Raw genomic sequence first — 288,358 nt, 5'->3', positions numbered from 1 at the left:
AACATCATTACCTGGAAAATTATCAGTGGACAGATGAAAAACTCTGCTAGGACACTGCTGACACTTAGCACGGAGATGAAAAATAAGGAGGAGAACACAAAGCTGGAACTTGATAAAAGATGCCAGCAAGAAGTTTCAACTTTGTTTAAATTGTCTAGCTGGATTTCATGACCACAACTGTTTTGTCCCTAAGACTAAGATGTCACAGGTAAAACATGCAGTATACATGTCCAGATACTAGATACTGTCAATTTTTGCCTTCCATACAAATCAGAAAAAATAAAAAGCACCCACCTAAACTTTCAAAAACAAAGCACTTCTTTCCAGTCAGAAGCTCAGTATTTGTCCCTGATATAAAGAAGAATATAAAAGCTCAGCTTTATTTCAGTCTGTGTTCTGTCATCCTATCTGCCTACATTTACTAAAAATCTTCTCTATGAAAACTAGCAAATAGAGCTTAATCCATTGATGGATATAGAAATATGTAGGTAGGTAAATGGAAAGTGATGTTTGGGATTTGATCATATTTTTTGATCATTTTTTTCCTAAGATTTTGGATGCTGATTGACATATGAGCTAAGTTCAAATATGCTTGTGCCAGTCTTAAAAAGAATGGGCAATACCTCCCTACTCCTGACAACAGCAGAAAATGCTTTTTCACATATCAGAAAAAAACTTCATTGAATAAATATCCATGTTCATGTTCAAAACAAAATGGATTCCTAAAGATATTAAATACTTTAAATAATAAGAATATACTAATTTGTAGAAAAATATGAGTAAAGAAAAAAGATAAAACATTTTTAGTTGATCACAGCAAACCTAGTACATGTTCAAGTCCATTGCAGCAGAGGAAATATGCTAATTTATATTTGAAACTTGCCTTATATATTATGAGCCAAAAAGATTAATCACATCTTTTAAAATGTTAAGACAAATGAGAACTATTTACAATAGGAACAAATAGCAAGAAATAGGAACACTACTTAATTTAAAAGTGGAAAGAAAAGAATGTAACCTTTTAGACTATCAACTAAATTAGAGTACCTGTAGAAACTCTAAAGTTATCACCTAATCTACCCTATTAGGTAAAAGAACAAAACATGGTTTCTTCTAGCTTGCACTTGACTTCTGTTATTAGCATTGCTTGGATTCTTTAACTACATAATTATATAATTGTTCATTTTATGAAAATTCATATAACTTCTGGCCTTAGAAAGGATAAGTGAGTTAAGAAGACCACAGGAACAGCAAGAAGGTTGCATCCTTGAAATAAGCAAACTTTGTCATCAGAATTTGAATTTTGACACTCAACAGGCTGTTTATGAAAAGATTTGTCAACCATTTCAAGCATGCATCCTACCTCTAAAAATCAACTATACATGGTTTTAAAAGCAAAGATATTTAAATTTTTTACTGTGGATTGTCTTAAAACGGGACTTTTTAATGTTGAAATTATTAATACAAGCTTTCTGAAAACTGCCTGAAATTGAGAGTGTAGTGGGCCCATCAGGTAGTCCAAAACTTAGTTTTTACCGGGTAATAACTTCACCCAGAGGTAATGAGTTTACAGAAGGTCCTGGGCAACCCTTGCTACTTCAGGTAATTACCAGAAAACTCTGAATCTCCACTGTGAAAATTCCCACAGGATATATAAAAGTACAGGTGTGGGACACAGGAAGCAATGCAAGTCTGAATGCCTTGCACTATTTTTTTATTTGCCCGATGCTTACAAAGCTTTGCAGTTATCCTCTCTTGGCCAGGAAAGCCTCCTGGAAGCTGTGTACAAACAATTTCCCCCAAACCTATGCAATGGATAAGGATGGGGGTTTTGTCCCTGCTGCATTTCTTTATTTTCTTTTCTCAATTTTATCTCATATTGTATGGACACTCCAGCATTTATTATTTTTTTATTTTGCAATGAATTGAGGGAATATTGCTCCTTGACCAGAATGTTAATGCATATTACTAAAAAATATTTACGTATTTATCTTACTGTTCCTACATGTCAGAAACAGTTACAGATTTATGTTAAGACCCATAGGAAATACTGTTATTATTTACAGTTACAGTTATAACTGTGGGAATTAAATAATAGAATGTAAGTGTGTTGTCCAGAATGGCCCCAGAAACTAGGAAAAAAAACCTGAAGTAATAAAGACAAAATGATTTATTTCATGTGATATCTCAGGAGACCCCAGCAATTTTAAAGACTAAATTATAGTTATGGGAAAGAAAATCTATAGGAAGACTCAAGTGTGTTATGACCTACTTATAAATATATATATATATATATATATATATGTTACCAAGCAAGCTTCAAACCTCATGAAAAGGAATAAAGTTCCAGTTTAGAAAAATATTTAGGTCATATTATAAGGTGATATAGATCCACATATGTCAGGTGTCTTTCCATTTATTTATGACAATTTATGAAAATTTATTTAATCACATGAAAGAATAAATTTAACGAAACAATGCAAGTTTGAAAGCAAACAGAGAGAAAGATGAAAAACTCAATGCAGTTACTAAGAAAGCTTTAAGGTAGTGTCCACTAGTATGCAGTGTCTAAAACACCCCAAACATTTGGTACCAAAATAAATCCAGATGCAAGTGTTGTGATATTTTTAGAGCCATTGAATGTTGGGTATAGATTTGAAATTGACTTTTGGAGACTTTTAAAAAAGTTACTATATATAAATTTGTAAGTGAAACAAATTTTAAGAACATATATTTGCCCTTTTCTCCTTAAATATGAAGGTTTTTCAACAGCAACCTGATGATTTTATATTTCACGAAATGATGGAAAGAACTCACATTGCGAAGGATTTTCAGTGCCAGAAATCTATGCAAAAATTATTCCAAAACATTGATTTTTCCATCAGAGATGTAACAGTATTAAAAGAAAATATTTTATTTATATATATGTGATTTATCAAAATAAGAAATCTACGTTTCATAGGAATAATCATGGAGGTTGTTGGAGCTGCTGATATAAATTTTTATACTCTTGAGTACAAACACTTTGTGTTGTATACATCAATTGTACACTGACCTCAGGACAAAAATTATTTTGTGTGAATATTAGAATTGTCTACCAAATGTGAAATCATGAATAGGAAGCAGAAAATGCAGATGCAAAACATAATATCTTTTCCAAGTCTATTTTTGATTTTGCATGTCCTGTTCTCCAGTTTGTACACTGCAAATACCCTTCTACACAGGTATACATAACTAGTTCCTGTGATTTTTTTTTCTCTTCTCCTCACTTCTTCCTTGCTTTATCCCACAGTTCTTGTTGCAGGGAAATCTCGCATTTATGTTTAGATACAGTTGGAGGCTGCTGTGAACATACCAGTATAATTTTTCTCCCGTCTTTGCTTTTTTTTGTTAAAGGATTAGACCCCCGTAACGAAGATGAGCATAATGAAAGCTTTAGGTAATTTTGTTTGGAGACAAAAGGAAAAAAAAGAAAAACAAAAAATCATGGTAAAAGAGATTCTATGACACTTGTTATTGTTTGCTCTGGTGGAAGTCTGTTGGTTGGAGGAGATTTAAAGAAAAAAATAATATAAAGTTACTATACTCTCCCATTGGGTTGTTTGTTTTGTTTGTGATTCTCCGTGAAAAGATTCTGAAGAAAGACATAGTTTGATATTTGCACACCTAAAAGCTACATCTATGACTTCTGAATGCTGAAAAAGAAAGGGGGGATCACTATTCCAAAAGCACAGAAAAACATTCCTTGTCAAATATTTGTGTAATAGATTGTCATCTAAGGATTTATTTGAAGCTGCATAAAACAGTCTTGTTGCTTGCTCTTCTTGGCAAGAACAGCAGCAGCAAAATCAGCAAAGCAGGTAAATTCATATTTCTTTCAATGCAAGGAGCTTAGTTACCTGAGATATGTGGGGTTTTTTAGAATGGTGAACTTTACCACCTATACTAGTACAGAGCTTTAAGTAAAATACTACTTTAAGCACTGGTGCAGTAATGGCCAGCAATGAGTGGGAATCCTAAAGCACCCAGGAAGAACTCTGAAGTTCTTCAGAAGTACTTCAAGAAGTACCCTGAAGGCAAGTAGCAAATCCTTCCATGCAGTGTGACATAATGAATTGAAAAATATATTATTTGATTGTTTAGCTGCTGAATCATACTGAAATCTCCTCCCTCCCAAGACCAGAAAAAAAAAATTCTTTTATTTAAAGTTGTTTCCTCCTCTGGTATTTCATTCTTTAATCGTCTTGTTCAAAAGCTCACCCAGTGGAATAATCCTTTCCACACATATTATTTCTTCACCAGCCTTTTGTGAGTCCTGTTAGTCTTTTTACACATAACTTTCCATTCATCCAACGGACATATCAGAAAGATTGGATAACACTGATCATCAAGGTAGTTGTTTCCTTTGGGCTACATCCTGAAAATTTGGTTGAAGAAATGCTGAGCTATTTGACATTTGTTTGATCATGGACTCAAGGACAAAGGATTTCCAGGCTTCCATCCAAACTACATCCTGTTTGCAAGCAAACTGCACCTCATTGTATATCCTGTCATGGTGAATCAAAATTGATAATCCATCTCTGGTGCGGATATACTCAGCTTCTCGAACTGCCACTTGATATATTCAGTGAGATTATATTGTTGCACAATATGCACATAATTGCATGGATAAGACTATCCAAATGGCGCACAGATGACATTGAAATACCTCACATTGAAATCTGTTGTCTTTCAAAACACTGATAAGGATGTCATTTTCCTGAAATCTACTCCAGTTAATATATTACTGCACGTAAGCATCTTGACTTTGAGTACTCTCAAAGTACTGACTTCCGCTGCCAGTAAAATCCCACTATGTATACAAAAATATGTTGTGAATTTTTATTTCTTCATTTGTTACATTATTAAAGGATACAGGCAGAATAATAAGTTCTTTTCTAAACAAAGCCCAATGCAATATTTACATCCTTCTTCAGTGCCTAGACTGCCAATTGTAATCAACAAAAATTATTGTCTTGGGATGAATTTTAACTTCAATGTAACTGACAAATTGCTTGTTAATTAATTATGCTTATGAAAAAAAAAATATGAGCAACAGAAAAAGATGTAGAAGAAACAAATATATCTGTCAGAGATATTTGCTAAATTTTGGGAAAAATCTTTGTTTATATGCATTCTTCCACCTCGTTTGAATTATAATAAATTAATTTATTTTCTTATCAAACTTAACCTTTTTTAAACAAGAAAAACTCTAAACCAAATCCAGATAATAACCACACCCTTATCTCAAAAAAGCAACGTAATTATTTACTCTTATTTCATTGGTAGCAAAAAAAAAATTCAGCATTTCCACTACTCTGCAAGAGCTATCACATATTCCTCTGCAGACTTAACCTTTAAAGATGAAAAAAAAATCTGTTCTTTCTTCACACCTCAAGTTTTAAAGTGTTAAAATTAGTGTCACACTTCTCTGGTGGAATCCCTGAAGCTTGTCTGTCTCTCACTTCCAAACTAGACAGCATGTCACTAAAGAAACTAACTCTTAACAGAGTTGGATCCTCTCTGTCTTTTATAATAAATTGCCTTCCAGTTTGAAATGTCTTGCAACCACAAACTAGTATTGACCTAAATTAAATAGCTTGCTATATTATCTCATCTTCTGCCTTTTTAGTTATTACTTATTTTATATGTGTAATTTCCTTGGTGGATGTAGCATTTTGCATTAATCCTCTCCAAGGGATTGTTTTAGGTTTTAGCAAATTCTCCAGATTCACTAAAATCATTTCAGTCAAGTCACATAGTGTTCTGTGCCACAATGTTTTCCAGTCATTCTTCTTTAGTGCAAGGACAAATTTTCTAAGCATAGTGTCTATTCCATCAAGTTCTTCCTGTCCTGTAACTTAGAAGTTGAAATGTTTAAGATAAGAGCATTAAAAAAAAAAAAAAAAAAAAAAAAAAAAAAAAAAAAAAAGACAAGATGATAAGATGATAAGATGATGTCAGTATCTTATAAATTATCCAACATGAGCTATCAAAGAGAATCTTTAGTCACTAAACCTATTGCTTTGTATGACTGAGTTCCCTTACATGGTATTCCAAAAAGGCCTATCTTCAATCAGCATTATAAACCTTCGGTATATCCCGAAGCTAAAGTAGTCCTTTGTTACAAGTCACTGCAAAAGTAGAAGCTGTCAGTCCTCTACCTTACATAAGTCAAGCAGAATACATTCATTTTCAGGGGATGAGTTCATATTCCATTTTCAATGTATTTCTTCAATGCACAAAGAGTAATCTACCCAATGGGTGGGCTTTGAGAATGCCATGGAGGAAAAAGAAATGGGGAAATACTTGACAGGATTTAGATTTGAGATCCAAAGTTCCCAACCACACTATATCTAATGTACTTGTGGGCATATGTGGGGGAAGATCATCAAAACATAAAGAAGATTTAGTGTGTAACTTTGCTTCCTAAGAGGTCTGCATTCTGCAATGATCTGTTGATACACACATGGTCAGGCACCTACTGCCCGGGACCCAAAGGCTGTTTATCTTAGTGTTAAATAACCAACCAATTTTATGACTTGTTCTGATCATTCTGTGACCACACCCATTACATCAAGTCTTGCATAAACCAGACCTGAAATTCAAACTTCCAGGTGTCATGTGTCTTATTAAATGTGGAGTCAGTATCCCCCAAAAGAAAGTGAAACACATTTGCAAGTTGCAATTCTCTCTAATTAGCTTTGAGTCTAAGCCTCTAACAAATATTTTGCCTTTTACTTGTGTCTAAAATAATTCAATACATTTTACAGATTTTTCTCAGCTGCTCAAAGGAAAGTCGAATATGATTTAGCAGTGCACCCTGGCGGCCAGGAGGGCCAACCAAGGCTGATAAAGGGTGGCAATTTTCCCACTCTGTTCTGGTGCAGCCTCAAATTTTGGATACCAAATACAAGGATATTAAGCTATCCTTATCCTGAGGGTGTTCAAAGGAGGGCTATAAATATGGTGAAGTGCCTTGAGGGGAAGTCGTATGAGGAGTATCTGAGGTCACTTGGTCTGTTCAGCCTGGAGAAGAGGCTGAGGGGAGACCTCTGTGAGCTCTAAAGTTTCCTCAAGAGATGAAGCAGAGGCGCAGGCACTGATTTCTTCTCTATGCTGGCCAGTGACAGAACCCAAGGGAATGGCCTGAAGTTGTGTCAGGGGAGGTTCAGGGTAGGTACAAGGAGGTTCTTCACGCAGAGGGTGGTTGGGCACTGGAACAGGCTCCCCAGGGAAGTGGTCACAGCACCCTCCTGACAGAGCTCAAGAAGTGTTTGAGCAATGCTCTTGGGCACGTGGTGAGTCTCTTGGAGATGGTCCTGTGCATGGCAAGAAGTTGGACCCAATGATCCTCGTGGGTTCCTTCCAACTTATGGCTCTTTTGAGTTTGTCTCCTGGCTACCTCTGCTCTTCAGATATCATACAAACAGGTTATTCCTTTGGGTCCAGATTTCAGACAGAGACATGACTTTGCTTGGAAGAAGGAGTGGCTCACACTTGGTAATTAGGAAGATGTTTATTTAAGGTGAAGGCCCTGGTGTCAGAGAGTGTGAGAGTGTGAGTGAGGATTTTGGCTCTCCTCTGCCCTTAAGTTGTTGTGGTTTGAAAGCAAAACGAGTGAGAGGCTTCAAGTCAGAGATGCAATTTAATAAGAAGAAAGGTAAAAAGGTAAAAATAAAATAAAATAAATGCAATAACACAAAGGACCACTGACAGAGTCAGAATACATCCTGAGCAGGATGGTGGAAGCAGTCCAGGTGAGGGGCTCTTCCTGAAGCAGTGATCCTGTAGAAAGGTCTGGGAGCTCTGCTCCTCTGGGAATCCAGTGGCTCAGGGCTGCTTACCCTGTCCCAAATCCCAGATTCTATCCAGATGAGAATGCTTGGCTCCTCCCCCTGGGCGGAGCATCTCACAATGGGATGATGAGTGTGAAGTGGGTCCTTGATGGCCCATTAAACAGAGATAACTCCTGGAGGGAGTTACCTGTGAGTCACGGGCAAGGCATTGATGGGCCATGAGCAGAAGAGCCCAACACTAGAGCACTGCCCCACTTGGTTTTAACAGTTCATGAAGATGGTGATAGAATAAATACTTTGTGTACGTCCTACACTGCAAAACAGGACATAAGTACAGGGGCGTTACTGATGGAAATGAGAGGGAATGACTTAGGTAAAGGGGGCATTGACATGGCCATTTTGGGACAAGAGGGATGTGGGGATACCTGAAGCCTTGGCTGAGCCACCTGGCTTTGCCAAGGTACTCAAGCACCAGGGTGTGTCTATTGATAAGGTACAATAGAAGGTACAATAGACTGGGAGAGGCTATTGAGGGAGTACTATGGGGAGGGAGAGGCCTATTGAGGGGGATAATGACAGGGATTAGGGGGAGGAGGGTGGGGGTGGATGAACTTTTACAGAAATTCAATTATGAAAATCATACAGAACTTTAGAAAACCCAAAATGCACATTGCAGCACCAACTCAGCAGATTCTATGGTTTTTTTTTTTACTTACTATTATTAAAAACAGCTGTTCTTTTGAAGGGATGCAGCCTTGTTCTGTATTTAAAGAAAAATAAATCAAAAGTAATCTTCATTTATTTTAATACAAAATAGCAATTTCAGTGAATTAAAGATCACTCTGTGTTCTTAGGTGAAAATCACTCAGCCTGAGATAGTTCTCTTTTTAGATGACAATATCCTTTGGTGTGTAAATCAAAACTTTCTGGTTTGAAATAAGAAACATAATAATAAAAAAATCTCATCACTAGAATAGTAGTAAAACTGTCAAACGTCACAGACAACTAGTGTACAGAGAAAAGAGAAATCTATACATCTTAGTCAGGGCGGGAAACAAATTACCTTCCCAACCCTCTGTACAGATTATTTTCCTTGCATTTTCAAAATGATGGAAAATATGTATGAGTCTGCAATGGATAGTAAATCCTGCATGATACTGTCCTTAGGCATATGTGGCTGGTTCTTCAATATACATAGTTATTCCCATATATTATGTAAAACTAAGAGTTTACAACACAGCAAATATAAGGAGGAAAGGGATTAAGGGATTCTGATGTAATTTGATAAAGTACTGCATATTCTTTTTCTTGGGATCTCACCTTCAGTTTTGACTAGTACATATACAAGAACACTATATTTTGAAAACAGTGGACTTTGCAGTGTCCAAATAAAATGAACTCAGTGGTTCTCATATAACTTTTGGAAAGAGAATGCAACAGAGATTATCATCAAAAAGTAGTATTTATCATATAAAAAACACTGTAAAATAGCGTTTAACATTCTCTGAGAGAGTAAAAAGAAAAGATGTTAACCTAAAAGTCTGCTGACAGTGACACAGGAACTTCCCACTTCATTGCTGCTTCTTAAAGCTCACAAAGCACATGAAGTTATAAAATAAAACACCTTTGAACTTCAATGCACACATAGATAGTTCCCCTCTTGCTCACCTCTAGCAATTTTTATTTAGAGATAGGATCTCAGTCTTTATGATGTTACACTTCAAAACAGTATGTCACTTAGCATCCTTAAACTTCCAGACAAACAGTCAGGAGCTCACAAGTACTTGTTAAAAAAGCAATCCAAAATTTCTGCACACACAAAATCATTCCACTCCTGGGACCAGTATTAAAAAAAAAAATAAATCAACTCTCAGGATCTCCATAAAATGTTCACTGTATACAAGAACTGCATCTTCATTTTATCAATTCTGTCTTGTACTTCTTTTCCCCAGAAACAAATTTCCCCATTAAACCAGTCAATTAAACATTTTTCTGGATTTTTATGAAAACATAACACAATAACACTCCTTCTTACTAATGTAATAAAAACATACAGTTATCTACCACAAATTCTCTTCACTGCAGGTAAGTAAAGCTCAAATAGCAGTCCTCTGTTGAGAATGTTGTTGCTTTTGGAACCAATCTACATGAATAAGTTACAACTCCTCCTTTTATAATGTACCCATTTTGGATTGAGTTAGAATGTGACCGAATGTAATTTATTAGATAATTTCCTTACAGTGACTTTTTTTGTACACTTTCAGCAACTGTAGCTGAGGTGTACTATTTCAAGGCAATTTTAGGTCCACATATTAATTGTTGTTCTGTATTTTTTATGTAAATAAAAATAAAAATTAACCTTAACGAAACTGACTTTTTTTTATATATATATCTTCCTTTGACCCAAAGGCCCATATCATTCAAAAATCACATGAAAAAGGTTAAACAGCTATGACTAAATGTGTATCTTCTTAGATACTTTCAAAACTCTCAGAGTGCTCAGGTTTTGCCAATAAATTGAAGCTTTCTAAAGTAATTTTTTCCACAATTGCTGTCAATATCAATGTTAGAAACAATGGCTTATGTTTACATGCAGGTGATGTCCACCAGCTTGGGCTTTGCTTTCCATTATGTCAGAAGATCAGAATTAAATATTGCCAAAACAACTGAGACGATGTAAATTTGATTTGTGAAATCACCTGTAAATGCAAAGTATTTAGCTCAACTGACAGAGCATTATGCACCCCAGTTGTCAAAGATCTCTATGCACTATCGTTTCCTACACCACTGTAGATAATCAGGGAAAATTAGACACTAATACAAACTGCAACCTTCCTGAAATCCTCCCAATGTGTAGGTAAGATAACCAAATAAAAACACAGGAAAAAAAATTGAAATGTGTTTCTTGCAGTTGCAACATTTCTATTTTGCCTTCCTTTTTCTTCATGTCACTATGACATGAAAGAAATCTAACACTGACTAACACTGCAGTGGGTTACTCAGTAGGCTGCTAGAGCAAAACAAGAAATTCTCAATTGTTTTTTGCTTATATCCAAGTAACCTTTATCTTGGTTTACTGTTTTGTATTTATTCCACGAGGGTACCATAAAGAGAAAAAATCTCTAATATCAAAGCCAAAACATACAGTCTAATTCAATTCAATATAAAATTTTTGCAGGTGGTCACCTGTGTCTTTTAACTGCTGTGGAGAGAACTGGGGATATTTTTTTAAGTATGTCCTGGTAAAAAGTGAAAGGATAAATAACACACAGGAATGAGAATAAAAGGAAAAGAAACAAGATGATTTCATTAATTCACAGTGTCGTGTGACTATAGAAAATAGAAGTTTTTATTACTGGAAATGTTCACTTTAGCTTTTACTTCTTCTTCACTTTCTAAAAGAATTAAGAACATTCATTTGAAACAACATTTATTGAGCTATTTTAAAAATGAATGCACTCTGAAAATAATGTCTATATGTTTCATAAAAGTTTCTTTTGAATAAAAAATATTATTTGTCATAGGAAGAATAAGGAAAGATCAAAATGTTTACTTGAAATCATAGACAGTTCTGTTCTTATAGAGAGAAATGGTTAACCAAAAGAAATGCAGTGGACAGTTTAAATGAATGATTACATACCCAATTATTTATCTTAATCCATAGTTTGGAATAAACCTGCTAATTCAAGAACATTTTTTGGAAAAGGTGGTTTTCCTTCTGTCTAGTGTGTCTCTGTTTAAATTAATTGAAGTACACTATTTTAAAAATATATGATTGAAAGTGAAAATAAATATGCAACATTTCATAAACCTAAGTAAATGATGTGTTATTCCCCCAAGCTACTACATTAAAAAAATATTTGGAGGTGATACAATTAATGTGCCCTCTCAAGGAGTTATACTTTTATTTATATTTGTCCCTGATAAAATGGTTTTTTGTTTTTTTACTTTTATTTACAATTTCATATTTAACAGGATTATTTCCTCCCAAAGAAACACGAGACCATCTTTGTGACAACAGAAATATTCCTTCAAAAGAAAAAAATATTCTTGTGAATGAGCACATCCACTTCTCTTTCTGAGGACTGGGTTCTGGTTAAATTATAAGGCAGCAGCCAATTGCAACAAACTTCTTCATTCTGCTCAGAATTTTGAACATTTTGAACAGACTCCTACTTTAACCTTTACCAGCAGAACTATGGACACGGGTACAATCCCTTCTCTGCTGTCTTCTATCACACTCTCCCACTTTTTATCACAGAACTAAGAGAAAATCAAAGATGACCTAATTGGTTTCATTTGAAAGCAGTTGTTACCACCATCAATGCAGGATTCCATGTAATCCTTCTAGTTCCAGTTATTTTGCATTTTAAGGGTTTAGTTAAAAAAAAGGAAAAGAAAAAAAATGCTTTTTCTCAATTAATTTTCTATCAGTAAATTTCCTAAATCAGGAAAGCCAAGGAAAAGCTGGGTCTTTTGGAGACATCAGATATAGAGGACCCTCATCAAAGAAAAGATCACTGCAGAAAGTAATCAGAGAAAAATCAGTCCTTTCCATCTTATCATAAAAAATCATAAAATTGTTGCAGAACAGGAGGAGTCTTGGCAACACCAGGAGACTATATCCTCTGTAAGCCAGTGATAATGAGAGAAATTGGATTATCTGTATTATAAGTGGTCTGTAAACCTATGGAGAATGTTTATTATTAAACTTCCATTACTTGTCCAGGTTCACGACTTGAGAAACTTTGGAAAAGGCTGTGCATTCTTGCTACAATGACCATTTTTTCATCTTTAGAAATGTATTTACTAACCTGAAATTTCAGGTTCTTGCTATACACTGCTGAAGTTTGCTTTAGGTTTTCAATATCATTATTTTTCCTCAATATTTTCTCATGGTATATTGAGCTCAAATCCATTTAGTACATAAAATATTTATTTTAATATTGAACAATATTAGTGTTATTTTTAAATACTTTTTCACTGGAATCTAATAAATAAAATTATACAAAACACAAAGAAACTGACAAGACACCTTAAAAAAACACTTTCTGGTTTTTTTTCTGCCCTCAGATTTCTTCTGTAGCTTTTTTCCTTTCTGCCATCAAACTTTATGAAGACAGCTTCACAAACGATACCACTGTCACGTATGTTGTTTCTATGTAATGAAATATTCTTTACGTTAGCTTATAAACAATTGATGTCTATAGTTTTTGACTTGAAGCTTCAGTCCAACAATGGGGAACTGTAATCTTTAGAATTCACAGCTGACTTCTTTAAATCAGTAATTTCCTTATAAACTACATGCATCAAAATATACTTGAGAAAATGTGCTATCAATGTGTGAAAGTAAAATGCTTTACGCTTCTAAATTCTCAAGAGAGAACAGATTTAGTATGTGAAACAAATCCCGTTTGTTTTCAGAAATGTTGACTCATTAGCTCTCTAGGTGTTCTGCTCAGGCATCCATAAAGCTACATATCACACAAAAATAAAGATCTGGCAGATTTGGCAGTGTGTCATCATCAGAAACAAAATTTCCAAAATACAGGATTTCATTTTCTATCTATTTATTTAATATTCAGGATGAGAAGACTAAAGTGATCATTAATGAAAGTGAATGGGATCAATATATAGATCAATTAATTAACATAACTGTAAAGTAGAATAATGTTTGAAACTTGAAGAAACGCCAGCCAAAAACCTTTTCTAAAGTCATTTAAATTCTTTATGATAAGAAGTTCAAGGTGGAAAAATATAAGCCAAAACAACCTTTTGGAAGTAATTTAAACTGATTGCTTTCTCATAAGAAATTCAAGATAGAGAAATATAATTACTGACTATACGATTTATACAAGATTTTCTAGATATCTTAGAGCCTGTGGACTTTGGCTAACTTCCAATAAATTTCAGTAATGTCCATCATTGTTCTCTTCTTGTCATTACCTCAATGGCATGTTACTCAAAACTATAAAAAGCATGGGGATGCCTTCTAGATAAGGAGGAGAAAGCATAAAATTCCAAGAAATAAAGAAAGAATATAGCTTGACAAAATGCGGTTAGTTTCATTTCCAAGAGCTCTGTGTAATATCAAGCCAGACAGTCTTGTATGCTGCAATCGTTCTTGGCAATTATAATAAAAGCTGACTTATCTGGCCAAAGTATACCAGGAAATTACCATAATTTTCTTCAGATTATAGCTTCATGAGTTTGTTAGCCCTGAATTTTCTTAAATTTAGGTTCAGAAGTCAAAAGAATATCTCATGACAGTCAAGTTCCATCATGTTTAAGTCAAAATACTTTTTGCATAATTTAATTTTAAAAACATACATCAGTATTAGTGTACTAAGAAAATGGACCTAGAATTATTAGAAAGATTTCTGAACTACACAAAATGTTTTGAGGATGCTCCAGAGGGCCAAATGGCTCCAAGTGAATAGGCTACTCTGCTAACTCTAATTTGGTGTTCAGAAGGCCAACTCGACTAAATCAATTTCCCACATAAATATTTTAGAACTAAAAATGTCATTTTGAAGGTGTTTGAGTATTTCTCTGATGCTTTTTAAATTTCTGGCCTCTGATGATTTCCAGTAGGAGAAGTAGGAATATTTGGTAGAAAAGGAAAATTGAAACCTATTCATCAGAAAAAGCACACAGTTTGCCTTGAAGTCTGTTCTCAGATTTGTCTTTTGGTGTGCATTTGAAGTTCAAATTTTGGTCAGAATGACCTCATGTTCTTACTTAGCAAAATCTTTTGTGCTAACAAAATACTTCCTTTGCTTAACTGTAGATCCCTAAGGTAACTGTTCCACAAGATGCCAGAGTATAACCATAAATACCAAGATAACAAGCATCAATACAAGGTGGTAAATGGATTCACATTAGGTCGTGACTGTTTATTTGCTTTGGGTATTATTATTCTAATGAAAACCTGTCCTGTCTTGTAAATTTCCCATATTCTTAGGCATCAAAAAGTTTCAGCTAACAAGTTTGTTAAGAGTGTAGGGTCCAAAGGGTCCAAAGGGTCCATAGGTTCAAAGTGAGATTCATGGGAAACAATGACAGAGAGTAGACAAATGTCTCTGACCACAAAGTCTTGGAATGCAAGCTGTACTAGCAGAGATATTTCTGGAGCACAGAATAGTCCTCTATGATGCACAGTTACTATGTTTGGGGCCAAAACCCCTCTATATCCCATTCCATGGCAGTGAAGAAAAAGGACTGAGGCAAGGATCTGCATTGGTCTCTTGTATCTTAACCACATAAGTGTTCAGATAGCCTGTAACATTCTTCAAAAGGTTAGTAGATGGTATCAGACACCTTTAACATGCAGCCCATCAAAAAAATTTTTCTAGTTATCACATATCCTCAAAATATGAATGTGCCTCCCCTGACCCCTGCCTTCTTTGCTTTCCAACTGCTTTGTGAATTCTGTGGAGGCACATGACATTATTCTTTAAATACAGTGAACAAGAGAACGAAGCACCTGCTGGTGACCCCTGGTCTACTTTTAATGATCTCCATAGGAGCAGTTGTGAACATTTTGTTATCCACCAGAGAGGTCAGAGTTAACTTGCTCACTAGTCCGAATTTAAAGACCAAAATATGTTTAGCTTCATGGTTGCAGAATTCTTACCCTAAAAAAAGTACATTAGGATTATTATTTATAACAATAAAGACCTTCACCTTCTTCAGTTTGTCAGTTGGCCTCTACTTCTCTCCTTCAGATTAAGTTGGAATCTTTCTCTAGCAACTTAAGATATATCTTCCTCAACTGATTCCATTGGAAAGAATGGTCCTTGCCTTGCCCCTTTCCATCATTTGTAAGACAAAAAAATTGTCAGAGAACAGATCTGATAATTTTCCTGTAGCTAGCAGGAGTGTAGCTTTCTTCCTTGTGTGAACACTTTTGTCCTTGACCTCCACCTGGTTATTGTGAGGCATCCTGGACTTTCAGAAAATTACATTTTACCTTTCTCATCTACAGCTGTTATTGCATAACCTAGCAGACTGTGGATTTTGATCTGCTTACGCATTGCATTATTAACCCCACTTATCAGTAGGGTTACAGATGCATTGATAAATACTCAATTTGACTTCCTGGATTATTTTTCTTTGCTCATCAAATGAAGAGAAATCATGAAACTCTATACACTGAAACCAGGAATAGGATAATAGCTGTTACTTCCTGGTACAACTCTTCCCTTCATAGATTTATTTTTGTTGCAGAAAATTGAAGCAAAACCCCCACATCTAAACTTCAAAATCTGTTTGATAAAAAGGAAAAATGCACTAAAAACGTGCATATAAGTGTTTCATCCTTTTCCTCTGCTAGAAAGAACAAGTATGTGATATTAAGTTAACGTACTACGTGTTTAAAAGCAAAATAAATAAAATAAAAAGAATGTAGCTCAACACCTAGGAATATATAAGTGCTGTCCTGGCACTAATTTTCAAAAAGTATTCCTAATGATCATTACTGTCTACAGTAATTTATGTCAACAACAACTGAAGAGTAATTTAATGCTGAAACCCAAGTTCTTAAATGTACAAGAAGAACATTTTCGACACTTTTATGTTAGACCAAAACAATATATCCCATTTGTACTTTCTGAACATTTTCCTTCACAGAATTTGGTTTTCCACATCCTTTTCACAAGGACAAGATGTTAAAGGAAGCATTAGAGCCATAAGAAAAAGGAAATGAAAGTACAGTAAATGTCTAACAGCAGAACTTTGAGCAAATATCAAGTTTAATTAACAGGAAAAGAAAGAAGGAAAATAGTAATTCCTTGTTTCATTTAACAGGTAGCACTGCTACAGCCCTGTAGCAAAACACTGCATGCTAACAGTCAAGTATTAGGCTGCCAGCCACACATTCTGCTTCATCATAGAAATTCTTTCTGTTTCCAAATGCAAGAATAATGAAAGTGAAAAATATCAAAGGAATTATAGGTTTCTTATCATATTTTATAATGAATATGTTTTGTTTATCAACAGTGAAAGCTGTTGAAGTAGAGAAATCTCAATTTATTTTTTATGTTAGGATACTTATCCAGAACAGTCAAAGGTATGAAAATCCTTACAACACTTTTGAAACAAATATTAAACTACAAATCTAATTGGAAGATTAAAATAAGAACATTTAATTCTATCTGCCAAATTTATCCAACTTATTCCCTGAAATATCAGCCTCTGGTCATTATTAGAGATAGGGACTAGAACAGGCTTCTAGTCTGTCCAAGCATGGCACCAGTTAATTCTTCTGACTCATTAACTCAAAGATGGTACAGGATTCAAAAGAACTAATTGAAAAAACCTTTTAAACCACTCGGTAAAGTTAATTTTTACAAAATTCTGTGGACTATTACTCTTTCACTTTAATCTATAATGACATCGGTTTACTTACATCTTCAAAGCCTATGTTTGCTTTTTCTTTTTTTTTTTGCCCTTTCCAAGGGCTTTCTTCTTTTAAGAGATATGAAGTCATATGAAGTTCTGTCAATGTATCAAACACAGTAAATCTATGCAGAAAAATGTGTTTGAGCATTAGTTCTCGCCAGTCTACATTGTTTATAATGAAAGACAGCTCATATATTGCTTGTTATTAATATCCAAGAGAGTTGAACAGCAGAGAAGGAAACTTTCCACTCACAGAAACCTTTTATCTTGACTCAGCTGAAAGTTAATATACTATAGTCTCAGTTAATAGATGATCAAAGACATAACCTAGTGTGAGGATTAAAGAGATCTCTGCTGTGACCATCTTCATATATTCTGCACAGCAAGGTATTAATGCAAGCAAAGATAAGTAAAAAAAAAAATATTGATTTTAAAAATGAAACCATCTTTTCATCTAAAATAGGTGAATATGACAAAAATGTCACCATGCACTTGAAAAACAACAATGAAAAGATAACAGCAGGAAATTAATTAGTTTAGAGAAAAAGTGAGATTTATTGTATCAGGTTTTCATTTAGGAAGCCATTCATAGTCAGCAAAAGACTTTAATGTATGTTTAACCAGGAACATATTCATAAGTTCCATGAACTTTGATGTGATATAACACATTCTCAAATTTTAATATTAAATCAGTGATTAATGCCTAATGTTGGTCTTGCTAAACTCAATAGCATTTTCCATGAAATTCAAATGAATTATATGGCTTGATTCATTCTCATAATTTCATTTCTCATAATTTTCTTATAAATATAATGTGTATGTTTATGTTTAGTATTATTCTTGTTATTTTCTTCTTAGTCTTATTCTATGTCATTTTTGTTATTTGAATAGGAAAATAAAGTATTATTACAATATTTTTCCATCCTGATTTACTTCTAGACATTATGTTTCAAAAAATAAAGCCTGAGAAGTATATGATGATTGTAAGTATGGAATGCTGGCTTGCTAGATGATCCATATTTTTAAATAAAAACCTGGAAGACTTTTTCATTCTAAAAATTATTTTCTCCTTTATGTTCTTTATAAAAATTCCTGACCACTTTATTGATAAAATGGGAGGGAGAGGGTGGGTCTGAATAAATGAGACTATCAAATGCTTATGTTTTATGTATATATAAAGGACAGAAACTCAAATATATATATTTTAGGGGAATTACCCTCTGGAAATAACTATTGTAAAGAAATACTGCTGTGTATGGAAAGCAAGGAAGTCAGATTGGAATACCGAGGGGACGCTGCTATGAAGAATTTAACATGAGATAGTTGTACTGTGGAGGGCTTTATAAGCAGCACTGATGCTGTGGGTGTTCTTATGTCATGGAAAATGAGAAAATGAGGCAATCAGTTCTTCACTGTGAATTGACATGCTGTTTTTCATTACTGAAGAAGATGAGCAAATGGCAGACAACTATTCTGAAGGAATCACTGCAGTGGAAATACATACAAATCTTCATCTCCTTTTTAATGACTTGTTCACAAAACCATCTGCTAAGCATTGGCTGTCAAAAGTTTATATTCTAAAGTGTTTAGGTCTCCCAGTCATATTCAGCTGACTGATGGAAATGTTCTAGAACATTTAAATCCTCTTAAATTTTTGTTTATGCTTACGTAAATTAAATATTCATGTGTGAGTATTTATATATATGTATACATAATGTAAATTTTTTGTAGGTTATGGATGATATTATATTATAACATTATGAAGCATGAGATTAATCAAGTAGGAAAATAAGACAACAACTGTAGTGGCACTTCTATTCATGAATAGCTGTGTAATTGGCATTTCAACTTCAATATACAGTAAAAATAGATGGAATACACTAAGCAAATAGGCATAACTAATACTAGTTGAATATACCTAAGAACATTTAATAATATACTCTGCACTCTGAAAGAGACTGAAAACATGAAAAGAACAATACTGAAGTTATCAGAATTTAATGAAGATTGTGTCTGTGTTGTCTTGTGCAGAATTTCTTTTTTATTCCCTTTGTTTTTCTCCTCCTTTGCCCTAAAATATTATTCTGACTAAGTGTGACTGTTTTTTCCTTTGTGTAGCTGAGAAAAAAGGAATGTCAGTGTGTGGCTGCACAACAGAGGTACCATAACATGAAAAAAACTCCAAAATAATGTCATAATAATGAAATAATTATTCAGATTTAAGCAGAATAAAAATATAACATGAGTATGTGCCAATACTGAAATGCTCAAATTATGAGTAATATGGAGAATTAGAAATCAAAATCTTTGCCTAGATGAGAGCTTGAGATTTAAACCATATATTCACCTGCTCAAAACAGGACTAGGAGTCCCTAAATGATTACCAGGAATTTTTAGCTAGTCCTTAATTGAAAATTCTAATTATAACTGTAAAATATTTATTTCAGTGCTTAGGAGTATTTTCCTAATGTCCACTCTGAATCTCTTTACAGGAATGTTAAATTATAATTTCATTTTCTTACTATTCTGAATGAAACAGAAAAACAGTTTTTGCTTTCTCTTTGAAGATTGCTCTCTCTTGATTTTCTAGACTAATATACCTACAGAAAATTACACAGTAATTTTGCACCTATTTCAGCATTAATTTGGGGAATCTGACTTTTTCAAGCATGATGCAAAAATTTTATAGAATCTCTGAATTTAAATCCAAGCATAAGCATAAAAGGTACACATTTGGAATGGTCCTGGTGTTGTGCATGAAATGAAATGAAATTAATGCATAAAAGTGTTTCTTACGTGAACTGTATAATGAAAAATACACGGAGAAAAAGGGACTAAATAAACAAAAGAAATTTGTTCTGGAAATTATATGAATGGTCAGTATAAACAGAGTAAAATCATCTTTTTTGTCAGGTTTTAACCAGGAGATCCCTGAAGTGAACTACCCTAAATTAACAAGTCCTTTTTTTTTTTCTTTATTCTTTTCTTTTTATTTTTGTTTTCTTTTTTCTTTTTCTTTTTTTTTTTATTTTTTCTTTTTTTTATTATTTTTTCCTTTTTAATTTTTTCTCTTTTTTCTTTTTTTTTAATAGAAAACTTTTTTTTTTTAATTGCACATCAAAAGTTCTTTTAAAAAGTTCTTATAGCAAAACCTCAGAATAGCCAACTTAAAATGCCACAAAATATTCTTCTTATGCAATAGCCAAATTAGGATCTTAACTTGAAAAATTTGGACTTAAAATGCTTTAAAATACTATTTACTACTTAAGCTCTGCTATCATATAGCTATTGTAAAATGATATTGCTAAAGTGTAGGTATTGATATATTTTTATAAAATACTCTGCTAATACTCAAATGTGAGATCTTGTAATATTATGAACCAATATTTTGTCAGATAAAAAAAGGAAGAAATTGTTCTGGTACATACTGTGTTGACATTGCCTTTCTGAAATTGTGATCATAAAATTACTATTCACTGACATAATTTTATCTGTTCAAAAGCAATACTAAAACTTGGACTTCATCTCTCTTAAACCTTAAATCCAGGCATATTAAAGGTATATTAAATGAAACACATACTAAATAAAATTTTCTGTTTTAAAGGATGCATTAAGTTGCCAGGAGTTAAATGAGTTTAAATAACTTGGAGGGAATTTATCTTGCAAGTTACAAGAGACACATTTGACTTTTGTCTAGATTATTGGGGTACATCTTACTGCCTCAGAATAATTGGAATGTCCCCTACGTGACTGCAGATGTTATTCATTTAGAGAACAATCTGCTGTATTTTCATACATTTCATTATAAAAGAATTTCACTGAAGTATCCATGCAATGATAAAAATACTTTCTCTTTTCTAGGCACCTAATAAACAAATATATTTTCTTAAATTTAGTGATGAAAATTACGTTAGAATTGACTATTGTTTTGCATTATCAACATAATTTTAAGACTATTGAGAGCATAGGGTGGAGTTATCCTGACATGTGAGAGATGAGGTGGAAACACAAGTGTGAGAGCCACTGAACACCATCAATTTTTACAATATATCATCATTATGAAAACACCTGTGATGAAGGACATGGTGCTGATATGCAGAAAATATCTTTTCTGTGGTTGGTAAAATTTTTATTTTTCCATGCAATGGTTAGAAAGGAGAACAATATTGCCTGGTTGATAAAGTATTTGTAGACTACATGAAAAGCGTTCTACGCTGATAAAACATTGCAGATTTTTCTAGCAGAAATGAGGTTGGACAAAATCTTCTCTGTCTTTCAAGTCATTGAAGTGAAAAAGAGCCACTTCAGCAACTATTTTTGAATGACTCTGCAGTTCTAATCTTCTGCCTGTCTGAGAGATGAAAGGACTAAAGGTATCAAAAAAAAATTATTAATGAAGTACACGGGACAAAGTGCATGCCCAGAAAAATTTCAGATGATACAAAGCTGCTAAGTTTGATACACCACATGGTTATGCTGCCATTTGAAAAGACCTCAAGAGCCTGGAAAGGTGGCTACCAGGAACTCCATAAAGATTAGCAAAGGGAAATTTGAAACCTTGCACCAGCATCCATTGTCCTGCCTGGGTTCAATAAAGAATTTTTGTGGACTTAAACAAGTGTGGACGTTTTGAGCCTTCTGTTGAAAAGAAGTCTATCAAGTTCTCTACTTTCTCCAAAGTACCTTTTACAAAAAGATCAAAAACTAAGAAACAGGGAAGAAAACTAGAGACAGCAATATAAATAAACATGAATATTCTTCAAAGCTTTTTATAGCTGAGTGTTCAAAAGTATTCCTTTTTTGGGTACTGTACTAATCAAGAAATGACATAGCTTCTTGGGTTTTCAGATACTTGCAGCACAGTATCTGCAGAAAAAAATGTAGTGAAGATCATGTATTGTTCTCACACTGTCACTGCTGGATGTGATTATGTGTGAAGTTAAAATATTTTTATTTACACTTTCATTTAGACAAAAAAGTTGTGCTGTCGCTTCATAGATGGCATTTCCTTTATCAGTCATTAGTAAAAATAACATACGTAACTTATTTTGGACATGTTCAGCAAATAATTTCAAAAAATAATTTATTTTGCAGGGTGAAGTCGAGAGAGAACACCCTTTCTTGGCTGTCAGAATTTTACAGACCTGGAACAAAGTTCTCCCAGCTGTAGTACAAAAAGAACAGTGAGCCAATTAGTGCTCTATTTTGTATAACTAATATATTTAAATCACCTCAGTTGATGGACTGGTCAGGGAAACATTGAAGAGTTACAGACATAAGGACAAGAGAACAAAAACCTGCAAACGATTTTAAATTTCACCACTGATAATGCTTAGTTATTAAGGATGACTATAAAATAAGATTGAGGAGAATTAAAAGACTCCCTAGCTCAGCCCTACATATATGTGTTGAAAGGAGGAGAGTAATTGCACATGAGCTCAAAATATTATGTGTACCTATCAAAAATATCAAAGGGTTATAAAGCTCTGCAGTTGAGAATACAAATGAAAAATATTAACATGGACTAAATATCCACAAAAGTCCAGGACATAATTTGACAGTGACAGACTTTTTACTGTTTCATGTATTGCATAGAGTGACATTAATTCTGTGAACAACTACATCACAATTTTGTTTCTTTTTGTCTGACATATAGCCCTACATAATGACAGGTACTCAAAAAAAATTTTTTTTTCATTTTATTTGTTATGAAGAATTGCTTTTCATGGGTTTTTTGTAATATTCATTGTCAAGGAGTCCAATATTTCTCAAACTTGCCACTGGTTTGTGAGATCACTATCTAAAATTAGCCCACACTCAAATCAAAGTGCAAATGTATTGAGGTTGTTTCTCAAATAGAATCATGGTCCTAATGACACCCAGGATGTGATTTTTAAAATACTTAGTTCTTCTGCTGTTCATTTCACAGCTTCCATTTTTTGCATCATAGGGAAGGGGAAGGCTATTCTTTGTGAATATTTCAGATGTGCTCAGTGTCACATAAGCACTTTCATCAGAGGCAGCAATAAATTCCAGTTTCCTGCCAGGAATCAGTAGGAAAATGAGAAGCTGACCCTTTTCAGATTTTTTAATAGTTTCATAGACCAAAATGTACAAGTACACCTGGCAAGTCAGCAAGGTGTGTTTGACTCCTTTTGAATGGAGCCTGGGAACCAGGTCTGTCCCAACTTAGTGCTCTAATGACTACACATTTGACAAAGGCTGGATTGGGGACTGCAGGAGCCTGGATCCTCATTGAACAGAGATGTCACTCTTTGAGTCAAAAGTTTGTTCTTCAGTGTGTGGCAGCATGATAGCTAGACAGCTGTGGAGTTACCACGGATTTCTGAGTATTCTTCTGATATGTAGAGCTCCATTCATTCATTATAAATTACTATTTTGGGGCCCTTTCTTCCCAATTTGACTGTTTAGGAAACTAGTTCTCTTTCCTTCTCTAGCATAAGACACTGTGCCCCATGACTTGTAAATGCCAGCAGATGCATTTTGTAATTTTGTGTAAGTTCTGAAATCACCATTCTGCCAAATCCGAATCTATTGCTTTAGACAAACACAAAAACAACAGCAACAACAAATCACACTTTTAAAAATTCTAGTCAGGGCTGATTTTATTTTTAAAAAAGCAAGAATTGTCAAGCTAACTATATTTGGTGTAATCCCTTTTGCTTAAAGCACGCTGATTGATAGCTCCCTGATTGTGATTTTTACAATTTAAACACCTCATTCACTCAGAATATGTTTATAGGCATAAGTTAAATTACATTTTTTCCTGTGGCAGAGATCCAGCATATTTTACAACTGATTCACAATAAAAGCTCAGAACACATCTCATCCACATGCCACATTTCACACAGTGTTTACCTCATTAGTGCCAGTGGAGAAAGCCCAAGAGCCGAGGAATTTTCAATATACTATATTTCAATAACTTTCCACAAACAGATTTTTGACTAGTATAACATGTAAAATTAATGCATGTTGATAGCCAAAATATATCATTAATGCTTTCCTAACTGTTTCATCCTTATTATCCTAATGAGCTCACTTCTAGGTTACTGAATTTCCTTGCCATCACACAAGCCACTGTAGCATCACAGATTTATATGACTCTGTAGCATGACAAGCTGATTCTGCTGATAGGAAGGGGGAAGAAAGATTAATCATGTACCAAAATATGTTGACAGAACCATTCCCGCTTGGTATGAAGGTTATTTGAAAAAAAGAACTTGTGTATCTTGGCTGAGTCAACCCTCTTGTTTTCAGTTTGCATTTGTAAAAGTCAAGCCCAGTTCTGCTAAACACATGCTCTGCTTCTACCGACTTCGATGTTCAGCATTTTTTCAGGATTAAAAAACAAGGTAACAGAATTAAGTATTAAATCCAGCACAAAGTTTCCTTTTCTCCTTTTTTCTCCCCTATTTTTTGGATTTTTCTCTCTCTCTCTCTCTCTTTTTTTTTTTTTTTTTTTTTTTTAATCTTTTTCTAGTTCGGGCTGTCAGCAAGCATTAAAATCTTACTGAATCTATTTTTCATTTCATATGTGTGTGTGTACATATATTAATATATACAGACTTCCTAAATATGCATAGATAAGTCCTTGCTAAATAATATACTGAAATTGCACTAGCTGAGGCAGCTAAGCAAGAGTATAAGCCACTTCTGATTTAGACTTCTGATTTTGACTGATTATTTAAACAGACGTTAAGGCAAAGTAAAAAATAATTTTCATTGTAAAGGATTTTAATATCTAAAATCTTGTCTACTATGAAATTGTCAAACAAATTTGTCTTTGCAGCTTTTTCAACCTTTTCAGCTGGCTGAAACTGTCTCCAGCTAATTGACAATAACACCCATAGAAACTGGAAAAAACTGTTAAAAACACAAAGAAATATGGATTTTTTTATTTAACATATTTTATTAATGTAAAAATACTGACAATGTTCTTTATGGGATAATACATTTAGGATGTTACCTTTTACAGATGATCACTTTTCCTTATAGCTGTGATCTCTTTACTGGTGAATTTGAAAATAGAAAGATTGACCACACCAATGCAAAAAAATGCATGGTTTCTTTTTAAATTAAGCTGCAAATTATTGTAATGATATGTCTTTTATTTTTTTAGATAACTTGTTTATAATACATGGAATAATTTCATGGTACACAATAAAAGCAAGTTTGGGTGGCCTCTGGTTTGGACATTACATAGGTAAGAAAAGGAAATGGAAAAAAATATATAACTCACTTCAGAATAGTGGATGCCAGCCATGGATAAATTAAAATGATTGTAAATTCATTTAAGAAAAACGAATGAACAGAGCAGAGCATTTAGGACTGTTCTACATGAAATCATATCTTAATCACATCTAGTCAACAAAACTGGAAGCACATCTCAGCGATTATAAATTCATCAGAGAAAAATGCTCCTTTATGCAGTTTTTCTGATAGAGGTGACTCAGAATTCCTGTGTCTGTTTTAATCCTTTTCACTTCTTATTTTTTAGTTTCAATATTTTCCAAACATCCTTACTTTTTTTATCCTTCCCATAAGCTTTGCAAGGAAATTAGAAACATTTGAATATGACTCCAGTTTGTTAAGCAAGCCTTTGAATTGCTTCTTCAAAGGGTAAACTTTCAAATAAGGGATGCTGACTACAGAGAATATTTAGTTTCATCAGATCTGCATTTCATATCAAAATTCAATGATGGAGGGCATGGACAAAAGTTCTCCCATGAGCAAAACCAAAGTATTTTCAGAAAAGTTCATTCAATCTTCTTTAGAAACACTTATTGTACCCACCATGCAACTTCACAGGTCACTGGGTTGAGTCAAGATATAAAGTCCTGAATTATGTTCCTATAAAGCATTGTGCAAAATTAATGCAGGAAGACTTTTGCTCAATATCGGTTTCACTTCAATATAAACAGGCATGGAATTTGTAGCTCATGTACTTAGTCTCTATTAACACTGATTCAAGGCTAAATGAATTTAAATAACTCTTTGTGGTTTTGTCCGGAATATTCAAAGTCACTATTTGGCTACAGAATGACATGATTATTTAAATAGTATTGAAATACTGAAATTAGTATCAGCTTATTACATTAGGACCAATTTAAGAACTTAAATAAGATATCTCCTCTTACAGATTTTTGAAAAGATTCTTTTCAAAGCAGTAATTTTCATAATAATATAAAAATATTGAAATAACTATGACTCTTTAGAGAAGTCAGACATAACTTTTATTTCAATTTTTATTAAAATTTATAAAATTAATTTCTAGTGTCACTTAAATTTCAATTTTAAGGGCGTATAAAGTGTTATCATCTTTTTTCAGTGTTTCTCATAAGAGCAGCAGCCAAAGAACAGTCATTCAGAGAATTATAAAAAGAAAACAGTTTAGTTTAAAAAAAATCCTTAAAATGAAACATATTGTTTGTGTGTGGTGTTCAGGGAAGTGCTAAACCATATTTTCAAAATATATCCTCTCTGTAAATCTCTAGAGTTAGTATGTCATAGGGATCTGAGGACTTCGCAAAATTAATTGCACAAAACTGAAGAACTTTAGGGGAGAATTAAAATGCCATCTATATTCATGTGAAGTGTATTAAGTGTAGCATTTATTAAATGAAATTGCTGTTAAAAATCTGATTGTATGTTTTCTAACACAGGTTGCAACTTTTTAGGATAAATCAACCCTGAGAAACTTTCTTCTTTTCTCTGTTCACATCTTTCTCTGCCTCTAGCTTATATTATATTCTTTTACTTCAAATATAGGATACCTCAGCAGTCCTTAAAAATGCAATGTGACAAAATAATGCTTAGAATTTCCCCAATATCCTATCCCAAACAGCATAGATGTGGAAAGAATCCCATTAAACTTGATTAAAATAGTTCAATATTTTTTGTCCTCCACCCTATGACATCTTTCTTCTTTCTAGAAGTAAAAATTACACCATTGTTTTCCTTTTGTAGAATCCATTTTAAGCCCATAAATTTAACTTACTGCCTGCCTTCTTCCTTCTATCTGATACTGAAGCTAATTCAAAAGGAAATTATCCTTGTTTCAGAATCTTCCATGTTACTCACACAGATGTTATAAAGGCAAAACAAGGTTAGAAATTAGGAAAACATTTACCACGCCTGTTGCATCTCTAGGTTTTTTGGTTTTGTTTTTGTTTTTTGTTTTTTGTGGTGGTTTTTTTTTGTGTTTTTTTTTTTTTTTTTTTTGACAGAGAGAAGAGGACTTCTGTGGAACCCCTGTGAGACATTATATTCCAGTTTCCTAAAAGTCATAGCCAAGTGCAGTCACAGAAGTAGGTCCTATTAATGTTGTTCCATTGCAGATCTGATATTTGGATTTTTCTTTAACTACATTTCTCTTTAGCATTCCTCATAGAAACTAATTATGAGTCATGAAAAAAGCTGTTACAAAAATTGTCTGTATCTGGACTGAAATGTTAGCATGATGCTCCCATATATTACATTCTACTTTACATCACTCATGCCTATGAGTATTCACTTTTGGTCCTGGAGATGGAAAGACAAGCTAATCTGGACTGTGAAAATATTACAATTTTCTAGGAGGAATGCAGGCCACACATGATGAAATATTCTGATCTTTGTGACTATTTCCACTTCAGGAACACTTACCAATACAGCTGAAATGGAAGAAAGCACAGCACACAGAGAAGGCTAATAAAGAAAGGTATTGGTGAAATAAAAATAAAATTATATTTCAGAACAGCGTTTTTAACCTTGCAATATCTGCAAATCTTGACATGTAAGAAGTTGACACTGATTGACACGTTAGTAAATAGAATGGTAGTAATTCCACTGATAGAAGAAAATGGCATTTCTATCACCATGCAGGGCTTCAAACAGTGTCTAGGTTCACACCAGTAACAGTAATTTTCTTTCAGAAATGTCCTAAAATGCCTAACAAGCATGGAAATTAAAAAAAAAAATGCAGAAAATAGCTGTCTAAAAACTCAGTGTTAATGGTCACACAACTTTGCATATTAGAGGATACAAGAGTATTCAAAGGAAGGGTAAGGTGAAATAAAACAAAGAAATGTGAATGTAAATGGAGAAATTTTATCTGTAACTTTATTAGAAAATTTGATCCTTATGTGATTGGGGTTTTACAGAACTAGGAATTAGAGAAGGATTTTGTTATGATCAATAACATTTTAGAAAGATTTGTATATCGACACCTTATTAAAGTCAAGGATCCTCATGTGGGTTTTGTTGATCTCATTACTCTTTGGAGAGTTATGAGTTAGGTGACAATGCAATCTCACTCTACCAAAGCTCTGCTTCCTTTTCAGTGGGACTGATGAATGAAATATTCATATGCTATAATTGTCTTCTCAGATAAAGTCCAAGAGCATTTCAATAAATCACACAATAAACAAATTACCATGGAATATTTTTGAGCCTTCCACAGAATAGATGTTTGCACAAGAAGCAGAATAGCAGCAAGTTTCCAGTCTGGCAATTGATTCACATTATTTTTGCTATCTTAATAGTGCAGGTTATGGTTGAAACTTAATTCTATGAGAGCATCATTTTAGCATGCAGTATACTATTATTAAAATAAATCAAGTGTTCAAAAAATAAAAGAAATATATAGCTATTAAATTATGAGTTTATAACTATGTATTAAGCTATATATTAAAACTGGAGTGTATTACTACTGAAAACATGACTTTGTATATTGAATAAACTAAAAAAAGCCAACAAACATATGAATTATAGAAAGAATTCAATCATAATTGGCCTGCTCATCTTTTGAAAGCTGTACAGGCTTGACAGAATTGTTCTCCAGTCCCAATTGTCAACTGTATGGAAAAGTTTTAGCTGTTGGCTTTGCCTCAGGAAAAATAACTTAACAGATAAGTCTTTCTGAAAATTCATACTTTTCAGTTTACCATGGACTATGTATTTTCATTGTCATATAGACAAGATCAAAACAAGATTCAAACATTTAATGGTTAAAATTTATTTTAAAAGTTCTTTTCAAGCAGTAAATGAGCAGGAAGTCCTTGAAGTCTTTGCTAGATCTCCTGGAATGATTGCAGTATGATTCTTGTTCAAGTGATATAAACACTGGCATCCAGCAACATAAATGTAGTATGATTCTTAAAAACTCTAAAGTGAGCATCTGGATAGTTCTAATTGTAATGAAACAATCACCTCTGAAATTTCCTTACATTTTCCATCTATTTTTTTTAAATTGAAAACAAGGATTACCTTTCCATTGAGGACTATTTTCTTCTTGAAGTAATCCCACTTCACTGGTGTTTGCCCAAATGACTTTTTCACATAAGGAAAAGATAAAGATGTACAACCACATAGGAGGCTGTACTCAATAATTTATTAAAACTATGTTACCCTTTTAAATTTTTTGCATTTTCCTGAAATATCTGCGCCTCTTAAGTCACTATATTTAACTCTAAGTCATATGAGGATGCTTATCAAGATGTATATATTTTTTTAGTAAAAACAATTTTAAATTACAAAAAACATTCAAGATTATTCTTCCTGAAAATAGTTAAAAAAGGAAAAATCAAAATTAAAAGCCAAGCCATGTATCTGTGATTTCGTTTGTTTGTGATTGTGACAGATTTTGTATAAGGCCAGTTTCCTTTGCTAAAAGCTCCAAGGCCCCTATAATGCTGTCGTGGTTTGAAAGCAAAACGAGTGAGAGGCTCCAAGTCAGAAATATAATTTAATAAGAAAAAAAGGTAAAAAGGTAAAAATAAAATAAAATCAATGCAATAACACAAAGGACCACTGACAGAGTCAGAATACAACCTGAGCAGGATGGTGGAAGCAGTCCAGGTGAGGGGCTCTTCCTGAAGCAGTGATCCTGTAGAAAGGTCTGGGAGCTCTGCTCCTCTGGGAATCCAGTGGGTCAGGGCTGCTTGTCCTGTCCAAATCCCAGCTTATATCCAGGTGAGAATGCTTGGCTCCTCCCCCTGGGCAGAGCATCTCCCAATGGGATGATGAGTGTGAAGTGGGTCCTTGATGGCCCATTAAACAGAGATAACTCCTGGAGGGAGTTACCTGTGAGTCCTGGGCCAGGCGTTGATGGGCCATTAGCAGAAGAGCCCAACACTAGAGCACTGCCTCACTTGGTTTAACAGTTCATGAAGATGGTGATAGAATAAATACTTTGTGTACATCCCACACTACAACCCAGGACAAATGCACATCTTGAAAATTTTTCCGTGATACCTACCAGCCATTCAGGCTCAGGGTGTCTTGTCCCACTGTGCTGACTCTTGTGGAAACAAATCTTCATCTCTCATCCACTACATCAATGGCAAAATCATGATAGAAGCTTAGGAAATGTGCTGGCCATGTCACGAACACAACAAACTATTTCAAAATAACTCTTGTGTGGCTCACACTCAGAGACCTTTTATAGCCCTTCCAACAAGCTTAAAGCTTGAATTACGAAACTCACCTGATCAAAACTGGTAATTATACCAGTGGAATTTACTGGAATTATACCAGTGCTGGTCCTGTGAGGAGAGGTGCTCAGGCAGCACAAAAGTAATTATAAACATGTACCTTGAAAATGTATCCAAGTGCATGTACTGCAGAGGGACCCTGTATCCTACAATATTTAGAAAATATTTTAAAAGCATTCAAGTATTACTGCAGCTACAAAGCACACTGAATTGTATTCGCAAAAAAAAAAAAAATTACTTATCTCTAAAATTTACTTATCTCTAGTATCTAAACTTTTGCTGCTAGAGAAGCACTTTGGGGTAAATGTCAAGGTTTGCTAAATCAGTAACACAAGCTTTTTTTCCTCTCTATTATTGAAAGGAATGTGGAGGATTTGTCCTCCACCTCCTTCATGTCCTTTCTATTCAGCTCTTCAAATAGTTCTTACAATAATATTTTTTCCTTTATTCTCAGTCATGGCTTGTTTCCTCACTTTTTTGCTGTTCCATAGAACATACAGAGAGATGGGATTAGATATCGAGAGGTACCATCAGGATCCCCTGTATAGGTGACATTTACCTTTCCTTCAGAATATGAACAGAGAACCTGAGTTCAGAAGGATGTGGACCTCTTAGCAGAGCTGCATTTTCTCTGCCAACAGGATCCTCCGTAGCCGTTTTGGTCAACTCTCATTTGAAACTGTGTCTTTTTTTTCTTTTATTTTTCCTCTCATATCTTTTATTAACCAATAATCTCTTTAAAGAAAATACAAGACCCCCATTGAGCTATGGCAGTCATGTAAATAAACCAGCAGTAAGTCTTTGTTAAATGTTTACATTCACATGCATTTTGTCACAATATGAAACAATACAAAAAGGAAAAGTGCCTTAATAATTTTGAATAATGAAATCAAACTAAATCTTAAACTTAGAAATTCATTTAAATCGTAATATTTAAATACTAAAAATAAGTTTGTACTAGATCACCAGGAGCTCTAATCCTGTGTAATTTCAGCACATTTCAAGAGGACTAGGCTTACATACACTAAAAAAATTTTAGTTGAGCACTTTGCATAATAAAATACAGTAATTTTCTTGGTACATACTCTTAAGATGTGAGGATTTGTAATTAAAACCCTATGTAAGATGAAGAGATTCACTTCTTAAAGCACAGATTTTAGATGTCCTTCCTATTTGAAAACAATATGAGGATCCAGGTGCCAAGTCATTGAGACATTCTGTCAGTAGTAACACACTTTGTTTATTCAGAAGTTGTGTCAAAGACTCACTTTTCCTTGGATGCATGTTCTGGACTAATAGGGGTTATACAGTTTGAATTTTACTCTGCTCAAGGTATTTTCTTTAGAGAGAGTATAGCTTTGTTTCCAAGAATATCCTCTACTTTTAACTGAACAAGAATCAATGATGCATGCAAAATTTTCTCTTCTTAACTTGGCAATAGCCCAGAGGTTCTTAATCTATGGTCAGAAGGCGCCGCTGGCAGTTGTACAATAGGGTAAAGAGCAAAAATAGTTTATTTAGCTTTCTCATAATTTAGCTTTCTGAAAACACTTCTAAATACATACCAATAAAAATTATCATATAATCATAGAACTCTTTGAGTTGGAAGGGACCTTTAAAGATCATATAGTCCGAATCTCAATTTACTAGTTTTATCTTTGTCAACTAGAGCAACATCTTGATTCATGTTACAGTAGCATACACTAGAACCAGAGCTACGTCCTTGCAAATTCACCGAAATAAAATGTAGAGAGATTCCTTTAGTGCATTTCTGGATGAAGATATTTCAGTACAGCATTTGAAAGACCTAAACAAGAAAGGTATTTAGGTATTTCGGATTATGTTTTCTTTTTAAACTTCATGGAATAGTTCTTGACAGAGATAAAATTCTGTTTGTATCCCTATGGGCCATCACTTACTGTTTGCAACACACTGATCAGGACAGAGAGATGCTTTCAATTGAGGAATAATTTGTAAAATAAAAATTATGCTTTTTTTTTTTTTTTTTTTTTTTTTTTTTTTTTTTTTTTTTGCATCATTCATTATTCTAAGGAGATTAAGAAATGTAATAAGAGGCAAGCCCTACCTCACTTCATTGCATGTTGCTGCTAGAACTCCATAGTGACATGAAACAATTAACTATTGTTACACATACATTTGACGTTTTCTTTGGAACATCTATTGCATGCTAAAGTATAGTGCAGAAATTAGATCTTTAGAAACAAAATAAAAGACAGCAACAATAAAAGAGTAGTCTTCACATATAACCATCTCCTTGCCAGAAGTAGGTAATACAGTAAAACAAGCAACACACAATTCTACTCAACAGACAACCCCCTCCCTAGCAGCCCAAGGAATGAACTTTGAAGTACTAATAAGCTTTGTGAAGTTAAGAAATCTGGGGGATGACAGACCAAAAAGGATCACGATGAAGACCCCTCCTGAGAACACACCACTAGCATTCATTTCTCATTTAGGACAAAGTAAATGGCTTGACGTTACTCCATGAAATTCAGGAAAAAAATAGCTTTTTTTATCATACTTACTTTAAATAATAATAGATATTTTTGAAAAATCCACAATTCAGTCTCTCTTTCAATTGAAGTCTCCAGTATGGAGAAAAATAATCTATGCTTCCTGAACATTCACCACTTATTTGACACAGTGAGGAGTGGGAGAAAACAACAAATACATAAAATTGAAGCTTTCTAGAATATGTTGCAATAGCAATTTCTGACTCCCTTTTCTGCCTCTCTTATAGAGCCTCACCTGCCACAGACCACCACTGAGCTCCCAAAGATTATGATGAAGGCAGGGATCTCAGGACATCTATACTCTTTCCTCTCCTAGGCTAAGTCACATTCACAGGCTCTCAGCGTTGCAAGAATTTTTGAAAGTTTGCTAATTGTACTGCTCCATACTGCTGAATCTCACCTAAATTTTGTTGCAATCTCCTTAAAACCTATGAACGTCTACTTGAGATCTTTTTAACATGCTTGACACGGGAATGAAAACAATTTGTACAATTTTGAAGAGAGCAATGGGCTTTCTTCAATCCAGACATTCCTTTCTGGCTACTGGGGACCCCGTGTTGTGGCAGTGAGCATGTTAGAGACACCTATAATGGGAATCATACTGGTCTTAGAAGTGAACCACTTCTTGCAATTCCTATATTTTTTGAAGTATAACTAGTACATATATTTGTATTGTATTGTGTTTCCAATGTATTTTGCTAAATTAGAAATCCCTTGTAAAATCATCTGCCTTCAAATAAATAAATATGATATAAAATGTTGCGACTTCCACACATGAAATATCTAAAATAAGGTGGCCAGAGAGTATTGGACTTTGATAGTGGCATATATCTACAGGCTTCTTGCAGTAGAAAATGTACCCACTGGCTACATCCAAGTATTTGAAAATTATACTGGGATATTCCAATATGGATATGTCATTCCTTGAGCTGCTATATTAACCAGATGCCTACATTTTATCACATTGTACTATGATCATGTTATAAATAACACCACTTGATTTTCCTTAAAAAAAGGGGTTAGATGAGCATGTGTGTTTAGTGCTTTTACATGGCTTGTTCCCATTAAATGTTTTTCTTCTAATAGTATACTAGAAAAGTATGTAAAGCTTTGCACATCATCTTATTTTTGTATTTTTAAACTAAGGGAGGAAACTGAGAGCTACACCATAGAGGTAAAATTAGAACATCAGAATGATAAATCTTTCAAATTTCTTTTTTCTTGGAAAGGAATATAAAAAATCACCCTAAGTGAAAGAGGGGACTGATCTTAAGGAATACTTACTAGACACACATGCACAACTGTCAAACAAAGATCAGCCTGTTAATTTACCTAGTGATACAGTATTTTACTTTCATATTTTTCCCTCTTTGTACTTTAATTATAGCAGAGCATCTGCAATAATATAATAATATTTATGCTTGGAATATTTACGTACAGCAGAGGGTGCCAGACAGTATGGAACAACATTTCCTCTGCTATTTATACAAGTATAATATACAAGTAATTTATACAAGTAATGATTTAAAGTGATGGAGAATGGAGGTTAATGTAAAAATATTTCTAGGTTGCAGCTATGTTTCCTAAGGAAAACACACAGGAAATCAAGTCCTCTTTTATATGTTTTAAATTGCTACATTCAACATCAGAACACCATGCTAATAATACCAAGATTATAGGTTCAATCCCCTCAATGATCCTTGTCTCTTCCAACTCAGAATATTTTGTGATTCTGTGATTTATTTTTCCAGATATGTTAAATAATGCTCTACTTCTTTCTCCATTTTATGCTGTACACTAAGTACAGGCATTAGGATGAATGTTTCTTAATCTTTCAACAATTTTTTTTTTTTCTGTGGAGAAAATACTGGATTCAAGGAGATTTGTACTGTAGTCCCAACTGACACCCTGATTATCTTGTCATTCTTCCTGAGGATTTTAACTCACCGTGAGGTCACTAGATTTTTTCATGTAATTTTCTTGGACATAATGGTATATTGAGTGCTTGGACATATCAATGAGACCTGCTATATGCAAGTTAAATATTATTACAACCTTTGTATCTTTACTGTTAGTATTATAACTATATGACTGTGAATTTCTCCATTAAAAGCAAGACAAATCCACTAGTAGAAAATAGCTTTAATACAGAGTTCAAATTGTGGATACTGAAAAAATATTATTAGGTAATGTGTCCCAAACTGGATTGATAAATCAGCTGGACTGTCACAAACTTTAGCCTTGGTTTTGTAGCATTCAATGAATATTTAATACATTGCATAACAGCAAAGTTAAGGTATGCATTTAATTCACATATGATGCTAAGCAGATGAGAGCAATATTCCTTTCAAATGCTTCTTAATAAGTTTATGAAATTGCCATCAAGAAGACAATTATATTCAACAAAAAATGCATCCTAATTTCATCCTCCAATCAAAGGAAAAAGAAAAAAGGTCATGGATTCTACATCTTTATATGAATGAAGATTAATATGTGATTTTACTTTCCACATGAGGCTTTGGCAAAAGTGCAGTGCAAACCTTCAGCCATAACAAACAAGTGATTTAAACAAAATCGGGAAGAGAAAAAGAAAAAAAAAATAAACCAGTATATCTGGTCAGTTTGGTGCATCACAAAATACACTCTGAAAAAGCAATAACTCTCTTTGAAGCACTGTAAACAAATATCAATCTGTGAAATTGCATATGTAATATAACATATCTTCATTCAGAATTATCCTTAAGAAAATGTTTAGATTTTACTTTAAAAATTAGTTTCTAAACCCCAAAATTTTTTATAAATGGGTAAAAGAAATTATCTCTCTGTTCCAATATCTGTTCCTCCTCAATCATGGAATGCAAATCAAGCTTTCTGTTTCCACACATTTAAAAAAAATGAATAAAATGCTGGACATATTTAACTCTGCTCAATATTACCATTTTTGACAAATATTTTATTGAGAAAAAATTTCAGTCAAAAACTGACACAGCTCCATCTGAGCCATCTCAGGAACTATTCACTGTAAAATTTATTTGAGCATTATTTAACCTGACTGTCTCCTAGATTCACAGGTCCAAAAAGTTTATTCTTCTGATAGCTAGTTTTATTTTTACTCAAACAACACTTTTTTCATTGCATATTTATTCGTTATGTATACTTGCACATTCCTTCATGTGTGCGTGACCTTTGAATATTACATAAATTAAGCCAAATATAATTCAAATACTTGTAATTTGAATTTATTTTGAACTGGTATTTTTTTCTTATTGTCTCAAAAGTTTATGGTTATGTTTTACTCATATTGCTAATTCAAATTAATAAGAGCTCCCTACTACTCCACAAAATGTCTTAGATAAGTGTCTGTGCACATAAATGTACATTAAAATGGTTAATATAATCATAAACAGGGCCAGTTCTTTATTTTCATGTTATTTATTTTATAGGAAATGGTGATGTTCCAATAGTGACTTGGAAATTGGCGAAAATTAACATTTTCACTCTCACTTTTTGAATTTAAATGTCTACTACGGTGCAAAAAGTACTTTAAAAAACCTGGAGGCATACTGAAAGTGTCCAGATTTTGCTGCATAATTGGCAGGCACAATATCACATTAAATTGTACCACACGGATTTTGCCCTTGTGAATTAGCTGGATGCTATTTGTCACTACAGATACTGCTGTGCCATGAGTTACCCAAAGATCAGGGCAAAAGGCAGGGCAAAACCACACTGCCTCTACATGTTCTTTTGATTGCCATGGAGTCAGGCAGTCATTACTTGTCTGAAACCTGTTATCCAAAGTTCCTTCACGCATACACTGCCATTTTCCCAAATGTTAGCAAAACGTGCTGTCACTACCAGCTCTTGCTCTTCTATTGATTCCCATTCTTTCTCTAAGCATTCACCTTTGTGATAACTTTTTTTTCTTTTTTTCCAACATTTTAGACAAGTAACAGGCTTAAAGGTAGAGAGATAGTTCTCACAGCATATGCTGAAGTGTGTACATACTTGTAGCAAAGTCTAAAATAAAGGATTTTCAAGCCAGAGAGTTCCACAAGGAGTAATTTCTTCTTTAGGTGATGAATACCCCTGGCCACAGTTGCAATACTAGCAAGAATTACATATATGCACCAATGAGTCTCAAATGAACTGAACGAGGCAAGGAAATAAACCCTCAAAAAAATCTATACTTCTTTTTATTTCTCATTATTAAAAAAAAAAAAAAAAAAAGGGTAGGAATTATCATTAGAATTCTAGACTTGCCAGGCTTGCTAGAGATATCTGAGACCTCAAAGAGAGCTTTATAAATAGATGTATTCCTTCACTAAACCTTCAAGAAAAGAACATGATGAGAAACTCAGTTTTATCCAAAAAAAATCCAGAGAGTTAAGTTTCAAAATGTTAGCACATTGACTATGGCAGCTGCATAGCAGTGCAGGAGAAGCTTGAAAACAGAAGTAAGAATTCAATGGGATAAGCACAGCATCCTGGTTACCAGGCAAGTACACAGAGAGCATACCTACGTATGAGAGTGATATTTTAACCTTTCTGACATATAAATTTACACTGAGACTCTTGATCCCTTTGGAGAGGACTTAAGGAAAGCTTTTTACTTTGCATGGAGAGAAAGACATTAATTATACAATTGTATCAGAATTTTTTTTTATGAAATAGTGCAAAAAAACCCAGGGTGTGAAGTTATATAGTCTGTTCTTACTTATCAGACTGAAGTTAACATAGTTTAACAAATTTTGCAATGCTTTTGATGAAAACATATTCTTCATTCTTTGCTAAGTTCTACAAATAGAAAGACCTGAAAAATGATAAAGACATTTATTGAAATGATGAGAGCTGCAGTGTGAAAATAATTTTCTACAGTGAAAGAACGAGTACCAACTAAACTCATAATTACCCTTCACACAATAGTGTGAATTGAATACTGTGTTCTGGCAGTAATGATAGATTTGTTACTACTTTAGTGAGCATTTCATCTGAGAGAATTTGCCTTCCTAAGTCACCAAGCAAAAGTGTTGCTTTCAGTTCCTTCCAGACTGATATTATTCAGCAAATAACTGGACTCACATACATGTCCAGGCATAATGACTGAAGTAATTTTGAAAATCAACAAGCTGAAGAGCGTAAAATTTCATTTAAAAAAATTACTTATTATTATTCTTATGTAGGTAGGCACTGCAGGAAAGGTGAGTTCAAACACAAACTTCAGACACAATATCAGATATGTACCAGAATTTCTTCCAGTTACTGTAGGAGCTGAGCCAAAGGTTTCAGGTGGCAGTTACAGCAGCTTGGGCTTTGAAATGTCCTGTTTAAAAATTATATCTGGAGACTTGAGCATTACCCATCAAAAAGAGCACATTTAAAGGTAATGCCCCTGGCACTAGAAAAAGTTTATCAAGAAACTCTATTATAAAGCTTTTCTGGACATTATAAGAAATCTAAAATCCCATGTATAGATTAAGGAGAAAAAACGCTCCTTTTCTAAAAAGTTTTGCCAGCTTTAAGCTTTAAACTGGACAGTCCCAATATCTTTTCTGTCCTTTGCTGAAGCTATGAAAGAGGTAAAGCTAATTATTTAGAATATAAGTTTACATTACTCCTAAGATTTTGTAAGGATTTCTTATGCTTTGGATACAAATTAGATATAACTGCCTCCCTCCACCAAACTACTTCTTTGAGAAGAATAAATGATAATCACTTTCCATGGAAAAGATCTCTGACAATTCATTTGTTCATTTGATTTCATTTCAGTGCAGAACATCATGATTTCTGGATTCAGATCAACACAGGATGTTTGAATTCAGGAATAGAAAAAAAGGAAATGGCTTTTGTTTTAAACCTAGTGACGTACTGTATGGAATTAGATTTGGTCTGTGCCACTGTACCCAAGCAGTCCAGAAAAATTATTTTGCATGACAGCCGAAGAAAGCTACTTAATTATTTCTAAATCTGTAGTTAAAATATGAACAATTTGAGGCAGTCAGTTACAACTTGCATTGAACAATTTTATCCAGACAGAAACTAGCATTTCTAAACTCAGGTATGCCTGCAAGACTTTCTTATTTTTGAAATATAAAGATATGTTGGACTGTATTTGTGAGCATATAAAAAGCTTTATGATGAAATAGTAACCATAGCAGACAGCAGTAAATGACACAAATACTGGTTTTTTTCAAAGCTTCTTTCTACAGCAGCAAAAAGTCTGGTTAATTCAATGATTATGCTAGTAATTAATTATTTAGAAATGTCTGAAAGGAAACAAAAATCTTTTGTTTTTAAAAGTCAAAACTTTGAGTACACATTAGAATATGGCACAGAAATACTCTAACCTTTTGTTAAAGGAGTCAAAAGTGAATGTATCTTCTCATAACAAGACTCACAAATAGAGATATTGTGTAATAAATACCATTATCAATTTAGAACAAAGATGCAAACTTTCCTCTGACGACTTTATGGAAATAATATTGTTTCCTATTTTAAAAAACAATGAATTACATATTTCCTACCTACAACATAAATATCACTTATTGTTCATAAAGCAGAAGTAATAGTTTGTGGATGAAAAAAATATTAGTGTCCACTGTGTTGTTTTATTCCTCAGTTAATAACAGGACATCAACTTATGTGTCCTCAATAGATTGAGAACTTCTAAACAGTGCTGAAAAATTAAATTAGTTATCACTGACTACACACAACACACTAGTTTTATCTAGTTTTAATGAATGATTAAGCTATTTAGTGTAATCACATGGCTCATTTAAATTATGCAGTATATATATTCTAGAAAGTAGCTGGAAAATGTTTCTTCAGATTAAATAGTCACATTAGATAAATACATATGTCAGATACAGTAATAAGCCTTCAAAATATGTGTTTTTAAGTGTTGAGTACTAATGTACTAGTCTTGAGTATGAGATCTGAATTTAGATTCTCCAGATAGTAATAGAAAATCTATTGGACTGCAATAATTTTCAAGAAATTGCTCAAGCTCTGAGAAACATGAAACTTAAAAATCTTTAACTTAAATTTAAGAATTCTTTCTTTTTATAATATTAGATTGTATTTACAATTAGGAAAAAAATGTTGCTAGTGTTTTCTGTTTAAGAGTGCACAGTTGTCAAATTATCAGTTTCCCTTACAGTAGATAATTGTGAGCATCAAAAATCCAGCTGACTTACACTAAACTCTTCTGTGTTATTGTTAACAAATACTGAAATTGTACTGCATCTCCTGGGTGGAAGATCATTAATTTCAGTGTTATCTTCCATCTTTTAATCTCCTTTACTCAGAAATATGTCATGAATCAACTATTCAGATTCAGGCTCTGTTGTTTAAATATAATGTATAACCAGATGTGATGACCCTGACATGTTTGCCATTTGTTCATTCATATTTGTTTCCTAAGCCAGTGGCAGACCTGTTTTCGATTTGGGTTTTTACATAACTGCTTTTATCAATTTCACAGCTGGTCTGGCTGGGGAACCAGGAGGTCAAACATCTTGTCAAAGCTTGCATCGTCTATGGCTCAGTTAGGATTATAATATGCACTGGGTCACTGGTTCCTCTGTGTTTTGCACTAAATTTTAGATAATGGACACACAGATATCTTGAGATCCCTGAATATATTTATGGATTGTAACAGGAGAGTTTAGTACTACTTACTTTGCTACTACTTACATTACGTTACTATGTGTCTTGTATAATTCCATTTCTACTGAGCTGTAATTTGTGTGTATACTTATTGTTCACACAATGCAGTCACATTAAAAATGTGGATCTAAATACAGAGATTTTATAAGTCATCTCCATTCATCCTTTTCATGATTTCAATTTTGAAAGGGTAAAAATTGGATATTTACATAAGAATAGATGTCACCCTACTCATCCCAGGAACAGCAATATCCTTACTGATGTTCAGCTGTCTCTGGACTTAATTTCTGATGCTTCAATAAATTCTTTATTCTGTAGGAAGAAACAAAGGCAGTTAGCAACTTAAACCTCAAAATAGTTGAAGGAGGTGTCCTTGACTTTTTGTTTTTACATTCAATTTATCTTTTCATGATCACTTTCTGAAAGCATTCAGTTGTCCAGAGTTCACTGAGTATACATTTGGCTTGATTGCTTGAGTAATTTTAAAGTAAATTTTAAACTGAACATCTGATTATCAAATTTTTGGTTTGCCTTCATGCTGGGTTGGTTAGATACCATGAATCATATTATATCTGGATTTTGATTGCCTGGCATACATTGCTAACACCTATTATAATCAAACACAGTTGGAAATTCAAAGTGAAAGGCTTAAGTTAGTCAAATACATGTGCTGCTGCACCAAAGTTAGAGCACAAACTGATTGTAATATTCATAATTCACAATTAAAATGACTCACTAAGAATTATTTGCTAAAAGAATTACTGAATCACTCTGAATAATGAATAAATTTGAGAAATGAATCACTCTCAAAGAGAGAAAGGCGAAATTCATCAAATTATTTTTTCTGAATTACTTTTGATTTTCAGTATTAAAACATTGTGGTGATAATAATACAGTTAAATCAAGTAAAAGGTAAAGAGTTGGCTATATGTTATAAAGATAATACTCAGAATACTCTAAAGGACACGAGCAGAAGGTAGAAACTGACAGCAGAACTACAGAAAATCATAAATATTTCTTTCTCTGAGCTACAATTCAGAAGATTTAGTAATTATCCCCTGTACTTACTTTTTAGTGGGCAATGGATGACATTTTCTAGTCTTGTATACTTAAAATTTATTTTTTTAAATATGTAATTAGTTAGAAATACACTCACTGTGCACTTTTATTTGAGACCTAATAAGGAGCATGAAAACATTCCTTTTCCAGAATTGTCTCTCATAGAGTAGGGACTAGAAGCATGGTAATACTGTTACTAACTACTTGTTATCTCTTGTAATACCCTGTGCAGCAACCCTCCAGTACCTGAAGAGAGACTGCAAGAGACCTGGACAGGGATTGTTTACAAGAACAAGTGGACAAGGGAATGGCTGTAAGCTGAAAGAGAGCAGATTTAGATTAGATACTAGGAAGAAATTCTTTAGTGTGAGGGTAGTAGAACTGGTTGCCCAGAGAATCTGTGGATGTTCTACCTCTGGAAGTGCTCAAGACCAGGTTGGATGGGGCTTCAAGCAATTTGGACTAGGGGAAAGTATCCCTGTCTCTGGCAGGGTGGTTGTGACTAGATGATTCTTACTGTCCCTTACAACCCAAACCATTCAAAAATGTTTGAAAAGTACCTAGTGGAAGAGATCAATTATGCATCGTATTTCCTAAATAAACTTTACTCTCCAACAGGCCCTAAATTAGACTTATTCACTCCACTGCTTAATATTTGTCCACAAATCACTACTGAATTAAAACTGTGACTTCACCATTGCTATCTTCAACAGAACTAGATAAACTTTTATGATGGAGCATCTCAACAACTGGCAACTTTGCCAGAATCTGTAGAAACCTGTGGCTTTGTCAAGTTTATGGATAGAGCAAGAAGGGGGAAAAAATCTGAACATGAATCAACTAATTTTTAACTGACAATGTGACAGTTAACCAAAACCATAACACTTTAAAGCAACCCATGCCCATTCAACTGAATCTACACAAATGATAACTTCATCATCAATAAAAATTATGTACAACATAAACTCCTGTAGAGTTATTCAGCCAACAATTTGTCTTTGTTATAGAGTATGAAAGATATGGGAAACCTTTCCTGGGATATTAGTTTTATGGAGCAGCACCAGCACATTTGCAAGTATTTGGTATGAAAATGGCATTCCTTCAAACACGTCAGGGAGCACATTCAGCACAACACGCTGAGATTTAGCTGTCTGATTCTCATTAATGTTAATAGGTGCTATGTGGCTGCATCCCAGCAGACTTAGTTAAATTTTTGCCCTTTCCAGTTCACATCCACACGCCACATGCCTTTGCAGTACATTCTGACTACTGGACTAGTTTGTCACCGATGATACAATATCAGATGCTTGCACAGCACTAAATGTCTGAATTGTGATAGAGATCTCACAGAATTAAACTTTTAAAGAGTCTTTAAGAAACATAAGCCAAGGATAATGCAATGAAAGAGAGACCTCTCCAATAAATGTGGAGTTTTGTACTTTCAAGAAAAGTCATTATTTGAGGCACTGATTATAAATGGCATCTTGGCTAGGATGATCTGCCCTAATGCTGTGCCACTTTGGATAAATAATTTCACTTTCTCTGTTCTGGTTTCAGTAGTAGTGAAACAGCTTGAATTCAGCTTTTCACCATATTGCTCATTAGAAAACAATATAAAATAAGTATTAATTATCCCTAGCTCAACTGAATGTTCGTGTTCACTGGTGTGATGGCCTAAGATCAAAATTCAGATATATTTAATGTTGAATATACAGAATCATTGCTCAGCTATATTAAGAAGTCAAACTTCTCTCAAATCAAATTCATATACAGTGGACACAGAGTTATATTTTGAATGATAGTCAAAATAAACAGTATGAGCCAGATATATTTCTGATTAGTGAAGTGAACAGAATCTTGCCCAGGAGCTTTTATGTGATGCCGTAAATCCCCTATAGAAAAACTTCATTGATAGAATAGCACTTTGACCTATCAGCTTTCATTATTCCTCCTTTGTTAAACTACTCCAACTTCTAACCTAATTTGCATAGATTTTTAACTGCTTCTAAAACTGCATGGATAGCCACAGCTATTGTTTACATGGGAAATTTACAAAGAAGAGGCAACTATGCCCAAATTGTTCCTAACAAGTCATACGATTGCCAAATGCTTTCTTTTCTTTTTTTTCTTTTTTATTTTTTTTTTCAAAAACTAGATAGATTCAGAAATGTAGTATTGTATCTGATGTGGTGTTATTGATTCTTAGATAGGTAGAACAAGGTTTGTGTGATTTAGGATATAAGGGTCCATCAGGGGATCCAGCATCACAAAGCGAGCTTGAGAAAGAACTGTAAGCATTGAGCATTGGATACTCCTGCAGAATCCATGACCCCCAAATTTAGTTCTTAGGGTCTGGATGCAACTTACGAGTCAAGTTGTAAGGTCAGACAGGAATTAGCAACATCTTTGTTATGAGTATGGAACTGTCTAGCCTCTACTAATGACACACTTCAAAGAGATACGTTGGCCTCATGTACATAACATGCATTGTATGATATTTTTCCCTCTACCAACTTGCTGTCCAGAACTGACTGATAAACCTAAGCAGCTATAAAGTACTTTTTTGGAACAGAAGAATTTATTGCTTTTCAAGGGTAGAGAAAGCTTCTCTTTCTCATACAACCCTGACTTCCCCATACATGCACACATCGAACTTCGGCATAATTCAAACTAAAACTACTCAGTTCAGCAATGTCATTTCAAGACTGAAAGGATTCTTGCTTCTTGTGAAAAGAGAATGTTAGACTCCTAGAGAATCATAAATTTGAAAAGCAGCACTGAATTATACCTTATATTCAGTTGCCTACATTCCACTTTTTATTTTCTTTTTATCTGATATTAGTTATCAGAGTAAGGTCTCATTAGGATAGTTAGGGTACGCTTAACCTTCCCACTTTCTACTTGAAAACTCATTGCAAGGAAATGTAATTTATTGTAATACACTTGATATTTAATACCAAGTTTGGTGCATCATGTTACCCTTTAATTGCATGTGGAATATGTTTCAAGAAGGAAACGAAACACCTTGAAAAGGTGCTATCTTTAATCTACACATCACAACCACCTTTAATACAGTAAAATGTGTTAAAATAAATTTTGCAAGTTTTTAAATACATATGCAGACCTCCTACTGTCCCACTAACCCAAAAAATCCATGAAGGTTTTTTGAACTAAAACCTCAGATACTAAATCATGTGCCAATGAAACATGTACTTGTATTGTTAGACCCAAATTGTGAATTCTCAAAAGGATAGATAAAAAGAGTATCCAAATGCCTCTTCTATCGCATTTGAATGAAAACTCTGAATTCCAGTTCTATAAGAGAGTATGTTGAGAAATAACAAGGTGTTTTTGGCCCCGAACCTGTATACGTCATGCTCTGATGCCTGTATAGCATTTTCCCACCTCAATCTCCACCCATTTTAAAGATCTGATTACATTTTGAAGCAGCATCTTCATTTAAGGTCAAGAAAAAATCTCTAACATGTTAATCAAAGTGAATACTTATGGTCATATCTCAATTCTGACATTTAAAAGAAACTTCATGCAAATGAGATATGTGACTGTATTACTAGAGAAGGCTATCAAATACTGAATACAGAAACAGGATGAAACTTATTATATCGACTGAAGTCCCTCATGTGCATCCTCTAAAGTGAAAATTAGACTTAGATTTGTAAACTTTGAAGCTTAGGAACCCTTGGGTATATGCTCCTTGGTGCATCCCAATGTCTCTACTACATAAAAATTAAAAGTGTAACATAAAACAAAATTTCCTGCTGTTTCATTTTTTGTTCCTGTAGATTCAGAAGTGAAGCACTGACAACTTGAACAAATTTCTCTGATAATCCTGAAGATTGTCTTTTAAAACAAAAAAACCTACATTATTTTATGATGGGTTCCTTTTTAATATTTGGCTTTACTATTTTCATCTAATCTGGTTTTATTAAAAAGTAATATATTCTTTAATTCCCAGGCCACCTCTTTCAATAAATACTTAATCAAATATGAAAGTTAACTTTCTTATTTCAGGAATGAATATGTACTGAAAATGAAAAGTTATTTGCAGTAGTCAAAAAAGGGCAACATTAGCAAAGAAGTGTAGTGCTTATGGATTAAATAACTTTACCTTGTTGAGGAAGCACAGGTAGCTCAGAGCTCAGCTGCAGGAAGGAATGTGGATTGAACAGCAGGTGATGGGAGCTGGAGGCAAGAGGCCATGGACTGGTACCACCTCTACATAACCAAGGGCCTGGGGACCCAGCCAGGTGACCAGACACCAAGAGACTCAGCAGGAGCCTGTCTCTCAAACTTGCACCGCCTTAGACGACTCTAAGGGTATAAAAGCTCAGGTTTCTCTTTGCTTGTGGTCTGCAGTGGTTTCTCCCAGGTGTCGCTGGCTCTGGCCAGCCCTGGCACCACCGCGACACAGGGGTCTTTGAGCCAGTGAAGCAGAGTCACTACTAAGGCGCGGATGGATTGAGAGATGGGACCCTCCGTGGAGGCAGCAACTGAGGTTTATTCCACCTCAGGGCTGAGGCTCTGAGAAACAGGAAGACGGAGAGATGGAGAGACCTTGGACACCTGAGCGTTACAGTTTTTAAAGGGGGGAAGGAACACATGGGACGGCAGAGCATGGGGACCAATGACAGGGATTCAGGGTGCATAATATAACTTGTAGGAGGAGGAAACCCTGACTCCAACCAATCACCCGAGACACTTCCCAGAAGTTTCTAGACACTGGGAGAGGTCTCTGGTTGACTGGCAGGAGCAGGTGCCATGTAAACGACAAGATTGACAGGTAACTGCTTTATGGTCCTAAGAATAGGGAGAATAAGGGGTAACAGGGCATGAACTATGCAACATTAACACATAACATATCAGCAAAGGATAACCATTAGCACTCATCAACCCACTGCCACAGTGGTCTGTCCTCAGAGGCACCCAGATCAAGCTGTTGGTTTTTGTTGAACCATAAATAATTTCAAGGATCAAAATGTTTGAGACTCTGCTTGGGAAAACCTTAAGGAAACCTGGTCTGACAGTGAGTGCAGGGTGTGTGGGGAGTTGTAAGACCCCAAACTTTGCTCAACAAGGCTCTTAAAAGGGATTGCTGTTTTTATGCGCTCTGAGTTAGACACACAGGAAAAGCATTGACAAGATATTCTCAGGAGGTCAAAACAACAAAACCTTTACTGGTCACTTCAGATAATCAGAGAATTTTGGCAAAAGTTTAAATCAGCATTCAGTCAACGTAAGCATTTCACAAAGTATTAACTTGGCCCATTTGGCTTAGCGAACTCAAAGCCCATCCGATTTTAAATTACTGAAAACTCTAAGAAGAGGGAACTGGAAGAAGAAGAAAGAGTGAAAAGATATAGATAGGAAAAAATTCTGGGTCAAAAAGCACCAATGACACTGCATTTGCTCATTGATAAGACTTCTCAAATTTCTGCTGTTAAAAGTTTGCAAAGTCTCATGTCCTCAGCAAGATGAGAGAAGATAATATTCCTGTATCCTTTTTCTGTTGTCTAATCTTGCAGAAGACCTCCTGACAAACTCTTGTATCTCACAGGTGTCCGTGGTGACAAACAGCATGCAAACAGCTCATAGATGTACTTAGTAGCAGAAATATTTCCCACATCTGGAATCCAAACCAATTTCAGATCGAAGAGAAAAATAATATAAACCAAATAGATACATGTTCTTGTTCAGGCACCTAATAGAAGGCTTTCATAAATTAAAATCCTTAGTAATCCTCATTTCTCAGGCCAATATACTCAAGCATCTACCTTTTCTTTGAGCATACAGCTTCTCTTTGGTGTTGTATATGGGCCAAAGAACTACATTGAAGACTCCTACATAAACCAGTTTATTCAACTAAGTTCAAGTCTTTTTCAGTTTTTACCTCTATTTATATTTTTTATATGTTCTGAAGGTCTTATCAAGAAGTAATAAAAAAGTCACTTTTTTCTCTAACTAAATTATGCTTAATCTATTTCAAAGTCAATTGTTTTTAACTATGTCCATATTATCAGCAGACAGTTACAGTAGGTGTTTGGCAATACTTTATCTTATTTAGGAACAATGGAAAATTCAAATTCAAATAACATTTTTGTCAGTAACTTAAGAGCATTTACAATAAAAATATTTTTCTATTTTGTTGAGGTATCATAACTCTTAAATATAAGCCTTTTACTCCTTTGGGAGTACAAAATATTATTTCTTAACAATATGGTTGTGCTGGTTAGAATTTGAGCCAGCGCTCAAAGAGAATTTGGCAGAAGCTGTGAACCTGTAGGGCTATCAGAGGGTTCTGATTTAAATGTTAATTCTTTCCCCAATGTACACACATATATCATACACAATGGGAGACTGTGAATGTGTATACACTGGATTTCAGCCTAATCAAATTACATATATTTATTAGTTGTTGTTGAACCAAAGGAATTAATTTGTGTTAAGATATATTAAAAAAGACTGTTGTAAAAACAACAAAACCTATTTAGCAGTAGATTTACACTTAAATCTCAACACAAAATAAATTAACATGAGTAGGATGAGAGGAAGTTAACAAAGAAGTTTTTGTAAAGACATTGCACCAAACACATAAGAAATAGGAAAGCCATCAAAAAAAGAACCCCTGTATCATTAATAACAGATCTTTCTAGTAATGCAAGCAAAAAAAATTTTTATTATATTAAAAAATCTCAACAGTCTATTTTGTCCACTATCACAGATCTTAAGAGAAAATAAATGCTATTATAGTCCTAATTTTAAAAATAAGAAAGATTTGCAGAAGCAAAAAAAAAACCAAACCTAAAAATTTTTTTAAAAAAATATATATTTTCCAGAAGTCACAAATCTTCTTCCTCTGATTTGCTCATTTGTAGAAGAGCTTAGAACTGGTTCAACTGATTCATAGAATCATCATAGAAACATTGAATGCCCTGGGCTGAAGGGCACCCCAAAGACTGTTTAGCTCCAACCCCACCCCTGCCACGGTCAGGGACACCTTCCATCACAACCAGGATATTCAAAGTCTAATCCAACTTGGCCTTGAATATTTCCAGGTTTGGATATCCACAGCTTCTCTGGGCAACATGTTCCAGTGCCTCACCACCCTCATGGTAAAGGATTTCTGTATTGTATCTAATCAAAACCTCTCTCAGTTTAAACCCATTCCCCCTGTCCTCTCACTACATGCCCTTGTAAATACTCTCTCACCTTCTTTACTGCCTTTTGTAAGTACTGGAAGGCTGCAATTTATTCTTCCTGAAGCCTTCTCTTCTTCAGCCTAAAGAACCCCAACTGTCCCAGCCTTTCTTCATAGCAGAGGTGCTCCATCCCTCTAACCATCCTTGTGGCCCTCCTCTGGACTGACTCCAACAGGTCGATGTCCTTCCTGTGCTGAGTTCCCAGAGCTGGATGCAGCTTTCCAGGTGGGATCAGAAAAGTGGGGCAGAATCATCTCCCTTGCACTGTTGGCCTGATGCAGCCGAGGTCTTCTGGGCTGCAAGGACACATCCATTGCCTCTCATCCACCAGCACCTCCAAGTCCTTCTCAGCAGGGCTGCCCTTGATCTGTCCATCCCCCTGCCCGTGTTGTCACAGCCCAGGTGCAGCACCTCGCATTCAGCCTTGTGGCCACTCAAGGACCCACTTCTCCATCTTGTCCAGGTCCCTCCAGATAACATCTTGTCTTTCAGGAGAGTCAATCACACCACTGTAAACACAAAGAATAAGAGTTTCTGTCTAGAAGGTTTTTTTGGTACAAGGTAGCAGCTGTCCTTCATGATTGAACAAAAAGAGAAGCAAAAATGACAGACTTTATTTGATTTAATTAGTTGTGCACCATTGCTACTGCCATGTCATAATTCAATTTTTGACAATTTACACTATGACATGTCACTGGAAGAATACCATCAGCTAGATCAAATGCACTGTACACCAAAATAAAGACAAAATTGCATTACAAAATTCTTTAAAATTTTAAGACAAAGCGTTCTAGAAAGCAAAAAGGAATAATATGAAGACAAATAATTGCTGCACCAGTTTCTAAAAAAGGTGTAGATTTAAATCTTGAAGAGTTTAATAAAACCAGAATTTTTCATTAGGATAAATCCCTAACTTTCTGACACAAAAAAATTAAACTGCTCCATTGAGAACTACTTTAGGATTGACTCTGCAATCAACAGAGTACATGTTGTTTTACACACAAGGTAACACGCATTAATTAGCTGATGTAATATTACGACTAACAGATGGGATGCATAAAACAGTGCCAACAACACTTCAGCAGTTCTTATTTAATACATTCACCTTTAGGAAAGTTATGAAGATTCAAGGATAATGTCATTGCCTTTTCCTTTTATGTTTTCAAATGCCCTGCTTTGATACTGATGTTTAACTGTGAGACTGATGTTATTCAGGACATGCCTTTTTTTGGTTTTTTCAGTCTAGTTGGTAAATTGTGGCTGCAGTATAAAAATATTGGTTACTGAGCATAAAAACCCACATTTCATTATAATACTCTAATTTCAACTTTCTATGAACATTACTTACCACTTCATATCAAACATAAATATAGGTGTGGACTTCAAAGGCAGAAGGGAGCCTTAAGTGTGAATCTTTAATAGATTGTGCTTGTTCTACTGCCCCTTTAAAAAATTTCTAATATTTTTTTTCAACAAAAAATGTCATGATTTTATTGGCAGCTATTGATGGATTACAGATCATCAAGGATGCATGTGGTTTAGACAGAATGAAGTGAATTAACAGAAATGGACTAAAAGCTGTAAATAACTACTTTTCTCAAAAGCTTTAGATAAGTAAGCTTCATGGATGATTTCCAAACATGTTTGTTGCATTAAAATATTAAGAAAAATAGTTAATGCAAACATATGAATTTTAGAACAGTTGAACTCTCAAAAGCACCTGCAAAGCCTTGCAAATTATGATCTTCCCTATAGAGTACTAGGAAAATAAAACATATAAAAGAAAACCTGGGGATAGAGATCTGACTTCTTCCAAAGCATCACCAACCTCTTGCATCCAAACTACAGAATAGGCTGCTTGAATTTCCACTACACTGCATCATCCTTGCTATCGACATAAGGAGCACAGTGTATATGCAAGTCCTTGTATTCTAAATGAAGAATTCTTATTAGTTCCCTTCCTACAACATGATTGTTGATACTTTAAATTACACAGAGTTAAAATTATACAAACAAAAACTGTCTAATATCTACCCCTTCCTCTGGTGATCTCTTTTCGCCCTCTGGGGAAAACCCCCCTGGGTTTTTTTAGGGTAAATGACCAGTCTAGGGGAGAAGGGTGAATAGCTAGTCATAAACATCCTGGTTCCACAAGATTATGTTATGAAAGATGGAACTACCTTTATTTCTCTCACATAGAGTGTTTTATGCATGTTTCAGGAACCTTGGTTTCAGGTTTAGGTTTGAGCTGTGCATTTATAACAGCTGTGGATTGGCAAAACAGCTAAGACACCTAGACATCAAAAGTCTACATTTTTGGCATATTCAGAAATTGTCCAGGTTTTTCTATCTCTTAAATATTGTTTTAGACAAATTTCTCCTGTTGAATCTATTCACAAATAGGTCGCACTTCAAGATACAAGTGTTGAATTTTGTAGAAATCTCTTTACCTCATCCTGCAATTTAACCACAAGTTATAATCAATTATAAAGATTGTCTCAGAAATATTTTTTCATTGGTATCAACTAGTACTGTATATATTTCCGTGGATTACTGCAATTAATTCACAAGTATAATTGTTCTACAAAAATTCTGCATTTTTATTTTTATGCTCCTTTAACACAACAAAACAACACTGATTAGAAGTTTTATGTACTTTATAAAATGGGATTTTTTATTAAGACGTAGCACAACTGCAGGAATATAATAAACTCATTCTATTAAGTTGGTCCTGCATGCTGACTTCTGTTAAAAAGAAGTAAGGGAATGAACATTTGAAATTATCACTAGAGTTTATAAACATTCATGGAATGCTTTATAAATCAGCATTTTGAGAAATTCACCTTGTTTGTCAAATACAGGCAATTTATTTCAACATAAGGATTGCATGAGTTAAAGAATCAGTATTCCACTTGGCTGAAGAGCCTCTTGAAATACCATTTAGAAACTTTAGTTTAGGTAGAATTACATCATTTATGTTGAGTTAAATAACTCCTTTATATATTGATTAGGGTTTTAGCTCTTTAATGCTCATCCCATTAATGAGGATCAAATAGCAGAGCATTTAAAAGAGAAAAGAGAGGACAGAGATACTACTTGTCCTTCTTAATGGTAAAAGAAGTTTATTTAAAGTATAAACTCTACAGCATTAATTTTGATTAATGATTAAGATCATCTTGAGCAAAATTAAGAAGCAAGGTAGAAGATTAAGACATTTATTTAAGGCAAATTTTATGTCTTTTTCTTAATGAAAATGTATGTATAATTGGCTTAGAATGGAAGGCAATGCAAATCAATAGGTATTATATATTTAACATAAGCCCCAAGTTCAATTTGCTGTTATGACCTGATTCCTTATTTTAAAGTCCTGGTTTCACAGATCATTACAGATAATCAGAATGTGCAGGACTTTTCCCCGTTCTGGCTAAAATTTATATCTATTTGTGCAGGTTCAGCTTTCAAAAACTATTTCTACATGAGAGCAGAATTTGTCAAGTTTTTCACAACTTCATTGATTTCTGTGTGAAGAGTAGATCTGCACTTTATTCATTGACTGGAGAAAAAGAGCTTCAAATGGACAAAACTATTGGAGTTTACAATATGCAGGTGTAAACAACAAAATTTCTGTCCTCTGTGCTTTTACCAGTGAATACTTCATTATCTAAAATTTTGATTCATATTCAAAATGATCACTTCACCGAATCTATTTTAATTCCAGTTTCTTGCACATTTTACTGGATTATGGTTGCTAAATTCGTTTTTATTTGGTGTATTTGATTCCTTCCAGATGGTATTATATCTAAAAAATAGAAATATCTTTTAGATAGAAAATATCCAAGTCTTTTCATTTTATAAATGCAAGAATTATGCACAGGAAAATTAATTACATATCTAAAGACACATAGAAATATTTACCAGACACATGGAAAGCTTTTCACAGGTTTCCTGAGCATTCTGTTACCAAGGTTACTAGAAATAAAAAATAGAAGAAATACTAGAAATATTAAATACTAGAAATACTAAATATTCTAGGAGAAATCTCCAGTTGCCTCAAGACCTGAACTTTAAATTCATATAAAAATATGAGCTTTAGGACCATATGTGTAGATCACATAATCCATGAAGCTCCCATACATTAGGATACAACTGTTTTAAACTGAATTTTAAGTTTATAACATGCATCTCTCCTCAAATATGTTTAAAATCTGTAAGAATTTCCATTTTCCACATGTGATAAATGCTCCAATATTTGCTTCAGCAAACATTTCAATTTGCTGTGCGAGACCTATTCTAGCACCAAGATCTCAGAATCAGACCAGGATGAAACTGATGACAAAAGGCAATCATCTTGCAACCCAATAAAGAGCAAGCCCAAGTGAGGCCCTTTGAGCTCTCCAGGGCTGCAGTGGGCTGTGACAACACCTCACTCTGAGTGAGACACTTCTCACAGCTTAAAACTCTCAAGTTTGCAGTGCTTGGAAAGTCATCACTGATGATGAGACCCAGGCTCATCATCTCGCACACCACTGGAGGAGCAGCCCATGCCTGCTGAGAAACACTCAGGGGTTTGCTGTGAATATTTCATTGAACCCAAGGGGAACTTTTGGTATCTTTACACACACAGATATAGATGCACACATCTCTGCCTCGCTGTGTGTGCATGAATTGTTTATGGTGGGAATGTTGCTATCATGAATCTGTAATGCAGTCACTGTCAAAATTGTAGAAAATCCTATTGAATCTATTCGGTATTGATGCAGATCAGTGTGTTTTACAACAGTGTGGAAAGGGAAGGATTAAACTCCAGTTCTTAATTCCCCCACAATTTTGTTTTGAAAATAAATGCAGAGCATGCATTACAGATTATTTCTAAGAATCAGGACAAAAATTATCATTACTGAGAGAGCTGTATAAAGGGCTGGCTCAGGATCTGTTGACTCTGAAGATACATGTTGCAGAGGTTCTTGATTCATAGCTTTCACAGAGACTCCTAAAGCAAGCAGAATTTACATCTGCTATGAATTTAAACTGCTATCCTTACATTTTTCTCTACTGCAAACACAAATTAATAACACTGCAAACAAAATTAATTATTTTCTCCAAGAAAAACCAAAGCTATATTTCAGGAAGCAAGACAAGTTTCCTGTTAAACTAGTTGTCTTTAAATACCATTTTTGTTAGGGAATGTTTTAAATTAACAAAACTGATTTCACTGAAACTCAGAAGATTTTCATGTTTTACATTCCTATTAAAATGATAACTGGCTAATTGTGTTTCTTTTTGACAAGGCAAACCTTTAAATATATGTGTCCAAAGAAATTTATGAGTTTGAAAAATGAGTTACTCCAGTTGGAAACATCATTGGTAGCTATTCAATCACAACTTTTACTTATACTGTTATTAAAATTTATTAAAAATTATATGCAACCTTCTGTATACTTTTAAGACATTATAGAGGAGACCAAGATGGTACCAGGGATTTTTTGGCCCTAAACAATTTAGAAAATCTTGCAAGAACACATATTTCATGTATCATGTGGAATTTATATTATATAATAGCAAAATACATATTTTACATATTCTTTTTTATTTTTTTATAACTTTAGAACAAAATAATTAAGGTAGGGTGAAATATGGATCGTGTTAAAGAATAATCAGAACTGCAGAAGCAATTGCATATTTTATGTACTAAATGTGCACAATTTTTATTGCGTATTTGCAATTTAGAAATTCTTTAAATTCCAGTTCTGTGGCAATTGTTTTTCATGTGCAGTACGAATGTATATGTATATATGTATATATAAATATGTATTTATACTCATAGCTGAACCTGAAAATGTTCCTTGTATTTATCCCAGTGTCTAACTGCATAGTTACATCAATGTGGAAAAATTTACAAAAACAGACAATATTTTATCTGTATATGTATTTTTCAACTGCTTTTTAAAAGGACAAATAATCTGCATATATTTAGGAAAAATAGTAAGATATGGAAAAAAGGATATTTAACATTCTTCATCAAAGGAATGAAAAACCTTATGGGGCCTGAAGACTGTGTTTCATTTACATTTTTCAAAATTTTTCAGCAAAAGTCAGACTGAGAGGGACTATGACTGCTTTTTTAAATATATCATTGGGTAACCAATGGATATATTAGGAGGAAAAAGAGCTATAGAAGACAAAGCACATTGTTGGCATGAAAATAAATGTGTAAGCACTAACTAAGAAAAAAAAATGCTAGAAATAAGGGAAAAAATCTCTAGTCATCAAGGAAGTGATTCTCTGGAACATTCCAAGAACAATACCTGGTGACCCAGCAGAACACTCCCTATCCTCAGTCTTCACTTTTCATATTTAAAACATTGTGGGCTGCGGTCTCACAGCCCTTCCCAACAGCTGTGACTTCTTGCTACATTAGCTAAATGTCACTTTAAAGAGTACAGAGGAATACAAAGGGAAAAGAATTCATGCTGTAAAAAAGGAAAATATATTTTTAGAATAACACTAAAGCTGAAAACTTCATTTTAATGGATTTCCAAACAGAGTTTTTCAAGGTTTTTAAGTATTTTGCCAGTTTTTCAAAAAGTAATGCTGTCCTTGAGGATTTGCCCTGCAGTTTTATAGCCATGAGCCTTTCTTATTTACAACTGTGTTAAACAGGTCACCTGGTAGTAGCACAAATGGGTATGAAGCAGTGGTGATATTTAGTCATTCCTAATAAGAATGCCAACTAGGAGATATGTGTTCCAAGGGGTCAAGAGATGAATTATGCTATGGAATACAGAGCATGGAAACCACAAACTATCAATTAAATTCTCAGCATTTCTGTGGACAGAATTGTGGATTATCAACAAGACTAATTATTCTGAAATGCTAATTGAGAAATCTCTGGCAGACCATTAGGTGTTGTCAGTGTCACAGATGTGTTTACTAGGACAAGGAACGTGTTTGTGGATAAGAGAGAGGTTTATCCTCCATACTATACCTGCTTCTGACAGGGCTGCAGAGCTGTTTAAGCCTAAGCATCAGCAGCTGACGCACCAGTCTCCTCTTTATAAACAGCATTTCTTTTATCGTAATCACCACTATTTATCTTTGGTTGGTTGGTTGCATGTTTCTACGTAAGAGGACGCATGGGCTCCAAGAGGATACTGAGAGGAAAAAAAAAAATAAATTGGAGATTGCCTGAGCCAAGGCAGCTACATTGTACGAGCACTGCAACATCTCATTCAGTCCCTCCATGTAGGAAGGCACATCCAGAGGTCAGGAATGGAGTTATGGAGTCACTTGGTGCAAAGCTGCAACATCCTTCAACTCTTCATCTAATCCAGGAAGGCCAAAGGTTATATAAAAGCACCGTTTTGTTCCACCCACACACATTCCTCTCAAGAAATATGAAAAGAAAGTTGGCATCACCATTAGTTTCTTCTAATGTATTATATCTGCACATTTCATTCCCTGGGGTCATTTTCGAAGAGTTCAGTTTCTCCACTACCACCACCTACTTATATTTTCAGATTTAGACATATGCAATAGGAACTCCAGGCACAATTCTTAACTTAATTGGCATTCTTTCAAGTGCAATTATATCTAAAAGATTGGCCTTTATTCTTGCCACACTGCTACTTAAAATGCCTGATTTTTTTTTAATACACTGACCATATTCACTCATTTTAAATATCACTCTGACAGCTCTATACAACAAAAATCACTGGGCTTGAGAGGTTCATTCAATTAATGGTTTTAACATTTAGAGTTATAAAAAGTAGATATTTTCCCTATAAAAACTTAAATTGTTTGGTTCTTTTTTCTAATTAGGATGAAGTCAAGGAAAATAAAGAACTGAAAATATGGTTCATCCTTTATCTAGCCCACTTTTGAAAATAGATGTTTTCCTTACGTTCAGCTAACTTTAATTTACTCAAGCAAGATTACTCATTTCAGAGAACAGGGTCCTGAGGAGGTTGCTTCTGTTTTTTCCAACTGGTGGAAAAAAAGGAAAAATATTGCTACTACTCATGGTCTGGCAGTTGTTTGCAGTCTCTATACTTTAATCAGATTAAATCTAAATTTACGCTAAGCTACGTCTGTGCTTCTTGACTCATTTTTTTGCATTAGACTGTTTTCTTTAAAAGGAAAGAAATAAAAATGCTGAAGCCCTGATTTTTTTTCCCTCTACCCTAGTATATATATTTAATATAAACAGAAATTTAAAATGGAAGACAATAGTTTTAATGAGTCACATTACTAAAATAAAAATAAAATAAAGACATTAAATTAAAAAAAAAATCTTTACAGACCTAAAACATAACTTAATTTTTTGTTGTTGTTGGGAGAATAGTCTCATTTGGTTTTATTCATGAAAATACAAACAACATAAATATTTCTGAAATTAAAAAAAAAAAAAAATTCTTTAACAGCTCAAAATAATTTGTATTACTAATGCTCAGCTATGGGTACAGAAAGTCAAAAGCCGTTAATTCTGCAAAATTCTAAAACATTTGCCTCACAAGTATGTTAGTTCCTCAGCATATTAGAATTTCTCATCTTATTACAGCATATTACAAACCACCATAAAATTCCAATGAAGAATGTCATAAGGAAGAAAAAAATAAGATGAGTGACATCCTTAAGCAGCATGCTGATACCTCTCTGCCTTTGCAGGGTAGAGGCAAACACATACACCAAGAGATGAGAAGAAAATTGAAAGTTCTTGACGCAGACTGATATATATGTCTGTGCAAGTGGTATGGTAGCTGAGTATATTTCCAAATACTCAGAAACAGAAAGACAATTTATCTTGTATGCATAAAGTTTTTGCAATTTTGTTTTACAATCTTCTCTTCATAGTCTCTTTTCAAAGATCCTTTAGTTTGTCATTTTTGTGACACACTGCCCAGCGCAAAATTATTGTGATGGATATGTTGCTGATCCTCTAGGAATCCAGTTGGTAAGGGCTCCCTGTCCTGTCCCAAATCCCAGATTATATCCAGGTGGAAATGCTTGGCTCCTTCCGATGGGCGGAGCATCTCCCAATGGGCTGATATCTTTCTATGAGTCATGAAGTGGGTCCTTGATGGCCCATTAAACAGAGATAACTCCTGGAGGGAGTTACCTGTGAGTCATGGGCAAGGCGTTGATGGGCCATGAGCAGAAGACACTCCAAGGAGGGGGGGTTGGGAAAACACTGCCCCACCTGGTTTCAACAGTTCATGAAGATGGTGATAGAATAAATACTTTGGGCACATCCTATACTGCAACCCAGGACAACATCAAATACTAAGTTTTAGTGAATAGTGATGATGTTTATGTGGATAAAATTTCCTCAAAAGTGGTTTAGTTTTGTATTATTTAGAAAGTACTCCAATTTGTCATAGAAGAGCGTACTCACTTCTAATTAAAAATATAATCAGCTTGGAAACTGGGTGCTTTTAATCTAATGGTGTATATGAGAACAAGAGAAGGCATCGCTGAATGTTTTTATTATGAAAGTATTCAACCTGTCATATTTAAAAACATTTTTAACTCCAGAGAACATTTTACATATGCAATAACTGCTGTCATTGCTTCTGTTACTATTCAATTGCGTCTTATCAAAAATCTTACATAATATTTAGTTAAAATGCCAGTCCAAAGGTTACCCATAAAGAAATGCAAGAGGATTTGCATAATAATTACTCATCAATTCAACTAAAGAAACAATGAGTCTTTTAAAAACCTGACAATTTTAATAAGGTTATAAATCTAACTTTGCTAACAATATACTTGTGTTTTTCTTCCAAGAGTGTGCAAAAATCCTTTTAGAAGTAATAGTACAGTATACTCGTAGAAAATAAATCACCTGAACATAATAGTTCCAGTCTTGGGAGATTCTTTTACTTTAATTAATAATGGTAATAATCCATGTTTCTGTATTATTTCCCTCTATTATTAATCATGTATTTCATGGGCATTATTAAATTAAATCACCTAATACCCTGAGAAATGAGTAAATACTATTATTCCAGCTATAACATACAGCAGAGGATTTAGGTATGAAAAGGTGAGATAATTTGCCTAACACAGTATGAATAAGGACAGCTGTTAAGAAATTCAGAGTAATTTCCACTCCTAGAATTAGGATATATATTTAAAATCATGTGGTTTATATTTCTCCATGGTATTTTTAGTTTACATCTGTTTTCATGGATTTTGGACTTCAGGTTTTTTTTCAATAGTTCTTTTTAATAGCTGCTCTCTACAGCCATGGAGTCTAGACCAAGAAAGACAAAATTTGCACACCAAAACTTATCCCCAGTGACCTAGACTTCAAGAAGAGCAACAAATTATTTAATGCTCAAACAAACAAAAAAACAAACAAAAAAAAAGCAAATAAGGAAAAAAACCCTAAAGTAATCCAACGGTGCAGAATTAAAATCAAATAATTTTCCTAATTTTTTTCTTGAATAGGCCATAAAGGTGAGCTTTTACATCCATACTCATGTGCCTTGCCTACACAAGCAACTTGACTTTTGCCAGCTAATTATATGCACAGTGGTTTTTCTTGAGTTAACTGAAATTTAATAAAGCCTCAGAACCATTGAGCACCCAGGTTACTTTTTACGTGTGTAATTAGAGAGTTCTGGGCTGAACTTTAGGTTCTAGTTTTGAAAAGTCTTAACCTATGGCTCCTGACTTTTACTCTTGACTTCATGGAACATTTTTCTTCATAACATCTTTATTTATATTGCGTTTATCACCATAACAGATTAGGGCAAAATAATTCCACAATAATTCACCAAAAGCTGTGAGTTCTATGAAGAGGAGTTGGTTCATTATAAAGCATTGCCATGTTAACTACATAGTCTGGAAATCGATGAAATTATTTCAACAATAAAATGAACATTTTTGATGCATACAGTACAAGAGGAGAAGGTAAATAAAAACCTGAACCTGCTTCCTGAAACTGTAAATGCTTTATGAGACCTTTGTTTAAATAGTCCTTCTTAATGGATTTCTTTTTTAAAAAGAATTCTCCAGCTAATTAAATTCACTTTTCCCTTCTACAGTGTAAACAAAACACATGCAAATTCCGCAGGTTCGTGATAACCCCTTTGGCAGAATTTCTCAGCTTTGTGGTGTTCTTTACCCTCAATATTCTCTCCAACCTTACTATTTTAAGCTTATATGAAATTAGGAGCAGATAGCTTAATGTTTTTGACCTCCAGCAGAAATTTGAATGGAAACTACAGACGCTCAAGCCCAATTAAGCACTAATATAATTGTCTTCATACAGCAGAAATAAGTTGTCCTTTCACTGTAATACTTCTATTTTATACTTGAGAGAAAGGACAAAAAGGGATAAGGAATGATTGCTTCAATGATCATATAGATCAAATATGAACTTTAACATGCAAGTAAGCACATAACTAAAGGACTGTGCTCTTTGATTGACTCCTGGGCCTAGTACTGTCATAAATATAAGGTCATTCACTTTTTCAGTGTCTGAACCAGACATTAATTTTTCCTTTATGAACTGTACACTCTATTTGTGTACTGCACAGGGCTGAACCTCATTTTTCTCTGTTTCCTGAATAATTGATACAGAGCCATTATCAAAACAGAACCCTTTCACAAAAGGGTTTGCCTATTCAGTCCCTCCACAAGCAATTTGACCTGCACTTGCAAAATAGTGAGATAATTTGTAAACCACCAGGGTAATTTTCCACTTTAAAATAAAATTGTTTAAAAACAATACACTCCAAATGAAAGAAGCAACATCGGGTAGTAAAAAAATAAATAATCTCTATATTACAAATAATTATTATTCCTAAAAATCCATATTTTTAACTTGATTTTGCTTGGAAAAATACGCCACACATATCAACAGTACAAAGCATGGTTCAATTCCCACAATTAGTATTGAAACAGACTTTACTTAGGGATTTCAGTGTTATCTTTTAGGGTTTTGAGGTGGGTTTTCCTTGTGTTTTAGGAACTTTTTTGGAGGTAAGTGATATTCTGAAGCCATTTATTTGCTTTTTGGATGCACTTCTCAGTAAGATTAGAGCTTTATTTTCTCTTTCTTTTTCTCTTTTTCTTTTTCTTTTTCTTCTTCTTTTTCTTCTTCTTCTTTTTCTTTTTTTTCTTCTTCTTTTTTTCCTTTTTTCCTTTATTCCTTTTTTTTTTTTTTTTTTTTTTTCTTTTGCTAGGGACTATGTATTAGCTCATAGTGCTAATAATATCAAGGTCATCAGTTTGATCCCTTTATGAGCCTCTCACTTAGGAGTTAGACTCAATGAACATTATGGGTCTCTTCCAACTCAGAATATTCTGCGATTCTGTGTGATTCTGTGAAATTGAACTGAAAACAAAGAGGCTGTCAACAGGCAACCTTTCAAATAAATAGGGGGAAAGCACACTTGACTGAGCGGAACATTTATCATCCTGTTTTGATCTTTTGGTCATGTGTTTCTTCCTTTGCGTCATTCCATGTTCTGTTTTCACATTTTGCTTGCATTTGAAGAATTGTATGCTTCCTCCAAGCTTGGTGGTTTTTTTGAAAAGGAATAATGAAATGTCATTATACCTCCATTTTACAAAAAAATTCTATTTGTCTGCGCAGGCCCCAAACAAGCCTTTGTGTAATGCTGTAATGTCACCATACAACTTGCAAAATCACCTTCTGCACAGGCATGCCTTTGTAAGCCCAAAATGTCTTTCCAGGATATGTGGAGATACACTCTCCATAATGACCTCAGACAACAGAAATAAGCAATTTAACCTCTGTGAGTGATACCAGAAGGAAAATCTTAAAACTGCAATATTTAGGTGTTTTTAAATGTCTCTAAACAATTTTCTAACTATCCCACGTTCTAACTATCCATACTAGGAATTCAAATAAGGATTTAATTTTTGGCCATATATACATATATTTGTTTTTTTCACTTATGTTAAAGGTTCTGCAGTAAAAATTAATGTGTGGAAATGTAACACATAAAACAGCATCAATAACAATAATTCTTATATCCTGCTAAAGGCCAAACCACTGTCAAAATGGGATTTCATATTTGAATTTCCAATTCTTTTAGATAAAAAAAAAACCCCTATCCATTTCATTTCTGTAGCACATTTATTGTCATCTGTTACAGCTCAGCTGCATGTGCTGTTTAAGCACTACCTGGTACAAGAGTAACCTTGTCAGCTGCAATGAAATATATGTGCACATGCTTAGAAATTATTTCATTGTGATTTAGCTATGCTTTATTTTTCCCCAGAATAAAAGGGAAAAGTAGAATAGAGGATAATCTTACAGATGTATCAAGAAACTGAACTAGATTTTTCAAAAGCTTATACATTTCTAAGTGCTTCTTTCCTTAAAAAAGAAAAGAAAAAAGGCAGATTTATATATAGCCTTATTTTCTCTGAAAGGGTAGTATTTTTTAATAATCATCAATGTCTTTATCTTGTTATTATGCACAAATGATTCAATCAAATAAGCAACATTGTACAAATATACAGGGAAGACATATTACAATATCATATAACTTAAAATCTGAAAATGTCTGGAAGCAGAGGCTGTAGAAAAGACTTTTTTTTAAAAAATATCTAGTATATAATGAATACAGTTGGGATCAATTAATTAATTATTAATTAATGATTTTCTATTGCAGTTGTTTTTTTTTTTCTTTGCATAATGTACCCATTTCTTTTGTTATTTCTGGTCAAGACTGGTGGGAAAAGATGGGTAATGTTAATAAAGATGGGTAATGTTAATAGCACATGGACATGACAATTTCAGATACTCTGATAAGAGGGAGGAGAGAAGAAAGTCTGTCAGCTGGAACTGGTCTGTTGCTGTACTTCTGTCCAGTTGTAGTTTGTGTGCACTTTAAATTTTTCTACTTGTAATACTATTGCTCTTCACCATTGCCAGAAAAACTCAAATTCATTGAGATTTGGCTTTTTTAATGTGGATATATAAAGACAAAATCTGCTCACACTTTACCAGCTCTTACCTTCCCCATAGCTTTTGCACACAGACAAGTAATTTACCTGCCAAAATGCATAAATAGCAAGAAGTTTTTCATAACTACCTAGTGTCATTATGGAGGAAATTTGGTGTATTTAAGATTTCATATAAGCTACAGAGAGTGGTTTTGACATGATTTTGTGAAAAAACTCATCTCTTATTTTCACCTACTGCTGACATTCAGAGAAATAGCCCTTACCTTCTTCCATGTAATCAATATAAAAATATTGCTGAGCATCTTTTCCTATGACCTACAGCAGATGCTCTTCACTCTGCAAACTTAATTAAGCTTGTCTCCAATACCAGAATGCCAAAAGGCTGTCATGTGTATATATATATGACGTACAGGTGTGTAATATTTTACTTCTTTTAAAATCTTAAAATATTTCACAAGTGGCAACATTTGCAGCCAGTTTTGTCACAGAATACAAAATACGACAGGCAATCAAAAACCACATTTCATTGCCAAGGCATGAACTATAGAAATTAAGATAGGTTAATTAGTATGTCTTTTTGCACGTGTTGACTTCTATGTAGCAGGTATTTTGGAAACTTTCTGAGTGAGATTCAAGAAAGCAAATTATGTAAGAATAATATCACAAGACTATTATACTAACACTCTTCATTAAAATGTTTTCTAAATTATTCCTCTATAGCTTAACAACATTTCTCTGTCATGAAGATATGGTCAGTTGAAAACTAATCCACAAGCAAGAAAACTCCTGTCATCCCTCCCATGGCAATTTTGCAATATCTATCATGTTCACAAAAATCTTGTCTCTCTTGACAAGAGTGATCTTTTCCAAGACATGGTAGATGTCCTGCACAAACTCTACAACATCTGTCAACACCCTCTGTCAATACGGACAATATAATTTGCATATTAATATCTCACATAATGGCTGTATCATTACCTGTCTGAAATATCTACAAAGATAAAACAAACTGTCAGAGTTTCAATCCAAAAACACTCAAATCAAGAGTCATTCAAAATTAACTCTTAAATGTGCCATCAGCAAGTAATAGTTTCTCTAAACAAAGAGCCACAGATGGGAACACACCACTACAAACATGAAGATAGATTTATAGTGTGACAGTATCACCATACGTTCTCTAAATAGCCCAATATACCCAATATACCCAATACCAAATTACCAAAATTAATCCGTATGTAAAATACATAGATGACATTTTAATCATCTGAACTTAAAATTTGGAATTTCTCAATTCAACAGAAATTCAGTTACTATGATTCCCCCCTGAAAATGTCTCTAGAAAACTCTTAAAATGATGACCTTTCAAAATATCCCATGCCATATCAAAATGGGAACCTAAAAATTTATATATACATCAAAAGCTTAGAATTACAGATGACAGGCAAGATGAACATGTCAGGAAAAAGAGCACTGCACACAGGAAACTACTGCAAAATTGACACTGAAGTAAACTTTGTGACTGTGAAACATATTATGAATCACCACAAACAGTTCTTTCAAAATGTTACCTAAGCACTTAAGAGTAAGCAAAAAAATTAGAAAGATTATTAGGAATTATCAGTAAATTTATACAGAACAAACCAGAAGGTATAAACCCATTTTATACCAGTATAGTAGAATTTGAAAATGTCTAGGCAAGCACAAGAGAGATTACCAGAAGTGTAATTTTCTATAAATCTCATGGACCTCACAATGACTGTTTAGATTTTGTGGGCTCACTTGGAGTTTATTTCTCTTTTCCATGGTCAGCCACAGTTGGCTACTGTTAGAGATGCAATACCATTTCACAGAAAGTTTTGATCTATTCTCATGTTTTACCTTCCTTCTTCACTGTTAATCAGCATTTCGAATTGGAAGGTAAAACTCCATATTAAACTGATGAAAAAATGACTGTTTGTTTATATAGATGATAAGAATAAAAAAAATCTCATAACGTGCAAGGTTTTACAAATTATTAAAAATTAGTTTGGAAAGTTTCAGGAAACACATATACTTAGCTATTTATTTCAAAATCTTACTATTGATTCTCATAAAGCTTTAAATCTTTTTGAAAAAAGGAAGATTGCTGAAAAACATGAATGGTAACTCAAGTCTTTATTTAAAAAAATTCCATTTTATATTGTGATGTCTAAGAAATATTATCATTAGTATCTAGTATTCTTATAACTAAACATTTCTGTGTAGCTATAAAAATATTAAAATATACTCAGTTTTTTTATGATTTAATTTCTGAACATATGCAGTAGTTAGGGCACAACACTACAACACCCATTTATTAACCTAAAACTCCTACAGCTGAACCCACTGAGATAACATTGTTCACAGTTGCCAGCATAATACCCCAAAATCCACAACCAAAAGCTGTTCAGTTTTACTTAGTTGTTTTGTTAGATATTCCTTGATAAGAATTTACCATGAATATTTTACAAAGTATTTAGGGAGATGGTTTTCAAATTGAACTTCACAATTTTCAATTTGTATAATTTCTGTTATGCAGTAAGGTTTGTCCTGCCTTTGACATGTAGGAAAGAACTAGAATTTCTTCTGTAATAATAGACTGCCTTATATAATAGCTGATATTTGGTCTTGATTTGTTAAAAATTTATGACACAGTTTGAAATGGTCCTGTGTACATAGATATGATGTAGTGGTTGTCCTGGGTTGTAGAGTGGGATGTACACAAAGTATTTATTCTATCACCATCTTCACGAACTGTTAAACCAAGTGGGGCAGTGCTCTAGTGTTGGGCTCTTCTGCTAATGGCCCATCAACGCCTGGCCCATGACTCACAGGTAACTCCCTCCAGGAGTTATCTCTGTTTAATGGGCCATCAAGGACCCACTTCACACTCATCATCCCATTGGGAGATGCTCCACCCAGGGGGAGGAGCCAAGCATTCTCACCTGCATAGAATCTGGGATTTGGGACAGGACAAGCAGCCCTGACCCACTGGATTCCCAGAGGAGCAGAGCTCCCAGACCTTTCTACAGGATCACTGCTTCAGGAAGAGCCCCTCACCTGGACTGCTTCCACCATCCTGCTCAGGTTGTATTCTGACTCTGTCAGTGGTCCTTTGTGTTATTGCATTTATTTTATTTTATTTTACCTTTTTGCCTTTCTTCTTATTAAGTTGTATCTCTGACTTGGAGCTTCTCACTTGTTTTGCTTTCAAACCACAACAGTGGTCCTACTCAGCCTCACCTGGAGCCTCCTTCCTTGCCCTTTACCCCCTGCCAATATGCCAAGCGCCCCATTTTAGTAACGCCTGGGGCATGTCCTGCCTCTTTAGTGGACCTCAGTCCTACATTGTGGGTACTTGTATCCTGGATGTTCCTGTCAGAAGCCTTCAGTCCTGCCCTGTCTTTGGCTCCAGTGTCTTTCGCTCCTGGCTGGGCTCCCTGGATGTCCCACGGGCAGCATTTGCTGTATCAGGGTCTGGGCTAACCTTGACTCCCAGTTTACCTTCCTTAAGGAGCAGCCAGCCCTCACTGCTCCCTGGCACTGTCTGAAGATAGTCAAAGGACTTGAATGCATATTTTGCCAGAATTCTTTTTCTAGGTGGTGACCTCAGGTATTGAAAAAGGAACAAACCCACCTAAGAAGTATTTACATTTTCAGTTTCGTTCTAGTTCAGCTTATAAAATGAATCCGGGGTTTATTGAACTTCTCTCTTGATGTTAATTTGAAAAAAAAAAAAAAACACTACCAAATAAAGAGCCACCAGAGTAGTCATAGATTTATGTTCATCTCTATGTGTTTACTTTCATCACAGATTATGCACTAATATGTACTTAATAGTGCAGAATACACATGCACTGAAAATATGCAAACTTATATTCAAATATTAAACTATCTGAAGTCCTTGAATAAAATATTAAGCACGTAAATGGGTATTTAGAGGGTTTTTTGTGGAGCAAAGTACACCTAGAAAACTATATTAATAGACCCATATTCCAGAAAATCCTAATGACAGCATTTTCTCTTTTTTTCCCTAGCATATTCCTTTTTCAATTCCTATTACATTTTTAATTTTCTCCTGAAGGAATTTCTCTCAAGACTCTTTTCATTCTGCTTTTGATTTACCAAGTCCTACAAATTCATCACATTCTCTGCAGTTGATACTTACCCTTATAATTCTACATTTTACAATAATCGACATAAAATTTTTTTGCTGCAGATACTGAAGGTACACAAGTCACTAGTATGGAGATGGAATAATAGGAGTTCCAGCATGCTTTTAGATAGCTCATGTTCTCCAAAACATAGCATTTCGGCCTATTTTCAAAGTCAAATGTAAGCAAAAGGAGTTTTTACATTGTCTTTAGTGTGATTCAGGCTGTAGTGTCTGTTGCTAGGCAGGTAAGCCAGTTTCCTCAACCTTTACCTGGTGTAATCCAACATTAACAGCGGAATATTTTAACTCACCGTCTTCATTACACACAGCCTGATTTTAGTCCATTGTTCTTTTTACTAGTCTTTTCTTTGTATATAACATACTTATCCCCATTAATATACCCAGAAAGATTTCTTGTGCTTACAAAACATAAAATGAGTAAATTTGTCTCCAGCCTTTAGATAATGTCACAAACCCAATTAACCCTCCATGCAAAAAGGAGGAAAAAAAAAATTTGGACATTAAGTATTATTTGAATTTTTGTTTCTGGCTGGACAGAATAGTCTCATTATTTCAACAGAAAGGCTTTGTTTAACTTTAATTGTGTAGATATCCAGTTTCTCTGGCAGCTACTCTAGGACTGCTAAACCCCTCTCCCAATATTTTAATTCCACAACACTTCAGTTCAAAGAAACCATTAACTATGCTCTTAAATTTGAAAGTTTCATGGATTTGAATTACACTTTACCTCAAGCTTTAAAAATTTGTTAAATTGTGGAAGTAAAAATCACATAGATGAAGGACAAATGAGAAAAGAATTGTTTTCAAAATTATTTTTCTATTTGAGATTAATTTCTGATTTTTATTGTAATACTTCAACTCAGAAAAAAAAAAAACCAAAAACAAAAACAAAAACAAAAACAAACAAACAAAAAAAACCACAAAACAAAAACAAAACAACAAAAAAAAACAACCAAGCACCTTTGTTAAAACCAAATTCACTTTCTTAGAAAGTGAGATGGAGAATTGATGACATTTCAGAGGAAAATGTATTGCTGCTCTCTGTTCACTGTCTTTTGACAGGTTTTTGGTAGATTCTTGGCTTATTTTCACTTACAATGCACTATGCCAAATAAACGGGGGAGTTTGGTAGAGAATCATCAGTGGAATCCCTCTGGAATTGTGTAGGGACTATTGCTGTTCAGCATATTCATAAATTATCTAGGGAAGATGATGAATTGGGGCGTTAGTCTGTTGATGGTAGTGAATTAGTGCAGGTAGTGGAAGTGAAACTTGAGCACAACAGTGCAGCGCGTTCCGCGCTATCGACTGACCCTGCAGGAAATGTGAAGTTGGTAAGTGATGGGCGTGTGGAGGAAGCTGAGCCCCCAGTTCTGGACGTGGAACATCAGAGGATTGTTCTGGTTGGCAGGTACCTCGGGAGGCACGTAGTTCAACCTCCTGCTCAGAGCAAGGTCTGCTCTGAGATCAGAGGTCAACTATGAGATCAGTTACTCGGACTCACTGCTGAGATCATCCAATCATTTTTCTTGCCTGTTAGATATTCAAGACAGTATTCACCGTTCTCTTGCTCCTCTTGGGATTCCAGGAGTGTGCTTCTTTTATCAAACAATGTTGTTATTCAAAACTAATATCTTTGTTCTGTAGTCAAAAGTGTCTGACACAGGAGTTTAAAGCAGGTACACTGCACCTTTTCCAAATGTTGCATAGGATCTGTAGAATTTCATGCCACTATTTTCACAGTTTTATTTTGATACGAGGGAGGGTTTTGTCTTCTTTTTTATAAGATTTTTAGCACTCATTAGTATAAAGCATATATTTGCTACTGGCTTTATTTCTATGAAATGTTGTTTAATAGTCCAAGCATTTCTTTTGCAAATACATTTGAAGCCAGTATTCATGACGCCTAAATTTCTGTCATGTCTCAAATATCAAGGTATTTTTAGGAAATCTTACCTAGTGAAATATCTGTAAGATTCATAAAAGTGCAAAAGCTGAAAGGAGCTTTGATATGACACAAAGAGAAACATTTCTGTTTCTGCTTTCAGCAAACATATAGTCATTTCAGCATCTTCAATGAAATCTATTCCAATTAATGCTATTTACAACCACTTGCATAAAAAAATATAAAATCAAAATTCGCACCAGACTTTATATAAAATTAAGTGACCGATATATGTCAAATTAAAAAAAAATATGGACTATAATATAGTTCAAAATGTGGACTAAATGTTGCTTGGCAACAGAATGTTTGACTAATGCTGGAGGTGTCTATTTATGCAGTTATTAAAACAGTGCTTCTTATAAGAAGGAGGGAAACCATTGTAATAAAATACAAACACCTCAATAATCATTATTTAAAAGTCCCACACTCTTCTGTTATTACTGAAAAAAACCCAATAATTGTGAAAATGTTAAAATCACAGTCTATTTCCACTGAAATACAACTGCATTTATGACAGGTATTAAGGTGGACATTTTAATAATTTTATTTTCTTTTAGGTTTTAGTTTAATTTGATAATTCAGTTTACAAAAATACCTTAAATAACCCACAAATATTTGTTCTACTCAGATGTAGTACAGATAATGTTTTTGTCTTACACATTATCTCAACATAAAGAAACTGAATAAATCCAGTATTTTCTGTCCAGTATTTAATGTAAGGTATATTTTTAGACTCTACACCCATAATTTACATTTAGTTTTTTAGGCAGAAACTAAGAAATTAGGTCATTTGTACTGTTGGAATATTTGCATTAATCTGAGAAGGTGCAGGATAACCAATAACTGATATGAACACTTGGTGAAACTCTATTACAGGGCCAAATCCAAAATAAAACATTTTTAATGGACAATTTAATTAATTTTAAATTGCCATAGCTCAGAAAGCAGAAAGACTTCAGTACACATTTTTGTAAGACATTTTACCTAATTTGCCTTCCAGAATTTAAGATAAAATTTTAGCCCTAGGGCACTGGGGTAGCTACCAATGTAAAACGGCTAAAATTAGAATAGTTCTCCTAAAATGAATAATCTAAATTTACCTCCATAATAGTGAGTTTGTATAGTGAGCTGACTAGTTGAAATAACTAAATATGATCTGATTAAAGAAGTTAAGAACATTTTCCTCCTTAGAGTATTTTAATTTGGGTTAAAAAAATATAAAATCTTCCTTGGCAATGAGATTTTGTGTGACTTTAGAGTAATACTCTTCTATAGAGTTGTAAGATACATCAAAAAATAGTATGTCCCCACAAATGGTGAAAAGATGCCTTGTATACCCAGACATAAATTTCACGTGGGTTATACTTGTACACTGTCTTCATAATGGACTAAGAATTGCTATCAAAAGTCATGTCTTTGAATTTATGTAAGGAAATTTGGTTTGCACTTCTTCATATCTCTTCAATACTTCATCATATTTGTTTTTTGCATGTTTTAATTGTGCAGGGAAAAAAAAAACAACTTAGCAATTCAGGGCTAAAATGGAAAAGCCAGTTTTCTCTAATACTGCATCATTAGCTTTTCTGGAGTGATATATACCTGATGTAAAATATTGCAATACCTAGAAGTAGCAAGATCACTAGCAGCCAAAATTTTGATTTCATCTCTGATCTTCCTTCTTTCCTGTTATAGGCCTATATTGGCCAGTGTTCAGTATTATTTTGATGTATCACAGGTATTTTTGAAGCTTCAGTTGTTAAGTGACCATATGTAAGTGCACATATATACAGCAGAACTATCCAGTCACAGATTACATACATCAGTCATTCCAATAGCTTCACTTCCAGCATAAGGGGGGAAATGAAACCATCCCAGGGAAAAGCAATAATCTGAGGTTTCAGCAAATGCTTTGCTCTAAATACAGAACTTTCTCGTCATGTACACTAATCTCTTCTTTGAAAGGAGGAGGAATATTTTGCCTAGGTGTGTTACCCTCCTACCTCCTTGGGTCATTTTTCAGAAGTTTCTAACCCTGCACGAAGAGCACTGCCAGCAAGATAGTTTAAAAGTATAATGCAGTTACTTATTGGCTGATGCACAGAGATATATAGGATTTAGCAAGCTACTAGACCAGGGACTTATATGCACTCTGGCATGATAAGACACCCAGAGTCTCCACTGGCCAGGCAGGCACCAGCCTGGAGAGGAAGGGCCAGTTTCCACTGCCCCTGAAACAGATCCTTTTTCACTGACCCTGCTTTTTCCTCTAGGGTTTTATAACATTTTATGCTGATGCTCTTCCGCTTGAAACCCTGAGCTTCTAATCACCCAGTCCCAACAACCCTACTGTATTCACAGTTTTGCCTTTTTTATCTTGCATACCTGTACTCCACAGCATTCCTCTCAAGTTAACAGTTTCCTTGGAGGTCTGAGCCAAGGTTATGAAGCCAAGGTATCCATTCTGGGTCTTCACAGGCAGCCAAACCCTGTGGAGAGCGAGGAGGCTGCTGCAGAAGGGATCACACACAGAGGTGGGCACAGGTGCCATGCAGTGCATGACCAAAGACAGCAGCAAAAGCAGAACTGACCCCAAAAAGCTGTAAAAACTGCACAGATTTCGAAAGTGATTCAACTTTCCTATCATCCAAATCTTCAAAATAGTCAACCCTATACAGCACTCTACCTTGCTATCATCTACCCCTGCACACACACTGAATCTCATTCAGAGTCAGATAAACAGCTTGCCCAAACCCCGGATTTTGGCATAGCAGATCACTTACTGAATTCCATTATTTCTGTTTCAAATAGTGTCATATGCAGTATAGCACCAGAGAATAAAATCTGTATGAGAAAACATGGTTTCATTTCTTTCACTTCAGAGAAAAGACAGAGAAAATATTTTTGTTCTCTACCTTCCATATTGAAAAGAAAGATAGTTTGAAAGTAGTTACATCTTTCATCTTTCCACCCTTTTTACCTCTTATAGGAAGCAGGGACAGAAACAAATGAAAATTCTTATTTTTTGGCAGAGTTCTCAGTCATCTCTGAGATGACTACATATGTGGAGTTTCTGCAAGCAGCATAAACATGTCACTGTCTTTCTGATTAAAAATATTCTAGACAGCAGTTTATTATCTTCTAGTTAGTTCTACCATGCCCACTCTTGCAAACTCATTTAGGCCTGGCCATGAGTTTAGCAGATGGGAGGTGAATGGACCACATTTCCCAAATGAGTTTAAAACAATCACATTAATTCCATTAGGTAATTTCCACGCTGATTCACCACAGCCAGTACAGGTGAAAAATGATCACTCTACCCCAGCTGCACTTGCCTGTCTAAGTTTGGGAGTCAGAATGCTGTCCAGAGACTGAGGGAAATTCGTGCAGCTATTGTGTAGTTAAATTATGCTCACTAGGCAGGAAGCAATTTTGCTTGTTTGCAGGAGAATCTAAGACCCCAAATGAACTACTACAACAGACCAATTAATTTTCCATACCTTATCCCTTCCCAGTTTTAGCAAACGCCAGACACTTCAAACAAAGACAATTGTGCAGATAGTACTTTCCCACAGGAAGACAACTTTAGTTCATGTGTTTAGCTCTTTTTATAGGCAATCAAATAATTATTGTATTACACTTTATTTTATGTACACCCAGTCAGGGTTAGTTTAGACATGAATAAGTGTTTATTGACTAAATCAATAATCTTATCCATGTTGCAGAGCACATAAAATAGTTACAAGAATAAAATCAGTTGTTACATTAACCACTTGCAAAGAATGCTCAGGCTAAGCTTTAAACTAATATTGCCTCATTAGGTTATATTCTGATTAAGAAATAGTCAGGAACAGAAGGAAATAATTTTTTAGAAAAAATTAGTCTTCCATTTCCTTTCCACACTTTAGATTAATTAGAATTTACCACTAAAAGACCCAGACAGTACAATTAAGTTTTACAGCAACCATATTAAGCTTTTTAAAAATTGAGCTTTGACTTCCCCATAAATCCCAGGGGTACTTACAATCAAATTAGGCTTTGTCATCTGAAATAACAGAATGAGATACATAATATGCCACACACTCTCTGGTACAGGAATCCAGCTAATCAAGAGGGTCACCCAGCATATTGCTACTTCAAAAATACAGCAGCAGGACAACACAATTTCCATGTATCTGGAAACACCTCTCTACTGAGAATGTACACCTGTAAAAGTCAATCCGTGTGCCTTCTCCTTGACATCAGTACTGAGCTAGAGCAGAATCAACATTGCATGACAAATAAGTTATGGAGTGGATTTTGTATCTTGTCCCCTTCCAGTGGTAGCACATCCATGAAATAGCCAAGTTGCTGCCAGGTGTATTAAGTGTTAAATTGAATGTAAATAATTTCCCTCCTCTAATGTTCTATTCTGAACTCATCACCAAAAGCTTGCTCTGTATTTTTAGTTGACAGCTCTTCTCTTCATTAACACAATTTTTATAATACCACTGTATTTCACAAACAATATTCCAACTAATAACTCATTAACAGAATTATTTTAGCAACTGAGTAAGTGATTTAGCTCAGCTATTTTTCTGAGAGAGTCTTTTGGTTAAACACTGGGTTATTGACCAGAGCAGATGAGAAAAGTCTGTCTTGTTGCTTTTGCTTAATATGTAGTGGGCTACAACCTCTCTGAAATTAATTCACAAGGGTGATAAAGTGTATACTGGCCTCCATAGCAAAAAATGTATTAAGAATTTTCTTTAAGTGTCCATGAGAAAATTCATCAAACCCAAAGCAATGAGTCTAAGGCAGCCAGTAGGAAGCATCCTAAGTTCATGTGAAAGCCCAGTCCCCTTTGGGAATTAGGTGACTTCGTCTAGTGGTAAAAATCTTTGTATTTTCCTCCACAAAGTAAGAAAAGTCAGCTATTTCATTCAAAATACGATCACAAAAAGGTTGTGGAGGTAGTATGGCCCCAAACAGCATTCATCACTTCCAAACACGATAGCCAGACCTGCTTTTTTGTCTGATGAGGAATTACACACCTCACAGCAGAGTAATCCACTTTCCAAGTTAAATTATTTAGAAGTAGAGAGTTTGGGGATAAATACTTTCCTGCTATTCAATTAATGTTTTCTATTGATTAAGCTATTCAGTTAATATTAGCTTAGGTATAAAGATGTGTGAATGTATATTTTATTAGGCATGATATACCTGTGCTGACCTGCTCATCTCAAGTGATTGTGAGGTATGTCTCAGTATGCCCAGAAATAAAACTTTAAGCTTCTGGACAAGTGTACAAACATTGTAAAGTGACTCCTGCAGTGAGCTCTGCAACCTTGAAACAAAGCAACGGTTCTGGATTATAAAAAGTAAACAGGGCTTCAGAGAGACAGTCTGCATGTTGAACAATCTCCTAGAAAACAATGAGGGCTATTTAGGTCCTATTTAAGCATTTAATTTTAATCTGGTTATCTAGTTGGTTTCTCATCTTTGTTTTGGGTTTTGTTTTATTTTGAGAGGCGGAGTGGAGAACTGCTGGCAGTTTGCTGATTTTTTTTTAAAATTACTGTATTACACATATTCCTGTGACATCAGGCACAGAATGTTCTAGCAAATCAAGTGAATAATTTCCAAACTTTTGGCACTATGCAATCTCACATGTACTGTGCTTATGTCCAAAACCCCCACTCGTCTGTTTTCCCAGGTACTTTTCTTTTGTTTTCAGGCAATCAGAAAATAAACCTATATTCAAATCCTGTATTCCTTGAACATCAGTTTGCAATGAATGCTGCAGAATCGGCTACTTCTTGAATTTTGTTTTGCAACTACTGTAAAACAAATAATACCAGGGCACAACAAATGCAGGTTAGTTGTCTAAGAACTGTTAATGTAGATTTTCCAAAAAGTTCATACAAAAGCATATTTTCTTGCAATTCGGATGCTAAATATTTCCAAGATGGATTGTTGTAAAGAAACTTTTCCAGAGCTGACAGTGGGTGAGTGAAGTGCTGGTGAAATACAGCCGAGATTCAGTGTTTTGCTCCTCTTGATGGCATTATAGTCCAGACCTATGCAGTTACCTGACTGTGGTATGCAGAAATATTTCCCCACTTCCGTAATTTTGAGCACAGTTTGACCCAGGCATCTCCCATTCTAACAAAACATCAGCAGCACACACTGGTAATTAGTACTAAAATTTAAAGGAAAAAAAAGTGCAATTTTTCTTTGGACAAAATATAGAATACATGCATATCTGTTTTAATTGGTATTAGTATGAGTACTTGACACTTCACAGATTATGGACTATTTTAAACAGTTAATATCTATCACCCATGAAATTATATTTGTCTTATGGCATCTCACAAATCTCGCATGCTTTGCAGTAGCTTTTTTCATTTCTGTAGCATCTGCAATGGATGGAAATATACTATCAGCAATACAGCATCTTCAAAAGAACCATAAACAGGCACTTAGAAACTCAATGAAAGATTATATCACTTTCGAGTGGACAGAATGCTTAACTCCACTAGTGTCGCAGGATGATTAAATCTTCCTACATCACATTTCAAATGTACTGCAACCAGTTATGATAGTACCTTGTAGCACAATACATCTTTATTTTACCATGGTCCTAAAGATTTGCAAAAGAATTTTCTGAGATAGCCTGTAAGTGAAATGACTTACTGTGCTATAGTAATGCCTAACTCAGTTTTGTGGAAATAAAAGTGATTAAACATATCCAATCAGGTGGGGATTGTATAGAAAGTAATTTTGAAATAAGTCTTGATTGTAGACTTCAGAGGGTTTTGCTGAACTATAGCAGGAAACTGAGAGACCATGTGAACCAGCCAATTGGAACTGAGAAAGGAATAAGATACATTTATTTTCACTCAGGTCCCTATTGTGGCAATATCTTGTTACTTTAATATTTCACCTGAATGATAATATCACCAAGCCGACATTGAAAAAGATGAATTCAATCCCTAGTGTAACATCTAGCTAGATCCATCTAGCCAGCACATTTCAAAACCATTTCTGATTATTTGGTTGTTCAGTTTATTTCCACATCCCTAACATCACACAGATGCTACACTAGTATCACAGAAATTACTGAATGCTTTCAGCAGTATCTCCAGGATTTATCCCGTGCTAACACTGAATGTTAGTTATTACGAGTTCCTGACTGAAATAAAAAAGCAGATCACATCTGTATGTACCACACTGCAAAGGTAGAAAGTTTGGCATTAAGAAAGCCTAACTTTTCTGACCAATAAAAAAGGAAAAAAAAAACCCAACAATTTTTACAGTCAATACTTGCATTTCTATGAGGGCTAGAAATGTTTAGTATATCCACTGTCTCTCATCTCTTGCCATCAGTGAAGGATCAAGCTCTAAGGTGTATCAGGACCCTGTACTGTCCTGCTCAAAACAGAAACAGACTAAATCCATCGCTGTTCTCAGTCTGACTTCCACTAGTTTTGAGATCTTCCCAGTAAGGTGACTGGAATAAACTGTGTGCAGGCTTTTCATTCACAAAGTTCTTTAATCTTATGTTGAGACCGACTGGACGTTGTGTTGGTTAAAATGCTACTGCTTGATTCACATAAATACAGCTGTTCGAATTTTGCTTTTATAATTAAAAGTTTAATACTTGCCAAGCATACTGGATCTGGCTGGGATATATCTCATTTTTTCATAGCAGTCCATATGGCACTTTTAATTTTAAATTTGTGACTATAACAGCCTTGATAATACCCCAAAGTCTTAGCTATTGCAGGGCTAATATTGATGCTCATACAGCATCAAAGTTGTCTATTTCTCACCCTGCCCACACAGAGAGTAGGCTAGTGGTGGGGAAGAGGTTGTGTGGGGACAGAGCTGGGATAGCTGAGCTAAATTTACCAAAGAGCTATTCCATGCTCTGTCATGCATCTGTGTCATGGTTTGAAAACAAAACGAGTGAGAGGCTCCAAGTCAGAAATATAATTTAATAAGAAGAAAGGCAAAAAAATATAAAAATAAAATAAATGCAATAAAACAAAGTACCACTGACAGAGTCAGAATACAACCTGAGCAGGATGGTGGAAGCAGTGCAGGTGAGGGCTCTTCCTGAAGCAGTGATCCTGTAGAAAGGTCTGGGAGCTCTGCTCCTCTGGGAATCCAGTGGGTCAGGGCTGCTTGTCCTGTCCCAAATCCCAGATTCTATCCAGGTGAGAATGCTTGGCTCCTCCCCCTGGGTGGAGCATCTCCCAATGGGATGATGAGTGTGAAGTGGGTCCTTGATGGCCCATTAAACAGAGATAACTCCTGGAGGGAGTTACCTGTGAGTCATGGGCAAGGCATTGATGGGCCATTAGCAGAAGAGCCCAACACTAGAGCACTGCCCCACTTGGTTTAACAGTTCATGAAGATGGCGATAGAATAAATACTTTGTGTACATCCCACACTGTAACCCAGGACAGTCTGTCTGCAGTGAACAACTGGGGGGAGTGAGAAAGCAGCTGGTGGGGGCTTAGCTCTGCCTGGGGTCAAATCCACTGCAAAGGGCCTTATCTCTGCCCTATATTATGTAGCCCTGCATTTCAGCAGAGATGTTTACTAGGAAGATCTTATCCTTTGATTACATTATACCCTACCCAAAACTCTGAAATTCTCAATTATGTAGTGGTAGACATATCACTTTACACACTAAGACCAGAAATGAAAAAGACAGGGAAATATACAGGAAGGTGAGATACACAGGGATTAGATACCTAATACTGTCAAAGTGAAATCCTACCATCCTTAAAGATAATGACAACATTCAAATGGAGTCAGAAGGCAGTTCATTGCCATTTCAGCTATGAAAATTCCCATCACTCTTAGAATTCTATTCCAATACTATTAGAAGCAGACAAACAGGGTGGAAATGTCATGTGTACTAATGCTAATTCCTGTGTCCTGGAAAAGTGAGAACAAGTAATTGTCTTGATTTTTGAGATGCATAGTAGCCTTGGCAACATTTGGATTTACTAATATATTGCCTGATATACAAAAGGATACAGAAAAATATCTAATCAAGGCATCATTATTCAAAGCAGAACTAGTATCAAAAAAGGACATTTTCATGTTGCATTTAAGTAGTATTATGTAAGTATTGCATAAGGAGGTCTTGGTGGCAGCTGAAATACTGGAAACTATTTTCTTTGTTTGTGGAGGTAGGGCTTCATTCAGCCTGCCCATTTTCCCCATGATTTTTCAGGTTTTATAACTGGAGGTGCACAAATTACGGTGCTGCAAAGGTACTGATAGTTTCAGGGTAAGATTTCTTTAGTTTATTATTTATAGTTTGCATTGCCAGGAGAGAGAAGGAAAAAGGGAACTTGCATACTAAAATCAATACAAATAATAATAGCCTCTTACATGACAAGCCTCAGGGACTGAATATCTCTGGGTTCCTTTTTTTACATAAATGATCTCAGTGGATTATTGTTTCAATGTTTTGTGCTGTCAGTCACAGTCAGCTACCAGCTCTCTTTTTGGTCCCATGGAAATCTTCTCACTTCTCTATGCCAAAATAAAACAAAATTACATAGCAGCAGGTAGCCCATGGTGGCTTTCCTGAATGTCTCCAGCAGAACTGTATTTACAACAGAAGCAGTAATCCATGCTGTTCATGCCTCTTTTTCAGACACACATCCTGTCAGTCATTGCTGAACTGGCCAAATGTGTTTCCACATTATACCTAAACTTCCTCATTGTAGAGCAGCTTGGAGCTGGGGCTCCAATTATTTGTCTTGTTTTCTTTTCACTTATTTTTAGCAGGAAAACACACTGAAAACAAAAAAATATCCATTTGGGTCATAAGAACATTCATATCTGATAACTTTGCTGTCAGTTTAATAGGAATGTGCATCAGGATTCTGCAGGATTGATATTAGGTAAACCAAAGACAATCAAGTATCTCAGTATTTTCACTGTGAGCATACAATAACATTACTTGGTGCCTATATTTTTCCATAAATTTCTTTTTCCTAAGCAACCCACTTACTTCTGTTATTCTACATATATTTGTATTACATACTGAGAAAAATAGACAATTTCTCATAATTCTTTTGGCATTATCATAATAGTTACTTCTTATTAGTCATCTTCTTGTATCTACATAAATATTCAGAGAAAGTACATTTAAATTGTTTTTTAAGTGTTTATAATTTTTATAATTCTGTAGTTATTTTCAGAGAGTACAATATTTCCATAAAATGAATTATATATCTCTTTAAAAAATAGATGATTACAATCCTGTTTAATGAATTATGCAGGGGTATAGAGAACGTAATACAGTCTCTGTATTTCTGCATTTTTATTTTACCATTTTACTAAAACACTAGCATTTTTTGTAACCACAGGCATATTTTTCATTGAATACTTTTTGATTTTTTTGTACTTTTTGATTTTCTTTTACACTCAGAAAATTTAAGAACATAGGAGGAAAATTAATTACAATGTCTGCATTTCCTGGATCTTAGAAAGAAGATGAGCAATTGGCATTTGACTCATTTTTGACAAGGAAAAAGGTTTTTTCTCTCCAGGGATCTTTTCCTGCTAACTATTCAGCTTATTGCAGATATTTGGGGTCATATGTGACAGTGACAGTTTTACAAAACTGTCTCAAAAGAAATGGACAGAAATTAGAGATTTGACCAACATGAGAAAGGTTGCTGAAAGGCAATTAAAAAACCCCAGTCTTAGTGTATCGCCCACCTGTGTGTAGCCACACAACATTAATTTTTTAAGGCTACATCAGTTGGAGAAGTGCTGGAATATACTGTCAGAAACTACACAGTGAAACTAAAAATTAAGCAATGGACCAGCATATCAAAGACAGTATGGTACTTTTGCCTGGCTCCTCAAAGTCATACTAATGCCAATGGAAATTGTAAGCAGTACTTTAAAAATAAAACCAAAAGTATTAAAGCAACAGGAATCCTGAATGTGTTTTGGGCACAAAGGTAGGAAAACAGGAGTTTTAGGCCTTAATGTTGGAGTGTTTAAAGATCACTGTTCTCCTGTCTTTCTTGAAACAGTCTCTCATAGTGCTAGGAAATGAAAAAAAATTTAAAAAAAGAACCTCCTTATCATAGCTATGTGACAGACTCTGTGCTGATTGATGCTTGTGTCCAGCATCTGATTTGGCAGAAATTCTTGTGACTTTGGAAACACGTGATGCTTTTTCTGTCAACATTACTATTATAACTCTTTATGCAAATTTTATTTTCCTCGGTATTTAGTGTCTCTTCCATTTACTGAAATGTTTTTTCCTGTACACACTCTTCTATGCTACATTTGGTAGTCATGTCAGACTTTCTACATTGTTTATTCTAATCACAATTACTGATGTCACAAACCTTTTCTCTGCAGCGTAGTTTGTATTTTATGGTTATATATTATGTCAAATTATTAATATTATGTATTTCTTTGCATTTATGAGGCATCTAGTTTGTGATGCACTGCACAATATTATGGAAGTAGTAAGTGTAGGCCAGTCGAAGGTAAATGCTGTTTTTCTCTGACTTAATTGTAATTTTAAAAGCAGGAAAAATAGCATTAATTCTGTGATATTTTCAGCCAAGCTAAAACTAACAACTATTTATCTAACTTAATTTAAGTGTGAGTTAATTGCCTTTCTTTTCATTTAAAACTCCTACTTACATCTTTACCATAATTAAGATTTTATTCCAGTTTTTTTTTTTTTAGTCTTTAATCAAATAAGTAATACTAACTTGCCTTGTCCAAGGATCAGAATACAGAATTTCAAAATCTCTTCTATTACAGTAATATTGCTGTTATTTTTCATACTTACTTTGATTTTTAATTTTTGTTTATAGTCTCACTGGTAAGTTGGTATAATTGTGTCCTCTCCCATGACTACAGTATTTCCCAGAGCATACCATAAAAACCACTTAATGAATGATGAGGTGGAGTTTGCCCTATGGAAAGGCTCTTGCCAAACCTAATTGGAACTATTCTGAATAACTTAAATGTATATAATTATCAGCCTTGGGATTTAACAATTGTGCATTCTTCAACACCAAAAGCAATATATCCCCTCTTTTCCACCAGTCATTGGTAACTTTTTCCAGTTGGGTAAAGTTGGAGATGTTTTACCCCCACTTAGGCAGAGCATCCTGCTACAGGAGGAAAGAAACTCTTTAATGGAAATACAATATATTTTCTGTATCAACAACTTTTTTTTTCCATTTTCAGCAGTCAATGAATGTAAAACACTTGTATCTAGGACCTATCACACTCTTGGTGACAATACAAAAGATAAATCTCTGCCAATGTAGACTCTACCAGAGGAAAGGGATAAATTTGCTTTTCAGAGACAGCATATTTAAATGTAAAAATATGCAAAGTATGTATATGTAAAGTAGGGTGCAAAACATTTTTATTGTCTTCTCTTGAAGACTTTAAGATTTGAGTATTTCCAGTTTTGTCAGAGGTAGATAAATAGTAGGACTGGAACATTTTAAATGAGGCCTCTCAGTAACCTCATGCAGCTAGTTCTCTTATACTTTCTTTGTGCAGTTTATACATGCACGGAAATTAAAATGGTGGCTGTCTCTTCAGCCCCCCTTTTTCCTGATATTTAAAATACTGAGCTCCTTTCCACTAATAAAGTGAGTTGCATTTTTATTTAGTCAGTACTATCTGTTTAGAAAAGTAAACAAATATTAGATAAACTGCCTCCATTAGGTTGTGCCTTTTAACTGGCCCGCCTGCAGGTTTTCCCCTTGGCTCACTATCTCTGTCCTCCTTATTCTCAGTGAGTTATTTCAGGTAAGATTATAAACCCTTAAAGAATTTATCTTCATTTCTACAACACATCTAATGCAATGAATCTCTCACCCTAACTACAGCTGTTTATTATCATTTATAAATAAAACAATAGCTTTAAGTTTATGAATTGAGTTTAAATAAAGCAGCTTAGCACTCTATCTGTATAGATAATCTCTTTATTTTCACTCATTTTTCATAATCTCCAAAGCAAGTCTTACAGCATGTAGGAGCAAAGCTAAAAAAGAAGAAAAAGCAATGAAAGAAACCTCACCTGAGTTATCCTAAGTTGACATTTATTATGACAGGTACTTGTGATTACAAAGAGTTGTCTGTAAAAAAACAGTTTAGTGTTATAGTTAGTTCATTGATGAATGCAAAATTCTAACTTCTAGTATTTGCATCCTGTGTGCTGAAGGAAATACTCTGTACCTCAGAGCTGAGAGTGTCTGGCCCCAGGTCTGAATCACACTTCTGTGTTGTGGCATATGAGAATTTTGTACCATTCACCTTGGGTTTGTTTTTTTTTTTTAAATCATACCTCCAAAATATATTTTAAAATTTTCTTTAAGATTATCTCATAATTCTCAATTTCATATTAGAATTTTGTACCCCAGACACTAAAAATCATACTCAAAAATGCATAAACAAGGAAAACATTTGTCTAATCATTATCTCATATTAATGATTTAATAGAAATATATGTATTTGACATTAAAATTTAAAATTTATATCAAATAAGTAATACAATATGCTCTTTTGATCTGAGTCTAAAAAACTAAATAAAATCAAACCAAACCAAACCAAAACCAGAAGCCTTAGAAATATGGCTCTAAGGTGGAACGACTGGATGCTTCCCCATAAGAACATTTCACTAGGTTTGCTATTTTTGAGAGGCAAACAAATAACAGCATGTAAAAAGCTTCATTTTCTTGCTGCACCACCTTATCTCCAAGTGCCAATGGTATCCATATCTTCTTTGGCCCTGTCTGAAAAGCTTTATACCAAGTTCTTTCTAAATGATGAAATGTCACTTATCATGGCTTGGAACACTGCGAACAAACAAATGTGTAACAATTCTCTCTCATGCATCTCCCGGCCTTTGGCTGCTGAATTCACAGGAAGATGAATGCTAAAAACAGGAGCTGAAATTTACAACTCATAAAATAATAATTATTTATAAAAAAAAAAGCTAAACCAGCCATCGAAACTGTTGTTTTCACTTTCTGTGAAGTCTGTTTGTCAGCCTTACAAATTTTGAATTTCATCTATGCTCTTGTTAGAAAGCTGCAGAAATGCTATTGGCGACTGCTTTTAAAACTCCTACCAAGAATTCCTCAGCGCACTTTTATGGCATCCTGTGTAACACATGGAACTTCAGGAAGATAAATCATAACAAACAACCACTTTATTTCCCATGTGCACTTCTTTCCTGTACTGTTGTTTTTTCCTCTTAGCACAGTTTACTTCTGTAAGAAGTGTAGTCTTGTTCAAGTATCATAAAAACAATATAAAGAATATTCTATTTCATGATAAATTCAAGATCAGTAATTTGTTGGAAAAATCTTATCATTTGTTAGGTATTATTCAATTTTGATCTAAAATACATATTTTATTTTAATTCAGGATATAGTAATAATCATGTAAAGCATTCTAACAAATTATATTTAGCAAAACCTTTATGGTTTATTAAGCCATAGTCTTACGATTAAGAGTCTTTGTGTCTAGCTCGCATTTGGGAGTATTGTTTCTGTGATCCACACTCTTTCTACAATTCAAATTAAAACAGGCAACATTTAGGGTTGTGTGTGCAGCTTTTCTTGAGGATTAAGGCATTACAAAATTCTAAAAAAAAAATACTCCAGTATAATTAGCAGTTATATTTACCCATATTACAGACAATTCATTTTTTAAAATTCATTAAAAAGTTAATTTTGTCTGCTCTCTGTAATAAAATATTTATAATTTATCTCTAGTAAAATATTTTCCCTTCACAAATTAATGGTGCAATACTGAGATCTTATTGATGGTGATGACAGGGTTGAGTGCATATGGGTAAGGACCAGGGAAGTTTAACAAACAAGCATCAGGATGGGATGTGTCACAGACCACCCAGATGGGACAAAGAGGAAGATGAAATTTTCCATTTGCAGCTGGAACCTCCAGGCCTTGCTCTCATGGGAGATTTCTACTTACCAGAAGTCTGCTGGAAATAGCTCGTAGCAGAGAGAGAAGAACCCAGCAGGTTTCTGGGCATGCAGAAGAGAACTGCCCAACACAGCTGGAGAGGAAACCAACAAGGCAAGGCGCCCACTGGACCTGCTGTTGGTCAGCAGAACAGGGCTGGAGGGAGAAGGGGTGGCCATGCTGGGCATGGAATGACACAGCTCTTGGCCTTTGGAGAAGGGGATCACCAGAACTGTTGCCTTGCACTGCCAGGGGACAGGCTTTGCCAGTTGAGGACACTGGTTGACAGAATCCCTTGGGAGGCAGTCCTGTGTTACCCCTGCCCTTAGAGGGGCAACACGTTGTGACGTGGATGGAGCCTCCCAGAGGACAGCAGGCAACAGCAGGGTCAGACATGGAAGGCTCTTTATTATCTGACTCCAAAGGCTTATATACATTTTGTACAGAGGGCCAAGATTGGCCCAAGGAGGTCACGACCTCCTGACTCCATTGGTCAATATGACCATCAGTCAAATTCTCCTCTCAGAGAACAAAAATGCAAAACATACTGGTAAATTCTGAGAATACAATATTGTTACATGAAGCAGCGTGAGAAGCTGCTACAAAGGTTCAAACACTCGAAAGCAAGAAATGCAGGGGTGACAATCCTGAAGGCCTCATTCAAGAAGGAAATCTTTTGGGACCAGGATCAGTCCATTCCCACATGCAGAAGGACAAGCCAGTCCTTTGGGAAGGTCAGTCTGGCAGGACAAAGACCTTTGGCTGGAACCTGGGGGAAGAAAGGAGAGCTTATGTTCTTTGGCAGACAGGGCAGGTAACTCAGGAAGACCACAACAATGTCAAGAGGTTATGCAGGGAAAAGAAGAGATGAGTCGCTACTATTCAGGATAACAGGTTTTTTTTGCTTTTTTGAAGCAAAAAAAAATCTTTTAAAAAATAGCCAAATGATGATCAAATTTGCTTATAAACCACACTAATGAGAATAATATAAAAATTATATTAGGCAAATCAAATATGGACTAAAATATGTCATTTTTCAAATGTAACATTAATTGGGATTTTATGGCTAGAACTTCCAACTTTTATTAAATGTTTCAAGTACTCTTACAACAAGAGGTCATTTTGATTTCAGCTGGATAATCAGGCATAAATAATCTGTAAGCATTCTCTTGTCATAATAATAGGCAGGTCTATTAAGTCAGAAATGCTATTTTCTTATTGGAATTTATTCCATTTCCTGAAATGTTCTTCTTCTCTTCCTTGTTTTCTTTCTGTTTTCTTATATTTATAAGCATCAGTTTGTTTTTCCTACAGTCAGTTTCTCGTTTGCAGAACAAAAACTATTGTCCATATCTGTCCATTGTGCCACTTCTGCCTATTTCTTAGATATGCAAAATTAAGATAAATTGTCCCCATTTCAGAATGACTTGAGTTTTAAGAGTTTAGCTTCTTTTTGTTAGAAATTTAACTTTTGATCATTATTTATTAATAAAATTCTGTAAAAAGCTTACAAATTGTGAATGTGATCAATAAACTTTTACAGGTATTTTAGGATAAAAGGTGAACTTTCCTTTATGGGAGTAAAACTTTGGGAGATTACTTATATCCTCTATTAGCCAGGGAGGACAAAGTAATCTAGCTCAGAGCACTGATAAATGATGATTTTCAATGGTATTTTTATTAAAATGTTAGCACTTTAAAAGTTTATGGCAAATAAGATTGCTTATATCAGGATACTGTTTATTCTTTATATATTCATGGAGGCTACTTGAAGGACACTTTCAGTGCATGGGCCTGTATAGGTAATACAGCCTTTTATTGTTGACAGAGTCCAGAGCACTGCATGTATTTTTACAGTACATTATTTTTAGAATCAATAAATTACTCATCCAAACTATCCAAGTATAAGCATCATGATTTTTTTTTTCAGGCTTGACTGTGATACTATTACAGTGAATTGTGGATTTCAGTGGTTATCTGATTTTGATGTGTTGCAATAAATCATGATCATTTATGATTGGTTCTGAACTTCATACAATTTTTTTTCATATAATCTGTCCTACACTTATAAGGTTCCTCAGAGTTATACTTTTGAAGATATCAGACAATTTCAATGCAGTTTTAGACTGATTTAAAATTCTTTTAATAAATTTAAACATATTTTTGGACTTCTTTTCTATTCCATATACAATTATAAAAGCTTCACAAATACAGAATGAACTCAAAATTCCTAAGTTTTTGTTAATGGACAGAAGAGAGATATTTTAAAAGTTTGGGGTTTTTTAAAGAAAAGCCAATGTGGTCCAGTTACACAGACTAAATTAACAGCTATTAACAGATGATTAATCTAACAGCAACCTCCAGATTTAAAAAAGAATCAAACAAACAAAACACCTACAAAACAACAAAACAAAGCAAAAAAGATATATTTAGGCCATATATGAGGTATGTGAGTGCAGCTATACTCCATACCACAAACATACCTCAGAGGAAAAAAAAGAAATCTTAATCTCACTTTCTTTAATCTAGTCTATATGCTCTGTTATCCAGAAATGGCATTTCGGCATTAGGAGTTCAGCCAATTCTTCAGTGGAACTAAGATTTTACCCTAACTCCCTTTTACTGAGATTAATTATTCTCCTATTCTATTATCTAACTCTGAATTTCTAATTTTTTACTTTTTTTTTTTTTTTCTCCTGACCATATATATTACTTCTGTCTGGCAGGATGCATCATTCTTCCCTTTAATTTCTTAGTTTCTCTACATTCTTCTATATCATACTGTGGTTAATTATGTATTATGTATTATTACTGGGCTAGGCACTTCCCTCTCCAGAACACTGAAGTTAGATTTAAGGGATATATACGGTCAGTACATTTGATGAAAGAAGAATTTTATTTTTTAATAGATCAGTTCAATACTTAAGTATTTATAAAAAAAAAAATAATAAAAAGTATTAAGTGTTGGTTTGGGTTTTTTTTAAGAACTGGAAGAAAATCGTTGATTTTTCAGACCCCCCCATATGCATTTGAAGTTCTGTAGGACAGAAGAGACACAAGAGTGACTTCAGTCCCCAGGGAAGCCTTTGTACAGGCACATAACAGAACAATTTTCTCTTTGGCATCTCAGAATTTGCAATAAGAATTACTCTTTTTTCTGAACCAGTGTATCCATCTCAGATGTTTTGATGCCCTTCTTGTCAGAGAATACTGGGGGACTCAGTTGACATGACAGTGCTGTTGGATGCATCTGTGTTCAACACAGGTAATTGCACTGAGCACAGGTTTAGCAGTTTCTCAGCTACAGATTACCCTGCTTTATATCTACTACACATTAATGTAATGTTGTAGCAAGGTAGGGCTCAGAGGTTTTTCCTAAGTAACAAGTTCTAGGACAAGAAAAGTGGCCTCAAGTTGATCCAGGACTTCAAATATCCAGATTGGTTACCAGGAAAAATTTCTTCACCAAAAGGGTTGTTAAGCAGTGGAACAGGATGCCCAGGGAAGTGGGAAAGTCACCACAGCTGAAGGTATTTAAAGGATATGTAGATGTAGCACTTGGGCACATAGTTTAGTTGGAAGATGGAAGTGCTGGGTTAATAGTTGGATTTGGTAATCTAAGAGGTCTTTTTCAACCTCGATGATTCTATGAGTCTGTGATACCTAATTCAGTGAATCTAAGCTTCTTTCCCATTTTCTTATTACGACTGCCTGAATAATCAGAGTCAGGTTCTACACTCCAGAAAATGTGAAGGCTGTAGATATGCCTGGATTTTACATCAAAGGCAGGGGAGGGAAATATAAATCTTCTAAATGCTTCAAGTATATGTACAGGGTTTTTTCCACTACTACTACACATTCCACTGCTGAATACCTAGCACAAAACCACCAAGAAAACAAAATATACTGGAAGGAAAATTTATCCAAGCAGACCCCAATCTCAACAGAATGAGTCAATATGAGCACTGCCTCCAACCTGCAGCTGATGCCTGACTGCAGTGTTTGTTGTGTTGAACCACCTGGCTGCAGGGAATGAGCTCTTCTGAGGGGCAGAGAAGGCTGTGAGCTTCTACTTCCTTGTCATCCTGGTGTTTGCTCCTTCCCAGCTGGAATGTGAGACTCAGGAGAGACCCAGCTGGGACATATCAGACACAGGCTAAGAAACCAAGTCAAACACACTCAGTGGGAGTGGATGAATCCACTGTAATTATTAGCAAATTATTCACCCTTTCACCTGTGTAGGCTTGAAGTCTGTCCATGGTTCAACACTCCTAGGTTCAAGCCTGAGAAATTTAATATTTCTTTTAAAGTTGTAAGTGCCTGAACAGTTATTGAACATTTAAGGTGTTGTTTAGATTATTTTATAATATTTTCCCTTACAGAATCTGCAAAATCTAATTTTACTAGCTTGTGTAGGACCAAGCTGGACCATTCTTTAATTTATAGTTCTTAATGTGGATTAATTCTGCCTCTATCTAATTTAACAGTCCAGGATTTAACTCTGCATTGCCAGGCAGATATACCAAGTAGATGATTAGAAATGTTTGTGATATTTATAAAGAACAACATGCACATTTTATCCTCTTCATGATGCCATCACACTTTTTGTAATTACTTGTCATAAACCAATGGATTTGCAAAGAATTAAATTCCCAAAAATCCAAATCTAGAAAGGTGATTGGCTTCCAAATTTAATTTAAAAAATCCTGTAAAACAGTTTACAGTGCCCCTGTTTCTTCACCCATAAACAACAAAAACTGCAACTATTTCCCCAAAGTAGCACTCAAACATATGACTTGCTTTGGCTCTTTTTTTATTAGATTAAATATTTAAAGCTGACAATAATCTACCATCAGTAATTTCTTAGAAGGTGGAGATTTTATAGTATGGTTTGTATTACCAAGACCTCTGTTTTCCAACATGAGCCTTCCTGATGTTTGCTTCCAAATAGGACAGCATCTGTACCTTATGTGTCTGCAAAAACTAATACATGTGTGAAAGGTTGTTTTTCCTACACTTATAAAAGGTTTGCTCTTGCTTTTGGAAAAATGTCAAAACCTGAAAGCACACCTAAGAGAAACACAAATATGAGCCAGAACAGGTGCAGACTTACCTTCTAAGGATCTGTTAGATGTCAATTCAAGTCTGTAACGTATGGCCACTTCTTCAGTGGGCCAGGCTGATTTCAGAAACATGTATACCTTCCCAATTGTGCCTGATGTGAAAGCTTAATTTTTTTTCAGATTTCTGCCTAAAGATACAGTCATTTTGTGTGTAGTAAAAAGATCATATCACTTACATCCTGGAAAAGATAAGGTGAAAAATATGCAAGATGGTATAGATAATAAAATCTACTATTTTGTGATGCTTTTATGTATCTGTAAAAGGCCAGAATGATACTATTTATATATTATACATATGCATTACATATGCATAAAAGGTTTATATCTTAGCAAGCTCTAAACAATATTCCAGAAACATAGATACAATGATAAAACTTTATTAAACCTCTAGAAGGAGTTTAAAAAAAGTTTGAAAACCCAGGCATTGCAGAACATATTAATTCCAATTGCTACAGTCATAGCCCTGAGTTTCCTGGTGAAGTCTTTCCACCTCACTAGTCCATACCTGTCACTACACAGACAAACAGCTTCTTCATATATTCTGAAGTGCTAAAGCTAAGAATAAATACATATTCTTTTCAAACCTTTATGGCTGAGAGTTTCTTTCTTAGTTTATACTCAGCTGTCTTAGTGTCTTCCATGGAAATTAGTTCAAGTAGGGTGAGTAAAGACCAGGTAACAATTTCAGAATAATTATCAGCTCTCAGTACTGAATGGCAATGATACATTATGACCCAAAGGACATGTTCTTTGTCCCTTAGTCCTTCAGTGGCTCATGAAATCAAAAATGTTTTGCAGATGAGCAGAGAACAACATGTGCAAGCAGGGGAAGAAATATAAAAGAATTACTGTATTAGAAAGCTGGGACACATTGCAGCATGCCAGTAGCACAGCAAGTGAAGTTATGTAATTCTGCTTATTTTCTGTTACTAATATCAAGCTGTATCAGAACACAATTCTGCCTTCAAGCTATTCTTCATAAGCAGAAAAAGTTTCAAGAACTTTGGTGTTCTTTTTATACCAATGATGGATGAAATCCTAGAGATACTGGAGACACTGAATTCTTGGGTCAAGTTATCTGCCTACCTTTAACGCTTAGCAGACATCTTCATATAGGAAGAAACAGTAATGGCATCCACACTTGAAGCCTTTTTCTTAAAGAAAAAAGCCTTTATAAAAACTCCTTACAAAATAAGTAAAGAAGTATGATCCTACATTAGATCTTAGTAATTCACTAAATTTTTTTAACTTGTCCTTTACTTCCATACCATGAATCCACTGTGTGCAACTAACCATGTATTTTAATTGACAGCTGTTGTATATAGTAAAACTTGCTTGTGATTCATTATTCACTTTCTTAAACAGCGATAAATTCTAATGAAGCTCAAAGATTCATCTGAATGGCTGCTGAAACATTTCATAGTATGGGAGTGTGTTTAACATGTTTAGATAAATTGGATTCTATACTATTATAATGCTCTTAAAAAGAATTCTAAGAATTACTTACACAACGCTGTCATCCAACATCATTATCTTCAGAGGAAAAGTTAAAGGCCAATGTATGACAGATCAAACTGATTTGCTGCAACATCTGACTAAAAAACCCACAGAGGACTGACAAGATATTCCAGAACCCCAAAATGTAAGAAGCGCCTTATCAATTAGAATTAAAAAGTGATAGAGAAGGAAGCAATTCCTGTGAAAAAAAAACAAGCTCTCTATATTCAGTGTTGACAGTGTGAGGTGGTGCAAAAAAACCCCTTAATATAATTGTTTTGCCTGTTTTGTCTTTTTCAAGGCTTTTTATGTGTATGAAATACCTGTCTTTAGCCAGTAATTTCTGTGTGTGGGATCTGTAACCGTACCATGTATATACAGAGTGATATGTCATGATTCTGCTAAGAGAAGTCTCATTCTGTTCGTGTTCTCATCTTTATCATGTTTAAAGGATAAGAATTGTAAGACCTTTGTAAAGAACTGCAGACATTTTTTTAACATTCATAGGCCTTAGGTTTTTCAATAATTTCTTCAATACTCAGGATAATCTCTGTGTATGCTCTCCAAACATGCATGTCTGACCTCACTTATAAATATAAAACTTTTATCTTCTGTCATCATAAATATGGATGAGCATATGACTCAGTTCAATCTCTGAACAAATGTCTTCATTATTGCTTCCTGCATCTGTGGATGAATCATGGCCCTCACTCTTCATTGGACAATGAAGACTGGGAATAGCATTTAGCCTGGTTAATGGGCTACAAATAAGGAAAGACTTAACTTTTGCAAAATCATGGATTTGAAATTTGCTGAATTGTTACCTTGAGCAGGGTAAGGAAACATCAGCAATGCATTCAATGGCAGCCTGGAGGCTACAGCATAAGAAATCACAGTACGCATTTTATGCAGATTTCTGTATCTAGGTAGTTTTAATAGTATTACCTGATACTTACATATAACAAAATAACAATGATAAGTGATGTAATATTTGTCTTTTTAATGTTATTGGCATGACACAACCGTGCAACTCAAGAAGACAAGTTCTTCTTTAGCTACGTCAGTAGCTTCATACTTGAAATTTTTTTGTGCTTTACAAATTAGTTTGGAAATATTCCAATTTGAAAGTTATATGGGAAGACTGGATTTAGTGCAGTGAAACTTCTGAAGCTTGATCTGCTATAGCAGACTATTTTCAGCACTCTATGAACCCAGTCTTTATCAAGATGTTGCCCAATGATAACTCTATGAGAAGCATTTGTATGGTAATTATACATACCTAACTATAATGTTATTTCTGTTATAAGCACATGTCAGCAGAGGAGTTAAAATATTTCTAAATACTTCACAGAAAATTGTGTTCTTTGTCTATTGGAAATCTATTCCGTGTGATTTCCTTAGTGCTGCTCACTCCCTGCTTCCTCCTAAATAATTGTCCTCTGCCTGCGGCACAAGAAAAGTATTTTAATTGAGTTTAAAATGCATCTATTGCCTGATAACCTCAATTCCCAGATATACGGCCTAAAGAAGCATTGTTGAGTGAATACTTGTACTGTCAAAACCAGTTTTATGCTGCTTCAGATCCCATCTTTCAGATTAAAAAAAAAAAAGTAAAATAAATCTATGATTCACATGGATTGGCAAACAAAACAACTTTGAATTACTTTGAAAATCATTCTGTTTATAATCAATTGGAAGTTCTGTGTACAGAGCAATGCTGTAAAACCCATCTCTCCAAGATCAACATAATACCATTAATTAGCACAGATCAAATGCTTCAGAGAATGGAATATATTTCAAGTAAAATGAGGTCTGTCAAATAATGATGAAATTATAGATGGATAATAATAAGTAGGTATTTTGGAGCAAAGTCTTTATTTACATTGTTAAAAGGTGCACAGAGTCATTAATCTGCACTACTCTGGGTTATTGCAATACCTGTTCCATTATCAGAAAAGGGGGGATTTTTGCCAATCATCTCTAATGTCACACACGACAATTCATTGTCTATCTCCAGACAATTTAATTATGAACATACCTTTATTTCAGTAGTCCTAATATGATCAATTGATAATCATAGACTAGTCATAATTATTTCTAAATAATTCTCATTTTAATTGAAAATTTATTAAGCTGACATAGAAGGGCACTTTGTGTGAAGTACTTTTGCTTAATAATGAACCAAATCCTTTCATTTTGAGAAAGACTCAATAGTTATTTCAGAAATTACATGTTTCCTTGTATAAAACATGTTATCAAAAACAAATTGTCAGCAAAGTTGTAGGTATTAAGAACCTCAAGTAGACATTTAGAGAAAAGGTAGTTGTGATTTTTCAAGAAAACAATATGTATTTGAGAGAGGAGAATGGAAAACAAAAAAAAATCTAGATTGTCTTTGGTCACAGTCTGTGTTTAAACAGCATCCCTAACATAAGGACAATTGTTAAAGGCACATCATTAAAAACATTTTTGATATTACACTGTGTTATACTTAATTACTTTGCCTTGCATTATGTTACATGCTTACATGCCCCATAGAGCAGTATTTATTTGCTTAAGCTTGAGACAAAAGCATAACCGTTAAACTAAAGAGCTGTCAAAAATACATATGTTTTGTTAGTGTAGGTATATTTCTTAATGGAAGTGTCTACTCACATAAACAGCTGTAGCAGTGAAAAAACTATTACAGAGAGCTACTAGTCAAACAAATAACTCAGTAATCAAACATCTATATTTGTTGAAGGCCAGCTCTGATGATTTCTGGAACTAGGTAGGAAAATGTATAGATAGATTATGTTAGTTTAGAAATTAAGTTACCTGAAGAATTTCTGGAAGGTCTCTAATGAGTGAGAAAGTATTGCATGCTCTTTGATTTAATTCAAGCAGGCAGAAGTAGCTATCTCTAAGTGTTTATAGAGAATATTATTACTATTTGCTCTGGAGACAGACTGAAAGTACAAGGATCAATTCTGTATTGATGTATTCAAAGAATGTCTAGTAACTAGCCTTTCTTTCAATGGCAACATAATTATTTGCTCCTGTTGACAATAGTATTTATTTTAATCTTATCATGAAATCTGGTCTAAGTATGAGATTATAAATCTGGTTGTATGTGATTTAGGACATTATAATGTCTTTCATAAATTCACAGAAGGAAAAGTTCAGCTTAGGCAGAAGCCTTCAGAGGGAGTAGATTTTCAGCAGGAAATGTCTTTTCCTGTTTCTGAGAATTTCTGGAGGTAAAAAGAAATCATCTAAAATTCAAACTGAAAAATCAAAGAAATATTTCAATAAGAATAGTAAAATTAAGGACCCCATTCCATAAAATACTCTTTTAATCAATTTGAATCTCAGTGTATGAATTCTGGACAGTTACCACAAAACATACAATAAACTGTTAAAATGTTAACTTTTCCCTAGGTTCTCTGCTTTTAAGACACATTGGATTTATTTTGAACTTATATTTAAATCACTAATAATAGGAGTAAAAAAATAATAGTAACTGGGAAATGAGAATGGATTGAAGATTGGAAAGGTCCAGGTAAAATGATAGTGCAGATAGTGATTAATCATTTCTCCTTTCCAAACTGGTAATTCTCTCTCTTTTTCCAAAAGCATTGTTGCCCGAATGAGACCCTTTGTTCATAGACTTGCAAAACCGTTAAGTTTGGGAGGGTCTTCTGGTGCTCATCTGGTCCAAACTCCTTTCTCAAGCCACCCAGGACTAGCTACTCAGAACCAAGGCCAGATGCTCTTACACAGACTGTCCAGGCATGGAGACTCCAGTCTCTCAACCCAGTGCCAGTGCTCTGTCATCCTTAGAATAAAAATGTCTCTTAAGTCCCTTCTGTGTTTCAGCCTGTGTCCATTGCCTCTGACCCTGTCACAGAGCACCACTGTAAAGAGCCTAGCTCTGTTCTCTCTAAACCTTCCCTTTTGGTATTTACACACTCTGATGAGATCCCTCCGAGCCTTCTCTTCTCCATGATGAACACTCGTAATTCTCTCAGCCTTTCCTCATGATGACACTACTGGTACAGCCCAGCAAACCTTGCATTGCCCTGTGCTGCTGAGCCTGGCTGACTGCACAGCTGGATCTGAAAACATTTTATAGTTGGAAACGTCACAAAGCTATTTTCATAGTCTATTACATCAACTTGAACAAAATTTAGAAGTATACTGATGGAAGCAGTTCAGACTAATCCTTTAAAATTGAAAAGGTGTAAATACCTTTGGTTAACTATGACAAGGAAGAAATTTTTTTCTTCTATGTTAATGAGAAATATGAAAAAAGAATTTGAAGCAATGGAAATTTGTCAGGAATCAAAATGATCAAATCCAGCCCCTGTTCCTGCTTGCAACCATGCAAAACAATTATTCCAGAAACTCATTTCTTTTTAAGGTTAAACATCTTGGGTTTCTTACACCTGGAAAACAATAGTAGAAGAATTTTTAACTTATTTATCATTAGCTCTAGCTATTGCTTCATGGAAAGAAACTCACAGATTTGCTTAACTTAAAGAGTTATCTTCCCCCCAATTACTCCTACACTATACTTTGTGAATCTAGTTGCTATATAAGTTAGATTTCTGTTCTTCTTATCCGTCTAGCAACATCTATCGCAAATTTAACTCATCTCTCTTGATCACCAGTGATCACAATTTATACAAGATATTGAAATTAACAGAAATAGGCCTGAAACTGAAATGTTCAGGAGACAAATTCTGAGTAAAGCTCTTAGTGTACTTATAAGGATGGATAAATTATTCTGAAAAATCTGAGGCATCAGCTTTTACAATAAAAGGATTGCATCATTATTTGTTCTCCGTTCAGATATGGAGAACATATGGAATAACTGTGACTAAGACCTACACAATTACTGAGAGGCAAATTAGATGGCAGAAGAGTATCAAAGGAAGATTGTGGTTGTAATAAAACCAGCTTCCATAAGTTTAATTGTGTAGAAGTGTATCACATGGTTATAAGAATGGTGAGAACTTGCCACAGGATGGCACAAAGTCTGTCAATAACTCTTAACGAGCTCAGCACAGATGCTGTTAAGTTGCATATTGTTACAGTAAAAAAAATGATACTTAAAACTATTTAACTTTTTGACATTCAAGCTGTTAAAGATGATTAAATATAATGTAGCAATAGCTATAAGGCATATAGAGATCATAAAAAGATGAAAAAGGCATGGCGTGATAACCCAACGGTGCATCAGCAGTAATGGCAGAACAGTAATAGTCTACATATTCTTCATGAAGTCCCATGCTGCTCAAAATCCTCTCTGTCATGGACTAGATTAATGAAATTGAGAAGAACTTTATAAAGGTAGTACTTTGCTGCTAAAAACTGTTAACTATCTAATCTTTCTGTGAGACTGATGCTACCTTTTTACACTGTAAATTCTTTTCTAGAATTCTTCATTCTCTGTGTACCTAGAGACCTTGATTATTATAAATTATTATAAATTACTTGTGCTCTACACATGGTAATTTTGTTTAAACCCAACTACTGATTCTCATAAGTTGACACAGAAAAAACACATATTAAATAAAACAAAACCAAAAGAAAACCACACAAAAGAAAAGACACACAGAGCTGGATTCTGACACTTTTTTCCCTTCCATCTAGAAAGTTGCAACATATTTCTGCAAAATGTCTTTAATTTTCTGGTTATCTATTTCTTTCTTAGAATTTAAATGAAAATAATGTTTCCTGCTGGATGAGTTGAAAACACTCTCCCCATCATTTTTTAAAGATCTTTGCTAGAAAACAACTTGTTCATGAAAGTTTAGTGGACAGCACACATGAATTTTTTAGATTTCTTAAAAAATTATCATATAATCTTGAAATATACTTAATTCTATTATACCATTGTGTTGAACAGGAAACATTTCATAAATTTGTTTAAAGCCCTGTAATATTTGCTCAAAATCTGTATAGGTTCATAGACTCTACCGTGAGCAGTTCTTAGGACAGTGAAATTACTAATATGACGGCACTCAAGAATCCAAGTCTTGCAGTCTTGGCTATAAATTCTTGTCATATTAAATCTCACTAAATACAGAAGGCATTTAAGGGATTGACCTTAAGAATAAAAATAGAGAGGCAGAATTGTCGTCTGTGAAGAACTGTATGTCAGCATTTTGTTTTCATTTAATTCTGTCCTAGAGTCAGCATCCTTTCAACCATTTTTTTATTGGAGATCATATCTTATAGAAGATTCTTCATGTTATGTGCTCTGTCCAGCCTTCTCTATTCCAGTATTTGACTTTCCTATAAAAGCCCTGTTTACATACATTTTTTCTTAGGGAAAAAAGTATCTTGGTTCTTTATGAGGACTCAAATGTATTGTACATTACTGTCAACTTCAGCAAGAGATGCAGGAAGAATTGTGATTCACGGATCCTTGAAGCCCTGAAGGGATTGCAGTCTTCTACTAAGTTGTCTGTGACTCCTTGCCACATATTCTTTCCTCCATAATATCATTTTTTTTCATAGAAAGTGCTTTATTTTGCCAAGAAACATAAGCAATACCTTCCACAGTGCCACTGGTGCAAGAGTCTGTCTTGTAGTTTCTGGCTTACAACTCTATGAAATTCAGCATGATAAACATAAATTGCTGAATGTTTAATTCAGATTTTAGATATAATGTATATTTCAGGTTCAAAAATACTTCATAAACAGATTCTGAAAAAATATTCTCAGAATTTCTTCTCAAAGGCAAGGGCCACTAAGAAAAATTCTGTTGCAATAGTGTCATGATTTAGCAGCAATATCCCTCAATACAATGCCCCCACTGAGACTTTAGCAAAGCAGTTTCCACTCACCCACTTTCCCTCTTTCCTCTCTGCCTTCCCACTCCAGGGGTGGAGTGGAGAATTTGAATCACCTGTGAAAATCACAGGTTGAGATAACAATCTAATGGAAACAGCAATGAGATAAGAAAACAAACAGTAACAGCAACCATATTACTAGCAGAAGGTATGAGACAAAGGAGTGATTTACACAGAAAGTAAAACAATACTGGACCATTTTGCCCACCACACCTTCTGCCCTGACCAAAAATGAGAGACTCTCTTACTCCCAGCCCTGGCAGGTGATGTGAGATGACAGTGAATAACATCAGGGTTTGTCTGTGCCACTTCTGCAGCCCAGAACTCCCAGGCTGAGGAGACCCAGCAGGCTCAGCCTCCCCAGTACCTGGGACTACAGGAATGCACCACTGAGCCTGGATACTTTAAAGATAATACCTCTGTCCTGGCTGGGACTGGGACAAATGAGTAACTGACTTTCAGCCTGCACTTAGGAGTTTTGAGACTGTTAAAAATAACTACACAGGAAGAAGAGTGTCCAAAGAATATAGCAAAATAGGAACAAGGGAAAAGAAAGAGCAGTATGATAATTTACACAATGATTGCATCACGTAAGAATAAACAGTACAAAATTTAAACATATTCCTTTGGATAAAAAACTCTGAGTTTTTTTTTATTCAGCCTTTTTTATTTACTACTTCCATCTTTTTTTTTTTTCTTTGTTTGTTTCAGAAGTGTATTGCTGAGTGGCCACTTTTTTACTGTAGCTGAAACAACTGGATATGGTTATGAGAAGTGAAAATTTATGAAGACATTAAAAGAAGACTGGCAAAATGTCTTGTCAGACAGACCCCCTGATAGAGCCACACCAGCCAATACTGACAGAACAGGGTAACTTATTCAAATATCCCAATTAGAATTTACTCTAAAGTTAGTGTGTATAAATGAAAAAAATGTATTTTAGATTCCAGGCCTAACTGTGTACTTTCAAACTTGGAATGGTTATTTATGTCTGGTTTTAATGAGAAATTTCTTTCCACAAATGTCTATATATGTGTTTTACACATTTGATCAGGTAAATTTCACAGCTCCTGGGTGAAATTTCTGTGTAAAAAGAATAGCACAACACCATCATATTTTGGCACCTGAAATCAAAGAATTTGATTGAAATTTGGCAGGAAGTCAAATTTTTGGTCTTTGGTCCAAATCCTCTAAACTGGGGATCCTTTCAGGTTTGAGGAAAGTCTTATCCAATGGGCTACTGAAGAATGGATTATTGTTTAGAGTGGGAGCATAAAGGGTATAAATATTTTGGGAAAAGCTTATGCTTTACTTCGGATTAAAACAAAATGGAAAAAAAATCTGAGGGGAAGTTTTGCAGGAAAAACAAAACAAAACAAAACAAAACATTGGCATTGTGTTTTAGGTTTTTTTTCCCCAAGACCCTCCTATTTTTTCTCCTTTTTATTTTTCCCCTTTTTTTTCTTTTATTTTTTTCCCCAGACAATATAATTTTTAATTTAGAAGAAATTTGTTTTTAAACACAAGTGAGGACAAGGTGCATAAGCATGTTTCTAATGCTATATTAATCATTATTCATGCAAGTGAAACCGTCATAATTACTTTCAGACTTGATTACTGCTCCTAGAAATCCATCTTTTGATATGGAAAAGAGCAGGAGCTTCATTACATTTTTAGTCTATTCCTAATATTATTGGAGTGGTTTGGGGTTGCCATAAAATCCTCTCAATCTGCCATGACTAAAATATTATGGAAGGATCATATGTGGAGAATTCTATGTTAAAGGTTGAGATGAGTTTTAGGCTCAAGAAGATATATAAGGATTTTTTTTACTAAATTATGAACAAAACTTATCCTTCCAAACATTAGCACTTTTATGTTAGTCGTTGAGGGTTAGGTTTGTTCCTTTTTTTTTTTTTTACTTTAAAGAATTCTTTCCCCATAAGTTACCGAGGAGACTATGTGATAGGTACTTAAAGAGTACCTGACCAAAACAAAGAGGTGGCCAAAGCTCTGCTGGGGAGATTTTTTCTTTATCTGTTGTAACTCCAGAAGGGAGGGGGTAACTGCCTTCTCTGATAACAAGCCAGCTGTTAAAAACTGGGTGGGGTATTCTTTCTTATCTTTGCTCAGTCTTCCACTGCTTCCCAAGCCAGCTGTTAAATCCAGATGGAGTAGTGTTTCTTATCTCTGTTCACTCTTCCACTACCCCCATGGGAATATCTTCTGTTAATGGACCATCAAAGCTCACCAATGGCATGACACATTTCATCATCCTATTGTGAGATGCTCTACCCAAGGAGAAGAAGACAAACCATTTCCACCCAGATAAAAAGGAGCCACAAGTGTCACCAGGCACTCTGGTGTTCCCATGGGACTCCCAAAGGAAGACTGGACCCACCTTGGGACCCACTGGCTCCACAGGACCATCTCTGCTTCCAACAGGACACATCTGCCACTCCAGGAGAACTGACTTTGGACTGTTTCCAATGGACCAACCTGATTCTGTCAGGGTTTTCTGGGATTCCTTGTTTGTTTGTTTACTTATTCTTTTGTACTACAACATTTGTGTTTTTAATATCCCTAGTAAAGAACTTCTATACCTATTCCCAAAATCTTTGTCTGACAGTCTTTTAATTGTGAATTTATAATAATTTGAAAAGGGGGAGGGATGGGGGCTTACATTCCAACAGAGACTCCAATCTTCCCTGGCAGATACCTGTCTGTCCAAACGAAGACATTAGTACATAAGCATTTTTTTCTGAGAAATTACAAAAGAAGTCAATTATTTATTCTGCGTTACTGTGATTTTAAGACATTCAAGTATTATTTGGAATAATTTCTCAGCCTCCATTGATCTTTATAATAAATAATCCCAGCATTCAAAATGAATCCTCATTGAAAGTCTGCTATGAAAACATCTCCCTCTCTCCTTCTCATTTCCCCCACTCTCCCCATCTCTCTGTATTTATATAATAATTACTGCTAATCCAGGCTTTATTCTGAGTGAAAGTTTTAGACTTAGCAAACTCAAAAAAAGAGACAATTTTGTATTATTTTTCCAGTATCGATCAATAAAATCGGGTTAGGAATTCACAGAGATTCTTTCTTTCTTTCTTTCTTTCTTTCTTTCTTTCTTTCTTTCTTTCTTTCTTTCTTTCTTTCTTTCTTTCTTTCTTTCTTTCTTTCACAATTATTTAAAATCATTTGGAAACAAAGTAATGATTTTCAGCTGCAACTGGAACCTAAACTTTTGGACTTATCAGTATTTTACATTGGTTCATTTTTGCATCCTATTCTATATTTCATGCAACAATTTTTATTGTGAAGTAAACTGCCAGTTGAACTTTTTCCTTCAGTAAAAATAATGTCTGAGCTGGCCAAGGTAAAGCTTATCAGCTGCAGAACACAGAGGCTGGCCAGAATTGAACATAACTATAATAACTTTTTCATGCCACAGGCCAGAATGCCATTCTCTTTTGCCTACATCTCCAAAGGTACCTCTTTTTTAGATTTACATTTTTATTAACTTTTTACATGAAAACCTGTAGTTTATTGTCCTTTCTACAAACAATTGAAGCAGTAGGTTGACCAACTAAAGAGATAAACAGAAGCTTATTTCGACAAAGTTTTTGCTATTGGTGTTGTGCTAAATTTGCTTTGATGCATTTTCATGTTAGAAGGCTATCCGTGTGTAGCCATGAGATACTGTCCTCCACTTCAAATAGATATACTGTGTGGAATGAATCTGGATTATGTGTAGAAAGCCAGCCCCTAAGACTGTAACTACTTTTAGTCTCTGTGTTCAAGAACAAATGTGCATATCATATAAAAAATTCAGAACAGACTGTTACTATTTCATCACATAGCTGCCACAATAGTAAAGTATTACAGATATTTCACAGAGGAGAACATGCTGCTGATCTGTGCAAACTTCTGACTACAGTGAATTCAGTGAACTCTTTGTTTTGTTTGGAGCACAAGACCATTTTTTGTGACAAGTAGCTGTGTCTGTGTTCATCTGAGATGATGACTAATTATTACCATGCAAGAGGAAAACTACATTGTTAATAAACAATGGGGATGGGAGGATCTGGGGGAATGGGGAGAAATAAATTGCCCTGAAGTGGGAAGAGCTTGAAGAATATATGTTGCAGCTTCATTTGACAAGGGACATTTATCAAGCTGTCAATTGTACTGATTAACCAAACAACCACTCAGTGTCACTTTTTACTTTTCCTTTTAGTAGAAATTATTATTTTAAGTAACATTTTTAACCAATTCCCTCTGTTAAAAGGTTTGCATTGAAGTAAATGAAAAAAAAAGAAAGAAACCAGGCAACCTAGGTATTATTCAAAGCCTGTTTTACACACATTCCTTGATGTTATTTTGTCAGGATTAAGAACTGTTTTAGTTTGCACTCAAACTGCAGTAAGCACAATCAGACTGTCATATAGAAAGGTGGTGTTTTCAAAATGGAAAACAGATAACACAAGTTACTTACATTATGTAATTATGAATCTTACTGCCTCTTCCTGTTCATGCCCCATTGGCTGTCATTCCACAGAGAATATAGGGAGGCACTATATTTTCAGGGTTGCCAGTTTGTTATCAGGCTTAATGTCAAGATAATTATAGCCTGAACAAAGAAAGCTATACTTCAACTGCTTGATAAATTAACTTTTTTCCCATTAGATTTCAACACACTTATGCAAAAAATAGCCCTGTATTCTGTTGGAGTCCAGGGCATCCCTCTGGGCGCCCTGGGAAGTCACAGACCTCGGTAGAGAGGCCTGGGACCCAAAAAAGAGGGTCTGGGGTCTGTGCAGGGGGATTTGCCTGGCACAGAGCCCAGGAAGACACAGGCTTTGATTTTGGTCCATGAGAAAAACATCCAACAGAGAGAAGAATTGCAAGTCACAAAGGTGTTACTGAGAGTAGTGTAGTTATCACTGTGCAGAAGATTTTGTAGTTATGGATTTTTAGAATGTAGATGCAAAGGGACAAGATGGTGATTTTAGGGCAGTGCCCTGGGTTCTTCTTCTTCTCCCTTGGCATCCATCTTCTGCAGTAACGTGGGCACAAAATAGTTTCAGTGGATTGGATCAAAGTAGAAATGACCCTGTTAGTATAGGTGATAGACATTGGCATAGAATTGTAAACAATGGGTACGTAGTTATCTGTATAAGAGGTAGCGACCTCCCATCACAGAAGGGGAGTCGCCTTGTGTCCGAGCTGCTGAGAACACCATGGCCGGACACAGGGGAGTCACCTCGTGTCCAGGCTGCTGTGAACACCATGGCCGGACACAGAGAATTGTAAGATAAGAACTAATAAACAACGCGAGAAACCAGAAAACCAAGACCTTGAGACTCCTCTTCATTCTCGCGCCGAACACCGAGCTCAGCACAGAACACAGAGACACAGAGTCAGACAGCAGACCTAAATCCTTCAGAGGTCAAGAGGGAAAATCACTCCCTTCGTGCCCACACGAGCCACCAGCCAGCCTTGGAATCTCGGGTGAGGAAACAACCGACTAAACCCCGAGAGTATTCCATTACTTGGGCTGCTGTCACTTATCTCAGTGACAAGGCTGCTGGACAATTCCAATTCCAGTGAGACAGCAGCTACACAGGAGCTTCTACTAATAGCCAGCTAACAAATAGACTAATGTCTGCACTAATTATCCAACAAACCACATTCTGTACCCCTTTTAAGAATTTTTAATACCTATTTTTAGGGATATATCAGTGACAGACAATATAGGTCATTTCAGAATGCAAGTCTGAAGTCATCTTGATAGTGCTTTGAAATTTGTTGACCTCAAAGCCTGTAAATCTTCCTGAACTAAAGTCAGCATTTCTTTTCATTCTGTGCCTGTGCTGATGAACAGGAACATTTCCTGAAGGCTGGGATATCTGCACTGATACAAATTTTATAATATTTCTGGTGGGTCATCACAATTGTGACAGCTACATTGTGCAGCCACCCTTTGGTAAGCCATGCAACCCTCCAGCAATTACAGCAGTAATGAGAAAAATAAACAGGAAGGAGTCACTTTTATAAAGTCCCCAAAAGTTTTGACTTCTAGTGTCATTTAATGGCTTAAAACCAGGCATATATCTGTAAAATAGAAGCCTCAGGTCATGAGCATGCATCTAGTGTACAGACATCTAACTAGTGTTCATATCAAATGAAGTTAGCTGCCTAAAGTATTCTACAAACATCTGGGAAAATTTTAGTTGCTACTGTTGTGAGCTACTTGAACTATGATAGTTTATGGAGAGTCACTCTTGAGAGGCACATCAGGTCTGTGGATTGGAGAAATGAGAATTAGCACAATTCTAAGCAGCTCAAATCTATCCCATCTCAAACTTATTCAAAGTTGTAAGAATATATTCTCATCCAGCACACTACAGAAGAAATCAATCATATAATTACTTAAAAGCTTATAGCTTTAAGGGGTTTCTCAGCCTCAAGGCCTCTTTGTGTCAAGGCAACAGAATATCTTCTAGTAAATATTTTACTAGCACACTACGTGCAGTTTCATTTTTTGTTGTGAACAAAGCACAACCTTAATTTCTCAAAAGGAATCATAATTCTCTTGTTTACGTTTCTGTCACTCAAAGAAAAAAAAGTTTTGCCTTCCTGCTCTATTTTGTGTTAAGAACAAATTATAATAAATACAATTCCCCACTGATTTTTGATTTTTTTTTCACTTTTTCCTCAGTTCTTTCTTGCTTAAAATGCCTGTCAGTACTTTTAACAGTTCCTTGTATCTCCAACAAGACTTGGCCTTAGGCTGTAGCCTGACAGAGACTCCCAGGATACCTCTGTCACTTCATAGGTGGCAGCTGTCACAATCCCAACACTCCTTTCCCTAGGAAATGTGTGTAGCTACTTGGACTTCCTCTAGCTGTTGTAAAGGCATATAACCAATAATGTTTCAACATGGCACTGTTACTCGATCCAGCTTTTTCACAGCTTAGAAATAACATGAAGAGTTGGTCCTACAGTTATACCAAATTTGGTACTTAGGTTTCTGGGACTTTTCATAAAAATATTGAGCTTTTACTATGCAGTCATTAACACAGGATAAAATATTAAAAGAATGCAAAATATTGTGTTTAAAAGGAAATGGAAAATTCTACCCATAATACCTCATTTTCCTAACAGCCACCCTTACCTGTATATCTGCATTCCTGGAATGACTCACTATGTCATCAAACTTCATTAAAAAAATAGCAAGAATTTTTTGAAGACAGTTCAGTCTAACCACTCGCTCCAGCATTAAAAATTGCAAAAACATACATGCTAAATTACAGCAATTTTTCTGAGATGATGATCCATAATGTCCCATCAGTATTTTAAGCAAGGAACCTCTCACAAGAAAAACTCCATTAAAGATTTACCGAAAAATAACCTTCCTAAATCAGTTCTCTGGGCCAAAGCAAGGGAGGTAATCTGGGAAAAGACTATAGAGTTATAATTTTTCCCACTATTTGTGACACAAACAAAGCTGGCAGTGCTGGGAGATTGGATGTTGCCCTTATAACAATGTTGATGCCTTGGAAGGCTGACTAAAGCTTAAGGCATGAATGTTACATAAGAAGTCGCTAATTGCTTACTCTCCCATGGATGAAATTAACTATAGGGATTTTAAATAGTGCAATTCTTTGGAATTCACACTTCAAATTTAAAAACATGACAGCATTAGTGATCCTTAGACTCTGTTCAGAGCTGTTTTGTGGAAATTTTTAAAATTTCAATATTATCAGTAAATATATGACTGCTTATGTTTCAACTTGACACATTTTTTTAATTGCAGAAGTTTATATTTGTCACCACAAATCCTAAAGGCAAGTCTGTTATTGACAAAGAGATGAGTTAAGGTCCTTGAGATCCCCTCTACCTCCTGAGGGTCTACAAACAGCCAAATGACACTTACCTGTGTTACCCTGTAATACAAAAATCCTTACTGTATCAGCTTAACTGGGTTCCAAATTCTAATCACTTACTCTCACTTTAAATAAAGAATTTTTAAAATCTTATTTTAATTTAAAACTAAAGCTGAAGCCCAGACCTCTGAGTCCTTCTGAGGCTCCTGCCTTCACTCCAGCTCTTTTGCATTCAGACTAAACATACAGTTACTGTTACCACTGTTTCTTTCTTTAGGAACATTGAGATATTATTTAAGTGCCAATAAAATCCACAATGAAAAATCCATATTTGTCCATCCATGCATTTGGTAAGCACAACGACAAACTACTTGATTTGATACCATGGGACAAGAGTAAAGTCAAAGACTTGCCAGTGGGATGTTTGTACATAACAGATTATACTAATTACCTCGTAGGGAAAAATTTAAATTCTAAGTATTAACTCTTGTTAATCCCAAGTGGGAAAGATAAAACATTTCTATAAAGGAAGAAGCAAGAGTAAGTAGGTTTCACAGAGAGGCACTGGATTTTAACATTTATTATATGTTTACAGATCTGTATCCTCCAGGGCTGTATATCCCCATGTAACTGAAATAATTGTTCAGTGACCTCATTCTATGGGTAATGGCTTTCAATAGACACCTGGTACTTCTGTGGATGCTGTTCTGGTGTGATGCCACAGATATTGTGTGTTGCTACAAAATCATCCCCTCAGTTTTAATGAAGGTCTTAGAAAATCACCCCATTGTACAGCTACAGGGCCCCCTGCCTCCCAGCTTCACAACCCAGAATGAGTTATAAACTATGTGGAGGCTAAGAAAACTTTATTCCAAAAAGAAAAGAACAGTATGACCTGAGCTACCATGTATTCTCAATTCCATCATGCTACTGAGATTTTAAACATAAGCAAGCGGACACGATAGCAGGCAGAATCTCAGGACCAGATCTTTGGCCTTCAGCTATATGGAAGAATAACTAAACCCACAACAGTTTAGAGCATCTCATGCTTTGGCTCATTGCCATTTTCAGAGTCAGGAGACGAAAGTTAATGCCTTATGGCTTCTGTCTTCTTTCTCCAATTCCTGCGTCTGCCAAAGACTCGGATCATCTTAATTTACCATCTTGCTTGTGTTGGCTTTTTTCGTTAAGCCTTTAACTGGCTTTGGTCTTGAGACCTTGCAAAGCATTTTAAAATCTGTTGTATGAGCCCTCTTTTTAGGTGTTCAGGAAAAGAAAAAGAGTTTTAGTTTGATGTGATTGTGCAGTGGACTGAGCAACTGAATGTGGCTTTCTTTGTAGCAATAGTGGTAGAATGAAAGAGAAATACTAGTAGAAAGAAGAAAGAGAACAAGAAGGGCAGGAAAAAGGAATATTGATAAGTTAATAAATAAGAGAAAAGACAACAACAAATTTTTAGCTATAAGAATGAGGAATTTTACATGGTATATTTATGGACTAGCAATATTATGCATCTATATAATCCTCATTTACTCTACTCCTTTCAGCCAGCCTTGTTTGACCTATGGCTTTCACTTCTCATGCAATCTGTATAATTTCTTTAATTAGATACACTGAGGTCAAAGGCTTAGGCTTTTAAAGGATTAGACACTTATATAGATAGTGATAACAACCATAGTTGCATTAGGTAAGATTAATCACTTTTTCTAAAGAGACATAAGCTTCATATTTTATGGAACAAGTGAAGTTCAACTGAAAGAAGAAAAAATCTTCCTAAAAGGTAAATTACTTTATATTTGTTCAAAAAGGGATTCTTTCACTTTCTTTAAAGTATGATGCTAGATTGCATTTCAGATATAACACCAGACTCCATGGATCTTTTTAAAGTGTATTTCAAATACAAATGAGGAATACTTTGATTAACACTAACTTGTTTTAGTACTTGATCTCTCAAAACTTTATGACTTCTTTTTTTTCCTGCACTACAGCTAATTAAGGGTTTAAGATCCATTGCCAGAAGTCTATTACTATTTCATTGCCTAACAGTGTTACACTGGTAGTAATAATTAAAAAGTATATAAGCATGATATTAAAGCCCATAGATGGTATGCCTACTCATAAACACAGGTGTATGAGTTTTTAATAATATTTACCATAATAATAGGCATTAATAGTAATTTTAGTGCATTAAAAGTAGCATTAATGTACATGTTAATTATGTTAATCATGCTAATTTTTGCAAAAATGGTAAAAGTCACCTAATTTTTCTCCATCCACCTCTTCCTAAAAACTTTCCTTTGCCAGCATGTCACCAGGCACAGCATTGCCAGCTGGTCAAGGGAGGGAAGGGATTGTCCATCTCTGCTCTGATCTGGGGCAGCCTCGCCTTGAATTTTGTGTGCAGTTTCAGCTTCTGCAATAAAAGAAAGATAATAAACTATTAGAGCGTGTCCAAAGAAGGGCAATGAAGATGGTGAAGGACCTTGAAGGAAAACCTTATAAGGAGCTGCTGAGGCCGCTTGGTCTGTTGAGCCTGGAGAAGAGGAGGCTGAGGGAAGAGCTCCCATGACAACTTCCTCATGAGGGGAAGAGGAGAGGCAGACACTGATCTCCTCTCTGTGGTGACAGTGACAGGATGTGAGAGAATGCCCTGAAGTTGTGTCAGGGGAAGTTTTAGGCTGGATATTAGAAAACAGTTCTTCACCTAGAGGGTGTTTGGGCACTGGAAGAGGCTCTCCAGGGAAATGGCCACAGCATCAAGCCTGACAGAGTTGAAGAAGTGTTTGGACAATACTCTCAGGCATACAATGTGACTCTTGGGGATGGTGCTGTGCAGGATCAGGAGTCTGACTTGATGATCTTTGTGTGTCCCTTTTAACTCAGCATATTCTGTGATTCTGTGATCATCTGTTAGGTAGTTCCTTACTGCAGTGTTCAGGTTTTATTGTTACTTACTGCTTACCCTTCTGGCTTTCTCAACTAATATGTTTGGAATGGATTGCTATTATAAAGCATAGAAGAAAAGATCAGTTTATGAATCTGTAGTCTGTACCAATCAGGATCTCAGCACAGATTTGTGTTTTTTCTCCCAAATTTCAGGTAAATTGCCATGACTTGGTCAACGATCTATGTCTAAAAAATTTTATGTGCACAGCCAATCCTTTATATCACTTACTAAGATTTTTAAGTTTAGCGTGCTATCAATCACCAAGAATTTGCTGTGGCAAGAAATCTCTCAAGCTCTAAGAGTAACCTTGGGAGGCATCCCTGCTCAAGGGGGTGTGCAGCCTGCTACCATGCCAGAGCTCAGCAGGCCCTGGGCTATCTGCTGTTCATGGAGTAAAATGACTGACTTAGAGGCATATTTGAATACCAGCAAGGCATCTGGGTCACTGTTTCTGACAGCTCCTGGCTACCATGTTGCCATCTGTCCCCCAAAATCCAGAGTAAACATGATGCGGTCACCACTGCTGCCACTGGTGGTTGTGGTGTAGGCAGGGCAGGGGAAGGGGGATTCCAGCTAACAAGGCTGATCTTGTTACACTCCCAGCAATCCTTCCCACTGGAGCAGCCTGCCCTTGCTGCTCCCTGGCAGCCAGGTGCAAGAAAAATCCACAAGATTTCATAGCCAGAGATGTTTGAGACAATGTCTTCGTGATCAAGTTGCTGACTCCTCTCCCAGACTGAGCCAACACTTAACCTAAAATCTGCAAACCTTTACTGAAGAAAGAATAAAACTTAGGTTCCCTTTCTATGCAACTGTACTTCCCACTGGTTAGCAAGCAGGTTCACCAGTTTTCTCCTTCTCTTCTGCATCCCAGTATATCTTTAATTATTCTCTGTAAAGTGAAATGGTTTCAGTGAGCAAGGCTGAGGGAGTCTTCTAACTTCATTATGACAGGAGTTAGAACTGGCATGTAAGATAGGATTGGTAAATTTAGAACCCTTCGGGCAGGTATGAGAGACTACAAGTGAATTATCTACCTACCTTTAGCTAAAACAGGAAGGCTTTTCTTCTGTCTCTTAGGGTTAGTCTATTAGATATTTTTTAAAATATCTGTTGGAGTTTTCAGGCAGGAAGCCCAAAGCTCTACTTCTACTTATTATATTCCTTGTAAAATGTATTTTAATAAAGTCTGATAGCATTTCAGACTTACGTAGTCATAGGCACGCATAGGGAGAGAATTTCACTGGTTAGGCAATTTTATCATTAAAAAATACACAATAATGGGCTTATGGTATCTCCAGGACCAGATAGTAACTATAAAGAACTTTTAGATATTTCATATGTGGGTTTACATATTTCTAGAGGAATAGAGAATTTCATTATTATCCTTATATTAATTCACAAAATTGCAGAGAATGGCTGATGAGATTTTAGAGAGAACTGCAGAAAGTAAATTTTACCTTTAGAATTATTTCAAGGTCTTATGATTTTTCTTGCTAATAGCAATCAATGAAAAAATATCAAACCATGCCCCCCAAGTCCCAAGTTCAAATTAAAATATTCAAATGTATATCAGAGAATTAACACTTATAACGAGAATTCCTTTTTTTTTTTTTTTCCTACTGTCTTCAACTTTTCTTTGTATTTGTTATATTCTATAGAGATACCGGGCCAAAAACCTACTTTTGAAAAAAAGTTACTTAAGTTTTTGGAAAGTCACAAAATTAACAAAGCAAGATTTACAATTTAAAAACCCAGTAAGTTAGAGATATAAAACTGTGCTCATAAAAACTAATCACATTTCTAAAATGCAGGATGTAAAAGTATTTTATGTATTTTTGGTGACTAGGATGAAAGGTAATATTATTGAAATTGCAAGGTCATATTTTAAATACTTAAAATTTTATTATTGAAGTTGAGATTTTGTCAATTAAGTATACTTTGTACAACTGCTAGTTGCATCATGCATCAAAGCTTCTTATCCAGCTTGTTCCTGCCAAAAGATTTCTGGTCCTGCAGGGCATATGCTTCATGCAGCTCAAACTAGATATTTCTGTTCACAGGGGGTAAGAGAGGTTTTAAGGAACTAAATTTTCTTTACAAAAGAAAAATAGAAGGGTTTCTCTCTCTCCCTGTGCCCTTTACATCCCATGGGAACTCTACAAATCTCAGAGAGGTTCAGATGACTTTTGTCTTTGCATAGTAGTATATTATTCCTGCAGCTTTTCCTTTCCCTGCAGCCTATGATCCTCCATATCCAGACCAGCAACGTGTCTGGGGCTTTCTTTAACTAATATTACCAGGGCTCTAAAAGGTAGAGGAATGGCATTGAGGAGGAAGGTGTAGTGAGTTTTGCTGAACATTGGCTTGCTCCAGTGCAAAAGGCAGGGCTTCAGGTTTGAGGAGATTACATACAATCAATCTCAAATTAAGGCCATAGGGCTACCAGCTAGTGAGTTTGAGGAAAGATTGGCAGGCTGAATGAAAGAGGGGATTAAATCAGCTTCTCAGTAAAAGTGAATTGCTACTTTGTGTTGAATAGTTAAGTAAAAGAGGAGCGGGAAGGAAGACGTGAAAAAGATGAGCCCAGAGTTCAAAGAGCATCCAGAATAAGGGTCTCCCTTTCTCTCTACTGATAGAAATACGTTGTCTCTGGTAAGTGGAGAATTCAGACTCTTACCAAACATTAATACAGTCATAATTGGGAAACAAAAGTTGACTTTTCTCACAGGGGAAAATCAAAAGTTCTGTCACAGACAAGTTTCCCATTTTCCAAAATACTGACTTCCCCAGAAGATTAAATAAAGAGAGACTAGAAATTGAAAATAACTTATTGGATTCCCAGACAAATATCTCTCATCCTTTCTTGCTCCATACCATGCAATATCCTAGGGGTTCCCTGTGAAAAAGAGCCGTCCTTTACACTTCTACCAGTAAAATCTTTTTATGCTTTGTAGAATATTTTTTGGATTATGCTTCTGCCTTTCAGAGTGATAACAACTCAGTAAATGAGAAGGACAGGTTTCTGTTAGTAACTTCACACACACACATAAATCTTTTGCATCAGGATCTTGCCATCCTTCAAATATGTTGTTAAGTAAACCACACCAAATTTCAGGGGAGTCTGACACCTGTAAGTGTCAGGAATTCTGTTTTGGATTTTGTACAAATCCAAAGTTTTTTACAAGTCTTTGCATGTTAGTCTATCAAGGGACCTCATTTGCACTACTTTGAAGAATGATTTTATCTATCAAGTCAGTACTATTTTCTTCAGCCATGTCAATTGTCTTGAAGACTCCCTACCCAACTCCCAATGAGATCTGCATATTCAGTGTGACAGAGACAGGAAAATAATATGTATCAGCCAGCAAGATCTACTCTCCTAACTAGTAGGTGACCAGTTTTAGCTGACCAACATTTTGCAGCCCCATTGTGAACAGTTCTGCTCTACTGATTAAATGCAACTAATCATCCATTTTGTTTATGGAAGCCCACTGAAGAAAATAGAGTTGTCCAGGGATAAATAGGAAGTGTTTATGGACATACAGAGATTCTAGGGTGACTTTATAACTGAAATTGTAACAAAACTGAGGAGCAAAAAAAGCAGCAACTCACAGTTCACAGCTTCTTAAGCAAGTTTTGATATTGAGTATTCAATAAATGCTCTATATTATTATATTATTAAAAAAAACAGAGGCACTGTACGATAATTTTTAAATATAATTTTCTAAAAGAATTTTTTTAATAGTCCTACTAAGCTATATTTTCCACATACACTTTCTGGAGAACTGCCTATCATGAGTGAGTTAAATGCATTGGGCTACACTGGTGCGGAACTCAGCATTATAGTTTGGTGTTTAAAAATTGCCATTTTTTTTTGTATGTTTAGTTGTAATATCTTTCTTTGTATTTTTATATGTATACATATAAAAATAATTACAATAAAAATGAGATAGAAGCCTTTTTAAAATCATATGCTAGAGAAAAGGAGACTGTGTGACTGACTAAGAAAAAAATAGAATCTGACCATACTTAAGTATTTAATAGAAGTTGTACTTTTTATTTCCCTCTTCTACTTTACAAAATCAGCCTACTTCTGTCTAGAAAAAAAAAAAAAAAAGAAAAAAACTGATCTGTGCTTGTTACCTGAGCTAGGGAAATATATAACCAACTGAGATCACTGCTCTTCAAAGGAGATTAGGATAATTACAATAAACTTAAAATCAGGAGATTTGCAGAAAAAAATCAGGAGATTTGCTGATAAAAATCTGACTCTTTTTCTTTTAGCCATCTGTCTGTCCCTGAATTGGTGTGCACAGTCGTGTTATTAGGGTGGCTCTGTAAGTCTTCTTTAATGAAACCTTGCAGGGAGGATCCAATATAGAGGATCCAATTATCTTTAACTGAACGTACATGTTGTTATGTCCAGAAAAAAACAACTGTGATAAAAACTTTGCAGAGTCAAGTTTCAATACACAAAAAATAGTTATGCAGTGCCAGGTATATCTTTACGGTTGATCCTATGTTTGTTCCCATTCCATTTATTCCCTGTGACAGGGCTTTATGTTCACACACTGCCTGTTCTGATCTGTCACAATGATGCGGTGACCTAGACCCCAGTGAGAACACAGGACCATGACACAGTCTGTGTGGAACCACATTCATGGGTTGTAGTATGGGATGTACACAAAGTATTTATTCTATCACCATCTTCATGGACTGTTAAAACCAAGTGGGGCAGTGCTCTAGTGTTGGGCTCTTCTGCTCATGGCCCATCAACGCCTGGCCCATGACTCACAGGTAACTCCCTCCAGGAGTTATCTCTGTTTAATGGGCCATCAAGGACCCACTTCACACTCATCATCCCATTGGGAGATGCTCTGCCCAGGGGGAGGAGCCAAGCATTCTCACCTGGATAGAATCTGGGATTTGGGACAGGACAAGCAGCCCTGACCCACTGGATTCCCAGAGGAGCAGAGCTCCCAGACCTTTCTACAGGATCACTGCTTCAGGAAGAGCCCCTCACCTGGACTGCTTCCACCATCCTGCTCAGGTTGTATTCTGACTCTGTCAGTGGTCTTTTGTGTTATTGCATTTATTTTATTTTTATCTTTCTTCTTATTAAATTGTATCTCTGACTTGGAGCCTCTCACTTGTTTTGCTTTCAAACCACAACACCACATTCATGGGCATTTTTTCCCTGCAAAATAACTTTTTAAGTAATTGCAAAGGACAGGTCTTTTTTCTTTTTTTCTGCCCCTTCTCTTCCTGATAATTTCTAATTTCTTTTAATGCCTAGGTCACTTTAAAACTCCTGTATTGGGTTTTCATGCCAGGGTTTTTGCAGCAGGGAGACTTCAGAGGTGGGTTCAGCAAGAAGCCTCTTCTAGAAGCTTCCCCTGTGTCCATTGCAGCCAATGCCAGACAGCTCCAAGACAGACCTGACTTTGCCAAGGCTGAGCCCATTGCCATCAGTGGCAATGTCTCTCTTTCAAGAAGAGGGAAAAAGAAAACTGCAGCAGAGAGAGGAGTGAGAATATGTGCCAGAAACACCTCTGCAGACACCAAGGTCAGTGAGAAGCAAGGAGAGGTGGTGCTATTATTCACCTGTACCCTTAGCTTTCACTCCTCACTGCCCTCCTTTCACTTAGCACAGAAAGTCTTATAAACACATCTGGAATTTTCCACCTCATTGTAGTCCCAACCCTGGTGCCAAAATGGTCTCCCAGTAGCAAGCAGAGGGAGTATTGTTTATCTCTTTGTCCTTTTGCTGCTTATTGTTTGCATATGTTTGGTACAGAGATAATGTTAATTGAATTTAGCATGTCAGAGCACTATGACTGTCCTTTGATGCACTGAGATTCAGACAAGAGCTTGTTTTCATGAGGGTGGCGAAAGACACCATATGTGATTCAAAATGTGTAGATAATGGATGTTGTAAAGTGTCGTGACAAAACAGTTCTCAATTTCATTGCTATTTGATATCTAGTCAAACCAACATTTCCCTAAGGTCCCTGGAAGCAAAAGATTTGTCATTTTGGCGAATGAGGATGATCTGTATGGATGATTTTCCACATAATTTCACCTTTATAGACTTATCATCACTCTCTGAATGTTTCAGACCAGATGTTTCAGGCCAAATGCGTCAGATACTGCAGAAAAACAAGAAATAGAAAATATATTCTTATAAGGGTATGCTAACAAGCAACCTTGAAAGTAATCGATAAATGCTTCCTCATTCACTTTTAGTATCCCGTATGTGTGGAGAATTTCCATGCAGAAGACAGGCTGGACCATCTGTCTGGATCTTCTTTAATCCTTCATCACTTTGCCACTTTTGTGTAATTTACACTATTAATTTCATGCCAATAAAAATCTGCAGACCACACCATAAAGTTTTGTTGTCTGTATATTGATGGAACGATGGCAATTGGCAAGCCTTAGCATTTTCACTATAATACTCCTAATTTCTCTCATAAACCCCTAACACATTGTTTTCATCCACATGTCCCAGTGTAAACTAATAATCCAAAACATTTTTCTTCACATTATACTATTCATGAGCATGAAAGAATCTGAAACACTGAGTTTCCTCAGCTCCTGTGAAGACAAATTGCCATCAACCTCCAGAAACCCAGGAGAAAAGGCTCTATCTGGAAAAAAAATACTTTGCTGCTTAGTTAAAAACCACTACTTGTGTTAACACAATAGCTAAAATTGTGTTAGAACAACTCCAGAGGAGGGCCACTGAGTTGCTCAGAAGGATGAAGCACCTCTCCTATGAGGAAAGGCTGTAAGAATTGTGATTGTTCATCCCAGAAAAGAGAAGGCTTTGGGATGACCTAATTGTGGCCTCCCAGAACTTGAAGAGATCTTACAGGAAAGATGGGGCAAGACAACCTGCAAGAGCATGCGGTGACAGGACAAGGGGCATGGGTTCAAATTGAAAGAGAGTAGATTTAGATTAGATATTAGGAAAAACTTATTTATTGGGATTGTGGCCAGGCACTGGACAGTTTGTTCAGGAATGTTGTGGATGCCACATCCCTGGAAGTGTTCAAGGCCAGGCTGGATGGAGCTCTGAGCAACCTGGTCTTGTCCATGGGCCCCTGTCCATGACTGGGGGGTTGAAATGAAATGATCACCAAGGTCCCTTTTAACCCAAACCATTAAAAAAATAGAACTAATGCTCATTTTCACCACATAACAATTGATCTTTCACAGTATTTGATCTTCAGAATAAAAAAGCCTTCATATCTAATTACACATGCCTTCAAAAATAGAAAAAATAGCTAATGAAAAAACATATATTGGAAATTTCTTGCCTGAACTGTATTATCAAATTCCTACTGATGGAATAAAAAGCAAATTTAGTTACTCTATTAGTAATTTTTTTCATATTTCCAATTTTCTGGTGGTAATTTTCATTTTCACAGACACTTGTAAAAAGCAGAAACAAAGAAAAACAAAGTCAAATTATACTTTTTTGCATTGATTAGAAGTTTTTTCTGTTCTTTTAATTGTTTCAGCATTTGTCCAACACTAACTCAATGAAATATTATGTAGTAGGGATTGTGATATTAATTGACACATTGCAAACAAAGCATTAAAGTGAGATTTCACTGGTTATATTGGACAGAACCCTCAGAAGTCAACAGCAAAACTTCTGTAGATTTTGATAGAAACAGAACTGATCCCATGCTCAGTGACTTGCATCAGAAAATTATCAAGATTGTACCACAACACTGCTACCTTGTGGCATGACACAAAATCATTATTGCTCTTGTGGCATGTCTCCCTTCACTAACAGGGATGCCATGTGTCACAAACTGCTATTGCCTCACCTCACACTGGAAGATTTTTTTATGACAATTAGTGGAAAGCTCTGCCTATTGTATTCATTTTATGACTACAAAGTTTTAAAAGAGGATGCCAAACCACTTCCTCCTTACAATTCCAATTAATAATGTATTCTTAAAAATGTTAATTAGCTTGCAAAATTTTGTAATGCTGATGTTAGGAAAATGGATATAGTTTTCCAGTAATGACCTGAACAAGTTTGGAACTAGTTTGTATATCACAGATAAAAATACCCTTCCTTACTCCACTATATTTATGTCTCATTAGTTTATGGACCTAAAGCCCTCCAGGGATTGTCACTCACAAATCCATCTAATGTTTATGAGCTCTAAATTTTGCATTTGGATCTCTAATTTATCCAAAAGATATGGAAAATCATATAGATAGAAAACTCCCTAGTGCCTACAAAGCTCTAGATTTTAATAGAGAGGGCAGAAATAGTATAAGAATAATGTTTAATATAGGCATGGTGCTTAGCACATAAGTGGCAAGCTAAATGTACCACCTAAGAGGAAAGACATTCACTATATTTCAGGCAAGTGGAATAGTATTCCTTGCAGGACTGTTGGCTTGTAATGATACAGGGGTTAGTATGGTTGTGTGTTAATGCCATCCAGCTCCTGTTGGAGAAGTTTTTAGTGGAACATTGTCATCACAGGCAAGTGAGGATCAGCTCTTTTCTTGGACCTCTAAACTTTAGGGACAAGGGGGCACTGCCATTTCTCCACCACACATTATTGATGCTGGTTTTATTTGCAAGCCCTGTCCAAACATTCCTACCAGAAATGTAAAATAATGGCAGAAGTTGAGTACACGTTACTCCAAAATTCAAATCTACATAGAGGACTGAAAACGTGCAGTTATTACTATTCTACTATCTGGAACTTCTATTAAACATACACAGATTTAACCATCCTTTCAGCTTCCTACAGCATAACACATGGTACAGTTGCTGGATCCTAACACAAGTATCTTTCCTACTGATGCTGACAACCATACAGCCTCAAAACCATTATTGAGTTACCTATAAAATAAAATATAAAATTGATTTATTCATCCAAAAAGAGCTGAAGTTATGTCCTAATAGAATGCATGTAGCTACACTGCAAAGTTTAGGAAACTGAACTGGAAATGGAATTTTGCTGAGAGAAAAACTTTAGGAATGGACAAGAAGATAAAGGGTTGGTATTTAGAAAGACTCTGAAATGGCTGATCATCAGCAGTAGTCTTAACAGTGAATGCTACATAAAAATTCCCAGTAGACACTACAGTTCTGAAATTTGGTTAAAATAATAATACTGTTTATACTAAAATCCTCCTGTCCTGGCCAGAGGAATTTAGTGAGATAATAATGTCTCAACCTCATGATTACTTGGGCTTTAGCTGTGTGTAAGATGCCTTTTCATATCAAATAAAAATTCAAACTAAATGGTATGGACCACACAGAAACTACTTAACTAAGTGGTTTTTACTAGAGATGATATGTGTTTCAAGAGTATTTAGCAATATTTAAGGTATTTTCCCATTCTGTCTAAGATCATAAGGCTTTAGTATACTCCCTTTACTCACAAAGATATAACTGAGTAGATATTTGCCAGATGATTCAAGTTTTTGTTTCTTTTGTTTTTATAGAGAGTGAATTTTTACAGGGATTATTTTATTTACCTAGAAATAATGTGCCTGCAATGTATTCACTTTTATTCTCACTTCAGTCCTGTGTACCAGGAGATAGATACTTACATTATTGTTCTGCCTGCTCTCTGTTAAGATGTATTCAGATGTAGTATAACTGCCTTGATAAATATATATTCTGTGTTGTATAACATGCATAATATGCGTTTCTATCCTATAATTCTTGGAATTAATACTGAAGGTAGTGGATCAGGTGTTTTATAAAAGTAGTATTTGTAATAAAGTTTGCTGGCAGTAGCAATCTAATCGCAGATGGGGTTTTATGAAGAGCACATAATTATGATTCATTGCAGTATGTACATGTGGATCCCTTAGATCTTCTTTCAGTTTACCTCATTTTTTGATTTATACAGTGATTACCTAGCTACATAATTATTTGAAAAAGCAAGCAAAAGTGCTGTCAGCCATCTGCTAAATTACTGGTAGATATAAGCAAGGTTTGTCTTTCAGAAGAAGATTCTTTCCTGTAATACCACTTAGTGATGTGAAATTAAATACCCATGGTTTTCACCTGATATGCTCTCTATTGTTAAATCAGCAAGTGATCACAGACTGATAAAATACATTTCAGAAACATATCAGTGGGGAAGAGAGGAAGACAGTTTAATGATTAAAATACTGAATTGAGTTTGAAAATATGGAACTGCTATTCACAAACTCTTTAAATATCTCTAAGCATGCATCTCTCTCTCTTTCTCAGTTGTTCTGACATGAAAATAAGGCTCATATTGCTCCATGTCACAGAAGGATGGTGGAGGAAAATAAAAACCAAAACCCATAAACAATTGATAAATAGTTTAACCTTTAATGAACTATATGTTACTGTGTTGATCCCACTCTATCTCCTTATAGAAATAAGTAAATCAGTCCCCTCTAATAAAAAAGCATATATATATAACCCAAAAATATTGAATGAACTTGCCTATAGAAGGTAAAATATAAATGAAAGAGCACCTGGAACATACATTTAATTTTTCTGAATGACGTGCAAAATTCTAAATGTGAAGGTTTTACACACTCATGTTTCACTTCAACAGATTTGTGCACTATCTCTGGTAAGATAGTGTTCATGGTGCCTGTTTCTAGAGTGAAAATATACATATGTGGTGGTGCTTAAATTCAATTCCAGTTGGGTTTTATAATTTGTGTTTTATAATTTTGTATTTATTACTATTGTTTAAGATGGCCTCTCCTTCCCTCCCCTTCTCTCCTTCCCCCCTTCCCCCAGACCTTCCCGCCAAAATCTTGGTTGTCCTGGTAACCCCATCCCATAATAGTTGTTTACCACCTTTCGGTTACCTGTCAATCTTTAAGTTATATAACTTCCCCACCCCCTCATCATGTATTCCTCCTCCCCAAGTTACCTGTTACTGGTTCAAAAGTTGTGCATCCCCTCATTATACGTTGGCAAAGAGTTTTAATTGGTCCCACGCGATCCCACCCCCGAACCTACTCAATAAAAAGCCGTGCCATCTTGAGGCCAGCGTCTCTCTCTTCGGAGCACTGCCTCGGGGACACGCATCCCCTTGTTGCATCTCTTGAGAGTCCCGCCTTTCTATTCTGCGCACCATCCGCACCTTGGTCGAGTTTGCCCACGCCTCTGGCAAAGTGAGCCCCTGGATGTAGTGGCGGCAGGGCTGGCCGGAGCTGCACCCATTGGAAAGCCGAACCACTGCAAGCTGGCGCCCAACGTGGGGCTGTCACGCGTGGGCGAACATCTGTCGGCTCGACGGCGGCGGCACTGACGCGGCGCACGCGGTTCCAGAGCGTCGCGAGCAAATCCGGTTCATCGGGACCTTTTACGGATTTTTCATTGTCGTCGCGCCTCCTGGTGGTCAGTTGCGCTCCCGGGAGGAAGAAAAGGGCAGCTTTGCAGCACCCAGCAAAGTCCTTTTCAGTGCGGATTTACCCCAGACCAAACCGCTGTACCCACGCAGGAACCAGGAAGGGTAAGCGTGTGAGCCCCATCGCCCTCACCCTACCCAAAAAGGGAAGATCCAGCCCAGGAGAGACTGTCCTGGGGGGATCGGCCGCGCGGCGCTCGGGGGGGGTTCGTTTTCCTCTCTCGGGTTTTTGTTTCGCGGTTCCTGTTTTTATTTCGTTTTGTTCGTTTGTATTTTGAGTTTTCGCGGCTCTGAGCTGGTGCCTGAGCCCAGCTATCGGGAAGCAGCTCGCTCGGGTATCGGGGGAAGCGACAGGGGCGCGCCGCGGCAGGTATCGGGAAGCCGCGAGATCGGGAGCAACACAGCAGAGCCCGTGGTGTAGTGGTTAGAGCTCTGCGCTTTCGCCGCGGCGACCCGAGTTCAAATCCCGGTCGGAGACGGCTCCGAGACCGGGATCGTGGGAGCGGCGCCGTGCTCGTCCTTTTGCCGGCCCGGGCGCGGGCGGCGCAGGTTCGATTCCCGGGCGGGGACAGCCCCGGGACGGGGACCGCGGAGTGGCGGAACCCGGCGGGTCCCGGCGCGGAGCCGCCCCCGCTTTTTGTCTGCACATGGGCACAGACGGGGTTTAAAGCGGGCTTTTTGTTTTACGAGGCACCTTCGGGGCGGAGGCAGGGGAGGGGGCTGCCTGACCGGAGTTTTTCGTGCTGGGTTTTGATTTTTAGTTTATTTTGTGTTGCGGAACGGTCTGGAAGTGAAAAATGGGTGCCAGGCTCTCGGCAGAGGAGAAAGGCGTTTTTCGTTGTTTTGTTGGTGTTCTCAGTTTTAATAAGGTTCAGTTTTCTAAGGGAGAACTGAAGCGTTTTGTGCGCACGCTCTGTCTGCACTTTCCCGGAACGGACCCGGAAGTTGTGACGCAGCTCCGATACTGGCAGCCTGTCATCTTAAAACTTACCGATTTAGCTGCCGCTGGAGACAAAAATGCAGCGAAATACCTGTTCTGGTCGCGGCAGATTCAAACTGCCGTGAAAAATATGAAAGGAGTGCAGAAAGAGCAGTCTCCTGGAGAAAGCTCTGTTTCCCCCTGTTCTTCCCGTTCTGTGTCCCCCTCCCCTTCTTCCCGCCGTGGCATTTTCAGGAATGCAGCGGGCGAACTGCAGCCCGCCAGCCCTGGCTTCCTCAGAATGCAGCCCCCCCGCCTGGGTCAGACAGAGCAGTCTGCCCGGGAGGTCCAACGGAGCGCTGGCCACGCTCCCGAGGAATTTTCCCTTCCCCAAACCTCCCTACACAAACCCCGAGTTCGGTTCAGTGTTAATGTAGAAGAATGCACGCAAAGCGCCCGCGCGGAGCCAAACGGCGCCCGCGCGGGAGGCGCGGGGGGCCCGGGAGGCGCCGGCGCGGAGCCGCTCGGCGCCCGCCCGGGGGGCGCGGGGGAAAAGCCGCTCGGTGCCCGCGCGGCAGGCGCGGAGCCGCGCCGCGACCGCGTGGCAGGCGTCCATGCGGAAGAACCGCATGGCGACCGCGTGGCACGGACATGCGGCGTCCATGCGGCAAACGCACGCGGTGTCCATGAGGCAGGGGCACGCGCCGCCCATGCGACAAACGCATGCGGCTTCCATGCAGCAGGCGCACGCGTTGCCCACGCGGGAGAACCGCGTGGCAGCCATGCGGCAGAGGCGCAGGCACGCAGTGCCCGCGCGGCAGAGGCGCGGAATGGCGGCGGCCGCATGGCGCGGTCGTTCTCTTTGTCCGCCCTGCCCGCCAGCCCGCTGCCGGGGACGCCGCTCGCCGCCGCCGCCGCCATGGCCCCGCTCCCGTTCCCTTCCCCTTCCCAGTCTTCCAAGTTTTCCCCCCCCAACCCTTTTCCGTCCCCTTCCACCCTTCCCCGAGGTTGTCACTGTTCTGAAACCCCTTCCTATGACCCCCCCACCTGCCGCTCCTCCCAAGTCTCCTCCCAAAACCACTCCTCCGAAGGCGTGCCTTTCCCAGACCCTGGCACGCCCCCCTCCCGTCGCAAGCCACTCCCCTCGGTGACGCCCAAGTCCCGCCCACTGCCTCCCGGTTCCCACGCCCCTTCTTTCGGTTCCCACGCTTGGGGCAAGGAGGGGGAGGGGTGGGATCCAGGAAGTGATGGTCCCCATGTCCCTTCTATCGCTCCAGTTACCTACAGGAGGGGTAGGGGAGGGCATGAGGAGGCAAAGTGGCAGCAGTTGTCCCAGAATGTTGTCAGGGAACTCATGAAGGCCCTCAAGGAGTACGGCCGCATGAGTCCGTACTTCCTTGGTTTGTTAGATGGCCAAGTTACCGGGAGTGAGGTTGTCCCACATGACATCAAGTACCTATTCAAGTGCTTGCATTCCAGAACTGAGTATCAGCTCTGGTTTGCAACCTGGAAAAGGCACTTGCAGGACGCCCTCCCAGGGTGGTCAAATGACCCTGACACAGCTGTGGACAATGATGGAAACAGGATCACGCTGTCACATGTGATGGGTGAGGGAGAATGGGCAATGCCCCAGAAACAAGCTGAAAGTCTCCCAAAGCCGTTGTTGAGACAGATTGCTAAGGTTGCTGTCAAGGCGTTTTCCACCATGCGGCCTTCCGGCCCCATGGAATCGTATTCAGATGTTTTTCAGGGACCTCAGGAAAACTTCCTGCTGTTTGTGGAGAGGCTAACGGTAGCTATAGAGCAGCAGGAAGAGGATGAAGTGGCAAGGGAGAGGCTGGTCACGTTGCTGGCGTTCAGGCACGCCAACGAAGTCTGCAAACAGGCCATGCTGACCCTTCCACGGATTCCCAAGCCGACATTACAGGACTATGTCGAAGTGGTAACTGAGGTGGTCCCACTGATGACACCAGGAAAGCCAGAAAGGCCGGAACAGCGACGGAAAGCGGTGAATGCAGCAACCACAGAGACCCCAACCATCTATCAAGACAACGCGGCTGTGGTACCAAAAGGGAGGCGTCCATCGGAAAATTCAGCTGACAAGGCTTGCGCCTTATGTGGCAAGCAAGGACACTGGTGGCAGGCTTGTCCCCTGAGACGGGAGTTTCAGGAATTTAAACAAGCCAAAGAGGGAGGAGGAGGAAATGGGAGGGGAGGACGCTCCCAACAAAAAAACGAATAAGGGAGCGCGGAGCCACCCAGTGCGATGACCCCAATCGGGTGGCCCAAGCCGGGGGAGGAGGAATGGGGAATGATGATTTGAGTTGTACCGGACATGACATTTTAACGGACTTGACTTTTTCTTCCCAGAGGCAGCAGAGGAGCCCTCTGAGAGGGAATTCACCGGACAAGACAAGAGACTCCCCTTTGAGGAGTCCTTCACCTGATGATCCTAACCCGAATGTGCCTGTTCCTTTCACAGGAAGGTCCTTGACAACAACAAGCGAGGGAGTGCCCTTTCATCTTCAGTTGTCTGATGCCCTGTGGATCCGTGATGATGAATGGCGCCGCGTGGCGGTATCTAAAAATCGAGGTACCTGGCACAAAATTGGCACAACATATGTAGTCGTGGGGGATTGTAAACATACCCCGCCAGAGATCGAGATTGTTCCCCAAACCACTCCTGCGGATCCCGAGTGGTTTGAACTCTGGCTTCGCTGCACGACTCCACCCATTTATCTGTCAAAGGGACAGATAGTCGCCCAGGCAATACCATCACTCCCCGAAAGAGTGTGTCCCGAGGGCGACTGCAGGACCTGCCACCCCCAGATAAACACAGTCATAAACATCACACATGACAGATCTGAGGAGGTGTGCAAATTAAGGGTGGGCGGGGAGACCACCATCATTAAAGGTCTCCTTGACTCGGGGGCGGACGTAACGGTGATCCCGGAACACCTATGGCCGTCACGTTGGCCGTTGCAGACAGTGGTGGAGCAAGTTGAGGGTGTTGGAGGCCTTCAATTGGCGAAAAAATCAAAGCACATGGTGCAAATTAAGGGGTCCAATGGGCAATTGGCGAACATCCAGCCCTTTGTTTTAAACTACAAAGCACCCCTGTGGGGGAGAGATGTCCTGGCCCAGTGGGGGGCAACAATTGAATTCCCTGACCCTCCACAAAATTTTCAGGCTGCGGTCACTGAACTGCGCCCCACCCAAAAACTGAATTGGAAAACGGATTCTCCAGTTTGGGTGGAGCAGTGGCCGCTTTCTAAGGAAAAGTTAAAGGCGCTGAATGAGCTCGTGGAAGAGCAACTCCGAAAGGGTCACATAGAGGAGACTACCTCTCCTTGGAACACCCCGGTGTTCGTAATACAGAAATCGGATAAGACCCGATGGAGGCTTCTCCAGGACCTCAGACAAATTAACGAGGTCATCGAGGACATGGGCTCTCTCCAACCAGGGATGCCTTCCCCAGCCATGTTGCCCCAAAATTATAATCTGGCAGTGATCGACATCAAAGACTGCTTTTTTCAAATTCCTCTCCACCCCGACGATGCTCCGCGGTTTGCGTTCTCGGTTCCTAACATCAACCGAGAGGCCCCGAGGAAGAGGTATCACTGGCGGATTCTTCCCCAAGGAGTCAAAAATTCTCCCGCCATTTGCCAGTGGTACGTGTCTTCCTTGCTGACCCCCGTGCGTGCAGCTGCACACCAGGCCGTCATCTTGCATTATATGGACGACGTGCTCGTGTGCGCCCCCAACGACGACCTGTTGACGCATGCGCTTGACCTGACAGTGGCTGCACTGGTTGCTGCAGGGTTTGAGTTGCAGGAAGCAAAAATTCAAAAGATGCCACCATGGAAATATCTTGGCCTCGAAATTAATAAGCGGACCATTGTTCCGCAAAAATTGGCGATCAGAACCAAAATTGAGACCTTAGCGGATGTGCACCAGCTGTGTGGGGCTTTGAACTGGGTGAGGCCTTGGCTGGGTCTCACTACCGAGGACCTAGCACCTCTTTTCAGTTTATTGAAAGGGGGAGAGGGGCTGAGTTCCCCTAGGTCACTCACCCCGGAGGCACAGAAAGCACTGGAAAAGGTTCAAGAGTTGATGTCCACCAGACAGGCAAATCGATGCCATGCTGATTTGCCTTTCCGATTTGTCATTCTAGGGAATCTACCGCACCTCCATGGAATGATATTCCAATGGGACAACGGGGTGACCAGCATACCCCGGAAGGACCGAGGCGGGAGAGATCCTCTTCTTATTATAGAATGGGTCTTTCTCAGCCATCACAGGTCCAAGAGGATGACACGCCCACAGGAGTTGATGGCTGAATTAATTCGGAAAGCCAGAGTCCGAATTAGAGAACTGGCTGGCTGCGACTTTGAGGTGATCCACGTACCAATTCGGTTGAATTCGGGCCAAATTTCAAAGGCAATGTTAGAGCACTTGCTTCAAGAGAACGAAGCACTTCAGTTTGCCCTGGACAGTTACACTGGACAAATTTCAATCCATCGGCCTGCCCACAAAATTTTTAATTCGGATGCTCAATTTAAATTAAATTTAAGGAGTGTTCAGAGCAAAAGACCGCTCGATGCCTTGACAGTTTTCACAGACGCGTCCGGAGGGTCCCACAAGTCAGTGGTGACTTGGAAAGATCCTCAGACTCAGCAGTGGGAGTCTGATGTTGCTGAGGTGGAAGGATCCCCTCAGATTGCTGAGTTGGCCGCAGTCGTCAGGGCCTTCGAAAGGTTCTCTGAACCATTTAATTTGGTAACCGATTCGAGTTACGTTGCAGGTGTAGTGTCCAGAGCGGAGAACTCAGTTCTCCAAGAAGTGACTAACATTGCTCTGTTTAAGTTGCTCTCGAAGCTAATAAGGCTGATCTCCCACCGAGAGCAACCGTTTTACGTGATGCACACCAGGTCGCACACGGATTTGCCAGGGTTCATAGCGGAGGGAAACAGGAGGGCTGATGCTCTTGCTGCCCCTGTCGCGAAGGCCCCGCTGCCTGACGTTTTCCAGCAGGCAAAGCTCAGCCACCAACTGTTCCATCAGAATGTGCCAGGTTTGGTCCGAGGGTTCAAACTAACCCGAGATCAGGCCAAGGCCATTGTGGCGACGTGTCCCAGCTGCCAGCGACATGCAGTCCCAACCTTGCATGCCGGGGTAAACCCCCGAGGGCTGAGCAGCAACGAGGTATGGCAGATGGACGTTACTCATGTCCCTCAGTTTGGGAGGCTGAAGTACGTCCATGTGTCTGTGGACACCTTTTCTGGAGCAGTCTATGCATCCGCCCATACAGGGGAGAAAGCAGGGGATGTTGTTAAACACCTTCTCCAAGCCTTCTCTTTCCTAGGCATCCCTAAGGTCATCAAATCGGATAACGGGCCAAGCTATGTTTCCAAGGAGTTCCGCAGCTTCCTCCAGCAATGGGGAGTAGAACACAAGACTGGCATCCCCTATTCCCCGACAGGCCAAGCAATTGTGGAGAGGACACACCAAAACATCAAAAGAGTCCTCAATCAACAGGGACAAATTCTAAAATTGGAGTCACCCCAAATTCGATTAGCCAGGGCCTTGCACACAATTAATTTTCTAAATTGTTCATTTGAATTTATGAATCCCCCAATAATTAGGCACTTTGGAGGGAACCCAAATTTAAAATTAGAGTCTAAACCGCCAGTTCTCGTCAAGGACCCGGAGACCATGAGAATGGAAGGTCCACACGGTTTAATCACTTGGGGTCGCGGGTACGCCTGCGTATCGACACCCACCGGACTTAAATGGGTGCCGGCCAAGTGGGTGAAACCTTACATTCCCAGGGCCTCCAAAGGATCGGATCATCAAGTGAAAAATGTCACTTGGCGAAGAAAAAGGAAGCCCGTTGGTCTGGAGGAAGAGAGGTCCGCTCCTTCCTTCCCCATTCCTCACTGGCTTTTTGTTGATTAATTTATTTTGTTGTATTTTAAGTTACAGGAGAGACCAGTCAGATACCAACTGAGAGCCCCAGGAGGACTGGTTTGACCAATTGTTTGGAAACTGGGGACTCTCAGGCTGGGTCAATTCTGCTGTCAAAACTGGACTTTTAATTTTGTTTTTGTTACTTATAATTGGAATTGCATTTGGCATCATCTGACGAGTCACCCAAAAGACCATCACTGAAGCCACCTCGTCACTCAGCGTGAACAACGTCTGGGCCAGTGTTCCTCCCGTCGAGAAGATCGAGATGCAGCAGCTCCCGTCATGGGAAGATGAGGAATACCCTGACCCAGAGGACTTCTTCACCGGAGACTGATGACGAGAGGTGGCTCACGGAACAGAACATCTATCCCCCAAGCAGACACTACCAAAAGCCATCACAAAAAAATAAAAAAGGGGGAGATGTGGTGGTGCTTAAATTCAATTCCAGTTGGGTTTTATAATTTGTGTTTTATAATTTTGTATTTATTACTATTGTTTAAGATGGCCTCTCCTTCCCTCCCCTTCTCTCCTTCCCCCCTTCCCCCAGACCTTCCCGCCAAAATCTTGGTTGTCCTGGTAACCCCATCCCATAATAGTTGTTTACCACCTTTCGGTTACCTGTCAATCTTTAAGTTATATAACTTCCCCACCCCCTCATCATGTATTCCTCCTCCCCAAGTTACCTGTTACTGGTTCAAAAGTTGTGCATCCCCTCATTATACGTTGGCAAAGAGTTTTAATTGGTCCCACGCGATCCCACCCCCGAACCTACTCAATAAAAAGCCGTGCCATCTTGAGGCCAGCGTCTCTCTCTTCGGAGCACTGCCTCGGGGACACGCATCCCCTTGTTGCATCTCTTGAGAGTCCCGCCTTTCTATTCTGCGCACCATCCGCACCTTGGTCGAGTTTGCCCACGCCTCTGGCAAAGTGAGCCCCTGGATGTAGTGGCGGCAGGGCTGGCCGGAGCTGCACCCATTGGAAAGCCGAACCACTGCATACATAGACAGTTTTTTTACAGACTAAGCACTATTAAATTCTTTCCCTAGGGTTTGTTTTTTTTTCCACCAGCAATTTTAAAATCAGTTTGAATTTCTTAAACAGATCTGGAAGACTGAGATTGTTTCATGTGTGAAAATAATGACAAGTATGAATATAATTTTTTTCAGATTTTATACATAAATCAACTTAAATGAAAACTATTTAACTCATTGCTGACTTAATAACACTGATGGCACTGGACTTAAAAGGAAAAGGGATCTACTCCCAAATCACTGCAGTGGTATACTTTTCTGTTTCTGATCAACATCATATTTCTCACTCTGATCATCTCCATGTAGACGAATATCAATGAATTAAATAAGTCAATCACAGATAAGAGAATTAATCTGAAGACAGTAGGAATGTTCATGACTTTACTGTTAGAGTAATGTGTAAGACAGAATACATCTATCTGGAGTCAAATGCAACAGTTTTGCCTACATTTGCTCAAAATCCTGACAGATTTCATCCGTGTAAGATTGTTCAGGTTACACATTTACATCTGACTCATAAAACATTTTGATGAAACATATTTCACCATCTTTCTAAGAGGTGTTAGATGTTTAAGAAATGATGTCCTATTAATAACCAGGATATTGCTCAGGACAATTGTAGCTGAAGGTACATCAGGTTTAAGGGTTTAACATGTTAGTTTCAAACATGCAGAAATTCAGACATAAAGATAAAGAAATGTCATCTACTCCCATTCTAGCTCAAAAAAAAATTTTGAAATTCAGCTGAAATCTGCAGAAAGCAAGGTTTCGCCAAAAAGCAAGTTTGAAAAGCATATTGAAATTCTATCTATACCAACAATTACTTTCCAAGTATTCTAGCTACAACTGGTAGTGTTTCTTATTTTGAAGTGTACTTTTTCTTTCTGGCTGATAAACAAATATATTGTCATCTCACACTCCTGATATCAAAGATTTTACCACAAAAATTATGCCAATATCCCTACTTCAGTTGATCTTTGGCCTTATAATATATCCTTTTATTATGGTACAATGAGCCCACTTAAGCTGGAAGCCTTGCCAGCTTTGCAAGGTTTAATAATCAAAGATCAGCACATAATATCTCAATCCCTAAATTACTTAGAATTTGATATACCATACCAAATGTATTTGATACATATAAAATGATGTAGTAGAAATAACAACAGAAAGACTCATCCTCTTGCACTTGAAAGTTTAAAAATCTGAACCACATATATAGGGCTAACATATAAACAGACGTCATAGGGTGACTCCAGCATATGGCTAAATCATCACAATAATACCAATATTACTTATGTCTTAAATGTCTTAAATGTCTTAAATGTCTTAAATGTTATTACTATATATAAACACACACACACACACAAAAAAAAAAAAAAAAAAAAAAAAAAAAAAAAAGGTAAAATGGCCAAAATTAAAAGGGTGAGATTAATGGAAAAAAGCTTCTTAGTGTTCCACATTAGAAAAAAAGTTTTTGACCAAGCCTGATTAATTTGAAGAGTAATCTTCCTGGCTCAGCTTCAGAACTCCTCTGCCTCATGGACTGAATGTTAAACCACATGAGACTAGCAAATATAAAGCTCTGCTGTCAGAAATCCAGACATTCAAGCCTCTAAAATTTTGAATCTGACTCCGAAAATAATTTGAATTAAAAAAAAAAAAAAAAAAAGTAAACTAGACATTAATGTTGAATTCATGTGGGGTTCATGCTCTTTATTTATTATGCAAATATCTCACTTCCCTACAGAAACCCACACTAACTTCATATGTTGACTAATTCTTTATGTACCTGGCAACCACAGGGTCAAAGGAACTCAGTACAAGGATACAATTTCCTTTTTTTATAGGAACACAAGCCATCTTCAACATAGTTGTAAGCTGTCATGTATAAAAACAGTGCTCCCTGTTGTCATTAAAATGTGCATAAATTAATTCCTTTCTCATGGTGCAGAAAATTTTGGAATAGCTGTTCTGTGGAGACAATCTACATCTTGGAACTTTTTTTGCATCAGGTCCCTACACATGAATGATCATGTATTTGTGTTTGCAGAATTACTTGCATTAGTAGAGTGTGATTGTGACTTGTGTCTGCCCTCACAAGAGAAAATAATGGCCATAATATTGGAATAGAAGGGGTAGATGTCCATGCATAAGATGTTTTCAAGTTCTCCAGGGGAATTTGGAAGAATGAATTTATGTGTTTTGACATTACTAAGACACCTATAATACTTCTTACAGATCATGTCTGCTGCATTGCTTTAATCACCATTGTCTTTGAAAAAGTTTTGGCCTTTCATTCTAAAAAGTCTAATTTAAAAAGCATAAAGTTATAAAGTGTAAAAATATATATACAGTCAATCAGTAAAAAACAGATTTAGCCATGAATGCATGGCATCATCTCTGTAATTAGTGTGCTACTGCAAATACATTTGATTCAGCAATTCTGTAAGTTACAGCAAAGTAATTGTTAATTATTCAAAGTCTGCATCACATACAGTGATTGTATATTTAAAGTTATATCTTGTAAAGTTCTAAAGTTCTACTTTTTCTGGTGTGGACTTAATGTTGTATTTCCTGATGAGGTATTTCTATGAGGTAAACCCATGACAGCCCACTAATATTTTCAGGAGCATTTCATTCTACCCTTTACTTTAGAAAAAATATCACAGAATCATAGAATGGCTTGAGTTGGAAGATGCATCCTTAAACATCATCCTATTCCAAATGTCCTTGAATGGGCAAGGACAACTTCCACTATACCAGGCTGTTCAAGTCCCCAGTCAGCCTGGCCTTGAATGATATATAAGATATGTAATGAAGATAAGCACAGAGTGTATCAACTTTGATCATCGAATATTAAACCTATAAATTTCTGAAATATTAAAAATGTGCATAGTTTCTTTTTTTTTATCAATTTCTGACTTGTTTCCAGACTTGGAGAATGTAAAACTTCATTCAAATGAAGGTGAATATGATTTAATTCATAAAAAATTATTCTCTGAAACTGCAGCATACACACAATTTACCTTTTATTAATGCAATAAAATCTACAGAAACTACTTAAAGATTTTGCTTTCAGAGAAATGTCTCTGTAGCAATCAACTTAAAAATACCTCTTCATTCAGGCTTCTTTGACTATTTTTAGAAGTGGAACTTTGTATTTACTAATAAAAAAAATTCCATCAAAAACTACTATTACAGCTGATGGCAGCTAAATATGGAATAAAAAGCTTAATATTTAAGTATTTCAGGGTGTAATAACACCTTTTTTAAAACTGCCTCTGTATTTGGAAGTGATAAAAATGCTCCCATTTTCTGGTCTCTTGTACTTCATGGTAAGAAACTGATGATTCATTCTTACTTGCTGCTTTGGACAATTCATGTGTACTGAGCACAATCCATCCTTGCAAAGAAATACAGGAGTTTTTATGTTCCTTTCAAACACTGAGCTTTGTGTTCCTCTGAGCAGCAATTGCAGCACTCTCACTCTATTGGGTTAATGGAGATATGGTTTTTTTTCTGTTATAAGAGCTGAGCATAGAAACAGAAATATGAAAGTTCAGTTTATGAGGAGATACGCTACAATTTCTAGCAGCAAAGTCAGCAGTAGCAAAAGATACCATCTTATTTTAAAAAAAATTATGCATGTGGTACATAAAAGTCCATTAGAATGTTTGATTCTTCCTTTTTGTCTTTTGACAGATGCAATTTTCAAGAAAATGATCCCCTGAAGAAAAGAGATGGAGATGAACCCAGTGATTCAAGAATGTTTAGGAAATGTCTTGTGCAATGGGAGTAATTCATATAGATAGGTCCTTCAGGAGAAATCCTTAAAAACATCCATATATTTAGAAAGACATTATGAACACCTGTTACAAAGTTGAAACCTTGGCATTCTTTTTAAAGTTACAGCTTTTATTCTTGCAAAGAGAGCTCCAACTCATTTCCAGTTGCTCCTGATCTGTATTGCCACATTCCCAGCTAGACTGTATGAGTAGGCTAATCTCCTTCTACAGCGGAGAGAGCCTGATCCCTTGTCCTGGGTTGTAGTATGGGATGTACACAAAGTATTTATTCTATCACCATCTTCATGAACTGTTAAACCAAGTGGGGCAGTGCTCTAGTGTTGGGCTCTTCTGCTAATGGCCCATCAACGCCTGGCCCATGACTCACAGGTAACTCCCTCCAGGAGTTATCTCTGTTTAATGGGCCATCAAGGACCCACTTCACACTCATCATCCCATTGGGAGATGCTCTGCCCGGGGGGAGGAGCCAAGCATTCTCACCTGGATATAATCTGGGATTTGGGACAGGACAAGCAGCCCTTACCTACTGGATTCCCAGAGGAGCAGAGCTCCCAGACCTTTCTACAGGATCACTGCTTCAGGAAGAGCCCCTCACCTGGACTGCTTCCACCATCCTGCTCAGGTTGTATTCTGACTCTGTCAGTGATCCTTTGTGTTATTGCATTGATTTTATTTTATTTTTACCTTTTTACCTTTCTTCTTATTAAATTGTATCTCTGACTTGGAGCCTCTCACTCGTTTTGCTTTCAAACCACAGCATCTCTACAGGAAGGGAACATTTGCACACTTGAGTTTGCTGCTTTCCTCTCTCCATCTTCATTGGTGACTGTAGTCCCAGCTCAGTTAAGCTGTACAGCTTTCTAGATCAATCCCCTTGTGAACTCAGATGCACCATCTTGCATATTTTGAAGTGTTCAGTAGGTGAGGTATAGAAGTGAGAACTGCAGCATATCTTTGCACAGAACCTATCCTTCAGGAGGAGTCTAAATCCCACCAAGACCAATATAAATAAAGAATTTAAGTGCGCAGTTTGCCTCAGGTCCTCAGAGTTAAATCATATCTTCAGAGAAATCTTTGGGAATTTCGCTAAAAATCAACTCCATCTAAGTAAAAGAAAAGCACTGGCTATCCAGTAAAAGATAGCAACCTCTCATTCAAATGCAGCATATTTGCCTCTGGAAATCATGTTATATTAAGATTTTTTAACAATTCTTTTTAAGGAGAACATGAAATCAGAAATAAGTTACACAGCTGTCAAATGAATGGACATGCAGGCATTTTTTTAGAGTACTATGATTTTAAACTTTTGCTTTCATTTAGTTCTTGTTCTTTCAAGAAAGCACTAGAGTACATTATCTGTAAAATAGAAAGAATTTAAACCACTATTTTTTAAAAACCAAAAGAAACATGGGTAAGACAGACACCTGCCTGGAATGAACTTGGTGTGACTGACCTTAATTTGGCAGAGAATGAGAGCAGCCTTGACTGAATAGCCACTTGATGTCCCTACTCATTATATTTTTTTATGATTTCTATGAAAAATAAAAAAGCGAAGCAAACTTTAAGTGACTGCTTGCAGTTATAATTCTACTTTACATCTGAAAAGCAGCTGTTCTAGTATTTGAATTACCATCATAAGGCACATTAATTCAAGAAAATGTAATAAAAAATTCACCTATAATACAAAGGTTTTCCCTGGGAAAACCTGTTCCCATTGCTTAAGATGTACTACTCTTTAGTGTGTGTATATCAAGGGCTTTCACTGAATGGGAGTTTTTTCTAATTTTGTGGCTAAAATTCTTTCAGGGATTGCTAAGCTTGCAAATACATAAACTTGTATCTTGAATATTTGCACACAAATATAGGACAGACTTTGAACTTCATATAAAGGGATATTCCTCTAATTTCTATAGATAAAGAGTTAGCCACTCAAACTGATACTGTAGGCAGCAGTTGCATCACTTATTATGTGTCATGTAGGTAACAATAAAGTAATATATAAATATTTATTATCCCTTGAAATATTTTTAATTATTATTCACTTATAAAAAATTACTCACTGGAATATTTTATTCTATTTAAATAAGATGGTAATAATGTGATTAATCCCATTACACAATGAGTTTCATTATCCAAACTCACAATTAAACAACCAATGGTGTTGTGACCTGTGTGACTGAAAGATCTTGTTTGAAAAGTGTTGCTAACATTTGTCAGAGTCAGAAATCCTTATCCTGTAGTGAGGGGTGCTCAGGTGTTGAAGCTAAAACCAACTTTTTCAGCCATTCCATGACTGAAGCTAGGCAGTCTAGGAGTTGACATAAAATTTCAGTAGTGCTCAGAAACTTTAAATCTGTGATCTCATTAAACTCAGGATATTAAGAAATTTTCCGTGTCCACAATAACAAGTTCTGTCTCTATTCACAGGAAATAAGGGAGAAAAATCTCACCTGCTCTGTTGCATGTATCAACAACTCTCAACGCAGGTTAAACTGTAAGCAAATCAGTTCTCTGTCTGATTTCAAGCTTTTAATTTGTTCCAGAATTAGCACTAGCATGAGGGGATTTCACAGAAAGAAAAGCAGTGTATTATCAAGAAGAAAGGACAGGAAGGGGAAAGAGGGAAGGAGGAAAAGAGAAAGTGAAAAACTGTAACAAACTATCTCTGTGAATTTTACATAATATCAATAATGTCTAGTATTCAAATGCTTTAGGGGAAATACATTTATCAATGTATTTTTAAGGCATGATTTATTTTTTCACACATGTCATTACATGGACTAGGATTACTTGTGTTGTGTTGTTTGTAAGAAAAAATGTAGTACTGATATAAATTGAGACAAAATGTTTGATCATAAAGCTGAAAATTGTCTGATATAAGTGAGGAAGAAAGTAATATACACCTTAACTTCTCACTTCCCCATTTTATATTCATCTTTCTATCAATATAGATCTTAAATAGAAAGTATCGTTTAAATTCAAGTATTAGTATAAATCAAGCATTATGTCAAATGAAAAAAAACCTCTGTATTTCTTCTATTACTAAAATACACAAGCACAATTACGAATGAACTATGAAAAAATGCTTACCAAAATACCTAAAAGGTATAGATGTTCTGTATTTTAATAGATAGGCTCAGTAGTGTGGAGAATAATACAAAACGAAAAAGAACATAGAATTCATTTGTCAAACTAATTGAAAACTGGTCAATGAACAACAAAATGAATGCTTTTTTTTTTTTTTTTTTTTTTTTTTTTTTTTTTTTTTCCCCCCACAGGATTTCCCTGTGTTATCTTGCAAACTTCTGGAAACTTGCAAAGAAATAAAACAATAGGGTGTTTCAAGATTCCTCTGGCATGGCAGACAAAACCTCAGATCTTCTATTAATTTCAGTGGCTCTGGGAACACCCAGTGCATCTCTGAGAAGGCACAAACTTTGCAGATCAGTTGTCAAAGTGTTGGTTCTGTTACTTTTTAAGACCAGGTCTCTTGGCAGGCATTTACATCATACTATGGACAACATTAGTAATTTTTCGTAGTTAAATGTGAATTTACAAAATAACTGTCCAGTTTTAATACATAGAGTATAACTTTTGGCACCTTACAAAAACATTAAAAACTCACTGAGGTTAACAATTTGAAAAATATCAGCTTTCAATTCCAAGTTCTTTTTGCAGTGAAAAAACTAAAAAGCTGCGAAAATTGTGTTGCATTGTGAAAAATATTTTTCTTTACTTAAATTGAACTAAAATCATCTGAATTGTTAAGTAAAATGGCACTAGGGAAAACAAACATCGTAATTTCTGAGTAAGTGAAACACATACCAAAAATATCCCCAAAGACTAAATAGTGTGACTAAAAACATGATCTTGAAAGTATATCCTTTGACAATTATGTGGTTTTTTGGATCTAATTTAGAATATACATTTTTTTATTATATTAAGATTCTTACTGATTGAAATTAGACACTGCAGAGTAGTGCATAGTAGCAAGTGATATACTTTATTTTACAGTTAAATTAATGGAGCTTAGTTTTTGGAAGGAAAAATGAGCTTTGTTCAGTTATGCAGTATTTCAGGTTAATCTTCAGAAGTACTGATTAAGTAATTGCACTGTAAAAGAGCTCATGTTCTGCTTCTGACTCCAAATGAAATTTTCTTTCTAGAATAAGAGGAAGTTTTTCCAAGAGCCTGAAATCTCTCCTAATGATTTTTTTCCTTAGAGGTCACTTGAAAAGTTTTTGACCTTGAAAAGTATCAAAGCCAGTATTTTTCTTATTTAAAAAAAAAAAAAAAAAAAGGAAAAAGAAAAAAAAAAAAAAAAAAAGAAAGAAAAAAAGAGATTATGCTCTCCAGTACCTTAGATATCAATGTATTTTGTGTCATGTTAAAAGGCTCTCATGAAAATTCCAATCCATCTAGTACAATATACTACATAAATCACATATAATCTATTATTTTCTGCCAAAGAAAATATTGATTCTACAGAATGATAGCATTTGTCTTTCAAACATGAAGCATTTTTCTGGATACATTTTGCCACAAAGTGTAGATGGTGATTATAGATAAGTTCAAAAATAGCACATAAAGGACATGGCAAAAAAACCCACCAAACATTAAGTTCAGTTGTATGATTTTGAGGCTAACGGGGGAAGCTGAAAGCTATAGCTGTGTTTACGTTTTCTGTACAGCAACAGGAAATGGCAGAATGTCACACAGCCTCACTGCAGATTCAGAATAAAAGTGTCAAAATGGAGAGAAAGGAGCAGAGGAAATAATTTCGAAAAGCACAACAATCTAGATAACAATCATAGTAAAGTCAGACAATTGTGAACCCCAGTTTCAGATGTTAGAATAGCTGAAAGCAACTATTGTTGCTTCAACAATAAAGACACTTCCATATACAGAATCTTGATGCCCAATGGCAATTATTAGGATGGTAGACGGAGGAAGAGAAAGAGCAAAAAGTTATTGGTCCTTCAGCTACCTGCCCTTTAACAAGCCAGTGGTTCTTCAGTGTGTCAATTATCAGAATGGCATTGCAGGGACATATTTCAACACAACAGGGTAGTCTCCACAAGAAGAAAAGTAATCAGAAACTGATTTGACTCAATGGACCAAATTCTTCCCTCATGTTACTTCAAACTGCTCATAGTCTCAGAGCAACCTGATACACTAGAGATGCATGTTCCCTCTGTCAGTTGAACGTGGTCTACCCACAGAAAGAATTTTCAAAGGCTTATCTCAAAAATAATGAAGTACAAACCTCATGCCAAAAGAGTAGGGTTTTGTTTTACCAGGAGAGAATTTGAGATTACTTTCTCTTCCTGGATGAAAAGAGAGAAACAAATTTCAGCCGTGCATAAGGTGAGGGGAGGGAAGAAATGGGAAACAGCTGATTAGTTTATAAATTGTGCAATGAAAGTAATAAGACTTTTCTAAACTCAGACAAGAATCCTATTAAACACTATGCACTAACTAGCAACTAAATACTTCTGAACTTGTATTTTTTCCTGCTAAATTAAAAGCAAAGGTCTAATCATTTTATAACTGAAAACAGTGGGAAAGGTGCAAGCACCTTAGCAAAAGTAGCTTTTCAGATCCTAAATGTAAATTACAGAGCTTTCATTTTGGGTGGGCCAAACACATGCTTACATGCCAGCATACACCTGAATGTCACATGAAACAGAGACATTATAAAGTGTTATATTTTTACTGGAAGTGTTATATTTTTATTATTCTATGTGAGAAACAATCAATCCAAGTACTGCCAGATATTCTAAATGTTTTGCAATATATCAAAGCCCCTTTGCTTTTATTTATAAAACCTAAACAAAAACCCAATGCAGTCAACAAAGCAGCATACTTATATTAGATATATGGAACAAACCATAAAGACAGTTCTAGATATTTCCCATTACAAGGAAAGAAACTCTTATTTTAGGTATTAGCCCATTTTTTTAACATTGAAAATATATATGCCCTTTATTAATTTGTTTATATATTTAAAGAATATCTCTACTTTGTCTCTACGAGCATACATATAAATGTAAATATATATAATTTTGTATGTCTAAATACATAAATGCATATGTGTCTTACCAATTTTATTATATATTCATGTACATCTTAATTTTGAATCATCTGGGTTTTTAACAGTCTTTTGTTCATTATTTCTCCTTAAGTTACTGATATTGTTTCCTAATTTTAAAACTAGTTTAATCTAATCACTTGTGAATGGAAGTGGCTGGAGAATTTGAGAACAGAATAATTTTTCTTTAATGAGCAATCTACTCACAATGAATGCAGAACACAGCCAAAAGCATTATATTAGATAAAATATATATGAAGTACAATTTATTAATGATTGATCAAAATTTATTTCAAGTCATTGACCTGAATCAGGATACTGTTCTGAACAGTAATTATTTAATACAATATTCAGCTCAAAAATGAAAAATTCTGGCATGTTCATAACTACTGCCATATAGGAAATAACACATAAAATAAATTGTGACCATAAATAATATGAAAATATAAAAAAACTCGCCATTTTCTGTATTTGCACACATGAGAGATTTTAATAGATTTATTGTAAAAATTATTCTGCATACAGTGTACACATCATGTGGGAAAATATATTCAAGCTGTTTACAGAAATCAGAGTTCTATTTAGGCTGTTGTGGTTTTCCAAGGAAAATGTCTTCATTTAAATACATATATGAAGAGCAGATTGCAGAAGTGAATAATTCAGTCAAGAAATAATATCAAGAGACAATTCCAGAGCTCACAAAATGTGCTACATTATCAGATGGCTGATGACTCTTAATAAACTCCATCCACAAAGTAGCTTTGTTTTTCAACTCAAATAATTTGTTAAAATAAAAAGCTTTTATAATAAAGGGACTCTTTATTATATACATATAATGAAAAACCCTTTATAATACAATATACCTTGAAGAAAACAATCACATTTCAATAATTTTCCAGACAGTAGCAAGGAGATTTACAAATGGGAAAATTGATATGTAAAATATTCTGCTTTTCTCTTGAACTTTTCTTGCAAAATTCTTAAAGAAGGTTCCTTAAAGTTCTGAAAATTGCAGGCATTTGATCTCATTTCAGATTGACTGAAGCCTTTGAAAAAGGAGACTAATGAAAAGGGAATAATTAAAAAATAGAAACAACAAAAGAAGACTAAAAAAAGGCAATAATAATAAAAACCCCAAACACTTGTATTTACATGGGAATAGTCTGCTTTAAGATCCTTTTTTAGGCAACATGAAGATCACAGGGTCACAGAAGGGTCACAGAAAGCTCAGTTAAGATGCTGGACAAGTATAATTTTTTTTTCCTACTTCTATACTTTCCCCAATGGTCTGTGAGAAACTAGATTCAGTGGACTAGTGAAATTAGGCTAAGCGGAGCTGTGCTTTCATATTACAAATATTTTTATGTTACATTTCTATCCCTACTATTCCCAAATCTTTGTGGGAGAAAACACCTATGAGATAAAATATCTAAGTATTCCTGCATAGCAAGTAATAAGTGAACACAGCAAAAATGCAAAATTCTTAAAATGGATAATTAACACCATTTAGCATTTTTTTCTATGATTTTAAACAGTTTTATTTTCCTCTCTGAATTCAAATTATTGAAGTACAAAAACAATGCCATAATGTTGACAGGCTGATGGGAGATGAGAACTAGCCATGGAAGAAGTGGAAATTATACCTATTTCAATTTTTTAAAACTGTTAATTTAATAAGCTAGAAAACAAAATTTTCATATTTCAAGGAGTTTTTCATTATTATCCTCTGGGTGGTATTTCTGTAGCTTTTGTTTTGATATTAAAGTTATTAAACTTGCCTCTTCTATTCTCATTACCAGAATATTTTATGGGTAAATCCACTTAAGGAACCTATTGTGCTTTCTGATCAAAGTGGAAAATGAAGCCAGGTTATAATAAGCAATTTAATTTTTAATGAGCTGATTGAGACCCAAGGTCATAACAAAGGACACAAACCAACCAGACAAAAAAACCCAAACAACAACAAAATTTCCAGCACAGAACACTAATGACAGCACACTACACATGACCTGGGCAAAATAATATTTGGCAAACTACATCTAAGAACTATCCCGCTTGTATTTTTTATTTTCTTTCAGAACCCTGACTAAGTCTAAGTAAGGTGTAGCATATTAAATAATACAGAGGCACATAAAAATGCATGAGACTTGTTTTCTGAAAAGAACTTAGCAAGGATGTTTATTGAATGTAAATTTCCCAAGCTCAAGTTTAAATGCTACAGCTACAAGCTGAGCATTTAACCCTCTAATATCTTTTCTAACACCTTAGAAGGTAGCTAACTGCTGTCTTGGAGTATAACTCTGCCAGAATATTGCATGTAACTTCCACTGATGTTCTTGGGACTTGGCCTTTCGGTCTTACGAAATAATACATCACTGGTAAGGAGAATCTTTACCCAAACATGGTGTCCTTGTTTTTTTTGCAGCTTGTAAATTAAGTAATGAAATTTTATTATTTTTGAATACAGCCTTGTTTAAAATTTTACTTGGCATATTCTTTGAATTTTTTACTAGTAGACTTTCTTACAGCTTTCTCTAGCATAGAAATATTTATTCCACTAAGCCCTCTAGTAAGCACTTTATGTCCAAGACACACATCATTTTAGCCTGACAAAACTGCTCTCTGTATTGCAAGTAATGTTCTTATGAAACACACTCTGTCTCATTAAAGGAATATAAAATTTAAAATTAAATTAGATATACCTTTACACCTAGCAGACTATAAGCAATTCAGAAGATGCTAATGAGTTCTGCAGGTTCTACAGGTAGTCCATGGATCAAATCCAGCCCACAGGATGCTTTCATGGCTTTACTAGCTTCTCTCTAGGGAAGAGAAGCAACTATTTGAGCAGCTAATTGCTGCTGGCACAGCCAAGCACTTCATCGTGGTACTGTCACTGCCTCTACTTTCCTAGTGGGAAGGGAGAGGAAAGAAGCAGAGAGGGTGGACAAAACTCTCCCCACTGAAAGAGAAGGAGAAAAGGTACCCCTGCAGAGCTCAAAAAAAATTCTTTCTAAATGGGAGTAGCATAAGACCCAGAAAGAGGCACTTGCCCATGTTGGTATCACCCAGCACAGCCATGAACTGCAACTCCAATGAAAGTCCGAGAGTCTAAAGGAAGAAGTGAAGTCCAGCTGCTGTGACTGTTATGGTGACAGTGACCTTGCTTGGAAAGTTTACTCACTTCCTCAAAATAGTTTTTCTTAGTGAAATGTCCCTTCCTTCCTTTCTCTCCATTACTAACAGCATATGCCAACTCAGTTCAACCAGGAGTTGAACAATAGAATAAATATAAGTATTGGCTGTCTAGCAAAGTATTATTGAATATCTAATGTATTTCATCCATCCCCAGATTAAGATTGGAGGAGAAGAGGAGGATAACAGTCCTAAGTGATCAAGAGGCTTCCTATGGACCACAGAACACCATTTGAGAACTGCTAACATATGTGATCAGTTATTTAAATAGATAATAACATGAAAAACATTAAAATTAATGTCATCTTGTTAGATGGTGCATATACCATTTGTATATTATATTATCCATTTCAGGTGTGTTGCAGAAGTGAAATCTCACTTGTGAGTTATAAAGGAGAAAGGCATGGCCTTATCTCCCCTAGTAATAAGAACAGCTTGTCACAACAAGTGTTTATTCTGAAATTCATCAAAGGATGTTTTGCTCTTTCTTTGCCTGGTGTTTTTCCTTCCATTTTGTTTACAAAAAACTTACCAGTCAGTGCCTATGAGATTTTGTCCAGATAATTTTTTACATCTGTAAAAAGGAGAAAGGAGAAGAAAAAGAAGAAAGAGAAGAAGGGGAAAAAAGGAGGAAGTGAAAAGGAAAGAAGAAAGAAGGAACAGAGATTGATACTCAGTGAGGATGTTTTGTTTGCAGAAAGAATGTAAAAGAATGAGGAGGGGGAATAGAAATGATAAAAAGTATAAGGAGTAAGCGAAGAGAGGACTAATAACTCTGTGTCTGGAAATAGCACCAAGAACCTAAGTGTTTTAATTTGTTTTTTCAATAGAAAAAATGTTATAAAAAGGGTGATAGGCTATAATTTTAAACATGCTGTACATATCCATTTCTTGCAAGTGCAAGTTTCTTTACTGTATTTTATCTATATATTATTATTATAGTGTGTTAGTCTAGTGCACCTGGAAGGAGCAAACTGACCAGTAACAGAGTAACAGAAAGGCTGCTTCTTCTGAAGGTGCAGAGATGGACACATTGCTTCACACCTTTTTGGGAAAAATGATAGGGACCAGACAACTCTGATATAAAATATAAATGCATTTTTCTTGCCAAACTGATGCTAGAAGAACTTTACAATAGCTCTCCACTTGCTTTAAAAAAAAAGTGAGAAAAACATTATTAATCACTTAGTTCTGAACTATTTAATATATCATTGAGCATATATGGATGATAGATATATAAGTAGTGCCAGATATACGCTGATTATTTTGTTTAAATGTTTCATTCTGAATTAAAATTACATTTTGCTTTCTTTTTGGAGACTTCAAAAGATTAACCTTCTTTCTGTTTTTGTTCAGACAGTTGAAAAAACTGAGACTATTTCCTCAGTCTAAAACTCTGAAAACCAACGCACTGCTTGCTATTATTTTCCCCTTCAATTCCTCTAACTTATCCTGAGCTCTTGTCAATTTTCAGAAACTATACCTCTGTCTTCAAGCATGGTTGTGGATTTCGGATTGTCAGCTGAAAATAAAAACAACAATCCAGCAGTTGCAGGTAATAAGATTTGATAGTAGCATAGATTACATATAGGACAGATGTCCAAGACTGTATTGGTCATGATGGAAGTAGGTGTTCATTAACATAGTAGTGACAAAATGATATAAACATATTTTAAATTAACATAAAAATAACATAATTCCTGGAAGCACTCTGGAGTAACATTGAATCTAAAGAAATCAATACTATTTACTACAGAAAAGAAGCTCAAAATTCAATCTGTATTTGTCAATATCAACCAACTCAATGCAGTTTCTGTACCTGTAGTATATATTTCTTGCATAAGTAAGAGAGTGACAGCACACAAATCTTTTCACCTGTTACAGGATGTAACCCTAACAAACTTAATACTGTACTTTGGCAGTACAAGTGTAAAGTAAAAATATCCTTAGTCACAGTTCTAAGAATGACAGGAATTTGTCACAGACTGAAATTTGTAGTCTCCTGTGCTCAAAATGCCAAGACAACTTGTCAAATTTTTCAATCAAAAACGTTCTTTCTTTTACAGAGTCTTGACATTGAACCAGTACACTCAGTGACTTTGTACAATACAGGTTTGGAAAAGACATGCAGGCAAATTGCATTTGAAAAAACTACACAAACACCACATGGTCTTCTCACATTATCTGAAAGCAGGAGGCAATTTCATGGCAATTCAAAGACACCAGCAATATCTATTACAAATAATCATGATGCAAACCGTGATAATTATTGTGGCATATCTTTTCTCCAATGCTAGGAAAAACCTAAAGTGATGGACTCAAGTTCTGTTTCGTGCAGTCTGTCTTTCCCAAACTTACATGTAAAGTTATTTAGAAAGTAGCACTCCGCACATGATCCTTTTCAAATAGTTTCAGTTCAAATTACTGTCTTTACTTGCTGACCATTGACCTAACTAAACATTTTGACAACGTGAATTACAGGGGACTCTTAAAGCTTTTACAAAGCTATGAATGCCTTACAAATTTTATTTCTGACATACCTCTCTCAGTAATAAGATGGTGGTTAGATAGGTAGAAGAGTGAAGGATATCTTTAATATCATAAGGAGTTTCCATACTCTTTTACATGCTCTCTCTGTTGTGCAGAGAGAAGCGCTTTGTGCCACTGGCAGAGTTATATTTATTCAGTTTCTTACTGATGCAAGTTGTTCAGTCTGCAGACACGTGTGGCTGATTTCTTCATTAGGGAGCTTCTTTTTGCTGATGACTGTGAATTGGTAGCTCACTGAGTCAATAACATTCAATTTACTATTGATGACTTTCCTTGGGCACACCATCCCTCTACTTTTTCTTTGAAGGTAAAAAAATGGATACGCCAAACCAACCAACACAGTGACACAAGCACATGCATTTTTGCACTTAGGAAATTTTTCTGAAGCCTGTGGTATGCTTTTCTAGTTTGACATCATACAGATAGAGACATATTGTGAAAATGCTGCCGTATTGCATAAATCCCAATTTGAAATACTAGAATATAAACCATGTAGCTTCAGTGCCAGCTCCCAGACATGCACTGAGCACCTTCTCTCAGAACACTGGAATGTGTTCATGAGACACAGTTCATTCTCCCCATATGGGAAATTCAGTTGCATAAGGCAATTCTTCTACTATACCTGGAAAACTGAATGACTACATCCTCCTAACAGCACAATCCCTAAATAATCCCACAAATGTTATTATTTAAACTCATGTCCTAATCCCCAAAATTTGGCTATAACAGTAATTTGACAATATGGCCCAGCTCACAGATAGTTGTGATTATCTTTAAGTGCCTTCTTCCAAGATAGTCAAGGCACTCTGCACTGTCCATTGCAACATGATACAGGTATCCTATGCACATATGAGCATGAGGCAGTTTACAGCGTAGCAGATTTAGTATTTGTGGCTAATTCTGGTTAGCTTATGATACCTTTCCAAAGTTTCATAATTAGATTTTGCACCACAGTGCCACGGGCTTCCCTGTTCCTCAAATAGAAATGAATGAACTTTCCTGCATTCACTGGGCTGACCAGAGCAAGAGAAGATATTGGTGGGCTTTCAGCTTAATAAAGACTAGTAGTCTTTCTAAATGAAAAGAGCTACATAGAAATTTGGACTGTCCTCTTGTCTTCTGCTACAGTATATTTCCTGTGACATCGATGTGACTTACAGACTGAGTAATGGGGTTTATTTTGGAACAGCTGGGATAGCCCAAGGGCTCCCAGTGATCACGAGCCAAATGCCCAATTATATGTGAAAGAAGCTTAAAGTCATACAAAACATAACACAACATTTGGTACTTTTCTTGCAGCTTTTCTCTTTCCACAGATCAACCCCTAAGTAATAAACCTTTCTGGTAAAGATAACACAGCTAATGAGCTTTGCTGCAACATATGTCCATCAGCCAGGCTGTAACTACCTCTTGTGTCTCCTGGTATCAGTGACTACAAAGCAAGGAGGACCATTATAAACTTTTAAAAGGTTAAAGATTCCATTTCCCCTGGATTAACTTGGCTAAATCCAGACACATTTTTCTGAGGCATGTGAAAAAACCTTTTATAGTCTAAATGAACGAAGTCATTGTTTTCTAAGATTAGACCATTGATTCCTCCTGAAAAATCGTTTTTATCCAAGTTTATTTCCTAACTATTTTCTGAGTAATACAATAATATTGATGTTTAATGGCTTTCCTTTTTCTTTACATTTGTTTGTTTGTTTGCTTGTTTTAAGTAAGTTCCCTTTTATTGTATGAATTGCTACATCAACTTAGTGAATGACTGAAAACATAAATTTTTCTTTCAAGGAATCAAAGTTTGTGTGGCAGTACTTTTAATTATAATTTAACCCATTATTTTTAGTGGAAGTAGAGCGCTTAAGAAAGCACTGTTCCTTTACATGGAAATGTTTCTTTATATGGAAATTTATATTCCTTTATATGGAATTTCCTTTATATGAAAATTCCTGAACACAAAGACATAGGAATGTCGAGATTCTGAACATTACTGTTGCTACATTTAGTATTGTCTGTCTCATCCACGCCTATTTATTCAGACTTTCAGATCCAATACTTGCTGCATACCTCTTAAAAGTCATCATATTGTCTTTGAATACTGTTCTGCAGTACTCTTTTACACTGCATTAAATAAAAGTAGAATAAATAAGCAGCAGAATTTATATCTTTTACAGCTTTCAGATGTCAGAGAGACTGGAGTTTGCACTTCACAAATAGTCAATATAAGCAGGTAAGAAGCATGTAAGGAGCAGGGCTGCACTCTGCAGAACTGAAGTATTATTCATGCAGAACCATGCAGGAAATCAATAGAAAAATCAAGAAACAGAATTCTTAGCTGCTAGTTTCATATCTGGAAGAAAGCCATTCCATCCCAAAAGTTAGGGGGTTTTTCCCCTTTAACTTTATTGAAGACAGCTTCCTTGCATTGTTACATGCAATACACACTTCGTTCTGGAGAACTCTCAGCCAGATTCTCTGAGGATTTTTGAAATTTACTTTAAATTGATGACTGTGTAAATTTCTGAGGCTCTCTTTTCATAGGGCAAGAAGATATAAGTGAGTAAAGAAAACTCAGGTTCAATAGGTAGTGTTTGAGAATGTTCTACCGCTGCCTATAGACATGCAGAGAAAAATGCCTTTCTGATTCTTTGATGTTTTCCAGTAAGGAAGCAAGGAAATTAAATTGTCAGTGCAAGGACTTTTCAAGCAAAGATTGACACTTAAGGAGAAAATAAAACAAGCCAGCAAACCAATTGCATCACATTAAAAAAAATCCTATTAAAACAGAAAACTAGAATCTAATAAAGTCTTATAATCCACAGAGTGATAACATCAGAAAGCAGAAAAATAGTGAAATAAACACACTCCTTCACATTGTGTTGCAAACATCTAAACTGAACAGGAAGTCAGTCCACAAATATTTGACCCAAAAGTTATTTGCTTCTAAAATACAAACAAATATATTAAGTGCAGCACCATGATAACCTTTTGAATCTAAACAGGGTTGTACAGTTTTTCCATATCTTTTCTTCAAAAGTTACTGAATAAACTTTTCAATATTCTGTATGTGTTACAAAATTAAAACCATAAAAATCCTTTTTATTTTTTCCTGTTTTAATCAAATAGTTAAAGATAATCTCTTTTTTGGTTATTTTAGTTGTTAAGAAATAAAGAATGGCTCACCAAAAAACAGAATTAAAAAAATAAGGTATTAATTAAATGCTATTAAAGTTCTTAATTAAATGCTATTAAATGCTAAAACACATGCAAATCTGTAGCTCCACCTACAGGAGGAGTAAAAAGCAGAGAAGGGAGACTAAAGTGTCTTAACACCTGCAAGTACTGGTTTTAAATCAACATTTTTTTCACCTTAATATGTGATAGATTGCATAATATTCCCTATTCTGTGAAAGAAGAAAGAAATATAAAATACAGTGGGAAGATAAAGAATTTTTTCCCAGAAATCCTAAGCATGATTTCTAAATTCTTAAATGTTCTTAAGGTTCTAAATGTTCTTAATGACTTGATTCTTCAGTATTTTTGTAAGTACTACAAAATTGAATCTAAAATTTCATTTAAAAGTAAATTTAAAAGGTTTTAATCAATACCACTTTATCTATTGATTCTGACTTTTTCATATGACTTTGCCCTTTAGCCACTTTTAAAATGGAAAATGTAATATGTTAAATATATACACTTGTTTTGACATAAAGATAAATTATCTTATTTCTGTAATCTATCTCAGCCTTGGACAGACACAGGAAAATTCCTGGGAGGCAGACACTGGGCCTTTGAGGCAACATGCAACGTTCTGAAAGTCAGAACACAAATAACCTTGATATGAGAAACAGTAATGGTCTCTGCCAATTTGTTAAACTGCATCTCTTTTCAACTCACATAACTTCATTGGCCTGGGTTAAGCTTGAAGTGGCTCTTCCCTCAAATTCTCATTTCTTTAGCACACTCAGGCAGCTAGTGACAGCTTTGTCTCTTTACAAAAATAACAGAGCTGGGTATCAATATATAGATTGAATATGAACCTCTTTTTTTTCAGTATCTTGAAGGTGTTAAAAATGTATTTTGAATTGGTAAATAGACAGGATCAATCAACATGTGACAGGTTTTGAAAGGATTCATACTTCTTATTACCTTCTTGAAAAAAAACAAGTAGGAAAGAGTAAAGGAAAAAAAGCATATGAAATAGAAGGAAAAGCAGTCAGTTGAAGGATCAGTGGTTAGGAGGACAGTGACCAACTATTACTGAATAAAGTAGCTTGAAAATGACTATCTAATTTAAATCAGATAACAAAAAAAAAATAATTGCAAAGTGAGATTGTTTATTATACTCTGCATATTCATTGGCCATAGAACATTGTTTTCAGTTTTGTTTTTTAATACATTTAAAAATTAGCTGAACAATAAGCAATACAGTACTCAGAACTCCAATTCTCCCATTGTCTCAGAGCACATCTAAGCTTTTCAATTTTAATTTTTTGTTCCTCTTGTTCATGACAGATTTTTTCAGACTTCGACACAGTGGAAAGGTGGAAAGGACAGAAGGGGATAAAAGCAATTAACTTACTGAAATAAAATAATCCACTTCATATCAAGCAGTAAGGGACTTCTTATACAGCTATGGCATTGCCAGTACCCAAGTGAGGAAATTCTAAGCTATCTGTTGCCACTGTGCCAAAGCAGTGATTGTATTAAAGATGTATCCCAGATGCTTCACGCGCTGTGGATGCAAAGCAGTCTCATGGAACAACGTAGAGCAACCGGGACAGACACATGAAATGAGATCTCTCAGAGTTTGTATATAAATTCCTGATCTGATAATAGTACTAGGTGTAGAACAACTACAGCCTTTGTAATTAGTGCTAAATCTGAACCTGCTCTTTTATTTCCGTTACTACCATGGTTCCTTTATAATATGTCTCATTGCACTATATACAGTAATTACCACAGAGCCTGATCTGCAGAACAATGCAAATCAACAGAAGTACCAGGGTACCAAAACCTTTGACTAGGTTGATCTCAACACTTGTATGAATATTTACAGGGGAAAGGTCTAACAACATTGTGGATGCCAAGCACATGACACTTCTGGAATTTAAATATTACATGTTTGTCTGGTGGCTTTTGCAGTGACACTGGAAAATGTAATTTGGATTTAGAGACCTGATGCATTTATTTCCATGTTAACACACTTTTATCCGCTATGACTTGTTTCAGTAGCAATACAATGGCATTGGATCCAGCCAAAAGCTTAGGTACATCTTAATTATTTTTCTGTTTTTATTTGAAATTCTTTGCAAGAACAAAAAATCTAAAAAGAACAATCTGCAAGAATTATAAATATGCATATACATAAACATTTCTCTCTATATAAAAATATAAACATACATTCTAGAAGACCTTAAATATGCCTCACACTCCTATCTTACTATATGAGTACAATCATTCCAGCAGAAAAATGCTAGTATGTACCTAGAACATGTAATTTGTATAAACAAGTTTTGAGTTGCAAAAGGCAGTGCAAGTAATTACACACAAATAACATAGATAATACTGTCATTATATATATATAATTGCATTATATATATATATATAATATATATATATACTGTCATTTTCTTGCATTTTTCTGTGAAGACAGAAAATTATTACCTTGGTCTAAAATTATATATTTTAAGCAATTTATTAATTCAAATTAATATATTCTATTTTATACTTTATGTTCATTGATTCTGAAGAACATATCAGGACTTAACAGTTTTTTGAGGTCTACAAGGCAAAACCATTATGTATGGACAGTATTATATTGATATTTTCCAAAACTAATGTAATTACTAGCAAAATTTCTGCTTTCCTCTAAACTTTACTAAAATGTTCTTTAGTCCCTATTTTTCTGTATGCCAAGCACTGTCCTACAGATGGAGAACAGCTCAATGAAAATAACTTGTGCACAGGACTATAAAGAGAATGATGAAGGAGAGATGAAACAGAAATTATGTTTGTCTCACAAATAAGGAAAAGACACGATATTACTGACTTACAGGTGTCATTCCCCACAAATAGAGTTCCCTTACATTCGGTTTGCCATTGAAATAGCAAATATCACACAGGGTTTTTATGCTACAGGCAGATATTTTTCCTTTTTCTTTTTTTAAAGTCCTTCAAACTTTAAAATGTCAGTCTATATGATCTATGGACAAAGGAAGGAAGAATGTGGAAGGATTAGATTTGTACACAATCTCTTAAGGTATCTTATGAATTCTTGCATAATGGTTCTATATAGAAAACATTACTTTCTGAATGCAACTAGAGATGAATTTACCACAGTCTTACTCTTCTTTCTATAGAAAATCCTAAAGTGGAGCTGAATTAATGAAGTGAGTGGAATTTAAAATAGAAGTTCATCTGGTGTCTCCTGGAGAAGTCATATTACAAAGGATGTTCCCCAGTCAGATACCACTCCCTCCCTCACTCTAAGAGAAGTCTAGAAAGTTATTGAATTCTTGTTAAGAATACTTAAGTACTATAAATCAATGAATAAATATACTGATCCATACGTTATAAGCCACAACTATACTATTTTCCTCTGTCATTGACAGATACAATCTTTCTTTTGTATAATTCAATCTTTCTCCCATAGAAAGGAGCATAATTTGTGGCAGGTTAAAATGTAAGATGTAAATGAGGAGAACTCCACAGCAGACCATGAAAAAACATATAACTAAAGACATAAACAATTCTTGAAAGTGTAAATAAAAGACAAAGGAAAGGATTGGTGGTACGGCTGGATTTTAAAATGCAACATGGCAAAAAAACAAGTAAAGAGTTTATTTTGTCACTTTTCTTCAGAAGATGGAATAAGTAATGTATAAATCTTCTGAACATTAGCAAGAAGAAAATACTGGAACAAATAGATAAATTGAGAGCTGTACTTCATTAGGTCCAGTTATTCATGAATTCTGCTGGAGCCATGGAGTCATCTGGCTGAACTGTGAGCTCTAATGCAGTAGTTAAGAGAAAATGAAAAAAAAAAAAAGGCTGCAGAGTAGCAAAACTGCTTATCCTACATTAGCTATGATCCCAAAATTATGAATAACAGCAGTCAAAAAGAATTTCTTTTTTAAAAGGGTATGATATAGAAAAAGTATTAAAAACCAATTAGCAATTTCTGCCTAATTTATGAACTGAAAGTGCAGCAGGAATATTTCTACTAAGGAGGGCTAAATATATATATTTTGAAATTATATTATGTAAAATTATATATTTAAAAATTATTATAATTTTGATATCCATGATTTTTTGTTTTCAAATGTTTTTGACAGTAAAACCTAAGACTGCTCATGAGAGAAGAGGAAGAGTTTTGTCATTGATTAAGCCATGGTTCATTGGAAAGAGATAAAGCACAGAAATTTAGAAAATGCAGGACAATGATACTTTAATGGGAGTAAGAAAGAAATACAAATAAGGCAAAGCAAACCATGATTTTACATGTGGCTGTTGGGCATCCTTGACTTTTCATCAGTGAGGGCAAGGTATCAGCAGAATAAAAACCACCCTTTATAAAGAACGTACTTTGCAACTACCCAGTATGATATTTCTTGCTGATGGAGAATGAGAGAGGAAAAAATTCTTATGAGGATGAAATGATTTAATACTTTATATTTTACTTTCACATTGTTCAAAGAGAAATTATAATTGTCTAATACAAGTCCTTGCTCTAAAATTTAAAAATGTAGTAACTACCTCTCAATTTAAAACTTTAACATATCTATAAAATAATTTAGGATCCATTCTAATGCAATGTTAGAATATTCAGTACCTATTTTAATTTAATATTAGAATATATGGACATAACTGTGACCAGTTTTATACACATGTAAGGTTTAGAATCTTCTAAAATCTTTTAAAAATAGTTAAGGGAATATTAGAAGGTGAAAGGGGAGCATGAGAAGAAACCACTAGCATTAGACATATCAGTACAAGAAAAGTGTGTTACATGCACATTTGGTGCTAAATAATGTGAGTTAGCAGGTTGTTCCACAAACCTAACTCACACAGACTTATTTTAAAGCAATTAAAATTGTATATTTAAAAAATCACAGGAACAGAGATTCAAGGACAGAAAGAATCAGATGTATCATAGGCCCTTGTATTTGCCTCAGACTTAGATTTAAATGTTTTATTTGGTTAAAGCATAGTCTTGCACCTAATTAGAAGACAGATCCAGGGTTTCTTTGAGAACTTGACGGGGTGTAGAACTTGTAATTCTTTCTTGGAGTTTGTTCTATAGTTGATCTCAATGAAAAATACCTACTGTATTTACACTGTAAGGAGTTTTAGTGGCAATCTTCAGAAAGGCTATGAAGTGTTTCTCCACTAGAAAGAAAATCAGACTTTTTCTCTAATTTCCAAGCACTTAGGGATCTTTTCTATAAGTTTTATACTTTTTGGCTTAATTTTACTCTCTGGGCATAAAGAGGTAATACAATATTCTTTTATCATTTTTATCTATACCATACATGTGAACAATTTAATCTCTGTTCTCCTAACTACTACTTGTTTCTACATTTAACAAATAAAGAGAAAAAACTCTTTTAAATGCAATTTGGTGTTGTGTGTATGTGTGATAGTAACTTATCTGACTTTTTAATTATTATGAGAATAAATATTTTCAAGAGTACAATCACAATTTTTAAAGTGTTGCTTATGTATCTAATTTCTAAGCATACAACTACTGAGGTGATGTACAAAAGCACTTTTATCAGACAAACTTTAACATTCTCAAAGAAAAATTCACATTTGTTTGACAAGACTTTATCTTCCAAAAACCTTCTGCTTTGAATTCTAGCAGTAATACTCTGCACTCAAAGCTTTTGAACTGTTATGTATAGAAACCCACCTCACCATTCTATTAACTTCTCTTTTACAACACAGGTCACGTTGCTTGGGTTTCTATTATTTTTTATTTTTTTTAGCTTTAATATCACATTCACTGTTTCTAGGAGTTTCTAGAGTATTCCAAGATTCCTCTAAAATGAATACCTCATATGTCTACTTCTGAATTCAGTTCATCTGAATCAGCTGCTTTCAAATATTCATCATAAAAATCCTGCTTAATGCTTTCCTTAGAAACTAATTGCTTGGAAAATACTTCACCATCATTATGAAGTACAATGCACTCTCCTACTTCTTTCCAGAAAGAGAAATGAAATAGATATTGAACACTTTCTTTTTTTCTTGTCACTACTAGCAATTTAGTTTTCTTAAAATTTTAATGGTATCATTTATATATATATGGAAGGAGATATCCTTTTTTGTCCTGCCTAATATAATGCAATATATATGTTATGTCCTTAGCTAAGCCAGAGATTGTTCCCTGGTTCTGCTATGCTACATGGCTTCAAGCTTGTCTCAAATATATTTTCCTGCCTACATTTTACACCGATATATATGTGTTTTTTCTAACTGGCATCCTTTCATTGTCGCCTAATAAAGCTGGGGTTTTAGAAGCTGATTTTCTCAATCATGGTACAGTGGCTGTGTGGCATGCTACTGAGCTTCTTCTTCTTTAATTTCCCTTTCAGTCACAATCTCATATCTATTTACACTTTCCAAAGAACATAACTCAGAAGATGTTTAACTTTGAGAAATTAACCTCTTTCAACAATCTCCTCTCCACATTATTGTTAAGGACCTTCCACTCTTTACCCACAGTAAGTATGAAGAACTTAAAAACACTAGTCCAGTGGTAACTGTAAACTTTCATAACAATTAATAATTTATCTTTATCTAGCCCAATAGAGTCCAAAGTGAAATGAGTGCATATTGAGTATCTACTTATACATCTACTAAATTTAATTCCCAAATAGCAATTCCATTTTTCTTAAGAATGAAAGAAGAGAATGAAAAAAAAAAAAAAAGAAATAATATATTTTAGATTTAGAAGATAAATAGTCTAACCATCGTTTTTCCCCCATAGCTATAAACAAATTGTCTATATACTAAATTTCAGTTCATTAAAACTGAATGGGCACATGCAGAAATATTTGAAGACTAGGCAGTCTGTGACCAAGGAAGGGATTTTGAATATCCCCATTAAAAAATTATAGAATGTAGTTCTTCTATGTGGCAACCTAGTAACTTCACTACATATATATGGGTCAGGTGTATATATACAATTCTGCCAACAGTTCATTTTAGCAGCTATTTGTCTGCACACACTGGAGCAATACAGACCACTTCTGAAAAACATATTAGTTTCAGATCTAACAGTGCTGAATGTAAAAAAAGTGTGATTTCATCCCTTTATATGAAGCCAATAGGTACAATAATTTCAGAAAAGTAAACAAAATAAACTAAAATTAAAATTCGAACATCTATTTGAAATGTGGTAGAAACCCAAGCATTTTCTTTTCTATTTATAAATGTCTAATATCTTTCATTGTATCAAAATTCCAGTCGTGAAATGCATTACTTCAGACAAGTAATTTTAATATTTTAATTCTCTTTCAGACACCTCTGTTATAGATGAGCTTTCATCTTTAAATTTTGCTTGTTAACATAAGCCCTCACTATTACAAAGACAGATAGTTTCCATTGCAACTTCTGGATTTCATAAGTTCATAATCCTTCGAAGTCTTGCTGATGACTTTTTCTAAGAGTGTTTTTTTTCTAAAGTGGGTGTAGTTTTGAAAGGCACTCAGTAGGGACATAGCAATTCCAGTATGAGTTGCAGATGATGTTCCAAAACCATGTAAGAGCAGACAGACTGGACCAAATCAAAGACATCTCTCGTTCAACAACCCTCCACATCAAAAAGCTGTTGGTCATGTAAGGTGAAGTTTAAGCATTTTTCGGTTCCAAAAACCAACTCTGACCTGGGCAATACTATCTTCTGGACGAATGCCAAAGGATTATGACAATTACAATATATTGTTGCAGTGAATGGTATTCAAACCTCCCCAAAATACACAAAAAAAGGTACTCTTTTCAGCTTTCTTTGTGACGTACACAATAATTTACCAGTGCCTCTGACACAGATAAGCAGCTCTTCTTGGCTGCTGCAGGACACTGGTGACACATGGGGCAACACACAACTGTTTGAGTTACAATAATAATAATAATAATAATGGTCCATGTGATATCTCTATCTTTCATAGAATAGAATCACAGAATATATCAAGTTAGAAGGGACCCATCAGGATCATCAAATCCAACTCCCTGTTCCTAAACTAAAACTGAAACCATTTGACTTAGGGCCATCATCAAAATGCTCCTTGAACTCTGACATGGTTGGTGCTGTGACCACTTCCTGGAGAAGCTCGTGCCAGTGATCACTGTGGTCTCAGTAAAAGACCTTTTCCAAATGTCCAACCTGAACTTCCCCTGACACAGCTTCATTCTATTTGCTTGTGTCCTATTGCTTGTCAATAGAGATCAGCACCTGCCTCTCCCCTGGGCCCCTTTAGGAAGTCGCAGACTGTGATGAGGTCAGAAGCTGAAGATCTTCATACTCACCAGAAGAGAAACAGACAACTCCACTACCAGAGGCAGCTGTTCTTTTTTATCTAGAAGCCATTGACCTGACCCTGTGGCCATATTTTTCCTTATAAGAAATAATTTTCCCCTAACCAAATAGGGAAAAAAAAGCAAGAGGTTGTCAGACCCTGAACTCATTATACAAATGTATATATATCACCTCAACTTAATTCAACATTTAATTCACAGGGAAGCAAATCATCATCTTCCAACAAAGCAGCCTTTTCTTAAAAGGCTACAGATTTTCTTTCTTTTATCCAGTTGTATGATGTTTTCCCCCTATTATATACCTGTATATTGACATCCATTTTCTTTAAAATATAAAACATTAGCACACTTCTAATCAGATTTATATATTCAGCTTTGTTTATATAAACTGGAGAACAGTCCAAAAACTGAATTCTGTAGTGAACCTTGCACAGGGTAAGGTAAATCCCATGCACTGATCATTGGGTCTGAAAAAGGGAGAATTCCTACCTTTTCTTGACTTTGAAATGTTCACAGTAGTAAAATATTTCAAATTCTGGTTAGCTAAAAAAAGTATGCATTAAATCTTTATAAGATTGTAATAATTAAGTATGATTTCATAACATATTAAATGTTATCTGTCCATAAACTTAACACGTAGCCATGTAGAATGTTTGAGTCTTTGTAACATGACCGCATGTGATTTTTGACACAACTTTAAAGCTCAAACTGCCCAATATATTCTTGCTAGTTTACCCACAGGTTTGCCTGATATATTTATAAATTGTGATCAAAAGCATTTCAGCTACCTGAAGAAAAATTGAAAAAGGAGTAGGAACTTGTTTGTTCAGATGTGAACCAGAAGAAAAATCCATCTTTTCTGTAAAAAGCCTCCTACACAGATAACATGGCCAAGGGCAAAAAAAATGCTTGTTTTGGAGAAACTCCTGACTGACTAGCTCTCTCGCTTGATATTTAACCAGAACTTTCTCAGATTTGACTGATTTGAAAATATTAACACCTACATTTAATTTTCTGCCAAGATCATCAGATGGATTTCTGAAATACAACATACTGCATAGGATGTGCACCAGCAGCCACATGCAGTACTATTAGCAGCTCTTTAAGCCCTTAGAAGTGCAATTTAAAGAGTCCAGACAAACCCCAGGCCATTATATGAGAAAATAAAGAGTGCTATTTTTAAGGTTTTATCAGTGTGTGTGGGTGGCAGTGGGGGCTCCTTTTATTTATTTTTTTTTTTAGCATTCTCAGTTTGAAGCCCTTTAAAAGTCTAAAATGCCAAGAATGAGATCACAGGGATTTAAGTGATGAAAGAAGCCAATAAAGGCAAGTAAACAACATGAGATGAAATTTTAGGAAACTAAAATTTTATAGCTTTGTCTTCCTTTTTTCTTTCTGTTTTCATTCCTTTTTTATGCCTGCTTTTCTTAACTTTAGTTATTCATTCCTGTTCTCCTTACATATTTTTCAGTTTCCAGAATACAGAATAGTATTCTGCTTGCATAATTCCAGTGAACAGTCAATATATTAAGTAGCCACCAAAACTGATTATTAGCTTGACTTAGTCAAATCAAAATTCTTTTAAGGTGTATCCAGCAGCCTAATGAATTCATTTCAATGGAAGCAGATATAATATGCTAGTATAAGATCAATTTTGTTATGGGCTTTACATAGTGCCTTTTTTTTGGTAGAATCTTTGTAAAAAAAAGAGTCTCTGTTTACTCCTAATGATACTGGTTTTTAAGATCTATGAAACAGTTGAAATTTCACATAGTGTATTACAGTGTAAGTGTCAGACTAAATTTAACTGACATCACTCTGTGTCTTCTCACTGATGTGGACAACTGTTGTTACAGGCCCGTCATTAATAAAACAGTATCTTCATTAACCTCCCGTATTTTGAAAATGTAGCCGTTTATTCCAGTCAAAGACACCTGAGCTCTTCTGAACAAATACTTGCTGAACACAGAGTTTACAGATTAAAATAACAGGCGGTCAACTGTTTAAATACTGCTCACTAAACGTTACCTAAAGTTGGTGGCATTCTTTCAGGCGTAGAGCGCGCCTGTCATTTGCATTTCATTGACCTTGAAGCTTACTGGTTAGAGATGAAACTTCACTTATTCAAAGCAACCTGTTTAAAATATTCAAATAGATTTTTTTAAAGTGCATTTCACTTTTTAATTTCCCACTGTTCTTCTTCCACTGAGAACGCACTGTCTGAACCCAAAGGGATTTCCACATCTTTCATGCTTTCTGTTGCTACATGGCAGTGACCGCTAGATTGGCAAATAGAATAATTGCCTTTGAGAGATTTCTTTAAGGATGTTAAGAGCATGAACTTCATTCTTTTTAAGTAGCTTCTTAAATAAATGCTTCAAAACAAAGTCAACTATTGATCCAATTCTTTGAATAAAAAGTTCTCCCGTTTGACAATAGCATTTACTACTGAAGACAAAATGTACATTAATCTTTCTAGTTTATTGTCTTCAGTTGACAAAGGTAGAATTACAGAGTTGCAGCACAAAGAAGATTTGTACCGTCTGTTTGAAATGACGATTCTACATAAATTCATTGACTGACTTAAAAGCAATCTTTACATCTCTATGTCTTGTCACCTGAACAGAAACAGGGATATAATTTATGCTTTCTTTCCTGGTAATATTATTGAATAACTGTTTATTTTCTACGCACATTTTTTTTTATTTCCTTGTTTGTTTACTGTAGTGATGGTTTGGGTTTCTCTCTTCCCTGGAACTGAAAAAGAAGCCATCCAGAATGCCTATTTGCTGCCAGGAGAGCAGAGCGGCAATTTTAGCCAGCAAAAACCAACCAACCTGAAAACACACACGAACACATACACCCCCAACATACCTTTCCCAAATATTTTGAAGAGTTTGTACCAACTTCACAGATTTTACACTTCTGTTGTCTTCCACTGGAATATCTAATTTGAACCCTACTTTCTAAAGGGAGAGGGATGGAAGAGAAGACAGGAATGTCAATATTCTGTCTGTCACGTGTGTACACAGCAGTATAAAAACAGCCACTGTGGGACAGCAATATTTTTCCACTGTAAGCTGCAACGTGAATCCGAGCTAGGACAGATACTGCAGGAGCTGTGAAAGGGATCCTTCATGCAGTCTTACCTTCCCAGCTTTTAACTTCTGTTCCCTTTCCTTACTATAACCACAGCAGTGTACCTGGCCCTAAGGGATGGACAGGTGAGATCGTGTTGCTCGAATTGAACGTGGATTTAAGGGACGGGGGAGAAAAAGGGCAACAAACCAGCAAACAAGGGTTTATCGTCTGATAAGACAGAGCCCAAATAAAGCTTGCGCTGCCCTGATCAAGCACACGCTCGAGCGAAAGGGAGAAGCGCCGCACACAAGGCACACTGCGGCTGGCGCGCCTGGGCTCTCCTTGAGAGCGAGCTGCGTGCAGCCTCACCGGAGACACACAGCCTAGGTAAACACACACACAGGGCCGGGCACAGCCCCCGGCTCTGCCAGAGCGCACAGACAGGGGCGGTATCCCCCCTGCGCTCCCGCCCGGGAATGCCGGGCGCGTTCCCGCCGCACCGCACCGCGCCCGAGCCGCTCCCGCCGGGGCTCCCGCGGGCCGGGGCCGCCAAACACCGCCCTGGGGACCCCCGGCTCCTCGCGGCAGCGGCCCGGTGCTTGCCAGCTTCCCCCGATCATCACCAGTCACCCCCTGCCCGGCTGCCCTGTCCCTCCGGTGAGCAGCAACATCCCCCGCCCGCCCCCGCTGCCCGGGAGCGCCTCCCGCCCGCTCCCCCTCCGCTATGCCCAGCAGCGCTGTGGGGCTGTGGGGCTGAGGGGCTGTGGGGCTGTGGGGCTGCCCCGCTCCCCGCTATGCCCAGCAGCGCTGTGGGGCTGTGGGGCTGTGGGGCTGAGGGGCTGTGGGGCTGAGGGGCTGAGGGGCTGAGGGGCTGTGGGGCTGTGGGGCTGAGGGGCTGTGGGGCTGAGGGGCTGAGGGGCTGAGGGGCTGTCCCGCTATGCCCGGCAGCGCTGTGGGGCTGAGGGGCTGTGGGGCTGAGGGGCTGTGGGGCTGAGGGGCTGTGGGGCTGAGGGGCTGAGGGGCTGTGGGGCTGCCCCGCTCGCTCCCGCCCCCGCTCCCGCCCCCCGCGGCGCGCCCGCCCCTGGCCGGCCCCGCGCTGCCCCCGCCGCAGAGCGCCGGCCGTGCCGTGCCGTGCCGGGGAACGGGGCTGTCTGCGCCGCCTCGGGGACCGAGGGAAGGCCGGGCAGGGGGGAGGGAGAGGGGAAGTGAAAGGGAAGGGGGGGAGTGTGTGTGGAAGGGGAGGAGGGGAGGGAGGGGGGAGAAATCAAATAAATAAATAACCTCCGCACCAATAAGAGAGGCAGCGGCTGCCGGGAAGGCTGGGATCGGATGGGAGAGGTCCTTCTTGGGCTCTATTTGTTTGTTTGTGACTGGAGCTGCAAAGTTCAGAGCCGAACGTGTTGCTTTCCGGCGGCGGCGCCCGCCCCGCTTCACCTGCTCGGCTGGCGGTGCCTGCCCGGGGCTCTGCGGGCACCCCGGGGCTCTGCGGGCACTCCCGGGGCTCTGCGGGCACCCCGGGGCTCTGCGGGCACCCCCGGCATCCCTGGCACCCCGCCCGCCGCCGGCTCTCTCGCCTCGCCGCCTTCCCCTCCGCGCCTGCCGAGGGCATCGCACAGGTGAGTCTTTACCGCGCTCCCGCCCGGCCCGGCCGGAGGTGCCTTCGCTCCCCATCCCCTGTCACTGCAGGAGCCGCTCGTTTATCAAACTTTGCCTCCTGTCGGCTCCCGCAGCCCCGTCTCGCCTTTAGCTGGAGGGCGAGCGCTGGGGGTTAATTGGTTTGCGCAGAGGGAAGGCGGGAGAGGGGAGAGGGGGGTCCTGCTCTGCGGAGCGCGGCTCAGCCCTGTCGGGAGAGGGGTCTGTCCCAGCCCTCGGGGCCCTGAGCAGCCGGGCCCCGCTCCACACGCCAGTTCGGGGCGCCCGGCGGAGCCGAGTTGGGTGTTTGCCCTGCAGGGAGCCCGCGGGCCCGTGCAACAGGCACCGTCCTGCCGAGGGGAGGGCGGGGGGCGCCTCTGGGGCTCCGGGCAGACCTGTGCCCTTTTAGGTAACCCCGCTTTTTTTCCAGCACCTGCCGGGGTTTGCCTTGCGGGGAGCCTGTGCCGGGAGCGCCTGGCAGCGGCCCCCGGCGGCGCATCCTCTTAGGAGAGAGACAAAGTTGCCGATGCTCGGGAGGGACCGGTGCGGTGATTCCACCCGCCTGCCCGGGAGATGCTGCGGGGGCGCCGGGCGGCTCTGCCCGGGGAAGGGAAAGCGGGAGAGCGAGTGGGCGCTGCGGGGCTCCCGCGCCCGGCAGGTGGAGCCGTGGGGAGCGGCGGCGGGGACGGCTCAGCTCGGCTCAGGCGGCGCGGCCAGCGGAGCTCTAAGCGCTGTGCGGATCCCTGGGCACGATGCGGAGCCCCTAGGCAGGGTGCGGAGCCATAGGCGCTGTGCGGAGCCCTGGGCGCGGTGCGGAGCTCCTGGGCGCTGTGCGGAGCCCTGGGCGCGGTGCGGAGCGGCCGGAGCGCATCCTTGAGGTGGATGCGGCGGGCGGTGCGCGCCTTGTGCGGGCTCTGCAGGCGGACACGGTGCCCTGCGGTGTCAGCGCTACCCCTGGTTGGTCACATGCGTGTTTTTCCTACCACTGATCGTTGTTCGGTTTGTCACCGAGTATTGGAAAATTATCAGATTCTGTCTTAATTATCACGGAATGTATTAAAGCGTGATTGCTAAAATTATTCAATAGTGGTTAACAATTAAAAGATTATCCCGGTACTCCGCAGCTAGCAAGGAACAGACTGTACTAATTGGATAGTTAATGACATTTAAATGGGCAGGTTTTCTTAAAATAGGAGGCCCCACTCTTCCAGGGAGCTCAATAGAGTGTTAGAATGTTAAATAATTCCATTACAGTGATGGTAGCACTTCTGCAAGAGCTTTAGGTGTCAGCTTGGCCAGCAGCGCTGGGACAGCCTTTGCCTGGTTTTAGAGCATTGGTTAAAAGAAGGCTGGATTCTCATCACTTTTCCTTTAATAGGTAAATATAGCCAAGTGGTGTAGAAATACATGGTGTGTTTCACACATCAAAGGGGTGGCAATATTTTACATGTTGTCCAGTAAAATCTTCTTCCGTCTTCAACTGATACAATTTGACTGAATTGACAATGGAAATTGAATTTATGCTACTAACCACTCTAATATTTGCATTTTCTGTCTCCTTGTTGCATTTATTCTGATCAGGAATAATTGCTGTTTAATATTGTGGAGGCTGGATATGGGATGGTGTAACAGCATTTTCCTTGCCATCCCTTTATAACTAAACAGCTAAAGTGTTGGGTTTTTTTTAATAATAATAACATTGCAGGTTAAACACTACTTCAGTAATGAAGGGATAAGTAAATCAACAGTGCAGCCAAACTATATTTTCAGAACTCTTAGTTCTTTATATTTCTCATGTTTCTTGCACAACTTGGAAATATTCTATGAGAAACTCATACGATGCATAAACTTGTTGCATTTTGTTGTAAAAGTTTTCTTAATGTAATAAAGTTGGCATAACAAGAAGCAAGGTAATCTTACATTTGCAGTACTTTTTTTTCCGGAGAAAAAATGTTTTCCATTATCTTAATCAAACACATATACTTAAGGAAAGTGCCAGAAATTGAATTTAATAAGAGATTAACTTCACGGATTAAATAGGATATTCTATATTGAGAAGCACTGTAGAGAATAGCACATAATTAAAATTGTAAAGTATGTCTGAACTTTTATATACCTATGCTTTATTCAGTCAATCATGAGTTTTTGTCACCAGTATAGTTTTGTGCTCCTTTGAGGTATAAAAATGCATAAAGAAGCTCCTGAAATGCTGGCCTAAATACTGAAAGGGCTTTAGTGTGTGTCTCCCAAGCTGGTGGAAATGGTGAGCTTCATAGAAGTTACATTCATAATTGTGAAACTAATTTATTTTCTTCTTGTCTTGGGTGCTATAGCTGTCACTTAGAAATCTTGTTGTGTTGTATCCCAGCCTTGCTCTTTTCACTATTATAGGTACATTTCTCAAACACTTCCTTTATACTTGCACACCAAAGTATTCAAATATTTCTTATGAGCATTGCTGCTGACTTCTGAACCTGAATTCCAGTCTATTTATCCAGATCAGTGTTTCTAATAAATCAGAACAATAGAACTTCTGGATTTTTCCTCAGTTCCTGTAAAAATATTAGTTTAAATGAAGATGGTGTTTAATGTTAAGATTGGATTTCCTCCAGAACAAAAGTATCACTTTCCACACAACTGATAAATAGACAGCTGAGTATGTTATCAGATATTTACGAAACACTGATGTCTTGACATCTGGATTTGTTATGTGTCTTTAATAAAACATACAGTGTGAGAAAATACTGTAGAGGGTGTTTTTTTCCAGGAGGAAAACCCCACAATTCTGATACAAAAGGAATATTAGAAAGTATTCTCCATCATATACTGGATAGTATAATGTTGGCTGCGGGGGGAGGTTATTTGTATATTTTCCACATATTGTATTAAAATGATACCAGCATATGTTTTATAAGAAAATTAACTCTGCTTTTAAAATCCTTCTAGTGGAACACAGACTTGTTTCTTCTGTATATAACATGTAGATACTTTTCCCCCTGATATTTCCCTGTTCTCTTTCTGTAAATCTATGCAAGAAGGTTCCCTGGCACTATTAAACATGTTCCTTTGTGTTGCTTCCAGTTTGTAGCACGTGAAAACTTTCTTTCACCTTACCATTTGTTACAATGATGTTAAATTTACTGTCCTTGCTGGAATGAATGTTTCTTTCTGCTCTTCTGGCACTACCTAAAAAACGCATACCAGAGTTTTAGACACAGTTTCCTGAAATGTTTGTATTTACTAAACTGACAATTCCATATGGATAAACCTGAAAATTTTAATCCTGGAAAATGCAATTTTAATACTGGGGGAAAGGGAAAGAAGTCCTTAAATCCTGTCTTGTTGCCATACATTGTGTGTTAAATGAGGGAATTTCAGCTTCCGGGCACATCCCTCTCCTATAAAATACCCTGTGGTTGTAGCTGTCCTTGGAAGCTACAGCTGCAACTCATACCAGGTAAAACACATATTTAAGAAACAAGCAAAGTGTTTCTTAATACATCGAGGTGAAGAGTCTGTGAAATTCAGTATCTGAGAATATTTCTAGTGTAGCTAATAATTATAATAATAATTACCTGTGATGCTGGAATGAGAGTTGTGGAAGCCAATACTTATGGGGATTTTTGAAATATGTTGGCTTCATATATGATTAGATTTATTTTTTTTTCTCTTATAACAGCATTTTACTTCATTAAAGATAGCAATTGAAGTTACAAACTAATACATCTGTAGGCTTAGCCAAGTGACAGTTTGCAAATTATCAGAATGACCAAAGCATTAAATTACCTTTTTATTTGTGCAATAAAGATAATTTCATACAAAACTTTACTTACAGCTCTGTTGAGTCATGAATATGTTCTCGCTTCTGAAATTGAATTTTTTCATTCAGGTCTGTAAGGAAACCAAGTCTTTCATGTGGACCTGTTAATTCTGGACTATGACTTCAGGAATTTAATGATGGATAGCCAAGAACTAGATGTTTTGAAGACTAACATTATATCAGAGGAAACTGTTCTTGGTTTAACACACACATGCAGTGTTACATACCTAAGTATGCTTATATACACTTTGTGTGGAAATTAGTCTTATTTAATTAATCTTAGCAAGGGACATGATCTGCTTTACAAACTGCTTTAGAGATTTAATTTATCTAGCACCTTCTACCCCAAGTAACTTGGAATCCATCTATTAAAAATAAGACTGAATTTGCAAATATTCTTTTAAAGCACAGGAAGTGTCTTTTACTGTAGCACGTAGAAAGACCAGCGTGGAATATTTGTAAGGGCTTTTCCTCTAGAAACACATATTGAGTCAAAGATAATTTAGTTTTGTTGATTCGAATTTTAACTGTAAAGTATTGCATGAAAGAAAATCTTCTTGGGAGGTCTGATGAAATCTAGAGCTCTTGAGGATGTCTCTTCTAATAGCTGCTAAATGTTCTAGTGTTAATTAGGCAGTAATGTAAATGGAATGAAATGTTACAACAGTGTCATGGTCTCCTGTTGAATAAAAGTTCTATGCCTAAGCAAACATACTCTCAGCAAATCATATTTCAACTTTGCCTGTTCGATGGGAAGTGTTTCTGCAAAAGTCCTAAATAGTGCCCTATGAGATTCCCAGAGAAGTCTGATAATCATATTTCTATTGTAGCAACCTAATGAGAGCAGCATCTCTTTCCCGTCATGGAATGAATGCAAGGACAGTTTACAGAAATCTATAGAGTCACACACTTGGTGGCTCTACTACAGTCCCAGTCCATACCAGGACCTAAGACCAGACCCACCTTCTGCTAGCTGAAGCTTTTACCTCTTCCAAGGGTAAAAAAAAGCAAGGACAGTGAGCTGTGTTCCAGAATATCATGTCTGTTTGGCAGTGCAGATCTGCAGAGAGCAGACTGGCAGCCCTAAGCTCACTGTATGTCATCTGGACCTCAATGGAATAGCTGGAGTAGGAGCATTTTGAACACAAGGGGAAGTGGTTAAGTTGCTCTTTCCTTCAGTTAGACACCTATGCATTGACAGTTCTTCTGTGTATTTAAGAGTGATCTCATCTTCAAAGTTGTTAAAAATCGAAATTGATTTAATCTCTGAAGAAATATATGGTGGCAAATCATTCTGGCTGAGGTACTGCTCCCACACCTGTCCTACCTTTGAGTTGGAAGCCTGTTCTCCCTGGGACGGGGTAGCATTGAGATGGAGCCGTAATGATGTTCAAAAGAACATCATCTGTTTCCAAGGGCAGGGAGCAGGGCATAGTCAGGAGAAATCCAGGCAGCCAGTAAGGATTGAGGTTGTATTTATCCACTTTTAGAGCAAGCTGGGTGAGGAAGGAAGAAGGATGAAGTATGTGGTAATTGACAGTGGACATTGCCCATAGGTCACAGCAAGAGTGAAACTTGTTGAAGCTTGGACTGAAACACCACCAACCCATCTCTGAAAGACATTATTCCACTTTATAGCAGATTGGCCATTATCTGTATAATTTCAGGTGAAATAATTTGAACTGCTAGCAAAATTATCAGAAACTGCTCTGATTGATGTTATGAGTGAGAAAACCTATTCTAAACTTGTTCCTGCAGATGCTACATACATGTTTAATCTGATTATGAGGCCTGCTTCTATTTTTAGGATTACAGCTTGATATAACAGGAGATATGAAGCATAATCTTAATGGAAGCAAAGTCTGTTTCATGATTTTCTTTTTTTGAAAAAAATAGAGTTTTCATTTTGGTGGATGTCTGCAATAAGTCCCACCCTTGCAACTGTATAAAATACTGTTTCAGTTGCATGCTAACCCCTGTAAATCATCGGGGTATAGCTTGTTCTTGGACAGCAGAGATCACTAAACCCGATTTTAGACTGAAAGTGAAGTCTATATTCAAGGAACATATAAGTCTTCCCACCATAATTTTTAAGCATTTCTAACTATTTCCTACAGTGAAAGGGATAAAATACATGGATGGGAATCAAAATGGTCTAGTGATGGTCTAAGGGGAAATCAAGCTTTGAAGTGAAAAGACAGTAGTCAAGAGAGATTCATACCTTTTTTTTTTTTTTTTTTTTTTTTTTTTAATTTCAGCAAACCTGCTCATTTAGGGTGCAGGCACAGGATAGCCTGTGAATTAGGTACCACGTAAGAAGGTACTGTCCATTCACTTAAAAGCTACTGCTAATTTAATTGGGTTTTTAGCTGCCTTTCAGGTTAAGCTGCCAGTGTATTCCTATTCCATTTCAGTAGGAAGTAAAATATGTTCATTTGCAGCTGCAAGACTAATTAATTTTACTTCACTTTGCAAAAGATTTACTGTGGCTTATGTGGCCCTGGGAAAAAGAATTGTAGATTGTTGTAAAGTGCTCAAAAATGAAGATTTTACTTTATTTTTTTCTTAAAGACTGACTAGTTAGGGTTTACTTCTGCAATAGCTAGGATTAGCTGCACTGAGGCTAGGATAAGGGTTAGGTGTTACCACCTTTATTTAGACTCACTAGTAAATACTCATAACTTAGTGAGCATTTTCTCAGATATGCTTTCTGATTTGTCATGCAAAAAAAAAAAAAATGGGAAGAAACTACAGAAAGAATGAGAAGAGATTGCATGAGACTGATTGGCAAACTAGCACCAGCTGTTAAAACAATCAAGGGGGAAGATAAGTAGTTATTCCTTAGTAGGAAGTGAAGGAGTGAGGATTGGATTTAACATGAAGAAGGAGGAGTGGTAAGAAGAGAACAGAGAAGGCTTTAAAATACTACCTTGTCAGAATTTCTTGGGGCAAAGAGGTTAGTTAGCAAGGGGAAGGGAAAGTTTGAATTTCTCTTTTTAAAATTATTTTTATTTAAAAATCCCATTGCCTTTTTTTTTTTTTTTTTTTTTTTTTTTTTTTTTTTTTGAGTAAGGTTGGGTATGATGTTTGCCTCTTGAAGACTTTGTGATGTGCTCTAGAGGACATGCAGTGAATGTCTTAAACAATGCAAGGCTTCTTTAGGTTTAAGCTAATTGGGGGAGAGCTCCTCTTTATAAAGACAGAGTTCACCTTATGCTGTGTGGGCTTTGTGTTCTTGGAGAACTGGAAGAGCTTTTAGTAATTTCTACAATTTTCTGCCTTTTTTTTCCTTTTTAAAATCTTTCATTCTACTGTCTTTTTCTCTGTCTTTGTTTTCCTTACCCTGGGATTGAAGAACATGAGGATCAGAAGATAAAACTGACCTAAACTGAAAACTCCCTGAACCAGTAGAATTCACTGGTGCTGTGATTGCACTCAATTTCACACTGCTGCTAGTGTCATGTAGAGTAATACTGTAAAAGATTCTGTCAATTTTTGCTTCAGCTACTAGTTGTCATAATGGTTAAAGAGTTACAGAGAGAGTATCTATCTTCAGGCAGTGAATGAGTAATTTATTAGCAAAAGGAAAACTGGTATTTTTCCAAAGCTTTTTTTTTTTTTTCCCCATTATAAAACTTTCGCATAGAATCTTTTCCTGACTGAATATCTGTGGTTGATTTTCAAAAACTGTACATGACATTTGAAACCTTGAGTTTATACTGTAGGACAAGAGAATTCAGGGGACCTTGTCTCTGATAAATAACATCTGTGTTAATTACCCAATACAGCCTCAGCCTTGATGAGTCACAGCTATGTCCAATAAAAATAAATGTGATAAAAGGGAGTGGGTTATCTGGTGAGGATCATGGAGGTGGAACCTTGAGGAAGAGGGAATGGGAGGCTCATGAAGAAGAAAGATCCTGGGCAGAGAGAATCCTTGCTGTGAGGTCAGTCTGGGTCTGCAGTTAAGAGGCTGTTGTTGGAACCTGCAGTCACAGTCTAGCCAGGTAAAAGCCTGCAGTCAGTCTGCAAACTAATACCTTCAGTCATAGTTTAGCAGGAAACAACCAGCAGTCAGAGACTGCAAGGGAAACCTACAGCAGGAGCTGCAGGCAGAGCCAGTGAATGGTTGGAGTCAGGGTGGCTGAGATGGAGCGGGGGGGATGGAAAAAACCACAAAAAGCCCCATAACATTTTCAACCACATTGAATTGCCTCAATGTCTCCAGTTGGTTTTGCTGGTGCAAATTAGGGGTGGAGATGGAATCTGTTCTAGCCACAATTGTCATTAGAAGAAAGATTTGTATAACTTCTGCCTCATGCTTGATATCATTCATATTCTGTAATCAGAAGGCTTTGTGATGGTTTCATTATTATCTTTTATCTGCTGTCTCCTTCCATAAGACCCAGAGACCCAGTATGAGAGCAGGACAAGGCTCTTGTGTTACATGCCATGTGCATTTAATGAGTACAGATTCTGTTATATTCTTGTGTTGGACATAAGATTCCCTTGTCTTGCCAAAATGTATGCATTTATGTAAGTAGCCCATCTAATAAAACATATAACAGTATTTTTTGCTATTTGGAACTTTATAAAATGTAGTAAACTTTAAGCTTTCATACTTTTATTTTGGATTTGGGTTTTGGTTTAGTTTGTTGGTTTTTTTCACTCACCCATGCACCGTTCTATGACCTGTTTTGAATGGGAAATTTCATGGCTTTCAGATCACATACTGAGGATCCTGTTTGCTATTTATAAGTAACTTGGTATAGAGTAAGCAGTGTTCAGCTAGCTATTGTAATTTTTCTGTTGCTGCTTTTCTTTACTACAATGACTTTCTCCAGCCAGCCAACAGGTCTTCCCTCTTGGTCTTCTGTTTTGGTCACAGTGTTTCTCAGGTGTGACTGTATCTCTGCTATTATTGTAGCTATCTGCATTTACAACTTGTAATTGAATTCACTGTGGTGAGCCCTGAGTAAGGAGACATCTATCCTGAGCTTTGTGAGTTGAGTGGCTGTCTTTTCTTCTGAGCCTTTGTCTGACTGTGTCATTGCCCTTTACCTCCCTATAGAAATACTCCTAAATTGGTATTTCGGGAGCCAAATCTGAGTCTTAGGCAATCTTTTTTGTGAATAACCAGTAAGCCTCAAAAAAGATATATTGTGAAACCTGGGTAGCAGCTCTTCTTTGTTATGTTTCTCATAGAAGGAATAAATCACGAAGAAAAGATGAAAGAACTAGATGGTGGTTTTTAGATTAAAATACTGTCTATTGCCCAAAATAGTTTCTTCATCAGTATACAATTTATGGTCTTTTAAGAGGTGTGCTCAGCAGTTACACTTGTTGCTTAGAATACCACAAGAAGCAAATTCCTATTTTTTTAATTTTTTTTTTTAAATTTTTTTTTCTTCCTGAAAGCCAGTTTGAAGCCAATAAAGAGTGTTAGTCTTGTGAAACACTTGTCACTTACCTAGGAAAGATGCACACTGAGTGCATAGGTGTAAGACTATTTCATCACTGTTGTGGTAATTCATCTCAATCTTACTTTTGGGAGGCCACTTCTAGGTTTAATGTCAATTTGCATTTCAGTGAGTACCTTGTTTCTATTTCTTCACCGCAGTGAAGATATCCTTGCTTATTATATGACAGCATTTTTGAAATGCCTATCATGTTTGTAAAATCTCTTCAGTGACAAAGCATACACAGTAAATGTAAGCTGCAGAAAATAATATTGCATACTGAACCTTCTCAAAGAAAAACAAATGAAGTTGACAACAGAAAAAAAACCCTTCCTGAAGTTATTCTGCATTTTCTTAACCTTCCTTCTGTTCTCTAAGGTGATGAATAAATGTCTTTACATGTTTAAAGCTTGCCAAGTTTGGATGCTGAGGGGACTCACAATAGAAGTTTAAATGTCAGTAGGAATTTTTTTTTGTTGAAAGCCCACATTAACCACAGTAGAAACACTGCTAAATGGGGGGGGGGAAGATGTGTCATAAGCAAGGTATTTCAGGAATTAGGCATTCAAGCCACTATCATGAACTTTCCCTTTTATAAAACAAAAGCTTTCGTATTTGTGCCGTCCTCTGTAAACAATACCAAACCTGCCTGAATTCTGCATTTACTGTCTTCTAAGGGATTATGCCATGTAATATGCAGAATTAATATATTATATTATACCTCCAGTTCCTCAAAATCAATAATCAGTCTTTTCCCATTATAATAATTTTTTTGCAAGGAAGTACAAGGATAGTGTAACTGTGCAAAGTAAAAATTGCACGTACTTATGTGTGATTTTTCTACTGCAGCTTACTCTGCTCCTCAGAACTAACAAAAGCTATCGAATATACTGTATGTTGTAGATATTACAATCTCTTTATTTAAAGTTTTATTATTGTCACGTAGGTTTTAATGAGAAATTAATTTCAATTGATTGCTTAAGGGTTTTCAGGATTTGAGGTTTGACAGTGTGTACAACATGTATTTTGGCTAGGACTGCTGATGAAAAACTATTGAAAATATTCTTTTCTTCACATTTTAAAGTTTAAGTTTTCTGCTGGACCAGTAATTTTTCTTCATTATTTTAGTCTTTTTAAAGTTTTGGTTTGTTTTTTTTCCCCCTCCCCCCACATTTTCCCTGAAGTTATTAAAATATTAATAAATAAATGATGTTCTTTAAGTGGAATTTGATTTTTTTAAGTGGATTTAAATTTTCAAATCTTTGTTAATATTTCGAAGTGACAAGTTTTAGATTCAATTATCAGGCTCTCTTCTTGTCCTATCTATCCTCCATATTTTAATTTCTTGTAGTACAGCTGGTAAAAAACACAAATAATTTATAATTACTTTGTATGGATTAGGAATATAATTTTTTAATTATTTAAAATAGTTTATTTTTGATCTTAAGCTAACAGAATTTAGTACGTTAATATCTTATTGCTTCATTGGGTTTTGTGTCTTCATAAACATGAAGTCTTCATGATTAAAGTACACGTGTAGCTGGTGAGAAAAATACTGTCAGTAAATTTCACATTCAAGTAATTTTATTTCCACTGCACTCCTTTGGAGGTGGGGAAGGGGAGGGTGGAGGGAATTAACTTTTGGACAGAATCTGTGTGAAGAATTTTATCCTTATTTAACTTCCTTTCAATTTTTTGATGATTTCATGTAGAGTAGGCCAGTGGAAGCCTCATTCTCTTTTACTGTGTGTTAAAAGAGCAAAATGTAACCTTTGTCACTGGCTCTGGAGAGCTCTTATACAAAGTAATTTTCTGCTAAATTGAAAGTTCTCCTAGTCAATAATCACTGTATGTAATAGACATATTTCTTACCTTGTAGCTAAATTATCATATAAAGGTGCTTTATTGTGAGGAATTTTCTTAGGTTGGCCAGTTACTTGGTTGAAATCCAGCAATGTGGTGAATCAATTTCTTGGTATAAATGTAGACAGGTAATGACTGGCTCTATAGTCCTCTCCGTCTGTCATTGATATTTTCTCAATGGATTAATGGCAAACGTGTTACTACACAGGTTTGGGAAGCTAATTTAATCTGCTTTACAATCTGAATAGCTTTTTCTCTTGTTTATCCGGTACCCTTTATTGCTTTATTTTAATGTCATTTTTAATACTGATTTGCAAGATGTTTTGCTTCCTGACTGTCCTTGCTCTCCTCATTCAATAGTGTGCTGAAGGCAGTGTCCAAGCCAGCTGAAGATGCTCTTTAATAAACATATATTTGTCACTGGCTGCTTTTGTTGTGTATGGTTAGGATTTTTCTGGTTATACCAAGTAAAATCAGGCATGCATTTTAATTCAGGGAAATGGAGCAGTCCAATCTAGTCTGCCAGCTTAGAGCACTTCAGCTCTCTGTGCTTCATGGAGAAGTATTTTTTGAGGTCTGGTCAGAAGCCTGGCTGCAGCAAGGTGGTGAACAGAAAATGTCAGATGGACAGTTTTGTCTGAAATGTCACATCTCTTTAGGAGCTGCAAGACTGACTCTGGGCTCTACATTTCAAATATCTTTTCATTCAACAGCCAGAAGTCTCATGTTCTTTTTATAGGAATGAACACCTACAAGAAGTGCTTATTCTCTTTAAAAGGAGAGTGATAGTGATTGCAGACACTTCTTAGTGCTGCAGACAGGGGAAACACTGATATCTCAGTCTGCCATCTTTAATTAATAACTCCTGTATCCTACAGAAACAGCAGGTTAGTGTTTTTATAGTGCAACAAATAATTTTGAGAGAGAAATAACCAAGAAACAATCAGTCTAAAATGCAGTGAATATGAGAGGATGTCTTGGATGCACACTGAATTGCTTTTATTTTTTTTTTTTTTTCATTATGTAGTTAACAGATAAATTCTGTGAGCAGGAACTAGAATCTAGGTTTCAACTCAGTAAAATTTTAAAGCTGTTGATTGCTAAGGTTGTAGACACACAGGGATTCAATGTCAGAGCTGGATATAAAAGCTCTGGCATTTAGGCATTGTTAGTGAATGTCAACTATTGTACTTGAAGAATGATAGCTTTAGAAATAAGTGTAGTGAAGTATATAAGCCACCTTTCTATTATAACAATATTCTTACACACTTTACAAAAACAGAATGTATTTTTTTTTATTTAATGTGTCAGTGAGACTCATGTTTATAATTTGACTGGCAGAGAACTTTGTCAGAAACTTGACAGGAGTTCTGGGGTTCAAACAACTCTATTTTACTAGGAAAAACATTGTGGAAAGGTTTCTGTAATTTTTTATTGTCAAATGATAATGTTTAGCAATCTGCTAGTAAAATGAAAGAAAATGAAGATTGTGTTGGGAGCCTGTACACTAGCAGTCCTACCAAAGACCTCTAGGTAACCAACTCAATTGCTTTAAAAAAAGATACTGAAAAGAAGATGTAAATCTAATCTCTGTGGTGCTAATGTGTGTCCCTCATGCTCACACAGTGAGTAATCAATGCCTTCTGTATTTCAAAAATTTATATGTGGTGGTGAAAACGTATCTCCAGTCAGTTCTTAGTCATGACACATATAGTGAAGTATCTTCCTGATTTAATACGATCATCTGCTCTGTTACATTTCTGTGTGCTTAGGCTTCAAATATAAAACAAGAAGATTTTTGTTTAATTACCAGATCAAGAAAGAGGTTCAGTTTGTAAGCCATAACAAAAATGCTGAGTACTGTTTATTCCTCTTTATAACAATAGGGGCTGAACTGTGGTTTTTAAGATGAATGAGCCTAGTCTTTGTAGAATTCGTCTGTCTTACTGTGGCTGAATGTGTGCAAAGTAAAATTATGACTTGCATTTTGTAGGGAGGAGATATTAAAGGAGGTTTCTGAGGCATTAGTATGCTATAAACAGAATTTTAACTATACATAAGCACAGTGGTAAAGGATTTTAAAGAATCAAATTTGGAAGTCTAGAAAAGGGTTTCCTCTTAGTGATTCAGATAAGCACTTTACCTACACGTACATTACTATTTGCAGAGGGATTTTTTTTCAAGGAAGAAACACCTTGAAATGCAGAGCACCTTAAAATGTTCCCGCTGGAAGTGTGCCAGCCAGTTTACTAGAAGGTGTAGTATAAATGCCTCACAAATGATAAGAACTGAAGAGATAGCACAGTGATTATTGCCTATAATCAATATAAAGATCTATGTTGTGTATCAGTGAGACTGGTTACTACCCAGAGCTCCCTGCTGCACTTTGTTTGCAGGGTGGCTTTTTCAGGAGAGTTTCAAAAGTGCACCTAAGTCCTTGCCTCTTTCACGGGGCTAGCTGAGAGATTCAATAAGCAGAGAATGTAAGTGAAGTTGTGTTACGTTATGGGAGGAAAATGTTGAGTTTGTAGTAAAAAAGAATCCAAGTAACAGATCTACCATTATGGGAAATTCTGATATACGTATTGTCGCTTACTTTGGAATAGCCAGAGGGTGTGTGAGTCAAAAGTCAGCTTATATTGCTAGGTTTATCTTTGATATAAATTTGTACACAGTATGGAAATATTGGTAGAAAATACCACCAAGAGCATGAGGAACTAGAACAAGCAAGTTTGTTGTTTCACTAACATATAGCCACTATTTTACAATAGCTCTTTCATGTCTGTTGTTCAAATGCCTAAATATATTAATACACAATAATACTATATATTAATAATGACAACAATCATGTCATTGACATTTTGCACTTGAAATACATAAAGCTGGACATCATGACATGGACTGGACATCATGATCTCTTAAACATGGGTAGATTTTTTTTTTCTGAAACATTAGTGTATGTTAGGTTTGAATTCTGGCATGTCAAGCATCAATCTGGTATTTCATTTTACCTGAATATCCTAATAGCAGTTTTAATGGTTCTCTAAATTATTAGCAGAATATACAGTTTTTGTTTGTGCATATAGTTTTACTGTTTGAATGAAAGACGCTCAAACTACCTCTGGAAATTGGTATATTGCAAAAACTTGTCCCATCTAGCATCATGTCTGTAATCATTTTGGGATGCTCCCCTGCATAGAAGTCTACAGCTCAGCAGAGCAAAAAGGGGGCAAAAAGGATTGCAGTTTTACTTGTTACTTTTTTTTCGTGCCTCAGTGGTGAGCTTGAGTGAATAGTGAAGAGCTTGAAAACAAGACTAATTTGTACTAAAAGTGTACCCTAACCTGCTAACACAGCGGTACTAGAGGAGCACGCTGTCCTTATGGAGCTGGTGATATTGAAAAGTCATGAAAACTGAAAAAGAATAGAGAAACCTTGCTGTCTCCACTAGCTCTCAAAGGTTTTCTTGGTGGGAGAAGTTTTCTAGAAATTCAGTAGTTCTGACTGTGTAGTCACTGGGCACTGAGTGATCCTTGCATAAGGCCAACTTGAGTGATTCCTATGAAAAACTACCACTGTATGTACCTCTGTCAGAAGTCATTTTGCTGCTGCTGCCTCCTACAATTTATTATTGTAACACTGTAAAGCAGAGTGGAGTGATCCGATGTCTTTTTCCTGATACCATGCAGCTTTGCTGGCCAAGTTCAGGAAGAAAGATATTATAACTTCTTTCTGACAGAAACATCCAGAATGTGCACACTTAATCCATTGCTGTGAGAACCTGCAGGAACTCTTTCCCAAGAGATTGTAATCAGTATGAACTACAGCAATGTCCCTCAGTTCCTCCTTTTCTAGCTCTTCAGGAATGTAGATGTCAGAAATTTGATAGAGCTGTTTATTAAGGTCATTAGAGGAAAACTTGAAAAAGGTTGCTCATCCAGTCCTGACTGACTTAGCAATTAAAAAGAAAAAAATCCTATTCTTAAAAAAACCTGAGGTAATTGCTTAGCTGTGGTGGGATCCAAATTAATAGTAATATCTCAGTTAGTTATTAAAAGGTCGCAGGTGTAAAATTTCTGCTGTTTAGTGGCAGTGTTACAACTTGCAGAGGAAGTTGGTTTATAGGAAGAGTTGCTTATTTTGAGTAAGATAGAAAACTAAAAATGTTAAATTATATATGAAAAGTACTTTTTAAAAGCAAGTAACTGAAGTCCCAGAGAAAAATTTGAAACTATCCTTCTGAAGATGCAAGTTTTACATCTTTCAAGAAGGAAATACCATATGAAAAGAGAAAGGAATTTGACACAATTAAGGATGGACATGCATTGATTTATTTGGAAATGAAAATTAATTGAAAATTGTTTAAACAATAATGTTTGGAGTGCAAAACCAGAACACACCTTGGCAAATGTATATGTGACTTACCCCAGTAATTTTGTTGATTTTAGTTGGAATTCTAAAAGGCTTATCTGCTTGGTTATATTTTTCTTTTAAAGGTAGAAATTTAAAAAACGGATGTGTTCTTTCTTTTGAGGATGGTTGTTGCTGCTTTTGCTTTTTAAGTGAACAGGAGGAATTCTATAAATACACCAGGAGCAAGCTCCACTGGCAGGCAGATTTTAAGGGGTACTTAAAACTTGATTGAAACACTACATACTCTGAAGGGTAAGAGTTCGAGATAGATAATATCTATCTGAAGTCTTGAAACGAAAAATATAGTGAAACTTCTGCATAGTTCTGTAGTTAAATATAAAAAAGGTATTTATATAACTTCAAGAAAAAATAGTTGCAATGATGCTGAAGAGAATACTCTTGAATGTAGTAATTCTTGAGAATTGCTAACCTGAAACTTCCAGATAGATGTCTGTGGAATTACTGCTTGATCAATCAGCCACACAGAAGTCTTGTTAGGACTTCTGCCTGCAGTTTGTCCCATTGAATATAGTGGTGGCTTCTCACATTCTCACTTATCTTCTCAGATAAAAGCAGAATGTGAATAATTACAGAATAATCTGACACTTGTACAAAAGCTGTTTGATTATTACCTTACTCTTCCACGAGGATGTTCTCTGAGAACTCTAAACTTGTAGTCCATTTAAAGTGCTCAGATATCTGGTAGCCTGCACTGGAATAAACAGTGTTTAAACTTCAGTATCTGCTCACAGTGCTTATGTTTCACTAACTCAGAAATTGCCAAGGACGTGTCTTTACTGACCTGGTACCTCGGTTTAGTCATTAGTAGCATCTAAGACCTTTTTTATTGTTTCTGTTGCTGCTGTCTGGTGCCAGGATTTCAGGACAAACGAACAAGAGTATGGGAAAAATTCTAGCCCCACTAAGAATTTAACTTCTTAAAGCTGGACTAAATTTGCAATTTGTTTCTCTCCTATCTCTTATGCTCTCACAAGGAATTATCAAAATATGAAGATAGAAATTCCCATACAGTTTCATAATGGACTTAATATGGAGCAAGGCTGAACAGCTTTGATCTATTCATATTAAATTTACAGCAGACTGCTATAACTGTAGGATGTTTGAGTGGGGTAAACTAAGTGGCAGTTCCAGTGAATAATGTGTCACTGTCTTCCAACTTAGCTATTTTCCTTCATCTTCTTCAGTTCTTCCTCTCCTTCATTCCTTTTTCTTCGCCAGGTTTGGCTTGCTCAAACAAATGACAGTAAAGTTCGAAAAATCAGAGGAAATAATACTGTCTGTTCATTAGAAAGTGTCAATCCAAACATATGGGATTATTTTTCATGCATTCAGGCAGAAAGATCAATCAGCAGTTGCCAGTTTTTGCTGCCATAGTTTTCTGTTTCCCCTCTAGATTCTGTTCTGCTAAAACCACAAATGCATATTGTGTTATTATTTTCTTTGTAGGAAAAAATAAAGTGTCTGGAATGCCATTATAAGTTTCCTGGGAACTTGGGAAGATATATATTTTTTCAGAGAAGAGTATGTTTGCCTGGTTTTTATTTTTTTAATAAGTTAACTGAGTAGGAAGAAGACTTACTGGTTTATCCATTAAAGAAGAGATGACACTTATGACAAATGATGGATTTTTTTGTAAAGTAAAAGGGTTTAGGAAGCATACTGAATTTTTTGGATTTTTTTTTTTAATGCCTTGCAGGAGTAAAACTTTTCTCCTTGAAAGAAAAAGACAGGTGACAAATTTGATCAGTCTTTTGTAGCTCTTTGTTCTGTAAAAAAGAATGAGAGATGCCTAATGTTTTCAGATTTTGATCCAAAGAGAGCTGTTTGAGTTGTGAATTGACATCACTCTTGCAAGTATTCATCCTGGAACAACAGCCTGATATAAAATCAAGATTCAGGTCCTATGAAAGGTCAGTCTATCTAAAGAAAGAAAACTGAAGAATGCAAAAATATGCAATAGAAGAAGCAAATGGAAAAGCTAACTGTTTCTCATAAAGCTACTCTAGAAAGCAAAATACTTAATTGATTGAGAGTAAGGATTGTCTTAAAGCCTGTATTGCTGCTGGTAGGTAAAGCCAGCCTTGCTGAGCAGAGGGAATACTAATTCTCATGTACCAGTAATAGTCCCACTTTCTCACTATGCTCTCCTGATTTATTTACCTTTCCTGCACCTCATCGTCCCACCCACCTCCATCTAAATTCAGAAAATAGGAAGGAAAGATGGAACTTAATTATGATCATAGATTCTGACCACAACAGTATTTATTCAAAAAGACTTAACCAGTACCCTTTTTCACCCACTCAAAATGTCAGCAAGTGACGAACAAATACATTTTTATTCTTTCTTGTTTAGTTTTACAAATCTTTTGAGATCGAAGCTTTTAACAAAACAGAGAAGAAAAATACCTCGTGTTCGTCTTTCTAACAGCAAAGATGGAATCCTTTTTAAACAAATAACTTGAAACTTAAATATAGCTATATCTATTTAGTCAATGCTTACAAGATTAAAGGTGGTTAAAATGAGCAGTTTCAAGGGGGATGGTGATGGTAAATGACATTTTGGCAGTAATGAAACCCCTTCATGTTGTCTAGATGTGATGTGTTTGATAGAATATTTAATCCTGCTAGGAGGATTTTTGTAACTCTGAAGTCTGAATTGCTTTTGGGCAGCTTTGTTTTAAACTGTTTTGTCTTGAATGTATTGCCCATAATTTTGATAGATTTCTTAGTGGTTGGGGTATTAATTATACACAAAGGAACTTTGCTTAGCATTCATTCTAATCTAAATAAGTACAAGGTAACTTTGCTAATAGATATAATCTTGTCTCTATAGAATGTGGGATTTTTTAATGTGCTTAAACTATCCTATAGGCAGACTTTATTAAGAATTGAAAGACAAGTGGAAATTTCAGTTAATGTTTCAGTGTCATCCTAATTATTATCTAAATGTAAAGGATCTTGGTGGGAAAGATGAGGAAACAGTGTTTTAGTTGCAAATACTGTTTTTTATAACACACATCTGATAATAAGTATATAATATATTTCATAAATACTTTCATAAATTTATTTGCAACTTAAGAAATTCCAATTACTGACTCATGATTGGACATGTATAAACTATTTAATCAAATCTATCTTAGAAACTAATGCACTTATTTGCTTTTTTTACCATAGCTAAGACAAAGCAAAAAAAAAAATCAATTTAAAATAAATTTTCCGTGTGGGTTTTTTTTGATCTTTAATATCATAGGTCATGTTAGCTCATTACAATAGCATCCCCTGTTTAAAAAATGCTTGTTTTTAGGGGGGAAAAACATTCCAACCCTTAAACTTACTGTGTTACTTTTTCTTAAATTGTATTTTTTTAAATTAGGCACATCATTTTTCATCATGCTTGTTTTGTAATGTGACAGCTAGGCCAGTGACTGTATTAGTGACATCAAGCTTTACACCAGGTTTTGAGCAGTTGGGCTGTATTTTAAGCAAGTATTTGCTAAAGTGTTTTAGAAAACTTTTCTCCTTCAAAAGAAAATATCTACGTACTCTTTTTGCTTAAAAATATTTCTTTTCATTTCTTTATCTAATTCTCTGTGAAGCAAATATGCTTCAAAATGGAGAAGTGCTGGAATGCATTAGTCTGAGTTCTCTACGACCTTTCCCAACTATTGTTTGACATTCAGCATCAAGCTCGAGACTGAGCTCCTACATATCCCACTGGTATTTTCACCTCTACAAAAAAGAATAACCTGTGTCAGACCTATGCATCCTCAGAGCTTTTTTTGCTGTTTCTCTTTGGGGGTTTATTGTTGAGTGGTGCTGGTTGTTTTGTTGTTGTTTGTTTGTTTGTTTATTTTTCCCTGAAAGGAAGAGAAACTGTGTTTTGGCTTTTCGAAGCTTGGTCATAGAATAATGTTTATAATATTTACTGTTAACTCCTGTATTTCAGCTGCTTAAAAAGCATAAGCATGAGCAGCAAAGCATAAGAGGAAAAAAAATGAAGAGAATAAATGAAATATCTATTGAATAAGCATTCATTAGAAGAAATCAGAATGTGGTCCAGTAAGTACTGGATGCACTGTAAACAGCTAGGATTTAACACATTGAAATCTGAGGATGAGAAATCTATATATTTTCTTATATTTAAAGCATTTCTTCTCTTTTAGAACCAGATAGTCACTGAGTGTTAGGGTTTTTTTTGTTTTTTTTTTGCTACCCTGGAAATGAAGAACTTCTCATTTTAGTTATATTAAGCTTTGCTGTTTTTTAGTATGTGAAAATACTAAATAGAGACTATAGGGATACCAGTCTGCTCTCTATGTAAATATTTAGTCTCATTTTCTGCTAGAGGTATTTCTAGAATGGCAGAAGAAACTCAAAGATCTCTTCACTCTGTTTAATGTCTTTTCTCTTTTTGTCCTAAAAGCTGATTTTTCTTGACACACAACAGCTAAACAGGAATGTATACTATTTCCTCAACGAGAAGAAAGCAGTAGAGTCTTAATTTAAAAAAGAAAACATGGGAAAAAATTGTGCATTCAAGACATTTAAATTGACTGAAGTTTCAGTGACCAACTAATTTTTAGTTACTTATTCTGAAATAAATGTACATATTTTTTTGTTCTTGTCACTTCACTGCTGTGCTATAAGAATAGAAGTTCCTACCTAGGGCTCTGATCTTTAAGTTGATTGATGGTAGCTTCTTTAAATGATCTGCAATACAACCTTTAAAACTTTCTTTCCAATTAAAATGCCATTCCTCCCCTTGTAATTGTGAAGAAAACATTAAAACCAGCTTGAAGTTTTGACTGTGTGTCTTTTCAGATGTGCCTAGTTATGCTGCCAGAGTTAACTAGAATTTCTTTAGAGGTAAGAGGCAGATGGATAGTCCTGGAAGCTGTAGCAGTGTGTATATCCACAGTGGTCAGGATTATCTGCACCTTCTGTCCCAATCATGTTTTGTTTTGTATCTCTAGGTGATGAATTAAAAGCAGGAGTTTCAGTAGTATGGGAATCATGACAAGTAAAAGGAAAGGTAGTCACTGGTATTTCTGAGCAATGGTAATTTGGAATTATAACTGTGTGGGTGGCTTGACTGTACCTTTGCAAACCCACTTGTGAGGGCTCTATTGGGGCTGGCTGGGAAAGTGATTTAAGCCCAAAGCTGTATAGCTCTGTCAGATGGAACTTGTGCCCACTTTAAGGAGAACTTGAAATGAAGAAATGGAACAGTTACTGTTAACCTGTGGGAGTTCAAATGGGAAGGGCAGCCTGGAAGGCTGGAGTAACTAGCAACACAAGGCATGACTTACCTTATCAATATATGGAAATGTGGGTGACTTATGAAATTGAGTTTTAGTAGTTGCACTAGAGAATGTGGTGGGAACATTGAGGGGATAACCATAATCAAATGGAAAGCAATACTGGGTGGATTAGAGAGTTTTAGACTTAAAAAGGACTAAATTCCAGAAGTAACCTAATAGTAAACACATATGAAAACTGAGTAGTGGGGTTTTTTTAAGATTTCATAATAAATAGATTACCGAAGATGATGAATAGAGTATTTTCAATAAAGTGCATGAGACAGAAGAAAAATTGGATGTATCTGAAGACCAGAATAAAGAAGTCCTGTCTATAGTAATTGTAAAATTAATACTTTTAGCTGGAAGAGATTGATAGATTATTAATATGGAAGATAACTAGAATTGATTGCCTTTTTTTTAATGGGGATTTAAACTTTATGTGAAAGGTGAAGAGAAGAATAAAAGTGAGAGCTAATTATGGAAGACAAAGATAAGGCTTGTCACACAAATGACTGTAGCATTGTGTTTCTAATTTTGACTGGGATCTTTGAAATGAAATACGTCTCATGTCAGGATGAGCAGCCACCATCTGAAGCAGGATAATAGCAGGAGTACTCTCAGCAAACATCCTTATGGAGACTTTTTAAGCTAAGTGATGTGATACGAAGGTAATTTTTGTAAGTTCTGTAAGACAGAACTTACAGAAAATTCAAATGAATGCTTTAAGTTATTATTGAATATTTGCCAGGAGTTAGCACTAATGGAGAAAACCTGATATTTGCCAGTTAATTTTCCTGTCAGAGTAAGTTACACTGTAGCGCTTCATCTTCAAAATGGACAGCTCCTCTCTGGAGCATTGTCTCTTTACATTTTTGGAAAATAAGTAAATAGAGTGTAACTGTGACTGAAGCTCAAGACACTTCCTTGAAAAGTCTGTGTTAGATTTTCTGTTTCTTTTCTGAATTTTGGATCCTGGACTTGGAAGCATGAGGTAAATTCCAGACACCTGGAATGATAATTGTGACTGAATCTCAAATTATCATGCATTCAAAAGGCAGATTTTGAGTAGAAAATTGTTTCTTAAGAGTCAAAGTGAGCCCTCTTCTGCTGGAGTTCAGAATCCAGTTATATTACTAGTTGCATCTATTACATGTTCATAAATTTAAGGTCTTTTCTTAACAGAGTTGATGTATAGGAAATACAGAAATATAATTTACGTAATATATTTATATTAGTACTTCTCCTCTTATTTTAAATAATTTATAGTATTACACAAAGTAAGAGAAAAGGTGTGCTGTAAAAAATATAAGCAGCCTGAAATGCTCAAATCTAGCAGAAAGATTTTTGATTAAGTGCTTGATGCATTTTCTCTGCATGCTTCTGTAAAACTCCATTTTTCACTGGCAGTTACATAGAAACAAAAAGGCCTTTTTAGCCAGTGTCTGTACTGCCTCTCCTGGATCTTTTGGCTTTGGCAAGTAAAAAGATACATTTGAGCCAAGGGCCCTGTAACACTGCGGCCAATGGAACCCGAGGAATTGGAGATAAGGAATCAATAAATATAGCAAGTAAAAAAACTATCATCATGCCAGTATTTTCATTGCTGTATGCTTTCTCCTTGGCAAGTAGCCACTGTCATCCTGGGTCATGCCTGTTACTTTTATTATTCCCTATCATGTATCTCTAGGGGCATTAATGTGACATCCCAATAGTGGATAAATAATGAGACCTATATTAATCAGTTATGATCTTTTGTGATAAAGCTTCAGTGTGTATCAGTTAATGTTTTATGATTTATTTTTTCTTAGATTATAAGGATCCTCTCTCGCTGTGGCATTTTACTGATATGGCATAATCTAACCCATTCAGCACAGAATCAAATAGTGTTCACAATATTAGAGCTTTTGCCAATTTCAGTAGCACATCCTGCACTGGCACACTTGCATGCAACTTCCAAGAAAAGTAATAGATTTGTAGTGGTTCAGTCTGTATCACATACAGACCTAGGTTTCATCCTCTGATTTTCATATCTAAAATATGTGTTTTCAGGAAGTATCTACCACAGCTGCAAGGGCATAGAAATTATATAAGAACAACCAATCTTTGCTTATTCGCTGACTTGGTAAGTGAATGTCAGTCTTTATACCTGTCTGGGGCAGATACCTCTGCAGTTCCTTAAGAGGAGAACTAGAAGGATTTAAGTTAAGATTGTGATGGAGGAAAAGCATGTAAGGTTTGGTCTTGGCACATTCTGAAGTGCAAAAGGAAAGTCTGGCTGAGCTATGTCGCTGTCCAGCAGATGAATTATTCACTGTAATATGCTGCTTATATTTTGTGACTCATATTTGGTCTTACTCTCTCCCTGTCCTCCTTTCCCACTATGCCTAAGAACTAGTGAAAGTGGAAAGTGTTATTTTTGAGCTTATACTTTAAAAAAAAGAAAACCGTCAATGTGATATATTCTGACACAGTAGGATGTAGTGTGATTCTTTTAAAACCAGAACCTCTGAATAGTTTAAAACTATATATTCTTCAAGACTGATATTTTTTGAAGGGGTAGAACCTTTATTTTTTTTCTTAAGTAAGTTATGAGGATTGAGTCAGGTGATATTTTATAGGGTACAAATAACAATGATTTCCCATACAATTTAAGTTGGGGTTTTTGGAAGGGGAAGGAAGGAGGGAGGAGAGAAATTTTTAGAAGACTAATGATTGTTTTGTCAGATGTTGACATGCCTGAGGACTTGAAAGCTTGCTGATTCTGTAAATTGATTTTCTTTTTAAACATTCATAATCTTTAGATGCTTTAGGTCTGAGAAGAAGACACCAGTTGTAGACAGTGTTATTTTGGTCACAGAGGAATGTAATGACAATTATTAACTGTGTAATAGTAGTCCAGATTTGTTAAGGTAATTTTCTTCTTTCACAGATAAAATCCGAAATGTATTTCAGGCATAACAACTGATGTTCTTAGGACAGAATTTTGCTACACTTAAGTAGCAAAATATGCATTCACCATTCTATAAGGTCATCTTGAATTGATGCAACCAATAAAAGAAATGAGTTTTAGGAGTTTCTGGAAGCCATTCTCTTACACTTCAAAAATATTTAAAATTATTATTGTATATTAGTGTTAGGGCCATAAAATAGTTCAGTGAATCACCTCCTGTACTGTAGTTAAGAATCTGCAGCATCTTACAGTTGGCCTGGTTGAACCTCATGAGATTGCTGTGGGACCACTCCTCAACCTTATGCAGAGGCATTTGGATGTTATTCCATTCTTCAGGCCTGTCAGCTGCACCACGGAGCCTGATGTTGTCTGCAAACATGCTGATGGTACTCTCAATCCCCTGGAATGAATAATTGATTTAATCCCACATGGATGAAAGCATCAGCACTGGTCCCAGTGTGGACCCCTCAGGGACATAACCCATTACTGATCTTCTTCTGAACGCTGAGCCATTCACCTCTACCTTCTGGATGCAACCATCCATCCAGTTTCTTATCCACCAAATAGTCATAAATCATAGAATGGATTGAGTTGGAGGGGACCTCGGGGATTGTCTAGTTCCAAACCCTGTGACAGGGGCCAGGACACCTTTCACAAGGCCAGGTTGCTCAGAACCCCATCCAGCCTGGACTGACATTTCCAGGGATGGGGGATTTACAACTGCTCTGGGCAACTTGTCCCTATGTCTTAGCACTGTCACAGTGAAGAATTTCTTCCTAAAATCTAACCTGAAGTTACCCTTCTTCAGTTTAAAGCCTTGTTCTACCATTGTTCTTCTAGCCTCTCTAGCTCTCTTGTAACTTTCTTTTAGATACTGAAAAGCCCCTACTGAAAAGGTCACCCTGGAGGCTCAATAGTGTACATCCATCAAATCCAGATCTCTCAATTTACAGAGAAGGATGTTGTGGGAGGCCATGTTAAAAAACCTTGCAGAATTCCAGGTAGATGATTTTTATTTGTCCACAGCTTGCTTTACTCTTATTCCAGTAAGTACTCAACAAATCTCATATAAGGCGTTATATTTATAGACTAAAAAAAGGGGAGAGGTGGGAAGCTATGTAGTTTTCTTGTACTTAATATTCAGAGGAAAATTAGACTTGCCTAAAAATATGTTTACAAAGAATTTAGAACTTTCTGATCTGTTTATTTTAGAAGGTGGAATGATCCTGGAGACTTTGTAATTGCACTGAAACCTTCTTAACCTTTTGCATGTTAAGTTTTTATAATAGCTAAACATAATGATCAAGATGGAATAGAGATAGATAGTGACCTGGAAATGAGGCAGGAGGACACACTGCAGTAGGGGATAAAACAAAAAAATCATCCTTCATGTGCTTAATATTACTGCAACAGCCAGTTTTTTTGTACAGTTCTGTAAAATTGATAAGTGTATCAAACAGCAGGTTCTAAGCCCAATAATCTGCAAACTTCATTCCTATGCAATAAAATCTGTTGGAGAGAAGTTCACATAAATGTCAGATTATTTCCTTAAACTTATTAAAGATATTGATATGACAAAAGACAGTAGTTGTTACACAAGCTAAATTTCATTCATCTCAAAAATCTAGCAGAAATTTCACATGGCTAGGATTCTAGTACTCAGTAGCAAAATAGATTTTTTTCCTGTTGTTCAAAACAAATGAAAAAAATCCAACAGAACTGAGGTTTACCAGTGTGATCTTGAACTCTACCAAGACATCAATCTGTAGCAAAACTGGCACTTAAGGTAATACAAAATCAAGTGAATAACCCCACAATACTCATTCTGCTGTCTGTGGAGGAGACTTAATGCACCCAAAACACATCTCTGTAAAATACATCTCAATTTGTCTTTAGCCTGTACAGAATAAAAGCAACATAGAAATGATATATTGTCAAATTATATGCTGCTAAATTTCATAACTATAATGTTGTGCACTGTGTACAATCTTTCACTTCTATACATTTAGCATCATCCAAAGTTATTTATTTCTTTATTATTTGACTGGTGATAATCCTTAGGGCAAGCTATGTCTAACTAATGACATATACAATGCAGTCTTAAAAGGAGATGAGAATATGTTGGTATTCTTGAACCACAGTGAGATACATCCTGTGATCAGACTCTTAGGAATGTGGTGTGGGAGTTGACTCAATTTAAGAGTCTATTCAGGCTTTGAGTTGCTCAATCAAGTCTTCCAATGTACATTTTTTTTTTTTTTTTTAAGTAAAAAAAGCTTTTAAAGATGTTAACATCTTTTTAAGAGCATAATATGCTACAGAGAAAATGCAAGCCTGTGTTTTGAGGTTTTAGTTTTAGGAGTGCTGGTGGTGAAGAGTTGGTTTACTTTGAGCACTTGCATGTAGGTTTTTGACCACTGCCATGTCAAATGTGTTTCTTGCTTACAAATACTATAACTCAAAGAGAAGTCAGATAAGTTCACATGAACTAATAATCAAAGAGTATGTAGGAAACATCATCTGAGACTTCTGAGAAAATTAATAAGTATCAATGGAAAGCCTACTATTGATTCCACTAGCTATTTATTATTTGGAAGAAATAGTTTTCAAATATATATGATTCGGTAAACAGCTGCTGTTGCTGTTGTTTGTATGCCATAATATAATTCGGGGATATTGTGCTAATAGTTGATATACAGTAATTATCTCTTTGCCTTTTTTAATATTTTTTATCTTATTTTTTCCTCAGTATTTCTATAGGTTGCTAGCTCACCTTCAGTAAAAGACACAGTGTTCAGCCTAAATGTTTAGTCAGATGCCCATAAATAGTATGTGAGAACAGAGAGTTGCATTTTGGGTTTTTCTGACCTTTTGGTTCCATCAAGTACAAGCTTGATTAAGTGTTGATTTTAAATATACCGGGACACTTTATTCTCTATACACCCAGTTTATCCTATGTATAGGATACATAAATACCTACACATTGCAATATATTCCCTGAAACTTGATGTTGCAATATACTGTCTATGTACCATCTTGAAAATATCTTGCCCCAAACTAGAGAATAGGATTATCATTTACTGATAATATTGCGAGTTTATTGATTTCGTTTCAGCTGTAGTTGTAGAAATGTCGCAAATAATGAGGTAGAGAAATAATTAGTGGGAAAAGAAGTATTTTGGACAGAATATGTAAAACTCCATAATGATTTTTGGGCCTAGGGGAGAGATGAGGAGTCCAGGAAAGTACATCAGTGTAAAACGAAAAACTGTTAGGGCATGAAAAGCAATTAGGAACTTGGATACAAATGTTGAAGCCTGGGGAAGAACATTTGTCTTTCATGGTGGATTAAAACGATTTCAGCCATTCACATCCTTCCCATGTTGTTTTTGTGAATGTGGGAACTGATTGCATGACATAAACAAAATATACTCTGTTATTGAAACTAAATACTTGGAGTTCTTAGAAATAATGACAATACACACTATGATATAAAATGTGAGGTTTCTTACAGTTGGTTTTGAGTGCCTTCTATTTTTTTCTCCTTTATCTAAATTGCATGACTATACTCTCCTTTGCCACGTTAAATCTGCAGGTAGAATAAAATTTTATTTTATATTATTTAGAAAGCATCACTAATCATGAATTAAAATTAAATGTGTATTGTCAGCTTGGTTGGTGGGTTTTTTGGAGGTTTTCTTTTGGTCATTTTTGGGGTTTTTTTGTGACTATTTGTGAAGTGCTTTTTAAATATCAGTGTGTGCATTGTGGGCATCTATGCCTGCCAGTTGGCATGCTTTGTGGAGTTTGTTCAGCTTCTTAAAACAACTGAAAATTTATTTTTAAATGAATGAAATCTGCTTAAAGCTGTTTTCTACAGTTAAAAAGAATGCAGAGACTACTAAGAAATAAATATAATTAAGTTTGAATTACATCCTTTAAGCTGTATTTTTAAATGCATCATCTTGCTCTGAGGGATTGTCTAAACAAACAAAACAGATTTCAAAAGACATTTCCTGATTCACTGGTCAGTGACCATAACAGTACAGTGCAAAGGGTTCAAATAAGGATTTTGCTTTATTTTTCAGTCTCGTGAGCAAGTGCCTAGAAAAAATTTCTACCAATAAAAAATAATAGAATTCTAAACTGATTTGCAGTGCAGAACTCCTTCAGTCTGCTTCCTGAAAATTTGGTCTGTGTTACTTCAGCTTGAAACACCAAAATCAATAATCAAAGTTTTAGAAACCAGGATTATGCCCAAAATTAAGAAGAAGGAGAAAAAAAAAAAAAAAAAAAAAAAAAAAAAAAAAAAAAAAAAAACCACCACCAAAAAAACACCCCAAGCAGACTTCAAGGTTCACTAAACAGTTTGGGTGTAGCCAGAATTTTTTAGTGTCTTATATCTTGATTAATTTTAGTAATGCTTCTGAAAATTGGAATGAGATGTATGTTTTAAATCAAAATGGATAAAATGTGTAAAAGTCTAAATAAATTCTTAATTTATTACAGCATTTTGAGTGCAGCTATGTCTAAATGTAACTGAAGTTATTTACTAGCATTACTACTAGCTTGAAGTTATTTTTTAAAGGGGAATTATATAATTTTTTTAGGACTCTAATGAAACTACAGATTGAAAGAGGTAATGTGATGGATTCTCCTTATGTTTTGTTGTGCTATTATAGGTTCTTTCATTAAAGCATATGTTAAATTGAGAAGACTGCATTTGTTATTTAGTGATCCTTAGCTAAAACACCAAGACTTTTGCTGCAATATTTTGCAGTGATTTTATGATCTAAAGTAAAGAAAATGTTAAAAATATGGGATATGATTTTTACCTTGACTTCTTCCAGTTTAAGTTCATGATATGCAAGTGTCTATTTGATAAATATTTACAATTCTATACCTCATTTATGGATATGAAAAGAATAGGTTTCTATTAAAATTTAATTTGGCCTCATGTCTTTACTGCAGAGTATAATGATGGCCCAGTATAACACTTCTTTTTTTTTTTGGTTTTGTGATTCTAAAAGGCTAATGCTAGTGTGGAGCTTTGTGTAAGAAAAAACAAAACCAAACCAACAACACCACCACACACAGAACCCTGCAAAGCCCAGATGTGCAACATCCAAGATCTTTCAGCTTATCAGTATTTGTCAGGTTCCTAAAGGAAAAAAAATAATTGTAAAATGCTTTGTGGATCCTAAGCACTGACATACACTTTCTCTCTGCAGCCACAGGTCCTCAATATCCTTTTTCCTTCAGTGCAATTGTTCTCTGTCACAGTGCAGGATAAAGGATGGATGTCTTGTGTTCTTATCTTCCCTTGTGAGGGCGCTGTGTAGCAGGGTGCTTTCTTCTCTCTCTATTGTATATTTATCTAAGGAAGGAGGAGGCCTGTTCTGTTAATTAGCGAGAACAGACAATACTTTCTATATACAGTATCTTGAGAACAGAAAGAGTCCATTTCATGTGGATGCCTTTTTTTTTTTTTTTTTTTTTTTTTTTTTTTTTTTTTTGTAAAAGTGTTTCAGCTACTTTCAGCTATGTCAGGGTCTCTGCCAAAGTTGCTATAGAGGGACAAGGCTTTGAAATGCTCTAAGAATTCTGGTACTGCTTTTAATAAATGAAAATAGCTATCAGTAATGCATTAGTGCATTATAGGAATTTCAAATCACTGCACCCAGACTGTGATGAATCACAGTATGAAGTGAGAATAAATGTGCTGAAAAACACAGTGAGAGTCTGTTTGCTCTTGCCATGTTAACTTCAACTGAAAATAGTGTTTTAGAAACGTGGAAGCTCTTACCTTAATTTTCAAGATATGCTATTGAAAAGGGATTGTAAGTCACCCAATCTAAAGCTTCATTGTAATGAGCAACCTGTCCTCTGATACTGTTCATAAATTGATGAAATTTCCTTTATAGCTTTAATCCTGAAACCTTTGTACTACGTACACATGTCTAAAGTATCTTTCCAACTATAGACTGACTGTATGTACTTCATATCTTTGTGGTCACAATACAGTAGGAAAAGTACTAAGAATTAATTCCTTTGGGCTGTAATAGCAATACAGAAGAGGATATTTTCTTGTTCATGCTGGTATCTTTCAAGTTCGTAGCAAAATCCTTAGAAACAGAATTGTGATATAGTTTCTCCTTCATTCTCAGTCATTCATGAGTAAGAATTTGATAATGCTGATTTCCACATTCTGAAACAAGTTCTCACACAGACAGCACACTTAATTTTGGACACTCGTGGAAACAACTTGCCTGCAGAACATGCTGCATGTGAACCTTTGAACGAAGCCGATTTTTCTGATATTTGAAAAATCAGGTTAAATATTTATAGTAATTTAGTGCCATGATTGATAAATGACCAGGAGCATTTCATCATCTATTAATAGTGCATGCTACAATACAGAAACATATTTATATTGATTTTGCTATGTCGTGTTAGTGACCAGACCCTAAAAAATAATTGTGATATCCACAACAGCTAATTAAAATTACAAATTCATAGGGGAATGTATTTCCTACATCCTTGAGTATAAATTAATGTCTTCTTAAATCCCTTGTTATTAAACAGAAAAAATCAATATGCTGAATTTGCTGAAGTAATATATTAAAAGCAGCCAAAATGCATTTTGATAGGAATACTGTCTCAGTAATAACGTGGACAGATCTGTACGAGCACCATATCCACGAAAGAAAATATTCCACACTAAGGATATATAACTGACTTGTCTTGTGGCTTACTTGGACAATTTTTCATTTGGGGACCGATTCTTTCTAAACATGAAAAATTAATATAATACAATATTATTTGGGTGACATTAAAAGCAGTTCTGTTGTTCTTGGCCTAATCATTATTGATTGTAAAAAAAAAAAAAAAGGCAATGACAAAAAAAAAAAAAAAAAATCACTGTAGAAATTACTGACCAAATGAAAAAAGGCAGCTGGAAAGCAATTAAGTATATGAAACCAATGTAAGGATTATGGCAGTTGTAGATTACCCTGGGTTACACCACTCCATAAAACTGATTTTCATCTCTATATCTGTAACCATTTCAGGAAAAAAAACCTTCCTGTAAAAACTCCTGAGTAGTTTCTATGCTCTGAAGAATATAGAAATCTCTGAGAGGGTAGTACTGTTTCTCTGGAAACCATATATTCATTACTTTTCCATCAGAAAAGTTAGACAACTGGTGTGCAAAATGTTCTTTCCTACTTAACCCCTGCCAACAGCAGCACATACTGCAGAAACTACTTGATGATGTCAAAGGAAAAGCACTTTGATGTAAAGAACATCCTATTTATGATATCCTTTTTCATTTTGCAAGATCTCCTGCCAACTCTAAAAAAAAATTCTTTCAAAAAGATTTGGTAATACCAGAAATATGAAATCTCATAGTTACTCTTTTTCTGGCTTAATGTAAATCATGTCTCTTCCCAGGATATTTATGGTGCCTTCTAGCTCGGCCTTGGTCTGACCAAAAGTATGTGGTCTATTTTAGGTGTTGAAAGAGGGACTGAGGGAAGAGAGATTTATTGCAGGTTCAAAGGTAGAAGCCCAGGAAATTACTTCAGAATAGATGAAATATCTATTAAGTACAGCCAGTTCTCTTGCTTCAAACATCAATTAGAGATTTAATGTTTTCCCTAGAGACTGAAGTAGTTTATTTTGGGTGCATTGATCTACTGCAACTGTATACAATTAACTAATACTGGATGAGTAAACATCAATGTAGGTAGAATTTATAATTTCTATCCCCAGGAAGTAAATAGGAAACACAAGTAAACATGACCTGTTAATTTAATGTTTTGCTTAGTAAAAATAATATAGTCATTAACACAGGGTAATATTTATGTTTGAATGTTGAATATTTAGATTTCCATTTTTTTTATAATTCAGTCAAGGAGAAATAAATATGCTGGAGCAAAATTAAATACATCAAAAATGTGGAAGAAGAAGTCATTAAATGGCTTTTGAAAAATTATAGTAAATTTTCCTAATGTTGTAATTTAAAATATTATAATTGCCATACAATGTTAAGCTTCATTACACAGAATTGTAATCTTTACTATGCGTGGGTCTTTTGTTTTTCAGCATCGAAATAGAATTTACACAGATGTCGTTCAGTACTTTAAAAATCACTAGAAAAATATGTGTCAGGCAACTGTATTTCTATAGCCACTTATGACTGTAACTAAGAATTTTCTGTGGTTTAGAATTTGAGATTTGAAGTTATATTCTCTAGAAATAGTTTGTCACTATTAATTCAATGTGTTTTTTAAAAATTGTTTCATATTGTATATAAAGTTCTCTAATAAAATGCATGTATCAATATGTGTACTCTCTTTGAACAATTTTTTTTTTTAAATTAGAGCAAATTCCTGGCTTTTTAGTTTGGCCTTCTTGTTTCTAAGAAAAGAGCCACTAGCACATATCTCTATGTTCAGTAGTTTACCTCAGCTGATATATATAGCTACTGACCATAAATAGGAAATTATTGTATATAAAAGAGAAAAAATAAAATACAAGAAACATGCCTCACATTCCTGCAAAATATTTTTAAGTGTTTCTTAAATAAATGGTAAATAAGAATTTACTTTTATGAAGCACTGACTTTGAAAGCACAATGAAAGAAGAATATAATTTCATTACAACTTGATTTCATTTTAAGTAAAGTAATTTCAGGCTGAAAATTTTATCATGCTATGATTATACTGTTTTCTGTATGTGAATTAATTTACTATAAAATTTTAATACTCATGCTCTCTACTGACAAGAATACTTAGATTTTACTTTTCATGTGAAGTGGTTGGTCTGTGAAGCTTTTTTCCACAGTTCCTCCCAACAGTCTATTGGATTTTCACTTACAAGTAGAGTGTTGAAAGTAGTGATTTTCTTGCACCAATATTTTGAATATTTCTGTTCTACAGAAACTAATGTGAACAATATGATGCTGTCACAAGGAAGAAGAGAATTCAGGGCACTGTAGTGCTGAAGAAAATAGTTTATAGTAATGCTATTTGCCTTGGTGCAAAAAAATCCTTAAAGAACCTTAAAGTAGTTTTCAAGCAAATCTATTTTATATTTCTTCCAACGCTTATCTTTTTAGTATTTCAGATTGAAAAGATAAACTTTCTCACTCTGTGGGAGTTCTTCATTCAGCTTCTTGGAATTTTTATTTCTGTCTCACTGATTTCTGTTTAATTTGAGCCAATACAGTATTAAGAGTAGTTAAACAATCTGTTTACATTGGTTAGAGTAAGGTTCAGGTGTAATAATTTCTCTATAGCTCTTACATATCACCTTTTGTTATTTATGCATGGATACTGTTATTGGCCTTGTCACAAAGGACTGTGTGGTTGCCAGTCATGGGCAGAGTTTTGTGTTATGTGCCCTGCTGTACTGATGGCTCTAAAAACTAAGGCATTAAAATCTAGAATCAGGAGGTATTTTTCACATAAAAAATATCCTTTATGCCCTCAGCATTTGTTTCAGTTATGTTTCTTCACTTCAAAATCTCTCTTCCCATATGACATTTTACCCACCACAGTAAGTTTAGATTGGATATTAGGACAACTTTCTTAACTGAAAGGGTGACCAAACACTGAATAGGCTGCCTGGGGAAGTGATTGAGTCACCATCCCTGAAGGTGTTTAAAAGATGGGTAGACATGGCACTTATAAGGACATGGCTTAGCAGTGAACCTGGTTAAGCATTAGTTTAACAGCTGGACTTGATGATCTAAAGGGTCTTTTCCAGACTGAATGGTTCTGTGATCTACTTCCTACTTAAAATAGGAGATCTCTCACTGTGCAGAAATGACTGCTGAAATCACTAAGCAAACAGACCAAAACTAGACTCTGAAAAATACTGCTGCCAGTATTTTCACAGAATCCAAGAATAAGCTGAGTTGGAAGGGAACCAACAAGGATCATCGAGTCCAACTGCTGGCCCTACGCACAGCAACCCCCAACAATCGTGTGCCCAAGAGCATTGGCAAACACTTCTGGAGCTCTCTCAGGCTTGGTGATGTGACCATGCAGCTGTAGACTGCAATGGGGTCTCCCTTCAGTCTCCTCTTCTCCAGATTGAAGAGACCAAGTGACCTCAGCTGCTCCTCAAACAGCTTTCCCTCAAGGACCTTGTTGCCTTCCTTTGGATACTCTCCAGTAGCTTAATATCTTTGTGATATTGTGGTGCCCAAAGCTGCTCCCAGCACTTGAGGTGAGGCTGCTCCAGAGCAGGGCAGGACAATCCCCTCCCTTGCCCAGCTGGTGATGCTGTACCTGATGCCCCCCAGGACACGGGTGGCCCTCCTGGCTGCCAGGGCACTGCTGAGTCAGGTTCAACTTTCTGTCAACCAGGACTCCCAGGTCCCTTTCTGTGGTACTTCCAGTACCGTATTCCCCTCTCTGCACCTATTTCCAGGCTTGCCTCATCCCAAGTGCAGAATCCACCACTTTTTTTGTTGTTAAACTTCAATTGGTTGGTGATTACGGAGTCCTCTGTTTCAAGGCCTCTCTACAGGGCTTCTCTGCCTTTGAGGGAATCAGTGGCTCCTCCCAATTCTGTATCATCTGTGAACTTGCTCAGTATCCCTTCCAGTCCTGTGTCCAAGTCATGTATGAAGATGCTGCAGAGCAGAGGATGGAATCCTGTGTAACCCCACTAGTGACAGGTCAGCAGTCTGATGTCATCCCATTCACTGTAACTGTTTGCATCTGACCCATGAGCTGAAGTATATTTATACATCAATACACTGAGTTTTGGTTCTTTGAGAAGTTATATCTGTGAGATAAGAGATTGAAAGATAACGTGTGTGTTACTTAGCTGTTGTACTTGCACATTTCAGAGAAACACAGAAGGCTGTGGTTTGACAGAGAAGCCTGCATAGTAACAGGATTTATTTTTTAAACATTAATAGTTTGCCTTTAGAAGACTATATTTAGCAGAGAAAAACTGTAATTTGACAGCATGAAGTATTAATAAAATTGAATGCTTTCTGAGAAGGACTGGAAGAAGTAGTATTCCAAGAGAGTACTCTGAAGTGCCTGAAACCCCACTTGGTGGCATTCATTAAATGACACTATTAGCAGACAGAGATAGGAAATGCACATTTATTAAGGCCTATTTTTAATATAAAGTTCTCATCTTTTTCAAATGTAAATAATTTTTTTAATATGTGTGCCTGTAGCTGTATGTATAAAATATGTATTTATGTGGGAAATAAGTCTTTTTGTGACCCAAATAAAAGGAAAGAATCAGAGATGTTTGAGACAATGAATGAAGAGTATCATAGACTGTTCCCTACCCTCCCCAACTCTGTTCTAGGTGATTAATTACCAGGCTCCTAAGTACTCTTACATGGCTGAGTTCCGGCAGAGAAAATACACCATTACTACTTCTATTTCAATACTCCATTGTAGTAAGAGGAAACTCCAATATATTGACTTGAGAAACCATATGAGTAGAAACTACGAAAGCTATTTCAGGTCCACAAGCAAAAAATATATATTTTAGTAGATCACATATATGTGCTGGCAAAACATAGATGGCCTTGCTTATGTTTATGTAGATTAATAGGATAGTTAGACATAAAATATATATATATATACAATTTACAGATTTATGATTTCTTCCCATCATTTTATGCTATCAAAGAGTGAGAAAAGGAAGAACTGAATCTGGTTTTGCTGCTTAGAGTGATGCCTAGAGTAATGTTTGCTCATGTCTCATGTTAAGTGAGAGTTACACCATACACATTATTTGGGTATTTTTGCTACAAAGATGCCTCAAATCTAGTTTTTATGTCAAAACTGGTTATCAGAGTTTCATGTTTGTCTCTTTTGAGACTGAACATTTTTATTATCTACACTAACATCAGATTCTGTTGTTGAATATTCTTTGCTTTGAGACTACCTGCAAATTCTACAGATTGAATAATTACACTTCCAATTTCTCCTCTCTGGACTGTTGCAAATGCTGAGGTATTTTAGAGGAGGTGATCGATATCGTGTAGCTAATTCCAGAGAGGATTATATCCATGATCTCTGAGTGTGCATGATGACATTTCCTGAGTAATTTTTCAAGTCATTCTTCATGCATTCTAATGTGCTTGTTGCTTTCTTAATCATACTCAAACACAGGAAAATTAACAAAAAAATCTATATTATTTCTCAGTTTTCTAGTCAGTTAATTTAGATGTCTTTGAAGTGTGTTAGTAATCTAAACTTTTCCACCATTAATTTTCAATTGACTGTATCATTGTCTATGATTTTGTTACAAAATGTACTGAACTAACATGATCAGTTTTGGAGAAATTTTGAAATACAGTATATTGGCTTCTCTGACCCTTATGTGCTGTGAAGCTGTATATCAAACATTCTAAACAATTTTTAAGGAAACCAATATCCCATCAAAAAACGGCAAAAGGTGAAGAATTTTCTTTTTTTAAAGAATATTCTATGGGTACTGCTTGTTTTTCATATGCTATGATGAAATCCATTTAAATTCTAAACTTTACTGTAAATAGCAACCCTATTTAAAAAGGTTTATTGTTTTTTGAATTATGAGCCGGTTTTGAGACAACAGTTGGCAAAATAATATACTAAATGTTCAGTATTGCTTTTCATGTAGATCACCTACCTAAAACACACAGAACTGTTTGGAATGAGTCACAACTATCCAAATTCTGTGGAACCATATATGAAATGTTTTAAGATGTTAATGCTAGGACATGTTTATTGGACTATTTATTTTTCCTCTGGCAATGAAGGTTCAGTTTGTTGGTATCAGGTTTTTTCACCTCCACAGTATTCAAAGCTACCTGGCCCTCTAGAAAGGAATAGTTTTTGAAAACAGTTTTTGCTTAAGTATTTTCACAATCATGTTGTTTCAGACTTCTTTTATACGAGCCAATTGATTCTCTAATGTAGAATTAATTGAACCTGGATACATCTACTTCTTAGACAGTGAAAACATAAAAAAAGAAAAATACCAATAGAACTCTTGGTTATTTCAGAATGTAATTTGTAGATCACTTCAGTTTTTTCTGTTTTCTTTGCCATATTTATGTACGTGTATTTGTCCTCAGATTATTGTGAAGTTGACATCTAAATACAACAGATGTTAGAATATGACTTAAGAAATGTTAATTTTAGACAAGAATGTAATATTTTGAACAAAGATAAAGAATTACTCATAGTTTAAACATTATTTGAAAAAATATTTTTAATTTTAGAATGATTTTGCTTACTTAAACTTTTTTTGTGGCCATATATAGCCCAATGTTCATATGTTCCCTGCAGAATCCTGATTAGGCAAGTATATTTTAAGTGCAATAACTGCCTGTCCTTTAAGAAGACTGTACCTGTCATTGAGACAACTAATTTTGCAGCTAATGTAAAAACTTCATAGGGATAGATTATAATAAGAACAAAGATTCTTGTAATGACAGAGCATTCCACTAATATATCAAACCTGAAACTAATGATTAACTCCATTCTTTATTGGATAATTTTAATGACTTTTAGTATAGCTTCAAGACATAACACATACAGTCATTTTCAGATTTCTCATTTTTATAGCCGTGAGAAGACTATGTCTTAATGGCACTCTGAAGAAAAGAATGATAAAGGAGTTAGAAAGGTGGTTAAAATGGATTTCTTTACCCACAAACTGTGGTATATGTGACTCTGCATTCTAAGAAGGTGAAAAGCACAAACCAGAGTAAGAGTCAAATGTCCATGAGTTAGAAATGCCCTATGTGATATAAGATGGAGTGTTGCACAGATACATCACTTCAGTGGTATAATGTAATTTACTCTCTACAGGTTTTATTAGCCTAAGCAGAATGTTTTGAATACTATAACATGAGTCATGGGTATTTTTTCTTCCAGTTGTGAAATTAACAGGTGTTCAAAGCATGTCCAGGTGATACCTACATTTCACTGACCAGCCTTTCTTTAGTTTTCCTCTTCTCACCATAATATCTCCTAATCAAAATAATTTTGATTTTAATCATCTGACCTTTCCTCTTATCACAGTTTCAACTCTCCGCACAATGAACCTTTGGTGGTTTTTGGTGTTTGGTTCGGGGCTTTTGAGGGGGGAGTTTCTTGTGGGAGGGGTTTATTATTTTATTTTGTTTTGTGTTTCAAACACGTTTGAATACCCTGAGATACTAAGATTAGTATCTAGAAAGAGCAGTCACCTAAACATGCTGGTCTGTTTCTCCAAAATTACCTATGTCACTAATTTTTGAGAGATAAAATTTGGTACTATGTGCGTTTGGAGTAATGTTATTTCTCACTCAGGAACATTAGATATATTCTGTCTCTGCTTCGTTCTCTAGATTCGGTTTATAGAAGGAAGATCAAGAAAGTTATGTCAATACTAACACAGCAGTCTATTGGCTGTATTTTAACAAAACCTTTCTTTTATGTGCCAGTAAAAAAAAGTGATATCAATGGAGAACTATAGCAAGAATTAGAAGAAAATATGTTAGATTATTATTGGTGTATTCTTTGCAGGAGAATAGTCAAATCAGTGGCAAACAGTTCACATAAGTTCATGTTGAGAATGATAAAGTGTGATTGAATGAATCAATGCTGTATTTTAAATAGAGTTGGGACAAAGGATTTTACATTCAGGAAGCTAGACCTACCTATTTATATGTTATTCAAGCGGTGGAAAGCTGCTAACTCAATTGCTTTCTGTCTTCCCCTCTAATCTTACTACCTCTTTTAAATTTAAAGAAAATACATGGATTTCGTTCTTCAAAAACTGAACTACTATTCAACTGTTCTACCTTGTTATAATGTACTCGTCCATAAAATTTTTTGAATTAAGCTCTGTAAAACATCAGCTGACTTTGACTTGACTTGATTACATTCTAAGTTGAACAATGTGTAGGAAAATCCCCTTTAGCTGTGTGACTTAAATCCATCCAGGGAATAGCCCTCATCAGGTTCTTACAGTCACTCGTAAGGGTGAAAAAAGGGGAGCACATCTGTCCTTGTACTCCTATTAAAAATGTATGAATATAAATCTGGTAGGAACTGGAAACCGAACACAGAATCACTGTTCTCTTTCCAGGCTGAGATCTACAACAGGTGTAGGGATATGTTAAGGCTTCTTCAGAAGGAGGTTATTCTTTTATCGTATTTTATCGTTTTATCCTGTTCTTGTTTTTAAAAATGTAAAAAACGACAGAATGTTTTCATGAGTTGGATTTAAAAACTAAGCATTACTGCCAAAAAGAAGTTGAGAATAGGCATTTTGAAAGCCTTCCTGAGACTACTTTCTTAAAAAAAAATCAAATTTTCTTCTAAATTCTCAACTTTGTCTTTAGTGTAGAAGTGAAATTACATCAAAGTTTAGGAGAATCTAGAAGAAAAAAACTCAGATATTCTGAGTTAGAATATAATCAATATAGCACACATTACATTTATTAAAAGTAAATGTAGAAATTGCCATTTACTTGGTAATAAGCTTGTGTTGAAACAGAAATATCAGAAAAGGGATGTTGGAAATAGAGGAGACAAGTGACCAAGACCTGTGTTGGGTAAAATAGTTTGGGAGAATATGAATATAGACAGAAACTCTGTGGAATCTTCAAGTTTTTTATGAAAGGTTATTTCCTGACAGTATTGCAAAATCAGCTTAAGCTTTTTCCTGTATGTACACAAGCTCTGCTATGTGATATTTGCTCTTTCATTTGGATTTTTTCCAAATGCAAAATGTGAATCCCAGTAGTTTTCTCAGGATTAATATTTCGGTTATTTTTGTTCTGAAAAGTGTTCTCCAATTTATTCTTGTTTTTCTCTCTGCTTCCTTAACTAACACAGATCTAGTACCTATTAAAACTCCCAAAATATATCAAACATTTTTAGCTCTGATTTTTTGAATCTTATTCTGATAACTTGTAGTTATTTTTTTAACTACCTAAGTATTTTTCTAAACTAATTCATTGTTCAGCTGTTAAACTGTATTTGTTTTGGTGAAAAATTTTCCCCATTTTTAAATATTTTGATCAGAATATGCCAATAAATGAACAGCGGATGGAAATCTACATTGAGATCTAGCCACCCAGTCCAAACTTGAGGTACCTATTTTAAGAGTGCTAAACTTTAATGTCTTTTAAAGACACTCTCTTTCTGTTTAATGATATAGGGAATTTATATGCTCAATTTACACTCCCTCATATATTAACAGTGGTGTTAATACATACTATATAATAAAAATAATTTCTGCCTTTTTTCTGTTTAACCACTTTTTTTAAGTTTTAGGCCTAACTTTATGCGTTTTTTATGCGTTCCCTTTTTTGTGGTAGATAAAAGGTTTTTTTCATTATTTTCTGAGTACAGTGTTTTCCATTCTGTCTTGATGCAGTTCTTCAGTGAAATAATTAACCCAATTTCTTTGCCAACAGTTAATTTTCGTATGTGCTGGATTTCACTTCTTGTGGCAGCAGTTGTCATTGCTAGACCCTAAAGCCTGATTTTGTTGTGTCGATGTGTGTACATGTCTATGTATGAATGTATATATATTTATATCCCCTGCAAAGGTCACACTCCTGCCATATATGGCAAGGTGTTCATGAAAACCTACGTGATTTTAGCACATTATATTTATAAATGCCTTTTTTGCCATATGTCTGTGAGTGTCATAACTGTATCCTCACTAAAATGCTAGTGGATAGCTTACAATACCTCTTTTCTAAAAACTGTGATTTTTACATAGTTTGAATTTTGGCCAGCCAGGCCTCTTGTAATCAGTTACAATTAAATCAGTATTATTCCTTTCTAAAGCCAACCTGTGTCCAAGTCTTATTACTAAGTTTTACCTAGGGATATGCCTTCACCCTGAGTGAGATATCTATAAAGTATGGCTGAGCCGAGTTCAGATGGAGAGGAAAAACTCCTGCTGTACATCTTTTCTGCTGAACCACTGAAAACAAGCAAATGTAGAGCTTAAGTTCTTGCTAGGGAAGATGTACAGTAAAGTCTTTACAAAGAATTCCATGGTGAAGGTGTGGGTGTTAATGGCTTTGAAGGGGGTCTTGCTGTCTCTGCTGACTCTGGGCACAGGTTTGTTGCCGAGCCCTGAAACAGACAAGGCTCTGCACAAGCCAGAGTTTCTGAACTTTGGGGTGAAATGGCAGGTTCAAGGGGAACACGTGGCAGGCGTTTCGGGAAGGCTGGACCTTCCCAGCCCCTCAGTCAGTGGGCAAAGGAAGAGGCTCCATGTGTCCAGGAGTTCAGGGGGAAAGGAGGCTGCGCCCTCCGAAACATCGAGAGAACGGCGGGGCGTGTGCCCGGAGCGCTCGCTCCTTATTCGAATAAAGGTTCAGGACTCCTCTGTCTCCTTTCTGGACACTGGCTTTTCATAGCCAGATTTTCCGTATGTTCTCCTCCAAGACTCTTCTTTGCTGCCAATAGAAGGCAATGCTTTTTGAAATTTTGGGGAGTATTCAGATTAATTAAAAGGCTAAGGATCTGATTGTAAAATGACCCTGTTTATAAACAGTATGGTTTCGTAAAGAATTAGTTCCCTTGAACTCTTAGAGTTTTGCTTCCTTTGACCGGTATACCCCCATCATTTGCAGGCTCAGTGCCGTTTGCTGAGGGCTCCATAGGTGCAGGTGTCTGGGGGGCAGCCGAGCCCCGTCGGGAGAGCAGAGACGAGGGACCGGATCCGCCGGGCCCTGGTGTTATCCCTGCCCTTAGAGGGGCAACAGGTTGTGACGTGGATGGACCCTCACAGAGGACAGCAGCAGCAGCAGCAGGGTCAAACGTGGAAGGCTCTTTATTATCTGACTCCAATGGCTTATATACATTTTGTACAGAGGACCAAGATTGGCCTAAGGAGGTCACAACCTCCTGACTCCATTAGTCAATATGACCATCAGTCAAGTTCTCTCTCAGAGAACAAGGATGCAAAACATACTGATATGTTCTAAGAATACACATTGTTTACATGCAGCAGCCTGAGAATCAGGCTGCTAAGACTCAAACACTTGAAACTAAGAAATGCAAGAACCCGAGTGGGCGCCAACAGACACGGCAGGAACCGAGGGCTCGTCAGGGAGAACTGGACCTTCTGCCCTTGGGCTGGGAAGGTTTAAAAGCTCGGAGGATCCTTCGTTTGGGGTCCCTCCTCGGAGGCACCAGCTCGGGATATTCCTGTGCTGCTGCACCATGAGCAAATGGCTTTGTGGAATGGAACGGCTGAGCCTATGCCATGGGAAACCTGGGCTGGATCCGGTGGGAAAACCTGGTCTGACTGTGAGTGTGGGGTGTGCGCGGAGGCGAACGGGAACCCCTCGGTCACTGGAGCCGCCGCTGTGGACGGGGATCAGCCCAGCCGTGGAAAGCGCTGGTGCTGGGGATGTGACCGAGAGAGTCTTGTGAGACTGGGAAGTGTCCTCAACAGCGAGCAGCATTCCTTTTATCCTTTTATCCACTTATTCATGACAGAAATATTTTTCCAGTTGTCTAGTATTGTATTGTGCTATACTTTTAATTTAAAAATGAAATAACATATATACGTTTAGGCAAAAAAGTAGAATTCCAATCATGTAGATAACACAGATTATAGAAACTTTCTGAGTTCTATTTAAACTAAGGTGTTTGTATTAACATTTGTTGATTAACATGTTAACATTAAGCAAAGTATTAAATCATAGAATTATAGGCTGTCTCAAGTTGAAAGGGACACATAAGGATCATTGAGTCCAACTCCCTATCTTGAGCTGACTAATGATCTAAAAATTGCCAATACTGGATATTCTGCCAGGTAGCTTTGTATGCAACTGCCACTGTCTCCATCACTGTTTTCATTTCTTCTTTGCTTGGATGCCATCACCCCTGTATTGGATGGGCAGTTGGACTGGATCCAAATTATCTGGTCCATGTAATATTTTTTGTAGTTCCTATTTTTGGTTACTTATTTATTCTTCAATCTCTTCAACCTAATTCTGGATACTTGGAAACCAAAGCTGGGTCTAACTTGGAAAAAAATCATACAGCAAGCAACCACACGCCCTGACATTTTGGTTGTTTCTGTTGTCTGAAGGGAGACTTCTCTGTGTGTCTTGTTTTGTAACTTCAAAATGAGTATATTCAACTGATGGAAAAATGTAATTACTGTCCTTAAGATAATTTATCACCAAACTACATTTGTGACATCAGCCATTATGAGGTCTAATGCATGTAATTGGCAAATGTGTTTGCATGGCATACTTTATTCTAATTGACATCTACCATATTGCTGCTGACAGCCTTTCAGCCCAGATGAATGCTTTTTGCCAAGAGCTAATACTACTTTGCTGAGGTAGTCATACATGGACGCATTGTAGTGAAGATACAGAGTAGAAATTCACTGTGGCTTTTTACTGCTCAGGTGTCTAGTCACCAGTTCTGAATAGCAAGGCTTTGACATGCATCAAGTAGATTCGTAACAGTTTGACAATGTCACTTCTGAGGCTTTGTACAATACAACAAAAGAGAACCATTGAAATAATGAAAGGTTACTATGTGCTTTAAAGCACTGGATATAATTCATGCAAGGCAAAACTTTATACATTAAATCACTAAAGAAAAATGTTTTATTTAGGAAACAACCAGACGTTTTCTCTCTTGTAATAAGATTACACTTTGTCATCAGTACTCATGCAAGAGGACAATGAAAATTAATTTTATGAGTTAGTGAAGGCCATAAGAGACTTTCTAAGGCCATTAAATAGTCAGCATACCTACTACAGTGACATCCTATCAAATCATAAAGAGTAGCCTGTCAGTCTGGGTGAACTAAATCATGATGTACTGTTGCATGTAGGCAAAGGTCTTCAGTAATAAAGATAAAATAACTGTAGGGTTAGTGAGATCAGGATGTTTATATTTGGTGTCTTGGCTATAATTAGTTCACCCTAAAATCTTTAGAGAAAAAGTTAGTGAAATACCCTGTTCTGAAGTGGTTGTTCAGTTGAGATAAAAGAAGTATATTGAAAGTGTAAATGAATTTAATTGATGGAATACAGTAAACCTTAAAACATGAAAGACAGATTTTATAGACTTTTTGATTAAAAAAAAAAGTCTTTTGTTACCATAACTTCCTGTATTCCTCTTTTCCTATATATTAAGGCATATTTTATCTTTCTGCCAGAGTTCCTTGAAAATTCTTGCTATACATGATAAAAATCAGTCTAAATTTTAAATTTAGATTAAAGCAAAGTCTTAATAATTTGAAGGTACTGTCAGTTTCAAGTGCATTTTAAATTGGTTTTCACCATATTCTTCTTTGCAATTTTCAATAATCAAGAACTTAACTTTGAAAAAATAAAACAGTTTCATTTACACCTTGTCCTGCCATGCCCTGTCTCCTACTGCCCTACCTCACTGCACCTCTCTCACTGCAAGGCTTCTAGAAGATTGTAAAGTTTTTTATGCAGATTGTGTTTTGTCACGGAAAAGGATATAATAGAGTTTAAAAAAACCTTCAGACTTGGAAAGAAAGTATGTGAGGGTGTGTTTGGTGTTGGTAGTTTTTTTCATTTTATTTTTTTAGGTTTTATTTATTTGTTTGATTTATTTATCTATGAGCTTTCTGAGTGATGTTGAGTAGGAGCCAAGGCATGTGCTGCTGGAAGATAAGAAAAATAAGGCGAAAAAGGAGACTGGTATGAACAGATAATGTTCTGACACATTTGATAGATATTCCTTATCTGGGATGCTATTATCATGGGAGTAGTAGAATTACAGGGCTGAACTGCTTTTCTTAGGGTCGTTTTATATGTTAAGGGTGGGATATTACAGAGCAGAGAAGCCAGAGAAAGTCTTATGAAAAAAATTAATCTAGTACCTAAAATGAGATACAGATGTTAACATAGTCTCCTCACCAGGGATAGCTGATATTTCTCATTGCTTTCATGTGCCAAAGGAACAACTATTCCAAGGCTTTGTTTAAGCAGCCCATTTGTTTTAGACTTCCTGTCTTGTTTTAAACTTTTCTTAGACAATGGACTGTATTTTTTGTTGATGATCCTCTAAGAGTATGCAATGCCCACCATGGCTTGTGGAAACTTGTAGTGTCTAATTTCCATCCTAATATTAAAGCAGATTAAGCTTAAAGAGTGTTGAGAAGAAGGGCACAACTGAGCTGTAGAAGCTGAAAGATATGAGTAACAAAAGCATATAAAATCATTTGCTGCAGTGAACATGTAGTTCATTAATTTATTCAAGAGAAGCAACATCCTCCACCAGTTTCTGTGACAGTGTAAAGGAACACCTGACAACTTGCTATTAATTTCAGCTTGTTAGGAAAATCAACTGAAGAACAGGCTATGTCATGTAGGTCTTCATAGACATGTGTACACATATAGTTAACTGAGACCTCCCTGCATTTTATTTCCTGTGAGCTGGCACAGGTGAACCTGGGCAAATGAGACACTTGTTTTGTGTAGTCTTAGATTTATCTGGTTTTGTCTTCTATGTTCTTTCCTATAATTAAAATACTTTCTGTAATCTAGTGAATATACTTCTCTATTTGAAGAGGTTCGGCCAGCAATCTAATATAGATGTCCCAAAACAGAAACATCCATTTTGAAAATCAGTTGTATTTAAAAACATAACAGACTGCATTTTCATTTTTAAACATACTCAGAAGTTTGGAAAATCCCTTCCGTGCATGAAAATTAGTGCAAGTTAGAGAGCTAAAAATGCTTTTAAAGGAAATATTCACTGAAAGATCAATGGAGCTGGTGGGACAAATTGCATACAATTATGTAAAACCTTAAATATTAAACATAAACAGTTAATTAACTGTATCACATTCTCTGAGTCCCTTTGAGCGAGGTAAGGAGTGTCTTTTCCAGCCTAGTTGATTCTATATAGACAACAGTGGAAGATTCAGGGGTCAGTATTGAAATCTCGGATAATGTGAGAATCCAATGATTTTAGTAAATATAAAATGATGAACTGATCTTATAAAGCTAAATACAAATTATCTAACTGCGAGGTTAAGCTCAACTAGAAACAAAGAACTGTCTTTTATTTGGGTGCAAAGTTTTTTTGATTTATAAAGCCATTAAGATATGCATGAAGGAATAAACAAATCTTTCCCTGATGTATAGTAACATCCTATTTGAGAGCTTAAGGATGGTGGAATTTCAAAAGCTCAGAAAAGGGCTGACAGTAAGACCTGAAGAAATATCCAAAGAATTGTGCATAATTATCTTACCTGAATTTCCCTGAGGGACCTGAAATTATCAAACTCTTCTTTCCACACGTCTGCAAGAGATACTAAGATTGAAATAAGTTACTCCTATTCTGTCCTTTCAAATGCTGCAGCAAGCCTTAAGGGTTAGTAGATATTAGACTTTAATTTAGCAAACTGCAGTTTGGATAATTACTCATGGCATTCTTTTAAGTAAGCTAGGGAACTGTGATCTAGATAAGATTAGTCTAAAAGTATTGTTCAAGTTTTTTGGGTTAAAAAGATGTAATATTTATTTGCAGTCACTCTTTTCCACAGTAACTGGGGTGGGAGGGGAGGAGGATGATAATTCTATAAAATTCTGTAGTGGGTGTAATATTATTCTATGGCATTGTTGGTAGTTTTGGAAATAGAGTAGGTGCTATTATTGCTTAAAATAATCCTAACAAATTGTAGAAATAGTAGAAAATAATAGGCATTCAAATTGGTGAGAACAACCAGAAGCACTAAGTAGGAATAATTAACAGCACAAATGCAAGATGGGGAATTCCCTCTAATGCTTCAGGGAAGAATATGGGGACAGCATATTTACCATGCCATACTGTTACATGTATGGCCAGTTCCAGATTTCTTCCTTCCATTCAGCAGCAGCAGAATTCAAGATGTGCTAAAATTCCTGGCAGACGTCTTTTGACAAATCTGAAAACACTTCATGCCTCTATCACCTTTTATGGATTTGAGGCATGACAAACATTTGTTTGCTGGGTTGATAGTCTGTGGTAAATATACAAGGGATAGAAACTGCTGAAACAAGATCCACTTGCTCTCTACAGATCTTTAAGAGCATAATGTGTAAGGGTCCAATAAAACAACTTGGAGGCTGAAGTTGTCTAAGTTTCTAAAAGGACAAACAAAATGTACCTGGTTATTGATCATTCACAAAAATTAAATATTAAAGGAAGACTGAATTAAGTTTATTTAACCTAAAAAATGGGAAGAATGAGGGTAGCAATATAAAATTGTTGAGAAAGGAGATCAGCATTGACTGATTTAGATATGACAAGAAGTAGGAGGGATTAATTTGTAGCAAAGCCTAGATATAAAAGATAAAGTAACAATGGTTATCTCCTGGGGTAGATTTGGAGGGTGGTTCCACTTTGACTTCAGCTACTTAAAGGGAGTAGTGCCAGTAGTACTGGTTTGGATGTGAAAATACATCTGAACCCTGCCCCCGTTAAGAAATACCAAAACAGGTCATCTTAATGCTTTATTCCTGGCTCTTCTGCTTTCTGTAGAATTCTGCCAAGTATGTAAATAAGAATCTGAAGGAAGAGAAGCTGCTTCTTCTATTTCTACTGAAAGACAAAAATTATGAATTAACTCCACTGCTAAATAAACACAACTGTTTACTTCATGTATTCTGTATACTCCAGTTGTTCTACATACTGAATGGAAATGCAGTTGTGCTGTTTTGGACAGCTGGACCAGTTCCCTCTTGTGGTCATTATGTTTCTCCTCTCAGGCTACCAGATGGCTGTTTAGGTGTAATGATAACATCTGTTTGATTCTGTTTGGTAGTCTTGAGATTGAAGAACTCTGAAATCACTTGGGTACTACAGAATTAAATGAAGACAAAATTTAAACATTTGTCTTCTTTAATTCCATATTGATGAATACTCATATGGACTTTGCCATAAATAATTTTTCAATATATTCTCATTTCTAATATTTTGGTTTATGTAATTTTCTATACCTAGTTATGCTGATTCTGTACTGGTTATTTCCTAGGTGTAGCTAAAGAAATATAGAAAATTGATCACAGGAACAGAACACACTCTGGATTTTCTTCTGATGTGCAGACTGCACTGATTGAAGTATTGAATCCATTTGCAACACCACCTTCCTGTAAGTAGGCTCAATCAGTGGGAAAAATACTACAAAATTTTGTTGGGTTTCTGTGTTATTCAGTACCCTACAAGGAAAATGGCTAATTTAGTATTCTACCAGGGAAACAGTTACAAATATTTATATGCACACATATGAAAGAACAATGTGAAAGCTTAAAGCTTGTTCTGATGTTCCTCCACTGCCTTCTCTGAAATTCAGATTGAGGAAGGAAAATCATGAGTCACCAGCATTACTAGCCAGCTTTTGGAAACGATAACTCTGTATACTGTTGGAGATGAAATAATGAATTTGTAAGGCAAGAAAAGCAAGAAATAGAATTGTAACATGAAGGGATTATAGGAGTATCTGTATTCTTATCAACATCTGCCTGTGTCACTAAGATAACAAGTAGTCATAGTCTCTTCCAGGCTAGAGGTATGAGCACTATGAACACAATATGAGCACTAACAGCATAAACATTGTCCATGGCCGCCCTTGGCTCTGTGCCTCATAGTCATTGTCAAGGGACACAGAAATATAGTTCTGACATGGTCAGAGTGACAGTCTAAGGATAGGTTGTGATTAATAAATATTGAACTGGATTTTATCACTACTGCAAGCTGAGATATAAATCTCTTTATTGTTATGGAGAAGAATGGATATTTTGAATTAATGAAGTATTCAGGTTTGTAAGTTATGGCCTTCTATTGGCAGTAGGTATTTGGATTGACATACTAGATTTCTGGATTCAGAGTTATAAGTTGTGCATGCAAAGTAACAACTTTTTTGAATTATTGTGATTTATTGTGTAAAAAAAAAAATCTAAAAAAGATTGTATTGGTTTATTTGATAGGTTGTCATTTTATATTGTTGACATGTGTAGATACGTGAATTCTTCAAGATGATAAAAACAAATGGTGCTGGTTAAGGAATGATACACCTATATTCCTATGGTATATGAAACTTCTTTACAAGTTTGACTATTTGAAATTCAGATGTTGATGTTGACTGGAATATTGAGTGCAAAGGAAGTAAAATAACAGTCCAAAATGATGAAATAAGTTTTTTTATTGTATCGAGCATTTAACTTGTCATTGTCAAACATATCAGTTTGGATGATCATTTGTGCATGTTATTTTCTGTAATATCATGGCATATTTGCATCTACCAAAACAGCTCTTGATTATTCAGTAGTATTGCATTGTTGTTTTGTTTGATTTTTCACTTAAAGTTGACTTTTTTGCAGGGATCTAGAGAATGTGGCTTGCCATCTATAGCTTAAATCTCTGTACATCTCTACTGCATTGAATGGATAGCCTTTGTAGCCTGGTTTCACGATTTGGAAATAGGAAGTGATGCTTTGAGATGAGGCAGTGTAAGGTTACATTAGTGCTCATTTGCTTATCTGCATTCATTAAGTTTGAACCCTCTGGAAGGAGTGGCATTTGAAAAGAGGGCAAGGTCTCACCTATGGTGTTTCTAGAACTTGAATGGAAAAGAATGGCTCAGTGGAGGGAGGGACTTGCAGACTGAGTGACTGTCTATAGGGTAAGCTTAAACTGTCATAGCTGAGGGAGTAAAACACTGCAATTATCTCTGTTATGGGAGAAAGTTCAGTCAGAGCTCAACTCTTTCTCACAGGCTGAAAGCATTCAGCTGTAAGTTGTAGATTTGTCAGAAACAAGATATCATAAGGCTTCTTATACTTGGTGAAAATTCTTGCTTCTTAGTGGCCACCATAATCAGTTTGTAAACTTTTCAGCTTGAGTGTTCAAAACTAGAGGGAAGCTGATACATCTATAAACACGGGGAGATACATTTGGGGGAACTGAAATGCCTGGGTGCAGTCAAATGAATGAAGTGTTTGCCTCTTGTTTGTGTTTTAGGTATGTTTGTATTACTTAAATGTGCTTTTAATGGCAGAGTTTTCAGTGCTAAGCATTTGCGTGTAAAATAATTGAAGTTCATAAAATAAACCATACTTCAATTTACTTGAACATGTAAATTGGCTCATTTATGGGTTGCTCTTGCATGACTAGTACAGCAGTATTCCACATGATAATTTAGGAAGTATACAGTAAATTGGCATATAATAATATTGAAACAGATTGCCCAATACATTTATTTCTTGGACAAAAACTGATCGATTTTAATTTGTTGGATTCTAAACTACTTTCTCATGGAAGTGATAGTGTATTTATTAGAACAGCAATGACTGTGAAGCCTAGTGTGGTAAAATTTGATAATTTCTTTTGTCAAATAAGCAAATCATGAGATTAACTTGAGAGTAATTGTTAAATTTAAAGTGCAAGGTAGTGGGAACACAAAAAAAAAAGCTTTATGATGAGTTTTTGTCAATCTGTATAATTTTTCAGTTAAGCAGTCATAAATCAAGGAATATTGTATTTTTTGAGGCTCATTAAAGAGACATTATACATTAGAATAGTGAGGCAGTCAGCATAATGAAATGATGAATGCCTATAACTATCTGTATGTAAATGATGTGAGACAGATTTGCTGGTGCTACAGAGGAGAATAGCAATCTATTTGACAGTTCCCTGTAGGTGCTACTTCTGGATACAACTGACAGATGTTAAATGTAAACCTCTTCAACAGCAAGCACTTATTAGCACTCAGTGGGGAAAAAATGGCAGTATAGAATAAGACAAATAGCAGATAATGCCATTTAAATAACTTTGTTCTTACGAAGCTTTATTGTCAGTAGGTTATGGTCTGAAAGGTTGGGGTTTTGTTTGGTTTTTATTGACAAAGCCTAGGTAGGTAAGAGAACATTTTGGAATTTAGAAAATTGTAATCTGAAAACTTAAGAAAATTCGCTCAGTATTATAACTTAATGGAAAATCTATGTATGTGCTCTTTCATCAACACACTTATTCTGAAATGTTATTTGGTAAATATTTGTCAAGTCATTATGTGATAAATGTCAGTACTGTGTGTATTTGCTGACTTTATCAAATTAGTTTTAATTGTTTCCTTTCTTTTCTCCTTCTGTGATAAAATAGAAAACTTTAATCTTTCAGATTTGTCATTTTGATGGAAAAAGACCAGAAGTAGTTAATGAAGCCTGCTTAGCAATAGCAAATACTTTTAGGACATTTTATGGTTTCATTTCCAGGCTATTTGTCTCAGTCCAAGCCTGAAATGCTACTCCTAGAAGTATAAAATATTAATCTGTGTGAGATTCACAATAATACAACTCTTCAACAGAGATCAGCATTAAAGTAGTTCAGGAAACTATCAACCACTTGATTTATTTCTAATCCTGCTTTGTAATAGATTAGGTTAGGGATTTATATTTCTTTAAAGTATGAATCTAGGCACATGAATTGATTTTTCAAATTGTCAAAGCTTACTTTAAAGCTTTTTATTTTTTGAGATAGCCTGTCCTTAATGAATTTTTTTTCTAGCTGCCAGCCAAGCTGCTGCTTGAAAGGGTAGAGATTAAACCAACAGTAAGAGTGATGCAATGTCTACCTGTTTAGATGGCCTTATGTCTTTTAGTATTATGAAATCTCTGACAGTGTGTGCTTTTTCCTTGTTATCTTTTGTCAACTGTTTAACGCTACCTTGTGTTGCTTGCACTAAATCTTTTTGGAATTTAGTGTTTCACTGCACCACTGCAGATTTGTAATCCCCTTTCATGGTGTTAAATTATCAGCCACATATGCACTGTGTCTAACTTAGTGGACATATTTATTGTTCCCTGGCTACTGTGCTTGCTAATTTGTTTCTTTATTGCTTTGCCTTGAATTAGAGAATAATCTCCCTTTCTTTCCTGAGTTCTTAAAGGAATAGCTTGTTGGGAAAGATGAGACAGGAAAAGCTTACAAATATGATTGCCTGGCAAGAAATACTAAAGACATAAAACCTATGAGTGAAATAGAAATGAAAGCCAGCTTTGAGATGTGATCATGGCAGGCAGGAAGATGGTGATTAGCTGGAGATGGGTTGAAGGACAGAAAACAGAAGGACCCAAGGGTGTAGCCCCTCTCTACCCTGCCAAGGTATCAGGGAAAAAGTAGATAAGAAAGTAGTATTTAGAGTTTAGAATATAGGATGATATGGTAATGTAGTAGTTCTCATAGGCTGCATGCAAACTTTGTAGGTTTTGTATCTTGTGCCAGTTGGTCACTGTAAATTAGAATATTCAACACAAAAAGAGATATAATGTATTGGAACAAGGTCCTCGCTCTCTGACCCCTGCTCTCTTACTGCTCTTACCCCTCTTAGCTCCTTTAGCTTTTTCACCTCCCTCACCCCTACTGTCTCCCTTGCCTCATACCCTCTCTCTCTTCCTCTCTCTCTTTGGGGCTTCCCTTCAGCCCAGGCTGGTGGCTGAAGGCAAGTCCTTTTTACCCACGCCCCTTGCAATAAAACCATGTATTTCTAGAATATCTCAGGTCTGCAGAGTTCCTTCTCCCTGCCGTCCACAAATGCTTCTACGTTGGCTAAAGTTTATTCTCCTGTACTTTTTGTTCTTAGTTCTCACTGTCGTAAATTACATCTAGATTATTTTCTTCATGTAGGTAGATACTGGTGTACATTCATGTAGAACAACTCAGTTTCAAGAATGTTGAATGTGAATATCATCTCAGTGGGGAAAGGAGAGTAAATACATTTTATGAGAGAATTTAAGCAATGATCCATGACTGCAACAGACATCTCATACAGCCAGAATTTGGAAGTAAGGAGGAATTCATAAGTCTAGGAAATGTATTATGATCCTATTAACCTATGTTCATTAAATGATGAAGGGCTTAAAACTATTGCTGAATTTTATCTCCTTCTCTTTGCAACACAGTAGAGTTGCAAACATTTGTGTTAGAAAGAAGAGCTTTCTGTGCACGTCCTGAATTAAGCTTTTCTCCCTTTTCTTCGCTTCTTCTGTTCTCTGCTGTGTAAGAATTCTCTTTTGTCAGATGCCACAAACATTTTCAAAAATGTCTTGACTATCTTGTTGAGCCAATCTCTGAAACATTTTGAAAAAAGTGAAAACATCTAACATGTACCTTTACATGACAGATAAAAAAAAAAATTGGGCCATGTACTATATCTTAAAAAACTCAAACAAAAAGACAGCAACATGTGTTCTATAGAAATCTCCTAAAATTATATCTCTTTCAACATTTTATACCTGAAAATATAAGAACCAAACCAGCCTTTCTTTTCTTCAACCCTTTAGCGCTTCGATGTTGCCAAACAGAGTAACTGAGATCAGAGATTGCTGCATCTGAAATTAAATTCTGTCTGTTCCTCTGAGGTCAGTCCTATAGGATTCAGTATGTTTCTATATGATGGGTATAAATCACTGGAAATGAGTCTTATGGTGTTTCTGATAACTGCACTTATTTGATGAGTCAAGGCTCACGAGTTCTTCACTAGTTTTAAGAATACACTTAATATGCATATACAATTGTAGATTTTATATAAATATAGTGCTTAAATATATGCAAAGTATACACAGTATATGTAGTCTTGTAAATATAGACTAAATATGCAATATATAAATTAATTTTAATATATTTTTACTATGAGAAAAACAACTACAAGTTAATAATGTACTGTATAATGTAATTGCTTCCAGTAATTTGAAAAAATTGCTTTGACATGTCTCACCAAACTTTTTTAACTAATAGGAAAGCATACTGAAATGTAAGTGTTTCATGGTCTAATTACTTCTGTTTAGACTAAAATAAATAATAAATTTAGTAAAATGACATCTATGTAAACTGTTGAAGAATGATGCATTTTTCATCAAATATTATGTCAAATCACCAAGGAAAATCCATACCACTGAAAACTAATTTGAAAATACATGTATATGTTATGTTGAGAGTTTTATTGCACTGTCATTGTGTTTTAAAATCATTTTGCTTCTCTACTACTACTTCTATTTCAATTTCCTTCTAGTACTTCTACTAGAGCACTTGAATAATTTTTGACTAAGCTTAACATTAGATATCACTAGCATTATTTCTTTATATACCAGTTAAATTTGAATGGTAATCTACAAATACAAGTATAATCTTAAATCTAATGCTTTTGTCAGTTATATTTATCTGAATTTATGACTTTACTAATTGAAAAAGGATTGAAAGCGCTTGGATGTTTCTCTTTTACTCAAAGAAATCCCTTTGCAGAATGTAATAAAGAAGTGCTATGATGTTTGTCCAACTGTTTCAGCTATTTTTTTTAGAATTGAATAATATTTTTAAATGATATTAAATGACAGTTGTATGAGCTTTTTAAGTGTGCTAGAGGAGTACAAAATTAAAATATAAACCTGTTATATCATAATGTTTCATTAATATCTATTTCAAGTAATGAAACTATTAAATTTGTGATTAATTTTAGTGGCAGTATTTTAAAACAAATAATATTATGGGTTAACTGAATTTCTGCAAACAAGATGCTTGTGGATTTGTGAAACAAAAGTCAAAAAGAGTCTTATGAGTCCATTCCTTGAGGTTTGGTTTCTCCAGCTTTTACAAAAAACATTTGGAATTTCACTTGTAAGACAGCATTCTGACTGGACCAAAAAGTCATTTTTCACAAGTGGTGTCAAAATAAAGAATGTTAGTGCTCATCCAGGAAAAGGAAAGCATATATTTAGGCAACCTGTTACATCAGATAATTTTTGTTTATTTGTTTCTGATAAATATTGCTTAATTACAGAAATACAGAAAACAGAAATCTACGTATGGATAAGCTCACACATAATGTCTCTGTCGGAGGTTTAAAATCTATTTTTTTTGGGTTAGACTGAAAAAACCCACAAATACATATTCAGCAAAAGATCCCAGTCATGTAATGCTATCCAGCTGAAGGGAGGCATAATATTTACACATTGGAACTACAGAATATTCTGAGAGTTGGGAGGGACCCACAAGGATCATCTAGTCCAACTTTAAGGGAATTACAGGGATTGAACCCACAACCTTGGTGTTATCAGCACTATGCTCTAGTTTTCCTTGAATAGGAAACTGTACACTGTTCTTCAATCCTTCCAACATAAAAGCATAATTTCGTGGTAACAGTGGAAGGAGACTCATAATGATTGGTTGCTTCACGGATGCTTTTAAAATTTGATAGCCCAGCAGCAGGAGCCACTCTTTGTTATCATTGCCTCATATGTCAGTCTGTACTTTATCTTTTTAACAGCGAGGACACAGTTTTAGAACTTCATTGCCAAGAGATGACAGTTAAGGCAAGACTATGGAAAATATGCATATGGAAATGAGTGACAGTTTTATCTTAAGACTTTTCAAGGTTTCAAAAATAGAGTGTATATATAAGTAGTCTCAAAGGAGTCTTTTGTTTTTCTGTTTCAAGATGTAGAAGAATTTTTAGCATAAAAATTAAGTAGAAAGACATAAAGATTTATGACTGGTACTGAAAATGCTGTGGACTGAGTAACTGGATTGTACGTATTCTAGGTTTCCTCTTTAGCCATTGTAAAATGTTGACATTCATAACTGAGACTGAAGGTGAAGAATTGTGGGGAAGAGAAGAACTTAAATTGTAACTAAATGCAAGAAACAGTAGAAAAGAATAAACAATAGGGAGAGTGTGACTTTGGACACCAGCAAAGAGGATGAGATGAAAGGTTGCTGGAAACGGAAAAAGATAATGAGAACTTTCTTTCCCATCTTAATTTTAGACACTGCCGTAACCTGAGGCAAACTGTTTGATGTTGCAAAGCAGAAGCAATTATCTGTTTTACTGAAGTGATTTTCACCTGAAAAGAATGGAAATTAGGAAATGAAAAGATGAAAAAAACTGGTGTAGGAATGCAGTACTAGCGAGTATGTATTGGATTCTAGTAAATCCAGATGAGATGCATCATTTGGTAGTAGCAAAGCAAATGTAAATATTAGTTCTCTAAAAATGTCTTCAAATATAATTAAATATATAGATGCATATATTTTGCATCCTTTTTTATGTATCTCTATACACATCCATTTTCATAGTTTTGTATGCACACATCACTAGTAACTGAGTCTTATTACCTACCTTCATTTTCTGGTGCACTTTAATCAAGTTTTTGACCTCACAATTGCATTTTATTATTGTATTTGAGCGATATACCTGCAACAGGTTTCCTTTATTCTTCCTTCATTGCAATGGAAGTGCTTGCAAAGTAGCCCAGAATATGTTGCATTTTCTCCTTCTTATCAGCTGCACCAGACCAAGCTATGTTTAATAAATACATAGTGTATTTCAGTTTTTTGAAATTTATTTGAGGGATAGACAAGAAGGACAAAAAAGGTATCTTAGATTAAAATAAAAAAGATTACATTTTAATTTCTGAAAGAAATAAATTAGTGTTTTTCTACTTGTTGCAACATGAAAGAAATTGTGTAACCTCTCTAAGGAAAAGCAGTTTTAGATCCACAAGAGACTGGAGCGAGTGTTTTACCTGAGCTTGCTGATAGCCATTTCATTTTCAGTAGATATATTTCTGTAATATTTGGCTGAAGAAAACAGGCTTTCCTCTTATTCTGAGAGGATTTGGTTCAGTATTTAATCAAGAGCACTTTTTCCAATTAGGCTGTCTGTATGTCAACCCGGGTTTTCTGGCTTTTATTCTCTGATTCCATCCCCAATCCCCCTGTTGGGGTTAAACCACGACAGGAGGGAAAGGCAGCTCAAAGAACTAACATTTTCATAACTGATCTTAAGAGTGAACTTAATTTTTTGGCTGAGTTGGATACATAGGTTGAGTAAAAGATGCAAGACCATAATAAGGAATAACTTGAAGTTTGTGGAGGAAGCAAACATACAAAAGATGTTAAGACAATGGAATTTTACAGATGTTATACTGGGTAAGGTGTTTTCTTCAGTGTGCTCTATGTTAAACACTAACATAAATTCCATGCTGTGTATAGGTGTATTTGTCTATACACATATCATGCAAGAAAATACTGAGGTAGGGAGTTGCATTACTATTATCATTTGCATTACTGTTATCATAACAAATAACCCCAAGAATATTTTGACCACGCAAACATCTTTATTTGTTTTGATTTCTGGAAGATAAAATCAAAAATTTTGAAAGTTAATTATTCAAAATATCACATTTAATAAAAACATCCTGCTTGCTTTTTTCTACATAAATGCCTGTCATCTTCATTAAATTTAGCTTCAGTCCCACAAACATGTAGAGATGTGGAAACTATGAATATTTTTGTTTTGGATCATAGCTGGTTTTTATAACCTACTTTGATAACTCTGACACTTTCCATTTTAAGACATTTTTTCAGTACATAGCAGCAAGATGGAAGCTGTCATCTTATGTTAATGCTGAGGTTTTTAATAAAGAACCTAAGCAATCGCTTGGCATAGTCCTGTATATCCCTCTAGAAGGATAATTATTGTATTCACATAACTTTCTGATGACCTCAGCGAGGACGAGCACAGGCACACACATATATGTATTCACACAGTGAAATATGATAGTGAGGATATTAAGATGTGCATATAGACACCATTTCACTTGTGTTTTTAATTGAGAAGGGAAAGAACACACAAACACAAATTTAATGTTACATCTCCAAGTAATAATGAGATTACTGGTGGAATAATGTTTTTCTTGTATTTGTTTTTGGTTTGCTGTTTTTATATTCCCGCATTTTTTACCAAATCTAATTAAAATGTAATTCTAATTTCATTAGGACCTGTTCACTTGAAAATGTAACTGCTTTATATGTACCAGATTACATAACATTTTCCTAGAATTCAGTAGGACTGTTCTCTTGAGCAGCAATCAAATAACAGATCTATACAACATATATCACACATCAGCTCATTAAGGGAGATATTAATACAATAACTTGCTGTATTTGCCTTAGCACACACAGAATTTTTTTTTATAAGTTCTGTTGCTCTACAATGGTGTGCTTAAAGATTCCAGTCTATGCCACTTTCATTGTTTTCCCCTGAGTATAACACTTGGAAAAACCGATCCTGAAGTCCCTGACAAAATTTACCATTTTTACGCAAAAAGTGGTTTGTTAGCTCTTTTTTTCTGCTCTCTTTGTCCTGCACTTTGAATTTTCAATATTTTCCAGACTTTTGAAGGATTTAATCTAGACCTATTTTTCTTTAGAAATCTAAAGTATTAAACTGTTAAAATGTTTCCAAATGCTACATATTTTAAAGTGTAATAGAAAATGTTTAACAAATGCAGAATCTTTGAACAGTTACCAAATTTATTTAAATATAAAAAATTCACTGCAGTTGCACTGCAAAATTCTTTGGCTAGTAATGCCCTACCAGAATGTAGCTTTCTTTTCTGCTTGATGATTGTCTGGGCAGGAGAATGGACCAAATTAATTACTAAGATTCCCTCTAGGCCTATTTTCTATGCTTCATTTTTCATGTTCTTTTCAGGCAATAATATAACCATTAAGTTTTAGATTTTTGCAACTAAGTGGTACTTTCTGATTATAAAAGTGGTTGAATTTAATATAGGTGGATAAAGCATTTGGTTTTATTGGGGAATAAATGCTGTTGCAATGAAATTTACTTTATATGATATATATTCTTACACAGGATATATGAATCAAATCAAAAATAACAGGTATTTCAAGGTCCTCTTGCACCTCTTAGAAACAGGAGTTTTTGTCTTAATGGTTTGGAAATGTTATAACCTGAAAAGTTACAGGATTAGAATGTTTATAAGGGGTAAGCAAGTGCTAAGATCCTACTGGCAGTGATTAATTCAATGGTTTAGCAATTGTATTCAAACACCACTTATTCAAGTATTTTCAAAAATTTCTTTTGCCTTGAGATTTAATTCCAACTTTTTTTTTTAAAATAACAAGTATTATCTGTTAATTTTCAGCATTAATTATTAGTCTGGTAACATAGATGCAACTTTTGAAAGTAGGAGATTGGAAAAACCACATATAATTTTAACTTACATGTAATGAATTTCTACTCTTTTGGTGGAGAGATTTCACATTTATTCTTCCTCATATTTTGTCAAAATATGTCAAACACAGCCTCACCCACACTCAGAACTATACTGAATGTTAACAGAACAAATCTGAAAACCCAGTTTCTGTGCTTGTAGCCCTTAGAAAAATTTTGGATAAAAAAAAGTGGTTTTCAACTATTTATAGTAATTCCTTTTTGATGTAAATGAACCCTGTTCATAAATGGAGTCAAATAATACATAGATTTTATAATTTATTGTCCTGATGTCTTAAGGATTTAGATTCATTAAAAATTCCATAGAGTGTGCAGAATCAGTTTTAGAAATAAATCACCAGGCAAGATATTTTAGTATAAAAGACTCAATGTGTGATTACAGTAGTTGTTGATCTATTTTTTTGTTTGTTTGTTTGCAGATCATGAGACTAAAATCAAATTGTGTTTACCAGATTATATCTGTTTACCAGATATATATTTTCTTTTTCGTGAGCTGAAATTTCATGACTTGTTGTTTTTTAGTGTTTTGTTTTTATTTTTTGAGCTCTTCAAATGGTTTCTTTCTATTTTCTCCCTAAAATTAAATTTTCTTTGAAAGAAGAGTTTTAATTAAAAAAAAAAAAATAAAAATCCTGGATGTGTTAATTTAAATGTTGCCAATAACTAAATATTAAGAATGAGATTTCAGAGACTTTGAGAATGAGATTCTAAATGAATCAGAGTACAAGTGTTAGAAAAATGTCATAAAACAGAATTTTTCATTACACTTCTATAAAGCTTACCTTGATGACTCAAAGAGCTGCAATATGTTATATTTTCTAAACTGACAGGGTTAAAACAAGGAGTCTGCTCTTTGGAGAGATTTGCAAGAGCCTCAAGAATTAAGCAGGAGAAAAGAAAAGAAAAAATTAAATGCTTGGTATAGGCCAAGGAGTTTCTGATTTTCAAAAACTTTCCTTGCAAGTACCTATATTTAAATATTTGAATTTTCATATTTTTGTAAGCAACATGCATTAAAATATTTGTTTGGGCCGTGGGTCATTGCAGTCACGATGCCAGTTAGTTTGGTAGAACAGACAGTAGCTGGAAGAGGCAGTAGTTAGTCAGTCCTAACTTCTAGTTTACTGTAAGGAACCCAGATATTTCTAATTTCAAAATTAGGATTCTCATGATAGTTTTGAATCTGTATGTTGATGGTTAACTACCACCTGCAGGAAAAGTTGTTAACAGTGTTTATAGACTTTCCTATAAATGCTACTTTATTTCTGAAGACGTGGTACTTACAAGTCAGATTCTGTGACCCATCCACGATGATTCTCCATGCAGCCAATAAGGGAAAACAAAATAACGTACATTACCCTCCCTGAGAAATTCAACAGACCTCCTTAAACCCTGCCCATCTTCTAAAAGGAGGTTTTGTTACCTGATTACTCAGACTCCATTTTCTAGTTGAAATATATCACGTCTGCTTCTGTGAATAAGATTTGGTAACTCTCTTTAGGGAACTTCTTCTAGCACAATGGAGCCTTGTGATCTTCTCAGTGTGCCTGAGGAGGAAATGAAGGTTTAATGACAAGCAATTCCATCTTCAGGCTGTTCTTTATTATCTGTCACTTTCTTGTCACTTCATATTAAATGATGACAGTTCAGGTGCAGTGCTGTTACTCTACTTTTGAACGAGTTTCTTGGAGAGCATGTTTGATATTTGAATAATCAAAGAAAAATTTTCCAGCACCTTTTTCTAAGAGTTTGTGTGACTTTCATGTGAGGTGACCCAGTCTTCGATACTATGTTTGATCAAAAACCATCATTCTTTTTAACTTTTGAGATGAAAAAAAGAGATTTTTTTTCTTATTATGTATTTCTCTAATATCTTAAGTAAACATTGGTTATGCTTGTTTACAAGCTGATAGAGTAGAGAAATACAATGTGAGGTTTTCATAACTTTTTATCTATACTATTTGGGGTTAATTAAATGAGAGGCAAAAGAGCAGAATTTTAGTACTTTAAAACCAGTAATTTTATTCTGTGTATGCCATTTTAATCATGCAAAACACATTATAATTACATATGATTTATAGGTGCATAGGCAGTTTGTATAATTGGATGTCTGCCTGTTTTCCACAGGCAGGATGAAAAATACGATTTAAAGTCTAGACATTGCTGCTTAGAAAGCAGAACCATAGTTGACCTCACTGGGTGTAAGTAATTAGGAGATTAGCTACTAAAGGACCTTTCAGATTTGCTGGCTGGCCTACATGCATCTTCACTTTACCTCACTTGCTTGATCAGAGGAGTTGAACTCTCATCTGCTCTCTAAAGAAATTGTGTATGGGTTTCTTGTTTTTCTTAGAATTGTAAGTTTTAGTATAAATACAGCTTTTCATGTGTATTTTACTGGGACAAGGTATTTTTCTATTTTCTACCACTATGAATCTGTAATCTTTAAACAAAATATAATTAAGTATAAGCTAATGTAACCTAATTCCACATCATCCAGCTATTTAGTAAGTAATATATCTGGCTAAGATGGAAACAGATGTTACTCCACTTGGAATGTACTTTGAGTGATAATTATTGCAATGGGGAGCCTTGAGGAGTGCACAGTAACATTCCTGTGGTTGGCCATCATAACTCCAGTGCACCCTTTACAGGCAAAGAGAAGTTGGCTGGCAGTTTTCACGTTCTGGTTGTGCACCTGCCACCAACACTCATCTCTTGAACGTGGCAGTTTGCAGTGCTGGTTTTAAAATCACCAAGAATTGGGAAGTCTTAGAGGTAACACCCTCACCGCCCATGCAGCTGGAGAGCTTTCCTGCTCATTCTCAGGATGAATGTACACTCTCCCTGACATTTCCGTGCACGGTAGGATTTTATATTTCATGTTTCAGCGTGTAGAAGTTACTCTTGGAAGTTGCCTGAAACATTCAGACTGCAACTCAGTCACTTCTTTATTAGTCAAATAATGTGTTTATAATGTACTGTTAGTTAGCCCAGGGAGCTATATTCAGAAAATAACTGGATTAATTTCAAGAAATTAAATTCAAGAAACTTTAAAGGTAACTGAGATGTCTCAATACTACTTTTGGAGTATATGTGTATATGTATAAATGGTTTTAGTTACCTGAAATAATTACAAAATAAAAGAGTTTACAATGCATTTTTGTTGTAGTGCCATGAAAGTTGTTCAGAGATAATGTTCTGCCATTTGGAACAGAAAATGTTATGGATACACTAAATGTGTGTATTCTGTTCTTGGATAGAATGAAAATACTTAATGGTGAACATTGCAGGATATTAAACCAACAGTTAGTTGCTCAGACTATATATACACATATATATGTATACATACATGTATATAATTAGTATTTTGTTTTTAGTATTCCCAATAAAAAAAAGTTTAGTGGTGCACTGAAGTGTGTAAATAGTAATCCAGAAACATCACGAGACAATATAAATGCCCCCCAAAAATGTGAACCATGAAAATGAATATCCTGAGTCAGTTGATACTTTAATGCATCTATAAATTATATACATATACTAGATTATAAAGCTGTCCTGTTGCAAATACAGATTATATTTTAAATAAAGCCAACTACATGATTACATGCAAAGAATACCTAAAATTTGCATAATTATCCAGATTTTTACCTGTAATAATTACAATGCAGTAAAGAATTTTTTTTTACCAGAACTTCATGTTATTTTGTAATGATGAATGAAGTTCTGGTTTAAAATTAATTTTTTAAGATAGAAAATTCCTGTAGCTTCAAGGATAAACACCAAATAAAAATAATGAGGTAATCCAAATCTTAGCCAGCTAATAACCTGTTGCTATAATTTTTTAAAATAAGTATCTATCATCCTTAAGTATTAATGTGAACTAATCTATTCTGAATATCAGTGGATATTTATATTTGGTTTTATTTCCTGAAGTTTGGTGTAACTCACAGTATTTTAATAGTGTTCTAGTGTATTTTTAGTTGGACTGAATAGTCATTAAATTAGCATATCTCCTTAATTTTTTTTTCCTAGTTCCAGCCATATACTTGCTTTAGTGACATAGAAGTATGTTACTTTTAGGGACCGTCTTTCTCAGTTTTAGTTACTTGCTGGAAATGGGTTGAGGTTGGGAAGGACCTTTCGAGATCTTCTGATCCAACACCTCTGTTCAGGCAGCCTGTGCCTGATCACCCTCAGAGTGTAGAAATATTTCTTCTTGTTCAGAGGGACTCCCCTGTGTTTCAGTTTGTGCCCTGTTCTGATTTTTTTTAGCCTTCTGATATTTGTATTTTTGTAGTAGAGTTTCTCACAGATTGTCATGTAAACAAAGAGATATTTACATTCTTCTCTGAAAGAAAGACAATTGAGAGACTTCTAGTTTAACAAGTGTAGTTGGAGCAGTGTTGACCTTATTGTCCAATCCATAGTCATTGTCCAAAATCTATATAAATGGAAGTAAAAAAATAAACTTCCCTCTTTTTGCCCTGACGACTGACTGCATGTGTATCCTTCATTTTGTGTCCTATAGCCACAGTGTCCTTTTTATTTTCTCCTGTCACTGAGCACCACTGAGGAGAGATTCTCCTCTTTGCACCCTCCCTTCAGGCGTTTATATACATTCAGTCTTCTGACCTTTCTTTTGCACTATCCAGTGCTGGGTATTCTGAAACATACTGACAAATCTCCATTCACAAGGAACATGGGAAAGCTGTGCCTGTCTTAATGTTGAATTGTTCTCAGCATTATTAAAATGCTTTCCTGGCTTTACACATTTCAAATGATTTCCCTCGTGATATTCAAATTGTGGGGTTTATGCTCAAATAATCAATGACAAGTATTAATTTTCCAAGTATAATTTGTCATATCAGACTTCTAAATCAGTCTTATAAAGTTCAAAGTCTAACTGTACCTCTTTTGTTTTTAAAAACTTGCTCAAATATATAGGAAACATATTTGAATTTAAAAAAGAATTGGCCAAAAATTGATTCCCAGTTCTATTTTAAAACTGTAGGTAATTTAATTTTCCCGTAAAAATAATTTAAATTTAGTACATGAATCAGGTGTTATTTGTGGTTCTGTTATTTTGCCTTTTCATTATCTCATTATCACAGTGGCTCAAGAATTTAGGTGCTTCAGAGACTGCTTAAAATTCTAATCTTAAGTGCAAGACATTTGTCAAGGTCAGAGTTCCATCCAAGCCAAGATGATTGGTCAGGCTCGTATGCTTAATAAATACCGTATGACAATGGCATCATAAATGAGGAGTTGTGCTTGATTACCTGGTGCTGGTGACCATCCTCAGTTTACAGCTGAGAGGAAAAGCAGCCATCAGCAGGAGAGAAAGGGGTAGCCTGAGCACATCAGTTTTGAGTTATAACCAAAAGGTCAAATTGATCTGTTTTTATAATCCTTCAAAAATTAGGTAACCTTGAGAATTTTAGCCTAATTTTTAAGGAAGCAGGGTTTAACAAATGCTCTTTCCATTCCATCCAGTAACTTTTGAGCTTATTCAAAAATATGTCATAATGAAATAGATGTCTTAAAATTATGTTCCTTTAGGTTTCAGAAAGTTAATGGCTGAATAAAAAGCTCGGTCAGACATCTAAATCTGACATCCACACCACCTACAGTCCAGTTTTACTTCAGACCAGCTGGAGCTGAATACCTGGTAGCATTTGGAATGTGTTTAATGCTTTTCTCCAGCACACTTTCTATTTAATTTCATCCTAAAGGATTTGCATGCACCAAGACTTTTCTGTCAAGGAAAGCAAAGTGTAAGAATTAACTCTGATAAGGAGACAAACTTCAAAAATCCACTCCCAATCAAAATTAAAATGCCAATGTGGATGCATGTTAAATGTTTTAGATTATTGTGAGGCAATTTATTTGGTGTATGAGATACTGAAGGCCTGGGGTATATAGTGAGATGTGAGTCATAAGCAGTAAAGGCAAATTCAGGGGCAGCAAAAAGATATGAAGGATCTCCAAGTACTTTGTGCATAGTCTGAAGGAAAGGATGGAGTACTAAGTGAAAAGGAAAGGATGCTTGGAGCACAGGAATTCCTAGAGTAAGCTGTACATAGGGCAGTCTCCCGAACCATTTGGCCATGTCAGTCATGCTTAATTCCTGCAGTAGCCATGGGTTTACTTTTTATGTGCGTTCATTCTGTCTGTGTTTCATCTGTTATGGTCAGAGAGATGCCCCAATCTCCTAATTGCCACGAAGAAGATTAAACTTGAATATGGCCTTTCTTTCTAGTTGTGAATATTCTGTGGCAGCTGCAAAGTACAGAAGAGGTAATTGCAGAAGTTCTTTTTTGGTTTTATAGTCAGTGTTTGAAAAACTTGGACTTTTTTTTTTTTTTGGAAAATAGTGGTGAAATTGAACTGTAGGTATTGTATTGATTCTGCCTGTAACATGCAGTAAATTTAAGTTGTCCTAATTGTTAAAAAAAGTTGTCCTTCATCCTGTAAGAAAGAGAGGGAAAATATGCTTTAAAAAAATTAATAGATGTTTTATGAGCTTAATTACTTGTGTATGTTTAAATTCTACTAATATTTAAGTGAATCATGTATACCTTCAGGTGTTCCAAGGCAATGTTCAACAGTAGCATTATGAAAGTAGCAAATTCATTATATTTTCCTATAACTCTTAAAATTGTCATACTGTCATCAAATGATTTCTAAATCTTTTGACCTGTCTGTCCTGCTCTTATTGACTCTAAATGTGCAAATGTGTGGTGACCCATTAATGCAGACTCCCGGCTATGTTTGTTTCCAAATAGAGGTACAAATGAGTACATATACTATCAGCTTTTGTGTAAGAAATAGTTTCTAATATACCTTTTAAGTTTGTTAGATACGGTGTGTGACTTTCTGAATGTGTAAATTTCTTGTCGTTGTGGATTTAGTGATTACTGGAGGCATAACTTAGCTGATTTGTTGGCGGCAGTGACTATTGCTGCTGAGTTAAGGAACGGGTTTTAGGATACATGAATAGTAGGGGAATGCTTTGTTTTTGACCTAATATTGATTTATTGTCCAGATGCAATAATATAGCCATGATCTTTTGCAGCCATAGTGACTTGTAGATCTCATTCTATCATGTCACATCACAAGGTGCTTTTTTTTAAACTGATATGATTCTCTTTCTTTTTTTTCTTTCCCAAAAGAGTTGTGAGTAGTTTTTGAAACACATTCAACACAGATTTTCCTGTTCATTTATTCATGCAAGTATGTTTCCATGGAGACAATGCTGATTTCTACTGCAGTTCTAGACAGTCATTTATCTGTAGATCAACAACACAAATCAACTTTTTCTGCATGTTGTGACAGTCCTAAGGCGATTAGTTCTCAGGCTATATCTAAAGTTTTTTTCCATGTCTGCATTTTCACATACAGGCATAGTATGCTTCTCCTTGAAGAAAAGCACAAAATCACTTGCGTCTTATAGATTTAAACATATGATTTAGATGCAGTTACACATAGATTAATATTAAGGAATGTTGGAGTACATCTGGTGAATGATCCTGATCCCATATTGGAGAGAGACCTGAGGGTGTACTGTTTTCTTACCCTGTCTTGATCTTTCCCTGATGTCACAGCAAAAACAAACCTTCCATGCTCCCAGCAGGTGCCATGCTTTGGACCAAGATGGTGAAGTTTGCTGCAGACAGAACTTGGCCTGTGGCTGTAAGCACACTGCTTAAGATTTTCATCACGAGTGACTCCTGGCCCTTGGGTGCAGTGGTGAAAAAGTGAGCCATACTGCTCAGTATTCTCAAGAGCATATTGACCACATCCAATTGCATCATAGTTTATCAAGATACATCATGCCTTTTAGTGCACTGTTGAAAAATTGTGTTATTACTTGACATAAGCCTTGTGGAGGGTGTTTGAGGATATAAAGCTTGCAGAAGTAGCATTGGAGTATGCAGAATGTTACAAATGGGTGACTACTGATCTGTTCAGAAAAATTATCTGAGAGACCTTTATATACCTTAGATTAGGATCATAAGATTCTTGTGTGTTCAGTAAAGTTCTGTTAACACCACAGAGGGATTTATATTCCCTGTTTTACCACTACATGAGAATATAGCTACAATATTTTGACTAAGTAATTTTAATAACTATTCTCTATTAACAGTTAAATATACACACATTAATAAACTGTGGCTGTAGTTTTAATTGAAATAGGAAAAAGGATATCTCAGTAAAATTAAATCTAAACATCAAAAGACTAAACACAGAACTGTGAATTTTCAAGGAACTTAATCTCTTTGCAATTTCTTTCAAAGTTTTTTTGAAATTCAGCAGAGAGTAAAAAGGGATCTCTAGCAAAAGCTAGGGAGATAGTCAGAACAGTCATACTGTCAAACCTTTCTAAGTATCAAGTCAAAAGAAAGACAAAACATTTTTGCTAGACCTAGTTACAAATATTTTGAAACATGAAGATATTTGCAAAAACAAATGTAATGGAAAAACAAAAAAGAAAGAAAACAATGCTGGCTGTGCAGTTTTTTGTTACCAATGTATTGAATTTAACTGTATTCAAGTAGGTGTTCTAGAACAACTCTCTGATAGTCAGTTTTTAATGAAATTCCTATATACTACCCAAGAACAATTAAAGGGTTGTGTTTTTTTCACTTATGGATTCTCTAGCCTTCTCCGTGTGTGTTTTCAAGAATGTAGTTTCCAACTACTCTATGAGTGTTTTATACTTTATAGAAAGTAAAAATAAAGTTTTAGGGAAAAGAGTTTTATTAACTTGCAGTGTGAGAAAGTAGAATTTACACATGTGTAGTAAATAAATAACAACCTGCAAAAATGAAGTGATATCTTTAAGATAACATTTTTTTTCCTCCTAATTTTCTGAATGTGTTAATTACTATTATGAGTGTTATGCTAAGGTTATCTTATACCATGAATATAATACTGTATTTGATTTTCTTTAGCCCTCTCTGGTAAGCTTAGTTTGTAGATTTTGTTGGTTTCATCTTTTTTGTTGTTGTTTTTTGACATTTTATAAATAAAATGTCTCAGGTTATCTTTTTTCCATTTTAAATGCTAAAAGGAAGCTAGAATGCTTTTGAAATCCATCTGTCTGTATAATTATACCATGATTTAAATTGCTTGGTAATAACCAAGCATTAGTAGTCTGCATTCCTTGAGGCACTGATGTAAAGCATAACCTGTCTTACTCATGTAAAATTGACCATATGTCATCATAATAGATGTCACATTTTCCTTATAGTCTTTGGGAAATTGGTTTGAAGAAAGTAAAGATATTTTTGTTGCTTAGTTTGTAAGATTTTAATGAATATTTAGTATGGAACACAAAGTATTTTTATCCTATTTCAGATATTTGCTGTTCCTCCTAAAGTGTAATAATTACATTCCATGCTTGATGGTTGCAGTTTTTCACTTTCTTTCCTTGCCAATTTCCTCGAGAGTGACAATAATCTTTGCACTTATTGAAACGTGATGGTTAATATATTTTGGTACAAAAATCAAGGAACAAAACCTATTATTCATCAATATAATTGAGTTTTGAATTATATTAGTAGTTTTGCTTTAAAAAGTAATTGGACAGTCCTGAGCTATTCATAGAGGTCATTCCTGCCTCACTTTAGCTCTGTGATGAAGATGAAAGTCCTGCTGAAATGATGGTCCTTCTGTCATTACAGCCTGAGAATTGTGAGATTGTGATGTTATTCTAGACCACTCTAGATGACAAAAAACCCAAGGCACAGTTTGCTTAACACTGAGAGCCCTAAGTAGGAAAGATAGTTGGGCAACGCTAAATTGAAAATATATTTGAATCAGGAATGAATAATGACCTTTTCAAATTTATATGTGTGATTTTAAGAGAACTCCAAAGAATTTACTGTAAGAGTTTTAAATAATTATACAGCTTAAACTTGGAGGCATTTGCAACCTTTATTTTCTGCTTTTATTGAAAAAATGCAGGTGACAACATAAGAAAAAAATGTTTCATATTAAAAAAAAAAGTATTTGGGAAATTGAAAAATTACACTGAAAGACTGTACATCCAAGGGATTCTAATTTGTCAGATTCTAAACTTTAAGATTCCTGTATTCAGTTCTGTGGCAGAAGGCAATGATATAACAGATGTATCGTATATTGGGATAGATCAAATTAATCAAAATATTGAGTCCAAGTCAATAAGATAAATGATAAAAGGTTAATATTTGCAAAAATTTTCTATATTGATATTCTTTTCCATGAGGTTTATAATGAAACTAAACAATTAAGTGCTTTTTCATATTTATGGATTAGCCTACTGGATTACTGAAGTGTTGTAAATACAGCAGGATGGATACAGGGACTGGCATATGAGGTTAAGGCAGCTGAGGTGCTGTAGGTGCTGTGATGGGTGACTAGGGAAAGGCATAGTGGCAGGCACTGGATTGTCCTCTTTTCATTTTCCTTGCCTTCTTCACATGAGCCAGAAGAGCCAGAAGAGGATCCCCAAGCCTGACTGAGATTCTCCTTGCTATTAATGCCCTCTTGCCATTATATTATATTGTATTATGTTATATTATATTATATTATATTATATTATATTATATTATATTATATTATATTATATTATATTTTATTATATTATCCTATCTTATCTTTAAAAAAGCCCTCAAAACACATTTTTTTAAAAGGAAATATCTTAACAACAGTATATTTTAGGAAGGTTTCTTTATATGTTATCCTCAGGAGTTTTCTTGGTCTTGATGCATATACTTACTAAAATTTGTGTAGTTTTGACATTTAAAGCTCCAGTTTTGTATAGTTTCGGGCTTTTTTTTTTTTTCCATTGGGAAGAATAAACCAATTTTTTTCTAATTAAGTGCTTATGGGGCAAGAGGAAACACTTAACAATAAAGACTTGAGCATAGTACTTACAAGAATTTGGAATATAGTTTTAAGGTGCTACAATGTGAGCAATGTACTGCAAGACTAGATAAGATTGAATCCTTATACTAATTTGGAATATTGAACATGAGTAGAAGATCAAATGGATCTCCAAGAGTCTCATTACAATTATTAAACATATGTCCATTTAGTTGGGTCATTGGATGTTGAAGTGTTCTAAAAAATTCCCTGAAGGGAAGGTCTCATGGATATGCTGTTGCTACTGGGCAAAGTGAGACAAAATTCCAATTTCCTGGAAGTGTGTAATTTTTTTCATCACAAAACCAAACCCAAATTATGAAGACAATACCCAGTGAAATTTCAGTTTGATATTTCTTGCAGATGTCAAAGAGGTGGAAGCTAGCTGTCTCAGGGAGAGAAAAAATCACTGATAATTTTTTTTTTTAATCTGAGATATTGTGGTGTCAGAGTAGATGTTGCACCTGTGGCAACAAAGTGAATATTACACTCTCACATATCATTGAAAAAAATTATTCACATTGGAACTCACTTACTGGCTTTCATTTTCTTTATGAATTTTAGAAATGAATGTGTATCACACAGGCACATATTGTATCAAAATGTTAAAAAGGGAAAAATGGGGGCTTGGTAAATTTTTTTGAAAGATGATTAATGAAGGATTTTGGAAAATCAGAGTAGGTATTGTTTTGAGGTTGAGGGCAAGTTATTCAGTTTCCTAACAGAGATGGTAAATAATAATTCCTGAGAACTGTTGCCTGCTTTTGTGGCTATCATGAATCTGTAGGATAGCTGCTAATTTGGCAATAGTTAGGGCTTTGACAACAACAGAAAGGAATGGATTTTCTATATCATTCATATCGTTGGTCTGCAGTATGGAACAACAGTCACTGTTCAGCACTGGGCTCTGTGGGGAGTTCCCTATACAAGGAGAATTGCTGACTGGGAACCCAAGCCACAGCCTCAGAATCTCCTTGCAAAGTTAGAATGATTTAAAACCACCTGAAGCATGAGGTTTTATTGTACATTTTGTTTCAGCATGTCTAAGCCACAAATTAGTAGTGCTACGGTGTTAGTCATGGTCATGCATGTGTTGCTGATGTGAGTGTTTGAAATGGTATCAACGGGTTGCCCCAAAAAAGGGTTCACATCAGAATTCTGTTGCAGGCTGTAGCATACTGAAAAGAGTTTCTGCTCTGATCATTTGAATCAGATAGTTTCCCTATCTGTATCAGAAAATGTTTGGATGGAAAGGCTACTAATTCTGTTCGCTTTAACTGTGAAAAGGAAGACAAATTATCCAATTACTAAGTGCACACTTCCAGGAGATACAAAGTAACATCCTCATTGATCCGTGCAGGGAGAAATACTTTTTTCTTTATTTACTTTGAGCAATCTCATGCAGGTAAACATTGAAGTGAGCTGAATGAGTTAAAATGTGTAAGTTGAGTACTGGGTGTATGGACAAGATGAATTTTTTTACTAGAGAAGGTTCCAAATTTACTGAATAAAATTTTACTTTAGACATACGTCTCTGTGATCACATTTCTTCTGTTTGTTAATCTGTAATTCCGTACTCAGATCCTCTTGGCCAAAGCCATGTTTATCAGTATTCCTTTGATCAGTGCTCCTCAGTAAGACCACAAATTCAGTCACTATTTTCATACTACTTCTGTGATTAAAGGTTTGAAGGTCTCATGGGTCTTCTGGGAGAAGATGATCAAATTCAAGCCTAAACCAGAGTTTTCTTAATCTATCAATAAAATAAGAGTGAAAAGAAAGTTACCTCCCATGACTTCAACTAGTTAACATGCATTCAGTTTTAAAATAGTATTAAAAAGAATGCAACTCTTAAAAAAAATCGGTTTTTAATCAACTTTCTTCCCCTGTGTCTTAAGTACACTTTTTAAATTATCATTATGAATATAGATTTTGATAAACAAAAGGAAGGGAAATGTGTCAATACCTATCAGCAGAAGCAAATTTTGAAGGTTCAGGAGCACACTGTATTCTTTTTGAAAGTTCATGCTGACTGTGAAAGGTTCCCAGTGAGTAGGAAAAGGCAAATGTCATGCCTATTCTCCTGAAGGGCAAGAAAAGTATTGGAGAGCCATAGGCTGGTTAGCCTCACCTTGATTCCCAAGAAGGTCATGAATAATTCCCAGGATGATGACATATTCTCTTGGAAGAAATCTCCAGAAATGTCAAAGACAAGAAAATGACTGGAAGCAACTTGCAAAGATTCAGCAAGGGCAAAGATTTCACCTTTGTGAAATTTTGTGATTAGATGATTGAGTGAATGAGGAGGGATCAACGGACGTAATTTTTCTTGATTTAACTAGGGCCCTTGACTTGACATCCCATAGCTGTGGTATGCTTTTAGGAAAAAGGAAAAGGGTTTGAATGGTTGTGCCTAGGTGTTGGTGCAAAGTGTGTGGTTTTCTAGTGGCATTGCTCAGAGCTCTCTACTGCAACCATTGTTATTTAACACTTCATCAACAATGAGAAAGATGGGATGGACTACAACCAGAGCAGTGGTGACAGATGACACCAAACTGTGGGGAGCTGCCATTCAAAGCAATCTCATTAAGCTGGAGAAATGAGCTGCTAGAGACATTGTGGAGTCTGATAAGGACAAATTAGAAATCACTTACATGGAATTAATTAACCTTATGCAACAGCACAGCCTGGGGTTGGACTGTCAGGTGTGCAGAAACAGACCTGAGAATGCTGGAAGACAGCAAGTGTGAGTAGGCAGTGCGCTGTTTTGGTTAGTGCCATACCAGTCTGCTTTGGGAGACTGTAACCAAAGGTAGAGGGAAGTGATTTTTCTCATTGAGTTTGCACTTGTGAGGCTGTGTCTGGAGCAAGGTGTCCATGTTGGTCTCCCAAATGCCAAAAGGTGGGTCCTAATGCACTCAGACCAACCAGTGGGAAATACATAGCATAGCTCTCTTAAATTATTTAAATTTCTAAAAAATTTAATTTTGTAGTGTCAAAAGGTCACAGGTATATTTTTACACAACATATTTAAAAGAAACTCATTTCGTTACCTTTTTGATTACATCTGTGACTTAGAATCAAAAATGCAGAAAGCTAGAAGCAGCTTTTTATTACATGGTTTTTCTGTCAGTCTTGTGAGAGATTCTATTAGAAAAGTATGTTTGAATAAATTCAATATATATTTTTATAAATGTAAAACCTTTGAAAGTTCAGTTTGGAATGCATTAGAATTCCTTTTTAGTGAAAATTCAGTATATCCTGTTTCTCTTACTTAATATTGCATTGCTAAATGTGTAGGTTTCAGGATTTGCAAGTTCAAATCACCTAAAAAAGAGCACCCTCTAGACAGTGCACTCTGAAGATATATTAGAAAAACTAAAGAAACTAAAGCAAGGAGAAAAACTAGTCATGCAAAATATTACTTGTCATAGTAATGGTCATCATGTTAGTTACAATTTTAAGAATGCTGTTTCAATCAAGGTTGCAATAGTGATGACCTTCTTTGGAAGAGTTTGGTGATGAAGCAGCATTTTTTTGTGTATATATGCACTTGGATATGTCACAGGGACATTAAATGCTTATTCATGCTGCCTGGGATATTTAATCTGGAGATATTGTCTTTCTCTGTTATTATTAGTGAGCTTTCATGTGATGTTGCCACTTAGTTATCATTTCATTTTATTCCTGCTTTCGGTCACTGAGAGTTGGCCTCTTTCCTTATGCAGCATCAGCACATCCTTTATATGACCTTTGGAAAAAGGTTTTGCAGCTCAACTAGCTAAACTAATGTGAGCTGCAAAGAGGAAATAATATTATATCATTCCTTAAATGTGTAATTTTTACTATACTTCCTTTGGCTTGCTCCCTTGGATGTAGTTACCAATAAATTCAAGAAGAAAGGATTTTTACAAATTAGCTACAAGTATTTTCAAGTGCACAATATATAATTTTAAGTATTGACTCTTCTGTGATAACATGATATACCACAAATATATTTATTTACTAGCTTTACTAGCCTGGAGGGAAAAAAATATTTTTATTCATGATTATTAGGATTTATATTTATAAAACAGAATTTTATAAAATAGATTTTTATATGAAATTTATGTGGATACAGTCATTTTTACACCTTGTACATTAGATGTATTTACTTCCCTGTATAGAATGTAAAAATGTTATCATTATGCCAAGCAGGAAATTGCAGTGGAAGAGAAGAGAAGAGAATGGGGCCCTGGTTATCTAAGAAAATTACCTTTCTAAACTTGAACAGTTAAGAGATCTGGCTCCACATAAAGAAGTGTATATATAACAGCTTTGTGCCACAAGCCTATCATATCCAAGTGAATAATTCTTATCACATTCTGATTAGTGTTATCTTAGATTTTTGTTTATAATTTTGAGTTTTTACAAAATTGTGTGTTCCGTTTCACTTGAAAAAAAAATAAAAATCTATGCTAGTGTTTCTATAACATCAAAGTTTTAGAAATTTTTTCTTACCTAGAATGTTTTCGAGATTTTTCCTTGCTTGAGTGTTGAATTCCTAGAGCAAAATAAATAGTGGAAATTATTAAAGAAAGGGATAGAGAACAAACCACAAGTCGACAATGGCAACAGCAAATTTACTGGACTAAAAGGCTGTGAGGACTTGGCTTGCACTGTTAAACATTTTCCTCTGTTCATTGTTCAGAGGCCTTTTGAGCCATGGTGCCCAGCACTGCATGGTGGATGCACACAATGCAAGAGTTACTCATCCTTCTGGGGAGCTTCATATTGAAAGGAATCAGGAAAAGGCATGCCTGTGTCTTCTGCAATAACTGTCACTGAAATAAATACTGCTCAAGAGAGGATAAATGATCCTGTGACACCTTTAATGCTGAAAGTAATTTAAAGAGTAAAAAATACACAGGAGCCTTAATTGTTTAGAGAAAATTATTGCTACTTAGCAAAGAAAAGAAAAAAACCCACACCCTGTAATGAATGATAATGGCCTCAGTTGGGTGCAAACAGTGGTGTGCTGAAGTCAGTGACTTTCATCAATCTATGAGGCAATTTATTTCCAAGAGCATTAACTGTAGTATGTGTAAAGCATAACAAGTCCTGTAAACTTTTCCAGTGTATTATGAGATTCGATTTGCTCCAACATGACTGGGCCTTACATAAGACGGCAGTCGCTCAGTTGTCATTAGGTAACTCACATGAAAGGGAAAAGTCAATGTGGAAAGCTTTTGGTGTAAATTCTTGATAAACTATTTTGTTTAAAAATAAGAGGGTTTTTTATGGAATGTTTATTAAAATCGTAGGTTTGCTCCATGATCTCTAAATAATCTCATTGAGGTTCTTTATTTTTAAAGAAATTGAATGAGTGTGTAAGGACTGCACTGAGAAAGAACACCAAACTAACAGTATTCTGGCTGTGCAATGTTATTTGGAATTAGCTTTCCATCATACGACATTTCAAGCCAGATTGGTTTTAACTGTTTTCATTCACAAAATATATATTTATTTATTAAAGGAAAAATCCTATCATTTTTTTAAGTACAGTTCTGAAAAATAAACGTGTTTCCTACTGCTGGCTATTTTTTACTTGGTAAAATACGTAGTATACAATTTTAACATATATGGACAATCATATACTTTTGAATTTATATTCACTATTCTTACCACCTTGAATATGGAAAGGTTTGCAGCTTGGTACTTGAGGAAGCTGAAAGTGTTTGGAGTCCTTTGGAATTGGACACAGTAGGACTTTTTCCTTCCTGCTGTAGCAACCCATTAAGAGAAGGTTCTGAGAAAAACTTGTAACATTTTTTCCTCCTTTACATTGGTTTTTAAATGAATTATTACCTTAATAATAATAATACGAAAACTGGCAAATACGATGAAGAATTGAAGAATTTAAGTATTTTGCACAGCAAAGGATATTGTTCCCTATGGTCATAAATGTTCCATATGTTTTTAGTTCATGTTGCATTTCATCCCACCACAATCCAGAACTGCATGCATGTTACAAACCCCAAATACGGTCACTTTAGCATAGGATTTTCCCTGCTGTTTGGTCCATACTGATACAGTCAGGCCATTAAAATAATCTGTAGTTCTTGAAGAGTGAGAAAGGTTATACAGCCAGGCAAGAAAAATAAACTATAGAAGCAACAGTGAAGATTGACAGCACAAACCCACCAAATGTCATAGCCCTGGGCAGTGTCTGACAAAGACTTAAGTCCAGAAGAGAAGATTATTTTTTTTTATTATTTTTTTTTTTTTATCTAGCCATCATTGTTATGGATCTGCATAAATTGTTTTGTGCACACTAGTACTTAATACATTGATGCAAATTATATTATATTTTGAGAATGTGTATAGGTATTAATTATGGGTATTTATCAGTTATATTTTGAGAATTTATATAGGTATTATTTATGGAGGTTTTTTTAAAATTTATCTTCTAAGACTTTGGGACTGGACTGTTTTGAATTTAAGTAATATAAAATAATGTAGTTACTTGATATTGAAATTGAATAAGAAAAAAAATTGTACTGAAATTAAAAATTTGCCTGTTAAATAAAGTCATAGTTTATTTCCTAATTTAAATAGAATTCTATTTGTATACTCTTGTAATTAAACTAAGAAATTTGGTAAAGGAAAGTAAGGCTAAAGTTGCCAAGTGTGCAATAGATAATCATCTTGTAATAGAGAAGAGTTTTTAAATTGGGAGTAGAAGAAAACTCAGTTGCGATTTTGATAGACTTTAAGTATAATTTCCTTTTAGCATTTCTGTGCTTAGTGCCCAGGTTTATCATAGACATTGCATCTCAGAGACTGATCATTCAATGCAAAGTTTGCATTTTAACCTCCCAGTGGAGTTGACCTTCACTAACTGTTTGTATTGCACTTGCATGGTTCATATCATACTGTCAGCAGAATCCTTTCAGTGGAATACAAAACTTAATTTAATTGAGGTCAGCTATAATCTTATATACTCATTTTCCTCTATTGACCACGTACTATCCAGGGTAAATCAATATTAATTACAAATAAAACATTCAGAATCCAACTATATAACATATATGTTTATATGTAAGGTATTAAATTCTCAGAAATTACTTTAGTCTCAAGATCTGGTGGGGTTTTTCCGCCCTAAACACAACTTCAAAATTGTTTTTCTTTTATGTCAGTAATGTTTCACATTCATGTCTTTACATACCCAAACTCTATTAAGAACTTGATTTGCTTATTTAGGGCTTAATTCAAATTGCATTGTAGTATAATTCCTTGAGAGCAGAGTTGGTTGAGGAATTTGTAGTTAAATTAGACAAATAGTGTTTGAGTATTTTTTCCACATGGAAAGTATATTTTCAGAAAATGCAAAAAAATATAAAAATAGGCATCATCTGATAACTCAAAATGTTTAGCAATATTTGCAGATACAGTCAGTTCAGCATCCTTAGCCAATGAGATCAAGATTCAAATTACACTCTAGAGACCTGCAATGTGCATATTGAGGTAGTTAAATGAAAGCAAACAAACAAAAAAAACCCGCCAGCCAAACCCAGGCTAAATTATTTTTACACATATGTGGCTGTAAATTAAATCTTTGTACATAAGTTGTAGGTGTACATGGAGGCTGAGATGGCTGGTCTATCCCACTTTGAGTTTTTGGTGTATGATGGAATTGTTTAAGGAACAAAGTCATCTGTGAATGTCTGGTCAATTTGTATAGTGGAGGACAAATTTTCACATTGTAATAGATGTGCTATGATATAAAAATCAGATATTAAATGTGATTTTACTGTAGGTTTTCCTATCGTGATAGTAATAAAAGTAAAATCTGCATTATCTGCAAATACAAAATAGATAGCAAGTTGAAGATATACAATAAAATTGCATGGGCTTTTTGCTTCATTTTTATGTTTTTAGGAAAAATATTTATCCACAGGGCTTCTATTTATTTACTACACTGCTGTTGAACTCAAAAGGTATTTTAAAAGTTCAGTCAATTTGATATCCCTAATATACTTTCTTTAATTAAAAATGTGCTGATATCTTTTAAATTTAGGTTACTTATTTAAGTTACAGAGGTCATCATGCAGCTCTTCTTATCATATATATTTTGTATATGCATTTTTTGCTTCAACAAAAGTGAAAGCTCCAGACTGACCTTTCCAGTTGAGGATCTTCAGGGTTCTCCCTCTACCTTTTGCATTTAATTTTCATTCCAGATACTGTTTCAGTGGTTTCCTTTTGTAATTTTCCTAGAAATGTGTCTTGTATCTGAAAGCTGGTATTCAACTAGCTTTTAAACTATTGTTCTCATAGGCATAGTTGAATATATAATTAGCTGTTTTTTTCTGATAAAGTAACTTCTGCTAATATTATGTAGTATTAAAACACTGCTAAAATTACAGGAATATTGGATTTTAGGTTGCTACCTAAAGCATACCTTATGATTTAACTACAAATCTATTCTGCAGAGTTGTATTTTTATTTCTCCTGTGGGAAAAACCCTACAGTATCTATTGAGTTCTAGATGATAAGGATTCAGCCTTGTACTGCCATCTCTGCTAGAAGCTGACCAGTGTGCAATGATGATTCTTTTTTTTTTCCCAAGTTGTTAAAGTATGTGATAGTGCTTTATGTTGCTTTCAAAGGACATGGAATGCAATAGAATAATTCCCCTTATGTAAATGCAAAGGATGTGTGAAACCTTATATGACCGTTGGAACATAGATGTATGAGTCTACAACCTTGAAAACTAAATGATTCCTCTGTCAGTGCTCAAATTTTAGGAAGCCACAAGTATAATAAATTACATGCTCTTTGTTTCCATGGTTTCCATTAGTTCTTTTTTATTTTGTTTGTTTTCTGTTTTCTTTTACCCATGTGTTGTTAACTTTTGAATTTTAGGGAGAAAACTAGTCGTACCTGAAGAATGCTGTGGTTTTTCAGCATTGACTTTTTTCTGTTAATGGCTTATTTAATCTCGAAGAATAAAAACTTAGAATATTCTGCAATCAGCACTGAAGTACAGCTTCTATGTATTGCTATACATCTGATTTTTCAGTTCTTCTCAGTTTTTCAGGTGGTGAATGAAAACATAAGTTTGGGTTTGTTTCCTTGGATGGGAGTACTTTTTGATACAAAATCTGCTAAGCTGCAGTTAAAGCTGTAGGTAAAGCTGTTTTCCTATATATCAATAGGTAAGGGAAACTACACTAAAGAGAAAATGTTCTGCCTTTGTGGCTTTGTGGCTAAGCAGTTTGTCACGAACTGCAAAACTACTGCTATTTTTGTGTTGAAGATATGAACTGATTTAGCAGGAAATTTTCTTGGAGTAGGTCTCATAGTACACAGGATTTTCATGTCACAAAGCACGGGATGACCATAGAAAAGTATGGTTTTGGTACAACTGCTCACTATATGCACTACACTATACTTTTATTCTTGTACCTTATTATTACTATGAAACACGTTCAAAACAGACTTTCATTAAATTTTCTTTTATTTTAAAAGTTAACCAGAATCAATATAGAAAGCAGAATTTTAAAACTAAGTTCCATGGTTAGGTTCCATGCATTTTTTAAATTTAATTTATGAGAAATAAAAGTAGCAAATACTGCAGACAGAACATGTGCTTTTCTTCTATCACCCAAATGCAGATATGTAAGACTTCTGTATTAAAGATTATGCTACAGAGCTCTACAGAAATTGCTGACTTGAACACTGGCATGGAAGGAAGAACTGTAATTAAATCTGTTATCCTCTGGAGAAAGTTAAGAGGTAAAATGTACGTAATCCTTCTATTGTATATAGAATGGAGAAACATGGGCTTAAAGGAGATTAGAGAGTGAATGATGGATAAATGGAATAACCAAAAGCAACAAGTACTTTACTATAACTGATAATTTTTGTGAAAAAATTCTCATACATTTGCATCTTGAATTTTAACTTGAAATTTTTACTTACAAGAACATAGGACTTTTAAGTATTCAGGCAGATGAAACTTTTAGAATTACATATTTATATTGCTTTCATGTACAAAGGATTCTTTTAATATTTCCAATTTTACCATATTTATATACTTCATTGTGGTATTGATTACTTTCATAGCTTTATTATGAAAATTAATTAAAAATATAAATACTAACATTTAACATTTCATGCTTAATTTCTTCTCTGCATTGAATGGATGTCTTCTTTATCCTAATTTTTTGGTGCAAATGCAGTAGATGTTATTCTATATTGCAGTCAAAATATTGCTTGTCTAAATTTTTCTCCTTGGAAATGATCTCCAATTGCACATTCAAATGCACCAGAAGTTACGTTATTTAATATTTACATGTATAACATAATTGCATCTAGTGTTTTTCTTATTGAACGTCACACAGATATTTTCCATGCTTCAACTGATATTAATTTTCAGTATTACAACTGCTTTGTGTAAGAAAGAAGTTTTGTCTCTGCAAAAAAACCAAACCAAACCAAACCAAAACAAAAAAAAAACAAACAAAAAAAAGCAAAACAAAAACCAAACAAAAAGCAACAGAACAAAACAAAACCCAAAGCCCAAACTGCAAGCAGACAACTTCTCCTATTCTTGATGTCAGATTTTTTCTTTTCCAACAAGCTTGTTGCTAATATTCTTCAGAAAAGCAAGCTTGATTCCAAGCTGAAGATTATGAACATCACTCAGCTTAATCTAATTTGCTGCTCTTTTCATGACTGACTCTATTGGCATTGTATTCCTTATATTCTTTGCCCAAACACTGCATAGTTCATTTATTCTGCTTGATAGTACTTTGGAGTTGATTTCAGTTGTTCATGGGAACAGGGATCCGTGTAAAACACATCCTGTTAAACAGGTTTAGGTATTCAAACCTCAAAAATGCACTTGATTCTGAGTAGTTTGGCTCAGTACACATGCCTGACTATACACTGAGAAAGCAAAAAAGAAATTTATGTTCTTGTAATGCACCCAGTATCTCCTTTGGAAAGACAGAGAACAAATTATCCAGTTGCACCATTTAGTGTAATGCGCTCTGACAATGAACACAAGTAACAATAACTGTGACTGTAAAGAATGCTTTTGTAGACGAGGACAGACAAAGTATTTTTTCCCTTGAGCAACTGATGTTCTTAGAAGGTGGTAACAAAAAGTGGCATTCTAACATGAAATTGATGTGTAAGATAGAGTGAGAGCGCTTGGAAGGCGCTGAAGAACAATAAAAACCAGTTTTGGAATGCAAAGGTGTTAATAAGGGAGGGAGGCAGAGGCAGGATTGTAGCAGAGGCAGAAATATGACAGCAGTAAATCAACTCTCAGATCTTAGAGGAGTCAGTGGATGCAATGAATATTTTCTAACCATAACTTTGTGATTTGTGGTCATTTTGGTGTTATAAAGGTTTGATATTGTGCAAGTTAATAAGCACCGCTACAGAAATATTTGTACATAGGCTTATTTCATGATAAAAAATTAAGTGCTAATGAATATTTTTAACCTTGCTTGAAGAACTGGAGGTACAGATATGTAGGTTTAACTCAGTGAAAAACTGAATTCAGTGAGTTTTAGGGTTACACTGAAAAATAACTTCAAAACTCTCATTTTATTTGCACTGGACTTCCTAACTGGCATTTTAGTTGTGGTTGGATAGCCTTAAAGTTTAATAAATATCCACACAATAATTTTTCAGTTTTCTGATGATACCTATTTAATTCATGTTAACCTATTGATAAAGAATTTTAAAAGGTTTTGAGCTGATTAAATGTAGAAGATTTTCATTTTAATTTTGAACTACCATGTGTATTTTGATATGTGTGGAGTTTTATCTTTCCTTACAATATTTTAAGGATATAATGAGATTAAAATCACAAAATTGGAGATAAAAACATGTAAGGCATGTAAGGGAATAGTTTTTTATTCCTTTTGATCCTAGATTTTTGATTTATTTAATTCACTAAATAATTTTGTATTTTGGTCAGTACATGTTTCTGTATACAAAAATATATAATATGGACCTTGATAAACTTAGTAGATTTAAAAAAATCAAGATTTCTGGGAAAAATTTGCTGCAAAAATATAATCCCATATCGAAATATTTTAAATGTTTTAAGTCTCCTTACTGTAGGCATCTAGGAATGTAGCTGAATTACGTTTCAGTTGAAATAAAATCTGAATTCTATTGGGAAACCAAAATCAGATGTTTAATAATGTTTCAGGCAAAAACTATGCGTATCGTTTCTATACACATAAACTTATAAAACTAGTATAGTTTCATTATATTCTTGTAGTGTATGTGAACAAATAAAGATTTAAAAGAAACAATAGTACGTAAATAGAACTTTCTATATAAAAAAAAATTGTATATTTTCTGCTATAGAGTTTGCTTACCTTAAATATTCATGAGGCACAATAGTTTCACAACAAACCAAATATAATTAAATGATGCATTTTTACCACTTACAAAAGGTTTATTAAAGGTTTATTTGCTCATGCAAATTAAAGTATTTGAGTAAAAATCCACATGAAACTTGGCACTAACAATTAAAAAAAAATATCGGAGATTTCTTGCCTCACTGCAGTATTTTGCCATGTTTAAACTGCTCAGCTTGTCTTTTAGATTCTTTAATGAAACCAGGGAGGAGGCTATTTATTTGCATAATAGGACATAATTTGCTGTGGTGAGGTTTTAATTATTTATAGGCTGTCTAAAATATTGAAAATGGCATCACTAAGGAGCATGAAATGCTGGATAATGCCTTCATTTCAGGTTTCCTGCCGATTCCTTTATGGGTCAAGTATTTTATTTGTATTTAGGATATAAGCAGAATAGCTTCAGAAACACAAGGAAAAACAAATTTGTTCCAGTATTTTTGCAACTTGATTGATTCAAAACTGGCAAAGGTCATTGGGAGCAGTCAAAGGTACAACATGTGCCAGATTGATAAGGTGTGTGAAATAGTCCTCAAGTACATCTGTATCATTACATGTTTGCTGCTCCTCCTCTGTATGTAATTTTATATGTTATTTGCCTTTCTTTCCACATCATTATGTGGATGTGTTGTATTATGTAATGTATAAAATAATTATTTTTTTAAAAAAATAGCAAGTTCTGTGTTTTCACTATTTGTATGTATTAAATAATTCCAAATTATTGATGCATTTTGAGGGCTTTCACTCACATAATGCAGAAAAGTATGTGCCTTTGGTGTCTTTATTATAAAGTGTTGAAAGCAAGGACATGAGGGACTAATAGGAGTTCTTGCTCCCAGGGAAATAAAATGATAGAGTTGATTTTCCTTGTGGTTTGAACATTCATGTGAGTATGTAGAGAGACTATCATGTGAAATAAAATACATTTTTAAAAGTTAACTGGGGCTATTTCTCCATAAGAGATGTATCAGAGGCACATGAAGCCAGACTACAGAGAAAAAATTAATGGCTCAAAAATCTTTGTGGGATCCTTGATGATCCCATCATGATCATCATAGGCCCTTCCTTCCAGCCTGGTTAGAACCCTCTGGGTGGTGGCTTTTCCCTCAAGCATAGTGATTACCCCCTAGTTTGGGGTGTATAAAAACCTGCAAGCTTTTTGCACAGATCCTCCATTGCTGCCTCCAGTTAGAAAGGTGTGAAGCAGAACAGGTCCTGTGAAGGAACCTGCAACAGGGGCCACCCACCACTGGCTTCTGAGCAGACCTTTCCTTACTTGTGAATCACCCTCTGAGTCTGAGTGTCCAACCAGTGTTGTCAGCCCTTGGCTGGCCACACATCTAGACTTGAATGTTGTAACCGGGATACAAGAATTAACTTAATCTTCCATAGTTCAAGATGTAGGGAATCTTGGCTACAATCAAAACAATAATTTATACTTTTAAAAACCTAAACTCTTTCTTCAGAGAACTATTTAAGAAAAAGCTTCTCAGTACTTCCAATACTTTATAGCAATATCAGGTAAGAAAGCTGTAATGAAACTCATTTTAAGAAACTACCCAGTGGAAGATGTAATTCAGAAATAAAATTCAGATTTTTTGAAGTATCATAAAAACCATTTAATTAGAGAAAGTGTATTATTAGAATGTTTATTTTCAAAACAATCCTCTTTTTTCCCTCCCCCTCTCTAGTCTCCAAGCATATCCAAATTAAAAAGTATGAAACAAACTGCTAAAATTTCTCCCTTATCTAGGAATCATTGTAGCGTGGCTTTCTAAATATTATATTTCATCTTTTCTTGTTTCACCTGGAGGTTTTTTTCTCATTCTCCTTGTTTTTTCCAGTTTTTTTAATTACTTAAATATTAGATCAATGCAATATTCAGTAATTAAATCTTTTACTTGTTAACTCCAAGTAGAAGTATTAAAACTTTTTTTTTTTTTTACCTACTACACAGGCCTGTCCAGTTATCAGCTGCCATTGTCAAGCTATTTTCTCTTTTTTTTATTTATCAAAACAGAATCAGCAAAACATGCTTGATGTGTCAGTTAGCATTAATTTTATGTGACGCTTTTTCAGGGTTCAGTTAAATCTGTTACATATTTAACAAATGCCTCAGCAATTTTTGGAAGAGCTTCTGGGCTTCTTTGAATTACAGACTTGTTCTCAAAATTCCAGTTGTTTTATTGCTTAAGGTAGCTAAACTTTCAATATCAGATTGCTCTGAGTGTCTGCCCTCTCCTCTTGAAAAACCTTGGTTATTTTCCTGTCTTTTGTTTTCATACTCTTTGCCTCTTAAAAGCAACACTAGTGTCCGAGTAACTTTCTCAGTGTCTGTTTTCACCATTTTTGAGAGGATGTCACCTGCTGGAGAAAGATTAATTGCTTCTGTAATTTCAAGGAATTTTTTGTCTCTCTTCAGCTGGAAATTCTGAGGTTGCTGAGAGAAGTTGTGGATGCCCCATCTCTGGACGTGTTCAGGTTGGATGGGGCTTTGAGCATCCTGTTCTACAGAAAGATGTCCCTGCCTATGGCGGGGGATTGGACTTAATTATCTTGAAAGGTCCCTTCCAACCCAAATCACTCCATGAATCTGATTCTATAGCTCTTCTCTCTGTCAGGTTGGTAAGAAAAACATATGAGTTTTAATTAATTTTCATCATAAAGCTGTAGAATTCCACCTTGATTTTAAGCATTTTAAGGGAATTTTGTGCCTTTAATTATCTTTTTAAAATACTCTTCCATGAAAGCCAGAGTTTAGAATCATGGTGACCACAGAAGTTTAATTTGGCAGTGTTGTTTTCATGGGGTTTTTCCATCTAGAGTAACAAATTTTGCCCTAGAAAGGTCTAGGAGGACAATAATTTCTGTAATCATTTTGATATAGAAATAAATTCCTTAGTTACTTAATAGTTCTTTATTGTTAGTTTTTATTCTTAGTTAGCCAAGAGCAGTTTGTCAGTTTTGGCAGATCATGGATAAAATACTTGAAACAGAAAATTAGCTATTTTACAGGAGACAAAAGAGACAATTTGTTGTAGCCAGGCAACTGACCTCAGTTTCCTAACTCCACATGCTCTCCAGCAGTCAAGAAATGTTCCTGAGTCAATTTCCTCCTTAGTTTAATAGCAGCGATAGTTTTGGCCAATTAGCTACACAAATTTAAGAGAAGAAAATGTACCTCAGGTGGTCGAGTTTATTGCTATGTATTTCTATTCTCTTTAGAGTCAATGTAGTGATACGTACCCCAAGTATTGTGAGTGACATTTTTGTCTCTAGTCATAATTAAGAAAGTTGTGATTATCCTGTTAAAAACCCAAAATTTTTTGATTTCAACTCTGAAAACTTTTTTCTAATAATTGCTCCTTTACAGTGAATGTAGTTATTCTATGAGACTTCTATCAAATTGTCATTGTGTTTCCTGGCAGAGAAACTTCTGTGCTGATTCTCTCTCTCCTTAGTATGTTTTGTGGCTTAGAAATCAACCATTTTTCTTCTCTGTAGAAACCAGAATATTTCTCAGGCAAATTTGGCATAACTAAAAAAAAACCCAACAAAAAAAAAAATCATAACATACTGGACAGTCAAAAAAAAAAAGTTTTTGGAGAAAGAAAGATACTTTTTATGTAAAAAAATTCACACACAATTGCATTGCTATATGTTTATTGAAAATTGCTATTGCTTTATCTGCAGCCACTATAAAAAATGTAGACAGTACTGAATAGAATTTGAAATTTTACCTTATTATTGAAGCTGCTCTTCCTCTTAAAAGCTGTTATTGTTTGTTACTTTCCATATAATTTTTTTCTTTTGCATTAATTTCCTTAAGACTATCCAATTTTTTTAGATTTTCATTCCCTGTCTACCTTGGAAATTGCCTATATTGGATTATGAAATCTGTAATATTAATATATACATTTGTTCCTCCCCTGTCCCCTTTTCCTGCTTGTCCAGTGAGGATGTAAACCTATTTATACCACATCTGGTAGGAAAAAAAAAAAAAGATTCTTTTGAAATGAGAATCTCAGTGAATAAGTGGATTTGCCTGGGTACTTTTGCAAATAGATGCAAAACTTTGTCAGAGCAGTAATTCACTAGGCATTTACAAATTTGTTAATCAATAAAAGCATTTCTAAATTTTTGTTGCTTCTATAGTTTGTCAAAGTGCAAGGTTTTTGTGTTATAAAGGGTGTTATTCTTGTGTTGTGCACTTTTTTTGTGTTAATCCTCAAAAATATTGAGTAGAATAGGCCAGCAGTATTCTTGAATTTTTGTATTGGGAAATGGGTGGAATATCTTACAGCACATAGGAAGAATGGAGCTGTATGCAATTTATTTTGCATTGCAGAAATTGAAAGTTGGTCTGTATTTTAAAATGAGTATTCTATCCCACTCTGTTGCCACAATGATAAAAACTTGGAGAAAAAAATGATCAGAACAGATACTTGAAAATATAAAAAAATTCTAAGTTTAGTTCCAAAATCAGTTGACCTCACTTGACCAAAGGTCCAAAGGTCAGCTTTCAAGTTAATGAGAAATGGAGCAAGAATTTCAAATGTGCTATCATGCTATTTGCTTAACATTTAGGAAATCACACAGTCAGGATGCTAAATTGATATTCATTAGAATATTCAGAGTGAGTAAAAACGTGGAGTAAACGTTTGCCTGCCTGGATTATTGTGCTAGCATTTCTCATTTATATTCTTGATTTATCTGATTTCTGTTTGTTCTTTACAGATTTACAGATCTAATATTACAAAGTAAAGTGCCACCATCATTAATATCTGATTAGGTGAACGTAAATCAGACCCTTCTGGCAGTTGGAGTTATCCTGACTCTTGGAGCAGATGACAAAACCAGTATCATGATGACATGAACCAATGCTATGCCTGTTTAGAAAAGCTTTATAACACGAGAAATAGATACCTATAAAGTTACAATAAATGTTAGTGGCCTTTGCTGTTTAATGAAATAGAGGACATTATGCAGCTTATAAATTCATAGATTGATATTCATAGGATTTTAAGTCCAGTGCATTTTTTTTTCTTTTTTTAGCTGCATAGTTCAATTCTTATTCCAAAATCCAGTCCCATTTTCATTCTATTATCAATTTGATTATTCAAATGCACTGTGTTGCCCTATATTTGAGCCTTTGCAATTAGCTTCATTGTATTCTTTTTCAATTAAGGTAGCTTCATTTATTGCTTAGGGGAAGTAATTACTTCTCCTAAGTAAATGAAAACATGACATTGAATTCCTTTAAGTTTACAGTTTATTCCAAGAGATAAATGACTGAACTACCTTAAAACTTAGTCTGAAAAAACCCTTCATTGAAACACACTTAGATTTTTATGCAAGCCTCAAAATTCTTGTGTTAAAACTGTGTTTCTTATGATCACTTTGTAAGGTTGAAAAGCTTTGGCTTTTCTGTGTTGGATTTTCTGTTTTATCTGAGAAAAACCATTTAAAAATCTGTTCTGCATGAAAGTCCAGAAACAGGGATGAACTACAGCCTGAATTGTTTTGTTTTGATGAATCATAATTTGCAACATGAGAGGATTATGGAGGTTTTCTCTGTCCAGAGCTATTTCTGTCACTTAGTGAGGAAACAACATATAGAAGCAGAAAAACAAAGTGTTACTATGTTCATTCATATCCTTACTGAACAGGGGCATAAAAATATCCAAAACTAAATAATTTTTAATGTTGTATTTTGTAAGCACAGTACCTGTTGATTTATATATGTACCAATTGAAGAGTTTTTAGTAGTTGTGTCCCTTTGCTATCTTCACTATTAAAATCAGTCATATGTAATCTAGGAATTACAGGAGTTTTACTATGTTTTAATTTGCTACATTTATGTAAATTCAAAATAGTTTCTTCCCCTTCAAGGAAGAAAAGCAGATAATAACTGTCACAGAAGATTCACTAACCTCCACAATACCACAGCATTTGATTGATTACAGAAAATATTTTATTAGAATACAGTGGTAGAAATTCATCAGGGCACCATTTTTCCTCACAAGAAATACAATCTGTTGTCAAGATAACACACTTGTAAAGTTTGATGGTTTTTGGATAGGGTAGAGTTAATTTTCTTAAACTATAATTTTCTGTTATTATTTTCTATTATTTTTTCTTAAACTATTATTAACTGTGTTAATAATTGAATAATAATAATTAACAATAATGTTATTAATGTTAATAATAATTATAATAATAATAATCCCGAAACGTTTTTGTTATTGCTGAGCAACATTTTTGTAGTATCAAGGTCTTTTCTGCTTCTCACCTCACCCCAGCAGTGGCTGGAGTACACAGGGGTTTGGGAGGAAACACAGCCAGGAAAACTGACCCCAGGAATGTTACACACCTTAAGGTGTCATGCATGGTTTATAGCTAGGAGAAGAAGGAGGAAGTCTAGAGGGACTGTTTGGAGGGATGGCATTTGTCTTGCCAAGTAACTGTTACGTGTGCTGGAGCCCAGCTTTCTTGGACATGGCTGAATATCTGCCTGCCTGTAGGAAGTGGTGAATTAATTCCTTTTTCAGCTTGGGTTGTATGCAGCTTTTGCGTTCCCTATTAAACTGCTTTTATCTCAACTCACAAGCATTCTCACTTTTACCCTTCTGGTTCTCTCCCCTGTTGCACCAGCAGGAAATGAGCAAGCTGCATGGAATTGCCAGCAGGGGTTAAACCACCACAGGCCTTGTACCAAAAAGACTTGTGGTTTAACCCCAGTGGGCAACCAAGTACCACACAGAGCAGAGCTCATTCCCCTTTCACTCCCATCCCAGTGTGATGGGCAGGAGAGTCAGGAAGGAAAAGGAAATAAAACTTGTTTGTTGAGATAAGAATAGTTTAATAATTAAACAAATAAATATAATAATTAAAATACTAAAAGTAACAATAACAGTAAAAAAAAGACAGAGAGAGAGGAAACTAAAACTCAAGAAAAACAAGTGAAACAGTGCGACTGCTCACCATCAATTGACCAATATCCACCATGTCCCTGAGCTGCAGTCAGCCCCTTCTTCATGTAACTCTTCATGTTTATATGCTGAGCATGACATTCTATAGTATATCCCATTGTGCAGTATAGACCTGCTTATGCTCCCTCCCAGTTTCTTGTGTGCCTCCTCATTGGCACAGCGTAAGACACTGAAAAAACCTTGATTTGAGTTAATACTGCTTAGTAGCAACTAAAACCAATATTATGGTCATACTGAATCCAAAGCACAACTCTCTACCAAGAAGATTACTGCTATCTCAGCCAAACAAAGACATAAAGCCAGCTATACCTTTCTCACACTAACAGCACAGTGTCACTATAATTAGCCAAATGTTGGCGACTATTTTATCATAATTGTTTAAACAGTTGTCAAGTAATGTTCTTTCTCTAAGTAATTTAAAACAAGTTTCAGTATAGAGTTCTTTAAAAAAATTAATTTCTTTCTATTCTCTAATGATCATGTTTATTATAAAGGTCTAAAGCTTACATGTGATGGTATCATTATTATTTTGTATTAGCATCTCTTCCCCATCTCCTCAAATTTATCTCATACTGCTTTGACTGAGTTTATTTCTTTTTTCAAAGACCATTGTATTGCTCCTTTTCTGTGCTTAAAGACCTTGCATCAGTAGCCACTCTCCCTCTATAAATAGCGAGTGGCATTCTTCTGTGTCTTCATGTTACAGGCATATTTCCTACAGCAATACTTGTCATCTGTAGTTTTTTAAATATTGAAAGGTTATAGCAGCAGTAAGGAATACCATGACAAAAGGATACATAACAAATACTTTTGGCAGAGTTACTGTTGGTAAGCTGTTTGGAAAGATGAATGGTACTTAAAATAACTGTACTTCCTGAATATATCCTAGAAATTAGATGAAGATAACACTAAAAAAAAAATACAGTGTTACCAGTGTGAAACTTTCAGAAATTATGAGTCCACTCTAAAATTATTTTAATCTTGAAATTTAGTGTATTATGTATAGGCGTGTGTGTGTGATATATACATATATATTTGTATTTCTGTGTGTGAGAGGTATGGAGTATCTTTAGTTTATGGAAATTTTAATTTGCCTTCTGCTATTGAGAAGAAGAGGTACACTTGAAACATGCTAGCAAGTATTTTTAAAGAAAAGCTAATTTTGGTAACATTATGGCTCCAAGGATCTAGTCTTAGCACAAATATGTTTACAAATAGTGCTAACATTGCTACATGAAGGAGAGATTATCTTCTGAGCTCTATGAAATTAGAGTTTATTTGAATGTTCCCTGGAAAAATCTGCATTGTGTATCATTATTCTAAAGTTGTGAGTGGGGGGGAAAACCTTACCAATTTGTAAACTTATTTCTGTGCGATGAATTCATATAGCTCTACTCCAGTGGCACACTGAAATACTAATTTAATTTTCCTGCAACAGGAAGGTTTTATACATCTCAGAGAACTTTTTGTTCAGGGAAGCTGGCTTTTGGAATTAGAGAAAGATGAGAATTCTTTTTAGCCAGAGGCTAAAGAGGTACTCCTGGCTGGAGAGTGTGCAAAGTGCATATAGTCATTGACATATCTTGCAGGTGTCTTGTCACGTTCTCCCAGCAGCTGGTGTGTTGTCCTCTGCATCTGATAAACCCCTGTGGGCTATTTATAGAAAATGGGTAGGATCTTTCTGTTATGTCTTTCACATGCCCTCCTAATTCTGCATCATGGGGGTGGACTGCTAATGGTGAGCAAATAAGGTGGATGAGTGGGCTGTTCATCCCCAGTGGGACAAGCATGGCACGCTTTCCCTGTAGTTTTCCCTGCTCGTAATTCTTTCCATTGCTGGACCTTTAATCCCTTCCTTTAATGCACCTTTGCAGTAAGTTGTGCTTAGCCATTCTTCAGTGTTTTATAGGTACAGCTGTGTGTGCTGTTGTCTGCTGGTGAGGTGCATACTGCTAACTTACCCACTTGGGAGATGTGATTCTGCAGCCATAGTGTCAGAGTCTGAGTGAATCTCTCTAATTTACAGGACAATGTACTCTGTGATTTAGGCTTTTTTTTATGAGCTCATTAAGAAATACAACAGGAGCAAACAATGGCTTGATTCCCTTTGCACAGACTAGTCTCTCCCATGAATTCACTTACCAATTAATTCATGAGGTTTCATAACTTATAACCCATAACTCTTAATTCATGGACGGGTGAGGAAATATTAGCTACCTAGTGAACAGTCAGAGTGTTGGTTCATCCTCCTTTGCGACAATGCAGGCACCTCCTCACACTGGGAGCCTGGAAATATTCAGCAGTCCAGCTGCTGTTAGATCCGCTTCTTAAAGAAACTTTTAAAGTAAGTTGATATTTTCTATCAGCTTTGAAATGCAGTTTGTACCATTTGTAGATTAGATTTTGAGGAAAGTACCAGACAATAAATATGCAAAATGATGGCTCCAGGTGACAGCAATCTGCAGGTGATAATGGCTGTGTTATGGCTTTTTAGCTCTTTCTGGCCACCTGTCCTGCCTACTTGGTACTCTCAGTTTGACCTAATGGCACTGCTTCCAGCATATGTCAGCATGAGCTGTGTTGGCCAAAATCTGAGCAGTGCCTGAGTGAACAGAAATTTGGCCATAGTTCCTTTTTAATGATGACAGTCAAACAAAGAAAGCCAGGGTCTTCAACTCTTTGAAATTAGGTATCTACCGTCATTTCAGACACTCTGGAATAGCAAAGATGGGTATGAGAGGTGATGCAATTTAATTAATTTTCTGTGATCAAAATTTTAAAATATTTTACAGTAGAGCTTTAGTTACTTTTAGTTTCTTCCATATAAAAACTGTTTTTAATTTTTCTTTACCCTTGATCTCAGTGACTAGAACACTTAAATATGAGCTTATCTTTAAGCATACAGTTATGTACTGCAGAAAATTAACACATGTTTCAGAAACACTGATAAATTTTGTTGCTGACAGTAGGAATCACAAAAATACTAGAGCGAGAATTTGATAACTGATTTTGTTATTGCTCAGTTCCACCCCAAATCCCTCCTTCTGTTTTTGAGTATCTGAACTTTACTCCTGCGTATTAGATAATGTGCTCTGTACTTTCAACGTAACTGTAGCATTTATCTACTCATATGGTATATATAATAGAACTAAGATTTATAGCTGTTGAATTATCTAGATACCTTTAGGTATGCTTCAAAACTATGACTCTGCTTTTGATATTTGATAGTTTTATTTCATTGCAAACAAAAATATTTTGTTGAAATGTTAGTATACTGCATCTTTTCAGTTAGATTGATATGAAGTTTAAAATATTTTTGCTACCAATATGGAATTTGATTTCATTTTTAATCTCATAAGATTGCATTAAGTCAAAATATCTCACACCTAGATAAAAGACAAGAAGAAATAATAAAATAAAAATACCTTTATGACTAGCAGCATGATTGAAGTGATGGCATAAAAGTACAATTATGAGTCACATAATCTTTGAAAAGTTTACTAAATGTTAGAACTACTGAAGGAATACAGTTTTATGTAAAAGCAGGAAGTCCACATACATATGCATATGTGTTTATAGAAAATAATTGTTGGGTTCAATGAAAGAGTGAATAGAATATTTGGATTTTTATTCTATGCCATTTTACATAATTATGTTGATAAAAGCTTTATCTCTAAAAGGATAAAGAGGTGTGGATGACAATATTATGAGAAAGATCAAATTATCGTCATGTGTATAAGGGATTAAGGTCTTTTTATTTCACAGCTATTCAATTTGTATAATTCTATAGCTTTTTAAATGTTCTTTGTTCTCAGCATTAGTTTATAATGTTCTTGTACTATGGTTAGGAGATAATAATTAAGGAATTTTATTCAGAGTTCACTGACTGCTTTGTCAGAGAATTGTGGCTTATGTTCTGTTCTATTAGAGAGGATTTTGAGTGCTTAGCTAAACTAATCACAAGTAGCTCATAGCACTTGTTTGAAATAAAGCTCCTTACCACTGTAACTACAATATGTAAGATGTGATATGGCTAAGATAAAAGAAAAAAAAGTGTATTTTAACAGTAATTAGAAGAAAAGGCAGACTTCTATTATTTATTATTTATTCATTAAAATGTAGTTAAATACCAGCTTGATTTTGCCCTGTACATCTGTTTATAATAAACCTCTTGTTTTTTGTTAGTGGTGGTAATAAGGATATAGTTAATTTACATGGAATCCTGAGAAAATATTTTTCATTAAAACTTTATCCTGATTTTCACTGTGAAATTATTGGTTAGTCCTTTGCCAGTCATAATTTTTAAAAATTATTCAAAGAAAAAATGCCAAATATTTTTCATTAGCAGAAAAATTGCTGTATTGGAAAATACAGACAGATATTTTATACCAGAAATTCTAGCATTATGCTCTTCTTACTCAAGGCCAAGTTTTGGTCCATTTGATTTTTTTTCCACAGAGTAGTTTTGACAATAATTTATAGAATTTATAAAACCAGAGTGTTGAAAGACCACTGACAGCAATAAAATACAGTATGAGAAGCAAAAAAAAGGCAACATTATAATTAATGAGCTGAGGTAAGAAAATTTCTTCTGAATTTATGCTTTTTTCCCTGTAAGATGCCACATTTCTAGGTGTTTATCTCTGGAGAATACCACAGCTAAGCAAGAGAGAGATCTGTCTCCATTCCAAAAGTCAGAATTGTTTTTCCTTTAGACCTTAGAGGGGACCACTTCCCCTCCAAACTTCTGAAAAATTATTTTCTCTGATTAATAATTGATTTTTTTAGTAATACTCATACTGCTACTTTTAATGATTAATGGGAGAAAAATCAGTATTTATTGATGGTTGCCATTATGTGTTATGTTAGATACTTTCTTCTCTTTAAATATTGTAAAGAATTATTTGAGTTACTAAGTGACAGTTGTGATTATACAATTCACACTGAGATTACTAAAGACATTCTTTCCTTATGTGTGCAATATTGTATAGCTGAGTAACATGAAGCTTTGTTAATTTTAGCAAAATCTGAAACAGTTTCTGCCAAGGTTTACCACTGCTTGTTCTGACAGTTAAAATGTGCTGCCTGCTTATCGAAGACGCCTTCAGAAATATTACTATCCTCAATATAAACAGCTTTATTAAAATAAATACAGCCTGGCTGAGAAATTCCTAGAATTAAATTTATGAATATCCTTATTTTATAATCCTCTGTGCATATGCATTAGAGCAGTTTTTAAATACAATCCCTCTTTTTTTTTTTTTTTTTTTTTTTTTTTTTTTAACAGATACAAACCACTATTTATGTATGAAATTACAATGATTACTTCAGGAAAAAGTATTTGTTTTTCAGTTTTTGCTTTCTTTCACTGCTTATACTATGTCAACATATCACATTTACTGTCTATTATGTAAAGAATGCTCTGAATACAAAATGGTTAATTCCTTAATAGGCTGTTGTCATGCAAGTTCTGGAGTATTTAATGAATAACTCTGTAATAAACATAAACATTAATAAACTCATTACTTATGAGGCTATTGGATAGTCTATTTCACCAGTAAAGAACAGAGAAACAGAAATTAAATGCAAAACCATACTCCAAATTTAGTTAATGAAATTGAAACGTATGGCATTTGCTATTTTACATTACCTGACATATATATGGCTTTATTTTTTCACAGCGAACCTTCTGTTGACACTAGTTGCTCTCGTGTTGCATGGCAGTTTCTCAGAAATTAAAATTACAGCTATGAAATGCACTGTATATGCCCTGAACACAGGAAGTAATAAAAGAAACAAGAGTACTTAATAAATCTTTACTACTACAAACTGTTTCAATGCAGAGATGACTGTAGAGCTCAGTGGTAATCATCTTCCCACTCATGGGCACCTACTGATAAAACTCATAACATATCACTAATTATTCATTTGTTCAGGTAGCTAATGCTGTGAGAAAGTTGAAATGTTTTTTGTAAAAGATTTGGAAATGTTCCTTGGTGGGCAGGCACCAGGACTTGATTATATTTCTTTTCTTCAGTATGTATGTGTCTTGCACATAATTTGGGGTAACATTAAGTGTTCTATCATCACATGTAGATAATCCAGATCTCAAAAGCCAATAGTTCAGTGCTGATGCTTGAGGATTCTCAAAATTGCAAATAGTTCACAGTTATGATTGTGTATGATGGAGTTTCTCCTTTCTCCTGAAATTTGCCCAGGAGTCTTGAGAGAATTTGAGCAGCTCAGGTTTGACCTTGCTAGTCTTTTGAAACTGTTTGGGAAATTATTAGAAATCTTACTGTGACCAGGGTATTATTTGTTTTTTTCCCCTGTAACGTATGTTGCATTGTATTTACTGGAAAGACATTACTAGACTTCAGCTTTTATTAAGTAGAAACTCTATCTGTGTATTGAATTTTGAGCTGAGAATATGATTTCAATTAAAATATTGGATCTTATTTTCTTTCTTGGGTTAGCAATGAAACATTCTATTTCAGCTATGAGTGGGAGGTTGCATTAAAAATGTGGTGGTTTTTTGGGTTTTGCGTTGCCATGTAAGTGACTTTATCACTATGTCCCTTTGATTACTTCAATCAGAACATAGCACTCTAATGAATTTTCTTACACTTCTTTTAGAAAGTTCTGGCTATAGAATGCCAGTAGAATGCACAGTACATAAAAATCTACTTCAGGAAGGTAATTAATAATACTTATCCATCCTGAAATTCCAAATTTAAAATAAATCATATGCTGTGTATATTTTAGCAAGGATATTATGTGGGTTCTAGTCATTAGAGAGCCACTGGGGCATTTGAACTTAATTTTCTTCTCTTCACTGATGTATTAAAACATTTTATAAAATACCACAGGCTCTTCAGTCATGAGTGCGTGTGTGTGATTTATTCCAGCTCAAGCTATTTTTTTGACTGAATTATATAGAGCAGTTGATCTAGATCTGTTCTGTTCTAACTACTTGCAGTGATATTAATAAATGCCAGGTGAAAATGAAAAGAAAAGATCAGCCAACTGCTTAATGGTGCTTAATTTTTATAATGTTTATTTTGTTGTAAAAAATTCTTTAACATCTGCAGTGCTCTGAAAGTGTACATTCATGCTAGTATTTATAAAGTATGGATGTTACAATGAAAGGAATCATATTCCTGATAAATTTCTGGTAACTCAGCTTTTGTCCAGATGCCTGCCAAAAGTTATGTGGTAGAAACCAAAACATATTTATTTGGTTTCTTTTGGGTTTGTTTATTCACAGTTAAATATTAACTGTGCATTACCTACTGCATTAGGTAAACAGAGTAAAAAGTGTGTATAATTTTGGAATCTGAGATTCTGAAATATAAAAGCCATTCCAACAGAAAGCAGAAAAACTTTGAAACTGAATTCACACTTCAAAACAGGTGGATTACTTCAGATACTGTGCCAAAAGCATATAATTTATGATTAATAAAACTTTTAATTTAATTGCACAAAGAAAACACACACAGAAAAAATGCTAGTTATTTTAAAGAGTATGAAATTATTGCAAGTATTCTTATTTGTGTGACAAAAATATGTTTCAAAATAGTTTACTTAGTCAAATGTGCCAACTTCATTTAGGTTCATTTTTGAGTTAATTTTGCAGTTTCTTGAAAAGCTACAGTATCAAGACATATTATTCATTCATCATTTAAGTAATTTATGGTGCCGTATTTATAATTTGCTGTGTAACATAATGCAAATCATTACACAACTCTGGTGGATAATTTATAGATAATATTTTGGTCTTTGTAGCACAAGTAAGTCATTAGAGAGAAAGAGAAAAAAAAAAACAAAAAAAAAAAAAAAAAAAAACAAAAACAAAAAAAAAAAAAAAAAAAAAAAAAAAAAAAAAAAAAAAAAACCCAAGAAAAGTTAAAAGAATATCAAGCTTCCAAGTAAAGCATTCCAAAACAAGAAAGTACTGAAACTGAAGCTGTTGTAGCCTCTGTGGTTCAGGTTTTTTTGATGTTTCTGTGCTAGGAGGTACCTATCCCTATAGTAAATTCTCTACTTAGTGAAAAGTGTGGCTTTGGGAGAGGCATACAGACCACCAAAAATCCAGTGAGAGCTGCCACCCACAGCAGTCTGAGGTCATCTCAGCAGCTGAGGCTGTGACTGAGCATTTCAGTGCTGAAGAAAAGCGAGTAGCTGGATTCACTCCAGGTCATGATGGAGTCACCATCCCTGGAGGGGTTCGAGAAATGGCTGGACATGGGATCTGCTGCTGTGATTCAGTTGCCAGCGTTGAGCTACATGATCCTGGACGTCTTTTCCAATCTCAGTAGTTCTGTGATTCTATGATAGGACAAGGAGGAATAAACTGAAAGAAGTTTAGAATTAGAAAGGTTTGAATTAGGAAGAAATTCTAAACTGTTAGGGTGGTGAGACACTGGAAGAAGTTGCTCAGAAAAGTGGATGCCAGGCTGAAGCCAGTTCAAAGGCAGGCTGAAGAGGCGTTGGTTTAGTGAAGGTGTCCTGCCCATAGCAGGTAGGTTGGAACTAGAGCATCTTCAAGGTTCCCTCTAGCCCAAACCATCTACGATTCTTTGATTCTACAATTTAATACAATAGAAGATAATATAAGACATATTATGATGAGTTACATTATGAAAAAATGAGTCTTTATGATAGGCTTCTGGGAGTTCAGAATCATTTCTTTGACATTAGTACACAGAGTTAAACTTTCCCTCATCTCGGGTGAGCTGTCTTATCTGTCTCAGATACCTAGACTGAACTTTGGTTGAAAGTTACGTAACTTCTGTAATTTCTGCATAAAATTCTTTTCTGATTAAAGTCTGGGGTATCTGAGCAAAACTTCTCAGTTGTTCCTCTTCCCACTAATCAGAACATTTATTTCTGAAGTATGTATGCACCTAGAGTGTACTCAGAGGGTATATGCCAGTCACACCCCCTCAGTTTTTCTGCTCGCCATCTGTATCTGGGGAGTTGAGCCTTCTGCCTGGAACTTTACTTGTGTTACTTAAGCCTGTGTGGTATTTTTATCAAAAGTCATCACACCTTTAGCAATACTTGTCAGCTTCAACATCGGCTGAAATTCTGTGCAACTCTCCACCTCACTGAAGGCAAAAAGTTTCATGCAGGGTAGTACATAAGTGGCCACAGTTTGTGCTGTAGCATGCAGGCATGTACAGGATAATGGGCTCCAGGTTGTGAATTAGGGGCAGAGTCTAGGGCCAGTTGTTTGCAAGCCACTTAGGTACTTCAGAAAATACTGCATTTTTTTCTTCTTGAAATTGTCATCTTTTCTTTCATAAATGAACATCTTCAAGCACATCTTGTATCCAGATGTCTGTTTGGCAGTTACTATGAAAATAATATAGTTACAAATTATCTAGTGTGCCAAACTCCTTTGACTGTTTTGAATACATTTATTATTTATTTATGTAGAATTCTCGGTTTCTATTGTTTTGAGTCACTATGTAAAGACAAATTTCTTAACGCTGAAACAAGGACATGCACATCCATCCATCTATACACACACATATATACAGACACATATGTGTGCAATTAAGCTGGAAAACCAGTAAAATGAATTCTCGTGTTCTGCTCTGTGGTTATAGAGCAAGATTTCATTTCAGACTGAGTGAATGTATGTTTGCAACTTAAAATCAATGTTAAGTGATTATAGGTATTTTTAGTACTATTCAATGAGGAAGATAATGTAGATTTTATCCAGTTTCATAAACTTAAAATAATTTTAGACCTTAATACATTTCTAAAGGATGATGCCTTAAATATATATGCACATAGATTCATATTGCTAGCCCATTTTAATATTCCTATGCTAGTACCAAGGTTTTAGGAATTTTTACTTTTGGATGTGACATAGAATGATAAATTCTTTTTAAAGACTGGTGTAACTACTTTTGGAATCAATTATGCTACTTAAGTTAGCTGCTTGATAATATGTACAAAGAAAATACACCTATTATATTATTTTATTTCTAAGAAAATAAAGGAAACGCACTGAATCATTTAGGTCATGAAACTGAAGACAGAACACACAGAATTTCTGAAGTATTGTCTCAAGTACATTGTTCCCCATTGTTTAAGTTCCTGATTAACCACTTTAATTTCTGAATTGCATATGTTAAGCATGGTTACACTCATTTCGTATGTCCTGTGTATGGTAGATGAATATATTACCCTAGCAGGAAGGAATGAATTTAGTAGAACCATATCTTTTCTCTTGAAAGATATATGTAATTATTTCTTCTGTCTGATATGAATTTAGATCTTCAACAGGTCTTCCAGGCTTTTGCTTTTGGATATATGGTGATCTCACAATAGAAGTTATGTTTTCTTTCACAGAAGTTGCATTTTGCCATCAAAGAGCATAACTTTGTATTACTAATTTATTTTTGAAAGTCTGTTGACATGACTTCATTGTGAAGTCATGACTTGCATTATTTCATTCTTCTGAAACATTCTACAGAACTTTGATATAGATGTTTTCCAAAAGGTATTCTTCTGTGAAAATAATATATTTTATCTATACCTTAGACAAAATTTCAAACTGAAAGTAGGGCCAGCATAATGATTATCTTTTTATACTATAGAAAACGGTTTCATATTCATATCAAGCTTTTCAGAGAAATTGAACAGGAATTCAAAGCAGCTGAAACAAAAACCCAAACAGTAACATTTATTGAAGGAATTCATTATTTATACAGCTATACTGAAGATTCTCCAGTTCAAAACTACTAGCATTGAACAGTTTAAATTTCTGAATGTTTTTAAGTTTGTGAAGCAGGCCATCATCAGCCAACTTCATTAACAGGAATATAGACAAAATGTGGTTTATACATTAATACCTCAGCTTAAGTTTATGACTCAGTTTTCTTAGTTTATTACACTCCCATAGTCTTTCCAGTGGTAATTGTAATATTGGTCACTGTTCCTTTCAGAATCAATGGTCATTCTAAGAAATAAAATTAATAATGTTATAGCAGTCTCAGATAATGGTTAATAAAACTTGATCTCATAGTTAAAAATAATATTTTGTTCAAGGACAAGTAGGTTAAATAAATCCTGAGCAAAAGGAGATTTTCCTATGGTGTTAACATAATTTCATACTCAAAACAAATGCAGAGTCTACAAAAAGGCATTCCATTTAACTAGACTTCAACAGGATGTCGAATAATTAAGACTCCCAAAGTAGTTTACAATAGAATACATCATTCAACAGTATTGGGCAGTCTTTACTTAGGTCTCCTTTTTTGCTTCAGTCTCTGATATACTGATATTTTTTAGCCTGAGTGGTCTTTTACTTGGTCTGTGTACATCTCCATTAAGCTCCTCTGATACTATCTGTTTCACTTCTTTTCCCATGATCACTTCTGTATCTATTTGAGTTCTTTTCACTTTCTTTCTGCACTAAATTTTAAGTCTTTAACTGCCTAACTAATCTGTTACTGTGGGAATGCCAGCACAGCCCACCCTTGACAACAAATGTTAAGACAAGGATGTGGGTGTGAAGGGGAACACCCAAAACTGTCTGAGGGGGTGTTTGCTTAAATACTAACCAGGAAACTCTGAAGATATTTCTGAAATAAAGGAGTCAGCTTCAACTATGTAAAAAGAAAACCTTTGGCATGTGGGGAGCTAACTTGCAGAGGAACAGTGGCTGTTGAATCTCCTTCCTGCTGCAAGTCTTCCATCATGGCACTATGAATGAGATGAAACAAGTAGGGAGGATACATACAGGATAAGTATCCTGTATATATATATATATATATATATATATATATATATATATACAGGATACACACCCCAGGTGTGTGTATGTATCCCAGGTTTGTGCTTTCCCACTGAAATGTGGATTAGCAGCCTGTGGGGAGAGGCACAGCTTTGCACAAAGCTAGAGTTCTCCTTCCACACAATGTTTGTGCCAACTGGGTAACCTGCCCTCCCAGGAGAGAATATTGTGCCTGTAAGCCCCATGTTCTCTGTGTTCTCATACTTCTCTTGGTGTGACTGCCCTTAGAATTTTGTGGGATTGGGTAGAGAAGGGGCTTAGAAATTAAGGCGTATTTATCAATATTTTGTAAGTGTCTACTATTTTACTTTGTCTGTTTTAATGTTAATAATGAATGCAAAATTCATTGATTGTTAGTTCATGGATTGTTAGTTCATTATTTTTCATTAATAAATCAGAAAGCTTATTAAATCCTGATTTCAGCTATGTAAATTGAACAGTTTTTCCCTGAATAGTTACCAATTTTTTTGTATCCAAATGACATCCTAGAAGCAGTTGCAATACAATTTGCAGAGTTTTCATGACTCAAAGTGAGCCTTACATGTGAAACCAAGAGGTTTTAGTCTAATTACAGGTCCTAACAATCTAAACAGAGAATTATTAACTCATTTACAAAGATTCAAGATTCTTATAATACAAATTGTTCTGTTTTTACAGCTTATTTCTGGTAATGCCATTTTAAACTATTTTCTGGTATCTGTCCAGCATCTCTGTGTTATGCTCAGGCCTCCATTGCTTTTGGTCCTGAGGCTGGTGGCTTGGAGAGTCAGGGAGAGGGAAGAGAGTTGATTATAGGAGTATTTAGAATTTTATCACTTTGTAGTTGTTTTGGAAACTTCAACTCTTCTTGTAACTGAAAATCTGTAGCTTGTCACAAGGGATGGTGGCACTATATTTATGGACTTATAAGGCTACTTACTGTGGGGAAACTAAACAGAGATCTAATATTGTCTTATATCATTCTCTTCATCTTGTCATCACTTTGTAATAGTGAGGTGGACCTTCAGGAGGTGCTGTTATCTTTTGTGTCCAAACTCTTAAGTTTATGCTATTTTTTTTTTGCCCTGGCAGAAGACTTATTCTTGTAGCATTCGTGTAACTAACTCTTTTTTTTGTTTTCTTCTTGTTGTTAGAAAGGTTTCTAATAATGATAGAATCAGCATTAATGAAGCCTAGTCAGATAACCTGGTTGTAAACATCTTGTTTCAACAAGCAATGCTTCTGTTTTTAAATACTTTGTCCTGTAAATTAATATTATCAAATAAGAATCAAGTTTCTTCCCTAAATTTGATAATCCATATTTTTCAGTATTGTTTAAATAATTTTGATACCATTTCCACAAAACAGTTAGATTGAAACGTAGGATAAAATCATGCTTTCTTGAAAAAAACAGTTAATGAATAAATACGAAAGCTGTGATGTAGTCGTGTTATTCATATATCCAGTGAAAGACAGGTCTTTTTACAATAGCTATATCGTATTCTCCAAAAATGCTGTGTCTGGATAGTTAAAATAATAACTTATAGCCATCTGATTCTTCTGAAGACATATAGGTAGTACCATGTCAATATCAGTCCATGTGTGGAACTCTTCTTAGAGCGTATGTGTGTTACATCAAAACTTTCTTTTCACTTTCTGTGTGGCATTTTCAAAATTTACATTCATTTAGGAATTATTTTTTCATTTTATGTTGTCTTGTCTGCTTTCCTTCACTTAGTTGTAGACTATCAGGCTACTTTATTATTCATATCCCAGCAATATTAAGTTAAATTTACCTATATTTTTTCAAATTGTTATTTCAGCAGCTGAACTTGCCTTCATATGGAAACAAGAATCTTTGAACACCTTCAAGGAGGTACTATAGTTTCAGAGGATTTGGGCAGTGCCAAAGTCTTCAGCAGTTCTCATATTATCCACCTTACTCTCTCTTCCTGTATTCCTGTGTTGGACACACTCCTAGTTTTACTTCAGCATCTGGTATTAGGGAATATTTTGTGTGCTATTTAAGGATAAATCTAGGGTGGACAGTACATCAAAATTGAGTTTTTATTGCAACAGCAGGTGGTTAGGAAAGAAAAGCAAGGTGTAAAAGAGAGGAGTATGGATGTCTGTAAGCTATTAGTAACAGCAGTTATGGTTTGTCCCCAGCTGACAACTAAGGCTCTATTCCCCAACCAGCACCAAGTACAGAGGGATGATCACTGCCCTGGTCCAGCTGGCCACACTATTTCTGACACAGGCCAGGATGCCATTGCTGTCCTTAGCCTGGACACACAGCTGCCTCGTGTTCAGCTGCTGCCACTTGGCACCTCCAAGGCCTTTTCTGATGGGTCACCTTCCTGCCACTCTGCCCCAAGGCTGTACTGATGAATGGGGTTGTTGTGGCACTTGGCCTTATTGACCTTTTTCCATTGGTTCAGCCTGTCCAGATCCCTCTGTAGAGCCCTGTCTACCCTCCAGCAGATCAATGCTCCCACCCAGCTGGGTGTTGTCTGTAAATTTACTTGAGGGTACGCTCAGTCCCTGCATCCAGTTTATTATTAAAGATATTAAACAGGACTGAGCCCTGGGGGACACCACTAATGACCAAATGGCGACTTCAGCACATTCACCAGCACTTTCTGAATCCGGTCATCCAGCCAGTCTTTAATGTGTATCTCTTTTGATTTTTCCTGAACATACTAGTAAATAATGAAATTATATTCAGGTCTGCCAATTGCTTTCAGAAAGTAACAATTTAGATGAGTAATTTCTCTAGGGAAAAAAAAATTCCTTCACTGATTCAGGACGACTCATGTTATAGTCAAATCCTAAATCTTTATGAGAGAAAATATTCCACCATTTAGTGCTCTTTTTATTTCCACCTTAAATGCTGAACTAAATATTGCTCAAAGCACTAATAGAGCTGTATATAGAAAATTGTTATGTATTTATTTATGACAAACATGTTATTTTGCAGTTTGTATAACCTGGAAGTGCAGCCAAAATCCTTTATTTCTCAAAAATTAAAAAGAGAGTAACAATTACCAGGGCTGATAGCCAAATAGGTAACCATAGATTGAATGACTATAACAGGCAGATTACTCCATTTATTAACTTAATATAACAATGTAATCAGCAAATTTTCCAAATCTAACAGTCAGTAATTAAATTAGATCTTTGTTTTATAACATAGTTAACAGTCTTCATTGGCACATCATAAATTTACTCTGAAGTGATGTCAGCAGTAGCTGAAGTAATTTAATTTTGTAAATGAAGTATTGATTATTAATTTTGTGTAGATATACAAATAATGTAGTTAAAAAAGTTTGAGGGTAACTGTATATGCAGTTGGTTTTTCTAAACTGTACTTTAGACATACTGTACATACACAATGGCTTAGGTAACTCTCATCTCCCATCATGTTTCTTTTCTGATTAGTCAAAGTGTGATAGGGTGTAGTTATCCATAATACAGTGTATTCAACTCAAATAGCAAGGGAAATATCCTATTAACAGGACTACTCAGAGTTAGACAGAGATAAGTATCAAGGAGAAATATTTTTTATCTTGTAATTCAGATATGATCTTAATGGGGGTGTGTATGTGTGTAAGTTGCTCAGCCTTCTTTGGTTTAGTCTTCACAACATTTAATTTCCTCTATTTCACTCTTACACATGAGCTTACATGGGGAGAAGCTCGTCACTTAAAGGGAATGCCCACACAGACATTTTCAACTTCACTTGTCTAATTTTTCAGGCGGAAAGAAGTCCATTCTGCTTGTGCACTGAGCCATGAAACCAGATGGCTGCAATTAACCCAGCAATGAAATGAAGTATGATATCTTAGGCTCTGCAATGTGATAACACTCCGTGGTTTCCTTTGGCACAGTGTATGAACGAATACACTAGAAATACTGTGTAAACATTCCCTCAGATGAACTTAGTTGTGAGATACTTAAATCCTTCACGTCTGCTGACCATGCAGAACTCAAAAGTTCTCAAAGAAGGGAAAAGAGGTGTTGTCTAGGATTCCATAATTGAAAACTTACCTAGGCATTCTGAAAGCCAAGCATGGTGAACTGAACCAAACTAAAAAAAAAAAAAAAAAAAAAAAAAGAAAGAGGGACAAGTTGTCTAGATCCCTATGATCCTTCTGCTTATGGGAAAGAAGTAATAGGTGAATGGTAAAGCAAATAAATTTCCTCTAATTTTTCTAGTACAAGTCTCCCTATTTTGCTACTCGTTCTTTATATTCAGCACTTTGAAATAAATCCTACATTGGTGCTCTGTACTGAAGTCAGTCATTGTTTAGGGTCTGATTCTTATTAAGAGCTATCCAAGTATCACATAATGTGATTATGGGGTTTTGGTTTTGGTTTCAATTTGAAATGAAAAGTTAACTTTGTAATTTACCAACTTCAATTAGTTTTATGATAGAAAGGTTTCTAAACATTAATTATTAAATATGTGCCTCCTCTGTGCCCTCTTTTGGTAGGAAAAATTGCGACAATTTATTTTGTGAATAAAATAAAAGCAGCAATTTATTAAAAAAAAAATCTGGGATTTAGGTTTCAATTATCGATCAGAAAAAAAATCTAATAAAAGTACCACATCCAAAAACTGTCTTTGCTGGGCGCAGTACTGAAGTGCTTACTAAAAAGCTTCTGTTAGAGATCAGACAAGTGTGATTTTTTTTTTTTTTTTTAATAGAGGGTGCATTTGCATGTCTAATTACTTACCTCTCCAGGTTCATGTTCTTAAGACTACATAAAACATGAAGCATTTTGCTCTTTTTCTGTATAAGAGATTAAATAAAGCCTCAGTTGATTACAGTTTATAAATTGACCACATGCCAATTATACTGGAGGTTTACAAAAGGTAATGAATAGCTTATTGACTGTGTCTGTTTACCGTGCACTCTGCATCGATTTCTGGTTTGTTAGAACATTTCACACATCAGCACTGGAACCACTGGACCTTCCATTCTCAGAGGGACCTGGGAGTGCTATGGGTCAATACCTGAACCATATACTGTACATACTCTACTTAGTTCAAATTAATCACTGTGAACCAATTTCAGTCCTAGTATAAGTGGGTAGAACAGCAGGCCTTGTTTTTGATAGAGCTTTATTGACATATACTTTATCTTATCTACATACTGACTTAATATATCTTCTTAGAAATTAGTATCATATTTTGCTAGAATTTCTGAAAAATTTCAAGTTGTTCTTTTGCATTCCTTACATTCCAATATTTGATAGGGTCTTCTTTTCAATCAATAGTTGGTCATTGCAAATTTACTTTTGGATTGGAGTATTAAAATTTTAATGTACTGAAGACTTCCTGGAGAGTTACTCTTTCTGCTTATCAAACAATTTAGCTTTGCCATACATGGTCAGCAATAAATGTGATAGGCAGTCTTAAAACCACCCTATTAAGTGTCTGATCTGTAAAATATTTTTCTGCTAATGAGAGTATTTATTAACTTTTATGTTTAGGGCTGGGAAAAAAATTGAGCTTTTCTATAAGAATTAAAGTGCGTCATAGAAAAGAAAATATAATGCAAGAATAAAAGAAATATATAACTAATATATAATATGAACTAATAAGTTCATGCTTCTTCTAGCTTAGTACTGTATGTTTTATCTCAGACAGTTGTCAAAAATGCAGCCACTTAAGAAATACTTTATTGAGAATGGAATTACTTTCTTTGTGGTGTCCCCTTCCTCTTCCAGCAACAGCAGTGAGAGATTTCCAGAGCTGGAAATTTGTCTGCACCACATATCGTAGTTTGTAACTTCCAACCAGGATGTCGAGTGAGAGATTGTCCAGTAAAAGGGCTGATCTAACTAAAAAAGTAGATTACTACAACCAAGACTGGCAGGATCACAGTCACATGGATAATTGCTCTGAAAAAACAGTATTTCTTTGTGTCTGGCTCATCCACCTTCAGGTGATGAGAATCTTAGAGTTCACTTCCTGCAGTTTTTCAAAATACTCATCCTACATTTGATTTGTAACACTTATAGTTTAATTAAATATATACACTAACCATTAGCTCAGTATTCATCTCTCTTCTCATTATTTTTGTCACTTGCTACCTTGACTTTATTTATGACATCCTTAGGTGTAGGCTGAGCTATATCAGTCTACTCATGTAACCGTAACAAAGACTACAACATTTTATAGTCAAGTGTTCACGGGCAACATCAAGCTTCCCTTATTTATAACTGGATCATTTTTTACATAGATATTTTAAACCCCTGTGTAATCTCTAGCTAGTACAGATACTCTGCCAGATAACTTTTAGACCTTAAAACCATGAATTTCTGTACAGTTAGGCTTTGTTTTTACTTCTTAAATCTGTAGCATATTGTGGCAGTTTTGCAAAAGCCTCTAAATCACTGCTTGCTTTTGATATTTCTCAACTTCGTACTGTGCTCTTGTTTTATTAAATGATAATAATTTCATATTCCTGTTCCTTGCCTATACTGCTATATATACTATTTATTTATCTATACACTAAATTATTCCCCATGCTATGTATTTATCTCATATATTTCTTTTCTGGGAGTATTTGGCCTAGAGAAGAGGTGGTTCAACCTTCCTTCCTTTGGAATTACCTTTCTTGCTGAGTCATATAGAATTGAAAGTAAATAAAGGAATACAAAGAATATGAAGAAAAAAACATTATTACAGTCAATAGAAAAAATTAAGACTGCAATTGTACTGCTTACAGAAACACCTAAAAATACCTTAGGAAATATAACAGTAAAGAAAAAGCTGGTCTGAATACTTAAGATTGCAAAAACATGCTCTCAGCTTGAGGAAAAAGAGAGAAACTTGTAGTTAACAGACGCCATGGAAAACAATTAAGTGTATTCCATGTGGAAACCATATCAGTTATACAATTTATGAATATGACATAGAACCCAAAACCACAGTAGATTCTGGAAGAAGAGTGAAATAGAGTTATCAAAAGTGTTCAAACTGTTTAAGAGATCAAAAGAAAGAATGATCAGATTATGTTATGGTATGATGTATGGAACTCTGTGAAATTATTTATAGTGAGTATAAAAATCTAACAGAAACAGAGATGTGCATGCTCCTTTTTTTTCTGAAAAATTAAAACTAAGAAATCATTGTTCCCTTATTCTTTCTAATTAATTACTAGTAGTAATGGTGTCTAGTGCCTTTGGGAGCTTCCAATATAATGACTGAAAACATTCAATCGTTAGAAATATTCCTTTGTCCATTTTTTCTCAATGATTACATTGACAAATATAGTCAGTATTTTATTTTTTGATTATGAATTCATTAAGCAGAGATGTTGTGTTCCATAATCACCCAAATTCAGTCACTTCCTTATTTATTATTTCAGGGATATGTTCACTAATGGATGGTGAGTTTTTATTTCTGTCTCTGTACTTGTGTGACACCCTCTATTGTGATAAGAGTTGCATCTGTCCCTTTCACTGTTAGGCTTCTGGTTGCTTTCTCAATTTTTCTTTAATTTTGTATATTCTTACCGTGTCTATGTTTGTAAAAAATCTTTTACTGAATTCTTCTTAAAATCTTTCAGTGATCATTCTCAGAGTCTCAATCAGCCTGATTGGCAAGGATATTTCCATCAGCACCTATAGCACATTTTCTCAAGAAGTAAACTTTTCTTTTCATTTTGATGTAAGGAAGGACTGTTTACTTTTTCCACTGTTTTTTTTTGCAGTCCCAGTGATTTATTTTTACTTCCTTCAGTATAATTAGTAAAAATAATAATAGCAAAATAATATCCAAATCATGTAAATAAATATATTTAGAAAGTTGTTACTACTGGGTGAAACGTATGCCCAAAATAATCAAGGTTTTCAAAGCTCTTGTACTAAACCAAGTGTATCAGAAGACATTCCCTACCCAGCCTGCAAATTAAGAAAAAAAAAAAACCCTGTAACCTTTTACACCTTTCAGCCTTAAAATTTCAGAAGTTTCAAAATACTGAACAGTCACTCTTCTTTCTGTTCCAGTTTGTAGTTTGGTCTTTTGGTGCAGAAAAGGTCGTGAAGCTTTTTTTTTTTTTTTTTTTTTTTTTTTTTTTTTTTTTTTTTTTTTTTTTTTTTTGCTGAGCCACATTGAGTCTTCATTTGTTTCAGAGTTTACATGGGCAAACTTCTCTTGGCATGTGGTGCTATTTCAGTTAGAAGAAGATTTTTTTTTTATCCAGTGTGTCAGATTCCACTCAGTTTTCTTGCCAAGTGAGGTGCCAAAGTGAATCACCAAGTGAAGATACTACTGAGTTGGGACTCACTGATGGCACAGGAATGCTTTCAAATGACTCACCAGTTGTTCTTAAGGAAGGAAGAGAATTCCTAAATTGACAGCAAAGAAATTTTTGGATTACCATAGCAGAACAAAGGAAATACAGAGTGAGATGTCCTGTCTCAGAAAGAGAATGTAGTAAAAATTCACTCTTTGACAAAAAGGCAGAACAGTGGTTATGTAAGACTTAAACAGACTAGATATATATGTCCACAGAAGAATCTCCTATATTTTTCTTCTGGTTGTCCTTGTGATATTCCCCGATTTTATGCTGTTTCCTGAAGATGTTAGTTCAGGACATTATTTTTGGTGGTTTTGTGTCTCACTACTTTGTTACTCTTCCAGTCAGTATTAAAATCTTAGCTACACTATAGAATTAATTTCTTCTATGTAATTTGGGTTTTTATGACACTGATCACACTCAGCTGCTCATTTCACCTTTCCTCCTACTTGACATCGTCTTCCAACTGCCAAAATCTAATTTTGTTTCCTACTGAACAGAGCTTAATGCAGATAATGTATTTTATGTTATGGTGACAGCTTTTCTCAGTTTTCTTGTTTTCCAATTTATTTGGTCAGATGACAGTGATTATAATATTGTCTGAATAACAGTGTCTCACATTGAATATGCAAAATGGATTTGTAATTTATGTTATGCTTCAAAATTATTAAGGAATCTACACCTAAAACGTAATGGGGTTCAACTTAGGGATTTAGGTTACTATTTTAATGTTTTGTGAGATGCTGATTGTACTTTTAAATTAAGACTGATAAGATGGAGTGTACAGATAAACAGAACTCTGGAACATCTTCCAGAAATTGGCACGGAGAATTTTCTAGCTCTGAGGCGTAATCTGAAGAACATATGTGCAATACAAAATTTTTTTCTGCTATTTTTGACACAAGTCCACTTGATCTGCTTGAGGAGAATTTCTAATCAGATGTTTTTCTTTCCTGCCTTTCTCACCCATAGAATATGATACCATGTTGTAGTGGTCAACACATTATACAGAAATAAAAACTGAGATACACAGAGGACAAGTATTATCAGTGTATTTTATAGAGTTGTACTGGCTCTATGACACAAGTAAATAGACCAAATTCTTTTTCTTAATTTAACCACTTGTCATTTCTGTCTTGGCTTGTTACCATGTCTGTATGCAGTAAAGTTTTTAAGGTGTCCCAGCTTTCCCTCATTAGAGGTTTTATTTCTTCCTTTAGATCTCAGTCTTTTTGTCTCTGCGTAGGTGAAAACTTAAATTTATAGAGAGCACTTTGGGCAGTACTGCTGCCAATTAATCAGAGAGGTTTACATCTAGTTTCTGCCAGGCTCTCTTAACAGATAATTTTTAGAATGTAAGAAAGTGGGAAGAACATTGAGGTAATCCTGCCTAACTCTAAGTATAAAAATGGCTCAGTCTGTAATTTCTAGAAGAGCTTAATTCAAACGTGGATTTGTTTCTTTCTTGTAGCTACTCTTTTGGAGAAATCGTTGTTTGATACTCTAGCTTTACCTTAATGCAACGAAAATACACATTGAGGAGAAAGATTTTCTAAAATAACATATGAAAAATATGTAATGAGAAATCTGAGTCTTTATTTGCCATGAATGTAACTACAGCTTTTTCTTCAGTGAAAATTTTGAGGGAATCCCTGAAAATTGAAATATAATTAGGTACTGCAATATAAAAATAAACAAATATTTTTCTATTAGGTCATTAAATGGATATTTCTCTTACAGTTAAGCTATTCTCATTTGTTGAAATGCCAGTTCTTAATGTAGCTCATAATGTCTGCTGGAGGATGAAATTACTCACAAGAGAGGGCCCTTAGAGAAGGATCAATGTTTTTATATTAATGTAAATTACCACTGATTAATGAATGCTGTAACCAATAAGGATTTAAATCCTAACTGTGTTCCTTTTTTGGAACCTGTCAATATTTCAAGTTAGTAGTAAGATTAATTTGTTATGTAGGAAAATAGTAATAATAGAAACCTAACCAGTAGTATTTTTTTCTATGAAAAACAGTGGTTTTAGGAGCAGAGAGTAAAAGAGAAGTTAAAGAATGTACTTCATTTTTACATATGAACATATAAAATATCATTTAACCACATCACTGAAATAAATGTCTTTGTATTTATGATTAATTATACTGCATACTAGTTTTTCATCAGTACCTGTTTATGTTACATTCACTTGATATTAGAATAGCATGAGCTCATGGAAGTTCATAATATTTGACTGCTATGTGTATAATTTCAAAACCATAGGAAATGAAAATACTCTGGACACAAAAAGAGAAAAGCAAAAAAAAATAATAAAAAAAAAATAAAAAAAAAAAAATCACATTTATGTGGACCTGTGTGTCAGTTCAGTTTTCACAGAACTTAAGGAACACCAAGTTGTTGGATGAGTATGTGTCCACCACTGCAGTGACTAATGCAGTTGATGGTTGTGCACTTGAATTGAAACCAGGTGGAAACTGCAAGAACTTATATTTAATGTGAAACAAAGACCAAAGTAGCAAGTTGCAATACTGTGAAAAGCAAAGGAGAACAAAGACTTAGTATCTGTCATGAAAAAACCAGTTTGACAACCACTTTTTAGCCATCAGACTAGGAACCAAGTCCCAGAGCTCCGGAATGGAAATACTGCTACTGTCTCAGTTTGGAAAGGTCTGCTAAGGCAGGAGCCTCCCTTGAAATAGAAAATATAAACCCCCTCCCTCCAAATTATAATATACATACTGTGAGTTTGGCAGAAGAAAGAATCCACAAAGCGTTTTCCTTAGGGAATATTTCTGTATCAAATGGAATATTATTCTGAAAATCTCAACCCAGAAAATAATCTCTTTATTTGATGGGGTTTTTTTCTTGATCAAATCAGAAGGTGAGAACTGGGGTCTATAGTATTGTAAGCATGATTATGGTAATAATATTCTCTGAGAATTTGAGAGACCCTCATCCTTTGAGGGTCAGACATGTATTCTGTAACACACACTTCTCCTAGTAATTTTTGCTAACAGATTATTTTTGTAAGTGCTAAATAGATATGAGTCATAGGACAGGTAGGTAAAGCTTACTTTATCATGCTGTATGACACAGTGTTTGTCAAGGATAAGTACTTCAGCAAAGCATATTGCTTAATTCATCAATAGGCAACTTTTCAGTTCTCTATCAGTTTGAGAAGGGATATCTGTTAGTTCATAAATACTCTCAAAAGACTCTTTCCTCTACAGCCTCTTGAAGTTTCTAATTGTCAGAATTTCACACATATACTTCTGAATTGTTTTCTGTGTTTTCTGTAGAGAGAAACAGTGCAAGTACTGTGTAGTTTGAGTTTATATGGTAGTCAGTTGTCTGCTTGGTATATTGGTTTTCAGTTCACTTACTTCAAAATGATTTTGGCACAGTACTGTGGACTGTGTCTGTCTTCAGACTACAGAGGGAGATGCATTAACCTGTTATCATTTTGCACTCACAGTGCATATGTGGTTACGTAAACACACTCATAAAGCCAAAACCTATAGAAATAATGCAATCAGTGACAATGAGTTTATCTCCTTGGGCTGTTACATTATTATAAAGTGTTAAAATAAGTTCTTATGCACATGGTTGAGAGAACCCAGAAATGTGACTGATAGTATCCCCAATAGCTTTTCAGTAAAACTACGTGGATACATCTGTAGAATGGTCTTTCCTAAATATTCTTGTCTCAGTTGCCAGTTGAATGTAAAAGCATAGAATCATAGAATAATTAGGTTAGAAGAAACTTTAAAGATCACATAGTTCCATTTAGAAAAATTGCATACTTGTATAATGATAATAGGTTAATAAAAGGTTAGGTTTTAAGTATGTGAATGAAAACCAGAGTGACACTCTTTTATTACTTTAGTGATTAGAATGCTACAATTTTTGTTTAACTTTGTATTTACAAAATTAATAAATGGCTAGACTTACATAGCTGGAGGGCATTAGTTCATATGTGTATTTGTGTATACATGTGCACTAATAACCTTAAGTAAGGAAACAGAAGCTGAGATTTTTGAATGCCTTTCAATTGTATTAGGAAAGAGTCTGTAAGAAATAAATACCCTGATCCTCAGTCTCCCTGGGAAAAGAAGCCATCAGAGAAAGAATCTAGTGAACCACAGATTTTATTTTAGGTACTAATGATATTACTTGCCGCAAATCTCTTGAACGTTTTCCTAAATGAACGTTTGAATTGGCAGATGAGGTGAATTCAGGTGTCTTAAAGCTGATTGAACTGAAAAGGAGTACAAAGCTGTTAAAAATTTTGTATTTATTGATAGCTGAGGGCAAAGCTTTTTTTTCCCATTATATTTTTTAGTTGCCTTCTCAGTAAAGGTGTTTTGAAACTTTTACTTCTCTTTGGCACTTATCCAGGCTTGTTTTACTCTGTAGTAAAAGCATATTTTCTGTGTCACTTAAACATGCCCCAGTGCCTGCTTAGAAACCAATAAAGCAATACTTACAGTGAAGACACAATTGTATTTTCTATTTATTCATGTGAATAATTTCTTCTTCAGTACCCCAGAATCTGTATTTAAAACTTGTTCTATATTTGTTCAAACACTGAGAGATACGATGATTGCTTTTTGTTAAACTTTGGTTAGTTTGAGCACTATCTCTGCCTTAGGAACAGAGGGTGATGCTTACAATTTCTGTAGCTATATTCCATATTCTTACCTCATAATTGTAACTGCAATGTACAGCACATCAGCTTCTGCTGATAAGAGTGGTAAATGTAACTTCAATTGAATGAGTTGTTAATATTTACATTCTGTTTACATTAGAGTCTCAGCCTTCATCACATATTCAAACCATGCTTATGTGAAAAAGGAAATGTGAGGTGTGCACTGAAATGATGAATCAATAGAGGAGAAAATGTTCTGTCTGTTGGTTCTTTCTGTGTGCACATCACACATGACTGAGGCTCTATGTAATCCAAAAGTGAATTTTTCAGGAAATGTCCACTACAGTGCCTTTTGACTTAAAAAAGAAAATTTTCACCTGCTGAAGGAACGTAATTTATCATCTTGTATAATGCATAATTAAATTTTCACTTTTTTTTTTTTTTTTTTTTTTTCTCTCAAGAGTTTCTCAAACTAAGGTCTAAAAAATTATGTAGTTTCAAACTTTCATATGAAGCAAGATTTTTGGGAAGCAAAAACATTTTGTCTCTTAATGGCCCGTCCATTTTTTTTTTAGCTATGTAATGACAAGTAGGAATAAGCAAAATAATCCCTTTGAAATATGAGTTAATCAGGAAGCAGTGATCCTTTCTGATAACATAAAAAAATAGGGAAAAAATCAAGCACATCAAAATACATGCATTATACATTGTAAAAACACCTGAGAAGAAAGATACACTTAGGCCTGTTTTCTATTAAAGGAATATCCCAAGTTTTATGAACTTAGAGTTAGTTTTTCTGTGATGTATTAAGTCTACAAGCTATAATTTGGGTTCCAAGTTTTTACTTTTTGTACTGCTAATTTCATCCTTTTATGTCCTATTGTAAAAATATACTTTTACCTTAACAATTATTTTTTTCAGGCCATGTAAATAGAGTTGAAAAGCTGTAGTTTTTCAAGGGTGTGAGCAGTAACCTATTGAAACCAAAGGACAAGATCAATGGACCAAGGCACTAGAAAGAAGTTCAAGTTAGTTTCATACCTGAAATAAATGCCTCCTACATATGAAAAAATTCATTAAGTTTCATATGTCATTTTGATTAGAAGTTCAGAGTCTTAGAATCAGAAGTGATAAGCACTTAAACTACATAATTAAATGTGCAAACTGCCTGGTTTAGTGATGAACAGTCTGTCTTGCTTGCTTGCTTTCATTGGTTCTCCAGTTACCTGATGGATGGTTTTATCTGTAGTTAAATTTACAAGTAGCAACTTAAGCTGTCACTAGCCTTTGTTTTCTAATTCATGCCAGCACCTGAATTAACATGGTTTCCCAAGCTATAACGAGATTTTTGCTCTGGGTAACACAGCTCTCACAAGTCAATAAATTAGGCAAATCTGTGTGGAGAACTAGAATAAGCTGTTCAGAGAAGTGGTGAAACGTCTTTCCTTGGCGATGTCCAAGAGCTACCTGGTCATGGTGCTTGGCAACCTTCCCTAAGTGTCTCTCACTAAATGGGGCCACAGGACAGTAATGACTTCCAGAGGTCACTCACAATCTCAGTTATCCTGGGATTCTCTGCTTAAGTATTTCTGTCTGGTTAGCAGTATTTTTTTCACCACCTAGTGGGGATGAACACAGTGCTGATATTACTACAAAGACATATATGATCCATATTCCAAATTACTTAAAAGCTCCCTGGACTAAGCACAGGAACTTGGTAAAATAGGATTATGTAGAAATACTATTTTAAAAGTAGTATTAGAAAGCCTTTGACCTGTGGCACATGTGCTATCTAAATCTTGTCCCTGAACTACTTTTCTTTGCATAGCAAGTTCTCTGCAAACAGTCCTGAATATTTGAACATATGTTGTAAGTAAACAGAGTTGTTAATCTTTTAAGCAACAGAACGAAATTTTTCCCTTACATGTGACACTTTCTCAGGATGTACAAGTTTGGTTTTGCACACGCAAGGCAATATCTAAAAACAAGAAAAGTTGGCACACCTCTTTAGTAGGTTGGCTATTTAGAATCACTCCTCTCCTGGGAGACAGCTACTTCTGCTTTGAAAGAGTACAGTTGTTGGTACACAACAAGACATCAATATTTATTCTAGCTGTTATTATTTAATGCTTGTAGTGGGAATATTTAGAGATACCTTAAGCCACATAGAAGCATAAAGAATCCTTGCACTTTGAGGTTCTACTGCTACAGTTACAAATAAATATTTTTGGGTCTCAGTGCTGCTGCACACTCAGTATTCTGTAGATCTTTTGGTAGTGTAAGGACCTACAAATATTTTTATTGTGAAATAAAATCTAAGGAGTTAAGCATCTGACCCCAGGGCAGCTGGAGACTCTCTGGTAGCTCTGGGAAAACAAACAGAATAAGCAGCCCAGTGTAGACACCACTTTAAGTTTTTATGAATGGCCTGAAATTTTCCTGCAGACTTTGAGCCAGTGATGAGGCTTGTGTGTTGGAGATTACATCCCATTCTGGAAAGGATGCATGCAAAAGCAAAAAGTTTCTGTGTTCTTTTCTACTTTCATGCTTTCAGCTTTTATATAGGATAATGTATTTTTAGTTCCACATGAAATAATTTTGGCTGTCATTCATCACTGTAGTAAAAGGCTGAAAGATGACTGACATACTTGTCCTAGAAATCTGAGCAACAAATATAATTTTATTAGGTACTATTTGTTGTCCTGGCCAGTTGTTGGGCTGGCAAGAGGGATGATGAGAGTAAAATCCTGAGTGAACTCTCCCTATATGTAACCTGTTATTTCAGTGCATTGAAAGTGTCATTACTGGTTTGGTGTATAATCTATGAAGGGTTTTCAGATACTATCAAATAACTCTGTTCTGTCTTGTAAGGTAGTATATCATTTTCTCCTGTTGTTCATAGAGTTAATGAAGAAATCCATCCTTCCTCTGTTGAAAGTAATTTATCTTTTGTACATCCTAGTACAATTCATTGTGCTCATACCAAGCTAACTTCATTCAAGGTTCCAATCTCACTGTCATCCCATCATAAATACTTTACATACTTCTATTTTATTTTGAGGGTTTTTTTGTTGGTTTCTGAGATTCTTTGATAGGTTGAGGGCAGTATGTATATCAGATCCTAAGTATCTGCTTTGGTTTCTGAAATTACTGGATAAAGTTTACTGGGTTTTCACTGTATACTAAGTCATAGAGAAGAAAAGAAGTAGCAACAATACAGAAGATTGTATAACAATACATTTTCATTGAAAACGTAAATTTTTTACAACTTTATGATATAGAAATCTGTCTTTCCTTTAAGGTAGGCAATTAAATGGCAACAAATATTGAATATTAAAAAGAATATATTTAATAGATACTGGAATGGTCAAATTTCATGATAAGTAGCTAGTGTTGTATTAATAAAATAGACATTTGAGCTGGACTGTTCATTATATTGCTATATGTGATGATATGCATTCCATCATGCATTAACCACCTGTGGGAACTTATTTTATTATTCACAAAAAATTCGATTCAAATTTCCAGAAGAAATGCCCACCAATTAGCAGCATGTTACCAATAAATATACTGACAATGTGAAACTTACCTATCAGGGACATAAATCTGTTTCTCAAGGCAAACATTGAGGACTTTGAATTACTAAACAGCTACATACAGAACACAGACTGTCTGAAAACTGGAAGTCTTTGTGACAAAGGATATTTTGTCAGTCTCTGAAGTACAGATTAGCAAAAAAAAAAAAAAAAAGTGAATTATTTCTGTACTCCACATTTTTGGAACACTAAGTCAAATATCTGTTAATACCTTTCTAAATAAAGAGTAAATTATTAGACAGCTATATAAATCTGCCTACATATGTCCAGATTTAAGAATTAAATTCAAAAATGTTTTTCATTATGTGTAGATTTCAGAAAAAAATGCCATCACCTCAAATATAAATGGAACACATTTCTTGTGTGTCTCTGTTAAAGTACTGCTTTAATTACTATGCACAAGGTAATAAACAAACCTACCATATGCTGCCAAATTAGTCAAATGCCAGGAAAAGCTAAATATAAAAATGGAGACAAACTTTTAATTACACTCTCTGAAAACCCTTGCCAGTAAGTAATATTCTTTACTTGGCATTCTGCTTCAGTGTGAAAGGGCAGAAAATATGACTGAGCTAATATACTAAATGGTAATAAGCGAACTTTCCAAAAAAGAAGGAAAGAAAAATCTAAGAACAAATCCCCCACACAACTAAGCTGCTATCAAAATTTATTTTAAAATTATTTAAATAGGATTTGACTCCTACAATTATAAATTAATAATCTACAGAAAAATAAAAATATGGAAATGAGCTTTAAACAAAAGAACTACTTATTCCAAATCATACTGGTAAAAAGCCTTTCTACTTGTACTGTATTCCACAGGAAAAATGGACTATACATCTATTCCACAATACCACTAGAGCAGTAGTTAGCATTGTCTTACAGCAAACAAGAACCAAACTCCTTCCTACAAATGAAAGAGCTGCAGATTTCCCACAGATTGATATTCAGATGACTATTTTATTGTATTACAGAGAATAGTGTGTCACTTCTCTCATCTTTTCCACATTTATAGAGGAAGATTCAGTATTTCCTAAGGGTTTAAATCAGATTTGAGTGGATCTAGTGATCTGCTTAACAGCCTGCTTCCTGTAACTGTATTTATTTATTTTTTTTATGTAAATGTGCTCTAAATGACTGTGACATTTAGAAATAATTCCATAAATGCCATATTGCCTTGTAATCTACATCTAGTACAGAACTCTTCAGTGGATTACCCTGATTTTTTATACTAGTTAATTTTAAAGACTGCTTTGGCAATGAGATCCACAGTGAAGAAGAGATGGCAATATTATTAAAAGATAACTGTCTATTTGGATGATTTTGCAGCCACATTACCCTGTACTGTCTCAGGAATGGCTGAAAGGTTGGCTCTGGCTGGTCCAGGGTTCCAGTGCCTACAGAAATTACAGATGTACCCAATGTGCTCGTGGTTATGAGTGTTAGAAAAAAATTACATTCCTGATATGTTTACATTAATGCCATAAGTCCTGTTTGTGGCAATAAAACAAGTATTTCAGAGCACAAAGAGAAACTACAGGGAAAAAATGTCTTCTAACATAACAGGTTAATGCAGTTGTATGTGTTATCATAAAAGTATTTCTCTGTACTGATATGTAAGCTGTCTATCAACACAATATTTTAAAAAGTAACACCTTTGAAAAATGTCCTCCTGTAGAAATAACTTCAATTGTGAACTCCTAGTCCTTTAGAAAAGTTGGAGACAAGTTCTGCAAAACTTTAAGAGTAACCTTTAATATAATTATTTCACCAAAGAAAAGTCACTCCAACAGAAATTTACTCAGTTTGATAGCTGAAGGGATTCTTGTAACTTATTCATTCTTTATTCAGATAGATTCTCAGTGAAAGAAGCACTTTGTTCAGTCCTGATTACATTAAATAAATGGAAACAAAGACTTAGTAAAGTAACTCTCAAAATACTACCTAGTAAATGTAATTTGATTTGTCCACAGAAATGTAACTTTAAACTCAAATAATAGAGAAGCTGTATTGTAGGTAAGTAAACATCATGAGGAAAGTTATTGCTTCAGACTGGTTTTATAATGTTATTTTATGGAATGAAAATATGTGGTGTAATCATCTTACACCAAGAGATGCAAAAATGAATAATAGAATTGTTTCCTTGAATGCCCTTCAATGCTACATTATTTGAAATGAACAAAATTATTGCTCCTTCATTGCTGTCTAAAGCCCATTAAGATTATAAACAATACTGCAGCTGACTGGGCTGTTATCTTAATAGGGTATTCATCAAAGTCTGCAGATTCGCAGTACAATGTTTCTCAAACTGAAACCATAGTATTATTATGCAAAATTTTAATTTAATTCATTCTTTATAAGAACTATATTGAAAGCATAGAGTGTTACTTCGATTTTTTAATTGCTCTGTCAGTGTGATGACTTGGAGACACATTATATGTGCACTATATCCTTTTCCTGTCTATAATGTTACCTACAGATAAAAATTACTGTGTATTTTTTTCAACCAGGGGAAAATGTTTCATAAAATTATAATATCTACAATTGTTGTTATACATACAGAATTCTCTCTGTTATAGTTCTCTTACCTACAACAATAGATGTTCTCTTGCCATTCATTTGGACTGCAAGGAGATACTCTGAAATTATTTATTTTACAAGTGTATGGGATTTTGTAGGTGAGTTGAAGTACTTCATCTATGATGTAGTTGGTAGAGATGGATCAATCTAATTTACAGGCAAAATTCCCTTGTGTGTGATTCTTACTGATTTCCCTAGTAATGTCTTGATAAGCAGGACAGTTATTTACCCAAAGAGAAGCCTACTCTGAACCTGGAGTTTTCATAACTACTTTCCCCCTCCCCCAACACAAGTGTTTCTGCCTCAGGGTATAATTTGCCCTTCTGTGTTTTAACAAAAAATTTCCACATGCTAAATATTGAAATTTCTTTTTACCGATAGATGTTAGTTATTTTGATAAGTTATTATGTACAGAATAGACTTGACTGATAGTGGTTTTTTTTGCATAAGATATTTCTGGCTATAAGTAGTTAGTAGTCACTAAGCAAAGAACACTGGCATAGTTTAGGTCCACTTAAAACAGCTTTGCTAATGCAATTTGGAACAGGATCAAATCTGGGAATCTCATTTTTCAGAATCATGTGTGTGCTTCCCTGTAGTTTAATAGTCTGTTGTTGCAGTGTGTTGCAGCTATATTTATCAAATTTTATCTTAAATTACAGCTTTAAACGCAGGCCATAAATAAAAGGTTTGTTATCATTCATAGCCTTAGGAACAGTCTTTGTATCAGTGATAACATTGACACTATCATCACATTTCTGCTCTTGTCTTATATATATTCATCTGTAGAGGAAAATACAATTTTTACGTCTTAAATTCTGTAATTATGAATTCTGTAGCTGTTATTATGTAGTAGAGTTTTAGCAAGCCTGCATGGTCAGTTTAATACTGCCTATATAAAATTTGGGAATTTATCGGATCTCTGGAACAGTTACTTTTTAGACAGTACCTGTATTTACTTTGATTTTTTACTTTGGGTAATTTAGAAAACCTACCCCTAACCAATTGCAATTAATATCTATGGCATATATCTGCATGCCATACTGCATATTGTCCTCTGTCTTCCCCAGTGATGGAACAGGATCATAAAACCATTTATCCTGCATTAATATTGACTTTTGACTGGTTGCAACTCTTTGAAGAAATTCATTATGATTGTGTATGTTCTTACTATTTTAAAATAAACCCAGGAGTTTTAGATTAACCAGCAATTTTCTGTTGTGATTAGCAGTTCTCATACCACTTTTCTCAAGGATATATTATAATCTTGAGACAAAAAGAAACCCTATTCTAACATTTCTAATTGATTATTCTTACCTACCTAACCAAATCTTATGTACATAGCTAAATGGTTAGTTACTTTAGAAGAAATTCCAGTATCCCCCTGTGCTCATAAGACACTGCTGGAATATGTTTTAATTTGTAGTATTGAAATACTAATAAACCTCCTGGATGTAATTTAGCAGTTGCTCAAAAGTATGAAACAGCAACTTAGGAAAGAAAGAAAATTCATTTCAGTCATTCATAATTATTCTTCAAGAATCTGTTGTTTATATGACATAGTAATATTAATGTTTTGCATTTTTTAGTTTATTTTTTTATTTAACTCTTCCTGTGCCACTGCTATTTAGGTTTGTTTAGCAATGCTGAGATGGAGTTTCACCACCACTTTTGTTTAGAAGTGAGTTGTTACTATAAAATTGAGGGTTTGAATTTGTAATATAGATTAAATAATGACTCAGTATTTTCTAACCAGAAATTACTTACATGACCTCAATAGTGTAGAAACATCTGATTCTCAGCCATGCTTTGAGATGCATAGAATGCACTTGAATGTATAGAATAAAACCAATTTATAGGGAAGTGAATTTAAGGATAAATATCTCTTTTTTCTCAAAGGGGATGCATTTTAACTCTTAGCAAAGATCAGTATTACTCAGGCAGATTCACTTTGATTTCTTTTCCTACCCCTCAATGAAAAAAAAAAAAAAAACCAAAAACAAGGGTTACCTTTTTCTTGTGAGGCATAAGGGAAGATTATTTTCCCTATATGAAATCAAAAGAAAAAAAAAAAAAAAAAAAAACCAAAACAAACCTGAATTTTATTATTAAGCTTATTGTCTTGTTTTCATTCCAGAACTGCATTGCAATTTAATTTTCTTAACATAATCTCTATAAAAATGCATGAACTACAATAATTACATATTAAAGAATACCCAAATATTATTTGTTTCACTATTATCAAAGTTGTGAAATAAACTGATCTTAGCAGCAATTGTTTATTGCAGAAAAAGTTCAATCTGCTTCTCTTATCCTGAAAAAAACAAAAAGAGTCGCATGTTAAAAATCATTCAGTATCTTTGCTGACTTGTAATTGCAGAGATAAATGATTTACTTGAAGCTGGAAAATATATGTATTATTCATCAGCATTCAATCTCTGTGTGTGTGTTGAGATGTATTTGAGAGCTACCCTCATCAGGAGACTGGAATTGAAATTAATACGCTTACATTGATTTCTCTGTATTCCTTTGCTTTTTTTCAGGGCTGTGTTACTGGATTAAGCATAGATTTTTGGTTTTTTCACATGATAAGAACCATGACTTCCTGATGTGTAGGGACTATTAGAAAAGTATTTTGTGCACAAAATCGATTTATTTTTTTCTTTTGTACTTCTGGTACCACATATTTTTGCATGCTTTTTGCAACAGGTTGTAAGATTAGACTGGAGGAATTCAGTATTCCTCTCGTGGCTCCTCTCAGTTTCCTCCTTATATTTCTTGTTTTAATTTTCACCTTTTACAAAGCAAGAATGTCACTGCCTTTCTGTTTTTTTATATTTAACATGTTTTCTTATCAAAATGCCTTGATAATGCCTGTCACTTATTCCCATACACTGTAGTTTGGAAGAGTGTAGCAAAAGGTATTTTATTAGCAGAAGGCAGACAGTGTCTCCTGGAATGAGGCAGAGGGTGGTATTTATATGTGTGAAGTCTCTCCAGAATCTCCATTAACAATAAAATTAGTGGCTTTGTTCCAGAACCATGGGATGTCCAGCTGCAACCTGCCTTTTTGTATAGAAGGACAGAATAGGTAATGACAGGTTTTTGTTTTGGTTTTTTCTTTGTTTTTCTAGCAGTTGGTGGTGCTAGTTCCCAAAGTGACTTTTGCAGTGTCTGAAATTCTTGAGATTCATCTTTTCCAGGGGGTTGGTCTATTCCTTGGATGGTCTATTACAGGGGAGCCACAGGTCTGTCAGATTAACACAAGTCTGTTATAAATATTACGCTGGCATGAAAGAAAAAGTTTGAGGCTGGAAAACTGGAGAGAGAGTGCTATGAGAGAAAACCATAAATTAGAGGTTACACACTTAAAATATAGCTGACTTTTGCTCTTATCTCTATTAGTCACTTGAGGAATAATTCTTAGACTGAAGCACCCAGAGGTTGGACTGCCTCAAAGCAGACAAGTCCTAAAGTGATCACTTTCATTCTTATTAGGCATAGTGATCATCAGAATCCATCTAAGCATATTTAATCTTTAAAGCTGTACCAAAGTACTTTCAAATTCCTTATGTTTGTAATATTTAATTGTTACCATAGATTAGACAATGAAATAATATTCTTGATTGTAAAGCTGATCAAGTGTACAGATTTTGTAATTTTTTAATTAAAATTCTCTATGCTTTATATGAGACTTAATTGCGAACTTCTTTTAATTGTTGAAAAGTATAATGTTCTGAAATATTTTCTGGCTTGATTGCAATTTACCAATTCCATATCACTTAAAGAACTTGCTATATTTTTGCTGAGAAAAAAATAAAAAGCAATTTCTTTCTCACATTTATAGCAGGATTACAGTACAGCAAAAGGATACACCAGTACTGCAAAAGGGCACACTCTGAAGAGTTTAAAGACTTTTGACAATAACCTTCTTTTAATCTGGTTTTGTTTTCCTTCTGCTTGTGATCTATATATTATTATGACCATGAGTCATAACAATTTTACAAAACAAATTAATTGGTTTTTTTTCATTTCAACAGTGGAACAAGTGGAAATACGTTTGTTCTGCGATCCCTTTTAGATATGTGATAACTGTCCTTTTAAAATAAGAGACAGTAATTTCTATTGCATACCCTCAACATCTTCAGTTTTGAACAGGAGATATCAAAGTTCTGTTAATGTGGACAACTTAACAGTTAAAACTGTAAATGTGATTTTAAGTTAAAGCCAAGGAATGCTTCCCAAAAATAAAGGCATCTGTAAAGACTTCTTGTAGAAATCAGGCAGGAGTCTTGCTAATTTCCAGACACTCAGTCATTCAAGAATGCCTGATAATCAAGCTCACTGCTGGTAAGATTTTTCTTGGATTTTTCTTTTTGGATGGTAAGGGAGCTTACTGCTGGCAGATCTAATGTGAAGCACTCTGGCTAAAGAGATTTTAGATATAATGGGAAAATAGTTTAACAGTTTGCTTAGAGGACAGGGTATAAGAATTTCAAGTGATTGTAAATCATAATTTGTGCTTTTAAAAAAAGAATTGTAGAATAAAATTGTATCAGAAGAAGGAGGAAATTTTCCGTGAATGTTATTTTTGTCCTGTCACTATCTTCATTTCTTCCTACTCTTTCATAAAGTCTGCATATCGGAGAATCAAATTCCAAACCCTTAAACATGGTTATCAACACTATTTATTTATAGTTTCTTTCATATTCTATTAAAACTTAACTTTATTTAATGCATTAATAGCCTTGAACTAAGTTTCATGACAGAATGTAATTTTTTAGAATGTCGCTATACCTACAACAAATCATGTGATATTCTTTATCACAATTTCTTGTGATAAATTTATCACAAGATCTTATGGTATTTATTCATCATCTGAAGAAAGGATGTGATTTCTGGAGTCCTAAATGAATATGAAAAAGGTATCTGGGTAGGTAGTACCACTGCTGCAATAATATTTTAGTATTTTGTGGTAGTAGTACATTGGTTCTTGTTTGTCTTCCAGACAAGGAACGTAGCTGGCTGTCAGTCAGAGTAGTTGTGTCATTTGACTATGATGCCTATTTTGTCTACTTTGCTGGGTATTACTTTTCTTATTTCTTTTTTTCAAGTCAGCATTTTCAATGTTTGCTGTCAATGATACATCTTATAATGTCATACACAATGTGCCTTGATAGGATTCTGTGATCCATCTTTTGGCTTCATGTTTCTGTTTTCTTTGTGTAATTGTTGCTTATTGATTTGTGACAAAGTAGTTCTGTCCTAATTGTCTTCCTCTGTTGTTTCAAAAAGCTTATTTGCTACAAAACCCCCTTTGTTTAGAAAATAAACCTTCAGACAGACTTTTAAACTGTACATGTACTTATATCATCCTTAGTGAATGTCCTTAGAATCTTGTGTACAATTTTTTGCTTCTGACAGCCTTGTATCCCATCAGCATTCTTTTTTCAACTCTCTGGAAATGCTAAATTTCAGAAAGACATAAAAGTTTATTATCTGATTATTACGTTTTTATTCTGGTGAAAGTGAAATGCAATCTTTACCACAAGCTCCTTGTTATACTGGATTACACAAGAGGTCAAGATTCACAATGCTGAGCAGTCACTGCTCAGAACTAGATTTTACATGTCTGATTGTGAAGCAGAATTTAATATTTAATACAGAATCTTGGCAGGTTGAGGACAGCAGTTGCTTTTCTCATTAAAATTCATTCATTTTTAGCTTAGTCATGAGGTGTAGAAGGTCACATGGACAGTTAGCCTCATTTCTTCCCTGAAAATGACATAAAATGAGGAAAAAAATATGTGGAGTTGACCAATTGTTCAATAGCAATAATAAAAGTGTCACCTTTTTGCTGCTTGTTGAATGAGGTTTTATGGCTCCAGTAGAGAGGCAAATACAAAATATACATCTATTTTTTGAAGACTGTTCAAGAGAGAAATATTTTGAGTACCTGGAGTGTATCCTATGGGCAAATCCAAAATATTAGTAGCTCCTTTTTAAAATTTATTTTTAATAACAGACTAGAAAATCTATATACAACAATTCTTCAGCCAAACAGTTCCATATTTAGTAAGAAAAAACAGGAAAAAAAATAAAAGAAAATGCTGCACCACAGGCATAATGCCAGAGAGAAATTCCAATAAACAATGTCAACAATAACATATCACTAATTTTTTGAAGAAGTACCACTAAGTGAAGCTTTTTTAGAACATGATACCTGAGCCACACAAAGACTATAAAGCAACAATATTGACTCTATTCCACTCTGTAGAAAAGAGATATTCCTGATGCTAAGTACTAGTGTTTGCTAAGTATTTCTGATACCTCTTTTTTTTCCCCAGGTATTTTTTTTAAGTGTCTACTTTATTAGAATATTAAAGGAAGAGATAAAGAAAGCAGTAATGTGTTAAGCAGCAATGCCAGAAGGACCAAACAAAAAAACCCAAAAAACTCAACTGGGATAATATTATAGCTGTACTTTATTATAGTGGGCTTAGTATGACTTCAAAGCATTCAAGATGTCTGCATTAAGACTACATTGCAGTTAATAATTGATTTCCTTCACCCTTCACTTTACAATTTGCTTTCTTAAAACACATTCATTTTAAGCATATTTCTGGTGTATTAGTAGTTCATAGCAATTAAGTCTGAAAACTAGTTACTTTGTATTACCTGTTACTATCTAGTCTTTTCCATTATCAGATTCACTTACTAAGCTGGTCAGTGAGTTTCAGCAGTGGCTCAATTATTTGTATTCCATTCCACTCATTTTAAGAGCATAATTGAGATATGATTGGAATAAATAAATATGCCAGTTTAGATACACTCACTAGAATGATAAATCAGGGGAAATGAATGTTAATAACATGCAGTTAATTTTATATGTAGTCCTAAAAGCATATTGTATAATACTCTTACAAGGACAGGCTTGTAAGAGAGGAGAGAGTTCAAGAAGAAATGTCTGAGAGGTGATCATCAATGTCTATCAGTATCTGAAGAGAGGGACGGTGCTCAGAGGGTGGATCCAGGCTCTGCTTGGTGGGGCTGAGCAATAGGACAAGAGGAACGGGCAGACACTGATGCACAGGAAGTTCCACCTGAACATGAGGAAGGATTTCTCTATTGTGTGGGTGATGAGCACTGGAACAGACTGTCTGGAGACCTTGTGGAGTCTCTCTCATTGGAGATACTCAAGAAATGTCTGTGCCCTGTGCTCTAGGATGACGCTTATTGAGGTGGGGGGGTTGGACTGGATGACCCATTCTGTGATTCTGTGATTTAACTTCTGGCTACCTTTATGGTTACATCCATTCACTAAAACCAGAGATTAGCAGCCAGGAAAAGGATATTTTGCAAAGTCTACTACGGGTGTCCAGTTGACAGAGATATTTAGTATTACCATACACATTTCTAAAAAATCCTTTTTAAAATTACGGCCCTTGTAAATATGTTACTGATGTGCCATTGTTAAACAGCTCTACAGGAGGTGTTCATAAATGTCATTTCAGAATAAACAGCATTGATTGCTATCCTAATCATTAAGAAAGAGACCAATATTTATCTATAAAACTTTAATCACTGAAACTTGCATGCAGTATAACATTCTAAGTAAATGGCTGTCATAAATAAGTAATAAATAACATTGCAATTTAAAGGACAGTATTAAACAGAACCAATTAGCACAGAAATGTCTACCCTCTCATCTTAAAATATAGTTCTTCATTATATGACATTTAAAGTTTCTGTAACTTGACTCTCAAATATAGTACGTCATGACCATTCTCATTAAAACAGCTTCTCTTATAGCACTTACTATGTTGGACTCCTACTGATAACATAATGAGGGTAGAATGCATTTTGATTGAGTTACCACTAGGGAGAAATTTAATTTAATTAAACTGGTCTTCATTAAAGTATTACATTGAAGTAAAGTAATTATAAAAGCATGTACAGTATTAGAGAAATCCTGCTGTTTAAAAGAGAGAGGGTTCATTTTAGAATGATCATAATTTAAAAAATCTTTGTTCCAGCAATTATCTCAAGACTTCCAAAGCATTCATACCTTTTAAAATCTGGTGATACATATATATCATTTAAAGCTAATGCTATTCCATCTGCTCGTAATTTCTGCAAGTCTACCTCTGAAAACAAACCATTCTGCTTTGTACAAACATCTACTAAAACATCAACATAAAAATGTGTGAATATATTTAGATGTTTAAAAATAGATTAAAACAGAAAGAAATACAACATTTTTTAAGATGAATTGTTTCAGCTTTTAAAGATATACTCCCACACATGTTCTCTCATAGGACATATTTTTTGTTATGCTTTTATTTACCATAAATACAATACTTCTGTGTAGTTGTCAC

The sequence above is a fragment of the Zosterops lateralis genome, assembly GCF_965231275.1.
Source record: "Zosterops lateralis genome assembly, chromosome: 5".
Taxonomy (NCBI): domain Eukaryota; kingdom Metazoa; phylum Chordata; class Aves; order Passeriformes; family Zosteropidae; genus Zosterops; species Zosterops lateralis.
Note: the sequence above shows the minus strand (reverse complement) of the source record.